Consider the following 207,766-nt stretch of genomic DNA (forward strand, 5'->3'; position numbering starts at 1 on the left):
GGAAAACACACAGGCCACACGCAGTCACAAATCTGCTGCAGCTGACTGCATACAGCCCAACTGTACAACCCCAAGGCTTCGTACTTGCTGTTTCCCAGCAGTCAGGGGGAATGACCGTTTTCCACCACGATTCCTCTGAGACCGTCAGTGCAGAGCTGCTGCTAGTGCTTCTGTCCGTGCAGTCCCGAGAGGTGGAAGAGATGCTGTTCTGCAACGGGCACACCACATCTGTGGCATGAGCGTGTAGAGCCTCAGCAAGAAGCTAAGCATGGCTATTTCTGTTTAGGGGACCCTTCCAGCCTCTCTCAGAAACAGGAGTAGGTACCAGTGCCAAGTGGTCAGCATGTTGAAAACAAGGGTTGCAAGCAATGCAGCGGTTTGTGTAAGGTGGACTTCTGGGTGCACCTGGCTTTTCTCTTCATGACGCCCGTGTCTGCATTCTGGTGGCCTTAAGAACATAGGTGGTGTAGAAAAAAAGATTTCTGAAAAAATGCTCTATGGGGGAAATTGATATTATCCCCATTCTGTAGATGGAAAAGAGACACAGATAGATGGAGGCAATTTTCTCCAGTTATTGGCAACATACCCACTAAGGACCACGGCTCATGGGAACTTCTTCAGGGAAGATAATCAGTGGTGAAATGTTAATGTCTGTGACTTGATACTATGGATTTTACTGTTGAAGTAGGAGCCTTGTAACTCATATTCTTGCAGCTTTTTCTGCTGCTTGCACTTTGCACTATTAATAAGAACTACTTGTGGTCATGATTAACACTGACTGCATACATGACAGAGGAATTTCGTTGGGACATAGATACAGAATTCACTAAAAAAGTAGCCTGGCTGGCAATGCTCTCTGCATCTTTGAATTCAGCAAGGAGCTTTTATCTTTTTATTTTTCAGCTCCACAGGCTGGACCTTTCATGAACACCCAGCAAAATACATTTATCAATTGTCATCACTTTTCCAATTCAGGTTTATCTATGGAAAGAAAAGAATCTTGCTTAAAGCCTCAGATTCTCCTTTGTATTTCTCAGATCCTAATGTGGCTATAAGATCTGTCAAAGATGGATACGGAGTCCTTTTTTCCCTCCTTCATGTGCTATGTTCCTGAAACAGATAATTTTTTTGAAAATCTTGTTAACAAAGCTAATGTCTATGCTCTTGGGAAGATATAGTCATTAAACTGGGGTCATTACAACATCAATAAACTGGGAATAATTAAATTACTTTTGATCAAGACTACCTATTCTCAATCGGTTGCCTGTTGAATCAGATAAGCAGTCGTATAACCTAAGCAACAGATTCAGGGATCCCAGCATCTGCCACATCAGCTGGATGAGGCAGATACACTCCGGTGATCTGAAAGCAACATGCATCTCTTTCATCAAAAAGAAAAGGGTAAAAATGATTGCAAATTCTTTTCCTTCATATTTTTCAGCACCAAATGTTTCAGAGGAAAAATGTCTTAGAGTAGTGATCTAAACCAATTCTTTGCACGTTGGTATTTCTGGTTTTGCTGGTAAATAATCTTTTTTTTTTTTTTCCCTAAACAATTTAACCACTTGTGTTTTTTTTTTTTTTCCAATTAGATAGAATGTCTTTTATATTGCAGATAAAGAATACACATTATTCCTGGATGAAAGGAACCTGATCTATGGATGAGATATATTTTACTTCTAGGATTACACTTATTTTTAGATATCATACAGTGAATTCCTGAGGACAGATTCTGCTGTTGCTGTCCAGCTGAGTTATACTCTTACAAATAATCCCACTGAACAGAATGGGCCCTCTTGTAGGATAAGACACTCTTGTACAGAAGAGAAATGATTGACTCCGGTCCTTGGATGCTGCCTGCAAAAGCTGTGCTGTTTTTAATCCCCTTCTCAAACAAAAGGAGAAAAAAAGGAGGAATCGTTTGGAAATAAACCAGATTTTCAGCATCTCTGAAAAGCTCTGGATAAAGGCCCTCATGGATCTATGTCCAAATTTTGGACATACAAACAAATGTATCTTTGCAGTAGCTTATTTGATCAAAAACACAAACCTAGCTAGATTAATCACCACTGCAGGTGATAATTGTTATTATTACCTAACCTGTGACACAGCAGAGTATGCAAGAAGCTGATAATTGGCAAATTGCTTCAGTTCCTTCCTATGCCACTGACTGAGGGGGCAATTTTGAGGAAGTCACTTGCTCTTTCTGCACCTCAATTTGCCACCCATCAAGAGGGATCAATGCCATTTAGCAGCCAGTATAAAATGCTAACATGAAAGTGATTAATGATGTAGGAGTGCTGTTTGCTATCCCATCCATTTCTACAGCTCTGCCATCTATTTCCACAGTGCCACGTGCATGAGTACTTTGCAGGTACTCACCCAGGTGCACAACAGGGGTATGTTTCTTGCAGCAAATCCTACCGTACTCTTCGTATTACACAGATAGCAACAGCATTCTTCTTACTTCTACATACTTGCCAATGACTGTACCTTCTTGGTCTTCAACCCTGAACCCCGAATAAAGTCCCTCATTTTCCTCTCTACATTCCTTTTTTCAGAGTATCTTTGTGGTAAACTATTCTGTGCTGGACATCAGCCTCTGAGAAGGAGTGATTTGGGGTTAGACAAATGTCTCAACATTCTCCCAAACTCCTAAAGGATTACATTCTTCATTCATAAATGGCATTATCCAAAGGACTATGGCAGAACTGGACTCATGGGCTTGATCGATTTATCATGGCGGGTGTTGGCAACTGATAGGCTTAATTTTGACCTCCTTGATTTCAATAAAAAATGCTTTCACGATCTCATTAAATTACTTTGTAGCACAACAGCTGGGTGCTTTAGAACACGTGTCTCTCAGTCACTTGTAATTACAATTTCCCTTAAAAGAAAACCCCCAAACTCAATGGCTTCTTGAACACCAAGGTATCATTTGTCCTATTTAAAAGTGACAGAATTAAATAAAACATCTTTAAGTGGGCTAAATCCTGATGTTATTCTTAAAAAAAAAAAATGTTTTCCCTGATTTGATAATAACTGAGTAGGGACAGTAAAGATGAACGAGCAGGAGTTTCAGAACTCGATATATTTAGAATGAACTTTTCCTACAGGGCCAGTCTGTCCATTTTGAGCCTTAAGCTATGTATTACAGCACCTTTAAGAACACTATCGTTTGTATTTAATATTAATCTGAGATTATAAAATGAAACATCCATCTCTCCCACAGCCTGCTCAAAATCCTTAGTTTTATTGGAAATATTTCACATAATATGCTCTAGAACTACACCATATTGGAAAATAGAGCTGTAAACCATATTGCTAGACAAGCTGATGAGCCTGTGTGACAGGGCTGGGAATAGAAACAGCATTAGTATACCATGGGAATAGATGTAAAGGCTATGTCAGCTCTGTAAGTAGGGAATGATTGTCCTTCCTACAGCATGACATACACACTGCATTTAATATACATTTTTACTCTTCAGCCTCGTGAGCTGTTTCGTGCATTTAGGACACATAAAGAATTAATCAAGCTTATGTTCAAGGCATGACCGACAGAACATTTCTATGTTCTTGTGCAGTGAAAAGAACACCTCTAAAGTACAATAATTTTCAGAACCACTTTTTATAGAATCTGTGTCCTTTTGTGAAACAAACAGAAACAGACAAGTACTTGTGTATTTGGATAATCAGAATATACTAAGTATATCCCTAATTTTCAAAATCATAGGATTGCTTTAGAAAGTACGACACAAGAAAATGAGTATAGAGGATTGATTGGTTGCCTGGTGGTTTTTGAAATTTTGACTTTGTCTTTGTCCCACCTCCTTAGAATCAAGAAAACTGCCTTATTAAAAAAAATAAAAAATCATGTGAAATCTCTGTCAAATACTATAAGCTGGCAACTTCACAAAGGCTTTCCATTTAAATATGTATATTTTCCTTAACCAGGGAAAATGGAAAGATAGGATACTTGAATTTCTTTCAAACATCAATTGACCAGACTCAGTTTACTACATTCATCAAATGCAATCTTAGTTTTCAGTTGTAAAGTGAATCCTGTTGGTATCCAGCAGTAGTTTCACATGAATATGCTCTGAATTAATATATATATATACTTGCATATATCCATATGTACAGAGTTTCAGTATTTGTCATCAAATACAGTAATGCATTGGGCCAAATTCTGCCTCGAATTACACTCCACTGACTTGAGCACAATTGCCTAGGAATATACCTAGGCCAGGCAAAACTACACCCATCACAGCTGCATAGCTTACTTCCTTCTGGTCCCTTCCATTGATTTTCCTCCCATTTTGCCCCATTCTTAAAGTCTTTGTCAGTTTAAGTTAGGCAAATCAGCTGGAACAGCTTGTATTTACTGATGCTTATACTCTATATAAACTAGACAATGCAGTCACGTAAGGTGGAAGAAGGAGTTTTGTTAATATCTCATTTATTTAAGTGCTAATTAACAAGTAAGTTCTAAAGATACAGGCACCTGTATCTTTAGACACTCATGTGCTTCCAAAAAAATTTGAACCTTTGATGGAGAACACAATCCTCTATTCTGTTCTAAGCAACTATTATTCACTTAAGGACCACATCATTTTAATTCTCTTTCCACTGTGTGTCTGCTGTGTACAAGTTGATACTTATGACTCTACAAATTCAAGGCACTTATACCTTGAAATTCATTGGAATAACTATTATTTGTGTGACTTTCTAACTGCATAAATAAAATGCCAACTAACTGAATACACCAGGCGTACAAAGAAACAGAATTCAGAAAGCCATCTGCAATTAAGAGATGGAAAACAGAGCTCCACTATCTTCCTAGGGGAACCCAATAGGTAAAACTGCAATTTCAAATAAATCACCCAAAGCAAAGAGCAGAAGTACATAAATATACACAAAAGCCAGTGCATTAATTCTCAGTATAAATCTAATTTAATTCAGTCAGAACAACGAACCACAGTAGATTAGCCTGTGTCCCATAAAAACTACATATTTTCCTTTGTACCTAGCAAACCTAGTCTATTTGCAGATCTTTTACTTATACAATTGCAAATTTCTTAAATCTGATTTTGACTGTTTCATATCTCATGAATGAATCTTTGGCTTTTGTTTTCCACTTACCAGAAACCTACATTCCTCTGCCACCTAGTGTTTAAAGTATGTTGTATATCTACCTCTGGCTCTTTCTGGCATAGTGTGTCCTCACTAAATAGAAAATTTCCTATTTACATAGGAAACTGAAGAGAAACTTGGTTTACCAACCAGTACAGATAATGTAATTCAACCCAGCCAGAGATCACCGTTACCTCTATAGATCTTAGTATCATGCAAAATTGTTTAGCAATTTGCATCCTTGTATTTTTGGACATCACATGATCTTCCTCATTCTTTCTATAATTTAAAATAAAATATTTTTCACATAAAATGTTTATAGAAAAAACCACCATAATTACCTATAAAATGTATTTAATCATATTAAATTTTCAGGCAAAAAAGGAATGTCTTTTTTCAGTGATATTCCTAAATCAGACAATTTTTAATGAGTTTAAAATGATTCCAGAATAACCATTTGCAACATCCAGCTTGCTTTTCCTAAGTTCTAGTTTACATTGTTTTGAAATTATCTGCATATATATTAGCACGATTGCAATTTATATTTTTCAAAATACCTCATAGCAACTTTCATCTGCAAATGTAAGCACTATAAATTTTAGATCACAAGTTTAACATGAATCATACCCAGAGAAAATAACATCAAAATTAGCATATCTTAATTTTGATAAAAATATTATGGCAAAAGATTATATTGCATATAAGCAGAGTTTATTTCAAGCAACATATTATGCCACGTTTTACAGGAATTTTACATTTTTTAGAAGAGAAATAGAGGTTTGTACGTCAGTGTTTGTAAAGCTATGCTATGAAAGTGGCCTTTCCTTTACTACTCCTGTTTTGAAGAAAAAAATATTGAAACTAAACTAGACTCTTCTGACTCTCACTGAAGATAATTTCTTTCTGGGAAAATTAATGGGTACTACATCAACTATATATATATGAATCTCCAATATTTATCTATTTTTTCTTTTAGAGACCATGAATACCAGACATTTTAATGACTTTTTTCCCACATTACTCAGAAACCACTGTGAAATATTATCAAGCAACTCAACACTGTGTGGATTGCACGAATGCAATACTACCATGAGCAGTGTGGCTGTGAAATGAATCATTACCCAACTGTGACCCTGCAAGTACCTTAATACGTCTAAATGTTGGCACAGCCTAACTTCACTCATGTTTCGTAAGAACATCTTCACTGCTTCACAGATACTGAGTCAATAAACGTATGCTCTATACTGCCAATTGTAATTATTACTCCATTAGCGGAAACCACGTCCTCTCTTGTGTTTGGAGATAAATAAATATGTATGTAAATAACATCCCTGTGTGTCTGAGAATTTAACCCATGACTCAACATCACAAGATATTTTTGCTTATTTCTCCACAGTCATTGTCAAAACCATATATATATAAAAAGGGACTAAGACAGCACTGTATAATTGGTCCTATGATATGCAGACAAACAAATAAAACAAAAAACATTCTCCCTAAAATACATACACACCTTTCCCTTGGAACAGCAGTGTATCAGCTTGGCTAATCTCACCTCCAATATGTCAGTCTTATCCTTTCCAGCTCTGGAAAAAGCAAGCCTTCCACTCTGCATCCTGCTTGCCACTTTTTATTGACTTCAGTTCTAACTAAGAAGTGAGAAACAGATAGGACTGGGACAAATCCTGTTTGGACAAATAGAAAAGGACTTATGTTGTTTGCTTGGATACTATCAGCTGAATTGCCTCAATTTATACTTTTCAACATTCATTATTTCGATAGACTATGGAGGACATGTAACATCGCTGCTAACATCTGTTCCTACTTTCCAGACAAAACATGGAATACAAAGTGAGAAAAGAAGTGAAGCCTGTCAGCACACCCTAGCCCAGGCATAATTTTAAATAGGCTCAGCCATGCTCAAGAGAAGGCTATTCAGGAAAGCATGGTCCTGCATCTCCTTCTGCATTCCTACTCCCCACATTAACAGTTTTCAGACCCTGACACAAGCTAAGCCACAGGGAGCCAATAAAAAAACAAACCGTAGAAAACCATTGAATATTTTTTTATCAGCATAGATTCCCAAAACAGGAGAGTACAGGGTCAAATAGGTGACTAATTAAAACTAATCTTAACCTCTAATGCTAACGGTTTACAGCTAGGTGGCTAAAACTGAAGTGGAAACACACAGCTAGCTGCTGTGGCTGCAGCACTGGAGTAAGTACCCATGGACAGCAGAGGGCAGAGCTATCCCCACTCAGCAGAGGACACAAAGACAGGAAGTCACGCTGTTCTTTGCGGTTTTCCAAGCACACACGTTACTGGGAACGGCTGCAAATAATCAGCTTTGACCCTCATAAAACATAAAACAGATTTCCGGTCACTAGGTCTCAGTTTGCTACTTCACTAAAGGAATCACTGATTTGGTGGGGGAGGTGGGAACAGGGTGACTGTCTTTCTTTAAAATAGATTATTTGGCATCCTGACAACAGAGAGAATAACCGTCAGTGTGGTACCGAAAGAGCAAAGACCACTTGTAAACAGTGGTTTAGTTTTTTGAGTAAAACAGACCACTGTTTTACTCAAATAACAATGAGTATCTCAAACAGCAGCATTCTGGAGAGATCCCAGCAGACTCTATTACGAGACATGGAAGTTACCAGATAACTGCACTTTTCCTCGGATATATCCTTTGTACGTAATCAGCCTTGGTTTAAGTGGTGGTGGTGGTGGTGGTGTTTTTTTTTAAGATCAGCAGCCAAAACCAGAAAGCAGATTTCTCTAGGAAACTTTATATACTTTATTTTACATCCACAAATGCGAATGTTTTTCCCTTGTTAGGAAAAAAGAAGTTATTTACAAAACCAGCATATATTAACATACAAAGTATTCACTGTACTGTATGCAGATATCCAAATCCAAGACAGGTCCTGACTCCTCTTTCACTGTTGACTGCTATGGTGTATCACTGAGAAGCATTTCCCACTGCATGCTATAGAACAGCACCGTGTGACATAAAACATGATTTGAGCAGACTTCCCAAAAGTTCATGCATTTTTTCATATCAGCATTGATTAAACAAAACAAGGAAAACATTCTTGAAAAATATGAGCTTTCTCACTGTTAATTTTGAGTAAACCACGACGGACGCTTCCTGGCTCTTTCAATGATCCGCTTGCCTTCATCTTTTTCTGTGGGCTTTTCCCCCTCATACAAGACTACAGTCTCTACAGTAGGAGCATTAAATGGTCCTCCTTCCTTTTTACCCATTTCCTTCCGTATCTGCCGAGTTTCTTCTTTGACCTGTGTGTAACAATAGCTACACAGGACATGCTTCTCTTTCAAGTTTCCACACTCAGGGCAAACATCTATGTTTCTCTAGGAAAAAAAAAAAAGAAAAAGAGTGAAAAATAGGAAATTTTACAATCTGAACAACAAAAAAGAAACAGGGAGCAATCACAAGGGATTAATAAATATGAAATGAAATACCAGGAAAAGTCAATTGCCTTTTCAGAACTTATTGTTTTATCCAAAGTCCTTTTTTCAGCAATGTATTGCTATATCAGATGCTTACTACAAAATAGCCCATGAAGTCAATATGTAAATCATTATGCCTATTGACATTTGGAAGAATAAAGGCCTATCAAGCCATTTAGATGCACAGAAAATATAGATATTTCCACCTATAGTAGCCATCTAGCTAGAATCCACATTTTGTTGATTTGCACCTAAAGTGTCACCTGTTATTTAACCACAGGCTACTGTCACACAGGATGACTGTACATCAGAGTACTTTTAAAGCGATGATGTCTTTTAAACTTATTTATAAACAACTTCAGAAAACTTTCTTCAGTCAGTACTGGCCATTATGATTCTCTCAAGTGAGATTATATATGATATATATGAGAATGAGGAGACGTGCAAAGGATTCTGTAAGCGAGATTAAAAATCACTGTCATAAATCGTACTCAAACATGTTTGTTCACCGTTAATGAAATTACTTGCACCGAATATGGTGGAAAGCACACGTAAAGTTGCTGATTACCTTTATTTTTATGAGATTTGTAGGATTTCTCCGCCTGCAGCGGTTCACTTCAATGGTACGCCTTTTCTTGGGCGCTGCCATCCACAAGATGCTACCCAAGAGGCCTGGCACCTCACTGCCTTCTCTGGGGTCTTCTGCTGGCTCTGGGAGACATGTGGGACCTTGGACAGCTAGCGCTGGCCCTGAAGGACAAAAAATCAGAGAATCGTTAAGGATGGAAAAGACCGCCAAGATCACCTGGATCAACCATCCCCCTGCCACCAATGTCACCCACTAAACCATGGCCCTAAGCACCACGTCAAACCTTTCCTTGAACACCCCCAGGGACAGTGACCCCACCACCTCCCTGGGCAACCCGTCCCAATGCCTGACTGCTCTTTCTGAGAAGAAATGTCTCCGAATTTCCAACCTGAGCCTCCCTTGGTGCAACTTGAGGCCATTCCCTCTAGTCCTATCTCTAGTTATCTGTGAGAAGAGGTTGACCCCCAGCTCCCCACACCTTCCTTTCAGGTAGCTGTAGAGAGCAATGAGGTCTCCCCTGAGCCTCCTCTTCCCCAGACTGAACGACCCCAGTTCCCTCAGCCGCTCCTCACAGGACTTGTGTTCCTGGCCCTTCACCAGCTTCCTAGCCCTGCTCTGGACACGCCTCAGGGCCTCGATGTCCTTCTTATAGTGAGGGGCCAAAAAACTTGAGGTCCTATCACTAGTTATCTGCGAGAAGAAGCCGGCCCCAGCTCCCACAGCTCCCCCTCAGGTGTACGCAAGCCCCCGGTGCACCCAGCTGAGGTAACGGGGCAGGACCCCTCGCAGCGCCCTCCCGCCTCCCCCAGCCGCCGCCGTGTAGGGGCGGTGCGCGCACCCCACTGCGGCGCGCGTGCCCCCGGCGCCATGCCGCGCAGCAGCCGGCCCCAGCAGTGCCTCAGGAGGCCGCGGAGCCCCAGCAGCGGAGCGCCGCGCAGCGCCGCCATGCCTGCAGCAGGCGGAGAGGGAGGAGGAGGACTCTCGCGCCGCTGAGCCTCCTGGGAAAGCGAGTGCGGCGAGCGCGTCTCGGCGTCACAACGGCGGGGGCCAGGACTTCAAGACCCAGCATTCCCCGCGGCTACCAGCACGCTGACGGGGTAAGCTGGAAGACTTCAACCCCCAGCATGCCTCGCGGCGAGCCTCATCTCTAATCGCCCCCCCCGTTCCCCGCTCCTCCGCCAATCAGCGCTGCCGCCGGCGGGGCGGGCGGGCGGACCGCGCTTGCGCAGAAGAAGCGGGCGGAGGGGGAGCTGAGGGGCTGGCCCCAAAATGGCGGAGCGCGGCTACAGCTTCTCCCTCACCACCTTCAGGTGCCCGCCGGGGCCGCCCGGGACGGGACGGGACGGGGCAGGCGGGGGCGGGCGGGGAGCGGGAGCACGGGGGGGCGGCCGTGAGGGGCAGGAGGCCGCAGCGGGCGTGGGAGGGCCGCGGCCGGGCTTTGCAGAGTCATGGCGGGGGGCCCGGGGATCTGGGTCGTGTGGGGGCGGGCGGGCGGGGTCACCGGGCTGCTGCCCTCTAAATGTTACCCTAACACACGCACTTGGGGTGGACTCAAGGGAAAGACAGCTATTGTCCACGTCCATGAGGCTGTTAAGTTACCGAGAGTTACATTATAAACGTGCAAAAAGAGAAACTGAAAGTAGGCCTGCGGGTTTTGGTGAAGTGCCTCCTTAATCTCGGGGGGCAGCACCCTGTGATTGCAAAGCAGCTTACTGAGGTGTCGTTGTGGTCGAGCCAGCGGTGCAGTTCGCAGTCTGAAAGGGGTAAAAGAATCTTCTTCATGGATGCATTCAGCCCAGCGTACCGAAGTGTGTTGAATCCCTTATTAGCTCTTGGAACTGACTTCCTAATGGAGATACAAACTTCTACTTTGCAGAGGTGCTAATGCTGTGAAACTATTTGGTTTTGTATCCATGTGGAAGAGATACCAACTGCATACGCTGTCCCTCATTTGCATGTTTCATGTGCTGAGAATAATTTATTTCAGCTTGTGCTAGGTTTTAAACTATTTTGCTAATGTTGTGGATGTTTTGATTCTGGTATGGGAAACTATTCTTCTAGTCCATTGGTATTTTGTGAGGGAGGAGCTAGAATTATTGCTGTCACCTGTATTTACATAGTGTATAAATAACTACGCTGGTTATTGCATGCTTTGTTTTTTCTATCTTCTCTAAGCACAGAAATGCATCTTGTATTTTGCGTGTGCTTTTACTAAAACAGAAGTGTCAGAATTGTTTGTCTAATGAGCGACTGGCGCTGTGCTGTCCACTTCCATGGAGATAGAGCTTGCACCCTGTTTTGGATGAGTTACTTTAACAGTCTGACACTTGCCGCTCTGTTTGGATGGTTCTGCATTTGTTAGCAGAACAGTGTGGATCATTAAAGCAAGATGCAGGAATACATGGAGGTGGAAGAGGAACTGTTTCCATCTTGTGTTGTTGACCTGTGGCACGCTCATCAGTGAAAATGAATAGCCGTGGTTTGCTTGTACCTTTCAGCAGTGAATGTCACTGTCTTGAAAGCTCTTGCAAACCACATGTATAAGGCCATTTCAGTGGAAATTCGTTACATGCTGTGAAGATTCCCCCAGCAAGTGAGAAACTTGGTTAAAATGGTACAGAGTTGGAGAACTGCATTGCAATCAGTACTTCCTACCCAAGATGCATTAGTTTTTATTGGGGTTATAAGCAGGTGCTGTGTGAGTGTCACAGTAGTGTTATGTGGCAACCTTTTAGAAGAACCTGCCTGGTTCTTTTAAATGAATTTTATTTATTTATTTTTTAATTATGATTAGAGTATGGAGATGCTAGGTGTGAAGAGGTTAAAAAAGAAAGTTGACATCAGATCACCGCAGGAAATATTTGAGCCTATCAGAATTATGTTATTTATTGCATTTTGCTTTTTAGTCCTTCTGGGAAACTTGTTCAGATTGAATATGCTTTGGCTGCAGTAGCTGCAGGAGCTCCATCGGTTGGGATTAAAGGTACGTTGAGAACATAACTACGTTAGTGGGCAGTTCTACCATAAAGAAGGGGAACGTAGAGCTTAATTCTAGAAGATTGCTAGGGTGATATTGGGGAGACACAACTGGTAGAAATAAACATCTTTGATTTGGAGTGTTCCCTGAGTAAATAACTCCAGCTGTGTATATACATAGATATTACACGTAAAGTTACTTCAACTGCTCAATTATTACTATGTGCTTTAGAAGCTTTAAAATGGGATGGTGGGAGCTGTGCTGATTATCCAAAATGGGAAACAATATGTTGGGTGGGTTCCTTAAATAATCTCTGTTTAACACGATTGTAAACTTGAAGATTTTTTTAAAGGGAGATGCAAAATTATTTGTTCCAACAAACCTGTTCTGTTCTTCAACTGCTTTTTATAATTTTATTTTAATATGGAAAAAATCTTGTTCCTTCCTAGCTGCAAATGGAGTGGTGTTGGCAACTGAGAAGAAGCAGAAATCCATCCTTTATGATGAAAGGAGTGTTCACAAAGTAGAACCAATTACCAAACATATAGGTTTAGTGTATAGCGGTATGGGTCCAGATTACAGGTATATAAAAAAATTTGCTTGGTCATCATTTAGATATATTTTTCTAAGCATATGGCATAATATTATGTTGTGTTACACTGTATATGAAATTTACTTTCTGTTTAAGGTTAACTTAATATATGAATTTCCTTGGCAAATACACTTACATCTAAAACATGAATGTGGAATCAACAGCAATGTAATTCAACCTTAGTTTCAATTTAAGCACTTCAGAGATTACCCAGTTGATAAAGATAACCCAATATGATCTATGTTTTCGTACATTGGTTTTATGTCAGATGTGTAATTCCTTAGCATAATATTTATTATCATTTTTCAGTTCTAATTGTAACAAAGAGTTGGATTTTTTGATATAATAATTTTGTCTTTGTTTTTAGAGTACTTGTGCACAGAGCCCGGAAGCTGGCCCAGCAATATTACTTGGTTTATCACGAGCCCATTCCAACAGCTCAGCTAGTACAAAGAATTGCTTCTGTGATGCAGGAATATACGCAGTCTGGGTATGCGGTTTTCTGAAGTTTGAATCAGGTTAGAAAGATTGGGTTGTTTAAATGTAAGGTGTGACAACTACCTGGTGATTAATTTTTTACGTGATAAAAACGCGGGTAGTGTTTTGCTGGAGAAGACTCACAGAAAGTGGGCAAGTGAGAGGAGCGCTAACAGACTGGGTGGGATAGTCATCGTATCTTGAACACAGACATATTGACTAGTCAGTCATGATCACAGCAGCTCTGGGTTGTTGGGAGGCCTGTGGGGGAAGGTTAACACATCCAGTTGGTGTTCACTGAGTAAATTTATAAATTTTATATGCCAACTGTGAGGCATTTATTGTTTTTTTTGTTTTTTTTTTTTGCCTGTAGAGGTGTTCGCCCGTTTGGTGTATCACTGCTAATATGTGGCTGGAATGAGGGGCGGCCCTATTTATTTCAGTCAGATCCATCTGTAAGTATCTTACATTTGTAAATTCTACTGTTTTTTTATGACATCTAAAACTTTGTATGTGCTTACAAAATACTTTCTGTGATGAGAAGAATGTGGAACTAGAAAAAAAGATCCCTTATCCCAACATCAGAAGTCAGAATGATTCTACTTCACTAGGTGTTGAGATCAAGCCTGGAATTGTGGCTGCAGTGCCAAAGAAAGTGTAGGAATGTAGGAAGTGGGTAGCATGTGCTCGTTCTGTGTCTCCATGTTCTGAACTGCATGAGGAATAGCAGCAGTTTTTGAAAGAGATCCCCATCCCTTTTCATCCTTTCCTACCTAAATAAGTTTATTTACTGCATTAGAACATTTTAAATAAAATTTACCCTTTGATGCCTCTGAGTTATAGCACTTCACATCAAAATAAAAAATTGGTTGCTCTACTGATGCTTGATAAGTTTCAGAAATTTGAGCTGTTACGTGATGTTAAATGTAAAAAGCAAAATGCAGGTTCCGTGTATAATCATCTTGATGGAGGCATAGAACTCTTGATGGTCTTAGTGCCATAGGGGAGAATAGGCGTGATGGCTAGATAACGTACTAGTAGGTAAGATAAGCTGGGTGTAAGCAAGTTGTTCATACAGTCTTTAAAAAAAAAAGGGGGGGGGGGGAAGGGGTGCGCCTAAGGAAAGAACTGACTGTTCATACTCAAGTGTGAGCATATATTTCTGTTCAAGAAATCCCAAATCAAACTATATCAAACTATGCTAACACCTTACTAAGTCCATCTTTCAAAGTGGCAGGAAGATGAAAATAGGTGGGACTCTATACAAATGTTTTATACGTTTTCATAGCATGTTTCCATATCAAATTTGTCTGAATGTGACCTAAAATAATGTCATATATTGTCATAACATCCAATATTTTCATAATTGCTTCTGTTTTTTTTACCACGTAGTCAAATGTGTTCTCTGTAACTCAGTCAAAAACAATTCAATGGATTGTTGCTTTTACAGGGAGCTTATTTTGCTTGGAAAGCAACAGCGATGGGAAAAAATTATGTCAATGGGAAAACGTTCCTTGAGAAAAGGTAATATATTTGATACGTGTCTAAAAGGATACTATTTGTTTTGTTCACATTTCAGGTAAAACAGATGAACCAAAAAATAATAATATTTTTAAATTATCAGAACAAAGTTTTAAAATATTTAAGATATGATGCTTCTAATTTCCTTATATAAGTATGCACATGAAATTTTCTTTATGTAGACTTCTGTGTGTATGATAAAATACTCCACTGCAGAAAACAAAATATTAGCATATCTGCAGAACAAGTAGTGAAATAGATTAATCTTCAAAATCAGTATTTGTAATTTTTAAAATAACAGTATTTACAAATACTTTTTGTATGAAAAATTTAGCAGTCTTTGGGTTCTTAGAGGCTCTGGGCGTACTGTCCCATGTTGAAATACATGATGATCTTTTTACAGATACAACGAAGATTTGGAGCTTGAAGATGCCATTCATACAGCTATCTTAACACTAAAGGTTAGCAAAATAGTTAAGAAACGTGTTTCTTACTGTTATGACATCGTTGCCGTGATTCACTGAACTGTATTTCCTTTAACAGGAGAGCTTTGAAGGGCAAATGACAGAAGACAACATTGAAGTTGGCATTTGTAATGAAGCTGGTTTTAGGAGGCTAACTCCAACTGAGGTTAAGGACTACTTGGCTGCAATAGCCTAGTAGAAACCAAGCAAGACTGTGTGAATTCACACAAAAGTCTTTTTAATTTTGGCTCCTTAAATGTTTTTCTTTGCAGTTTTTGCATACTTATTTCTACGTGGTTTGTCTGGACAGATTTTTTTAAATATCATGGGTGCAAATGCAACGATCTTAATATTGTAATACACGGAATCTTATTACAGGTAATTCTTTCCCTTGATATATGGAATATTTGTACACAAAATACTGTACAAAATGTAAATGAACACTTAAAAAGACTAAAGAATAAAATTTGAAGGCCACTGTTCTGGGGGAAGGTGTCTGTGTGTCTTTTAAATCATAGTTTGTTTGTTGACATAAAGCTGAGGTTTTGGTATCTTTATCATTGAGGAAACAGAGTTTTCCACATACTAGCCATCATGAACTGATTTTAGACCTTCTTTTAAAGAACTTTTAAATTCTGAGTGGACAAAAGATTTTTTTTCACTGTGGAATTGTGTTTTGAATTTTAAGTAACTTCCAAAAATGGGTTGTTCCGACGTAAAACATCGTGTACCTTTACAAAGATGCAGAACAGTCTTCCATGTGGGTTATAAAATGTGATCTACTTTAACATCTCTGCTCTTGAGCCTCTAGAATTGTCTTGGTCTTTATGTCTCAAGTATTTATTTTTTTTACTGGGATAATTTCCATGACCATAGACATTGAAATTTTTCAATCCTGTAATGCTGTTAGAAATAATGGAAGCAAATGCTACTGACTGAATACTAAATGCAGTTATCAGCATCAGTACAAAACAAATAGGATGTACAAAGCAAAATGAGAATATGTAATAATTTATCCCTTGAATTGTGCTGAAGTGTATTTCAGCTTGCAAGATAACTAAAGGTGCAGCAATGAAAAGAGCACTTAATTTATGCATGGCTACTTTTAAAAGTACAGAACTAGATGCTTGAACGTTATTTGTGGGTGTACGAACAGATACATTTTTTTACATGCTTAATGTCTGTAAGGTTATGTAGAAAGGAAAAACCATAAGAGGATAAATATAAATACTTTTTTAAAGCAGAAATCTGGTCTGCAGCCATTCAACAGTTACTGGTAATGAAGTGGAAGCTGGGATAGCTGGATCAGTCTGCTCCTATGAAAGGCTAATCACATATGGGAGTAGCCTGACAGGTTAAATGTTAGCTAGCCATTAACCAATGAAGAAAATAAAAAGTATGAGTTAGTCTGCGGAACGTGATGTATAAGCTAATTGATCTGTTCCATGTTGATGTTATGTTATCATTAGGCAAATAAGAATTTCTGAAGCATGCCCTCAATTAAGTTTTATTTCATAATGTTAAAAATAAAAACTATGTACAAATGGTTTCTTTTTTTTTTTTAACTCTGAAAACCAATCCATTCTCTGGTTATTCTTCTCAGAGACAGTGAGCAGCTAGTCAGAACTGGAACTGGAGATTTTATATTGCTAGATTCTTAATTTAGGTTTCCATAATAATTCAGAAAAGCAGAATGCTATTTGAATATTTATATTCCTTCAGTCAATTTAGTGCTATATGAATATTTAATGGAGTTTTGTATTTGAAAAAATGGCATTAGGTACCTCATCAAATGGTTAGCGTGCACTGAACTAGTTTAGATGCTTCCTCTAAAGCAGTTTGAAGTAAAAATCAATCATGCTATCTCACTCCCAAGATAGTGATAATGAATGGGGCAAACAAAAAAATGTTTTAATTTTTTTTGGGGGGGGGGAGGGGGGGGAATCATATAATTGAACAACTCTCTATAGAATCTCATTTCTATAGGTGGTGAAGGGATGTGAAAAGCAGGTTTCTTCTGTCTTTTCCCATGGTTTAATGATTAAAATGTAGTAACTGATGGAGAGGTGGCTCTTGGTGGAGCCTGGAGGAGCACAATACCCAGCGTTACCTTAGCTCAGAAGTGGGGGTTTCTAAGAAACAACTACAGCAGACTGCTGGCTTTTAGTTGAAAGAATGATTTAGTTAGGATAAGCCTCTTAGATCTTAAATGCTAATAATTTTATCGCTGTCTGTGCAGTTTTACCACCAAACTTGTGCTCTGAGTAAGGAAAATGCTGTCTTTTGGACGTTTGATAATTGGTATAGAAGTGATGGGTGATTTTTGCCCACTTTCCGCTGTCCCATTAGAACAGGCAAACGGGAATGTTGCTGGTTTTAATTCCCATCTTTTATGGGCCAATACTTTAAATGGGTGGCAGCGTTAAGTTAGTATGCTTGTCAGATACTCTGAATTTTCCTCATGTACCTGATTGCCTCAGTGCTTTTAGGAATCTAAACAGTTTGAATTGGTAAAATAACGTGATTTATTATAAAACAGTTGCACCTTTTCCTCTTGAAAACAAATAGAAGTATGCCTTGAAAAAGATGAGAACACTGTCACTAGGCTATCATAGCACTGTTCGTTAGTACGTAATCTCCTTTTGTAGCTAAAAAAAAAAGGCTTCAAAACAATGAGCAGTCACAACTTTTAGGGTGCTTTTCTTGAGTTTACTCTGAGGTATGATTTCAAGTCTCATTTCTGTGGTAATATTTCATTGCTTGTTGCTTCATGTGAAATGGAAAGCATAGGTTTAACAGTTTATTGGCAGTGGTAATCGTTTTGACGAGCCACAAAGTTTGTGGTAGAGAATGATGTTTTTTTACACAGTTCAGAAATAAGTCCTGAAGTTCTCTGATACACATAATAAGCCACATAATAAGGTGTAATTGTAAAGAATAGGTTTAACATTTTGACTTCGTGTGTTATTTGCAGTGCTAGCTATTTATTTTGTGTGTGTGTTAGGCACATAGATGTTAATATTCTGGGGAGGGTGGTGTGATTTAGAGTGTTTGTTTTGTTGTTTTTTTTTTGACTGGTTAATCCTAAATTGAAGAAAATCATTGTCATACTCAGATGACTGCATTTGTAGAATAGTGACTAAATTTTATCTGTTATTTAAAGGGAACCTTTAAAATGCAGGAAACTGTTGTCCGTAGGTTTGTGCCCTACAAAACTACTTTACATCTTCTTCCACTCTTCTTCCCTGTAATTTTAGAAATAATAAATTTAATTTGGGGATGTACTTCTCAAATAATAAAATTTAGTTGTGAGAGATAGGTGCAACAGAGTAGCAAACTATATAGTGGTTATGGCTATTTTCAAAAAGTGCTTTTCTCTGATATTAACTTTGTTTATTTTTTGTAAAACTTACTGTGTAAAGAGAGGTCAAGGGGGAGTAGTGTGGATAAAATTCATTAATAAGATGACAATGTTATTTTAAGATCTAGTCATATTTCATGGTCAGTTTATTTATTTATCTTGTTCTTAATGCAGTCATCTGAAGAGACACCAGCCAGTTGAACTAACGTTCTTTGATTTGGATTTGCCTTGGAAGGTGATCTGCTCTGAGGGAATTAAGATAGCATGACACTGCTGTGAACACAGTTTCCTGGGGCTTTATTTTGCTAGTATAATCGGGATTTAAGACCAAAATGTCCTAAATGCTATCACCATTTCAATGAGACTGTTACTTTGAGTAGATAGAAGTTACACGTGCAGCAAGCCCTTTAAACTGTGCTTTTGGCTTGCTGTTGAGTGGCAGAGTGGTGAAATCACCTGTTAGAAATGGCTGCTCCCTGTAGGCTATCTGCAATGAATTATATCAACAGCAGCAGGTGGGGCGAAGGCAGTACCACTGGTGCCGTAGCACAGAGAAGGGCCGGAGGCCGTGTCAAGGTTGCTCAGTGGGTGAAGAACCACGCAGGTGGGCGGTGACTCAGGGCTAGGAAGGAGTGCTGCTCGGCACCAAATGCCTGAGCATGGAAGGAGGGTTGCTCACGCTGGATGCTATTATTGGAGCTTCATGGACTGAAAGGTGGTTGCTTTGTCCCTACTGAAATTAATAGTCGCTCCATCGGTTCTGAAAATTAAAGACCAAAGCTGACTTGCTGCGAGGCGAGCTTGCTGCCTGCGGCAAGCACCAGAGCAAGCAGCTGCAGGGGCTGAGCTCCAGAAGCAAGGACTCACCACCTCGTGCTCACGGAGCACCTTAAATAAAACCTTTAGGGGGAAAAAACAAAACCCAACCGCGGCCGAGGATTTTCCCCTCCGCCTGCGGGCGGGCTGGGGCCGGGGGCACGGCGAGGCGGGTGCCGCGGCTGTCCCCGCCCGGCCGCCCCGGGGGAGGCGCGCTGGGGCCGGGCCGAGCCGAGCCGTGCCGTGCCACGCTGTGCCGTGCCGGGCCGCCTCCTGCCACCGCCCGGGGGAAGGCTGCGGCCGCCGGGCCGTGAGTACGGGCTGCGGGCGGCCGGGAGGGCGCGGGGAAGCGCGGGGCGGCGAGCAGGGAGCGCCCCGGTGCTGCCGGGGGGGACGTGGGGCCCGAGGGCAGCCGGGCCCGCCCTGCCGGGGTCGGTGCGGCCGCTGCGGGCGGGGCACGGGGGCGCCTCCGTGCCGGCCTCCGGTGCTGCACGGCTCGGCCCCGCCGTGAGGGGCCGGGTGCTAGCGCTGCCCGCACTCAAGATGGCGGCGCGACCGCCCCGGCGCCGCTCTCACGTGATGGCGGCGGGGGTGGCAGGGGGGCGCCCTCAAATGGCGGCCGGCTGAGGGGACGGCTGTACCCCAGGGGCGGCAGCCATGGCTCTTTTCGTCGAAATTTTTGTCGTTTAAAAACTTGGCAGCTTCGTTTTGAGCACTTAGAAATTTGTAGAAGTTGCAACTGCTGTGGTGAGCATTTGCAGCTTCTACAAACTTAGTAGCTGCTGTGGTGAGAGGTCCTGAGGTAGCATCTATGGGGTTTGACTTGTTCCTAAGAACAAACTAGTGGCAATGGCATCCCACTGAAGGCAAACCTACAATGAACTGCTATTACTGGAATAAATACAAAACATAAAATACCCAGCGATGTGACCTATTGCTGCCAGTGCAGGACAGGATGAGCAGGGAGCACTCAGCGCCCCTGCCTGCCCTCAGAGGCAGTCTGTGGAAGCCGGGCATGGGGAAGGCGCTTCATGCAGGTCAGACCTTCACCCCGACAGTGTGCCTGTTTGAATCTCAGAGCTTGTCCTGTTTATTAAGAATCGTGTGAGGATTTCAGATGCAACAGCTGGCAAACTCTGCAAAACCACGTGTGGTGGTGTGCCAGCTGGCCGTGCAAGAGCAGGGGAGGACTGGAGGTGGTTAGTAGTGAAAGTACCTTCACAATGGTGCCGAAGCATTACTGACAAAATTGTGGGTTTCTTGCTCTTGCTTGGTAGCCCTGAAGGTTCAATTTTGGGGCACTGGGAAGAAAAAGCGTTGCAGTGACACATGAGAGGTGCCTCAGGAAAGTGCCAAAGGAAAAACTCTGCCTTGTAGTGCCCACAAGTTCTGCCTGCACAGAACGGCTGCAGAGGGCAAGAGGTGATCAAAGCAAAAGCTTCAGAAGGCATGAGCTATGTTTAATTTCTACATAAGTGACTCAGAGCCAAAGGTGAGCCAGAGTGCTGTCCTGGTAGTAATAAGAAAAAGATTCACTTTAGGCAGTGAAGGGATTAAAAACTGAACCTGCCTGGTTGGGATTTTGGGGGGGGAAGGACAGAGTTAACTGGTGTTTTCTGACCCTGAAGAGAGTCATTAGGTCACGCTGGAAGACCTTAACAATTTGGTTGACAAGAAAGGGAAGAGTTTGGTGATATTAATTATTGAATGAGACAGTAGGAGTTCATAGTAACTGTATTTTAATTGTGCGTAATACAAATGTGATTTACACTTCATAATAAAGCCAGGTTCCAAAGCAGTAATGGCAGAGCCTTTTATAGGACCCAGGCTGCATCCTTTTGCTCGTCTTCATCTGAAGTCTTTGTCTTGTCTTTTAATACCAGTTTACTTCAAAGTGCAGTTTAGGTAAAAATTACTGGCAAATGTGTTAATACTTGTAGTTGGGAGTGAAAAAAGATTAATTTCACTCTTCATAGTGGCAATTACTGCGTGTCTTTTGGATTTTTTGCTGTGGCATTTAATCCTACATTTTTCAAATAATTAAGCAATTCCTACAGTTATCCTTAGGAAGACGTACTGAGTAGTGTTGATGGGACAGGAATGAATTTATCTGATACTACACAATAAATCTCTGTTAGAGCTAGAGAACAGAAATTTCCAGATCCTCCTGGCTCTAGAATTATAAATTATAGTTTGTCATGATGCTGTGTAACATTGAAGTTTTGCCAGGGGGTTGTTAGTGGCTCATTCAGGGGATTGCATAGTGTAAGCTGGAAGTTGGAAAGGATAGAGGTGTGCTACTCAGAATTGTAAAATACAATGGGCATCTTATATACTATGTAAAAATACTAGCTGTGAAGCGGTCTTAGTAAGTCTGTAAGCATGGTAGGTGGCTCTTATAATGGTAACTGTTGTGTGACGAAGAGAAGAGATTTGCTTATGGCATTAACAGGATTTCTAATTTTGCTCTGAATGGCAACTTCTGCAAATGAACTTTGAGAGCTGAGATCTCTTTGAGTGGCTGTGTGACGGGCTCAGATGTGAGGCGAAAGAAACATGATCTTGCAAGGTGTCTGTGGAGACCTGAGTGCTGCTGTTCTTCCTTGCTGAGAACTCAGATCTTTTAATTTGGATCCCCAGAGGTGAAGGCGAGGAACCGAATACTTTGGTGGGACGTGGGTGGAGGTTCCTGATGCTTGTGCTTCAGGGTATATGTAGCTGTTGCATTAAACCTACTGCTAAGTTCCAATGTTTACTGTTGCAAAGACCTCTTGATTATTCTTAACCATGCCATAACAGTCCTCTCTTTTGCTTTTATCTGATAGGAATAATGTTTCCAACATGTCTGTGCAGACTCTGCTATGTGAAAGAATTGCTGTTGCCAAAGAATTGATCAAGAGAGCAGAAGCCCTCTCCAAGTCCCAGAAAAGGAGAATAGAAGGTGGGGCAAAACTATGTGGCAAACTGAAGGCTGAGTTAAACTTCTTACACAAGGTGGAGGCAGGGAAGGTGGCCATTAAAGAATCCCATCTGCAGAGTACAAACCTTACCCATCTCCAAGCCATTATCCAGTCAGCAGAGAACCTGGAGGATGTTGTCAGTGTCCTCCATGTCTTTGCTTACGAGGATAGGTTTGGAGACAAACAGACACTGGTGGTAGATGTTGTTGCAAATGGAGGTCACACATGGGTGAAGGCCATCGGTCGGAAGGCCGAAGCCCTGCATAACATCTGGCTGGGGAGGGGCCAGTATGGTGACAAAAGTGTCATCGAGCAAGCAGAGGACTTCCTGCAGGCAAGCCGTCAGCAGCCAGTGGAGTACAGCAATCCCCACATAATATTTGCCTTCTACAACAGCGTGTCCAGTCCTATGGCAGAGAGACTCAAGGAGATGGGAATATCTGTGCGAGGAGACATTGTTGCTGTGAACTCGCTGGCAGAGCCATCTACAGAAAACCAGCACCTAAGTGCCAGTGAGTCAGATGAAGAAGACCTTGAACTCCTGCAGGTGACCAGAGTAGACCGGGAGAATTTAGTGGCCAGCATTGCTTTTCCTACTCAGATCAGAGTAAATGTGTGCAATAGAGTTAACTTGGACATCACTACCTTGATAACCTACGTCTCTGCTCTGAGTTATGGTGGCTGCTACTTCATCTTCAAAGAGAAAGTGCTAACAGAGCAAGCAGCTCAAGAAAGGAGGGAGAGAGTCCTGCCTCAGCTGGAGGAGTTCATGCAGGGGAAAGAGCTCTTTGCATGTGAATCTGCTGTCAGAGATTTTCAGTCCATCTTGGAAACGCTGGGAGGACCTGGGGAGAAAGAGCGAGCTGCATTGCTTGTTAAAAGAATTAATGTGGTGCCAGATCAGCCATCTGACCGTGCCTTAGGACTAGTGGCTAGTTCAAAAATCAACAGCCGTTCTCTAACCATTTTTGGGACAGGAGATACTTTAAAAGCCATCACCATGACTGCAAATAGTGGTTTTGTGAGGGCAGCAGCTAACCAAGGTGTCAAGTTCAGTGTTTTTGTGCATCAGCCTAGAGCATTGACAGAAAGTAAAGAAGCTTTTGCCACACCTTTACCAAAGAGCTGCCCACCTGATAATTGACTGAAAGTCATTAAAGGAGTTGGTCACTGAATGTTGCAGATGCTGCAGTGGAGGCATTTGGAGAAACAGAAGAGTCTACCCGTATATCAGTGAAAACAATAACTGTAGCAGTGGAAGGGTTCCCCAAGGGACTTGCAATATCTTTACTCAATTCTTGTTTGTTTGTTATTTTCTTCAGCTGGCTGTTAATTTATTTGCTAAGGTAATGAGATTTCAGTGAAAATCATCGATTGTCTTACAGTATATTAATTGTATCCATCCCTATTAAAAAAAAAAAACAGTTAAAGCACAGTTGCCGTTGTTGTTTTTGTCCTCTTCAGAGAGAATAAAGTCAGCACCTTACGAGGACTTCTGACTTTGTCTGTGGAACATTTATCTTTTATTTCACTGGTCCTATTCAACTGAATTCTTTGTTGACTCAGAGGTATCTCATGTAGAGATTGAGCCCTATAGAAGAGAGAAGCTTTTTAACTGCTGTTATAATTACTGGTTTTACTCGAAGTGTAGAATACGTAACAATGTCTTTTTTTTTTCTAGGAGAGAGTTGTTTTTCTAATGTTGTCTTTCTAATATTTTTCAGTGTGCTGTAATGGCAGCGTTATTTTTGTTAATAATTTGCCTCAGGTTCCCAGTGGAAAATACTGAGATGTCAGAGTGAACCTCTTGGCCCTGAGCTATACATTTTATCAGGTCAGTGAAAGAGACCTACTGAATGTTTTATAGACTGTTGTCCAACAAGATAGCTTTATTGTGCAGCACACAGTTCAGATGAAGAACATTCTCTCTCCCATTCAGTCTAAACTTCTTTCTGCAACAAGAAATGGCTGCAGGGCAGCCCATAGCTATACTCGCTGCCTATCCTTTGCCATCTCCAGTATTCTGGTGTGCTCCAGCACTGGTGTATACCAGTGGCGTACCAGCAAAACATATGTCTGCTTCTTCCAGTCAAGCTAGTTTGATTGTTAAGGACCAAAAGTATGCTTTTTTTTTTGTGGATTTGACTCTTGCTGTGGTCTGTTTTTACGATGAATGTAGGAGTTGTCACCTGTATCTGCATACTGTGCATCTTTACCTGGAACTTTTCATAATGCAGAGGGCAGTCTGTCCTTTTACAGGTGTTCAACTTCACCTGCCCCTCATTTCAGCCAGTCACTGAGGTAATTCAGGGTTTTAGTTAAGATGGGTGAAAATGGATTTTATTTTTTGCTCTTTCAGTCTTCTACCTGCCAGTGTCACAGGTATTTCTTGGTGAGTTCTAACAAAGTAACTAGCTTTTTCCTCTGCTCCAATGCTGTATGACAAAACCTCGTGACAGGATAGGTGACCAAATGTATCTTTTAATTTTCCTTAAAGTTCTTCTGAAGGGAATGGAGGACCAAAGGAGTGAAACAATATAAATAGTACAATATTTTGCCTGTGCGAGGGAAATGCAAGTCTACCTCTATAGCTAACAGCACAAGTTTCGTTGCGCAGGAAGTTAGGGAGATAGTACTTTGTCATGGTACGATGCATTTATTACAGTGATATAAATGACTGGCAAGAAAGATGTGTTTTCCTGCCATATGTACCCTTTTCTGGACACCATTCTACCGAAGGAGGTGTGAGAATAGAAGTGGGAGAGGCCATCTGGAGCATATCAAAGAAGCTCGTGTCTCAAAAGTGTACTGTTTGGTATTAGAAATCCGGAAAGAAGGTACAAGAAAATTGATGAGTAATTTATGAACAATAAATTTCTTTTTGTTTGCAGCTCAGAGCTTTTAGAGCTAAGGTCCCAACAGACAGTTTACTATTTATCATGGATTAACGTGTTTTACAGTCTTACAGGATATGCTTAAAGCTAACTACATGGCATCGGTGCACTCCTGCATGATAATTCATTATGTTTATAAAGAACTAATCCTTTGTGTTGTTTAAATCATTCCTAAATTGCTTGCAGCCTTCCTACCCGTGGTGATGAAGGTTTTAAACAAGTAAATGTGAGAAAGCTGCTTTATTCCACTCCCTGTCGTAGCTCTAAGAACTGGGTTTCCAGGTTTTTTTTTTCCATATCCAGTTCGACACTCACAAGTAGCCTCTCGGGCATCCTCTAAAGAGTTTTTCCAAACCACAAATTTATGTACTGATGGAGAAGGAAGGCAGAGACCTGTATTTGTACCAGGCAGGAGACCCGGAGGAGGTATTGCAAAGCAAGTAGCCTCTGTACTGCCTAGATGAGAAGTGAGTAGCACTGCTTGCTGTAGTTCTTCGCTCGTGGCTGACTCGTTTTGTACCAGCATTAAGTGCAACTCTTTAAAAGTTGCTGTATGTGGAGCCATCGTGTGGTGATTTTCTTCATTACCGGTCATTTTTCCCTGCTTAATCAATACCCTATTTATTTTAGAATCGGTTTTCTTTCTCTTACCAATTTCTGCCTGCCATCTGATCAGTTTTAAGAATCTAGAAATTACATGTGTAATGCTAAGTGACCTGAGGTATTTTTAATTGTTATTTTGTGTCTCTGTGCTGCATGATGCCAAGTTCAGAATGTGGGCTTTATATTTTTTATATTTCTGCCTTCAAAAGTGTTCTGGCCTGTTGGTCAAGCAGAATTGCAATGCTTCCAGGCTGTAAGAGTTGTTTTACAAGGTGAACCCTGAAGTTGAATGCTGTTTTGGGACCAAAATGTGTTTTGGCTGTAATATTTGGTGTATTTTTTATTGCTTTCTAAGGTACTGGCGATTGGCATATGTTAAAAGTTAACTGTGTTCCAGTTTGTTGCATTTAAAGAGCTTCTGTTTAATTTTACAAACAGGGCATTAGAGGCTGGACTCTCCTTAGAGATTAGACTCTCCTTACAACTTTACAAATAAGTGATTAGAAGACACCAAATTATGTTTGAAAATGAGCTGAAAAAAACAGGAAATTCAGGACTGCTTATTGTTTCTTCCAATATCACACCACTGCGTTGTCTACACACCAGGCACTTGAGGGTATGCAGGCTTCTCAGTTGTTGCGGTGCTTTTTTTTTTGTTTGTTTTTCCATGAAATTTTTCAGCACTAAGCTCCTTAGCAAAGAAAGATTCCTAAACAGTTTTGGAGAAACTTATTCTTCTGGCACTTTTTTTTTCCTTCTTTTTTTTTTTTCCCCCATTGCAATTTTCATTATCTGTATGGTTCTGAAGTCTCTGAGGAGAGCCAGCATCTCTGTTCTGTGCAGCACTCAGCCTCCTCTCTTGGCTCAACAGTAAGAATACCAAACAAGAAATTCTGCAATTGATATCAGGCAGTAGAATATGCATGGATATTATACGAGAAATGAATTGGTAAGATAATAATATGTTCATGTTTCCAATTTATGTTGTAATCCACAGTTTTATCAGAAGTAAACTTTTGGACACATCTGTGTGTGTTCAAAATTTGCAGATAAATGACTTGTTTGTCATTGTACCTGCAAGCCATGAAATCCCTCAAAGATAGTTTTGCATGTTGTGTAAAAGTAGTATTCTAAGGTACGATAATGGGCTAAAGAAAGTCTTGTTTTTAAACTGTCTCCTTCCACAGATGATGCCTTCAGCAGACTGTTTTAAGTCTGCTGAAACCTTCTGGAGCCTGTCTGAAAAAAACTTTCACAATCCTGTTCCTAATTCCTGTAGGTTTGGTCACAACAGTAATAAAGCAAGAAAAAACAAGCAACAGTTGATTGAAATAAGTTTGAGAGGAGACCTAGGAAATTGCCCTACAATCAGTCTCTTTCTCACTTTCTTTTTCTCTCTATTACTTTCTTAACAAGGAAAGAACATACAATAATAACAAAGCATGCATTTGCACTGACATTTTTATTGCATATTATCATGCAAGCAAAACAGCACAGGTCAACTATGATCTAATTAAACTGTTAAAGTAAGCACGAATTTGATGGTATTCTTGGACTGAAGGCTATGGATGCTATTTACCAATAGCTGTGGTTTTACAAACTGCAGTGAGTTCTGCCCTGTCGTCCAGCTTGCTGCAGGCACTGTGTGTTCTTCAGCGGTGATGTCAACTCTGCACGTAAGTGTGGCTGTTGCTTTTCCATCAGGATTTAATGTTGCAGATTATTCTAGAGTAAAAACAAGAATGGCCAATATAAAACTACTTCACTGTGTGACAGAACAGCTTGGAACTGTGACTTTGGGGCTTTGCCAATTGTATATTTTGAACACCTTGGAAATTAAGATTGTTCCTACATAAACTACTGTGCTTACTAAAGAACAAACAAAACCTTCCTCAAGAGTTCATTGTCCAGAAGATTCTTCTGTCTATTTAAAAAACCATTATGTCTTACATAAGACAGTTCTATTAAAAAAAAAAAAAAAAGATTAACATCTGGTAATGAAGCTGTGTCCCTTTATTTGTTAATGAGGCTGAGCGCATGATAAAGCAACTCCCTGTGGTAGTGAGAAAATATGGAGATACAGGGCACGGCAGTTTACATTGCAGTGTACGTACCGAAATCTAGGATCTAGAGGAGCAAGTAATAAGTAGTATTTGTTAGTACTATCGAGCACGAGTGCTTGATAGTGGTTTTCATGTGAGGTTCCTCATAATCATTTAATGAAGTATGTGAGGTCTCAACACTGTACTGTTGGTAATGGTAGTGATGGTGATGGTTTACAGAGAGCTCAGGAAGTTCTAACCTAGTGCTTCCTTGTTATGTTTGTGGTAGTAGAGCTGACTAATTTCAGGGGTTGCTCCATTTTCTGAAACCACACTGGAAGTGAATTCTATACCTTCAAATTTTCTTAACATAGGTGTCATCCAAAATGCTGTTGAAGTAAGTGGGAGAAACATAGCAAAAGCATTTCAAAGGGAATGTTTTCAAGGAAAAAGACATTCAAAAGATGAAGCAGCTGATGTGAACAACAGTAAAGGAATATGGAAGGTTAAGTCAATGTCAGGTCATCTCGGTAGCCAAAGTAAAAACGTAGAAATTAGGAAGAGTGGGGGGAAAGTAGTTCTTTGGAGTGTCTGCTTCCACGTTCAGTGCCCTGCTGTGAGCTCTGGAGGAAGCTGTCGGTAGCTCTGAGGGACGAATTGCAGAGCCTTCAGATATAACACTCTTGGAGATAAGATCTTTGGGTTATGTATTGCACACCCTCCGTGTAGGCAAGAGCTCTGTATGGATGATATGACAGAACCTGTGCTGGTTTGCAGTCACCAAGTTTCTGACTCTTCAGGTTTTTCTTCTGTAGGGGATAGTTTGTCCCACCGTTATGGAGCTGAGGTTCACCAGAGTGAGATCTCACTCAGGCAGACCACAGGCCTTTGTAATAATGAAACTCAAACATATACTTTTTCCATGTTAAAAATGCATTTTTTAAGCCAGTACTGACTTAATCCACAAGAGCAACCTCTTTCATGAAGAGGGCAAGTGAGACCTTACTTAACATACACCTGCTAAATGCAGTCATACCTAATAACAAAAATTGTCTTAAGGATTCTAACCTTCCTCTCCCATTACTAGCAATTTATTCATGTTTTGGAAGAAGAAAAGCAAGAGTTGCTAGATCTCTGGCATGCTAGAGCCCCTTTCAGAAATAGACTACAAGGAAAAGCACTTTTTTTTTTTTTTTTTGTACTCCTGTTAGTGCAGGAAAGGTAGGAGTGCTGGAGTAACAAAAATAAATGAGATAACAATAACATGAGAACAATCAAAGATGAAATGGGTCTTACTGGATATTTCAGTGGTTGACTCCTGGGTTGGTTCTTTGCTTGGCTCCACGTTTGGATTAGGGGTAGATTCAGTACTGGGCTCTCCGCTCATCTCCCAAGTGTCCTGTTCACCTTCTTGCACTCCGGTGTTCCCGGTTTGCTCCATGCCTTCCTCCTTGTATGGATCTCTGCTGTATTCCAGGGGGAGCTCAGTGCTTGGTTGCACACTGGGATCTCTGCTCTGCTCCACAGTCGTTTCCCCAAGCACAGGGGTAACAGGGGTACCTACAAATAAAAGGAATTTACATGGGTGAGGAGACCTGTGAAAAGCCAAATTACTTGTAGGGTTATTGAAATGTACATAGTTGCTCTTCTGGATCAGAGATGCCAAGCAGGAGTTGGGGGATGGAAATAAACCTGGGAATAAATCCACTCCGGAATTTGAATCTCATTTCAAATTTACAAAGATTGATCTGCCAATGTTTGACTCACCTTGTGCCATTAGCAGGTCAACCAGAATCAGAGCCAGCAGTGCTGAAAGGATTGTCATCTTCAGTGTGGTTTCCTAAAGGATGCGTTGAGCGCAAACGTTTGGAGCAAAGCTCGAAGTACCTGGCCGACAGAAAGCCCTGGGTATTTAAAGGCAAGCCCACACCTCTGTGCAGTTCGGTGTCTTCCTGAAAATAGCAAGTTTCAAAAAAAAAAAAATCCAGATTGCATTCTTAAAATGAATTTAGGACCTGTCAGGGAGTGTAATCAGTCAATTCCTGCCCCTTGCTGCAGGGAAAGATAACCTTTATTGCCAGCAGTGCCGGACACTGCGGGCTGAGAGGTGGGGTGGGGGTGGCCGAGGCCCCAGACTGCAGTCACACCAAGAGCGGTGTCACTGCATGCTGCTGGCCAGGCTGGTTTCTCCAGGCAGTTGGTCTGGCTGGTTTTCAATGAAGACCTTCAAAAATCCTTTGATATGACGCTTGACAAATTGAATGTGCCTCAAGGGAACAGGTGAAAGGTGGAGCGTGACTAAAAAACGTGCAGCTGGCTTCTGTGACTAAGGAAGTAACAGCAGCATTTTTGGATTAAGGCTGGATGAGTGTTTCACTGGAAAACCTTCCTTTTTCATTGTTCAAAACTTGTGTGTTTGTGCATGTGTGTATCCAGCCTACGATATCTCAGGGAGTATCTCGGCTCAGAAGGAATGCGTTTGAAAGATTTGGGCAGAATGAGACAAATCCCCAGGGAGGAGCCAGCTCTTTTGTGTGGTTTAATCAGTGGAGCATGGTCATTGCTCTAGTGATACTGAAAGTCCATTTCTGATGCTGAGAAGTCGCTCTGTTTGTGTGTGTATACAGATCCTCATGGCCTTCCCCATCCTTCCTCACCACTAACCAGGGGAAGTGGGTCATGGCAAGGTGCTTCGAGGTTGTGGGGGATGTAACAAGGTCAGTAATGCTTTGGTGTCTGCTAGGGCAGCAGCAGACCTCAGGCCCGTGTGGTCACCCCTCTGTGACAGATGAATTGTGGGCCTGGTTCTGTATTTTACATTCATACGAGTGAGTGGTATAATTATAACTAGCAATTCTGCAGTAATTAGCAGAATTAGGTTAGTGTCAAATCAATGTAAAGGAATTCAGAATCTGGCTCTTCAAGATTTTCTTTTTTTTCTACTTCCATGATTTCACTTGTTTAATATTGCATCAACTTAGTTTTTCAGCACTGTGTTTCTTTCAAGTTGCTTCCACCTCTAGGGTTTGCCTGAGGCATTATTCTTCTAATCAGGCTTCTTATGGTGCAACAGAAAGATATTTTTTTTCTTTTTCTTGACGTGAAAAAGAAAAGCTAATGCCCATGAACACCTACAGATACATGGCTGCCGCAAGTTTCTCTTGTGTTGCTAGTTTTAATTAAAGGTTGATGTGTAACATTTTTTATTAAATGTGAATGGAAGAATTTGTCAAAGACTCATCCGTAAGAGGTAATAGAATGATGCACAGGTCAGAAATCTACAGATAATTGTCTGTAATTAGCAGGATTACTCAGTATAGACTATGAACCTTTCCCCCACCCACCCCACCAAATGCTTTTCTAACAGAGTTGTCTTCAAGGTGGACGTGCTATTTGTGGAGGAAAAGCAAATGTGACACAGATTCTGTTATTCCTACTGAATTATCACTGTGCAAGGAAAGAGAAATTTTCATTTATTGCCACAGCAGACTTCAAAATAGTTTTTAAACTATTTTTCTTATGGTGAGTGAAATCAAATGCTTAAGGAAAAAGGAAGGCTACTTTCCCAAGGCTCATTTAGCAAAGGTTCCCATCTTGCTCTTCTCCGATCTTTACTGCTTAATTATTACAGCTTCTAACAAATTGAAAGAGGTGATTTTAAGCATTTTTAGACAGGGTTGCAGTTATTTGTTTGTCTGTAGACAGACTTCAGTTCACTGGTTGCTTGCTACTGCCAGTCATATTGTTACAACTCATTAAGCAGGAATTACAAAAAGTAGTAATCAAAGGGTAAATTTTGAGTAGACTTTCTTGCTGTTTTTTCTGAGGACTAATATGGGGCTTGTCACCATTCAACACCTGCAATTGTGTGGAAGTAAATGCAGTTAATGTTAATGAAAGAATCTACAAATGAGATGAGATTTCTTAAGAATAAATAATGTTGAGGACACAACTTAGAGGCATATTACATTTAGCTGCTTTTTTTTCCAAATGCCCTTATCCATCTAGGCAAAGTTACATGTATAGGGTAAAGGAATGAAACCCATGCTTAGAGTGAAGGCTGCATCCTGGAAAAGTCTTTCTCCAACTTTTTCCTTCCCCAAATATCAGAGTGCAGCCCTTAGTCCAATTATTAATATGTGTTATAGAGTATGATCAAGTTAGGGTAAAGCAGTAAACTCTAAATGTTAGTTTATTGCTGGAAAAAATCCTTCCCTATGAAGGGAGAAACCTTCCACAAGCCCTATCTGTTTACTTTATCAAAAAGAAAGATACAGGAGTGATTTATGGTTTGGAGTTCCATGCGGAAGAAGTGCTAAGTCCTAAAGCAGTCACTAATGCCATGAATAAAAGCATAACCAGAGACTGGGGCTTGATGCCAAACCAAAGCTTAATGATTTAGGCAACGGTTGCTGGACTTAATAAGGAGAAAATGAGTGATACTTAAAAGCCTGATGAATTAAAAAAAGAAACACACAGGTTTGATTATCCAGTGGTGCCTTGCAGTCTCTCGAGCCTCAGCTGTCCAGGTTATGCATTGCTATTGGCCTCCTAGAAAGAAGCAAATGTGATTTAATACTTTGAAGATGGATCACAACCTTCCTCTGCGGGATGATGGGAGATGTTTGGTCTCAGTGTTAAGATGCTGAAGGTTACAGCATACCAGGCCCATTTGCACAAACAGTTCAGACACTATGTTCAGCTCACTTGTGTGGACCAGATGGAAGAGATCTTCAGTTGAAAAAATATTATCATAGGATAGTTAAGATTGCAAGGGGCCTCAGGAGGTCTCTAGTCCAATCTCCTGCTCAAAGCAGGGTCACCTAACTCACACCAATTTACTCAGGGCTTTATTCAGTCTTGTCTTGAAAGCCTCTGAGGATAGAGCCTGCACAGCCTTTCTGGGCATCCTGCTCCAATGCGAGACTGTCCTCATGGTGAAAAAGGTGGTGAAAAGTTCCCTATATTCGGTCTGAGTCTCTTACGTTTTAGCTTGGGCCTGTTGTCTCTTTTCTTCCCACCGGTTACCACTGTCAAGCCTGGCTATGTTGTCTTGGTTGGAGGCTGATGACTTATGTGTGTTTATGTACATATAACATGAAGACTTACTTTTCCATGGACAGCAGTTTATGGCCACCTTAGCAAACAGGACGCTAGGCGGGGTGGATCACCACACATTCACTGGTATCCGTTGCTGAACTAGCATAGAAGGGGAAAATGGTCCTAATTTGGGTGTCTGAAACTGCTGCAGAGCATTTAAAACCGAATGTACGTGGTATTTTCATTACTATGTGAATAATAGGCAAACTCTGATTATTATTATTTTTAAGGTGTTGCAAAATATCTTTTAGGCATAAAACCTACTTTTTAGGTTTTTGGGATCTTACTAAAGGAGACCATCTGGGAAGCTGATTAATTTACAGGAGTAGACTCAGTGCTAAAGACCTGTGAGGTTGCACAACACAAGATAGAAACTTCTCTTTTAAAAACAAGCTGTTTTGTTAGCTGCAAGGACCAGATTTTCTGGAAAGGTGAAGGATGCTAAGAGTATTTCATTCTTTTCTGGTGAGCTGAGGGTTGTAAGTGCCCTAGGGCATCTTGTGTCAGATATAGCTATTTATGATCTGGGAAAAGGATATGTGGTAGTGGCCCTTGAGGTACTTTATTTGCATTTTGCAAATAGGTTTTCTTTTTCATGGAGTTTAACTTGGGAGAAAAGGAAAAACACAGATTCTATTTCTTCATTTTATTTCTCCAAGAAGAAAAATGAATTTTGTAAACTAATTAGTTTTTATTTTGCTTTGGCTTGTCGATAACGCAGATCTTGGCCTTTTCTGGAGAATCTAGGAAAAAAATAGTTTGTTTTTTTTTTTGTTTTTTTTTTTTTTGCATTTAGGTAAGGATAGGCTGATCAACATATCTGAAGCTCTAAATATAACTGTTTGGAATAATGTTGTGTGTGCTGTGCTTCATGACAGAGTTTCAGCACTACTTGGGTCTCAACCACTTTTCTCCAGAAGTCCAGTATAATTTATAAAGGTGAATAAGTTTATCGCACTTCACAGATGGGGATGCTGAGGCATAGACAAGACTGAATGAAAGATATCTTGCTGCTTCTCATGTCTCTAAATAAATGACTCTATAGAAAGTATTTATCTTCTTTTCCCAAGAGATATTTAGAAAAAAAAAAAGCCACGAAGAGAAGGTGAAGGAGGTCATAAGTGAGAAAGATGAGATGTTATGGAAAGTTAAGATAGCTGTGGTAGGTCGGAAGGAATTGGTGGTATGGGTGTGTTCTCTTTGTAGGCCACATGTACGTTTCGATGTAGAATCACTCAGGAATGGCAAAGTTGAAACAGGTTCTGCTGTCCTCACTTGAGCCCTAAGCAAATTCGAGGCCCTCTTTTATGACAGGGAGGGTAAAGAAAATCTATTACTGTATAATTTATTCACAGACAGACCTTTCTTCCAGCCCTAATTTGGGAAGGCCCAAGCCTCATGTTTGTTTCTGGTTATTATAGGCGTTATTTGGGTTGTCTCATTCTCTCCAATATCTTTAAGTGCTTTGGGAACCTGTTTACATTTTCAGCCCTGGTGAGACCTGATGACAGGGATTGGCATGAGCTAATCATGGAAAAATGAATGAAATGATTGAGACATTAACCCACAATGCATCCAGTAGCAAGGCGGTGAGTTGAGCTTTGCAGAAGAGCTGTCAGAAGTCACCCATCTTATGTGTCTTCACTTCTAAAGACACTTCAGGGCTGACTTTGACGTCAGTACCCAGTGGAATTAGCAGCCATATCCTTGAGTGTACTTAAATTGCCCTTGGCATAGGGCCCAAGGGTTGTTGTTTACGGAAAGCAAAAATAGGAGCTTTAGCTTTGTTTGCAGATTGTGCTTCTTGAAGACTGCTGACTCTTGCTCCGTAGGAGTTAGATATACATGTTTTGAGACAAGTTTTCTTTTCTTTTTTTTTCCCTCCAATGTAGATACAGTCATCTCCCACTCAAAGCAAGCATTGTGTTATGAGAGGAAATGAGCAATACCGGATCCATAAAGCCAGAAGTCCACTGTGGAAGAATATCCAGCTGCTCAAATAAGGCAGCTTTAAGCCACTTCAGTGTGTAGAAGAGACTAATCTGATTCCGATGTATTTCAATGATCATCTCCTAAGAGTGGTTTTTGCAACTTCCAAAGAGAATTGTGTGCTACCTATTTAACAACCAGGTACTGTAACACCTTGTCATTAGGTAACATAACCTCATGTAATGTAGTGTTACAAGGTGAATGTAATAAAAATACTATAGTTAAATAAGAGGCGGCTTCAATAAACCCGTGAGAATAGAGAAAAGGGTTTATACCTTGCATTTTCTGCTTAGTCTCTCACAGAATCACAGAAAGGCTGAGGTTGGAAGGCACCTCTGGAGGTCATCAGTTCCAACCCCACCTACTCAAGCAGGGCCACCTACAGCAGATTGCCCAGGGCCACTGGGCACTCCAGGTGTAACCTCATCAGCCCTGAACAGAGGGGAAGGGTCTCCCGTAACCCAATGTCAGCCCTCCTCCTGATGCACCCAAGATACCATTAGCCTTCTTTGCAGCAAGGGCACGCTGCTGGCTCACACAGTCAGTCAAAAGCCACTACATCCTGTCTTTAATGCATTGTCCAATAGGGAAAATGTCTGGAAAGCTAGAAACCGAATATCATCCTAAAAGAAAGCCTGAGCAGGTGTTCTAGGATTTACCCATAAATGCAATAAATTTAATATATAATTTATATAATACAAATATACATTTAATATATATAATTAATATATAATTTAAGTATAATAATGTTACCTATAAAATAAATACAAAATAAGGAAAACAAACCTTATTAAAAAAAAAAAAAGATGTAGCAAAGTGTTAGAAACTTCATGGAAAGATAGCCTCAGGGATAAAGATATTCAGAAGAACTGCAGTTATTAGAAGGGAGCATAATAAAAGCACAGCAAACAGCTACCCTAATAAGGAGCAATGAGATACTTAAAAGACCTTAAAAAGGGGGGGGTGGGGGTGGGGAGGAGAAATCATAGAAAATATGGAAGCAAAACTGCATGGTTCAAAAATATGAAAAAAATAACAAGTAGAGATAAATAAGAATGTGGTAAAGTGGAAGCAGTATGAAGCTGTGTAGCCTTTGATTGCTCTGTAGAAGGTTTCCACCTTTTTCTTAATTACTACGCTTTGGATTTCCTATTTATTATAACTAGCTGAAAGAGTGAAGAAAAACAGAAGACCAAGCACCTGATTCACCACTTGTTCTACTTTTTATTGGGGGTACTCCAGTTCTGACTACTTAAGCAAATTAATTTATATATATATTTATCGTATTTAGGATATAAATTTGAATTCTTAGAGCTGAACTGATAAAAAAAAGTCTTTACAGGTACTCCTCTTTCATTATGAGAAGTGTTGTTTGATACAGCTTAAATGAGATTAAATTGAGAGTTCCTTGGAATAAACCTGTGTAAAAATAATAAAACATCATTCAGTCAGCTTACCTAAGAAAACAGAAAAGTTGCTCAAACAGCTTGATGTCACCCAAAAATACAATTCTCTTTTCTTTGTCTGCATCAGGACAAATTGGCAGTAATTAGTCCAAATGGCAGTCATAGTGGCAGTTTTATGCCAGACACAAGAATGCTGTCTCAGAAGAGCCCCTGTGTGGGGTTTGGCAGTAGTGGGTTTGGCAGCACCAGACAGTTGTGGATTGCAGGTTTACAGCTCAGAGGTGCACTTGGAGCTTCCCCCCTAAGCCTCATACTTTTAGTGGAAACTGTCATGCCAAACCAGCAAGAGCTGGCAGGAAGGTATAAGCCAGCAAAGCAGACATGCAGTTTGCAGTGGTATCCTGCTGGGGAAAGACAGGCAAATAGGATTACCATCGATTTGGCAGTGTGTTTAGTAGCAGGGTATTTTTCCTGCATTTATCGATGTGATAATTTCCATGCTTATCTCTGTGTTCTTGTTCCAACACCATCACGTCCTTTCTGCTTTTCCCTTGTGTGTGTATTTCCCCCATCACTGTTTAATAAATGTGCATTTGTCACTTTAGTGACAAAGGACAGCTTTAGTCTCCTTTTCACTGAGACTTGTCTAAAAGAAGTCAGGAGGGAGGGTGCTCACCTGAACTTTGCCAGGATGGAGTGGATAGAAATATTTTATCTATAAAACTTCAGGCTGTCAGCTTTCTGCCAGGGGGCAAAGATGCTTACTCAGAGATAAAGTGCCCCTACTCAACCTTTGAGATCTTCTGCTTACCAAGCAGCATATTTGACCCCGTAATGTCATGGCTTCCCATGGCCTCTGGGAGCCTTTCTGAAATTGAGTGCATGGTGTAGGGATGTATATACAGAGAAGCAGGTGCCATGGTAGCACAGGTACCAGAGCTTGCCTACTCTGTAAAAGATATTTCAGTATAGTATCTTAATTTCAGCAGGTTCTGAGGAAATGGGAAAACACGCTGCAGAGGCACCCCAGATCTTCAGCAGAGTCATGGAGAACATCTCTCTCACTCCAGCAAACGTGGAAGATGCAAAATGGTTTTCTAATTATCTTCTCCTGCTTTTTCAAAATGCTTCAAGTTTCTCTAACTATTCATCATTTTTAAATTTTGTTTGAGAAAATAAGTGGCAGCAATATAAATACAGCACAGCAACATTGCCCATGAGTATATCACTTTTGTTTACAAGAAGGAGAACAAACAGAAATGTTGCTCAAAATCCTCTGTATGATTTTAAAATGGCTTGTGAGTAGCATAAAGTCACAGATTTCATATACATGTTCATATATTCATAAATCTTGTACAAGAGAAGTTGTGCTTTATTAGGTATTGCTTTCCCTTTTCTTTTAGGATTCAATATTACTGTAGCTCATAGAAGCCATATTATCAACTTCAATAAGAGGAGCTGTGAGAAATGCTGGAGCTCATATTTCCTGCACTTCTTAATCTTATAAGAGCAAAGAGGTCATCTTCCTCCCTTTCTGGAATGTTCCTGTTGAGGTACATATCACATGGGGTATGGGTTCTTTCAGCATTTTTGGTTCCCTGCGGATATTGTTTTGGCACGTGCCTGTGTTCCAGCTTCGTTGTTGGTATCGCGGTTGGTAAGTTTTCCAAGACAACAGCCAATGAGCACAGCAGCTGTCAGATCAAGCAAGGGGATGGAGGATGTTTCAATAAAGAAGTCAATGATGTCTATTTTGGGAAGTTTACCAAAGTGGCCATGCTAAGGCAGCAACAGTGCTGAGGTCTACCTATTTCACCCTGTTTTTGGTCTAGGTTATTGTAACGCTTTCACTGGGATTGCTGTTGCTTGTTCCTGTCTTAAGAGTAGGTATTGGTGTTATGTCAGTCTTGATTCTGTAAATGCCTTTTGTCACTGTTTGCCCACAGTCACTAAAGAGGTGGATTGTAGATGTCATAAATTTCACTCCCTTTTATCCGGCTTCCTTTTGGGATTAAGAGATGTTTTCATTTTTTGTGTGGAGCCAGTTGAGTTTTCAGGCGGAACACTTTCCCACTGGAAAATATTAAGTTGCCAGCTCTGAAACATTCAACATTGTTGTGTTACTCTGGCAAAACATTTGACAGAAACCAGGGAGGGAGGCTGTGCGTCCCACATGGTTTCCTACCAGCCTGCAGGCCTTGGGCTCCCTGGAAAGGCCTCTCTGCCTAAACAAACAGATAACCCACTGCTGACTTACTGCCTCCCTGGACCAGCTCCCTGAGTTCCTGATTGTCCTGGCAAATCGTGGGGCTAAAGAAACAGCCATGTGCGCGGGGACTAGGAGAGGCTGGTTTGTTCAACCTAGCAGATAAAGACCAGGAGACGACCTGTTTGCCACTCCTGAACACATCAGGGTGGGTATAATTGCCACACTTGGAGAAGAGCCATTTTAGGCGTTGACACAAGGACAAAAAGCTTTGAGTACATTTAGACACGGAAAAGAGAAAAGGAGGAGAATTAGCAAGAGCTTTCAAGGGGGAGTAGCGATCCAAGAGAACAAATGGTTTTTAAGATGGAATGTGATAGGTGTATGAAAGGGATTATGTGGTCTGATTGGGATAACCGGGGGCTGGATGCAATCATCCAGAAAAATCTCTTCTAGGTATATCTCTTGGGATTATTTTTTATTTCACTCTGGAGACACAGCGGGCTGGGGAAAAATGAATATTTCAGAACTACTACTTCTTGCAATTTTTACTATTTATGTCCTGTGTTCAAATGATTTTGTCCTCATTCTGCCCACAGAGGAAGAGAAATGGAGTTTTCATGGAGGCAGGATAACATTTTACAGCCTGATTTAAACTCCAGTGACACCAGGAAAGGGGTTGTCTCTCTCAGGCTCTTCTTGTTCTCCATTGGTTGTGTCTAGTTTTTGTACTTAACAATGCGAGGCCAGGAATAGAAATAATGTGCAGCATAACCTCTCTCTAGGTGGTTAATACTCCTAGGTAATCCTCCAGATGCCATCTTTCTTTAGGCTCTACTGAAGCTTCTCTTATATGTATGTTTTAGGCTGTGGTTATGCAGGTACTTTTAAAATCCAGCATAAATCCACAATGCTGCAAATAGGTCTCAGCACAACCCTTGCCTGACTGCTTGTTCCCACCCTGTAACTTTTGCCTTTGTGACATTCGTGTGGCTATGCAGTCAGACCAGCCAGGGAACGATCTTGCTGAAAAGCAACTCAGACCATAAAAGTTGTTTTCTGCTGGATGTTTCCCATCCTGGCTTGTTGTGCAGCTGGGTGAATGCCCAAAGGGAAAGGATAGGAATGACTGTAGGAAGGCAGAGGTGTGGAGAAGGCTGGGCTATGCTGTTAGCAGCAATCTGTGTTTGTCTCATGACTTTAAAAGTGACTGAGCTGCGATGAAGATAGAGGCAGGCAAAGCAGAAGGGATGACAGAAATGGAGGAAGGGTTCACCTTTCCCTTGTCAGCAAGGGAGCTATTTGTAACTCAAGGTGCTGACTCTCACCGGGAGATGGGAAACTCCAGCCCCACGCAGTGCGCCTGCTACTTTACAGCTGTTGTGATCTGTGGCTAACCAGAGAGGCATTGTTAGCCCCGCAATCGGGATTTCTGTTGAGAAAAAGCATTAAAGGCCATTAAGCATTACAGAAGAAATATTCTTTGACTTAAAAGTAGGTGTCAGATGATTGGATTGGAAAGCTGTGGTTATCTGCTCCTTTTCTTGGGTCTAGAAATTGAGTCCCTGTAATGAGGCATTTGCCTAATGTAGGTATAAGTGCTTTATAAGAAAATCCATATGGATACTGCTGTGTGTGTGGTGCTGAAAGAGTTAAGAGGAAACTGACTCCATCTCTGCTCAGTCTAGCAGCACCTAGTTCAAAAGATAAAAGCACCCCTCAACGTGAACAGGCTGTGAAATGTATTTGAAAATAAATTCTTTAATGCCAATTGTCATTACGAATTTATTTTCAAATACGTTTTGCAGTTTGCTCATGCTGAGAGGTCCTTTTATCTTTGGAACTTCCAGACGGTGGGGCTGAACAAAATAGGTAGCTTTTCTCTTAAATAAAGTGGGAAATATTGGAGCAAGATTATATCTGTCACAGATTATAATATTTATATGTATTTCTCATCAAACTCAAATTCCCCAGGGACTTTCAGATTCACATGAGGTCTCTGAGTCCTAGGTTTTGTGTCTGGGCATGCAATTGCTTTAGTGGAATACTGTGTTGTTTGCATTTGCCATACTGACACTGTTCCACTTGGTAACATACATAAAAGATGGTCTAAAGCTTTTTATAAGGATGATTCTTTAGGTAACGCGTTGAGTCAATGTGTCATGACTCAGCCCTGACATTTAGGTTCAGACTAGGCATTCCTGGTTACATCTGTTAGGACTCCTTAGCAAGCTCTCGATTAGGAATTAAGCACCATAGCTAGCTATAGCTTACTCTCAGATGTGGAATGTAGTTTTGTAGATTTTCCCTATCTCTACATTTTTTGGACAGTATCAATAGCTTAACATACTTAAAATCCTATGAATCCTGCCCATGTTGAAAAGTTCTGATTCCCTTTTCTCTTCCCCAGAATTACCAGAGGATACATAAAATTCCAGACATTTTCAGCAATTTTGTAGAACAAGAGCTGAAGCAAAAGCTGCTTGCAGCATTGGCTTCTAGAGTGCCCCAACCTAGCTGCTTCACCTGGTTCATGGATGTTGGTGAGAGTACTGGAATTCTCCATGAAGTCAGGTTTGTCATAAAAATTGGTTTAACTCTTAGATTTTATTTTTTTCTTGCAGCTCCCTAGAAAGACTTCCTTGTCTATACATGAACCTGTGCTTTTGGGGCCAAAAGCATGGATACCATTCTAGTTTTACTGAATCTGTTCTTAGCATGGCTAGAGGGGAATTTGTCACATAATTTTCCAAAATTATGGTCAAAGAAAATTCTTGAAACTTGAGACATTCATTGGGAAATATCCCTGAATAAGAAAAAAACAAAGGTCATAAGGACTTCAGGATCTGACTCCTTGACAGGTCACAGTTTTGTGTTAATGGCACCAATATTTGAACAGAAATAGACATTTATGTTGGGTGAACAGGACAGATTAGGCACTATTATTTCTTATCTAACAACAAGTGCTTTATAAATGTCACTTTTTCTACAATATTGTGTGGTGGGAATTATGACACTGGTATTTTTCATATTATGTTGTTTTTTGGTTTTTTTAAACATGGATTTTTTCTGTGAAAATATACCCACAATAAGGTTGTTTCAGCATTTCAGAGTGAAGTCCGCCATATACCCTTAACAGTCCAGTGAAGAATTTTCTTCTGATTTCTGATATTGTGCTGAACTCTAGAGATGCCAACCTTGGAAACCATTTTGGAGTTGGAATTGAAGGTTTAGATATAGTCCTTTTTGGGTGGTTTTAATTAAAACTGGCAATTCTATTAGAGCTCTAAAAGTCTGATTTAAATCTCCATCAAGTTTACTTTGAAATAATCCCACATTATTGGTTTCATGAAGTGTGTCCTGAACACAGACACTGTCATGAAACTCAGGGATTGGTCTGATAGTATATTTGTAAGCAGATGCAAGTGCTCCCAAAAGGAACAATCCTGCTTCCCGTTTCCCACCATCACAGGCATTTTCTACAACTTAGAGCAAAGCCATCTGATCCTCTATTGAGAGAGTTCAGGGAACTGAATAGATAAGACTGCCGGTGCCAGCAAAGTGGAAGGAGCACATAGGTCAGACATGGAGACAGTAACTGCCAGACAGGGCAGCTGCCAGCCATGAAGTTGCTGTAGCTGCACTGTCAAATTGCATGCTCCATCAAGCAAATATAACCAAGGGGTAGGCTTCAGGATACGATGGTTTTCTTGCTCTTGTTGATTTGCTTTCAACACCATAGATTTGTTGTTCGTATAAAATAGCCCATTAAAAACCACTGCTCTAGATCCTTGTGGATCAGAGGACTTGCATCTAGAAAACACAGTTTTCAGTGTCATTCTGGAGGCAAATTCTGTAATTAATATACATATGAAGGAAAAATGTCCTGGTGATATGCTGGGGGACACTTGTAGTTATTATCTGATGTCATAAGCTAAGGATTTATCCAAAGTAGTGGAAACTTTCACCCCTTTCCCTTTCAGGTTGATGTGAAACTGTTTTGTCTCTTTTTTTTTTGATTCTACAGTTCACTCACTGTTTGGATCTCCTGAAGGTGCCCAAATCCCACTCTTTACTCTTGCTGTTACACTCTTTTTGAAAGACCATCTCATGGATATTTTGGAAAAACTAAGTAACGTGAACTAGTTGAATTTTATTATCAAGTCAGAGATGCACTGATATGTCTTTTGTATCCACCAGCAGATCTCCAGCTTTCTGTTGTCCCAGTGCCCTGCTCTACCCAGCTAAAGTCAACGAGGAATGAGGAGTCCCTAACCAATGAAAAGGACATTATAGCAACAGACCAGTGGTGACCAAGAGATGTGGTGGTAATGATTTTGGAAGTACAACAGCAGAAATTAAGAAAGTGAGTGTGATGAGGACAATAGGGGAGTAAGTGAGAGCCCATCCAGGGCAGATGTGGGAATGGACATCACCATTAGCCATAGGGAAATAGGAGGATATGAAGAGATTATGAAGGAATAAAAACCTATCCCCTGACGTGTTCTCAAAGCTAGTGGGAACCATGCAAGGAATAAGGCACAGCTTAACAGCTCTTCTTACAGCTAACAGGGACTCTGAAAGGGAAAGCAATCCTAATTTATTTTTTTAATTTTTATTTTTTTGCCAGCAAAAAACACATGCTGTATTCTTGAATTGGGTATTTCTGGATGTGACAGAATTGAATGCTTTTGTATCTCTCGGGAACAATGATAATAAAATCCTGAGTGAAAACAATTTAATGAATATGGTATGGGATTTTCCTATGTCAGTGCCCTGCCATTTGTGGGGAAGGGCCCTGAAGGAATGTAGCACATTAGCTTCCCAGAGAGGTGGGATGGCTATTACTTCTGAAAGCCTTGTTTCTTATCACAAACTTGCTTTAGTCAAAGGTAGGAGTTACCAGCAGAGAGGACGAACAGTAAGTATTGCTGTGATTCCTATCATAGGATGTGAATTTCAAGCATTAACAGCAAATGGGTGGACCTAGGACACAGATAACAGCAGATGTCCTGAGGGAGAGCCACTGCAAATATTCCTTTCAAATTTTCTCTGTGGGACAGTTGACTCATGCCCATTTAGTTTGTTCTACTGTTTTGAATAGGAATTTTCTTTTAAAACACTGTGTCGTGGAGCTTGTCAAATGGTTAAAGTTGTCATTGCTTTGGAGGGAGCCAACTGCATCTGGGTCTGCATCCCAGGTAGGCATGCACAAATGCATGAGGATTTTAGCCCAAAGCCCTGGTGAAAGGTGGGAGAGTTGTGCAATTCTGTTCCAAGAAAACATGAACACAGAGGCTTATTAAAGATAAATCAGCGTGGGGGAAAAAATTAGGAAGGAACTAAAAACTTTTTTGGTTGCTCAAAAACACTGTCTATTGTAATGCCATCAAGTTAATGAGTCTGAAAAGGAACTATTTTTTTTTTTTCTAGTATATTACAAGCTTTGCAGTAAGAGAAACAGCAGGGCTTTTTATTTGTTTGATTAATCCCTCAGAATAATAATCAAGCTCAGTGGTGAGGTTAACAAGCTGAAGGGCAAGGATGCCACCCAGAGGGATCTTGGCAGGCTGGAGAGGTGGGCCCATGTGAACCCCATGAGGTGCAGCAAGGCCAAGTGCAAGGTCCTGCACCTGGGCTGGGGCAATCCCAAGCATGAATACAGGCTGGGCCGAGAATGGATTGAGAGCAGCTCTGAGGAGAAGGACTTAGGGATACTTGAGTTAATGAGAAACTCAACTTGAGCTGGCAATATGTGCTTGCAGCCCAGAAAACCAACTGTACGCTGGGCCGCATCGAAAGAAGTGTGGGCCAGCAGATCAAGGGAGGTGATTCCTCCTCTCTAGTCCAGCCTTGTGAGACCCCATCTGGAGCACTGTGTTCAGCTCTGGGGCCCCCAGCACAAGAAGAGCATGGACCTGGTGTAGCGAGTCCAGAGGAGGGCCATGAGGATGGTCAGAGGGCTGGAGCACCTCTCCTATGAAGACAGGCTGAGGGAGTTGGGGTTGTTCAGCCTGGAGAAGAGAAGGCCCCAGGGAGGCGTTAGAGCAGCCTGCCAGTTCCTAAAGGGGGCTACAGGAAGGCTGGAGAGGGACTATTTGTCAGGGACTATAGCGACAGAACAAGGGGGAATGGCTTTAAACTAAAAGAGGGTAGGTTTAGATTAGATATAAGGAAGAAATTTTTCACTCAGAGGTTGGTGAGGCACTGGCACGGGTTGCCTAGAGGAGCTGTGGATGCCGCATGTCGCATCCCTGGAAGCGTTCAGGGCCAGGTTTGCTTTGGGCACCCTGGTCTGGTGGAAGGTGTCCTCCCCTGTGGCAGGAGGGGGTGGAACTGGATGGGTCACTTTCAACCAAAACCATTCTGTGAATCAAGAACCATGTTCTTATAAACACTGGTCAAATTTACTGTGATCTTTTTACTGGCAAATCTAACTACTTCTACCAGATTATAAGCAATTGACAAAAACAAACAAACAATAATAATGATAATTAAAAACAACATAACAAAACTTTAAGCTTACAGGGCAATTCCTTCCAGAGCTATAGCCATGCAGTCCACCAGAAAGGGGGAGAAATGAGCCAGCAGAATTTTTATTTACAGTGAAAACATTAGTTAGGAGTTAGGAACATGGCTTATAGTTCCCTGTCTGTATTTTTTGTAGTGCTGGAAATTGTGGGGATGTCTTACCCCAAACATTGGTTTCTGCATAAGCCTGCAGGAGCTGTGTTCCAGTGGACGCCTTTTTATGCCCTTTTCTGTGACTGTGGCCACAACTGAAGGGCTGTGGCTGTCTGCAGAGAGCACTGATCTTGTTCCCAGGAAGTCTGCCCTCTCTTCCCAGCTTTCTGTCTGTTCCGCTGCTTGGCATTAAGCAGCTCACTTTCCTTCTGTTTTTCCTCATACCCTTTATGCATCTGTTTCTTCATATGCCAATTCTGTTGGGACCAGCCCTGTTTCTTTCGATGTGACTGCAGAGAGCCAAGGGCAAAGAGGCATCTGGCGTCAGCTGGGGCTTTTTGGGTCACTGATTCCCAAACTGAGGTATGAGGGCCTGCAAGTGAGTCTGGGAGCTCACTGTAGATGGTCTGCAGATCTCCTTGGCCCCATGTCAAAATCCTCAAAAGTTGACAGGGCTGATTGCTATTTGCTAAATGGCAGGAAAAAAGCCAGAGAATAGCTGGTCTAGGTGAATGCTGTCTTGTGGGCAGTAACAACATTAGAAGGCAAAGGCTTGGACTATTACATCTGAAAGAACTGTATGATTTTCTGATCAGGCATGTACAGCTTTTGTCAGATCCTTTATTATAGTGTCTGTAGTTGCTAAATTTAAACTGTTTACTTTAAATTGGATTATTTTTCCATTTAAATAAAAGGCACAATTGCTTTCATTCTCCAAAGCCAAACCCTCAAAAATCTGACTCCTTTTCAGGCCACAAAGCAGTATGGATTATTATTACTATTATTTTATTTTCAGCAAAACTCAGTTTTGCTTGCATTCCTGTCCTGTTGTGAACTAATGAATTCCTCTCTGGCCATGATAGCAATCTGTAGCCATAGTCTTACAGATGTATTTGCACTGGGGTATTAAACTCTGTCTGTATTAAGGGAAAATCTTTGTTGAAACAGGTTTCTGCCTGAAAAGGTTATTCTCCTTAAGAAATGTAAATTATTCAAAGATGCAGTTTCAGTTTCTAGCAGTCCCACCTGCCCTTCAGGAAGTGTCTGTTTTCAGAAGGAATTCCTAGGGGGGAGGAAATTCCCCACAGATTAGGGAGGATTTTTTTGTATAAGACTATTTTGATTTGTATAAGGGACTAACAGGATATTTTTCATGTCACTGGAGAACTTCCAGCTGAATAGATATTTTTCTTTTGGGGCTGCTCAACTTGAAGGCATTCTTGTCCCAAAGTAGAGTTCCCAGGAATTGTCACCACTAAGGCTATTTCTTAATGGTGTAACTTTCCCAAACTTGCATTTAGAAAACAAGAAAAATGAAGAATCATAAGCTAGAGTAAACCCTCACTTACTCCTGTGCTTGGGACATCCATTAATGTAAATATGCAAATTAAAAAGTAAGGACACAGTTCAGCTCCCATTAGCTGTAGCAGGTCTGTGGGGCAGATGCTGTTGGTCATGCTGCCCAAAGCCCAGGTCCCCACAGTGTATGTGGTAGTAGGACTGCTGGACTGTGAGAGCACGTAGAGGCTTTCTCTCTGCTCAGTTTTTCTATCTGAAAACATCTTCCAACTGCATTGGAAAAAATCAAAACAAAACAGTCTAGACTTTGGGAAATATGCTTCAATCAAAATCCAGAAGAGGGAGCCCTCCATCAAAATAAGGCTCTGATCTAGATCATGACCAAGATTCACAGAAGTTTCCACTTTCTCTTCCACCTGCTTATAAATCACTCAATGGAATTTCTAGCCTGTCTGCCTATTATTTAAAGACTAACAGCTCACAGTTCCTAGCTTTAAACAATATCATTCAATAGCTGACATGCATGTGTGAGATTTTTTAAAGCTCTGGCTGGACATATCAGATCTGGAACTTGGTCCCTATAAAAGAAGGGCTTGCATTATCCTGCAAGGGAAAACATCTTTTTGTCCCATGCTCTGTTTATTGTAAACCAAGCCCTGACTTTGACGCAGTGCAAAGCTTTCCTTTGCTTTAAGGAAGCCTGCAGTCATCAGCCTTGTTCCTGCTTGGCTGAAGCCAGGGAAGTTTGATGGAAGGAGCGGGCCCTTTAGGATAACACACTGCTTATTGCAGGAATCTCCTTCAGATCCACAGCACAGGTATTAGCTCTGAGCAAGACCAATCCATAAAGCCGTGCAGCCAAATGACCTTTTTGGATAATGTGTGCTATTTGTAATGTGTTCTGTGCTTATTTAACCTACCCATGCAGCCCCAAAAGTCCAGAAGTACTTATTACCTTAGTTGCATCAATTTCAAGCTGCTGAAATTTTGGCACTGAGCTGATACTCATTTGGATAACTGTAGGGTTTACTGCTTGTACTGTCACCCTGGGTGTACTGGAAAAGTTAGAGAAGGTTTGGGTCCATCCATCTGGTAACCAATAAAGAGTCCTCTGTCACTGGTATTTCTAGTTTTGTTTTTATAGGGTTTTTTGTTTGTTTGTTTGTTTGTTTTCCCCACTTGATGAGGGTCTCATATTTTGGGGTATGAGGTTCATATGCCTCCTGCCCTTTCACTTAGCTAAAGTATCTTCTAATAATAAAAAAAAAATCCTCAGTCAAAAACTAAGGGAAACAGGCCCTCACTTTCTCATCTCAAATATGTTTTCAGTCCCTTCTGTCCTTTTCCCCTGCCTCCCATAGTCCAGGGTAAAATCTAGATGTCAAAATCCCTTTGGGGCTTATTTTGTAAACATCTAGATATAGCTGAGAGTAGCTCCAGGGTTTGTATAATTTTCTCATGTTGCTGCAGTGCTCCTCCAGACTTGATTCCAGTGTGACTCTATTTTTGCTAAGGAGTAAATCCCTTTAGCTTTCTCTTGAATGCTACTGAGAGAAGATGTGATGGTGACATTGCCTGAAATGCAGGATAGGAAGAAACAGCACCAGGAGGTGATTAGGCAGGAACAAGAGGAACCATGACTGTGGATTCTGTGGCTAAACTCTATTTTACAGAGGCCCTGGACAACTTTGCTCTTACTCCTTTTTCTCTTTATTTTTATTTTTTATTTTTATTTTTTATTTTCCCCAGCATTAGTTTGAGCAAGGCATGCAGCTTTTTATATACCTTCCCAGAGTTGTTACCCTAGCTATCTGGACTATGTCCTCATTTTAATTTGTCCCTTGATGTACATTTGAATTAATACCACTCAGCACTGGATAGCTATTCTAGTCATAGCTGTAAAGTGAAATTTATTGATATAGTATACGTTATATGGAAAAATCTAATTAAAATTAAGGAATCATCTGGGTTCTTGGAAATTAAGCTTTCAGTGTATTTGTTACCCTGTATAATATCTGTTTGGTGAATGCTAGCTGCCAGTGTTTTATGCTTACACAGTACTTGTTCATACTGTATTGAAGAAGACGCTAAGGTAAGCATATTTAAAGCACAGTATGTGTGCTTCCTTGAGCTAGAAATATGCATGTGTTTTATTTCAGAGCTGTGTGCTGTGATCATCCATTTTGGAAAAGTCTTTTGAGTATATTTTGAGGATGGCAGGCACTGTGGCTAATTGGGTAAGTTATGGCCATCCTGAGGTCTGTATGTTATCCGTGGGAAGGCAGTAGTGGAAAAGTTACTTTTCTTGTCCCCCTGCCAAAACACAAGGTTAGACAGGCAAATTGCCTTCCCCTTGGGTGTAAGTGCTGGAAGGTGAGATCAGGCTGTCAGATTATTTCTGTTGGAAGGTGAAACTATATTGGTAAATTAGATACATTCCTGCTGCTGGAAGGAGGGCTTGAATGGGAACACCAGCACCCCGAACCTGTGTTTCTGTTGGGTATGCTTGCTGCCAGACAGCAGGTAGATGGACAGTGGACAATGTAATGGGTTACAAGTAGAGCTCTGCCTTCCAGGGTAGAGCAGCATAATAAGAAAAGCCACGAATCCAGTACTTCCACGCTGACATTTGTTTTTTTAATAAAGCACAGTGTAATTAAAAAGACTCTAAATCAAATCAGTTCTATAACAGAGCTCACAGGATGACTGCAGTTAATGCCCTTAAAATAACCCAGTAATAAATGAAAAAGTCTCCTACTGCCCAAAGACAACCAGCTAACTTCCTTTTATGAAACTGTAGGTCTTTTTATTAGGCTACAAAACTGTTTCAAACAAATGAAAACCAAATGTGTAAAAAAATGAGAGTTTTTTAGTTCTTTAAACTCTCATACCAAAATAGCATAAGCCATAGGGTTCTTGAAGCGAAGATCTGCCTCAGTCTCTCCCACAGGCTGGCTTGTGCTTTTGAGAGGGAATACAGGGCGCGTCTGTTGAGCAAAGCACTGCACTGCTCTGTTAGATAGAGGATCTATACAGTAACTGTACTGGAGAGATTAAGAAGCCATTCAGTAGAGAACTATTCAGAGTACTGAACCCCGAGATATGCAAAGCATTATACAACTCAGATTGGCACATGTTGTGTTCTTCAGCCCAAAATAGTTACTATTGTGGAGACAACCTATTTTAATATTCACATGCAAAAACTTTCAACATGTACTGAACCTATGCCCTGTCTTGTAATAGTATTCATTCTAGTGCTAAACAGACATGAAGCCAAAAACAGCCCTGCTATAAATGAGTGCATCTCCTATTGAGATCAATAAGAATTGCACTTCCACCAAGGCTGAATTTTTGCCTATAAATTACAAACAGTTCCACCGTGGATGGAAAAAGTATTAACCTTCTGTGAACATAAACTCGGTGTGTCATCTGTAGGGTTTTACTTTTCAATGATTACTTCCTAACTGGAGAACAATTACATTTCAAGTGGGAAATGTTTTAGTAACAGATCTCTACGTACCACCTGAACATGCTTATGTCTTGGCCTGAGTGAAAACAATTCATGTGTAATGGTTGTAGTCTAGGCACTTAGGTCTTGAATTTTGATAAGCTCCTTGGAAAGACTTCAGGCCAGGCTGTTTTGGTCAAGAGAGAGCAGTAAGTGAGACTTCAATAAGACATGTTATTATGTGGAAAAAACTTTAATAGGCAAAATACATGCCTTGCTCTATTGTGTGTATCAGAGTCTTGTCTGGTGAGTTGCTGAAGCTTTCCATTGAACACTACCTCATCTGGCTCATGTTTCAGTCAAAGGTTAAATTCCTGCTCATGTATTTACCTCAACTTGCAGATCATACATGATGCTGAGACCCATTAAGATACATAAGTTGTCTTATCTCCCTGTGAAGTGAAGAAGATTCAGGCTCCTGATGCTTCTTCTGGGCCTCACTGAATTTTGGAACTGGCACAAGTTAAGTTAGCAACTTTTAAATTTCCCTCTACATCACTGCTGCCTGTGAAATTTTTGCCATATGCTTCATGGGAAGAGAGCTCTTGGAGGATGAATAGCCATGGAAATTTCAGAGGAAACAATCTAATTTGTTAAAGATATCAGGCAACAGTCACACAGAGAGTGAATGGTCCAGAGAAACTTTTCTTTTGCTCCTCATGCTACAAATGTAAGCAAGCATTGTGAAGTCTATGGCAAAAGCAAGCTGACACACAGAAGATAAGGTACTATCTTGAAAATGAGAGTAATTAGGGAACACAATACTGCATTTGAAAAAGAAAAAAGATCTTGAAGTTAAATCATGTAGAACAATGCATAGCTTTCAGAGGTTACACACAGATCCTTAATTTGAAATGTTTTCTGAATATTAAGGGCTTAATTGTGCTCAAGTAACCACCCTCAATACAGTTGCTTCTTAGAATCATAGAAGAAGTATAGATTATATATTTCACCTTGTTTTCTATGAAATGATGTATGACATTTGGTCAAATGCATTGTGCTCTCAGGATAAATTATAAAGTACTTAAATGTATTTCATTACACATTATACTTCATCTTCAGGCAAAAATGTGTTTTGTCAAAATATTGATTTGTATTATCAGGGCACGTTGTATAAAATCCAAGACTGAATTTCATTTCAGGAAACTGTGCAATTTGTCTAACCATTCCAAGGAAAAAGGACATCAAATACATATGAGGAACTGTGCTGGTGAAATGAATTTTAATCATGTTTATCATCCTTCCAGATACACTGTACAATGGGATTTGATAAATTTCACTCCCTAGACCTCAGTCTGATCGCTGATGAGATAGGAATGTTAAAACGTCCCAGTGGCATCGAGCTGGATTCCTGTTCTTAATAGGGTGCTGATAATATAGGCACTGGTAATTTATCTGTTACTTAAGAAAAATTAAATCAGATTCCATGAAAGAAGGCCAACCAAATAAATGAATATAGGTGAGAATGCAAACATATGGAGAATATAAGAAGTGTCTAGAGTTTAAGGACTAATGTAAGTATTTGAAGGATTGTTCTTTTCTTTCCATCGTGTTAAAATTGAGAGTCATGAAACATGGAGCTTTTTATTTTTTATTTTTTTTTCCCCTGCAGATATTCTATGTGACCTTGGGAAAGTTGAATGGGGATTATTCTGCCCTGGAAGTCAATGGGCTGCATTCTTCAAATAGAGGCAGACTGAAACTGCATCCTTCCTGTACATCCCCTCTCTTCACTTGTAAAAAGAGGCATTCCTGCCTCCTTGGGGTGCAGCAAAGCTAAATCACCTGGTATTTGCAAATATTCCAGTATCAAAAAATAGCTTCTGCTTGCATCTGCTGAGACTTTCAAGAGCAAGTGCTTTGCTCTGGCCGTGGGTTACCCACCAGAGGGCAACATCACTCTCACACATAAAAATGATGCATACACTACTTGATCCAATACTTGCTGAAAGCAAGAAGAATCTTTGCTTTGGCCTTTATAGCTCTGTAAAGATGCAGATTTTTTACTATATTTCAATATTAGCCTTGAAATGAAATGGCAGAGTGTTAGCACTCCCAGGGTACTGTTGGCAGCTAGCCTAAGAAAAAAGCTTCAAGACCTTCTAGTACTGGCCAGAAACCCAATAGCAGTTTTTATTTTGTTTGCAGCTGATACAGTGCTAATATCCTTAACAGCTGTGATTATCTGTAGTGCTTTGACTGTTGCATGGCTTTGGTTAACTTTCATCACTTTAATCTATTTATTTGATATGCAACCCAAGGGTGTTTGAGGTGCATGCTACAGGATGTGGAAAAGATGTGCAGTGGATCTTGACCTCAAGGAAGTCAAGATCAGGACCCTGCCTGAGCTTTCCTCTAAAGGCTCTGGCTGTCAGGGTCCTGTGGGTACTAGGATGCCTTACTGGCCCTGATCAGCTTCTCCTAGATGCTCCGTCCATGGGCCCAGGGGCCCCGTTTCATCTCTAAGCTATGCTGTGGGCATATGTATCTATGACCTTGCTTCCAGACAGGCTCACTTTGGAGTCCTGTCTCCAGTTCTGCCTCTGGCCCTGGTCTGCTAGAGGGCCCTTGGACCCAGCTGACTATTTTGCCTTTTCTGTGGCTGTAGATGGGACCTATTGTCATCACCATCCAGCTCTGTGCTGTATTCAGACCCTGTGGGACTGCACCCTGCAGGTGGAGGCATGGCCTGTGCTGGGTCACCCAGTGCTTCTGGCTCATCCCTATGTGGCACAGCTCTGCTTGTTCCGCTCCCTAATGCTACCCCTGCAGCAACAGAATTTATGTCCTGTGAGAAATCCCCAATGAGAAATCCAGTCAAATTTTCAGAGCATTAAGAGTGAAGCAGGGGGGATGTAATAAATCTTTGCAGGATCACAGGTCTCTGTTATGTAAAGGTGCGTAAACCTGAAAATAGAAATATTTGTACACAGCTTAACCGATTGACAGTGCAGGTCTTGGACCCATACGAAGCCTGCTTTTACATATCCAGATCTACTGAAGAAAATGTTAATCCTCAGCCTATCAGAGAACAACTTAAAAAATTAAAAAGAACTATAGAGGTAAAAAGAATAAGAGTTCAAAAAAATATCCAAACAATCCCACTACCTTTACCGTGCATGGAATTTGGGGAATTGGGTGTTTTTTTTAACTAATTTCATCAATTATTGTAGTTTAATTCCTGATGTTTGGATGCCTGTGATTAGCCAGACACTGGAGCTGACAGAGTGGTATTTTTCATTAATTGTGAAGCAAAAGGGGAAAACTTCAGTCAGTTTTCTGTTCAGCTTTCCCCTCCAAGCACTGAAACAACAAACACATAGAAACAACAGTATGTAAATTTGAGACTCTCTTGGTGGAGTAACAGCACTCCATAGAATACTTATCTGTATTATAGAATCATGAAGGTTGGAAAAGACCTCCAAGATCATCTAGTCCAACTGTTCCCCTACCACAGCTATCACCCACTAAACCATGTCCCTAAGCACCATGTTGAACCTTTCCTTGAACACCCCCAGGGACAGTGACCCCACCACCTCCCTGGGCAACTCGTCCCAATGCCTAACTGCTCTTTCTGAGAAGAAATGTCTCCGAATTTCCAACCTGAGCCTCCCTTGGTGCAACTTGAGGCCATTCCCTCTAGTCCTATCTCTAGTTATCTGTGAGAAGAGGCTGACCCCCAGCTCCCCACACCTTCCTTTCAGGTAGCTGTAGAGAGCAATGAGGTCTCCCCTGAGCCTCCTCTTCCCCAGACTGAACGACCCCAGTTCCCTCAGCCGCTCCTCACAGGACTTGTGTTCCTGGCCCTTCACCAGCTTCCTAGCCCTGCTCTGGACACGCCTCAGGGCCTCGATGTCCTTCTTGTAGTGAGGGGCCCAAAGCTGAGCACAGTACTCCAGGTGTGGCCTCACCAGAGCAGAGTACAGGGGGACGATCATCTCCCTGGTCCTGCTGGCTACACTATTCCTGATACAAGCCAGGATGCTGTTGGCCTTCTTGGCCACCTGGGCACATGGCCGGCTCATGTTCAGGCGAGCATCAATCAGCACCCTCAGATCCTTTTCCTCTGCACAGCTTTCCAGCCACTCTGCCCTAAGCCTGTACTGCCGCATGGGGTTGTTGTGACCAAAGCACAGTGTTGTGGTTTAACCCGGCCAGCAGCTAAACACCACACAGCCATTTGCTCACCCTCCCCCCTCCCTCTCTGGGATGGGGGAGAGAAACGGAAAAGTGAAGCCGGTGAGTTGAGATAAAGACAGTTTATTAAAACAGGAATATAATAATAACAATAATAATAATAATAGTGATAATGATAATAGTATTAATAATAATAATGTGTAAGAAACAAGTGATGCACAATGCAATTGCTCACCACCCGCTGACCGATGCCCAGCCTATCCCCGAGCAGCCGGCCCCCCACCCCGGCCAGCCACCCCTATATATTGTTTAGCATGATGCCAGATGGTATGGAATACCCCTTTGGCCAGTTTGGGTCAGCTGTCCTGGGTCTGTCCCCTCCCAGCTCCTGCTGCACCCCCAGCCTGCTCGCTGGCAGGACAGAGCGAGAAGCCGAAAAGTCCCTGGCCTGGTGTAAACACTGCTCTGCAACAATTAAAACATCAGCATGTTATCAGTGCTCTTCTCATCCTAATCCAAAACATAGCACCCTACCAGCTACTAGGAGGAAAAATTAACTCTGTCCTAACTGGAACCAGGACACACAGGACCTGGCATTTAGCCATGTTGAACCTCATCCCATTGGCCTCTGCCCATTGATCCAACCTGTCCAGGTCTCTCTGCAGGGCCTTCCTACCCTCCGGTAGATCCCCCCCAACTTGGTGTCTTCTGCAAACTTACTGAGGGTGGACTCAATTCCCTCATCCAAGTTATCAATAAAGATATGAAAGAGGATGGGCCCTGACACCAACCCTTGGGAAACACCACTGGTGACTGGTTGCCAGCTGGATTTCACTCTGTTCACCACCACTCTCTGGGCCTGGCTGTCCAGCCAGTTTTTAACCCAGCAAAGAGTGTGCCTGTCCAAGCCATGGGCTACCAGCTTCTCCAGGAGAATGCTGTGGGAGACCGTGTCAAAGGCCTTGCTGAAGTCTAGGTAGACTACATCAACAGCCTTTCCCTCATCCACCAGGAGGGTCACCCGGTCATAGAAGGAGATGAGGTTGGTCAGGCAGGACTTGCCTTTCATGAACCCATGCAGGCTGGGCCTGATCCCCCAGTTGTTCTGCATATGATGTGTGAGAGCAACAATTGCATTGGATTGTGTATTGTCTCCCTTTTCTCTAATTTTTGTTTAAGAAATATTACCCTTAGATTAACTTGGAATTTCTTTTGTATGTTGTTAATACAAGATGTGACCACATACATAAAAAAATTCTGGACTGAGTAGATGGTAACTTCTTTGTAAGCCTGTGGGTCCTCTATCCCATTGGTGACAGGGAAGGGCTTTGTGGAATTTGGGTGTATTTCTGGATGATCCCTGCACAGGGATTAAAAAAAAAAAAAAAAAAGCTTTGTTTTTTGAGTTGCAGTGGGAGAAGTGTCACTTTTTTGTTGGTTGTAGGGAGAGACTTGTCCAGCCCCAAATGGGAACAGCAGCATTTAGCAGGAACTTCACTGTAAAATGCCTGAGGCTTGTCTGCTTGGCATAAATAACACTTCTTCCAGATTAAGTAGATGTAAGGAGGCAACGGATTTTGTGTGGAACATACACCAATCTGAGGAGAAAACAGGGAAACTCAGACATGGGACTGATAGGTATAACTACATGTAAACTCCCCACTAGCACAGTTCTTGGGAGCACAGAGGGATCTATCAGCCTGGGTCTGGGAGCAGGACTTGCCCTGTGAGGGAGGGACACTGTGGGTGTGCTTGCACTATATAATATACTGCAATACCAGGAGGGTATTGGGTGGCCTACCATTATAGCCAAATTCAGATGAGTATAACAACCTGTTGGGATCTTGGGGTAACATAGCCAAGACTTCTGGAATTAGCTGTGAGTGCAGACTAGTTTGTCTGAGGGACTGCACTGTTTCCCTTTGATGTGACTGTATAAATAACAAGCAAGGCTACTAAAAAGAGATATTCTTTCTCTTCCTTCCAGTAGATATATCTCTAAGGCTGTGCTAATACTTCACTTATTTACTTATATTTGTCTGCATAACTTTGAAACAGTCTTTTAGCAAGGAACGTGTTATTTATTGCTATACTTAGGGTTGTACCTATGGAAACATGCAGGTTCTTCTAGTCGACTGTCTCTGATCTCATAGAGTCCATCAAGCACAGACTGAAAGCTCCCAATTTAAAACAAAAGTGCCTTCAAAGCAAGGTCTCTAACCCTCACAGATGGATTAATTCAAGGAAATGTTTTTTTTTTTAATGTAATATTTTACAGGAAGGTAGGTATATTTTTCCAGTAGATTTCCAGTAGATTAATTGTCAAAGATGTTTTTAGTGAAAATGAGTTGTTGCCATTACTAATGAATAAGGCAGCTGAAATTCCGCTACCTCCACTGCCTAAATTAAAGTTCAGTTTCTAAAAGGTTTATGGCAGTAATAGAGTGCAAAGTATTTCTGAAAATTGTAGAAGGGATAGAAGAGAGTAAATTTTCTGGCATGCCCGTCTGTGGAGAAGTTCTAAATGTATCAGTGGTAAACAAAAACAAACAACCAAAAAATGGTAATAAGGACAACTGTTTTCTGCTTGTGAAGTTGTTGCTATCAGAAAAATACCACATGAATGTCCCACGCCACTAAGGATCTCTGTCAGTATTTTGTATAGTTGATGTCTGTAAAATGTAAGAGGCTTTCTGGCTGCGAAACCCAGAACAAAAACCAGAACAGAACCCAATCATAAGATTGCAGGTAGCCCACAATCCTTAGTTCTCTGGAGTGAAAACCTGTCAGTAAAATGATTTTTCTGAACTTAATGCTGTCAATTAAAGTAAGTGCTATCAACTGTATCATACCTACTTGGTATTTCTGTTGTATGTAGGAGTCCATCATACAGGACTGTTGTGCTCAACTACCTACAGTGGTCAAGTCTGTCTGGCCTAACACATGGATTTCCTTTAATCAATTCTATCTGAATGAGAGCAGTAGCTCCTTCCTCAGTATGTTTTTATAAACCACATTTTTTCACTTTCCTATTAGGAGATTGTTTCCAGCAAGTGTTGATAGTATCAGTAAGGTTGTAGTTACGCTCATAAATGAGCAAGTCTTTCTTGTCTGCTTTTTTTTTTTTTTCTTTCTTTCTTTCCTGCTTTACTGTAGAGGTTGGCATCATGCAGATATAGGCAGTGAAAATATTTTATACTCTTTTTGCATTTTTGATGTCTTAACTAATAGGTCTCAAAAACATGATTTTTGCACCCGTTCTTTTCTGTTACTTTTGCCTTTTGATTAGTTGAATGGGCTAATATTTCCAGAGGAAGGATGATATCCTTCCTTTTTCATAAAATCCTCAACCTTATGGGTCCTTTCTAGTTTGTAGGTGATTCTTCAGGTATTTCTGCCTTGTGCCTTCTTCTGCTAACAGTACAGAAATGGTTTCCAAGAAGTTTAGATGAATGTTCTTCCCCTTCAGTGTCTGTCCAAGTTTCCTAGTATTTTCTATAGTCTGAAGCATATAGAAATTTCATCTAGAGGCAAGTGACAGAATGCTAATTCATATTGTCAGAAACATTGTTCCAGCACTCAGATTCTCATACACCATTTTGGATTGCTGTAACATAGAGCCCGAGGCAGAAAAAAAAAAGACAGGTCCTCAAATAAGGCACTGGGGGAGAAAGAAAGAAGTGGGGAAGGGGGGGGGGGGGGGGGGGGGGGGAAGTGGAAGGGAAGAAGGAAAGAGATGAAGAAAGAAACTTTCTTTTGGAGTGGCAACTCCTGAGGCAGCTTGAATAATATTTGAGATAGAAATAGATTTTTATCAGTGTGGTAAAATAACTCAGTGTTAAAATGAATCTGTGAAGAATCAAATGATTTATTATAACACTTATTAGGCTTTTCATGAATTTTGAATAAGTATACATGTATTTTTTCAAATAATCTAAAAAAAAACAAGGTGTGGATGGAAAATGTCCACAAAGTTGTTTCATATTTCCAGAAGGGTATCAATGATATTAATTATGAGGTTTAGTGTTGTTTTGCAACTAACATACTTCTGTAGTTCCTGTAGTCAGGTATGTAAATCATTTATAACATGTGGATGCAATTTACAGTTTATTGCTATGTTTGATTGTCAGTCTTTAATTCTACCTTACATTAAAGCCATTTCAAACAATCAGCAACCCCAACATTTTCCCTGATATGAGGAACAATTTTTCTGGGCATTAGGTGTTTCTGAATCAGCATTTCTCAAATACATATTATTCTTACATTTTGTTGGGCCAAAGCCTTGGATCTTAAGAACCCCAGATTTTGGGTGTATTTGCAGCTGAAATTCTGTTGTGCACATAAGGCTTGTTTGTACTTTTTCAGGCTATTTCCTATTTGCTGCACAAAAATTCTATCCCGTAGACCCTGCTACAGAAGCTATATCAGTGGAGGTACCTGATTCAATTAACTTACTCAGAGGATTTAACTTTCAGCAAAGTATAGTTCTTTTAATTATATTTCTTTTTTATTTATTTCTCTCTGGGGTTCCTATCATACTGCCTGCTTAAATATGTCCTGTCATTTCATAGTTGATGGGAAGGTAAAACCTAATGTAGAGTTAAACTGGCCAAGCTCTTCTGTGAAGTTTTTTTCCTTGCCAGAGCACGCTGTTTCCAGACACTTCACACTTCATAGCCATTGAAAAATGCAGCTTTTTGACAGCCGAATGGGTAGAAAGTCCATAAATGTGAATGTGTCTGCATGCTGTTGGGATCCTTGCATTTTACAGTATTCGCATGCAGTGTGTTGCATATAAACAGGACTGCAGAGCAGGGCAGCAGGGTGTGCAGAGCAGAGCAGGCACAGTACCCCCACAGGCACATTGTACTGCCTTGCTGCGAGGGAAGCAGGACATCAGGGCCCTTCTTGTGCTCTGTGGCTCCTTTCTCCACCAGCAAGCACCCTGTGTGCCCATGTAGTGAGGCCACGTGGTGCTGAGCCCACTGTACTGCTGAACTGTGCAGCGCCCCGTGGGCTTTGCCTTTGACTCCTGTGCTTGCCTGTCTGCCTTTACACCTGCTCAGCACACCATGTAGTCTGCACAGAGTAAACTAAAGCAGCACAAATTCCATTGTCCTTTATTGTGAGTTTAGCCTTGAGTGCATAAAGAAGGGTTTAGCCTTGAGTGCATACAGAAGAATATGACTTCCAGCAAGGTGAGATGAGAAAGAAGTCTGCAACCTGACAGGACATTACAGCTGGGCTGAACTCATCGCCTTGTGGTGAAGTGGAGAGGTGAGGATGTATTTCTTGTTTGTAATACACAGATACGAGCGTATTGCCCCCTTCCCAAACTGGGTGTGTATTTTGATCTCCAGGACTTTTTTTTTTCTTTTTTTTTTCTTTTTTTTTTTTTTTCTGATGGATTTCTTTCACTGCAGCAGAGATTGGTTCAGAGTTAGGCAAAGTTGAGGGGAAAATAAACAATGTAGCATGCATGGTTTGAGGCATTGCTGGAGCTTTAAAACATCTGCATGCGTAACTTCCACTGCAGTCAAACCTATCTGAATGACTGGAGCCCTTCTTTGGAAAAAAAAATCTCTCTTAAAAATGCTGGCAGAGAGGTAGGCATTGCCCATATTTGCTGCTGAAGCACCTCTGCATTTTGCATTAGGAGGACATTTACAAGGACCAAGAGGCAAGATGTACAGGAGAAAATTGACACCCAAGCAAAGAATAACTACTGTGTTTTGAAGCTTGTAGAGGAACAAGTGTTAGATAAATGCATATGACAAACAGACCCTGTTTGATCTCTCTAAGAAGATTTGACAAGTCAGACACACAGGAGCCATAAATTACCTGTAATGGCAAAAATTACATCAGTTATAACCTTTTAAGCAGTTGTGCCTCATACAGCATCAATTCAGCGATATCAGTCTAAGGAGAACCAATCTCTCTATACGTATTTCCCTTGTAATATACAGCTACAAGAGTAAGCTGTGTCTGATTTTCATGAGACGTGATAATAATCTAACCATTCTAGGCTCCATACCACAAACCTGTACTGATAACTAGCTCAGACTCTAACTGATAAAAATATTAGGCCAGGAAAACCATTTTTTACTTTGAAAAATGAATGGGGGTAGGATTGAGATGTCATATTTTAGGGGATTGCATAAGGGAGATTCCCGTAATCAGTCATCAGACTGTTTCAAAAGCAGAGGCTGTGGGGCTAGAGGGACTGGGCATTGCAGAGCAGCCTGCAGAGCTCTGCCATTTTTGCACCTGGGAAATCACCTGTGCCTTTTCTCTAGCGGACTTCCCTCTTGCAGTCGCCTTTGCTTTGGCACCTTGCTTGCGACCAGTGCTGTGCTGACCTATGGCACCTGACCTATGGCTGGTGCAGGGCAGAGCTGCGTATGGCACCCATGCGGGCAGGGCCTGATAGCACAGGTCCTATAGCAAAAACCTCTGCTAGGGGCTTGTTTCTCTGCCTCTCCTAATGGAAGAGCTCAATTTCCCCCAGAGCAGCACATAGGAAAGACTATTTCCACCTGCTCCACAGCCTTGCTTTTGCTCATGTGGCTGCTCTTGGGGGCTGGAGGAGATGCTTCCCACCCTGCCCTCCCTTTCCTGTGCCTGTCTCATTTACAGGGTGCCTTGGCTTGGGATGGAAGTGATTTGGCAACCCATGAGGTGAAGACGAGCCTGCCACCCCTGCAGAGAGGGCTGCTGGTGCCACAGTGGCTTGGAGCATCTCCTTTTAGTTCGATGGTTGTTTTTATTTGCTTTTGATGACTGTTTGTTGCTTTTGTCCTGAATGCTGAAATTCTTGCAAGGCCATTTTCCCAGAAACTTCCCCAATGAGTTGAATCATAGTGGGGAAAGCTGCAGTGTTTATTTTTTTCCTCAAAATTAATTTGTTTACATGGTAAGGAAAGTTCTGTTCATAATGCCTTTTTGAGTAGGAAAGAAGGGAAATACATGCTGATTCTAAGAAATTTAATTTCTGCCTGCACTGCTTGCTTTCAGCAGGCTAACCACTTCTCCCAGCAGCCAGCCTGGGTGCTGGTGAGCTCCCACACCGCCTCTGACTGGTAGGGCCCAGGCAGCTAGTGCCTCCCTCGTGTGCTGCTAATGGCCCTGTGCTACCAGGACCCCCAAAAAGACACGAGCAGGGGTGTTGCTCCTCAGCAGTCATTGCTTCCACGTGTGTGTAACTGGCTTAAAAATCACCTTCTGTGTCCTAGCAGCCCTGTTCCCTCCTCTATCTCCCTCCCAGCCCTCACCTGTGCTCCTCTATTGGGCACAGGTGTATGCAGCTGCCAGGCCGCTCTGTGAGGTGAGGCCAGGGCTGCCCCATGCTGGCTCCAGCGGCACCACCACAGGGCCCGATTGAGCCCCTTGGCCATGGGTGGGCTCCTTGGGGAGAGCGGAGCTCAGCAAGGGCCAAACGCTGCCTGGCAGTGAGGAAAGGAGTGCGAGAAGCAGCCCTGCGAGCAGCCAGGGGAGGAGGTGCTCCAGGCGCCCAGCAGAGATTGACCTGACAGCCCTTGCAGAGCCCAGTCTGGAGTAGGGGAGAGGTGTGAGGAGGAAGGGGTGGCACAGAGGAGCTGCTGGGGGTGGCCGCAGTCCCTGCTCCCCAGCCCCGTGCTGAGGTAATGTCACAGGCCATACTGTCTTCTACAGGGGTGAGACTGAGTGGGGAGGACCAGGGGTGGGAAGTGTTGGGGTTGCATGGGGTTGGCCAGCTGGGGAGGGGAGACTGCAGCAGTCTTTACTCCTAGGGTGTCCCTTGAGGATCAGGGTTGAGGTGCTTTTTGGGGGAGAAACAGCTGCTTGGGCTTTAATTTAGGTGAATAAAGGGAAACTTTCTCTATTTTTTAGTCTGCAGGGTCCCTGAAGCAGGGACCCCAAAAGGACACACATACGGCAGGTCTGCTTCACCCGAGGGGTGCCCTGCAGTGTCCTGGATGTGTGGCTTTGAAAAACAAACGTGGCTTGCTGCAAATTTACTGGCTCAGCTGTCACAAACTTGGTGGGATGCAATTTTTAGGCCTGTCCTGTGGTCTGGTCTGGTAACTTTTTGGCAAAGGAGAATTTGGGCCTGTGATTCTTAAGAGGGTACAACCCCTTGAGTGTGTAGTGTGTGGCCGATGCTAGAAAGGGAGAGGGGAGGAATAAGGTAGTCAGAAATAAGGAAGTGCAGGTAGTTTCATATACTGAATTAGACTGTTTGCGAACCTGATAAAATTTTACCTGCATTTCAGACTGTGGCTGGCTGGTGATTGAAGAGAAAAACACTTCAGTATTAAAGGTATGGTTGTACATTTAATCTGGTCAGCACTGCACGTAGAAATCTTGGTCACATCTGCTGGTACCTTATCTGGCTACTGATTAGGAGGTCAGGATAAATGATTCACATCATCGTAGCTGAGAAAGGAGGCTCCAGTACACATTAGGAGATATACTGTACATGTTAATTTCTCTCTGTCACTAGTGAAAGATATGAAGAGACCTTGTACTGAACAGAGTGAATTTGATTGTCTCATATGTGTGTGTGTAAACTATTGTAAACGTGGTGCCAGTAGCCTCCAAGAAGATTCCAAGCTTCTCAAACTATAGCTTGAAATGTTAATGCTATCTACAGCTGCCCTAAGATCACTGCTTAAAAGCAAAAATGGCTTCAGATACCCTATGCAGAAAAAATGGTCGGCTCTAAGACTGGCTGGCAATAATTTTTCTGCCCATAGGAGTGGGCTACTGACTGTGTGCTAAACCTTGATATGCTATGTCTTTTTTTATTGGGCGGTGCCGAGAGGGTGGTAGCTGCCTCCATAGCAAAGGAAGGTGCTCTGAGCTGTGGGGCAGGAGGAGAAATGGCTGTACTGTTGCACAGACTCTCTACTAGTCCAAATTCCTCCTCTGTTATAAAGGAAAGCAAGCAGAGCTTAATTGTGGGTCATTTTCTGTGGATACATACTGTTGAACAGTATGCAGGTGATAAGATGCAAATGCCTGGAAAGGTTAAAATATAGCTTCTGACTTGAAGTCCACAGCATAGCGCATTTTTAGCATTCTGTTTGACTGCAGTCATGAAATAGATGTGAAGAAACTTCTTCAATGTGCAACAAAATGCATAAGGATATCTTAGAGTTAGGTTTCTTAAAGAAATATGCCCCATCCAAAGCATGTGTCTGCCTTCCCCTTCAATGAAACTTTTGGGGCCTCTGTGCAGCTTCCTCTAGACCTGGAAGCACAGCAGCAATCTCAAGCTCTGACAAATTTTGTGAGAGCAGTTGCATGTGGAGCGGGGATGTTATGGTTGGTAACGACCTGGCCATGTCCTGCTTGGTTAATTGGGGTGCAAAGGGGTGCAGACTAGCTGGAGTGTATCCTGCCTCTTGCTGGCAGTAGTATCATGAGGGCAGGTGGTGAAGTTTGGGAGAAGGTCCAAGTCTGTAGGAAACAAAGCTTTGTTTGTTCTACTGCTGTTATGAAACAGCTTTTATTTTCCCCAATGACTTAAAAAATGGCTTTTTTTTTTTTTTTTTAAATTTTAGCAGCACCCATTGTATTGCAGTTTGTGGATGGCAAAGGTCAGGGTTCTGTGATGCTCTTGTGTGTTTGTCTGCCCTTAGTTCTTTTCTTTTGAACTCACCACGACTTGCACCAGCAGTCTCTATATTTCCTGATACAAATGGATGCAACAGTTCATCTTTAGAGTAAATATCACTTATTTTATTAGCAATAAAAAAAAGCCTTGAATCTTTCACTAGGAATTTTTTTTTTGAGTTACCAGAAAACTGAACTCTTGCTACCCCAGAAATTTGAGCCTAGGGAGTTCAGTGGTTAGTATATGACTACTCTAGGGGAACAAAAGGTACCTTTCCAATTAAAGTTAATAGAGGGATAACTTCAGACACACAAAAGGAAAAAAAGACACCTATAAGTCATGGTGAGTTCAAAAGGAAAGAATTAAGGTAGACACACAAAGCATCATGGGAAGTGCTATTCAAGCTACCGTGTCAAAAAGGCTGATTAACAGCAGTTCCAAGTCTACCTGATCACCAGGGAGTCTTACTGATAAAAATTATTTCCCCTCCAGAGAGAAGAATCTCCCTGAACTGAACAAATGTGTCACTTTTGAATAAGGATTCATGAAAAGGCAGAGAAGGAGAAGAAAAAAAGAATAAAGGTAGGCATTCACCAAAAGATCTGAAATTTGTAACTTGTGACTGTTTATCAGTCTTTAAGTTCTGAATGAAACTGCAAGTCATACGTCAGTGAATGGGATTCTGATCATTAGCTTTGCATTTCTTTTTTCTTTAAAAGTGGCTGTTTGCAGATAAAATTAGCTAGAGTTGGTTGTAATTGCAATCAGGGAAATCTAATGGCTCTGTTTGATGTGCTGCTTAGACCTTTCAGGCTGTAAGGCTTTTCAGAGGAGTCTTTGAAAGATATTGATTAAATTCTGGAGTTACTGTGTGCAATTCAGTAGTCTGTGCTGTGTGTAGAGGTCGGACTAGATGAGTGTAATGGTGAATTCTAGACATGAAATTATTTCAAGTCACTAATGAATTGTTATTTTTTCCCTAATTTATTTCTATTTGTTATTTTTGATACTTTGAACTGTACAGGAGGAAAAAAAATGAAAGATTTAGCTGTTGGAATGTCTTCTGGTGAGCATGATGTTACACAAATGCCTGGATTTCTTTTGTTTTACCTTAATCTATTATTTCACACTTTATAATTCTTATGTATGTTTACATGATGTTTTGTGGGGGAATTCTCTTTGAACCACCTTGTTATGTTTGAGTAGCTCCTCAGCCTTCTGTATACCTGTGGTTTGTTCTTCCACTTGTGGTGATGTGGAATGGGTTAGAGAAGAGGATTGCCTCGGGTGCTGGTCAATATGATTGGTCAGATGCAGTCCAAGATAAAAATGTAGGCACGTGAGATATGTTGTGTAGGGTGGTGGTTCAAGAATTACAGCGAACGGTGTTTGAGCTACTTTCTTTAAGCTACCATAGCAGACGTGTTTTAGATGTGTCCAAAGCTTTGATGTTAACTGATGAAAGTTAGGAAAAGTTTTGCAACGAATATAGTAAGCTCTGCTGTATTGCAGCAGCCTGTTTGAGATAGACCAGGAATAACAGGAGCAGAGGGTTCTTTGGCTGCAGCTGGACAGTCCCGGCTGTGCTATCTGGGCAGAGGTGGGATGACTTTGTGAATTTCAGCCAGTTGTGAGGAGCTTCATACTGTATGAAAAATAAATTCATGCTGTTCACCTGCAAAATGGAGGCAGAAGAGGTCTTTAAGTAGCATACAGGGATCTGCTAATGAGCAATATTCTCTCTGGTAAGGTGAAATAAAGATTTTGCCTAGATGGCTGTATATTTTAGATGAAATATTGCCCTCTGAGAAATCACTAAGACTTTTTTCCTCTCTTTTGTCTTGCTCAGCATTTTGAAAACCAATGGGTAGTGAGTTTTGCGCTACAGTTGTGTTTCGTGAAATATCACAAGTTCTAAAATTGTTCATGTTATTATATTTTTGTAAATGAGTTATTACTTTTGTTCTCATATTTCTTTTTACTTGAAGTATTATGTGCTGCTATTACTAGTATTCAAATGTTAGAGTGGGCTCTTGTTAGCTCATTTCCTGACTCTGTTGTTCTTAACACCTCAGCTGTAGAATATGAACTCTTTCATTCAGTCTTTCAGCATCTTGTAATTTATCCATAATGACATTGTAAAAATGCAGAGTGGTCTAAGTGTATTACAAATTTCTCCTAAAATGTGTTTATACGTGTAGAAATACGTGCACCTGTATAAAAGATTAAATTCAATAACATTTATATATAATACTTCATTACGCATTGTATTATATGGAAGATTTAATTAAAACCTAAGAAAATTTATATGTAGAGCTAAAAAGTATGAGTGTGTTCAAATAGGTATTGCATGCAATTATCTGAGAAACATATTTGTTTAATCTCTATATGCACTTGATATTGTCCCATCCAAATGAGTTGAGTTTAGTATTTAGTAACAGAAAAGGAAGATTATTGTAATTTTCTTCATTTGACTGTAGAATGCTGCCACCTGGAAAGCAATTTATATGCTTTAAGTTCATAATTACTAGGCAAGTTACTCAAAAGGGATCTATTCTGTTTGTGTTTATTTCCACTCTTGGTATTAATGTTTCTTTGAATGGGAATTGATTATCCTTTGGGAGGAGGAGAGAACTGTCTCTTTGCATCCAGTGTGAGTACATCACTGTAGCAAGCTCTAGCTCAGTAAGAGCTTGGATACGTCACTGAGCTCTCCGGTATTCAGCTGCATGACTGGGGCCCCACAGCAGTCTGGGGACTCCTCTGTTGTTTGTCTCTTATTTAAGAAAGCATTGTAGGCTTCTGGTGCTTGTTGGCTTTCATGCAAAAGTCTCTGTCATTGCTCTAGTAAGCACTTTTAAAATGTGTGTTTTGGGAATTCTGTTTGAAGGAAAATGACGAGCACGTTTTGTAAATCAGAGGTTTTTTGGTGGATGAGCTGACAGGATGCCTCAAATATAATCGATTATTGGATGACTTAACATTAGTAACTTCAGCACGGTGTACTATGTTTGACATCATTCTCAAATGCATTGTAAGGTGGGAATAGTTTCTGCTGAATGAAGAATTTCTTTACTACAATAGGAAGAGGTTAGGAGAAGATAGGTTGGCTTTAAAGAAAAAAATTCTTTTTGGTGGAGTAAAACTTGCTCCACTCGTTATTTGCTTTAAAATGTCATTGGTTTCCTCCCCCTGAAAATTTCTGTTCCCAAGAGTTTTGCAACTGGAGAGTTTTTATTTTTACAAAAACAGATTTCCTTCTTAACACATTTAATTTCCATCTTTTTCTCTTGAACCTTAACGTTTAAAGATACTGTTTCAACTTCTCTATATTGCTCTAAGTGAATCTGCACCTTTCTTGGTGGGGAGATCCCTCCCCTCTTTGGACCTTCCTGGATTCTGTGTTGTCTTCCCTCAACGCAGAAAGGCTTTTGTTAAAAATAATCAATGTCTTTGTCATTTAGATTATTTGTTCTATCAAATTAATTTGTTGTTCTGTTACCTTTTTGCACAAACTTGGCCATACTATCATTCATGCTGCTTCTAAAATGTGGACTATCTGTCTTGAATGTATGGCAGCTCTGTCCTTTGTCCCACTGAAGTCTTTCTTGTTACATTCACCTCCACTGGGCTTCTTTAGGGAAAATTGCTGTTGGTTTCCCACAGAAGGAGCAATGTAATTATGCTGGACGCTCTGTGTCTCCTTCCAACTTGAGTTTACCCATCTGTCTTTTTCACTTTTTGGAGCAGAGACATGGCTTTCTCGTAGATCTGAAAGTTACTTAGAGCAGGTTGTACCCACTGCTCAGAATAATTATCGATTTGTTAATTATGTTCTGGGGAGTTCACCCTGGGGAAGTGCTTCTTCCTAAGTCTCAAATCAAGCATGTGCTGATGACACAAAGCTGGGACTTGTCAGTATGAAAGGGGATTGGGATCATGCACAGAATGAGGGCTACAAATGGGATCAAACTGATGAGCACAGAAGATAATGTGCATTTGGGGGCTATTACTGACACCTGCTGCTTGAAGCTGGGAGGTCCGGAAATGACCAAGAAACACTCATGAGCTGACTAAACTGTGAAGATGTGCAAGAGGTAAATGCAGTCCTAGAATGTCTCTGGAACAATACTTCCAGATAGGGAAATACTACTGGCATCATACAGTGTTCACTAATGAGACCTTGTTTAAGACCGTATGTATGGTTTTCACTAGTAGTTTTCAAGACAGATGACCTGAAACTGAAGCTTGCCTAGCCAAGGGTATTGGGATAATCAGGGGAATGGATGGGTTGTTTTTACAAGCAAAGGCTAGAAAAAGTAGGCTTGCTTGACTTAGCAAGGGAAAACCTGAGAGCATGTGTGTATATAGATACATATTTTTCCCTAAATACATCATGGCAGAAAGTAACTTTTTGTACTGAAGGCCTGTGTTGGCAGAGGAACAGAGGGGCATAAACTGGCAAGGATTACATTTAGGTTAGGGTTAAGAAATGAGCTTTGGCCATGAAAGCAGTCAAACTCTGAACACACTGCATGGGAGCAGTGGGGGGTGCAAGATGTAACAGAAGTGAAGATGAAACTCAGTAAGTTTATAAAAGATTATCTGTAGCAAAGCTGCTCCTGGGAGCCGGGGATCAGACTCTGAGCCAGGTGATCATCCTAGATTTATGGCCGTTACGCCCTGCAGATGGCATTTTTTTATTTGCACACGTTTTAAAAATACTGTAACAAGTACGTCTCAAATAGGATTCAAACACAGACATTCTTAGTTTTAGTGTCATTTAAAATAGACTTATGGGGATGTTTTTTGTTAGCAGGAGAGTAGGCTTATATCCAATCAAAACTGGGATACCAGTTGTGGTTTACTTCATCGTTTTGCAAAAAATGCAATCTTCTGGAGAAATGGTTTTGTGTTTTTTTTCTCAAAAAATATTTAGTAGAGAGTCTATTTGCACTTGAATCATAATCTCAAATATACGAGCTATTTGCAGATAGCAGGATGTGTTTGTAACTCTGGTTACCTCCCAACAGCAAACAAATTTTCCATCCTTATCTTGATGTGGGGTTTGAGGCAGCTGCTTTTTAAATCACATTAGCTCAGCTAACTGAACTTGACTGAAGCTCTGCTTTTCTAAAATTGAGCCATAGGTGTTAAAATGTTTCTATTCAAACCATCTCTGTGTGCTAATTCACTCAGTTGAACTGGTTTGGTTAAATAAAGCAGTTTTTATTACTGACATACATTTCCAGCCCTTTGAATATCATCCGCAATCTGACAGGAGCTAAATAAAAACTACTGAAAAAAATCTGTTGAACAAACTTTTTTCAAAAAAAATTCCTCATGATTTATATATTTGTCTAAAACAAACTGCTGGGTTTATCTATATAAGGCTTTAATTCCTCTTAAATAAAGGATGAATAGTGTTGACTTCACCGTTGGACCAATCTCTTGCAAGTGAAAGGAGATTGGGATGCAAGATGCTTTCCAGCTACTTCTATCAGAGGACCTAATGAAAGGAGAAAACCATAATAAGAGTCATAAAAATATTCTCCTCCCATGCGCTCTAAAAGGACGAGTTTGGCATTTGATGGGATGCCAATGTGTTGCAAGTGTTGACTGCTGTTCTTTAAAGCCTTATAAAGAAACAAAACTAACAAAAGACACTACAGACAATATTGCAGCAACGAGTGTTTCTTGGATGTCAAACACCCTCCAGCCCGCAGCGCTTTGATCTCAGGAACAAACCATAAAGAACAAATAGAGTAATTTTTCTTACGTGCTAACATTTAACAGTGAGGTTGACGAACTTCTGGAAAACCAGCATAATGGGCATGCCTTTTCCATTTGTTAAATTGTTTTGACAAGGGCATATTTCATTTAAAGAGGCTGTTTTCTATTCCTTCCCTTTTTGGTCTCTGAAAAAATAAGATGAACCAATATAGAACTTCACAGCACAGATCAGCTCACCTTCCACATGAGCCAAGTGGAAAAAAAACATTGCTTAAATGCTCTTTTTTGAGGGGGTGGGGAGAGGGCTTGGAACAGAGAAGTGAGAGAGGAGTGCATAGACAGTGTAGCGAGGTATTTGTGAGCTTTGGCTCAGCCAGCCTTTTCATTGAAAGCCTCCGTTTCCATTAAACAAGCCAAAGAAAATGTATAAAATACATTAATACATGCTGTATGTGTTAGGGATGGGAGCAGTGGCTTAGAGACTATCAAAACCCCTCTAATGCACTCCTGGAACTAGACACAAGTGATCAGGGGGCTCCACTGTGCCTGGTTAGTATTTACCATCCACAAAAGAGGTGCTGCTTTTACACTATCATGTCTGCCCTTTCACGTTTCATTAGGAATTGAAACCCCCAAAGAGGAGAGGGTTTCCTCCTGCATTGCCAGTCCATCTCCCATTGGAGCGTGCTGTTACGCTCCCCCAGTCCCTGCTCTTTTCCCTGTTTGTGGACTTAGGGCTTTGGTCTGTTTGATAGGCATATAGGCTTTTGGTTAGTTAAAACTCAGGCTCAATTCACAGATTCTTCTGAGATTCATTTTGCTAGCATCTCTCTGTCTTCCTAGACACTAAATATGTTTTTTTCAGGGGTAGCTTAACGTGCTAGAGTAACAGACTCCAGGAGTCTTGACTTCTTGGAGCTACAAGTTCCAATTTTGACGGGATTTAGCTGAAGCCTTTCACTATGGAGAGATGCTGATCTGTACAACTCATAGTGGAAAACCTTCTCCTGTCCAGGGCTTGTCTGCTACGTCTGAGTGGATGCTGGCAGTCTCTGGGCATAGGGGTCTGGGTTTGCCCCACTGATTTCATTCTTTCCCACTGTCTGTAGCGTAATGTTTGTGCTTCAGCAGCTGTGTGAGAGAACCTTTCTCTAACTTCAGATAGACCTTACCTTTTGCCTGAAAGATCCCATCCTCTCCACGTTATGCAGGCAAATTAATCAACCAATTTCTGCTCTCAGTGGGTTTCTTTTTCAGAGGAGATGGTGACCAGAGCCATCGCTGAGACATGACTGTATCCTGAGCCTTTTTTTGGGCAGAAACCACCCCCTTGCTGGCAGAAGTACTGGAGGATCCTTGCATTTGCTTTGAAGTCCTTGTTCAGCTATGCCCTGCAATACATTAAAAATGAAGTTCAAGTTGCCTAATAGATGCTTCCTGGATTTTGTCATGGCCATTTGCAGGAGGAGGAGTATTTATACTACCCAACTTCAGGCACCTGACATAGGCTAAGGACTGCTTCTGGATCTGTTTGTGCTGCTGGACAGGGTTACTGGCTGCAGCTTGTATCATGCATATGAGTGAGGTCACAGAATTGCAGGGGTTGGAAAGGACCTCCAGAGATCATCGAGTCCAACCCCCCTGCCAAAGCAGGTTCCTTAGAGCAGGTTGCCCAGGTAGGTGTCCAGGCGGGCCTTGAATATCCCCAGAGAAGGAGACTCCACAACCTCCCTGGGCAGCCTGTTCCAGTGCTCCATCACCCTCACCGTGAAGAAGTTCTTTCTCATGTTGGTGCGGAACTTCCTGTGATCCGTTTTGTGGCCATTGCCCCTTGTCCTGTCCCCACAAACCACTGAAAAGAGGTTGGCCAAATCCCTCTGTCTCCCACACCTCAGGTATTTATACACATTGATGAGATCCCCTCTCAGTCTTCTTTTCTCCAGGCTGAACAGACCCAGGTCTCCCGGACTTTCTTCATAGGGAAGATGCTCCAGGCCCCGTGTCATCTTTGTGGCCCTCTGCTGGACTCTTTCCAGGAGATCCCTGTCTTTTTTGTACCGGGGAGCCCAGAACTGGACACAGTACTCCAGGTGAGGCCTGACCAGGGCAGAGTAGAGGGGGAGGATCACCTCCCTTGACCTGCTGGCCACGCTCCTTTTAATGCACACCAGGATCCCATTGGCCTTCTTGGCCACCAGGGCACACTGCTATTTCATGGTCAACCTGTCGTCCACCAGGACCCCCAGGTCCTTCTCCTCAGAGCTCCTCTCCAGCAGGTCGTCCCCCAGCCTCTACTGATACATGTGGTTGTTCCTTCCCTGGTGCAGGACTCTACACTTTGTCTTATTAAACCTCATTTGGTTTCTTCCTGCCTAGCTCTCCAGCCTGTCTAGGTCTTGCTGCATGGCAGCACAGCCTTCTGGCGTGTCAGCCATTCCTCCCAGCTTTGTGTCATCGGCATACTTGTTGAGGGCGGACACTGTTCCCTCATCAAGGTCGTCGATGAAGATGTTGAACAAGACAGGACCCAGCACCGACCCCTGGGGAACACCGCTAAGTCACAGGTCTCCAGCTGGACTCTGCGCCACCGATCACCACCCTCTGAGCTCAGCCAGTCAGCCAGTTCTCAACCCACCTTACTGTCCACTTGTCTATCCCACACTTTCTCAGCTTTGCTAGCAGGATGTCATGTGAGACAGAATCAAAAGCCTTGCTAAAGTCAAGTTAGATGACATCCACTGCTCTCCCCCCATCTACCTAGCTGGTGATATTACATCTCATTCAGATCTGTGAGCAGAACCACGACCTGTTTCATGCAAAACAAGCCATTCTGCAAAGATCTTGTACTTACAAGGTGTAAGGTAGCAAGGCTAATTCTTCCCAGTTTGGCATAACTTTTCGCTTTTATTGTAAAACTGAATTACAAGTGGTTGGACACTTGCAGTTGCACGTCTGCAGTTGCACATTTCGATGCAAGTGTTTTACCATTCCTGACTTGTTCTGCCTAGGGGAAGTGGTGGCTGATGTGGGGAAAAAAGAAGGTTCTGCTGGAGGCAAACCTGCTCAAAAGACTTTTTTCTGACTGCTCAAACTGCTTTCTGTCTCATGGCAGATGATCTCAATGGAGCGCAACATCTGCACATAAACCTCCTACCTTCCATTTCTTATGCAAACAGAATACTGAAATGACTGGTTAGGAAACAAATACTAAAAATACCCGTAGTTAATTTCCTTTTAAGCTTTGACTTGACATAGCTTTTGGGCAAGTAAAGAGAAATTATGCGCAACATGATGAATTTCTTGATTCTTTTTTTTTTATATAAGATTGACTGAAATAGTTTCTGGAAATCACTTAAGGCTTCCATAGTTACTACATCAATTGAAATCCTGCCACTTTAGTCCAAGGGACCTAAACTGTATCTGAAAGTCAATTTTGCTTAAAAATTTGTCCTGTGGCTTCTTTCCAGAAGGGAGTGTTTTATGGCTTCTTTAAGATTTTCCAGCGTGGCTCTTTAGCGGACATGAAAGCAAGCTGAAGCCTGTGAAACTTTACCTCAGTCATGTTACTGTGCAGTAGGTGTAGGCTTAACTATACCTTTAGGCGCAGAGCTGGTGTGCGCAGGTAATGAACAAGAGGCACAGATGGCATGTAAAAGTTTTTGAGGGAACATCCACAGTTTGACGTGATGTCTGATCCTGCTCTGGGTGCACTGGAGCACTGCCTCTGCCTGGGCAGCCATGCCTTTACCTTCGCCTCTCGTGACCTCAGCACCCTCAGCAAGTTTGTGGATGACACCAAGCTGCGTGGTGTGGTTATGGCACTGGTGAGGAGGGATGCCCTCCAGAGGGACCTTGAGAGGTGGGTCTGTGTGAACAACGCGCGGTTCAGCAAAGTCGAGTCCAAGGCCCTGGAGCTGGGTCAGGGCAATTCCAAACATAAATACAGGTCGGGTGATAGAGAGCAGCCCTGTGGAGAAGGACTTGGTGGTACTGGTGGATCAAAAGCTCAATGTGTACTTGCAGCCCAGAAGGCCAGCTGTAACCTGGGCTGCACCAAAAGCAGCATGGCCAGCAGGGTGAGGGAGGGGATTGTCCCCCTCTTCTCTGCTCTTGTGAGACCCCATCTGGAGTGCTGCATTCAGCTCTGGGACCCCCATGGAAGAAGGACATGGACCTGTAAGAGAGGGTCCAGAGGAGAGCTATGAAAATGATCAGATTTCTAGAGCACCTCTCCTATGAAGAAAGGGTAAGAGTTCTTTAGCTTAGAGATGAGAAGGCTCCAGGAAGACCTTACAGAGACCTTCCAGTACCTAAAGGGGGCCTACAGGAAAGTTGGGGAGGGACTCTCTGTCAAGGACTGTACTGATAGGACAAGGAGCAATGGTTTTAAACTAAAAAAAAGGGGAAATTCAGATTAGTTATCAAGAAGAAAATCTCTACTTGGAGGATGGTGAGGCCCTGGCACAGGCTGCCCGGAGAAGCTGTGGATGCCTCAACCCTGGAAGTGTTCAAGGCCAGGCTGGATGGGGCTTTGGGCAACCTGGTCTCATGGGAAGTTGGAACTGGATGGTCTTTAAGGTCCCTTCCAACCCAAACCATTCTGTGACTCTCTGATTCTGTGATGAACAACCCCAAAACCAAGACGAGTCTCCAGCAGGTACAGATCTTTACAGCTAGAGTGATTTGCTGCCACATTAATAACCTGTTTCAGTTAAGGGCACTAATTTGATTACTACTGATGGAATTAACAACTTCCATAAACTTTGTAGCAAGAAGTATTTAAGATTTAAATGTGTCAAAACTCTATCCCATGGGGTGTGCTGTTACATGTTTCAGCGAACAAGCTGTGGGCACCGTTCAGTTCCCTCAGCTCGTGGTTATTTAGACAAGACGTGATGTGCAGCGCTCGGGCAGCACGAGGAGTCTGGCGCTGCCCGTGAGCTGCCGCAGCTGTGGGAGAGAGGTGGGCAGCCTGGAAAGCACCTTGCCCTGTGCAAAGCCTCCTGTGGGGTGACTTATCTATCCCCTGACTGAAACATTCCTTTGGAGAAAATCTCTTGGAGTAAGTAAACACTTGGAGAGGGATTTCCCATTTTTGTAGGCAAACTTACCCCCACAGCAGGGGCTGTGTCTCTGCGTGGCTTGTTGCCTAGCTGCTATCCATGTCCCCCGGAGCCCAAACACTGCTGTGCCCAGCCTGAAATGTAAATCCCAGGGAGTGGTGCCACTGCCCTGCCCCTGGGCTGTGGTGGACTCCATCCAAGCCCAGCAGGAGGGCTGGCCGTCAGGATACATGGCAGCATCGCCCAGCCTGTGGCGCGTAGGGGCAGCCTCGCTGCCTTTTGCTGGGGGCTCTGGAGCAGGGGTCTTTGTGCGAACCCAGTGGCTCTTCCACCGAGTCTGGGCCAAGCACCCTCTTGGTGCCCATTTTGTGTGCAGCTCCCTGGGTGACGACTAGGCCTTTTCCCCCTCATGGTCACAAGTCTCTTTCCTACATGTTTTCTCTGAGGGGCGGGTCAGCAGCATGCAGAGTGAGCAGAGCCCCGTGCAGAGGGCTCGGTTACAGATTTGCTGACTACTTCCCTGACAAAAGGCTTCCAGCCCCCTGCATGGAGGAGCTGTGGGTAACAGCTATGGGCTTTGCAGAAGGCTTTAATTAGGAACGTTGCTGCTTGAGTGTCTGCCTTCTTCAAAACACAAGAATTTCTTCATAATAAAGTTTTAACTTTTGATGGTGTATGTTTGTAATTCTTGTTTTGGGGACAATCTTTTTACTGTGGTAGTGTTAGTAGTTTTCTTCTACAATTTTCTAATTGTTAAACTCTTCTGAACGTTAATGTAGGTCTTTTTTTTGTTTGGTCTCTCTGTATCTGTTTTAACAGTGTGTGTATTACTGAAGACTACTTCTTCCTTCCAGTGAGCAAGGTTAACTGTGCGTTAATGTAACAGTCATAAATAGGACAGCACAACATTGAGCTGTGTTCCTCCCTGGTAGATTTTCTCAAAACTTTTTGCATATGTACTCTCCAGGAGCATGAGTCTTTTCTACAGAACGTGGGTCAGCAAAACTTAAACTGATCAGAACTTCGCAGATTTGGCATCCTGCTATTGTTGTCCATTATGGAAAGTCTCCATTTTTCCAGAGGTCCTTGATGGCTGAGATTGGGATCTTACCTGATTGTGGTTGGCCTGAAGCAACTGAGACATAACGTTCATTTCTCTGCTTTTCTTCAATGTCTTTACCACCGTCCTCAGAGAGACTGTAGTACCCTTAGGCTTCAGAATCACCAGAATGCAGATTGCTCTGACGTACAGGAATGGACTTGTTTTCTTTTCCAGACATGACATTTTCCTGTTTCAATTTGCTCAGATGTTCTTGTGAGTGCACAAAAATGTATTATTTTGTGTTCACAACTGAGATTCTAATTTCCGAAAGAGCTCGCTGATTTGGTAACCTCATTTGGGATTGGCAATGTTCAACTAGATTAGAGTTGTGCAAAGCCTTGGGCTCTTGCAGCATTTTTAGAGGATTCTGGACGTGTAGTTTGCTAGACCAGGGTGAAATACCTTTTTCGTGGGGAACTGTGGCTTGTCATTTTGAACTTGTCGGTTGGTAGTCATATTGCTCTCTCCAGGGTGTTAAGATCATGAGGGTTCTTCCTTAACTGCCTGTCCTGCTAGCATGAGAAAAGGGTAGGTCATGCTATTGACGCCTGTGCTGCTTTCTGTCTTCAGAATGAAGGTGCTAGGTGCATACTGTGCCACATGCAAGCTCTGTTGCAAAGGAGTAAACTAAAATAAAGAGGGGCTACATAACTTCTTTCAACAGGATTGAAGAGACCTGTAATAAGCTGCAGAGTAAGTCTTACTTTGTGACTGAAATTGTGCCTTTTTCCCTAGAATTACTTTCCATACTAGCTGATGAAATTGAAAGGAAGAAGAGGAAGAAAACTACATGTCATTTTGAGCAAAGCCATAGCAAAAAATCTGATTGTCCACTTGCAGGTAGACCTGTAGGTATTATTTGGCAGGGCAAGTGAGTTGTGGTTTCTTCTAGATAAACTTAATTTATGGGTATCCTCAGCTGCAACCAGCATCACAGGCACAACACCTCCATGGCTTCCCAAGGGGAAAGACTGTTCCCTTGGAGGAGAGGCATGGGTCAAGCCTGCAGTCTGCCTTCCTACACCTCCTGTAAAATATGGATTATTCTAGCGTTCTGCATTTTGTCTGTCTTATCTCTGACCGCAAATACCTCAGGACAGGAATCTGTCTGTGAATGAGGCTGCTGCAGGGTCTCTAGTTGTTTCTGTATTACAGAGAGTAACACCGCAGGTCCCACAGAGTGACAGTAATTACCTTAAAAAGTGACACTTAAAAAACCAAACCAAAACAAAAACACAAGAATAGCCAAGTTGCTGTGAACTCTTGATTTGCTTGGCGGAATTTCGGCGTGCTCCAAGGAAGAACAGCATTTCAAGCTCCAAAAATGAGGCACCTCCTCTGCCTCAGGTATAGCACCGTGAAGAACAGCTTTCTCATGAAAAGGTCTGATACTTTCCCTTGCCCCACATCATTTTACATCAGCCTCGCTTTGTATCCTTCCCCTTGATTTTGGAAAGGCAAGCGTGCCAAATCCTGTTGCAGGTGATGGTTTCTGCTCACCGTGAGGACCGTGATCATCCGCAGCCCTCAGAGGTGCTGTCACACTTGCTGCTGCAGCTCTGCATGCCGGGGTCAGGAGGGAGCCGTCTGGGAGAAGGACAGCACGGTGCCCTGATAGAGTGCCACAGTCAGCCTGAACATAGCTTACCGTGTCAGGAAGGGAGAGCAAGAAAAAAGCGAGAGGCATTCTAATAAAAGCACCGGCACGGTGAAGATTCATTTTTCTTAGAAAGAATCTTTAAAAGTTCTCTTTTTTTTTTCTTTTCTTTTCTTCCCTTTTTCCTTTCCCCTGTCTGCATTATCAGCTCCCTACCCGCTGTGCCTGTCTCTCTTTCTGTCTGATACTTTCAATATGCATTGCAACTTCTGTCTCCTCCTTTGTTTGCATTAGCAGGACGGGTCTTTCCAGACGAAGGAGAGGAGACCTTTCGCTGGCCTACATATCAAATAATTTCTCACCCTGCGAGTGGTGGAGGAAGCAATCCAAGTCCCTTAGCTCTGAATCCCTTTCCTTTCTCTGGGCTTGTACTTGGCAGCAGGGGTAGGGTGCTGCTGGCTGTGCTGCCGTGCGTTGTTTGATAGATGCAGACAAATCCAGGAAGCGATGCGAATCCTGTATGACTTCTGTTATCCCCAAAGGGACTTCCTGCAACGGAAACAATTAGGGTGGCTTTTGTTGCCTTTGGGTTAAGGGGAGGGCTGCTGTCAGGTTATTATTTCCATTGGCGTCTAAGAAACCGGTCCCTTAAGATGTCACATTCTGAGTGGCTTGTGACACAACCCTAAGTGAGCAGACTTCTCCAGGGAATGAAGAGCCATTCACCACCACGGGGCTAAAGGCTAGCCAAGAGCAGTTGCACCAAGCTCGCTGTGGCAGTAGAGGAGCCTGTACAGCTGCAAAGCCGCCTGAAGTGCCGTGTCATTTTACTGCCCTTCTGCAGGGGAAACTTCCCGACTTGCTTCAAAGCTGCTGTTCTCTCTGCCACTGTAGCGGTCTTAAAAATGAAAATCATTTTGGGGACAGGTTCGGGAGCATCAGGGGATGGGATTGGAGAGACCACCTGAGGGACTCGCTCTCTGATGCTCTGCACTGATCTCTGCCAGCAAATGGCTGCTGCTCTTACCAGGCAGTGAGTGTGCACTCAGAGGTGGAAGTGCTGTCATGGAAACTTTAAAGCGCCGCTTATGGAGGTGTGCAAACTGCAGAATCAAAAGTATTAATTGCAGCTTGGATATTTATTTATTTAGCCTGAGAATCAAATTAGGCAATCGTGACAGTAAAGCAGTAGTATAAAATTGAGTGGCCTGTTGTGACTGTGTTCTGGGGAAAACCCGTGTGTTTCAGTATTAAAGGAGGGAAGGTGAAAGTGATCCTTCCCACCTGCCTGTGCTGCGAGACAGAAACTTGGCTCAGCCTTCTGCTTGAAGCAGTGGTGGGAAATGTGCTTGAAGATCTAATTTTGACTCTGGCCAAAGAGGGAGGAGGACACAAGGAGCTGCAGCGGTATCAAGATTCCAGGCTGGTATTCAAAACCAAATCAAATGCATACAGGAGCAGCATAAAAAAAAACAAATCAGATCTAGCTATCAAGTGTGCCAATGTCATAAGACCTTAATAACCAGGAGTTTAATTCCCTTAATGTTATGGTGGATTGTTTCCAAAAGGCTGGCCTGTGTTTGAATTCTGAATGTCCTCAAAGCTCAGGGACAATCACAACCAGGATTTGAACCTCCGTAAAGAGGTCCCCCAGGCCTTGGGAGTGGATTCTTTCCGCTCCTTGTAGCTGTTTCATTGCAGTGGTTGGGTAGAGGTTGAGGGAGGATAGACTCAAGCTTTTCATTGAGTTACACCCAAACCCTCTGAATTAGAGTGCAGACTGTCACGGGATGCTTCCAGTTTCTCACTGAAATAGCGTTAACCGCTGTCATATCACCAAAGGCCATAGAACAAATGCATCCACAGAATTTAACACTATTTGTTGACATCGTTGCACAGAAAACAGATGCAGAAGACTCGTGCAAACCCAAGGAAAGTGTTGCTTTGGCAGGGAGAGTGTAGTCTGAGGCCAAAAGTGAATTCTTGCAAGGGAGAACTGAGCACTGTAGCCGTGTAATAGGTGGAAGAGAAGAGTATAAATCACAGGATAAAATAACTGCAGTAAAGAATGCTCCTTGTCCTACAAATGTTGTGCAGTTGTGCTCCCTCCTAGGATTTATAAACTATTTCAGTTTTTTTTTTGTTTGTTTTTTGTTTTTTTGTAGACCCTTTCAACAGTCCTCAGTTCTTTGAATCAGCTGCTCAGGGGAGAATTGAAAATGGCAGTGCACTGATGCTGTAAGGAAACCAGAAGACTCGGGGATGAATTAATCTCTGATTTAGCCCCATGCAATATAACCTGAAGTTAGTGGGGTTGCATTGATGTTACTCAGAGCAGTTTAAGATGTGGAGCTCAGACCCTCAATGGTGCAAGCTGCACCCCAGGCAGAAGCACAAAAAGTGGTGTGGTTAGCGCAGGCCTTGGTGTTTTGTGGGTGTGTGATGCTGGTTACAACAGGCAGGAATGTGCCATGAGAAGAGTCCACGTTGCTGCTTTCCTCTGAGGAGATCCGATTTGCTCCACGTGTGTGGCTGGAGCCCTCAGGGCCGCTAAGGGGGCTTCCTGGTTGAGAGCAGCCCCAGTTTGGCCACGGGAGTGCTGGCAGGGATGCAAGCACGCACCCAACTGAGGCTTTGCTCCAACTGGCACAACAGAAGGGGCAAAAGCCTCAGAGGCTGCAACCAGGCTGCACTTGTGAAAGGCGTCATGAGCACAGCTTGCACTATTTTATCATTTAGGTGGGCATACTAATTAACTTCTGTCAGGAGTTTGCTCCTTGTAACACACCTGGGTTACCAGATTTCCCCCAGGTGCTCCTCCAGGCTGTGCAGTCCTGAAATGCTCATGACATTGATCCACAGATGAGCGATATTGCTTTTTTTAAAAATTTATTTTATTTTATTTTAGCAAATTCTGCCATTGAATCTGCATGCTGCTCTGTTACCCTGATTTTGTGGTGTTGAAGCACAAACACTGGTGGTGGCTGGGCTCCTGGTACAAGTGGGGAGAGCCAGGCTACGCCGCAATTGCGGCTGAAGGAGGAAAGTCAGCTCGTGTGATGGCATGAAATACGTGGAAGGACTTGGCAGGCAAGCTAGGACTCTCATTTGTCATTGTACCGTAAGATCCCAACAGAGCAGAAAGTACAGGTGCATTTGTCTTCAGGTATTTGAAGGCACTCTTATTCTCCATCATCCCTGAAGTTGAGACGGGTTTGTGCTTGGGCCCGTTTTCTATGGTAATGGAAAACGGTGTTTGTCTTAATGACTTAGACAAGGAAAAATTAATCTAACTGTTTCTCAAATAACCAAAATATGTTGAAGGTAGGTTCAAGTCAATTCCATCTCTATTCAAATATATTAGGCTGCTATTAGCACACATTGCTGTGGAATGAGTGATACAAATATCTGGAAAACTGTGTTCCTAGAACTTACAAACTATTAAACAGTAAAATTTTAGCAAGCAATGATATGACAGAGGAAAATGTCTGAGTGGTCCAAACCAATCTTTTTATCCCAATAGCTTGTCAAGTAGACATTATTTTAGTGTTTTACTCACCATTTAGGCTTCCTGCTCTTGAAGTATGTAGTTCACCATCTGGGTGCTCTTGGTGGGGTGGGCAGTACTGCTCTGAGATTTTGGCTGCTCTCAAGGAAGCCTAGCTGAACTGAGCAAGGTTAAACCTACCCAAATCTGTGGGTGGCAGCGCTGGAGCCTCGGATGTTTGAAATGTCCATGTGCTTTAACCAGCATTCTTGGATTAATTAATCCAAGGCACTGGATCAGCACTTTTTTTTTTTTTTCTGTCTTTCCTTCTTCAATTCTAAAACTTTCTGAAAAAGTTGAACCAGTGGAAAGTGCTGACCACTGAGAGGAAAACTTAACAGGTAAATTCCTGAGAAGGATGAGATGCATTATAGCACTATTTATATTAAAGGGGAAAAAAAGGAAAATAAATGAAAAAAACCACAAACCCCTCCAAACAAAACCAATTACTTTCAGAATTAAAATGCAATGCAGTGCTCTTCTCTTAGACTTGCCCTCAGTGATTTGCTCACAAAGACTCATGCAATAGTCAGTGCTTCAACTTAAACTATTTTCCTTGGTATGGGAAAGATGAAAGTGTGTTTCTGGTTTGTAAATAGTAGTGGAAAAGTTACAGAATTTTTGTTGATGAATTTATATTTTAATTAGAAAGGTTCTTATGGAGTTAAAAGAAAAATAGTTTTGGAGAAAAGTTTAATTATTTTTAAGGTTTTATGTCTTTTTTATGGAAAAAAGAATCTGATTATGAAAATGTGTTCTGGTAGTTTTTTTTTTTTAATATGATGTTTTGGCTTTAAAAGGGGATTTAATTTTATTTTTTAAAAAATTGAAACTGGTAATTTAAAATCAGGGTATTTTTCTTTTCTGTGAGGGAGGTTCTTCAAATCTCGATTGCTTTATTTATTTATTATAAAACATTTTCACTTTAAAAAGATGGCATTTCTCCCTCTGCTTCTCTTGAAACTTTTCAGATATTACAGTGATTGGGATCATAAAAACGTTTAGCGAAGAAACAAAACCTGTTATCTTGGCTATTGCTCTGTTATCGGGGTCAGTTCCAAAACCTGTGCTAACCTTACTAGTTCCTGTCTGCGATGGAGGGAACAACCTCATATGTTAAGGAGAGTGCTTAAAACTAGAGAGGATGTAGTGCTTGTGCTATAGAGGGTGGTTTCCTTAAACGTTTGTAAAGGAAAATTGTGTTTGGTAGCCTTGCTTTCTGTCCTCCAGAGAGTTCTTAAACATTTTAGTGTATTGTCATGGGAACAACAACAACAACTTTCTAGGTAGATATCCTTCAGATTTACATGTGTTGTTCTCTGTGAGCACTGTGGAATCTTAATTTATGTCCGTCTGCCCAGCTGGGTGCCTGACTGTGAGCCATAGCTCACGGAAAGGGTTGAGGAAAGCAAGAAGTACAAACCATAAATAATGCCTGTATCCAAACTTCAGCACAGGGTGCAGGTCCGTGCTCTCCAGCCATGCCTGGCTGTTTTAGAGTTTGTCAATATATGAAATGAGAAATTATCCTCTAAAATAAGAACATAAATTATTTTTGACATGTGAATATCTAATGGGGGGTTCTTTAGAGATACATAGGAAGTGATTGGCTTGCCAACCAACCACTTGTAGAAAACAAGTAACTCGTGGTTAAGAAGGTACTCTGAAAACTGAGAATCTATTGGAAATTTAGTTTTTGTACGCCATTTCTCCATTTTTCTCCATTTATAAAATTAGGACAATAACACATCCCTGTTTATGATGAGAAAAGCAAGACCATGGACATCAATGACCGACAAAGTCACAAATGCTACAATGACCACGATATTACAGAAGTAATTGGGAAGTGCTGCACGTAGCTGTTAGTGACCTAAAAGATGGAATGAAACCAGGGGAAAACGTGGTTCATTTAAAATACAGAGTGGGCGGGTTTGTCTCCCTAAGCATGGGGAAGCACCTTCCTGTGTTGCTGGTTTCATTAAGAGTAACATCAACTTTCCACCCTGAGTTTTGGTGAAGAATTAGCTTTCCTTTTGGTAAAGGCTGACCAGAAGCGCTTGTGTTGCCCAGCGAGCAAGGGTGAGAGCTTGTGAAGGGTCTACATGGCCCGTTTTTGGGAGGGGAATGTACAGGAGTCTATAGATTAAGCAGATCTTTGAGGAGCTCAGGTTGGAGTTTAAATTTATCTTCTGTCACAGAAGCTGAGTCTTTCAAGTTTTTTTTTTCCTCCGCAGAGACAAACTTGTCCGAAGGGACAATGGTATAACTTTCTCTCTCATATTTTTGGCCTGTTCTAGTCCAGTAGATGTTTTGATCTTGTGTTTTAAATAAGACATAAAATATTGAATTAGCATTTTTGCAATTATTTTCCTAAAAGAAAACCAGTTACTTTTCACGGAAATACTTGCATTTTCTTTGCTATGGCTCAGTTGGCTGTAGTTATTACAGGGAAGTCAAACCAGATGCGGCTGGAGCCCTCATCTGCTTCCACTAAGGCTGACATGGACTTAATGTTGGAGTATAGCTTTGATGACAATTTGAATGGGAACTCGGAGACTGTATTTCAGGGTTTGAAGGCTTCAGCACTGATGGAGCCTTAAACTAGGTGGTTTTGTAATTTGAGATTTGAATTGTTCTCTAGAGCTACATGAGACCAATAAAGTGTTGTAGATAAAATGAATTTAACTGACAGATATGCAACATGTGCAATATATTTTTATTATTTCTTTACGAAGGTAAAGCCAAATGCTGAAATCTTTATTCATTTGTGTCTCCGTCCTTACTCAGACTAAACTCCCATTGGCTCTTGCCTGTCTCTGATTCATTGAAATCAGTGGAAATTTATCTCCATAAAGACCTTAGGATGCGATCCACTTTGCCTCAGTCTCGCAGGCCGGCATCACTCAGATTTCCATCATAATGCTGTCACAGAGACATGACAGCTGCAGGAGCAACACAGCGTTCTTGGAAGTACAGATGCTCTGTGGTGTTAGCCTGCACATCAACATTGTTCCCATTTTAACAGCGTCAGTCACTGATGAGTTCTGCAGCTATTACCATATGAAGATTTTTATAAAATTTACTTTCTGGTTGCATTTTAAGTTGTGTTTTTGCTGCTGACTTGCTGGGTTACGCTGGCCTTATTGCATTATCTAGTTTTGATCCTGTTGCCTTTCTCATCCATGTTTAGTTTTCAGAGACTATTCTGAATTTCACTCTTTCTTTTTTTTTCTCAGTGGTTCCTTGAATTGTAAGGAGATGAAATAACTCACCTATGTGTTCTGCTCAGTGTTTCGGTCAGTTCTGAGTAATTTGCTTCTGTATTTCATAGCAAGAGCTCCAAGTGTCTTGTTATATCAGTCACAAGAGGTGAAAGCGATGCTGGACATGCAGGTACCGTCTATTCTTTGGCAGTCTCTTGCATCTTGGTATTCACTTCTGAGGAAATTGTTCACTGATATTCCTAGCACAATCAAATGCAAACCTAGATATTGGAAGATTCATTGTTTTCAAATACTTAATGAAACTTACATTTTATATTTCCTATAGCTTCCTATGTTGTAATGACCAGCCAATGATTTTGAGCACTCATTGTCTAATTAAGTAAAACTCCTCCCTCCGTTTCCTCCAGTTTGATGCTGCACTTCAACTGCAATACTATCAAATCGTTTTTGCAAATGTATTTTTCATCTCTCGTGGTCACGTAAGATCACTGGATGTTGCAGAATTCCTGCTTGTTTCCACTGGTGTAAAACCAGCGTAAAAAACAGTACACTTCTTTACTTAGAAAAAAAAAAAGATTTGGATCTTCATGTGAAACATTTTTTTTAATAAGACAAAAAATTACGATTTGACCAGTTTCATTACAGATGATCAAACAGAGCTGCAAACACAATTTTCAGATTAACATCCATTACAGCATGAAGTATTCAGTGGCAGAGCTGCCCAGAACCTAATTATTCATCATTAAACTGCAGCCTGAAGACACAAAACCAGACCAGGGGTCTGCTGTACATGCACATAATAAAGCAGAAGGTTGGATCCACGGAGGACTCGGGTCTCTGTTTCTGCTTCCTCCTTGTCATGCTGTACGCCCAGTGATTAAAACGTATCAGGTGTTTGTGGAGAAGGGCCTCCAGCTTCTTCTGATCACTTGCTTCCCACCTTGCTCTCCTTAGCCCCACCGCTCAGGTGCCACGCAGTTTTGGGTAGCAGCTTTGGCAGGGCGGATGGAAAATGCTCCTGAGAGGCGGGAGCCGTGGGGATGAGCTCCCCCCTGGCAGGGTAAGGTTTAACTCCAGTCCCCTCACGTGCTACATGTCTTCCAAATTCACTGCTCTGGGATGCTGTTGCCGCAGTCAGGTGCCAGGAAAATTGCCTGGTAGAAGCTCGAGGGCCTGGAGGGTGGGGGTGCAAAGTGAGCTACGACATACCAAGGTTTTTTTTTTGTGTGTGTTTACATGTTAGGGAATACTCTGAGCGGTGGCAGGGAGCACGTGGGCAGCCCAGGAGCTGACTGAGTGCACTGGTTTACATTTGGGCAGATACCTCCACAACATAAAAAGCTCATAGCTTACTGCCTGCCTTTTGAGAGGGGCTGAGCACCTGCAAGCTCAGCGTGATAAATGAGAGCATGGAAAATTCAGCAACTCTGAAAACCAGACCTTCAACAGTCCCAGCTGGTCTGTACGTACTAGAAAGTAAGTATGTACAAACTGATGCCTCTGCTACTTGACCTGACCCAAGGACAGCTCACCATTTCCCAGTTATGCCCAGCACCCCTACATTTTACAGGAAATGATCCCTCATGATGGGAAACATGAAAATGTGATAGGCTTTTCTTCCTCTCAAGGATGGTATGTGATGAATGTGAAATAAGCATAGAAATTAAAACACTTAACTACTCCATAAGATCACATTCAGTAAGCCTTTAAACTAATCACAGTTCGAAACTGTAATGCCTGGAGCTAAAACAATTGTGTTTAAAGCAACAAGGCAAACCTCCAATACCAACTTTTATCAAGATGTTGAGCCTATATTTGCTTTTCGTTTGCTTTCTCTCCTTCTTAAGCCTTAATTTGCAGTGAATGCTGTGGAATAGGGCCAAATAACATGGAGAAACCTATGCACTGCTACAAAAATGAAATCAGTAGTGGAAAGAAAAATATCCTAAACTGTTCAGTGCCTCTGCTAGATGGTCATGGTCCCTGCTGTTATTGTGGGGGTGGGAGGTTGCAAAATTTCATGTCTGCATTTTTTTTCCATCCTGGCATAAAGACTCAAATTCAACAGTTTCTTTCTTCTGTCATCTTTTCTTTTTGATAGAGCGGGAGAAAATACGAACTCTTTCACCTTTTTATAGCCTCTGCTTTCTTTCTTTTGAGTATTGTATTGCCTTTTTCAGAATTATCTCCTTTTCTTTAAATGTTAGAAGTTTGATTATAACAGCCCAACAAGATTTCTCAGCCAGTGGACCAGGGGCTAGAGACCTACATGCCCTTTTCATTTCAAAAGTGTCAGTATCTTCACAACCCAAAAAGGCTTTCAACTTTTCTTTCCTCCTTTTTTTATTTATTTAATAAAATGTGTTCGGTAAAAGTAAGCTCCAGAAATTTCTCCCACCATCTCTCTTGCCAAATATACGTAGGTAACTTGTATGGCTGTGGATTTTCAACTGCATGCAGCCCTCTTGAAAAGTTTATCATTTGTTGTTTAGAAATGAAATCTGCAATAAAAATGGATTGAAATGCTGCTTTCAGCATGAGATGCTTTCACTAAAATTAGCATATGATGACTGAAGCGCTTATGCTCTGGAAGTCATCAGAGAAACAAACCTAAGTGATGCAGGTACCTGAGCTTGTTTTCTGTCACCTCAATTAGCACATTGATGAAATTCACTTATGGTAGGACCGAATGTTTCTTCTCCCATTCCTTCTCTCGGCTCTTTTCTTTTGGGGAGCCACTTTAAGACAGAAAAACTACTACGTTTCCCCCATTAATCATCTCTTTTATAGAAATCTTTCATACTTGGCTCTCCTCCTCCTCACTGCGTTATCCTGCTGTGCCCTGGCGGATTGTGGCTGGTGCCTCTTCTGGACTTTTGATTTTTGGGAACCCAACTCAAAATGACCTTGGAGGGTCTGGCCTTAAAAGATGGGTTCTCAGCCTTACTTGAAACTCATCGTCTCATATGTGTTGAGTGACTAGCCTGTGGCTCTCGTCATGGCTGGTGGCTAGTGACAGAAGCAGCCTGTGGTTCCCCTTAGGGCTGAAGACAAATTTGGCCCCTCTGGAACCAGTTGCTTGGTACTACGTTCCCACAGCACTTTTAAGCAGTACCTCTGTTTATGTGGAAGGTGTTGTAGTCCCCCACAGGGTAAAAATACCTTTCACTTCTTACTAGGGTTGTGTCCAAGAAAGGAGTGGAGGATTAAGCATACAATTCCTACTAGCAGCAATAAGCTCTGGCAAACCAGGGAGCCAGCAGGCTCCTGTAACCCTCAGGATTAAACCCTAGGGGCTTGCTTACATACTGAATACTGGTTTCTGGCCAGGTTCGCAAAGATTGTTGTCCTGGCACATGTTCATGTGTGTCTCTGATAATGCTCAAGGGTACTAAATGAAGAACTATACGACTCAGTCTCAAAATCATAGATGCTTTCTAGGTAAAAAGCCAAACCTTTGCTTTGTTGTTATCAGCGGTAGATCCTTTTTCCTTCTTTTTAAACATAAACTTGCCAATCAAAAGGTAAAGTCAAGCTAAACAAAAGAGTGTACGTACTTTTTGCTGATGTGAATTGAGCAGGAGATTGATGCAATAGGTGGAAAGATCTTTATTAAGAGAGAAATTTTTGGAAAGTTTTTCTTGTTTTCCAGTACACTTTAAAAGGAAATTGAAATTCTGACTCTCTTTGCAAAAGGTGAGGAGATGCATGGCTTTATTATATTGGACAGGTTACGTTCCAGGTAAACTTGAGCTGTTCCAGTGATGTTACGTGGTTTGCATCCCTCAGAAAACTTGAGTGTAGCACGGTTAGAAACTTCTCACACAGAGATCGTGAAATCATACAGCGTTCGGCAGTAGCTGCCCCTTGTGCCTTGCTAGGTAGTCTGAAAGTTATCTCTGTACATAACTTGTAGTGCTTTCATTGCAGTGATAGGGCTGAAGTGACACAGCAGCTCCAAATCTTCCCGCTGTGTCAATACGGTTATCTCAGGTCAGTGTTACGGTGCTTTATGTATTCCTTCAGCGGCGGAGTTGCAGTGCAGGGGAGGAGACCCCCCTGGGTGTCTGGGAACACCCTTTAAACTGGCGCTGCCGCGTCTAGAAAAGTGGTTGTAGTGGGTGCCTTGTCCATCTGTCTGTCTCCCTCTGGTGTAAGGCCATAGTCAGGCATGATTTGAGGGGAATAGCACAGCTCAAAAGTCTTGTGCTGAGCTCTTCACTGCTGTGCCCCCAGCTGAGGGGCGGTTACCGGCTGCGGGAGCGTTCCTTGTTTGTTTCGGAGCCAACAAAGCAGGTTGGATGGGATCGCCATTACAAGACCGGGGGAAGTCAGCCCATGCTGGGCTCGGGGCTTTTCTGCCTGGCCAGTGTCCAGGCCCAGAAGTGCCTTGTTAAAGCGGAGCCTGAGCGGCTCTGCTTCCAGGCGCTGCTGTGGCTGCACATGCCCCGCGATAGCTCTGCTGTCCGGACGATGCTCATTTCTGTGTTTAATCACCTAGAAAGTTTTCCCTGCTTTGCTCCTTGCTGAGCACGCATGTTTCCATTCCTTTCCCTGATTTTATTTTATTTTTTGGATTGTCTATAAAAGATTGACCTTCCACTCTTTCAAGTATTCTTGCCATTAGATGTAAAGCATATGTATTGGCATCAAAACCACCGTGTATGGAATGAAAATTACTGGCAGTTCTTGAAAGGCATTCTGCGCATGAAAGCCTAATTGTGTGTTGGACAGTGGCGATAGTAAAAAATAATCTCAAATACTCGCGGTGTAAATCGATGACCTTCACTTCTGTGAGTGCTTGCATTGATACTGAGGTTGTCAAGTGCTAAGCCAAGCTGAAACCGTATATTGTGTGAAAACAAAGGTGCACGCCAACACTTGGTGCTAACAAACAGCGTGCCCTCAGCGAGGGAGAATTAGGAGGCTGGAGAGGAGATTAGCAGGTTAAGGTGCAAGAGTAAGGGCTTGTTCGTGGGAGCAAGGATGGATTGCTACAATCCTGAAGCTAATAGTTTGCTAAGATGCAGGTTTTTTTCATCTGAAAAGCTTGAGGAATTCCCTTGATAACCAGAGTATCTGAAAACTTCTCCATCCAGTTTCCACAAGCTGGAAATGCTTTTAAGACACGAGTGTGAGAAACTGGGCCAAATTCAGTATCCAGGTTATTGATGACAGAGTCACCAACCCCCATGGAGTTTCCCTTGGGTTTTCGTAACACTGCAATGAACAGAACTGATCCCTCAGATACTACTACACGTTGAATACAGTCAAGGGGGCTGTGTCATGGAGGTGCCGGGAGCGTGCACGCAGCATGCACCCAAGAGCTGTTGCCCTCATCTTGCCTCCGCAGACAAGCCTGGATGCAGATGCAGCAGAGGAGCAACTGTTTGGATAGGGCTGTGCGTGGGGAGAGGATTAGACTGGCATTGCTTTGCAGACAAGTGCTGCTTTTCCTGCCTTATGTAGTTGGTCCAGTAAATAGAGTGACAAACCCAGTGCAGTGAAAGCCTCGTTCACTTCTGTATGTTTGTGTGCTCCCTGCTACTAATGAGAGCTTGCTTAGTGCTGTTGGTGAGAGGTGCTTACAGATGGCTCTGCCAACTGAAGTCCTGTGTTTCCAAGTCACCCTGTAGTGCTTCAAACAACAACAACAAAAAAAAAACACAGGACGGAAGAAGTACTACTCCAGGAGACCCTCTGTGCCCTTCAGCTCTTCACCCCTCTTCTGAGAGCAGAGGTAAGCCTGGTAATTCGCAGCATCGACGCCGCTGGTTTTGCAGTTCTGGCGTCTGTCCCTCCAGAAGGGGCTGGCGACACCCTTTGGCTTGCACCCCACGACTGCAGACCCAAGGCAGCGTGCTGCTCTTCCCACCAGCATGGCCGGGTCGGCACCAGCGAAGCAGAGGCAGAGAATGGGTGGCCTTGTTGGTGCCTGCGCTCGTCTGAGGTACACACACGGTAGAGTATGCAGCTCATGGGCAACAAAACAGTGGTTCCTACAGTAATAATGAATGGGAGGGAAACTCAGGAGACTGCCAGCTCCAGGTTAGGAGCTCTGGGCTCACTGCTACACATAAAGAAGCATGAGAGCTACCAGCCCTCTGCACCATCAAATCACCTGTGATTTGGCTTCTTTTGCACCACCTTAGCCCCAGACTGCTGCGGATTTAAACCAGTGAGAAATGGCTCAGGGCCGAAGTCAATTTGGTTTTAAAGTTTCTTCTGCCAAAATTTGTCCCTCAAAGCTTGTTCTTGGAGTTGTACAAAGTTTCGTTTTATTACGGTACGTTTCCCCCTCCATCCCCAAATTGGCGACCGCTTATGTGAATTTTGGCAGGGGACGACTGATCCTTCACACTGAGCCTGTAATTTACAGCTACGTTTGGTTTTACATAATGTACAATTTCAACTTTGTCTAACATTTCTTCATGTACTGCGGAAGACTTTCAGGTTTTATTAAACTGGCATATATAAATTGATTTTCCAGCTGGATGCAGCCACTTGGCAAACTCCGCACATTCTAACTACATATGAGCTAAATTACACACTCTAATAGTGTGTTTGAATTACTGTATGTGCAACATAGAGTTGCAGGAGCATGTGGCAGTCTCCCAGTGCTTTGCCTAACTAGAGTGTAGCTCCTAGCTGAAGGAGCTGTAACAGAGACAGATACAAACATTTTAATAAAAGAACAAGCAGGCGGTGCCTTCCACTGAGAGATTCTTGCTCATTTGCAGTTGCTGAGAAGAGGTATTACTGTCTCCCCATGACACGAAGAAGTGTTATTTAAGGCAAGTCAAGGTCTGCAAATTGGCCAGCTGAGTTAGACGCTTTATGGAGACGAGGAAGAGTAGAACGAAACTGGGACACCTTCAGTGTCAATGGGATTTCTTGCACAGACAGATGATCCATAAAGGAAGAAGACTTCTGCAGTCTGTCCCACAACTGTTTCAGGACCAAATTCTGGAAAAGTTGAGCATATATCCACGCATATTGCGTGGATTTCCTCTTTGCTAAAATGGGTCAAGGTGCCAAGCGAGACACCATTCAGCTCCAATGCGCTTGCTTCCCAATTTTGCCACTTGTGCTCATTGGGAGTAGGTGCTAATCCCCGTGTAGCCTCATTCTTTGTATTATTCTTTGTAAAGGACCAGAATAGACCTTAATCTCAACCCACTTACCTAAAAATAAGGACCGGGAAGGGCGCTGTGTTGGATGTTTGCTCATTGAAGACAGGCGGATGCTTTCAGTCCACAGTGACCCTAAGTGTTCGTGGCCTGAGATTTACAGTGGAGTTTTGAGTTTGAAAAGTCGCTTGGTGTTACTTGTGTGCTGCCTGGAATACTTGGCTTGTCACAGGTGATAGCCGCTAGAGCTGGCAGTTTTTTATGTTTGCTTTGCCAGAAAGCTCCAAATACCTCTGTCCTATTCCAGGATGGTGTTTTCAACTTGGTAATGGATATTTCTGCTTCATAATGGCAGTAACCCTGCTTTCAGGGTTCTTTTTTGGAAAGTAACTACTGAGGGGCACGCTGGTTCTTCTAGAGTCAGCTCCTGAAGTTGCCCAGGCTGCTGATGGATAAAGACCTCAGAAAGTGGGACTGTGCTGGAGTCATCTACCCAGGGCTTTGTATTTTTTCGCTTGAAAAAGTTTGACTTTGCATCAGAAATAATGTCACAGCCTCAAAGTCTTTGTGAAGTGGAATTTGGGGTTTTGAGCCTCTTTTGTGTTGAGACAGCGCAGGCATTTAATGTCAGGCCGAGATTTCTCTAATGCACATCCTCCTCTCCTACAAAAGGCAGCGGAAAGGAAAGCAGCATTTTAAGGTTGCCACCAATAATCTTTTAATTCATCAGATACTTGAATTTTATTGGGGAGGAATGGGTTTCCTGATTTCCCGAGGGGTAGAATTAGTGCAAAATTCTGCCACTGGCCCTCAGCGCTCTGATTTTGTAGCTGTTGCTCCTGTTACAGTTGCTCCAGGTGTCAATTGTGCTATTTATTTACCACATGGATAAACACATAGCAAGCATTATATCACTTTATTAGGCCAGTAATATCTAAGAGCTTTGTCATATGACATGGTATAAACAATAAATCATACGATCATTGCAGTTATTCTGTATGTCAAGTCTTATTTCTACGTCCTGGGTAGAATGAAATGCTTGGTACAGCTTTCTTGTTATGTCTTTCCGCCTCCTCTGTTGTTATTAATAGATGGTGTGCCTGGTTGTTCTGCCAGGGAAGGCAATGCGGGGTAAATTGGGGGCTCAGATAAGAGAATCGGAAAGAAACAGCTCAGTTCTTACGTGGTATCGATGACTTTGGTTTTGTTTGGGAGAGCTGTATGAAACCAGTGCACCAAGGATTAGAGAGCCTGAGTTCAGCTAAAGCTGCTTAGTGTAGTGCTTCCTATTGAAACAGGCACTCCAGAGCCCAGAGAGCTGAGGTCATGTGTAGAGGTTAGCAAATGTAAATATGGCCCAAGGTATCACGCTTTTCTGAGGTCCTCATCCAAGATCCGTTGGGGTAAGTGATTACCTGTAGATAAATTCACAAAGCTAAAAGCATGCTGTACAGCCCCAGACTACATATTTCAGGTATATCCTGTAAAAAAATAAAACAAACAATGAACCAAAAAAAAAAAACCAACAACCAACCAAAAAAAACCAACCACCAACAACAAAATAACAATTGTTTTTTTTTTTTTGCCAGCAGCATCTCTCCCTGTTTTGTGTCTGGATAGCTGTTTGGCCAACGGAGAAAGTATGATTGTATAAATCCTTACGTGGTTGGTACTGAAGTTACTCTGAGTAATCGCAAGCTCATCTCTCCAATCAGTACGTGGTTCTGGAGTGAAGGAGTGGGCAGGTAGTAAGGCTGAGCACTCTGCTACAGTGTTAACCAACCTGAGGCTGCTCACAAGACAAGATTCACCTGATTATGTATCAGGACTGTAAGAGGTACAGATTACTACTCAGAAGAGTTTTTCTGTTGCCTTCTCCTACGTCTGTGTGGAGCAGCTGTGGTGAGAAGGAAAGAGAAAGCTTCTCTTCAGAGAACCATTTCCTGCCTGAACCTAAAACTGAGATTGCCTGTCCAGTCTTGCAATCTGAAGGAAAGCAAGAACCACGCTATCTAGCATGTAGATCTCATTCGGGTGCTACAGTATTTGTTCCCTAATTCAAGCCGCTCTTTTCTTTGCAAATCATTCAGAAAGACATCCTGTTTTCTGCGGAGCTCTGCCAGACGGTTGGGGGAATGTGATTCAACCTCTGCTTTGTTTGCAGACTACCTCTTCCATCTGTTAGTTGTTTGGTGTTTGTGATGAGTGGTTTGTGGCCTAAATTGCATGAAGTCTTGTTCTTAGCAGGAATGAATCTATACACAGCTATGCTTTTTTTTGTTTTTCTTCCCCTGTTCAAACAAAGTCTGGCAGATTGTTTTGCTTCCAGTCCTTGATTGGTTGCCTGAAATTTTTGAAGAAGAGAATAATAACCAGGGAGTAGCAGAGAATAATATATGAATACAATTGTTTTCCAAATAAAATCATCATTCAGGTAATTTTTATCATGAAGAGAAGGGAGCATGGTAGCATTGGGTAACTAATGTCCATAAAGCATCAGGATAGCATGGCTTTCCTGCAGTCAGCAGCATATCTAGCCTTCGTTTCCATGAGGCATGGCTTTATCCCACCCTTTCTGTGGGATCTGGCAGCTCTGGACCAGGCAGTCTGAAGGGTAAGAGTTAAGCTGCATCAGGAGGTGAATGCAAAGTGCAAGCTTTTTGCTAAGGCTGGGCGTAAAAAAGAGCAGAAGTTCTGTCCAGTTGTGGTTACAAGCGTATGGGAAGGTCCGCAGGTCTGCTCTGTGAAATACATTCAGGAGCAGCAGCTCGCCTGCTGCAAGAGGAGGAGGAGGACAGTGAGAAGACAAAGCCCCTTTGGTGAAATGCCTTCACCGGCAGATGGCACAGGTTTTGCCATCCGCCATGAGTATGGACACGTTATGTATGGGCTGTGGGCTGGGAACAGGCGTGTGGGATCACTGAAGGCCACATCTGCCCAGCTTTGCTCCTAGTCCAAGCCCTGGTTCCCCTCCTTTGCTCCTCGCCCCGCATCAGGGTGCCTGGTGCCTCCCTCGCGCTGCAGGGGGGTGCTGGCAATGTGGTACAGATCAGAGTGAGCACTGCGAAAGGAAGAATTCGACGTTGACTAATGCCCGATTAAACCATATGTTTGGGATCTCCTGGGTCACGAACCGTGGGAACTTTCCACGAAAATTATGAGCCAGAACTCAAGCAGGTAGCTCCGGGACGGCTGCGCAGGGCGTGCGAGCCACCCTTTGGGACTCGAGAGGGACCTCTGCACGGTAACCTTCCCTCCGGCTTGCAGGTAACGCTGAAATTCATCCCGCTCTGTGCGCGGAGCCGCAGAGGCAGAGCCCCTAGAGGGTGCTGACAGCCTGCCTTGCGCAGCCCGCCTCGCAGGGCAGGGAATTGACTTTATCATCCCTGTCAGATCTGCACCCTGTGTCGCTCGCCATCCTGAAACTGGGCAGCCGGCGCTGCCGGCGGATTGATGGATGTCAGCATCGTGCCCCCTGCCGCGGGCTGCCACCCGGAGAGGTGGCTGCAGCCAGGGCCGGGGCGGAGGGTCGTGTTTTGGGGGAACAATGGCGAGAGCCCTCTTCCTACAGCACCAGGGGTCAGTGGCAAACCTGTGGTGGGCAACGAGTTTGTGCCCAGCCCCAGCTGGCTGGGACCCCTTTGCCAAGCAAGTGGCCAGACCCTCCGAGGACCCTAATTCCCGTGCTGGGCTGTGAGCCACACTTAACAAGGGGAGAGCTGGAGGAGGAGAGGGGAACACGTCGGGCACCCCATAAGGCTGTCACGCCTGCTCAGCGATGCCGGGCAGTGCGGGACGTGCAGAGCGGCAGCCCGTGCCCTCGGAGGGTTTGCTGCTCCAGGGGACTTCCCAGCAGAAGCCTGGTTGCAGGAGTCTTTGAGGGTTTTCTCATCGAGACTTTTTAGGAGGAAAAAAAAATACCGTCGTAGATCAAACACTGTGTCTCACTTCTCCCACACGGTTTATAAAGGGAAGGAGAAGCACAGGAAATGGGCAAACACACATTAATCCCTTCCTGCCAAAATTTCTGTTAGAAAAACGTCTGGGTCTCCTACCTTCACTATTAGGCTCTTCAGCTGCTTCGCGGGATTGATTTGATACATTGATTCTATTATGGCAGAGCTTGCAAAGAGTGAAAGAACATGAAATATAGCTCCCTAAAGAGCAGCTTTCTTGGTCAAGAAAGATTCTTACAGACTAGCAGCAGGCTAGAGCGCTAGCAAGTATGCTAAATAAAAGCAGATACCAATCATAAACAATTACATATGTGCTTAAAAATTCTCCTTCTGACATCTTTACATTTGCTGGTAGAAGTCACCTTATGAATATCAGCAGATGAATTATTCTATATGGGTAAGGAGTTGAAAAAGCAAAGGACATCTCACTTTTTCCTTTAACCTTGGGGAATAGAAAAGATCTGGCTCTTGCATCTCTTTTGAGAATACAGTTCCTGCACAGGAAAAACCTGTATGCATTGGAAGGCTTCTGAATGCATCTAAATAACAGGCATATCAATGAAATGCCAGACTTTGGCTGAACGATAACCCGAGTATAAATCATACAGCGTGCTGCTTACCCTCAGATTTACGCTGAGCTGTGAATCTCGCTCTGCTGGGAAGTTTGCACAGATGAACCAAAGCAGACAGGCTGAGCAGTACATCTGCCTCATCCATTTGTATAAGCAGAGCTAAACGGCCGGTCTGAAATCTACAATGGAAACTAGGCAGCTTTTGATTTTCGGGCTAGGAGAGCCTCCCTGTTTGTTTGTTTGCAATTAGAACTAATATCCTGTAGCCATCCAAATATTCACTTTAAATATATTTTGTTATGAATGTAAGCCCCTTTCTGTGGTGAACACTCTCTTGCAAGTGGTCTGGCTTTTTGAGGAGGTATTAATTTTTCCTACTTAGCTAAATAGTTCTGTGCATAACTTTCAGCCTGTGGTTTGATTGTGAACTTTCTTCTTTGAATATTCATTATGTGTCTTGGACATCTAAACATACAGCCTGGTATTGTTTCTGGCTGCTGATCGTGTGACTCAGATTTTTAAACAGTGGATGGTTAATTGGCAAGTAACAAACTTTCAATACAAATTAATCATCCTGGCATCATGGAAAATGCAGGATTCTCAAGGATTTCCAGAAATACCTACTGGCTATATGAATATTCTGAAATAATGAATAGTATTACTCACAGCCAACTGGAGCTTGGCAGTCATGCCTGCAAAATATTTTTGAATAAGGTTTATGCCTGTTTGTTTTTTGCTGTTCAGCTAGAACAAGTGCTATCACTTCCTAACCCGTGATTAACGCGGTATTGCCAAACCCTGTGATTTTTATCGCAAGTCTCGTGATACTTTGTGTTTTCTCTGTAACTTCCCATTCCCGAAGACATTTAATTAGGTGAGAATCTCAGTTTTCATTTTTACAGAAGTAAGTTTCTGCTCCTCAGACTGTGAAGAAGCTTGAAAATATGACCCAAGGGCATCCTAAAGACAGCCACAAAAAAACCATAAAAAATATAAATGAACATAATTTTTTTTTTTTTTTTGGTCTTGCGGTTTTCAGATAGTTTGTCAAACATCTGATTCACGGTTTTGGAATATGTAGGGATAGGACAACCCTGAACAAATCTTCCCCTTTCCCTCCCTCAGTGTAAACCACTGCCACGTTTTCTTCGAAGGGGAAGGCCGTATCGTTTGTTGTGCTGCTGAAGTGAGGTCACACAGACAGCATTCAGAGCACTCCCCAGCCACCTGTACTGTTAGCTCAACCTAACTGCAATCTGAACACATCTTTTACTTCATGTTATTTCGCTCAGAGGTCAAATTCTTTGGTTCCCAAGCGCAATGAAACCCATTACACGCGGTGCTATTACAAGGCGACCCTCCCTGCGGCCTGAAATAGGAGACATGTTGCTGGCTCAGGATAACCTGCCATGAACAGTAAAAAGTGAAGGCTTGCACGACAAACCCAGTGCGATGTGTGCGAATGTGCACGCGGCCATAAGAACGTTTTTCAGTCACAGAACAGAGGAGATCATCAGGCTTTCGCAGACTGATGCTCCTTGCATGTCTTCCCCCAGACTTCCCTCTCATCCCGCTTTTTTAACTCGGTCCTGCACAAACCAGCCTCGGTTTCCGTGAATGTACCTGCTGTTTATAAGTATTTCCAATAGGAAAAGTATATACACTGCTAGGGTAAATAACGTACAGTTGGTGGGTTGTTCAAGCTGTTTGATTAGGGTTTTTCAGAGCTGGCTGAAGAGCAGGATTTCCAGTTTGTGAGGATTTTTTTTTTTTATTTTCGAGAAATTTGACTTTGGTCCAATTGGCCTGAAAACTTTTTTTTTTTTTTAATTTCCTATGAACTGAAAAAATGTGCTCTGGAGACACTGGCAAGGGGTGTCTGATGTGGCAGTGGAACTGAGGACAAAGCCAGTCTGATTTTCAGCCTCTCCCCCTCAGTGTCGTCCCGTCCTGCCGCCGAGCTGTAACCCCAGCATCCCTGTTACAGCAGCCCAGGCAGTCCTGCCCTTCCTCCTCTTGCCCCTCCATCCTCACCTCTACTGCATGTTTCCTGGAGGACATGAAGGGAGCCATCCCGAAACAGAAAATTGGCTGCGTGGCCTCTCTGGGACTGGTGGCCACATAAGAAAGGGGGCAGTGCCCGAGCAGCAGAGGGAGGCGGCTTGGCTCTGGCCTTGGGAAGATGTTTTAGCAGGGATGAGGCTTCTCCTTCTTCCCCAAGGCACTTTCTGAGAAAAGCAATGATGAAATGAATGCTACGGCTCGTGTTTATTCTTAATCTGAAGGAGACTCCTGTCTGCTGGGTTTTGGAGTAAGCCTTTTGCTGTTAGGGTGCACTTAAAATGGCTAATGAATGAAAGAAAGTGATTTTGTCCTAGAGCACAAGGCTGACAAGGGGTCTGGCTAAAGTAAATGTGAAGGGCACGCATATTTATTGCTCTGACCTGCACCTCTGCTCTGACCTGCGTGACATTTTCTGCCTCCAGCCTCTCCCTTAAACTTGTGAGAAGTTTTCATCCTGATCTGCCTATTGCAGCTGAAGTGGGAAAGGGGAAAAAAAATTGCCAGCAAAGGAAAGGCACCATAAAATAGCCTACAGTGGAAGGAAATTAAAGATAAGGAGAGCTACGAGAGACTCACTGTTGGAACGCGCGTTGCACTGACAGGGCGTTCGCAACGGGGAATGATAAAAAGGAGGAGGACACGTCTCCTGCACACATGGGCAGTCGGCAAGCTTTCTTCTCAGCACAGGAAGGAGTGCTGTGTGCTGCAGAAGCTCTGCCTCCTGCCAGACTGCCCCGGGACCTGGCTGGGGCTCCTTTCGGGCTCTTTCCCCAACAACATGGTGGGGCTGGGTGGTGAGGGAAAATGGAGTTCCCGCTTCCCTTGAGCCTGGTGGCACCCTGTGACAGCCACCTGCACGCTGGCATGCACGTGGCTGCGTCTTCGCTTGATGAGTCAGGAAATCCTCCCGTGTCCTCTGTGCATAAGCTAAAAAAAAAAAAAAAAAAAAAAAGGAAAAAAAAAAGTGCTGATTTAAGGTCTTTTTTGGATTTGACGGGAGTGTTTGGGAGGTTTCTTTCCAGTCAAAACAAAACAAAAACCCCAAACCACACTGCCAGATGCTACGCTGCTAGTATATCATAAAACAAAGAAAGCAGTAATTTTGTCACAGATGCATATGGTACGGGGCTGATGGAGTCAGGCTGAGGAATCAGAGGCTTCAAAGCGTCCGGGAAGCAGGCCGTGCAAAAAGCGTATTTTTAATTCGATTAGAGCCGCGTAAAAACCTGGATTTGTATCAACAGAAAGCTTGCAGCGTTCTCCTCATGATCGGGGACAAAGAGCAGTTTTTAAATAGGAGATGTTGAAAGTTGCTGGCCTGGTCTTCTGTGTCCCATGCATCTACCAGGGTGACTCATGGAAGCTGCGGTTCTCGTGATCTGCTCTCCTCCAGGGCTGGCGCTCCCCATTCAGATGACTCTTTCCATCATGAGCTGCAGGAGTCCAAATAAAAAGAATACTGTGGTGCACTGTGGAAAATGTGCTCAAGCCCAAGAGCCAAAGAGGAAAGGGAAGGGGGGGCTCACAGCACTTGAATTACCGCTCCCAGGAGACAATAGGACTGAGAAGATGACTGGAAAATGTGGCTGAAAAGAGGCACCGTGATTTTTGTTATGACCACTCTTCATGATTTGGGTTAGCACATCCTCGAGCTAAGAATTTTACTTTTTTTGTGATGGGAAATCAAAAACTTCTGATGAAATCAAAACTTTCTCATGGAAAGTACGTTTGGCAGAATTCACATTTTGTTTTAGCAAAAGCAGTAATGTTTCAGTGGGCATTCTGATCTCTTCTGCTTCCCATATTTAGCCCTGTCTCAAGTGCATGGGGTGCAGTTACTACATCTGAAGCTACACTTCTGTAGATGCCTAATTAACCAGTTTGATCAGCTGTCACCGAGCTTCTCTCCGCAGATGTACTTGCAATTCTTTTCGAAAATGTTGCTTTAAAAGTATTAGCTCCCAGGAGGCTGAACGATAATAATAGAACAAGATTTAGAGTGATGACATCTGGTGTCCCTTCTCTTCCCTCTAGCTGGAGTTCTGAGCCCGCATACTTGGCAGCCCCACGCAGCAAACCAGAAGAGGTCCAGTGGAACAGATTTGCTAGAGTTTCAGGCTTTTGTGTGCGAGCTCCCGTGCTGAAATATGTAACTTGAGTGTTTGGTAAGCACAACAAAGCTTGTTCTGGAGCTGCATGGTTTCTGGAGTGAGATGTAGACAGTGTGTAAAAATAGGCCCCTTTATGAGTTCCTGGTCTAGTGGACTTGTTAAAACTATTAATAGGGTGTCCACCATGCTGTACCTCTCTGCTTGGTCTTGCAGCTAGCTCTTGCAGTTTTGTCAAGTCGTGTGGGATCGAGTCATTTTCCATAATCCCCAGCTCAGAAGCTATGTGGGAGTCTCCAATCTCATTTTGAGGAAACAAATACTGACCATCATGGAGATACTCTTGAATACAGCTCAGATGAGCCTGAAGATCCAGAGCATTTGAAGTATTTCCCTTTCTGTTCCCTGCAGGCAGTAGTAGGAAGGGTGAGGAGAGTCTTTCTGTGATGGGTGGCACAAAGTCCACAGACTGCAGCGTCGTGTACCTGGTCCTCGCGGCACCTTCCATGATGAGTGACACCGGTACAAACAGATAGAAGAATGGTGTGCTGTGGAAAATAGAGTTTTGATACAGAATCAGGTGCTCTTGTGGGGAAGAACAAACAACCTATGAAGTACCTTGCTTAGCTGCAGAAAGCAATGTGCAATCCAGCCTTTGCTAAAGGTTGCTACCTCTCCATGTTACCATGTTGGCCTTTTTCTTAGGAAATTTACTGTGTTGGGTGTTACGTGGTATTGTCTCCTACCTGGGCAATAGCATTTTAAATACAAATCACGTTAAAGAGCATAACACCACTGGACAGGTGAGATTGAAAGCAGGCGAAATCTGCTATGTGCTATCCCAAAACATCTCTGATAGAGTCGGCATCATAGGAGGCTATCCTACAACCATAGGAGGCTACCAAACCTACCCTTTGTATGGTTATTCCATCATCCTCCCAGTCTAAGATTAAAATTTTCATATTTAATATGGTCCTAGAGCTTCTTCAAGAACTTTATGAAATGCCAAGGAGAAAGTGCCTGTGGTGTATGTAGCATTGAAAACACAAAATGACCAATTCAGTCATTTGGCTCTTGACCCAAGAGCAGCCTCCACTGAGGGAAGACTCGGATTTCCTTGTGCAGAGAAGGCAGTCAGGGCAAAGCAGATCATTTGCATTGACCGACTAGTATCTGAGTGACTAGGAACACGGGCTGAAATGGCAGGTTGCTCATTTTATAGATATATAGATTACTTAATTAGCATAAATAAGTAGTAGCATTTTAATATTTTCTCTCAGCTGCGCAGAGCAACAATGAAGAACAGAAACATATGGATGACAGGCAAAACATAAAAGAAATTTGAAGTGGCTTATAAGAGACTGAGTTATTTTTGTCCTTTTAAAGGAAAGAAGAATGATTTCTAGAGTTGTAAGGTTGGAGATTTGTTTTCTGTTCTTTATGCTGAAGCCGTGGCTTTTATTTGGGCCACAAAACTCGTAAGGAAACAGTGAAAGGCTACCACAGGAATAAAGGTAATGAAAAGTGAAGAGCAGGCATATTTCCTAGGCTTTGTTTCACATCAATTAGTGATTAAAACTTGGAAAACTTGCTTACCATTTCCACTTCTTCAACTCACAGTGAACTCAAGCTCTCAAAATTCTTTGTAGATAAATTAGGGCACATCTAGATTAACCATGTATCTATGTCTAACAAGGAAAAGTTCAGGAGTTCAATACCAGTGAGAGGAATTGGGAAGCCACACTGGGAAGACACCTAGATTTGCAGCTTGAGACATGGAGTAGGGGAGGGAGAAGTGGTTTGGGTGGAGGTGCATGAGACCACATTTTCTCTGCCTGATTTGGTACTGGAAGGGAAGTATTCCTGACCCTTTTTTTTTTTTTTTTTTTGTCAGAAAACTGGATATCTCAGTTGCAAGATGAAATAGATTCTGAGTGAGTGGGAGCAAACTTTGGGAACCACTAGCATTGGGTAACCCAAGAATATTAAACAACATTCAGATATTTTTCCTGCCTATTTCATCCTGCCATTCCTTAGTTTGTTAAGCCACGTTTTCTCTGAGCTGTTTTACCCAGGGGTATTGTTGCTGCAGAGCCATACGTGGTACCACTGTACCACAGGGGCAGGATGAAGAAGCCACCTAGCCTTTTTGAACCTAGCTCTGTTTTGTCAGTCATTTGTTTCCAAACTGAAAGCTTGATGAGGTGTGAATGTGCCAGGCACTGGGATGGACACAGAGCCCCCATATTTTAGTGGCAAAAAATACGGGGGCTCAGTGCTTGGGTGTCATGTGGGGTGAGTTGCCTACACGCACACGATCCCACGCATTGCCAGGAAGAACGCAGAGCCGTGACTTGCTCAGCAGAAAATGAACTACGTGACCAGCAGCAAAACTCAATGAGTTCCCCCTGCCCTTCCCCTGTTAGGCGAGTTTCCACGTTTTGGGGAGGAAGGGAAAAAGAATAGGTAATTACCTTGAATGGTTCGTTCTGCAGCTGAGAATGGAAATCACGTTTGTGTGAGAGTTTGGCACTGGGAGAACAGAGGATGCAAAGGGGGCTGAAATGCAGCTCTGATGTTTGGCCGGTTTTGATTCAAAACCTGTGAGGACTGGATGCAGTTATTTGTGTCTTTATTTTTGTTGCTTGCAGGGGAAAAACGATTCGGGCCCAGAGCCCACAGGAGTCCCACGGGAACAGGGCTGACTCCTGCTACCTCCCCTCTGTCACCCACAGCTGCTCTTTTACACCTCTCTGCTCACTCTGACCCCTTTTCTGGAGGGAAACTGCTGGAGTCTGTTCAAGGGGCATTAGGCTTTCTTTCCTCATGCTTGGAGAACAGGGGCAAAAAGAACTGGATTACTGATTTTCGTTCTTTCCCCGGTCCCAAAGAGAGAGGCTTCCCTGACGATCTCTGCTCTGGGGGCGAGGGGAGTCGGGCCATGGCTCCTTCTGGTGGTGGTCCTGGCTCCAGCACCTGCTGAGCACCAGCAGAGGAGCGCCACGTGGGGACCAGTCTGCACGTGGCTGCCTAGGGATGCAGGGAACCCAGCCACCAAGTTAACTGCTGTTCGAGCACTTCAATGCACACGTTCAACAGTCCTGAAAAGTACAGATACAGCCTCTGTTCCAAGCTGTCCCTTTTTGTGGCAGGTAATTTAATTTCTTCCTGGAGGGACCAACGTTCAGATGATGAAAAGCCTTTGTCTTTGCATGGGGCTGTGTGAGATGGCAGCAGATGAAATCTCCCAGAATCAAAGAAAACATGACCACCAACTAGGTCCAAGTTACCATCCTTTGGATTTCCGTATAGACTGCAGCTGTCCTGCTGGTGCCCTTTCCAAAATCAAAGCCCACAACTCCGACAGCCAGTTAGCGGGACTACGGCTGCCTCTTGGAGAGGAGTGAAACAAGCTGGCACGAGTTATCTTGCGTTCTCTCAATAGAAAGTTACGTTTTCTTTCTATGACAGCATCCACTTGGGATACTAAAATAACTTGCCAGTGCTTAATTAAGCTTCCACTTCCTTATTGGGAATAGATGATGGTACAGAACGACTGAGATCTGCCCAATGCAAATAAGCAAGTAGTCAGGGGATATGAACCGAGAATTCTCACTCCTGGACCCTCAGGCTAGTATCAGACAATCCCAATTCACCTGGACGAGCAAACAGACACCTGTAGTGGACTGACATTTGTTTGGGGACAGAGGCCGCAGCCTAAGGAAAACCAACTGAAATGCTTTACATCTTGTTTTCTCAATGGTAGCCTTTCTAAAAAAAATATTGAAGATGATCCCCAAAATTGTTTTTGTAATTTTCTCTCCCAGATTTTTTTTTTTTTAAATTAAACAAGTAATTTTAATTTTTTTATTTCCTTTTGATGCATGCATGTAGCACTCCAAGTGTAATCTCCAAGGAGCTGATGTTTTCAGATGTACCTGTCTGTCTTTAGAAAAAGTCTTATGTATAACTCGTCTGTTACATACTTGGCTTTTACAGAAATGTCTCGTCACTGAAGTTGGTGGTGTTCCTTTTGATATGCATCAGGACATGTTCTGCCAAGTTGAAGTGGCCATGAAATACTGATTTTGTGGAGCTAAGCAGGTGATCACACAGTTATATTGAGGCTACATGTGACTTCTTAAATTGTGAGAATCACGAGACTCCTGAGCTGAACCCAGGGGGAACTGAACTATGGAAACTGGGTTCACTTTCGGAGTGGGGAACTGGTTATATTTTTGTGTAGAAAAGATAAATATGGGGATAGGTGAGCTTGCAACAGCAGCATTTAAGTTAAATGAAATCACTCAAACCAGACTGTTTGGTCTTCCCTCTCTGTTTCAATAACAATAATAACAATAATAACAATAACAACAATAACAATAACAATAATAATAATAATAATAATTCAGTGCTATTTTAGCAGAGGCCCTGACTAGAAATGCATTACAGGCTGCTAGTTTATCAAAATATATGTGTGTGTGTGTATATTAAATGTTAGCATTTTAAAACTTGCCTGTCCTCTGTGTGCTATTTTGTTCCAAAACCTGTAGAATAAATACAGAGAGTGAGGTGCCTGTTCAGGCTAGTGATGGAGTAATTCTGTGTTTGATTGAGCCTAATTTCTTACTGAATTAAGAAATTCATCTGTCAAAAGCTAAGAAATCTGTATACTTTTTTGAAGATGAACTGCAAATCAAATAACAATGTAGTCAGGTCACTTTGCTGAACAAGATTTTCATTTCTCCTAAGTGGTTTCGCTGAGCTGGGTGTCACTACAGGTGAGAAATTTTCATCTTGCCAGGGGATCTTTCCAGTGTATTATATCAGACAGGAATTTGTGTGGCAATAACATGAACCGTACAAGTAAGTCCTATATTTCTTTTTGCAGTGCTGTTACTTGGTAGCAAATCAGTATTGAATATACAATAACTGCAGTTAGAGGACTAACTGTCTTCTGATTTGGGTATAGGACTAAAAGCTAGAAGTCAGGGATGATGCCCTGGGCTCAGCGATTTTCTCAGAAAGCTGCCGTTGTTTTTTAAAATTTACAGCCCTGCGTTTATTTGCTTGACCACTTGCGTCTGGACTTCTTGGAGTGTGGGAGAGAATCTGGAACTGTGGGATCTAATTCTGATACCACCACCCTGTTCAGTGGATGCCAAAGGAAGGTGAAGTGTCTTAAACCTTCCTTCTTTCTGTGCATCGAGCACAGGCTGCCATGGAAGGACCTGTCTCAGGTTGGGATTGACAGCCCTGCAGCCTGAGTTCAGCATTTGTGCTGTTCCTTCCTGAAATGGAGGAAAAGTCTTCTTTCTTTTTTCATTTTTTTTTAACTGTTTGTTTGAAATAGAGCAGGAGCTTCAGCTGGTTCCACCTTCTCACTCTTTCATATAAACCAGCAGTGGTTGGGTGTCTGACCCAAAGCTTCCCAGCACGAACATCTCCCACTTTGCAGGTAACAGCTTAACCCCCTAGCTGTGGGCTGCTCAGGGAGGGCAGTCTGGATGTCCTGCCAGGCAGGAGAGGTTTTGGGTCCAGTAGGGGAGAGGGAGAAGGAGAGGGTAAGGAAGAAGAGGGACTGTAGCTTAGTGAGACATACCTGTGGAGCGGTGGGCAGCTGCTCTGAGGCAGGGAAATTGCTGAGGAAGGCATTGGGTTTGGGTCTTGTGCTCAAATGCTGCTTCCCTATTCTGCCTGATAGGCTGGTTTATAAGAGGCAGGTGGTGCCTTTGGCTCTGCTTTTACCTGTTAGGGTTGCTATAGGTTTGCTCTGATTACACCACACCTACAGGATCGAGATTTTCAAGGGAAATCAGCAGAGCAATGCCTAGGAGAAGGGTCCTGGTGGGGCTGGGAGCCCCCTGACTCTGGAGCTAACCCCAGGTGTGTATAGAGGGGGCAGGCACATAAGAAAGCTTAGAAATGGGGCAGAAATGCCATCACGGATGGACTTGGGAAATCTGTGGTCTAGACATGGGCTTGGAGGCTCAGCCTACTGTCTCTGGGTGCACAAACCCAGCATGGGTGCTTCGCCTCATCTGTGGGTCTGGTCTTAACCTGAGTGTGCCTTTGCTTTTGTGCATTTAAGATTTGGAAGCTTCTATACCTAAAACATAAGAATACCAAATATGGTTTAAGCCAGAAATCATGAAGTTACTGTAAAGATACTTACGAATTTGCATAGGCCTTGGTGAAGCTCTTGTAAATAATTGCAAAAGCACTCTAGGGTCTTTCCAATGAAACATGCTATAGTCATAGTGGGCATCTAAAATACTGATTCTAATAAAAAATCCATCCTAAATTTAGATAAGTAACCTATTTTGTTAATGGTAAGAAAATAATTGCATGAACTTAATCAAAATAGCTTGAGGAATGGGAAGATACAACAAGAGTGCTGCCTGCTTTCGGAGTTGTAGTGGTGGCCACAGTGCCTGCAAACTGTATATGCATTTACATGAACTCGTGTGGCCCCTTACAGAAGCCGTCGCTTCCTTTAGGTCGGACCCAGCTGCTCCGTGAGCCCAGCGCTGTGCCAGCAGGCAGGACGGCTGCGCCCTGCTGCCAGCTCTCTGGCGCTGGGGTGCTAGATGGTCCCAGTCCCATCGCTCCTCGCCTCACTGCTGCCGAGGAGTTTTCTTCACTGAGGGCATCAAACAGCAGAAACACGAGGAGATATTTCCTCAGATCAAAAAAATAATAATAATAAACAGGAGGGAGTGGCTTTCCACCCGGTGAGAGCTGTTAGGAGGCACTTCGCAAACGTATGCAAAGACGGGGTCTGTGGTTGGGGAAGCTCAGGAGCAGGCACGGCCAGAAAGCGGAACAGTTTGGAAAATAAAAAATCAGGAAAATGTGGGACTCGCAAACAGCGTTTGCTTTCTTTTAGCTGCTTTTGTGATGTATGCTGAGACTTTCTCTTGAATTTTTACATGTGTTAGCACCTGCAGAGGCTGGCTGGAAGCTTTCCGGGTGCACCAGTGACTGGGGAGGGAAGGGTTACCTCAGGTTGAGAATAAAATACGGTATTTCTTTTTATTGCATCCTGCTGTATCAAAAATATCTTTGAATTCTTCTGGTTTCTTATTGTCTGTTTAGATCATACACAGCACCCATTGTATGTTCTAACCAGTCTTAATTCTTTGCAAATGTTCAGCCCTACAACTGCCTGTGTTTCCAGTCCCACTGTCATAAAAGCAATTGACTTCATAGGGTTATTATGCATTTGCCTAATTATTGATATTTCTCTCCACCGTATGATGCTAATTTAACTTTTACTTTTTCCATCTTGGATTTATTCCTTGTAAACTTTTTTTTTTGTCCTGGCAGCATGTTGGCTTGGGCTCCAAGTATCAAATTTAACTGTGACTGGGTTTCTATTCAAATCCAGAGTTATTTTCCATTCTTTATTTTCCTCAGTATTGACATGGGACCCAGTTCCAATAAACAGTTCGTATAGCATAGTATCTCTGACTGCATATACATTTCTGCAAGCTGGGTTTTGTTTTTTCTCCATCTCTGCCTATATTCCCATATGCAGAAATTGTATTTGTGGGATATTTAGTAATATATCTCTCATAAACCAAATTTTCCTGAGTTTATTGCTCACTGGTTGCACAATTGGTCTTTATTAAAAAAACTCCTATATTTTTTTAAACATTCTGTGCACCTCACCCTCAGTTATTTTTACTACGTGACCTTGCATAATGAAACCCCTCCAGTACCTCAGATAAATAGCAATGTGCAACTGTTCAACTTCCAGAAGGGTGTTGGGAGATTTAATGCACTAGCGTTGGGATATGCAAACAGCCCTGCATAGCTGAAAGATAAGATGGCCCAAATAATTCAAAGATAAGGAAAGACGAAAAGGGAGGTTCTTACCAGCAACATACGGTTGTGAATTAAACAGAGTGGATTTGGGAGTTTGTTTTTAAATCTGCTACCTAGCAAATTCTGCTTGTGGCAAAATTACGGGGCTTTTTGTGTGTTTGCACAAATACATGAATACATGTGAGTATTAGAGTCATCTGAACATTTGCACTTGATATGCGCAGTAGCCATTGCTAAGGTTTGCAGGCTCTGAAATTCATGTTTTCAAGAGCTTGTGAATTCAGTGTCCAGTCTCATAAAGGTAAAATTGAGTGTTGCATGTTTAAATTTTGCATTTTGAAGGGACGTAACTGGTGGTGGAGTCCTGCGGTGGACCTCTGCAAAGGGATTGGATAAAGGGGAGTGAGCATTTGAAGCTGGAGTCAAGAATTTCTTCTGAATGCTCTCACTTTCTCACTTACATCATTTACTTGCTGCTTTTGAAGAAGGGAAAAAAGCCCTGGTAAAAATACAAGTCTGTTCATGAACAATTCATAAATAGAGAAGGGAGGTAATATCTTATTATATAAGTGACACCAAATAATTTGTTCCATTGAGATTTTTTTCCAGCAACATGCTTAACTCAGTCGAATTGCATTTCCTGACATTTAATGGCATGGTGAGTAATTTCTGGTATATACATTTAACCAGGAAAAACAGGAAATTCACCTCTATGGAGAAACCTAACAAAAGACCCGTGTGTTGTGACAAAGTTAAAACTGCAGTAGGAACTTTAACATATTCATTTCCTGGTTTCTTGTTATATTAATTATGCATCCTTTGCCCACCATTAATTGAAGCCCAAGGCTTTCACAACAGGTGTGTGAAGTTAGGCTCATGTCCTTGTCAGACAGGCACTCAATTAAATAGTCTGATTTTTCAGAAATGCTGGATATACTTCAGCTCTCCTTTGCTGAAAAGCTGCACTTTCAGAAATCACAGTATAGGTACTGAGTTTAATTTCCCGAATGGCAGATGGTTTTAAACACTGCAACTGGAGGGGGAAAAAAAAAAAGGTTGGTAGAGGTTATTTTGTGAGAAGAGAATGTGCTGCTTTTCTTGGGTTTATTAATGCATCTGTGGTCAATGTGGTACCAGAGCTTTGTGTGTGGCTACCTTTACGTGCTTCAGAGATGGGGGAACCATGGGGGCAACAAGTTAGACAATGAAAAAGTAACTTCTTCCCTTGCCAGTTTTTGTATTTAACTGCTGTCAGGCAGCGATGCAGCGTATGAGGTGTAGCCCCTCCGAAGTGAGATTTGGTTATTGGTTTTGATTTTTATTGTGTACAACATTGTGAAAATATTTATCGTTCACCCAGTCCCTAGGCTTCGTGGCGATGGGCTACATCTGGGCCATCAGGCAGGTTATGACCAAATCCCCATGAAACATCTCCCAGATCGTTTTCTTAGGGTGTTCTCTGCACGTAGTAGCTTTGTGCATTGTAAAATCAGTGGTCCACAACAGCAGGAATGATTTGTGACTTCTGCTGTACAACCTCAAAGGACTTTCCTTTATGTGAAGGGCTGGCGTTACCCGCTGGTGTTGCTGCATACCTACGGCTTCAAAGGTCAGAATGCTACCAGGCAGACAACGAGGAACCTGTACCCAAGAATGCCTCTGTGAAATAGAGAGAAGAGGTCAAAAAACACATCCTCAGCCATCAATAGCTAAAAAAAGGCGCTCTGATTTGCTGATAGCATTCATGAAGCAGACACTGAACAGCCCTTGGCGCTGGCTGCAGCACAGAGTGCTTGGTAAAATACGATGAATTTAGTGCTCTCAGGAAATGGTACAGATACCAAGAGATTTAAGCAAAACAAAAGCTATGCTAAACAAAATTATTAAACTAAGTGGTAGAAGTTCACTTGGAACTCAGCCGTTCCTGTTTCAGGGTGGAAGTGCAAAGATTTTTAAGCACTGAGAGAGTGAAGTCCTCAAGCGGCCTTTCGATACTACTGATACTGTGGCAAGAAAGCAAGGTTGTATTTCCATCACTCTTGATAAATGTTTGAAAGGAATTGTGTAACAGAGGTGGAGTGATCCTGGATTTACTTGGTTGGTTGTTTCTTAAAAATGTGTTCTCAGCACCCCTCAAAGGATGCTGAAATGAAACTTGGGCACCTCCTTCTTGTTGAGATGTCACAGGGTAGGAATATTTAAAGAGTTGCCTTGGTTGAGCTTACCATGAGCCAAAAGATACTTTTTTCTCCCCAAGGTGTAACTCTTGAAGCCATTTCACGTTCCTCTGAAGAATGGTCAAAGACAGTGGTGGGAAATGGCAGGTCACTCCTGGTGATGCTGGGGAACCTCTCAGGTTCTTGGCTGCACGACTCACCTCAGCACTCAAAGGTGGTCAGGCGTGTGGCCAGGTCACGTGGAGAGGAGTTGCTGAGATAATTTTGGCCTTCCTTCTTAGTATGGGATACTGTCAGTGTCCAGTACCTGTGTCCAGGGGCTTTCACTCCCCAGATGTGTTTCTGCAAGAGGCCAGTGAATTGGTGGTTTTGCCCTATAGGTGGTAGGGGCACCGTGTGAATTATGCTTCTTCTAAAATGAGTCTCCTGTGTCTTTGTGGGCAGATACAGGGTTGCTTGGGATTTCGGAAGACTGGATGTGATCATACCTGTTTGGTAAGTCTAAGAATGGGGTGAAGATTTCCATCAAATTACTACAAAAAATTCACTGTTTTTTCTCTTTTTTTAAAAAAAAAAATTCATCTATGCCTGTGTTGTCAAATGAAAGTTAAATTCTGTATATTTTTTAAAGTCAGAGGACTGATGTGCTAGAATCAGTAGAATGGGGTTCAGTAAAATAAAGGTGTGATTAGTAACTATAGAAAAAGCAAGCATTTGATCTGTAGAAAAGGAGTGGATCATGCAGATGGAATTGAAAGCAGTGAGTATTTTTACACAAACTGAAATGATAGACTTGAGTTATCCACACAGTGCTTGATTAAACTAATTAAAAATCCCAGCAGAATCATGATTCTTTATGTTGGTTTGTATTACTGGGAGTATTGCTTGCAGTACAGTCATCCATTTTCCCTGTCTGCAAGAATTACTAATTTTGGAGCAGCGTGACTCTTTTAAAAGGATATATAGCAGAGAAATAGTTAAGAGTGAAAACTAGAGCGACAGGTTTGAAGGTAAGAACTAGAAAAATGATCAAAACCAGGCAAGGTTCAGTGTGGAGAACAGAAGTCAAAGAGGAGACATGCAAATACCTCCTAAATCAGGAATGAGCATGCTAGGGGGCTAGGATTCAGTTGTTCATCTCAGCTAATTAATGGCAAAAGACATTATTCAACTCTTGGTCAGGGATGCTGTGGCTGTAACAAGCCACATTCATGATGCTTTCCATGGTGTTGGCAGAGTTGTCCCCGTTACACTTCTCAGCGAGTTTGGGGCAGGGAAGGAGCAGGCAGGGAAGGGGAGGGAGGCGCAATAGGAGTCAGAGCTGGGGATTTCCAGTAGCAGCGGACAGGGAGATTAGGACATGCCAAATCAGGTTTAAAATACACTTCCCAAATTCAGTTCCAGGTGACTCCTCTGTTAAGATGTGCCTTCTCCTCTAATACATGTAAAATGTCACCTCCTAAAACATGGTGATGAACAGACATTGTTGTCCATAGACCAAGTCTGTGCTGCAAGCAGTCTGAGGCAGGGTTATCATTATATCTTTTGCATTCAGCCTTGTGGACCAAAGCTAAACCTTCTGACTGCAGCACTTCAGCTGGGTTGAGATGCTCTTTCTTTCCTCCTGTTCCTTTGTTCTCCTTCTCTTCTTTGTTTCAATAAAAGCTACTGCAGCATACGCGCATATCAAAAACCTGAAAGTTGTCTGGCACTTCAGATCAAGGAAGGGATTCAAATTCACTGCCTCAGGATATATGTCAAGTCACTGCGCTTATCTTGCTCTTATATTACTGACTTTCTAGTTTTCACTGGGGATAGCTTTCTGGTCTTAGCTTATTGGCGTTCAAGCCACGAGCAGGAGAAGCCAGTGGAGGATAGCACCTCCATGTGCAAATTGGACAGGGTCCCCTCCTTCCCCTGAGCTGCAAGGAGAGGGAGAAAGGAGATGGGGAGCCCTGGGAGGTAAGAGTGAAACTGGCCTAGTGTCTGTCTGGAAGCAGTAGGCTATTATTATTATTACTGTTATTATTATTATTATTATTATTATTATTTGTTCTACATGCTGTTATAAATGAGGGATACTGTAGATTCCTTTAAATGATGGCTGAAACCAACAGCGAGAAGAGTACAGGTCAGAGTGTGAGAGAGTGTGCTGATGCCAATGCTTCCCAAGAGTTGATTTTTCTGCACAAATGTAAGGGCATTATATGATTTCCACCATTTACTCCTGCAGTCTGCAGAATTATATTTTTAGTCTCTTTCTCAGGAATTACTCTGAAAAGTTTTTAGAGCCCCTTTGGAAAATCCAGCAAAACAGAATAATGTAGGAAACATCTAAATCCAGCCCACCTTTGGGAAGAGAAATTAACGTTCTAAAAATCCTGCTACCAACCCATCAAAACATCTTGGCTAACAAAATATTTAATCAGACATACTGCTTGCGGAGGGGATATGTGTGTCTGTGTTTACGTTGTGATTCAGGTCTGGTTGGAAGCAGAGGGCAGGCAGCTGTTTTCGACCTGGTGTGTATTTTTATATGTATATATGTAGGCTGCGGGAGATTCCACCTGTATCTGCCTGTAAGCCTGCAACATTAGCTTTTCTAAGTAGGTTTATTGTTAAGGTATGCGTATATAATTATGTGTATAAATTAATAGGAAGTATTAAAAGAAAAAGAAAACCCCATAAAAATGGTACTGAATTGAGGTTTTGTGAGATGTCATAGTATTTTTCTGTCTGTAAAAGACCAAATTCTGGATTTTGAGGGTAAAATGACACAGCACTATGCCCCAGCCTCCAAAAGTCATTCTGAAAGCAGCCGGTATCACCCCATATGGAGTTGCCAGGGCTAGGTACAGCAGTGCTGGCTTTGGGGTGGAGGCCAGCCTGGCTGCACACTGCTATGCCCATCCGTGACTTAGGGACCCCGTTAGTGTCTCTGCGTGGCCACTCATCCGAGGTGGCTTGAAGGTCTGAGCACAGCACTTCTTTGCAGAGCATCTTCTCTGTAGGTGTGCGCTCCAGCTCTGGAGGAGGCAGCACTGCAGCAGTACCGGCATCAGCTTGGGCTTCAGTGTCCGTGTGAGGTCAGTCCTGGAAGCAAGGAGATGGCTTCTTTACCCCTGAGGCGTGCGGTGCACACTCACTGCAACACCAGCATTTTTTGCATGCCGAGTGAAGATTCAGTAGATGACTTAGTAATTTGGGCTGTGAAATGAACTTTGAGGAAGCACAGCATATCCTGGAAAATAAGCAAAGGGTTAAAAGTCTGGAGTTAGAAGTCAGGAGACTTCTGACCCTGCCACGATCTCTCTGTGAGACCCTGCACAACTCCTGTTACCTTTCTGCCTCTGTTTCTACATTTATAAATTGCTTCCTGCCCTGTGTCATATGAATCAGTTCATGCTTGGGCAGTTTTGAACGTTAAACACTCTTAAAAATGCTAAGTAGTATTATATAATAATGCCTTTTTTCCTGGTGTGGTGAAGCCAGCATCTGCTCTCTGACTAGACATCAGGAAGGAGGGCTCACTCAAATGGACCAAAGTACTTGAGGGCTTGATTGAGAAAAAGATGTGGGGGAAGAAGGAAGGAGAGGCAAGCGGTGGAGAAATACCCATTAATTGACATGTCTTAACATGGTGGAAAGCCAAATCTGACCTTAAGTGAGATAACGAGACTCAGATACAGCAGGCAAACCTAAAAGCAGTTTGTTTCAGAAGTTATGTGAAGCTTTGGTAACAGAAGCGGCAGGAGGAAGTAGATCCCAGCACCATGAGGTTCGTCAACCACTGACCTAACCAGCTGCTCTGACAAAAACGGACAGGACCTACTATGTGGAAGGCGTTCTGTGAAGTAAACGTGCACCTCCCCTAAGGAGTCAGGCATGGTTCCTAGACTTGCCAGGTCCCACCGCAGAAGAACAGCTAAATGCACCAGCAGTCCCCTGGATGTGCAGGCTGGCCCTAAGAGCTGCGTCAGGCTCTAACCTGCTAAGGGTTTGTGCCATGTGCCTTCCCCAGGAGATTCTATCGTGTCAGAGAAAAGGTAAGGTTCTCTTGGGCACGTTTTAGAAGAAAATGCTATCTGTGTTGTTGTAGGAGTAACAAAGATCACTTAAATATAATAAACAAGAAAGGATCTTGAGGCATATTTTCATCCTTTCAGTTTAAAACGGTGGGAACATCTGTTCAGAAATATGTGACCTGGACTGGCAGTGTAAGCTGAGTACATCTAGGACTGTAAACACACACACGTCTTCTGTACATGAAAATGCAACAGTTTAAGATCCTGACTCAAGGTGGAACGGGTTACAACAAGATAGCAACCTAGAGCCAGTAACTGAGAGAGTGGTGAATCACTGCGAAGGTCAAGGGTGAAAGGGTGAACCTGATGCAGTTAAAAAAGGGCAGTGAAGGAAGGTATTTGAAGAGACTGCTTATATTTAGGGTAACAGGCAAAGAAGAAAATGTTTAAATGTTTCCAACTCTTTTTTGCATGGGTGTCAGCCAGGCAAGAGAAGTTGAAGTTGTGGCTGTCAGGAGAGAAACTGCTGAAGGTCTAGACAGATAAAAGGAGAGGAATAAATCTGATTTTACTATTACAGGAAGAATAACAAGAAGATTCGAGGTGCAGGAAACACGCTGATACATTACTGGCCCAGTTTAACTGGAAAACTGCAGGTGAGAAAGGGAGGAGCCGGGAACCTTTTTGGTATTTAAGTGGGGCTTTGCTTTTGGTCTTGCTAAACTTTGGGCTGACAATGAGATGACAAAGATGGGAAAGCACAATAGCTCTGGAGATGAGGAAACGTGCTTGAACGTTTTATGGTTGTTGAAATAGATGAAACTTGAGATTACCTGAAGTAGCCACTGGGTTACTGTGTCTTGCTTCAGGAAATTACCGACAGGAGGAAATAGCCAGGTCTAAGTAAATAGAGCAAATGAGAGCATGAGGGAAAGTATGGGACTTCAGGCCTAAATGTAATGTGTGAGAAGCTATTTTGAAGGAAGAAAGTTTAATTTGACCCTAACCCAAACCATCTGTGCCTGTCTTTACTTTCACTACTGTTATCTCTGATCAGAGCGTACTATCACAACATTAAATTTTGGGATCCGAATCAAAAGTTCAATTAACGCTGACTTCACATTCTGTGTAATCACTGAAATTCCAGGTTTTTATCTTCACCTGTGTATACATTCTCCCTTCCCCCTCTGCAGACCCAAGCCGTGTGTGCATACCTGGCGGATTTCCATCCACAGGATTCAAATAAATTTTGGCTTGTATTGCTTTCCTTGCTGTTACTAGACACTGGTTAGGCAGAGTTTCTAAAAGGTCAGCCCTTGATGCTCTCCAGCTTCGAGAAAGAGAAGGAAATAACGCATCTTCAGCCCGGACTCAGCTGTGACAGGGGTGGCCTGAGCTGGGCAGAGTGACCCTGCTTGCATGCTGTAGTAACAAATCTGTTGCTGGAGCAATGAGCAAGAAGCTGTCTTTCCTTGTGCAGGAGACATTTTCCAGTCACAAACTTGTCACAGGCTAGCGTGGGTACCCTTTGTAGATATCACCAGCTGGTTAAAAGCTTGGAGATCTGGTGGGACATCTGGTGCTCCCCTAGACCTGATGGGACTGCAAAGAGGTACTAGTTCTAGCTCTGATTCTGTACGGCATATCTGGATAGCACAAAGAGCTTCTCTGGGCATTTTTCTGTGCTCTTTGGACTAGGAGACCAGAGTCTCAAAGCCTCTGAACACCCCTGCCACCACCTTCAGGGGTCTTCTGATATTGTGGGCATACAGAACTCCTTGCCTAATGGTGCCGTGGTAAATGAGAAAGACATTCAGTGCAAGACTGCTGACAGAGTCAGATAGGCTCTCAACCACAACCATTATGCTCATCTTGTATTGAAGTGCTACAGGCCTTGGGAAGTTCCTGGTTCAGAAAAGCTCCTGGTGCCATCTTCCTCCTGGGTAAGTCTGAAGTTTGTGAAGCCAGATGGAGCCACCTTGCTCTTCTATCTCCTGCTTGTTACATTGCCTTGGAAATACTGTAAGCAACAACCCATGCTGAAGTAACCTATGCCAAGCACTGCTTTCACAAGTGTTGACCTCCTCTGTAGTCATACTGGCATATCCTCCATCAAAAACCATTTTTCAGAGGATTGGGAAGCATAATCATTCAAAGTTGATAGCTAGAGTGCTGTCTCAATGGGTTCTCAGTTGCAGTCCTTCACCAGAGTGTCAAGCGGCTTTTCTGGGCAGATTTGTTCTCTGGCAGATAATTTAATAGGTTCATGTTTCTGCACTGTTTGGACATGTGTTCAGTAGAACATGAGGCAGATTTGCCAGTTTAACACAGCCACAGCTTGCCGTGTCACACCACCTTTTGAGAGCACGTCAGCAGGGTCATGCAGATAGAGCAGTGAAGGGGACCTCAGGTTGCTTTATATTCCCAGCTCTTGCGACTGACCCTGTTGCATGACTCTATAAAATCACTTTAGTTTCCGCTGCCGCTCTGTCCATTTGTCTTCCTCACCCATGGTGCCTGTCAGGCTTTATGCATTTGTAAAGCATCCTGCATTGCGACTGGTCTTAGTACCTTGGCCAGGACCTCTAAGTCCCTGTGACAAATAATAGTCCTCTCTGTCACCAGTCTTCGTAATTGGTAACAGGCTGAGCACATGTGAGAGAAAAAGGCTGCGCAACTTGATGCATGGCCTCTTCCTTCCCTTGCACCCCAAAACCTTCATGGTCCTGCATGTGGGGTTGTGTGTCTGGCTAATACTAAAGGTCCTGCAAGTGGGGTTGCTAATACTAAATGACGACTGTAGGATGTTAGTAAATATACTGTTTGCTTAAAGGCAGCTTAGAGGAAGGAGATAGAGAAGCCTGTAAAGCAATTTTGAAGTGGAAGAAAGCAAATGTAGGTGCAGCCCGGAAGCCATCCTCTCTTGCCTATGCCATCTTCCTCTGTCAAACATCTGCTCCGAAGGCATCAGGCCCCCTCTACTTTTCATGGGCTTTTTCTGCCCCCATGCCCTTGTGACAGCCAATTTAAAGCCTGTCCCCTGAAATTTGGCAGAAGGAGCAGAGCTGTAACTCTAAAGTGGCTAGCTCTTGCTTACTGCATCTTTGCTGCTGAAGGGCAGGGAATGTTCTTAAATTGTGGTGTGTTTTCCTATCTTATTTTGAAAGAGGTAAAACACTCTCTTACTGTGATTTGCTTTGATGAAGAGTTTTGTTTCATCCTACTCACTTCTGTGAGCTTGCTTTCTTCAGCCAAAATGCAACACACTTGGTTTTGATAAGGTTGAGCAACATGTTTGCAAAAAGCTTCTGCAGATAGAGAGGTCTCCCTGCAGCACCTTCTGGATTAAGGTATCATCATCTGCTTGTTTGTCTTCCTTTACTTTATAAGAGTGAAGGATTTTAATGTTTATGAAAGATGTTTGTTTATTTAACTTCCAAGAAATGAGCAGAGAGATGAACCAAGCACGGTCCTCGAAGAGGCCCTTGAGCAAGAATGAAAGCCCAGCCTCACAGAAGGGGCAGCAGTTTGAGATTAAAAGCTCCCACTGGGCATCACTTGTACTGTTCTCCAGCTGAACTGAGAACAGTAGCTTCAGAGTGCAAACTTCTAACACAGAGAGCGTAGTATAGCTTGCCCATTTGTTCATGCCTAATCTTTTTCCTAGTTCCCTGCTCCTGGTTTCTGATCACTTCCTGTGGGTTGGGTTTATCTGGGTACCTTTTTGTGCATCTTTCAGCCTTTCAGAACAGGGTGCAGCACCGGGAAGGTTTAGGTGCTGAAACAGCCCAGCCACTACAGTAGTTGAATGCTCTGAGATCGCGAAAGATTTTTAGAACTGTTTGCTTCATTCAAAGTCCAAGGAAATCAATTGGAAGATTTAACTGATGTTTGTTCAGGCACTCTGACAACAACCGTTTTTCCCCCCATCGTTTCCCCTTCTGTCAGTTCTGTCTGGAACATGGGGCTCTGTCCCCACGTAACACCAACTGCAATAAATAAGTGGAGAAACTATTCACACTTCACACGTGAGAATGTGCCCTCATTTTACAGCCCATCTATCAAACATACACATACTCCAGCTCGAGTATGAATGCAGACCAGGAGGATTTATGATCCCAACTCACTGAACACAGTTTTAATAAGTGCTACTACAAATATTGCAATAATATAATACATCTTAATGTGTTGGAATGCAGTCCTTGGGGGTCTGTGGGCACTTAAAAAACCCAGCCCAAATAACTAAAGCCAATGCTTTAATAAAGCAGCTAGAAAGCCTTGGACTGAGAGCATCTAACAGCACTTGAACTCAGAATTCAGACAGAAATGGTTTGTTGATTTAGGGTTCTAGAGAAGCTGTTCACAGGTGGACAAATGTGTATGGAGGCAGAAGCTGTTCCAGCCACGCACAAGGTAAAGGGATACAGAAGTTTTGGCAGAAATGATGTGGTTCCCCTTTATCATTTGCCATTTTCAAGTGTAAAGTTCTGTTGAATGAAGCAGTTACAAGTAGATGGAGAGCACATCTATAAGAGATGCAGTTATGTTTTATTGATTTTTGTCTTAGTGAATAGATGAAACAGAGAACATGAACAAAGTGTTTAGCAAAGACGATTCTTAAGTGTTGTGCAGGAAGAGCTCCTAGAGCCTCGTAAGCTGCTGCAGTCCCCACAGCTGAGCACCACTCGCTAACCAGTGTCCTGAAGGGAGGCTTGGAAAGCTGCTGGCCGTGTCAGGTCTTCATCTGGTGGTAGCATTGCCTTATTTACGTGGCACTGAGAAGAAGCTTGGCTTATTAGTCTACGAGGCTGTGGTGCTTCTAAACCCAAGGTATTATAGCTGAGAAGTGCATCCATGCATCACACAGATGAACAGTTCGGATAGAAAGCACCCTCTTGGGAATCGCTGCTCTGTCGTATGGCAAAGGCATGCCTGCTCTGTGGCACCAGCTAAATACAAGACTCAGAGGCTCAAGACTCTGGGTCTCCAGTTCATCTTCATCAGTAAAAGGAAGATGAAAACAGGTTTCTAGGGTCCTCAGGGCTGAGTGGGGACACCTCTGAGCAAGTCAGGAAGTAGACGTTTTGACTTGTGGTATTAAAGCATTTGTGCTTGTCTCAAATTGGTACTGAAAGATCTTAGAAGCAGTAGAACAAAAACTATGAAATACCAGACTGAAAACGTTTTAGAGAGGTTGCTGAGACGTTTTATTTTGGTAACCAAAACATTGCACTAGATACTGATTAATATTTCCAAAAATATAAGTAATAAGGAAATGGAACTGAAACAGTTAATGAAAGAACTGAAATCGTATATTGCATTTGGATTTAAATTGGTATTTCAAATTTTGAATTGCTTCAAATTTCCTCTGTCCCCACCCCCACCAAAACTTACATTTCTGTTAGTGAGAAAGAAGTTTCCAGTGGAAAACTGATGAACTGCGGTTGCATCCCTTAAATTTAGGCTCTTGAGTGATGGGATTGTAAACTGTCCCATCATGGCTTTCCCTCCGAGCTCCCCCACACCTTAGGAAAGATGTTCTGTCAAAAAGGAGGAGGTGGTAAAATGTCATTCCTGTTGGGAAGACTGTTAAAACTCTAAGACACTTTTACAGGACTTTGAAGAGATTCAGTTAATATTATTTTGTCCCATACTTGAAAGCATGAATACACAGAAGTTGGTCAAACAGACGGTAACCTCTGTTCATGTGTCAGGGAACACCAGAGGGCTATAAAGTTGCACAGTGTGGAAAATTCAATTCTAGCAGAAATTACATGGGTATAGTCGGCAACACCAGTGAGATTGGACACTCACCAAAATATTAGAAAAACAAGTGACCGCAAACCACAGAGAATTCTCAGACCCACAGCACACCAAAAACGCTGTGAAGCAGAATTTATTAAAGCCATACGCTTTTGGATATGAATAAAGTGCACAACTATTTTGAAGGCCTTTTAGTACATTTAGCTTTTTATAGGAAATCAGGCCAAACAAGCCTACATTGGGCTTGCCTGAACACATCCTGACGACGTAGGTTTACATCTCCCTGCAGTGTCACTGGGTGTTTTAGCAAAGACACCAACTGAATGGAGCAGAGAAGCTCCACAGAAGTCAGTAAGGTCTGGAGAAGTGGGAGAGGTGCTAAGGTAAGAAAGGATGCTCTGGTGTTACACATACTCACGTTTACTTGTTGCAAGCTAGGCTCTGTGACTAGTCATGTGTTTTTCCTGGTGTTGAGGGGCATTCGTGTGCACCAACTGCTCAGCAGCAGGAAAGGTCTCCTGCACTGCTGCCCTCGCTGCCAAGCATCAGCGTCCTGTCCAGAGTGAATTGTTTGAGAGGAGCAACTCTCTGCTCTGGCCTCTGCTCCTCACTGCTCTCTCCTGATGAGACCCAGGCTCATTTCATTTTCCTTTCACTCGTCGTACGCCCACTTGCCTCAGCACTCTGCCAGCGGTACGTGATGTGCTGCACCGTGGCTGCTGGTTGCAGCGGGGCTCCGAGCCGTGCTGTTGTCCTGGCTTTGTGTGTAGGATCTCAGCCTCTCGCTCGCTCTCCCCCCAGCGTGTTTTCAGATGCTGTGGTCTGAAGTAGCAGCCGTGGCTTCCAGATTTGGAGCGAGGAGATTGGAATCATGTGTGTGTGCCTGGCTGGGAGAAAAGGCTGTGCTTTGTATGCCACTGAGCACAGCCCTCCCTGGCTCCTGGCGAACAGGCAGCAAGAAGCGCAGACTCCCTTCCATTGGAAAAGTGCCTCACTGCAAATGAGCAATGGCTAAAGATGTCCGCACTTAACGAAGTACCTCAACGTGCATATTCCAACCAGGGCTATTTGGAGTATCGGAGTAATGCCAGATATGGTCCAGCTCATCCCCAAAGCGATGTGCCTGTTCCTAAGAGAAAGGATCAGGGTTGCGGTATTGCAAAGCTTCCCTGTCCTTCCGTATGAACGTGCTGCACCGGGTGTCAGGGGAAAGGGAGGACATTTTAAAAAGGCATTGTTGGAGGCACTTTTTAAAGAGGCCTCAAACCTGTCTATGCAGTCAGGGTGGGATGATGGAGAGCTGTGTGGGTAGTGCAGTGCTGCATAGCCTTGCCTTTATTAACTTGTTAACCACTGTAAAATCCAGCTCAGCATGGTGGGTGTGACAAAAGGCACAGGAATCACACATTCTGTGGCTTGTGTTGTGGGTCATCTCAGCTCAATGATCATAACGTGCTTTCCTGGTCTATAATTTCTAATTCTGCAACTGCTACATCTTGTGGCCACAGAGTTTTGCTAAGGCTTCTCGATAATAAGTTATGGGCTGTCCCAGGGCCTTGCTCATAATGTTGCTACCTCATAGCCTGATAGCCATTGCCATGGTTGTGTCGGTGTTTCAGTCAAGAATCCACTTGTTTAGAGTTTTATAAAACTGGAAGAAAAATTCACTGAGGTTAAAGGTGGCAAACGAAACTTGGGGAATTTAATTTTTATGTCTTCTTATGCTTGAGGTATGCTTAATGCTTATTAGAATCATCTGCAGCCTATTTAAGCGAGGGTTTCTCTGCTTATCCCAGTTTTTTATTCTGGGTGGTGTCTGCAGAAGGAGGATGATTAAGTAGTAGAAACTGGGAAAGCAGTATCTTGGTTTGGGTGTGCTGAAAAAGATTTTCCAAGTACAGGCACTGGGCCAAGTGATATTGCATGAGTTTTGATTTCAGTGCTCTGTGTCTGCCTAGGATAAGTGAAAGGCATGTCTTAAGCACTTCTAAATAAATAAATGTCATTTAGGTATGCTGTTGCCACCCTCAAAAAACTTTCCAGTGCTTCACTTTGCAATTAGATGTTATCTAAACTTCCCTGCACTTAATATAGAGAATACTTAAGCAACCTGTGAATAATGAAGTATCGTTATTTGCCTCAGGCAATTGAAAAAAAAAAGTTAGAGGTGGCTGTTGTAGTACAACGGCTGCTATATCTTAATGAAATAAATTGTCATTATTACAAGCCTTTGCTGAGGTCAGGGAGCAGATACTTCCACTCCTGAGCATACAAGATCAGGAGTTTCAAAAATGAATCATAAGATTGATTTTAAAATAGTGGCATTTAAAAAAGAATGTATTTTCTTTGTGTTGGATACTGTGTTTGGAGCCCTTAGATACCACGTTTTCAGGACTTTTCTGCATTTACCAGGACTAGAAACTTCTTTTGAAATTAAAACTGAGATCCTCATGTAACAAAATAACCTCGGGAGTCACGGCTTTCTGGAGAACCTCATGCATCTCAGTAGTCTCTCAGTGATCTGCAGCAGCGGTCAGAAGCACTCAGGACCTCAAAATCCTTTCAGTCCGTGAAAAGCCTGTCAGTGGCTCCATGCAGTAAGTAAATCCATCAGCCTCGTCTGTGGAGAGATGGCATGACACGAGGGTGCCTACAAGTGATCAAACAGCTTTGTCCTCTCTGCTGCTGCCCTGTGGGTGAGGGATGGTTCAGCGAGGTGTGGAGGTGTGTTAGCAGCAACACGAGGTACCCAGCACAGGCACAGCAGATATATGGCATCAGGCATACTCTGTGTTTTCTGTGAAGGGATGAAGAAGAGACTGGGCTTGGAGGGAGGCAGCAAGCACTCCCCCTGTCAGTGCAGATGGAGCTTTTGGAGCTCAACAAATAGTTGCTTAGCTCCAGTAGTTTAGTCTGGACTGTGTTCTTCACTGCATGTTCTGGTTAGTTAAACCACATTGGAAACAAGTTTTTTCCCTCAGCATGGCAATGGAGAGTGGAAACCACTGATTTATTATCCCATCTCCTCATCCCTACAAGATGGCTTGATTATAAGAAGCCATAACAATTAGTCTTCCTAAATCCCCATAGCCCGTACAAGTATCAGTGTTCCTACAGGCTACCATCTAACTTGACAACATGTTTGCTCAAGTGAAATAGACCTAATTTCATATTTGTGAAATGGAAGAGGTTACATATTGTAAAAAGAAATGAACGTGGCAATGACAAACAGGTTCATGAGTACATTTATTTCCTGAACTGGTAGGTGTCTGCCAACGGCTGTTGTACTTAATCATTCCTCTTTTGATTCTGACCTCATCTGATGGTGGGAGTTGTTCCATCAGTATCTCATATACCTGCTTCTCTGAGTGTCTGGGCATGCTTCTTGTCGTCGTGAGTGTCACCAGATGATACCTGACTGATCTTTTTGAGAGTGTGGCTGCATGGCAGATGCCCAACCGAAGTTACCTTGAAAGCTGTTGATAAAAAGGGAATGCGTGCTGCTCCTACTGATTTGGTAAGGAGGTTGTCCTCCATAGGGAGGACAGAGTGAACATTTGGGCTGGTGCCCAAAAAAATAAAAAGACAGGCAAGGCTTTCCTTGGAAAGCAGGGTATGGCTTATTAGAAGCGTAGGCTTTCCTTCAGTTCCTCTAGTTTGGCTAACCTTTTAGGGCTCCCTATCAAAAAGCCAAAGATATGTTGAGGCAAGTTTCATGGGGAATATATCAACAAAATGTTGAGCTTTCAGAACACTGAAAAATAAATTGAGGGCTTGTAAATTACACAGAATGAATTATAGTATACTGGAAATGTCAGGAAACCACATTGCTTTCATTATGTTTTTGTTACAGGATCCTCAAGTTTTCCCAATCAACAGCTAACCTTCAGAACCATTTTATTACCTACATATAAATTCTGGATTGCTTCTATGCAATTCCAATCTGGAAACTACTTACGATATCTAGGCGAAAAACTGTTGAAAAATTTGAAGTTTTATGAAGAGTGAATACTCAGTACTTCTCTCTCCACCCTGGCCCATGTACTTTTGTATTTGGGATTTCTGTCTCAACATGGTTGAGGTGGAACTGCTGTCAGTTTGTACTATGGTAGAGCCATGATAGCCTGGTTACAAGAACAAGTTAGGGCACCATCAGATTTTTGGAACCTACAGCCCAAGCCCAGCCTATGGGGCTCCCTCAAGGGTAAGGTCAGAAAGACTTGAGAAAAAGGTTTGTTTTGAGCTCAATCTTCTGACACCTACGCAGCCTGAGATACTCAAAACCACACAGTTTAGGGGTATCTCATACTCTGCTTGTGCTCAAACACTTGACAACGTGAAAGTTGCCAGGAGAGAGCTCCAGCACTGATGTTTATGGTCCCAAGTCCAAGCATTTGGGTAGGGCTATGGAGAACTCTCCTGGGGAAGTTGCATCAAGGTGATGGATTGAGACGTAGAGATTAGGCAAAACAGGATGCTTGAAATCTAGCCTAGTAAAGGCCAGACAGGATTTGAACTTTAAACAAATGGTTCTCGTTTTCTCTCAGTAACTTAAATTTACACATAATCTGGACAGAGTCAGAAATATCTTCCTGAAATATTCTTCCTTTTGGCAGGGTGCTGTCTTCTGAACCTTGTTTTCTTCTTTACATCTTCAGAAACATGATCTGGGAGGGAAGACTTGTAACCGAAGTTCTCCACTGCTGGTATTAATAACAAAAAGCCCGACGCGTAGCCTCTCCAACTTCCATCCGCCTCTGACAGGATCAGGCCCTAACACGGCTTAGAGACAGATGTTCTAGGAAGTCTCAAGTTGCTTAATATTATTTGTTCACACATCCCAGCTGATGCTAAATCTTGTTAGAGAGGTGTTAAATGTCTGAAGACGACAGAGGCACTATCCATTCCCAGAATGAGTCACCAGGATGGGAGAGCTGAGTCCAACTATTACCACCCGCCAGGGCTTCTGAGACTTCCCCCCATGACTCCCCCTTTCTTCATTTTAATGGAGATATTAATTCCATTCCCATGAATTGGAACTTGGATACAATCCTTGATTTTATTATGACATATTAATAGCAAAATTGGAAAGGCACGGGATTAAAAACAAAATCTGGTGCATAGTCATAAATGTATAGAACAAAACTCTTAATTTTTCTGAAAGGGAGAGAGAGAGTTTATTTGCTAATTTAAAAAAAAAAAAAGTCTCTGAAAAGGATATGACAACTCCTTGCACACAAAGAAGCGGTTCTGCGTGGAGAGCTTAAGACACTTTCCGAACTGCATGTACCTTCCCTGAGGAAAGGGTACCGAATTTGTTTATTCTCCTCACTTTGCAGATGGGGAGGCAGAAGCACAGAGGTGAAGAAACTTGTCCATTGTCAGCTGCGGCCAGGCATAAGGCCAAGCAGTCCTGATTTCGAGGCTCTGCTTTAACCCAGCAAATAGACTCTGGTTCTTCCTCCCTCCCTCTCTCCCTCGGCAGTGTCCGTAGCGGTTCTGCCACCTCACCTCCATGCAACCTCCTTCTTGGGTCTACAGATGTGGCCAAAAGTCCCTGTGGTGCTGTGCATGAGGAGCAGTACACTGTATGGCTTCCTGGTGCAGAAACTAACAGGGAAATGCCGTTCTCCCCTGCCTCAGCCGTGCACACACATGGTGCACAGCCCCACTGAAACCCATTTAATGTGTTTACTATGCATCATCCATGACTTATAGGTTGGATGCAGGAAAAGAAAAACAAAACATCACTGTAAAACAAACTATGATTTCAGAGAGTTGCTGAAAACGAAAAGCAGGAACAGGCACCAGGGATCTTTCAACAAATGTAATTTAAAGAGCTCACTTTCAGCTTTCTGGGCACTTTGACAAGCATTTAGTGGGATTCAAGCAACTACTGAGTAGTAACGGGCAGCTGTCTGTGCAGCAGGGCCGTGTTGGGGCGGGAGGGAGCAGGGCTGAGCCATGGGGCCTGTGGGGACCCCGGGCCGCAGCGCATATGTCTGGCCGCCTGCTGTGGCTTTCATGAGCTGGGGAAGTGAATGCCCCCCTCAGTGACGGGTCTGATAGCAAAGCTGCCCTCGGTGAGCCAACAGCACGCAGCTTCTAAGGCCAGGGAGGACACTGAGGGGTGGGCTGATGGTCCAGGCAGCTAAGTGCTGGAGAAAGTGGAGTCAGGGAGGCAGAGGCTGGCTGACAGGACTTGGCAAGGGCTGAGGTTTGCCCAGAGCTGTGAGATTGTCGGCTGCTCCTTCCTTCCAGGAAGGCTGCTCTTTTCTCCCTGAAAACTGTCAGTGAAGGTGAAAACTGTCCGACCCACATCCTTACGTGCCATTTCTGCAGAGCCAGTGGTTATGCTGGGCCAGCCTTCCTTCTCTGTTTGAGCCCTCCCAGCATCAACAGGGGAGATCTTTCCTTTTGTAGGCTCTGCGTGGCCTGTGTTCCCACTTACCTCAATAAATAGCCCTTCAAATCCAGCATTGAATACAAATACAGTTAGCTCTGATGGGCCAAAGCAGGGTCATCTATAGAAGGTTAACCAGAATTATGTCTGGCTTTTAGTATCTTGGAGGATGGAGACTCCACAGCTTCTCTGTGCAGCCTGTTCCAGTGCTCAGTCGCCCTCCCTTTTTCAGGTGCTGCCAGGTACATCTGTTTTTTCCACAGTGTGAGCTGTGTGAATGTTGTAGGTTTTCTTGGGACTGAGTACTTTGGTGGCACAGGGACCGTCCCTCTTTATGTCTTGATAGCTGATATCCCCCTCACCCTCATCTCTGCTCCGCCAAATCCGTGTTGTGCATTTTTGGCCCACCTGGGGTAGAATGGACAGCACTAAATATTGTTACAGTATAATTATACACTTATACAAGATATGTGATTGTGATATGCACATGGGATATATATGATTTTTTATGTATTTTTTTCTTCCTATAGAGATTTGACATGGCACATTCAGACAGCAGTGGCTTTTGACTGGCTATACTTAGTTCTCCCACCTGCTTTTAATGTTTGTGTCATAAACAAGCCTGAAGTTTTTGCCAAAGATTATTTACGTCTCCTAATGGTTCCGAATTTTCTTAGGTGAAAACTGTTCTCCTTCATTATCTGAGTAGTAGGAGAACCAGATGGTTTTGGGTGATAATCAAGATCCTGAGCAAGTAAACTTTGTCAACAAAGAGATCAAATGGTTTATGCCACTGGCTGAACGAGGCCATTTCCTAGTAAACTGACGCTCGCCTTCCTCTTTCTGTTGTGCTTAGAAGTGGGCTTGGTGGTGTAAATCTCACTGCAGAGCCCAGCCACCCCATGCTTGGCTCCACCTTGCCCCTCCGGCCGCTGGTACGGAGCAGCTTCCCATGCCTGCCTCTCCAAGGCAGGAAGCACCCCCCCACACCGATCCACTCCCTGAGTTATTTCCCGAGATAGGGATCCTTCCCACCATTTGGGAGGAGCTACGGCTTTTAGGAATGGGCCGGGAGTGCCAAAAACCGCCCACTCAGCCAGCCGGCAGGAGAGCTCGGCCGCATCGCCTCCAAGCGCCGTTGGGGTGGGCAGGCGGGAGGGTTTAGCCTTTTGTGCCAGCACTGCGATCGGATGAGGAGACACGGCCTCCTGAGGTATCGGCCAGCTGAGGTCAGTGCCTTGCAAATAAAGCGGAAAAAAAAAAAAGATTTCTGTGAGCCAAACCCAAGCTTGGCTCAGTCTGAATTTGACTCCATCTCTGCGTGGGACACAGCCTCGCCAGGCCAAGTGGTGTAACAGTGGGATGGTGCTAAGAGGTAGTCCTTGCCTTGCTGTGTTGCCTTTGCATTTCTCTGGTTGTACCCTGGCATCACCCCCTGGGTCCAAGGGAATCCTCATTCAGAAGCTGCAACACGGACAGGTAGAGTGGGCGTAGGTTAAATGATGTTTGGCAGCTTTTTTCCTGACGTGGCTTGTAAAGCAGCTTGCCACTACTGCTGCTTTTGTACTGCTTTCTACCAGGCAAAGGCCTGTCCACTTTGCATTTGAAAATAAATGCCCATGGGTGATGGAAACGAAGATGTTGGGCACCAAGCACGCTGGGCAGGAGAGCTCTTCTGGGCTCCTATCTCTGGTACCGACGCAGGCAAGTGGAGCCAGTTTTACCCAAAGGCAGATCACCTGTATCCGTGTCCAAGAAAGAACTTAGTTTTTAGCCCTTGCTTTTGACGCTTCTGATTCAAAGGAGCTATATACTTCTGAGAACGTGCTGAGCAGATGAGGAGTGTTTTAATGACCCAGAGAATGAGATAAAATTGGCACAAATACCTTGTTCAAAACTTGGTGTGAACTTGGGCCTGGCCAGAAGTACCCGGACTGTAGTCTTGAGGCTGCTGTGCAGCTGAAGTGTTGTTTTTTTTCCGACAAGGAGGATCAAAATCAGAACATTTTGGGGGACATTACCAGGAGAAGCATGGGCAACATGCACAGGATCATTTAGTTAGTACCAAAGCTGTGCAGAAGAGACTTGGAGTGATTCAGAAGACAAACTGAGCTCCTAGCCCATGAAAATAGGTACGGGCATGGCTCTCCTAGATACATAAATTAACTCAGTGAGAGAATACATGCCATGGGGATTGGATGCATGTATGTGCATACATCAAGATATTTAAAGAGACACAACAGATTTTCACTGTATGCAGCATACTGCATGTTGATTATCATTAAAGTGTCATCTCCTGAAAATAATGCTTGCGTGGGACGTTCTGAAAATACATTAAAGTTTATAGCCATATATTAGATTGAATATGTTAAATATTTTTCCTTTGTAGGACATGAGGTAATCAGTGTCAGATTTGTAAGTTTTCCATTGTTTGATTCATTTAAATAATCATCAGCATATATTGATTTTATGTATGTAAGGTTTGCAGTAACATTTCTTACATTGGCTAAGAAATAAGCTCTGCAAATATTCATTGAATTCAAAATCCAAGATACACCAGGGTAGTTTATAAAAAAAAAAGAATAAATGAAATAATTCAATTTAATTTTAGGTATCAAAAACATCAAACTCCTCCCCCACCATCTGTAAGCCAAAATCTCTTTGCATATGGAATTTTAATGGTGGATAAGTACAGGTACTGAATAACTCTGAAAAAAGTGTAACATGAAAAAAAAAGGAAAAAAAGTTTGAAATGTTTGCTGTGAGTTATTGCTTTGTTACTTCACCTGCTTTGTCATGTTTGGTAATGTTACCTCTAGTGCTCACTCCAGCTTTAGCACGAGTGCTTAGATCAAGTAATGAAGTGGAGGATGCAGGTTGTTTGAAAAAGTGTCTTTCTTTTACCGTGAAAGAGGAAATCAGCTCTGAGGTGATTTCTGTACATTGCAAAGTTGGCTTTGGTTTCCTCTTTAAGAAGGAAGGAGACCCATTAGTGATAGCCCAAAGAAAAATCATGGATGTTCAGAGGCCTGGAAAGCATGATCTCCTGAGGAAAGATGGAAAGGTTTGGGTTTGTTTAGTCTAAAGAGAAGTCTGGGAGAGGAAGAGGATAACAGCCTTGAAGTATATTAAGAGTTGCTCCAGAAGAGGACGGAGTTAAAGAACTGTCTATGTCCTCTGTGGGCAGTGCAAGAAGTGGTGGCTTCCACTGAGACAAGTGCAGATTTTTGGTTATGGCCTGGGAGGAGGCAGCAGCACTGGCGACGCTGAAGAGCTGGGGTGGAGGTGGTGGGATTACGTTTTAGGAACAGGCTGGAGAAATGTTAGGGGTTATGTGGGTACTCCTGTTCCTGCTTCAGTCACAATCCCTCTGGTTCAACTATATGACCTCTTAACATCCTGTTCTTAAAAAAAAACATTCCTTTTTTAAAATCCTGATTTTTTAAAATTCTGGTAGGGAATTAAGAGGGGAATGTACCCATAGAAATCCTTACCTGTGAGTTGCACAGCATTACGATCTCATGCATCTGCTCCCTATTTTAAGGTTTTTGGCCCTGAACATACCCTGGACACAAAGATAAAAACTGTAAATGTGATCTATAAGGCTGTACTAGTCACTGACATTCAGGCACTGTTAAATACGGATTAAAGCAGGTGAAGATGGGAACAGTAAGCAGAATGGAGGTGGAAGGGGCAGAAGCCTGTCTGGGAAGAAAGGTTAGGAGGAGTGAAACGGTGCTGATGTCTTCTCTGGGGGAGTAAGAAAGATCGATTTTCTGCAGAATGCAGAGTAACAGGGAGAGCAGAAGGAGTGCAGCCAGGAAGGGCAGGGAGGAAGGTGTGACATTAGGGTGAGTGAGAGAGAACAGAGACACAGGCCTGGCTGTCAGTAGCAGTGGAGGAAAGGGGTCCACTTTTGTTACATTAACTGGAAAAGACCGGAGCAGAGCGAGAGACAGAATGTAAGGAAGAAAGGAGGAATCCAAGGAAGCACAAAGACTGGAGGAGAGATTAACATAAACTGCCATGGAGAGGGGGTAACTAGAGAGAACAAAGGAGATATTTTGTGTTCACCGTGTTTATGGAAGTGTTGGGACTTCCAAGAGCATACGTCAGTAGCCAGAGAGCTATATGAGTATTAACAGAGTGGGAGAGTTGACAAGATGAGATGCCCGTGCACACAGGCATGTGATTGTTTGTTTTAACTAAAATGTAGAGAAATACTTTTCATGAGCTAATTCTAACCCAAGTCTGCTTTTGCATTAACGCTGTGTCTTGTAGCACACGGTCAGATATTGGCTGTGCCAGACCAAGCAAAGGGACTGTGCTGTCTGTTAATTAATTATTTTCCCCCTGCGTTCATTGATGGATTTCAGAAGATTTATAACGTACCTTTTACCCGTGGCCCGAAGTTCAGCTTGCTAAGGAAACATGAGCCCGCAGAGTAATGGAATCCGCAGCCTAACCCCAACAAAGCGTTTGTTTATAAATAGGAAGAGAATAGCCTAATAACAAGAGGCAGATGTTGAACATCTTGATTCATTTCGAATGTACTCGGTCTAACTCAATGAGCCCAAAGGCAGGCAGCAGTGGACAAGCACAGCTTTATTTTTATCCTAGTGGGTCACATTAAAATATATGTTGTGTTTTCTGCAGCTTGCGAGCTGACTTCGGAACAGTTTGAACAAATTTTGGAGAGAAACTTCCAGGATCGATTGTTAAACCTATTTAATCATATCCTGATTTTCATGATTATTGTTTGTTTAATATTTTAAACTTTCTGCGTATTAAAATCCTCTGGAGTGCCTTGGGGTTTGTTAGTTTGTTGATTATATTACACATAGTTTCTCCACCACCATCCCTATTAAAGGCAGTGTTACAACATCATAAATAGTTGAATTTTTATATTGTCAGTGGTTTTGGTGACGGCAATTTAAAAATATTCCTAAGTGTTCTTTTTCTGCTTGGCCATGTGTACTCTTTCAGTGCTGTTCGTACACAAATAAACAATTGGGATAATGCTGTAAAGTTATTTTTGAACTGCTGCCTGAGCTTGAAAAAGCTCAATGCACAAAGCTCACCGAGGTGGATGGAAACTTTCCAAGATATTTCAGTGAGCTTTGGATCAGGCTGCTGAGCACAGTGCCATTTTCAAAGCCCTTTATATATATTTTTTAACATATTGTAATGGGCAATGTTTACTGAACTTATCTAAGGTTTCCAGTGATTAATATACATTAGCTTCAACGTGTTTTGACTGGCTGATGATTAGGTATCACAGGGCAGTTTCTTAGTTTTTGTTTTTTTTTTTTTTATTCTGCACTTCACAGCCATTACACAACACTGCTCCAGCTGTCCCAGCGTCCAGATGTTGGCTGTAAAGCTCTCTGAATTTAATATCGCATGCAATCCCCCCTTTTTTATTATTATTTTTCCCCAAACTGGTTGAAGCTGCAACGTCTGTGTTAGTTCTGTTTTCTTACAAGGACTGTTTTGAGGCACCTATTACTCCAATGTGGTTTGGAAGGAGCTCAGATTTCATCAAAACCTGTACACAATCACTTCGTTTGTTTGAAGCTATCTTTCAAATTCAAGGTGAAGGAGCCTTCTCATCCTGCATGATGCGTTCTGTTCCTGCTTTGGCTCGAGAGCCTTACTTTGCTGTTTTAAGTCCGGCATGGTTCCTAGTTAATTTTCTCATTGCTAGACGAACACCCCCTGCAAATCTTCTGCCTGGGACCCCACTCAGGAAAGATACTGTTTTTGTTTTAACAAATTCTGTCAGGTTAGGGCAAATGATTTCTTCCACTTTTTTTTTTTTTTTTTTTTTTCCCCAGCTTATGCACATCCTTTCTGTGCTTTTCTCTATACTTGATTTCACATGCCTGTAATGGCTGTTAGTTGAACATCTCAGAGCCCATTCCAGGTATTAATCTTCACAACTGCTAAATTAGGCAGGTCTCCTTACCCACTTTTGGCCCTCATTTGAAAATTAAGGAAGGGATTGATGTGAGCCCATGAAAGCCTGTGGCAAAAAAGCCACTTCTTTTCAGCTAGTGTTTCGTAACCATACTTGCAAGCTGTTTGCTAAAAAGTGTATCTGTTTGGGAGAAAAGCAGTTAATTGTCCCCAGATATTTGACAAGGCTTTTTGGTGTTGGCAAGGGGCATGTACTTGCAGTCACTGTATACCACTTATTGCTTTGCAAGTCTCTTGAGAGCTCAAAGAGGGTTGAAAAATGTTGCTAATTCCTCTAATCTTTCAGCACAGAGTCAAGATGGGGCATGAAGTATGTCATTCATGGGATACTTGAGCAATATGATTGGCTAATGGGGAGTCCTAGCAGCAGGTACAACATTTTAAATACGTGCTGCCAGAACACAGGCTTTTAAAAAGCATTTCTCTTCACCCTCACCTCAATGTTTGCAACACTGTAGATAGCTTTTCTAATTGTAATAAGTCACAACAGGGCATGCCTTGTTGGGCCATAATCATACTTCTCAGGCTGCTGATAGCACTCCTCCTTCGGGTTCATGGCTGGCGTACACCCGAGGAGTGCAATTATGGTACAACAATGATTGCCCTGTTGTGCCTTATTATTCAAGCGAGGCACTGAGGCAAGTGTTTGTGTGTGTGCACATGCAGAGACGGAGTACATCTGAGCAGGTCCTTACCAGATAATTAGCAAACTTGCATTAACCCTATCCCAATGTTTCTTTAATTCAAAGGTTTCTATTATAGCTGCCATTTTATCCTACTTGCCAGCTATATCCCAGAAAGCCCAAGGGCTCCCTATTCCTCTACCTTTTCCCATTTTTTAAATTTTTGTTTTGTTTTAGCATGAATTTGATCTTGAGAGCATCCTGCCAGCCTTGGGGTAGGAAGACGCCCGTTCGTAAAGGGCATGTAAATCACATCCTGTGCTGGTGGGACGTCCCCTTGCATCAGGTGGAGTCAAGAAGGCTTGAGCTTCCCTTCTGTGTCCTGGTGGCCAATAAGGCCATATATGCCCAGATCCCCAGCAAACATACATTGATAGTGCCAATAACCACAGCAGGTCTCGAGAAGCGTCCCCTGCTCTGCTGAGACCCAGACCAGGAGAGCCAAGACCTCATTTCAGGGAAATCCTACTTTTTGATGGGTGGACCTGAACGAAGAGCATGAAAATGAAATGCAGCAATTCTACCAAACCCTTGAGCCATCCAGTCTCCTTTAAAACTTTTTTGCTTTTTTCTTTAGATTTAGGAATATTTGGATACACAGAATATGTAATGTATTCGTGACATACAGAAGTGTGATGTACAACAAGTGACGCCCTTCTCCTGAAGTAATGTCTGCAGCAGTGGGCAGAAGGACACGCCAGGATCAGCACACACTCATTTGTCACTGCAATTTGGGATTGAGGAAGCTGCTTAATCAAAAGACAGGAAAGACGCATTTCTCTCATTTTTCTAGGATTATGCTCTCAGTTTTGTAAGTCATAAGAACGGAATGAGTTCTATGATCCACATGTTTTTTTGGAAGACCTCTTCCAACACCGAGGAGTTTTAATTGCAGATGTTGTTAAGATGTCATTTTTAACGGCCTTATAAAAAAGCTCTGCCATTTCCACATTCTTGAGCTTTGAGGAGCGTGCATTCTTCAGCTGCTCAGCAACAACAGCCTGTCTCCCTCGCTCCCGAAGATGCTGAGGATGGGAACACTCTATCTTTGCAGATGAGCTAGTGTTTGCCGCTGCGGCATGGCATGTACCCAATTTGCGGGGCTGTATATTTTCCTTTGGGTGCAGCTTTGCGAGAGTTGGTCACAAGTGAGATTCTGTGAAAGCTAACACGGTGTTCCCTGAGATTACAGATCGCGAGGCTGGGGTCAGTGTTAGGACCACAAACGTAAGGTGTTTGAGCTAAAAATATTTTATGGCATCTGCCAAAATGGTGAGATTTTCCATATTTGCTGCTGTGTTCGGCTCTTGTAATGGTTACAGAGGATCTTGGCTCCCTCTTTGTCCTCCCTTGATAGCAAAAGTTAATCACTTGCACATGGACTCCCTTGAAAAAAATATGTAATGTTTACTTGTTTTCCTCTTTCGTGTTAAATTTAATTTCCTCTGCTCCTACCATTTCTCTGTGCTGCAGACCTATTGTTCACTGGGCTATAACACACAGCTGTTTTTTTATTTCTCCCCAAAACAAGTGATGCCATTCATTTCTTTTGGAAAGGCCACTCTTTTCATCCGAAGGCAGAATCTCTGCCCCGATCCCCACAGCTCTCCTGGATTCCCTCAGTTTCAGTCAAGAGGAGTAAACTTCGAAGAGAGCGAAAATAATAGCGTGAAGCTGCATGGGCCTTACACCTGTAAGCCATTACTGCAGAGGTACAGAAGGAGCGGGGTCTGGGATGCCAGATTCACTTAGCACCACTTTTATATTCACGGGAAACAGGCTAGTGACCTGGTTTGGCTCTTGGGATTTACATCCAGCTGCAGAAAACTACCAGAAGGGACCCTCGTGATGGGGAGACCCAGAGCATTTTGGCCTGACTGTTGCCGATCTTGGCTGCATGGTGCCAGTCCAAGGAAGAGAGAGAAGGCATCCCTGTGCCCCCATCAGTCCCAAAGAAGCCCTCCTGTGACTGGGGCACCCTCAGGAGCTCAGTTTCAGCCTGCCTCCTTTCACTCCGAGTGTTGCCAGCAGGATAGGATTCCCCGTGACTTCCCTCTAATTCCCTAATGTGCTGTTTCGAGATGTTTTGTCTCTTCCTGACTCTGTTTGGTGGTGAGGCATCTCTCCAGTTCTTCAAGGACAAGCACCTCTTGTCTACATGGTTTTCATTCCCACTTACTGGATTTCGGGGCTCAGTCTGGCATTCACTCTTCAGGATGGTCTCTTAAAAGAAATCTCTCTCTATCACATATACATCCTCATCAAATTAGTTTCCCCTCCCCTCTGGATCTGCATGCCAACCCTGCTGCTTTGATGTTACAGCACTGAGGAATTTATAAGACATGGTATTTTTTCTCAGCAAGAAAACACGAGCAAACCATCTATTATGATAATTACTGAAACTGATTTACATCTTGTGAAAAGATTAGGCAGCTGCTGCTGCTGCATTGGAAATGTCCCATAATAATATCAAACTTCAGGCCTAAGGAGAAGTACAAAAAGACAGCTTGCAAACCTCTGGATGTATATCTTTGGATAAGTCTCCATGGATTTGCTGATAATGCTGTCCCTGGAAGGATTCTCGCTTCTGGTTGTCTCACCAGGCAGAGGGAATTTCCCCTCTTTGCCGTTGTGCTTCCAGTGAGCTTTGGAATTTGGTAGGACTTTAGAGAACGACAACCAGTGAAAAATTAGATTCAGACACAAGTAACATTTCAGCTGGTTTTACAGCATTATCCAACAAGTCACACTGAGAGCTCTTCCACAAACAAATCTGGTAAGTGTGGTTTCAGAGGAAAGTCTGTGTAATGGGGTCTTTCAGCATTTCCTCTTCTCTCTTCCCCAGCTTTTGGAACCTCATCTTGCAGACACATTTATGCAAATAAATAGCTTTGCATGCATAATCTTCTACCACGGTGTAAATCCTTGAAGCATCTTGAACCTCTGCCAATGGGAATTAACGTGAGTTTTGTCTTTGGCTCCAGTTGGTGTGCAAGGACAGCTCAGGTTCATAGTTTGCTTTCTCCTCCTCTGTTTGGATACCTCTCGAGTAAGGTATATGTAGAGGTGGGTGAAGTATGCAAAACATTTGGCACCCATTGGTGTTACAATACTGAGGTTCATTCCAGTGTCGGGAGTCTAGCAGGGTTCAAAGGATAGCATCTAAATATATCTGGACTATGAAAGTATCACCAACCCGCACTATTATGTATGTAGCAAACTTACTAGTTTGCTCCCACCATCCCTACTGGTTAAAACCAAGAGTTTTTGTATGGCACAGTACTTTGTCATGGGCATGCACTGCTGTCTGGGGCCAGGGGAAGTTTGGTGCAGAGCTTCAGCACGGTCAAATGTTAGTGTAAGCCCTGCTGGGCTTTGTGCTCAGTCGTGTAGGCTATCAGGTGCTGTCAGGCCAGGAGGACTGAAGAAGATGGGCAGCAGCCTAACCCCACAGTAGGTTTTTCAAGTTCCTGTGTGTGTTTAGAGGTGATTTTAGGGTATTTAGGTTCCCTCCGTGGAGGGGAAAATGAGCAACATGTGTTTAGTAATTTTGAACACCTCTAAACTGAAGGCAATGGGAACACAGAATGGATCTTCCATGAGCAAAAAGAGGTAAATTAATCAAATAATTCACTGTATGTATCACTTACTGTGTCATGATGCTTAGCGGGGATGTCATAACTCAAAGTAGTTTGTCCTCTGTTCTTAAAATGGATCAAGAGAGGGCTATGGACATGGATACCTGCCGTAAAGTTTTTATTTCAACACACTTAAAATGCTTATGCCAGTACACAAGTATTACTTGGTGAAAAAAAATAAATTTAAAATAAAAGACTGGCCGTAGGTAGCACTTGGCTGAAGGCAGTGGTTAGTGCCCACATACCTCAGAGACTGCTTTCTAGAAGATGTCCTAGCCCTTTATATCCCTAGATACTTTGTCCTACTTCTTGCAGCAAAGTTTATTATTGTATCTGTCCAAAATGAAGGTTATGCTTTGTGTTTAGCTATCACATCTAGACATCCCTGTAAGGGCTGACCAGTACAAAGGGAAGGGTTATTTCACACGGTGCTGCCCATGTGCTACCGGGGCACCAGTAGCACCTCTTCCACACCCTCAATTTCCCGGAGCAATTTCTAATCTCACAGAGGCTCCTGGAGCTGCGGCAGAGCTGCAGAGCACAGTCTAATGTAGATTACCAGCATTACTTGACTTGTTTGCTTAGGAGCTCACTGGCACCAGGTTTTCCCTGATGGCTGCTAGGATCTGTGTGGAAAAGCCCTACAGGATGTAGTAGGAATCTTTGCAGAAACATTAAGAGGCCCTATTTAAACTGGTCTGAAACCGGTAGAGTTTAATAGAGAGTAATATCCTTTCTATTGTTGTTTTTAACTGTCCTATATAATTCTATATTAAATTCTTGAGAAAGGCTGTAATTCTCTATTAAATTCTTTCAGGCTTTTCCACAAGGGTTCAGTAACATTTTTCATCTTTCCCAGAAGTCAATCACTTCAAGCCACTAGCCATGTGCACACATCATGCGTACATGCACGTATGGATGTGTGTTGCTCCTCTGGAGTCCCTCACGCGGGGTCAGTTTCGGTTCCCCAACGAGAGGGAGCCCCAGCAGCTCCCTGTGAGCATCCAGTCCCATGGGGAGCATCGAATGCTCATATTCTGGGATAAAAGCAGCCTTTCCGGGCAGGCTGTGCTGGGATGGAGCCTCTGTGTCTGTCTCCAGCTGTGGTGTGAAGGTGGCAGGTCGCTGCCCGGCACCGTGAGCGCGCCCCGCGGGGACACGTGCGTTCTCACCAGGAGGAGTCCTCTGGGGGGGAAGCAGAAGCACGCTCGCAGGAGGCGAGCAGCCGAAAGCAGCAGTCGAACAGCAGCTCCAGCTGAGCTGCCTGGCTCACACGAATTAATCTCCCCCTTTTAAAACATTCACACGCTGATCTGATTTTGACTGCTCCCTTCACCCAGGCGGCTTTACAGCTTGGTGTGGTTTAAGGGGAAATTCCGACGGCACTTTCGCTGCAGATTCCGTTTATCCCAGCACTGGCACTGAGACCACCTGATGTGCACGGTATGTTTGTTTATTTTGCTGATACCCTGAGAAGGTCGTTGGCAGTCTGTTTCCTGCTCTTTGGATACATATGCCGCTGCAATCGCTCTGCTCAATGTACAGCATGCAGGAAATGTAAAGTTCAGTAAACAAAACAAACACAATTTGTGAATCGGAGAATATTTTCTTCTTCCTCCCGGACTGCAGCATTACTCCCATGTGGTGGGTGTATAAGGGCTGCCAAGCCTGCCTGTGAGAAGCTGAGCCTGCCTGGACTCTGTGCTTGCAGCAGTCCCCCCTCCTGTCCAGGGGACACACAGCTTCAGGGGCTGATGGCACTGGCATCCCAGCCTCAGTCCACAGCCTTGGAATTGCTCCTTCTCCTTCTGGAGTGAGAGCATGTCTGCAGTTTGGCTTTGGGGCCTCTGCCCTTTTTGGTTTTGTGCTACTGCGTATGGAGCTGAAGAAGGGAAATGCTCCTTTGGTGTGCAACGGTTGACCATGAGGTGTTTGTCCCCAGAGCCTGCAGCTTGGCAGCTCATCCCCTCCCTGGTAAGATGGCACAGCCATGTCTGTCCATTTATTTGGGGAATGGGAGCACTGTGCCGTGGTGCAGCAGTCCCAGGCTCTGGGGTAACCAGGGAACCTTGGGCCCAAGCCTACAAGCTGCCCGTGCAGCACCCAGGTGTGGTCAGGAGGTGCGAGAGGTACACTATGTGCTTTATGCTTCACTCACCCATCACCGGAGCCCAGGTGGTGATGCTGAAGCGTGCAAGAGAAAGCTCATCATCTCTTTTTGCATGCCAGGAGGCTGGAATCAGTAAGCCAGGCCCTGGTCTATGAACTCTTTTAATGTCTGGATGTCCAAATCAAAATGTGTGAGTAACAGTGGATAAATAAAAATGTATGGGTATTTGTATATCTATAAATAAATAGGGCATTATATATGGGCTCGTGTATTGAGCTGTTGATGCGTAGCCATCTGCTGGGTTCGTGCCTGCCAGAGTTGTAAAGTACATGAGATATGGAGCAGCTGGGAATACACACAGTGAGATTCACTTATCAAGCCCCCTGACAGCTATGCGGGAGAAATTCCCATACCTGTGGAGTGTGAATGTCTTGAAATTTGGGGGAGCAAGGAACAGAGCACCAAAGTTAACCCATCGGGAAGCGCTGCTCCAGCAGTGGTGAAAGTCTGTGGTGACTCCGGTAAAATTAATGGAGCTGCGGTAATGCAAAACTGTTGTGAGATCGGCATCAGGCACTTTGCTTTTCTAGGAGATATTAATCAAAGTTTTGACCTTTTCCCTGGGAAGTTTTATTTCTTTTTAACTCTGTCCATAGGGTTACCAGATGTGCGGTGTTACTGGGACTCTCTTAGCTGTGCGAGGCATTCTTGGGGTCCCAGCTGATTTCTGCAACTGGGGTCCTTCCTGATCTCAATAAAACACTGGGATTTCCCAGGGGCTTTCCTGACCATCATCTCCATCCTAGCAGCACGTGTCTGTGGCCAAGCATGTCTTCTGCTCCTCTAGGACCCTCGAACCCCGGCTGCCTGTCAGCTGAGAGCCTGGGACAGTCATATTGCTGCCTCTACGGTGGAAAGGTGTGCACTATAACAGCAGTAACCCAGCAGCAGCAACAGTTTCAAGCCTGACATGCGGGTGAAAATGTCTTCATGCTTGCTTGTAGGCTCTCACAGCAGGGGCGTGAAAGGGGCAGTCTGAGTACACCGACTGGCAAAGGGGTAAAGAAGAGAAAAGAACCCAAAAATCCAGCAGAAACAAAGCTGGTTGGGTAAGAAATTGGGTAGGACTGGGAAGCTGAGGGTAAAGGGAAATACAAATTGTATTGGGGGTGTGTGTGTCTTTTTCTCTGCAGAGGCATGGTAAGATTGGAAACAAATGATCATTTATATAATGGGTCTGAAATGGCAACACAGGCTTAAAAGTTAAGTCCAGGATCTTCTGACAAATCAAGGGAGCTGATCTTTGGGCTTGATAGGAGACTCGGACCGGGAATGTTTGGCGTGATTTAGCATTTCCTAATAAAAGCTCACAGTGCCTGACATAGCATCCTACTCTCGTTGAAACAGCAGTAGAATTTTTAATGAGCAAGTGTTCAAGAAAGTGCTTTAATGTCCTCTTCAAAAAGCAGCCGCTCATATTGCAGCACTCCTTAACACCCTGCACAGGACTGTTTTGCCTTGAGCAATGTGTGTTGCTTGGCCGTCCCAGAGCAATGAGCAATGAGCTGTGGCTCGGTCACAGGCCTGGGCCTCATCTCCTTCCCCCTGGGGTCTAGCAGAAAGTAAGGACCTCCTAGTCCTTTACATTAAATAAAATACAAAAATTAGGCCTGGAAGACAACTTCAGCAGCCACCTTTGCCAGCTCCTGGAACCTTCTTTCTTCCAGCTGTGTTTAGTTGTTTATTTTCCCGACATGCAAGTGTTGGCTGTTCGGGCAGAGCACTCTGAGCCGTGCCTATGCCATGTGCCACCGCAGCCCATGGGTGCTCAGGTGTCTGAAGCAGATGCGTACCAGAGCTGCTGGCCCCAGACTTTGTCCCCTCATGTTGCCAGCCTGATTCTCTTGAGTCGTGGCTTGACAGCCTGACATGCTGGGACATAAGCCTGCTTTTGTGAATCATGTGCTGTAGGCTGAGGCTCAGCCCGTGTCCCCTGGCCTTGGTTTTGTTTGCTCTCTTTTTGCTGGATGTCTTCTCTCTGCAGTTGCCTTTTGTCTTGCCATCCTGGATTTGTAGCTACAGGTATTCCAGTGCAACTTGGACATTGCCTTTTGCCCTTATTTTATGTAGCTACTTGACAGCAGGGTAAAATCCATTTGTACTCTGATCCCTGGTCTTTCATGTTTTTGTGACAAGTGGGCTGCTGGCTCTCACTCTGATCCCTTTCCCTGCACTGCTCCTTCTCTGGGCTGTACACAGGAAGCAATCACGCTTCCCTGGCCCTTCAGTCAGTGCTGAGTAGCTATCTAGTCCTTGGGAAAATGCCTCACGTTGGCATGTGATGGTCCATGCTGCCTGATAAACAACATACTTCTGTCTTCTGTGTCTTTAACATCAATCTCTGGGCTGTCTCTACTGCTGATGTTACTTTCGCAGGCATCCACAAGAAGATGCATTGCACTCGAATTCCCTTTTGGCACTGAATTACATGGTTGCTGCTGCAGGGCACGGTGGTGGGTGGCTGAGTTGAGGGTGTTGGGTTATGACCCCCATTGGGTTATGACTACTGCACTAGTTCCCTAAGCTTGTTGCTTGCCCTTGTGCTCTACAGAGGGTCTTCTTCATGGGGGTGGGAGCAGAAATCTGCTGCAAACATATAGCCCGAGTTACTGACAGTGAAAATCTGCCTTTCAGCACTTCTCCAGGTTTGCATTTATGGTTTTTCGTTGCCTTTTTTTTTGTTTTGTTTTGAAGCTGTAGAGATTGAAAATTACAAATTATGCCTTTGTACTCCAAATTCTGTTTTCATGAACAACATGCAGCAGACTTTTTTGGATCACCTCACATGGGACTCCAGGTGTGAAACACGTACCAGTCTCATGAGATAATTCCCAATCTTCTGGGATGACTGCCAGTCCCCCTGAGGCAATGTTACTTTTCCCAATCCAGCTGGAAGCGTGGGGTTACATCTGTGAGTTGCTTCATGTGATCTGATCAGCCCTGGGATTTGCCTCTGTTGTGTCCTCTGGGCTCTCGTAGCAAAGAAGCAAAGATGTCCTGATGGGCAGCAGCTTTGACCCCCAATGGAGAAACGCCTCGAGGTTGTTCTCAGAAAGGTTTCTGGGAGATCGGAGTTAGGAGGGTGTTTCTGGGGGGTGTTGATGGATTCTTAGTCACAGGCGTTGTGGACACATGCATGGCTCCTAGGTCTTGGTCCGAAACCCCACGCAGCAGTTCCCCATGCTGCTGACATCAGGACAGTCCCTGCTTACCATTTCTATTAAGTTTCCCCAATGATGCAGTTCTGCATCTACTCTGACTGTACCCCTGCCTGGAGGCTCTCGGCCCTTGGTGTGTTGTGCCGCCTCTGGAAAGATGGCTGCCTGTTCCTGTATCCCAGGGGTATCTTTCACAACCCCTGCTCTGGTGTTTTCCTTAATGCTTTCCGGTTTCTTGGGATGTTTTGGTATCATAATCTTGAATTGCTTCTCTGTTGTCAGCTCCTTCTGTAATAGCGATGTCATTAGTTACAGCCTCGGTGGCTGGGAGTCTCTCTAATGAATGGTTCAGTTTACCCAGCAGGCTGGGCTGGTGCCAGAGGTATTTGTGACCAGCCAAAGGTACTTGTGTGCTTGCCAAAAGGTACAGCGGAGGTTGTCAGGAGAGCCTCGCTAACTAACACCTTACATCTCGGTTCACTCTTTGGCACTGCTAGCGAGGAATGCTTTTGCCCCAAAGACCCTGTGGAGTACATTTATAATGACACAGGTTTTCAAACTGTGTAATGGTGCATGTCTGACATACCTGAAGTCTTCCTTGTCACTGCTGGGCTGGAAGGCACGGTGGGGATAAAGACATAGCTTTGCTAGCTCTTTCTTCAGAGACTCTGTCATGGATAATGGAGCTCCACATTTCAGCAGGTTCAGGTTGCCAACAGGGATCTGTTTTTAACCTTAGTTTATTCAAGGTGTCTGTCCTTGACATGCATCTGTATATTCAGTGCCTCCCTTTCATGCTGAGAATATCTGGCATCAAACTACACTCCTGTCCAAGGTTTGTCCTGTTCCGCATACATCTCTTTCTGTAAACCCCATGTGATAACATCTCCCGCTTGGTGGGTTTCTCACCACAGCAAGAATTCTCCCAATGACCCTTCAGTGTTTTCTCTGTGCACGACTAAGGTGTAGTTATATGCCCTCAGTCAGCTATATTGTCACTTTTCAGCATTTTTAGGATTGCATTGCAGCTGATTCCACTTTCCAGCTGGAATCAGATGGGTTGAACAGCACGCTTGCAAATATGGAAAGTTAAACGCTTAGCGACCTCCTTCTACAATGTGTGCATACTGATGATCTGTAACATCTGCTAAGATCTTGCTACTATCATCAGCAAAGCTCCTAACAATATACCTACCCAGAAAACGAGAGGATGACTACTTAAAGGTTGCAGAAGAAATAATACCAGTGAAGACATGGACACACAAAATTCAGCATAAGTGAACACAAGATGTGCAGTGGCTTGTACAGCCCCTTGGAGGTCAGTGCTAAGTATGTTTGCATAGCTAGCAAAACTAGAGCTGGTATGAAATCATGAATTGCCATACACAACCTACAAAGGCATCTCTATTATTATTATTATTATTATTATTATTATTATTATTGTTTTTGTTTTTGTTATTATTATATATACATATAGTAATTCGCTCTTTTTTTTTCTCTTTTTTTTCCCTCCCTATGGTAGCAGGTTACCCTTAAATCCTTCTATGGATTGGTTATTTCCTATTTCTTCCATCTGCCCTTGCTAGCTGGAAGTATTTCTTTGGAGCAGACGCTTTTTCCTCAATAGCCTCCTTGGGGTACTTGAATCTCACGTTTCACAGAAAACCGCAGGTTTCTTGAGGGGATCCAGGTTCATGTGTGGATACCATTATTCTTAGTCTGTAATAAAAGTATATTTTCCTCTTGATGGAGAGGGAAAAGATTGGTTGGAGGGGGATGAGAGAGGACCACTGTCTTTACATGGCCTCATTTCTCCTGGGGTGAGAGCCTGCTAATGCCCTTCCCAGCTGCCACAGGGCTCTCACGATGGTTCATGACAGCAGTGTCTCACTTGTGTCTTGTTCCTTTTCAGTAAGGGGACAGTCAGATGCTTTCCTTTCTCTTTCTTACCTCCCATGATCCACCCTGTGTACAGTTCCTGGTTCAATTCAATTCTTGGTTACTCTTCTTCACAGCTTGAACACTGATATCTGTCTTGAAATTCAGTTCTGTCTCTCCATGCTACCTGATTGCCTCCTATTCATGTTCTGTATCATTTAGCTTGAAAACAAATATTTTTATTTGCTATTGGACTTGCTGAAATAACCACTGCCACAATATTTAATGTACTTTATTTATGGTAGAAATCTAGAGAGAATTAAAAACATATCGAAGAAAAGCAATTGGAATTTACAAAACTCTGTGACTTTGATAATGCTTTTCTCTGAAAAATATTATCTGCAATATGTAAAATGAAATAAGCTTTTATTAAAACAATTGATCACAGAAATGCTAGGCCTGTGGCTAGCATTTTAGTTGAATGGACAGTCTGATTTTCTGGCACTTCCTCTGGCTCCTTCTCTTCCTCACTCCAGATGCTCTCCTCCAGCCTTTGGGAGGGTTGTGACCATCTTGCTGAAACACCAGCTCCCTGCGCCCTCTCTGCATCATTGATGGGAAGGAGAGGAGAGGAGAGGAGAGGAGAGGAGAGGAGAGGAGAGGAGAGGAGAGGAGAGGAGAGGAGAGGAGAGGAGAGGAGAGGAGAGGAGAGGAGAGGAGAGGAGAGGAGAGGAGAGGAGAGGAGAGGAGAGGAGAGGAGAGGAGAGGAGAGGAGAGGAGAGGAGAGGAGAGGAGAGGAGAGGAGAGGAGAGGAGAGGAGAGGAGAGGAGAGGAGAGGAGAGAAAAACCTTATAATCCTATGACATAGTCAGCTTTGATATGTGTTCTTGATGCTGAGAGACATGTAAAACCCACAAATCTTTTCTGTTTCAGCTGTTTGTCACAATAACTCCTGCATAGGCTTTCTGTAGAAATGATCAGTGAAACCCTAAGTCCCCTGAAGTCAACCGGAAAGCTCTTGTTTTCCTGGCTGGCAGAGGGCAACGACACTAGCACAGCTGTGGCAGTGACCCATTTCATTTTTTTTTCCTTGTGTATGTTACAGCACTGAATGTAGATTAATTTTTATTCCGTGTTCAGTCCCTTCCAATATATTATTGTTAAATATACAGTATCCGATTATCCTGAGTGCACGATAACTGCAAGTAGAATGGCATTAACTGCTCTAAACGAAAGTAATTTGATAGCTAATTACACAGGAGGGAAATGAACAAACCCCGAGTTAGCTAGAAATAGCTAAAAAGCAGGTATTTTGGATGGATTTAGATACAGAATTTTGCTTGACGCCACAATGCATCATCCTGCGTTTATAGCCTGTGTTATAAGAGTATAGCTGGCTGGGGGAAAATTAGCCTCCAAATTCATAATTTCCACTTTAATTACACTTTAGATTAATATTGTTCCTTGGAGTTTGGGGGTTTAGGGCAATTTTCTGGGACAATCTGAAGGAAACAAACTTCATCTGTAGAAAGACCATCCTTTATTCAGACACTTGGATAAAGACCCACCTAGAGAATCATTTTATTGTTTTAACCTTTATTCTGACTGCGTTTCTTGCTTTTGGAATACAAAAAGCAAGATACATATTTTGGGATACATAGCTTACACTAAAATTGTAGTAAGTGACTGGCCCATGTGGAGTCAAATTTAGTGAGCAGACATGAGTGCAGATTTGGGACTTAGCCGTCCTTTGGCCTGGACCAATAAAAGCATTTTCCACAGTGAGTGAATTGTTGTTAATGTGGAAGTTTTTCAGTGATCAAAACACTTAAGACGCGGCCACTTCTTCACAATGTCTCGATACGGATCCAAATTCACATTTGCGAGGGCGCCAGGTGAGCAAAAGCTGCTCATCCCCAGGGTTTGCAGGCCGCTCCCCAGGGCCAGGCGGTGACATGGTGGCTGTGCAGGGCAGGCCGAGGGCCGCCCCGGCCTCTCCCCTCAGAGCTCCTGGAGCCATGCCACCACCACACGCACCACATCGGCCTGCGCTGCCCCTGTTTTTTGGGGGGCGGGGAGCTTTCTCAAGTGTTGGGGCGAACGGGCCCGTTGCACTTTTTGTTGGGTCCCTGATGGTTTTTACGCCGTCATCTCAGACCCATCAGATCTGATGGAAAAACCTCTGACTGACATGTTGTCAGAGCAGGCGTTGGACCGGATCTGCTCTCGTGCTGATTATCATATTGGTGTGAAACTTGACTTCCTCGGAGTTACTCTGGAGTAGCAGCAGCATAATTGAAAGTGGAATCAGGCATCAGAGACGCCTTTATTCCTCCAGCTGAGGAGAAGTGAGTTATCAGTGTGAACATTTGAATGTGAATAAAGCTGAAGAAATGGAATTCTGTAGCCAAAGGCAGCAGCAAAACGCCTCTGCCAAAGTTTAACACAGGCTGGCGATTCTCTTTTATTCCTAAATTCAATACCGAGGAGGAGTACACCCTGTCACTTAGTGTATAAAATCACAATTAACGTGGGATAATGGTCTTTTAACAGGGAACCCTGTAGAACTGATTTATATCTCATAAAATATTACATTAAATGCTTCTCTTTCTTCTGACACTTCTGTTGTATTTTCCCCTCCTGCCTATGTTTTAAATGCAATTCTGTTGCTTGTTTCATGCTTGTGCAGACATGCAGGACAATGGAGGCAATGTAGGAAAAGGAGAATTTGGGCAAAACAGCCATTTTGCAGGGAGTGTGATCCTGTTGATGGAGCTCATCATTTTCTATTTGCTACCAACTTTTAAAGAAAAGTAATACAGTGAGGGATGGAGGACAAAAGATAAAGAAACAACCTGTGATCTCCCAGTCTTTTGCTTTCTCTTTCCTTTTTTCTTTGACAGATACAGGATTAAAACCCTAGTGTCACAAATTCTTGTGATAGCTATTAGAAACCCAGTCTGTGGTTGTTAGACCTGTGAAATCCCACCAAACATGAGGCAGACAAACAATGGGCAGCAATAATTCAGCAGGACCAACTGGATTGAAAGGGATGGCAAAAGTAGCAGCTCATTATTTACCTAACTCAGCATCGTCTACATAGGTCCACAAAGGGATTCTGACAATTGGTGCAATGCAAATATGTATCTAAGTGGAGTGAAATTGCTCCAGTTGTAAGGAGAATTTTGTCTAATAGTGTATTCACTGGTAATTTAAGGTAGCAACCTGGAATTCTTACCTGTGTCTTTGGTAAGGATTAAGTGGCTGAGGCTCTTGCATTCAGGAGTGCAGTAAAATCAGTCTATGGAGGACAACCCGCTTCTGTCAAATATTATCAAGCAATCAGATATAGCTGGTTTCAGTCTTGAGTTGTTCTTGCACATCATTCCATTTCAAGAAGTCTGGAAAAAATAGGCAGAATTTCTCACTGAAATAAACTGACATAACTCTACTGACTTAAGATGAAGCTACCCCAATTTGAGCCATGTAAGGATTTAGCTTGTGGTGAAATTCTCTACTGGATTTTTTTTTTTCTCCAAATACTCCACAAGATGTTCTGGTTTTACAACAGTTACTCAATGCCATATGACATTGGACAGGTTGGAAATTAGGAGAAATTTCTTCTCAGAAAGAGGGTTTAGGCATTGGAATATGCTGCCCAGGGAGGTGGTGGAGTCACCATTCCTGGGGGTGTTTAGGGAAAGTTTGGACGTGGTGCTTAGGGACATGGTTTAGTGGGTGATATTGGTGGTAAGGAGGATGGTTGGACCAGATGATCTTGGAGGTCTTTTCCAACTTTAATGATTCTGTGATTCTGTGACATAAAGGAGATATAAAAAGTAGAGGACTGCATCAGTTGATGTTGGCTTGCACCCTTCCCAATACAGTAAAGCAGGAGGGTCAGGCAAATTCAACTGTTGAAATATCAATGCTTTGTCATATGGGTTATACCAAAACATATCTTCTGTCTGCGTCATTTGGGGGATGCTCCAAAACCTGGTTAATGCTGCTGGCTCTGCCTTTATCAGATATGAAATAATACTTATTTGTTGATAAAATCCTTATTGGATAATAGGTGTAGACACAATGAATTGGTATTTAAAACTATTGCTCCGCTGTAAAGAAGGTTATCTGCATTTAGGAGCAGGAGCTGCTTGTCAAAGAACAGGAGCTCTGATGACTCTGTTATTAAATGAAAATCATGTCCCATTTTAACTTTCCTGTTCAACTTTAAAGGACTGAACAAATCAAACTGAATTTTGATCTAAATAAATGAGAATCCCAGCTGAGAGAGTTAAACAAATTCCTCCCAGGCCTTTCTAGACAGGATCAAGGCCATCTAACATTCTCCTGGTTCTTCAGACAAGAATATTCGCAGCTCTTAGAGATCTTCTTGCTGTGTATGTGCATATGGACATATGTGTTTTGACATTATGAATAGAAAGGGGAAATAGAGCAATATAAGTTGATGTGAAACTCAGGGTTGCAAGGAGGAAGGGACAACGCTGCTTCAGGATATTTTTTTTTCTCCTCCAGCAGCCAGTATATCGTAGTTGAAATCAAAACCCTACAGCAAACTCCCTGAAGGAAGCAGCATAATAAATAGGTCTTTAAGGTCCTTTCTGAATGACATGGAATGAATGCCCCTCTCTTTCCCCCTTTCCCCACCCAAGGTAGAATTGGAAAATGATTCTCCACGTAGAGAGAGACGTGATCTGCGCTAATGGCAGCAAATGAGAATGCCAGCTGCTGTCTCACCCTATCTCGCACCCCTGCCCTGCTCCCACCTCCCCACAGTCACTCTGACAGCAGTTTCATGCTTTATTTCAGGCTTACTGTTTGAATAATGATAATATGTCTTGCACTCCTGTAGCGTCTTTCATCTGAGGACTACAAAGCGTTTTCACAAACGTTAGCTCTATAGGGGTTCATTCTGCAGTGTGCTAAAGATGATCACAGAATGGACATAAAGTCATATAATCACACAGTTGATTATTTACCCCCTTGCAAATCTGTGTTATCTACATCCATATCCATCCCAGAACAAAAACTTTGTGACTATCTTTATAAGGTACAGTGCATATATGCATGTATAATGCATAGAACAGAATTCAAAGGAAAACTTAATGTGGTGATCCCAAGAGGAGGAGACCGATCATATTTATTAACTCCCTACTATACTATGAAAAATGGAAAATACTATGGTAATTGTGCTTCATTATCTAAGACAAGTTCGCATGAGTTCCACCAGGAAATTTTATCCTCTCTACAATTGGAATTAAAATTTCTGTGGCCTTGATGCAAAGTACCAGGACAATTCAACCCTGAATTGTGTGACACAGGAGAGGTTGAACATGCACCCTTGAAGCGAGGTCCTCTGTATTCTTGGAAAGTTTGAGATTCCTCATCCGAGCTATGCAGCTTGCAGTTCCCATCTAATCTAAACTGCATGTGAAGGGTTTTGTTGTGTTTTCCTGTTATTTTCATGCAGGGTAAGGCCAAATTCTGCCCTTTTTGCTGTTGATAAGCAAATTTTACTACTTGCAGTTCCCATAAACAAATATGAGTCTGCTTGTTATCTTTACCTCCCAAAGCCTCAAGTTTTTGCTGGAAAATTCCAGAACTGGGCTTTTACTAATCAATTGCAGTACTTCTTTTACATCAGCATAACAGGATCTCTCATGGTATGTCAGAATTTTAATTTCTCCTGCCTCCATCTCAGTACAAAAGGAGCTGAATAGAAATGAGAAATAGGCTAGCCAGACATTTTAGAACTCAAATTTAAAAAGGACTTGAGGTAGAAACAAAAATATGTAACCCAGCATATATATATATATATATTTTTTTTTACAGTTTAGCTATTGACTCACTTGACCATGTCACTTAGGTCAGGTTTTTCAAAAGAATTGATGAATTTTGGCTCTTTCCATGTTTAGTGCCCTAATGAAAACTCACTGAACCCAATTTTCATCACCATTTTTCAAGGTTATTTTGTGCTCAACAGCCATAACTGGGCACTGTGTTTTGACAAGAACCTGTGCTCACTTAGCAACCTATCTAAAGCCCAGGTAACGCACATAATCCTTAGGGTATCCCATGTATTTCGATTCCTTAAGGGAAAGATGAGTTCCACAATGAGTTCTGTCATTTTATGTGTTTGGAGACCATGGAGTTTTCTGGAGAAAGCAGATGAGGAGAAGTGTATTACAACAAGCCAGCCCTTTTGAAATATTTGAGAGGTCTTAGAAGAGAGAGTCAATGGCCCTGCAGACTGCCATTCAGCCTGGCATTGCAGATTGATCAGAGGAGTGAGTCCTGGATCCGCAGGAGATCTCGGAGATCTCAGCACAACTCAGAGGAGGTGCTTTCTCAGCTGCAAAACTGAGGGACCTGCAGGGGTGCTTGAAGCTTGACCACAGTGTGCCCAAGAGGTGATAATTTTCCAGACAGAAGAAGATGCATGTAGATTATTTGTTACTTTCAAATCAATTTCTTTAAAAGTTTTTCTTTCAATATCCTTTTACTTTTAGGGTGATGACTATGTCACGTTATGCCTGTGATCATAGTAGGCCAGTAGCCACGGGGACCTGGATTTGGTCTGCCCTTACAGAGGGCACCACAGCTAGATCCCAGTCTAGGAGAGAAAAATTTCTACCCCAGGGGTCTGGAAGAGGATGAGGTAAACTTGCAAAAGGGAAAAGGAAAAGAGCTTCAACTAGCCTGTAGCCATGCAAATCCATAACCAATGATATATAGGACATTGTTGTGATGAAATGTAAATCTTTTTTAGCTGGATGGTCAAAACAGGATTGGTACCTGGCGTTGACACTGTGAGACAAGGGCATATTAGTAACATGCTGTCTGCATTTGTCAAAACCCTTTTTAATTCGTGGGTCTGTCTGTTGATTGAATTCTGCATGCTTGCTGTTCCCCAAAAAACAGCTCCCAAAATAAGGCAAAAAAAACCTCAGGAGTTAGCACTACACCTCTGTTGATCCAGACAGGAAAACCATTTCAGGCTTTTCTCCACTGGACTTTAGTTAGCCTAACCTACCTTCCCAGTGCTATGTTATTTGTGACTGCTGCCAGGAAAATGGGTCATACTGAAACACAGGCAATTCCTAGAGCATGGCTTAAACTTAGACCAAACTGGGATTTCTTTCTTCAGAAAAGTCTAGTAGTCCTTTTCAAAAAAGTGGACAAATTTTCATAGAAAATTCTGACTTGGAAACGTGTCTTGTGGCCCTGTGACTCTTAAAAACACCTGCCCGGGATGTGCTCCAACTGTTCCTCTCCAAATGCTTGCCTCCAGCCATTTCTCATTTGTGGACCTACAGAAGGTTTCCCAGGTAGGTGTGAGCCCCTGTATAGTGCCACTGAGCCTGGTAACTGGCTTTCCAAAAACCATATTAATTTCACGCGGATGTTCTGGTTTTTTTTGCACTCTTTGTACACCTCTGCAGGTTCATTCTCCCCTGCGCAGGAATCATCCTCTCCCTCCCCTCTGTGTTTGGACGGTGCACAAGTCAGGGTGCTTTGCTCTCTGCCCTTGGGTGCTCTCGCAGCATCGCTGTTTTCCTAGGAGGACGATGGTGGGTTCCTCTCCTCTGTGCCAGGCTCAGGGCTTCGGGGGCTTCCCTCTGGCTGTCTGAGCCCTGCTGATTTCAGTGGGAGGTGGGAATGCCCTGCACCTTTTCTGAAAAGACAGGAACATCCCCCTGGCAAAGGATATCAAGAAACATGTGCTTTTTACCATTGCAAAATGGTCCAAAATTAGCCTTTAAAAGCCCTAAATTACCACAGTAAGCCAAGGAATTTGCATTTGTAAAGTACATGCCCGAGGTGCAGAACACATTAACAAAATACACAAATAAACAAAGCTGTTCAAAACCAAATGCAATTATACATTCAGGGCAAGGTGCCATGGAAATCCACGTCAGTTGTGCACGTATGTTTGAAGGAAACGTTTGGCCCCGAGTCCAAACTGTTTTGTTTCCCCCTCAGGGAAAATATACTAGAAAATATTGCTGCTATTTTGTTGTTTACAAAGTAGCAGTCGCTAAGGAAATGAATGGTTTGAAATGCTTTTTGCACTGGACATGCCTAGTGTGCAGAGTGCACATCTGAGAACTGCTTTTTTTCCTGAGAGATGCGTGCTTGAGTGCACACCTCTGTCTGTGGCCATGCTAAGAGCTGTTGCTTGTGCAAGGAGGATGCCAGCAGGCACTGTGAGGCTATTTAGGTACTGAATCTCCCATTTCCACACACACCCTTCCAGCCCACTCAGGCATTTAAAGGAATACAACATATCTGTGCAACCATTATATGCAGGTATCTATCACCCAGCCTCTTTATCGTGGCACTTCTAAAATCCCAAGAAGCTAGTGATGGTGCAAGAACGTTGTAACAATATGGAAATTCATTTCAGTTATCTTCCTGGAGGCTGTCCTGTGGATGTGTGTGACCTTGGAGCAGAATCATTTTTCGGATATATGTCCCCATATACCATGGTTGGCTTTGATTTGGGCACAGCGCAGCCACTCATGACATTTTCCATCGCTCTTGTGCTTTTCCAGCAGGAGTGTGGGGCCTTCCTGAAGGTAGTGGAAAAATGAAACTTTCACAGTCCCTGCGTGACGTAGAGGAGAATTAACTTCAAGCTGTAGAAGGGTAGAGACAGAGAATCGTCTCCAGATTTCTTCGGAGCTGTGACACGAAGCCTAAATCAGATCTCTGAATCTCTCTCATGTTTCTTAACCACACAGCAGCTTTCCAGCTGCTGTTCAATTGCACTTCTCACTGGGGAAGGAGCAGGCAGGTTTCTGGCCTGAAAACCTGTTAGAAGTGCGCTGCAACTACTGAATTGAGGATATATGCCCAAGAGTTACAACGAACCTGGGCCCAAGACTGCAGTGTTGCACGATATTTGCTTTTATTTGTATAACTGCTTCCTGAGACCAAAACATTCAATTTTTAAATCATGAGAAAGGGTTTCTTTGGTTAATAGTTTAAGAAGTAAAGAAATGGAAAAAGAATGGCTGCTCAGATTTTTTAAAGAGCCACTGAGGTTTCAGAGCTCTTGCGGTTCGTGGGGTTAATTTTCAAACCGAGGCCTTTGAAAAAAACAGCTTCCTAATAAAATTTTGAAATTTGGAAGCTGCCATTCTCTGGAGTTTTTAGGGAACTTAGTTTATTAAGTCATTTCGCCACTAACATTTCTCCGCAGTGACCATACTGCCCTATGAGAAGGACCTTGCGGTGACCGTGGAGTGTACTGGTTCACCCGCAGCTGAGGGCCAGAGGGTCAGAGAAAGTGCTTTAGTTGCTTCGTTTATCCCTTCTGTTTTGTGAGGAGCAAGTTGCTTTAAGCCAGCTCCGCTCAGCCCAAGGCCCTGTTTAGACATGAGAGTCATATCTCACTGATCCAGCGACTCCCAGCTTGCAGCAGCTTTGCCTTACACCGGTGTCTCGTGCTTGCGGAATGAATCGCTGAGGCTCATGCCATTTTGACAGAAAGCTTAAAGCAGCTCAGCAAGTCAGAGTGAGCCTTACTGTGCTAGGGCACACGGGGTCTGATCTGCTAAACTTCGGGCCACGCAGCTCAGCATAATTGTGCTCTTTCTCTTTGCAATTCCTCGAATGGTTTGCTTATATATATGTTTTTCTCCCTATCTGACTAATAAGATTTTTCAAGGCTCAAAAGCCACGCAGCCTTGAAAGAAATCCTTTCTTAGTTGCTTAACAAAGATATGGCTGGATTTTCCACAGTGAATGTGGGTAGCTGTCACATTAACCTCTGAAACTGTTGTCGGGGTTGTGGGCTTATTCTAGAGGAGGGCAGAGAAAAATAATGCTTTGCCCTTTTCAGAACAATGCTCGTTTGAAGACGGAGTGAAGTGTTAAAATTACAGCCAGCAATATTTGTAAGGCTTAGGGGCTTTTTCACCTCAGAGGGCCTCTCAGCTGATATCATCTTTGTTTCACCTGGAGGAAAAAGAAAGGCGGGAGGTGCAATGCTGCAATTCGCAGGTCTGCGCTCAGCGCTGCGGTACGAACCTCACCTCCCCAGGCTGGGACCCAGCCCGGGTCACTGCCTCCCAGCCGTGCTCAGGGCTGCGCTTCCCCCCCTGCACAGCCCCCAGCATGGTTACGGGTCATTTCCTCCCGTCTGGGGTCAGGTACACCAACAGAAATAATCCGCGAGATTGTACCACAAGGCCTTGGTCCTCCCCGGAGACCTGCTGGGATCCCGCAGAGGCAGTGCTGCCGATGAAAGGCAGCAGCAGCAGTCCCCCCACTCGCTGCGTTTCGTCAGCCCTCTAACCCTTGGTGAAGAAGGTGTACGAAATACGAAAAGTAAAGTGGTAAGCTTTAGGGCTGTGTTGTTCCTGCAGGAGTCCCGTAGTGTGTTGCTGGTGCCATCCCAGAAGGAAGCTGTTTCTAATGGGCAAGGGTTTATTCTTATGTGGAAAAGAAAAATGCTTCTCTTTGGTGGTGTGAGCACTGAGTGCCACTGCTGGAGTAAGGACTTGTAATAGGGGTTAATATTTAAAAGACAGATTTTTTGTTAAATATCAGTGCAAAACCATTCCTTTTTTTTTTTTCCTTCCCTTTCTTCTTCATTGGAAACTGCTACAAGAAACTAAATATGTATAAATCCTTAAACGTGGACGAAATGGAAGTGAAAACAGTCACAGAAGCTAGCCTGAAGCCTGTTTGCCCTGGCGCCAGGAACATGTCTCCTGAAGCTTCAGTTGTAGCTCTTGTTGTAGCACAGTTTGCGGATCCGCAGAATAATAAACTCAGAGATAACAAGCCACCCTTATCCCAGCTTTGAACAGGAGCAGTAGATGCTGACAGTGCTCACCAGCGCCTGATGCTGATCCGGACTTCTTAAATTTCGAGCTTTACCCACATTCAGCCTACCAAGGGGGGATCATCACAAAGCCACACTGCTGAGATCTACCTTGCAAACGGTGCTTAAGACTAAGAATCAGACATACACACAGCCTACTAAGTTAAGTTAATGCTAGTGGTCTGGAAAGGCAAAAGGATCTAAGAAATACAGTGTTAAAGCTAAACTCTCCATCTTTAACCCTGTCCTTCAGACCCTATGTTTTCTGCTCTTGGTAGGGGACATTTGTAGTGATTTTGAGGATCCCTGGTAATTTGGGAGCTGTTTGTTAACTCTTTTTACCCGGTCTGAGCTTGCTGATAAAGCATATGCGATAATCTCTACAATTAATGAGTTAATGGTGAATATTCAGGGCAAGAATCTCAATGCATTCGAGATTTCTATTAATTTTGTTTTCCTGCTCTTTGAAGGGTGAGGGAGTAGAGAGACTGCTTTGGCTACTCCCTAATATTTAATCTTAAAGATTTTGGGGAGTTAAAAATACTGGCACAAAATGTATTTAATCAGAATACAAACAATACTGTATTTTTTTTCCTCTCTACCAAGAATGCATTTTAGCAGTTTCTTACAAGCAAAATGACAGTGCAGGCACAATGTAATAATTTATCACGTAGAAGACTTTGGAAACAGTTTCTGTTCAAAGATATTGTACTGTTTTAAACCCTGGGTATCTGCTTTGTATATTGAAGCCAGGAAGTGCAACTTTCTTTCTCTCCACCTCCTGGTATGCTGAGGGCAGACGTTCAGCGGTGGTCACAAGGGATGGATTGATCCAAAGAGGCCTGTGACATTTCACACCGACTGGAAATATGCTACAGTCTCTCTCTGCATGCTTTGCATCATCATTACTCAGTGGATCATGACTCTGCAGGCTATACAGCTCAGCACTGCGAAAGTCCTAAAATTTCCAGTCTATTCCAGTCAATGCAGAGTGTTCCCGGTGTGCCTTCACCTCCCTCTTACAATCCCAGACATCTCAGTTATTGGCATCTTTGCCCTGGTGGCCATTCCACAGCCTAACATATCCCACTGCCAGGAAACTCCTCTGTAATTTTTCTCTCTCTTTTTTTTTTTTTTTCCAACATTTCCCTGTCTTTTGAGGTACAGCCCTGTGCTCCCTGCTGGCCCCTCTCAGCTTGGCCTTCAGCTCCTGCAGATAGCTGTGCTCTCCCTTTGTGCAGCCTCCGCACCCAGCGCTCAGGATGTCAGGATGTGCTCTGAGGAACAGCTCTCTCTTCCCTCCGGAGTTTTGCTGCCCTCCTCAGAATTCTTTCCAGCTACTTTGGTCTTTCAGGTAACGACATGCCCAGAAATTAAGCCTGCATTCCAGCGTCTGAAATGAAGCTTCTGGTGACTCAACCCAAAACGGCTTTGGTCTGTTTCACTACTGTATTACTCTTTACTGCGTGTCCAATTTGCTGCACGCTATTACTATTAAATCTCTGTTGACATTACTGCTTTCCAGGTTTCTCCCTCCCATTGTGTGACTATTTCCCATCTGGGCTTTTCTCATGTGGGAAATATTCACACAAATTCAAGACTTCAGCAGAGCTTCCCAGCTGCATTAGGCATTTCACCAATAAATCACTGTTTCCTGTGGAAGAAGAGAAAACTGACTGAAACGGCCTTTCAAATCCCACATGCAGCGATAGCTCACCCTTCTCTATTCCCTTACTCCCAAATCCTGTGTAATGTCACCAGCAAAAATTTAAATAGAAAATTGAATCAAGCAGGATTTCAGGGAGGATTCGAAGTTTCAGCGCTAACAGTTGGCGAGGATCCACACACTACCTCTGAAAGACATTAAAAAGCTAGCTACAAAAACAACGCTGAGTTTATTTTTGCTGTGTTAACTCAAGGTTACGATCTGCTGTACAGCCACCAGGATCATTTCCCTGTCCCTTACGCTTTGGCGAAGGTGGTGCTATAATTTAATGTTGTTTAGATGTGTTGGAGCTGATTTAGACACCTGGCCACTCTGCAGCGTAGCTACAGGTGATAAGAGGTGCTCAGGAGTGACAGCCCCTTCCCGGTGGGGTGCAAGACCTGGAACCCTTCTGAAAACCGAGCAGTTCCCACAGGACATTGCCTGTCTGACTTCAGCCCTGATTATGAAGGGAGAGTATGTCATCTGGAGTCCATCTGTGTCACCAGCAAGGATGTGAAGATGGCCAAGCTAGTTCAGACCCATCTAGCCCAGTGCTCTGTCCCCAGCAGTGACCCCAAGAAGGTAAGGGTGAGAGCAGGGCAAGCACATTTGATAGTTCTTTTCTTTCAGCCTCTGTCTATTTTCAGCTCAGGGGATTTCCTGGCCCTGAAGAGGCTTCTCTGTTTTTGTAACCCAGGGGATTTCTATTTCAAGCACTTGTCCACTTTCCCCTCAAGCCTACTTAAACTTTTTGCATTCATGCAGCTCTTCAGTAAAAGCTCTACAGAGTCTCTAATTGCTGTGTAAAAAAAGTGCTTCTCCATGTGGCAAACCTGGCTTCTGCTAACTTCACCTGGCTCTTGCCTTGGAAGAGGGAGTGAGCCATCACTCACCATCCAGCCACCACTCCCTCCCACTCTGGATTTTTCAGACCTTCTTCATATCCCCACCAAATGCAGGCAGAAGAGTTCTTTGACTACTCAGTGATTCCCCATATGAAAGCCATTTCATACATTTGATTGTTCTGGTTTCCTTCCTTTGAATCCCTCTTCCAGTTCAAGTTGGGCGCAGTATTGAAAGTAGGGAGGAGTAAAGGAACCACACACCGGCACAGTGAGGTTTCCTAGTTTGCTTTTTATTTTCCAGACATTTTCACTGACTTGAATTCCCTTTGGATTGGCTATGCAGATCATTTTAGCTCCATGTGCTGACAACAATGTGCAACAGCCTGTGTTGCAGGAGAAAAGAAAGCTGTGCTGGCTGGTTGCTGCTGGAATAAAGTGTATTAGCAATAGATCAGATCTGAGATGTGAGATTGCAAATACAATTCAAACCAGTTCCTGGATTTCTTAGCTAGAGGAATAGCTGTAAACTAAGCAATTCCGAGGGCTTAAGCACTGGCTCAAGTTCAGTCACTGGCACTGTTCTTTGTGTGCTGCTGGGCATGATTTTGGCCTGCACCAACCTGCCCTCTCCCAGGCAGCTCCTGAGCGTGCATCAAGAGTTAGCACAGGCCAGGGATGGTTCCCAAAGCAGTCTGGCTGCAACTCCAGTGCAGCTAGAGCCTTCCTCTGTGATATTTAGGGGATAAAAGAGATCAATATAATGAACACAGGCAAACTGTGCCAGCTGGACTCAGAGCCAGGGAATGGGCCCTGGCCATACCTAGAAGCTTCCTGCTGGGGACACAGCCAGGCATCCCCACAGCAGCGAGGGCAAAATCTAGGATGGGTGTGGAGATGGCTAGACCTGGCTGTGGGGTGCCAAGGGGTCTGTACCAGCATCGGTCATGCCTTGTGTGTTTTGGGGAAACACTGAACATCTGTCACTAGAGCTTTCCACCTCCCACTTTCCTCAAGCATTCAAAATTGGAGATGATTAATTTATTCTTGATGAGAAGATGTATACTTTTATTTTACTTCAGTACACGAAAGAGTCCATGCTGGGGGGAGATGTTGATTTAACTCATTTGGTTGCTAACCCAGTTTAAGGAAATCCATATCAAACCTGCGTGGAAAGCAGTCATGAGTGCTGATTGCTTATGACTATGAAGAAACCCTATCCCTGTACTTTATGCAGGTAAACACAGCTTGGATGTAGAGAGGTACAAACCTTCACCGTTTGCCTCAGAGGTGTGTTACTCCAAAGCATTTCAACTTCTTTAGCTGTTGTTCCCACTGCCATGCTCCCTTTGCTGATCTATCCTAATGTATTTCCTCTCTCTCAATTGCAGAAGCACTAGCAGTATAAAAACAAATTTCCATTTAAATTTTTTTACCATCTGGGGTAACAAATAATACATAAGGTAACTGTAGTGGAAAGCGATGAGGGACAGGAAGTTTCTCATTTATTGCAGTTAATTTACACTGCGCACCAAGAGCATTTACATACAGTTAATGCACTGTTGGCACTGTTCCCCTGTTGTTTGTGTGGATCTTTCATACAGCAATGGGGAGAAGGGAGTATTTGAACAGATAAAAGAAATTAGGCACAGGGAGCAGAGGTTCAGGTGTATGTAAAAAAAAAACTTCAAGTGCTGGCAGAGACTGAAATAAAGTCTTCTGGAGGAGGGTTGCTTTGGATGTTTTGTGAAGAGTTGTTTTTATAAAAACTGTTGAAATAATGACCAGATTATTTATGGTTACCAGTTCAGTGAGGGGAGGCCAACATTCCCAGAAAATGATTTGTTTGCTTTAGTCATCAGTCATTTATTTTATAACTGTAATGTACAAAGAAGCTAAAAGTATGTTAAATACCTAAAATCAAGAACTCAGGAGCTGGGAAATGCCAAAATTGTGGTTACTGATTGAAAACATGGATAAAATGGGATGATTTGGAAGTGGTGGAGGCAGCACATGCTGGGGGAGCAGTAAGAAGTGGGTGTTTCATCCTCAGGTAAAGTGGTGCTTGCCTTTCTACAGCTTTAAAATGTTAGTATATAATCCACAAACACTTTTGTTAGCCTGAGTCTGAAAAAGAAGTCCTTTCATATGAATACTTGAACAATGAAATCTGGAGACTACTGAAGGACAGGAAACGCCTCTCTCGTGTCAATTTTACCTGGAACAGGTGCTGCACGGTTCCCCTTTACCTTTAGACCTTTGCCACAGACCCAGATGCCCTCAGATCATCATGGCCTCTCGGGCCTCCTTTTCCAAGGGGCTGGAGTTCTTCTCCTCATCCGTTTCACTCATCCCCAGTAAACTGCTGGCTGCGTCTGTATTCCCCAGACATAGCCCTGGCTACACAGCGGAGCATTTCTTGGAGATGCTATTACAAGTTGCAAAGCACGTTGCCTGACTAGTCTGGTCAGGCTGTGATTTTCCTGATCCTTCCTGTCCTGGGGCTTTTTTTTTTTTTCCTGTGCTCTACCTGATGCTCTGAGCAACACCTATTTCCTGATGATGTCTATCAAGCTCTTATGGATAGCTGAAATCAACCGGTCCTGGTTCTCCTTTTCTGAAAGTCACCAGTATTTGTACAGTGTCCTCAACATCCTTGTCCATACATGTTTAATATCTGTCTGAGGGCTTTCAGGACCAGAAAAAAAATGAAGTCATACAAATTAGGGAAAGAAATTGATTTACATGAGGAAAAATACTTGGTTTAATTCAGTGATATGTGAAACCTTGTATTCCCAAAGTAAGGACTGGTTTATGCAAAGGCATTTGCCTGCAGGAAGCTGAATTTGTAGACTACAAAGGCGGGGAACACCTTGTGCTGAGACGATGTGGCAGGACTGGGAATGATGTACGCACCAAGGAGGCCATGACACTAGTCTTTCTTGTCTGTAGGGGAAAAAGAAGGAAAAAAAATAGCTTCTTTTTTTTTTTTTTTTCTATCTGAGAAGAAAAAAAGAGATTGTGTGGTGCATGAAGAAACGTAATGTCTTGGAAGGACACTTACTGACCTTGTGAGGATGAAAGCAGACTCATCTCTTGCTGAAGCTTCGTCTCATTGTGGCTTTCAGGTCTTGTGTTGCTGTGAAGGTCAGTACACTAAGATGTAGGAGCTATCTGGAGGAGAAGTACCCATATACCCTTCGCTGGAGAGGCAGGTCCAGTGCATGGACAGCCGGAGAGTGGCAGCGTGAAGCAGACAGGTTACGATGCATACCCCTATGAGAAGTTGTGCAGGGCACAAAGCCCAGCTCCACTTACAGTCACGGCGGCTCCTAAATCGTGCGGATGTGTCTGGTACTTTCTGTCTCCATCTCGTGGATGACTTCTAGTGATCAGGTACCCTGACACGCTGCACTCAGCAACGTGCCTGAGCAGGTGAATGGTAGTTTTGGGGCCAATTTATTTGATCATCATAGGAGTGAAGTTCTTTGTTCTTTCCTTTCCATTCTTTCTGTTTGATCGTCTGTTCGCTCTAAGGAAGCCAAATGGGCTCTGAAACATAAAGTTGCCTTCATTTGCAAGGAGGATTTTAGCTGTAAGGTGTAGCATATCCAGCCTTATGCATTTACAAATGATAATTCAAACCCTCAACATTCATGTGATTAACTTATTTTAAAATCACATTTTTTTAAAATAATACCTTTTGAACAACTTTTTTTTTCTCTTTTTTTTTTTCCAGGCCTTAGGTTCACGTTTTCAGACTTGTCTCTGCAGGCACAGAAGCTACCTTCTCTTTTAATGAAAGCTGAGATTTTCACATAATCACACGACTCCAGAACCTGGAGCTCAGAACAAAACAAACATTAATTAGAATTATGAGAACTGGCAGTGCTGAGAAGGCAAGGTCTTCAAAATGCCTTCTTGTCTCTACTAGTAAAACCTTTCACTTGCTGGATTCAGCTAAAACTAGTCATTCTTCACCTAGATGATCGTTTAAATTACACCGAGACGGATGGATAGAGTACCTGATGGTGGGATATGGACATGGGGATGCAGAAATTAACTGGTGGTGGGTTGTGGACATGGGCACTGTTACTGTGCTGGTGGCTGTTCTGCTTCCCTGTGACCCTACACAGCCTCAAGAGCACAAACGAATCTCTATGCCTGGGGATGGGCAGAAGAGAAAGTAAGCTTCGATTTAGACTATAGCAATTCTGGTCTGTAACGTAATTTATCCTGATACTTTCTAAAATAGTCTGGTCCATAGTTTCATCCACTTTAAAGAGAATATTCAGACTGAGCCACCAGATACCTTGGAGAGTTTTAGAAAGAAAAGGCTACATATACTTCTTCACTGTTTGTTGGTTTTTCTGACTTTTGTGTTGCTGACATACTTATAAACTGCAGTCCAGATCTGGACAACTCCTGGGCTAAATACTGTGCCGGCATATTACAAATACATACCCTGAGTAAATGTCCGTGGAAAGAAGGTGATTACCCACTAGAATAAAGGCTGATCACTCATTGTCCTTGGTCTTCTAGAAACCCTTACCTGTACTCTAACAGAAGTCACACAGTTGGTTATCCAATTATGCTTCTATGACCTTCTCTAGTTGTCTGCACTATTTGAAGAAAACAGAAAGAAAAAATATCTTATTTAAAAATCTAGGCTTATTCAAATATGGTTTTGATTCAGCCCAGACTACTTATAGCATTTGCAAAGTTAATTCTAGGATTTCACCCATGTTCAGAGGTACAGCAGATCAGTGGAAACTGATCTGTGGAGTGTTCAGAGACGTGATTATTGATAAAAACCTGTATCCTGCACTACAACTGTTTTTCACAAGTGACACAATTAGAGGTTTTTGTCTTAGAAAGTAAAGAGTGTGATAAATTTGTTAGATTCTCAGTTGAGCCTCTGCAAATATCTCTAGGGGGATATTCCACAGCACAGGAACAGTCCTTCATTGTGTGTTTATGCAGGGTTTATGTCTGATAAATTAATTGAGTCACAGGTGGTAAATGTGATTATCAGTCACTGTCCTATTTATCTCCTATAGTGGTACTAATGTGTTTGCCAGGGTAGCTTTTCTCTCAGTTTCAGAGGCAGCAAGTAAAGGGCTGTGAGCATTTAAAAATATGCATATGTGTGTATATATGAATGCACACATATGTGTGTGCGTGTGTATACATACATACATATAAAATACATATACCTAAAGCTTTTCAAGGTTTCTCTTATAAAGCTTGAATAATCGGTGATCCTGGCTGGCGTTTCTGGAGTCTTCCCAAGCCTGAAATACGTGTGGAAAGTCCCAGGATTGCCAATCTAAACATGTAAGTTAACCTCCTCTTCCTGCATGCACCCATAGGTGCAGTCCCCCCCCCAGCCCGTGCACCCCTCGCTTTGTTTTCCAGCCCTGGCCCCGCTGAGCGGGTGCCATCCTCGCTCCCGCGTCGGGCCCCGGGCGCACATTCCTCCGGAGGCACAGAGTTCCAAACCTTTTTTAGAAAGACCCAGCTTGTAACTCTTCCAGCTGTAAATACACGATAGATGGATACCAGGCACCTGTTGCCTAATTCCTTGCCAAGTTTTTCGATTTTAAATTGCATTAGATACTTGTTCGGGGGAATCTTTGTAACTTATTAGCTGTCGAATGTGTGGGAAAGCGCCGGCCATGTATGGGAATGGCAGAAAGCTGCTTTCTGAGGTATCAGAGAAAAGCAATAGCCACACGCTTTCAGTATAAGTATGAAGCACCATCTGGTCTTAATTACTGTTGAGGAACGTACATATATCATGCATGGAAATTATATCCATCAGAGGAAATTCCTCCCAGTCATATACCAGTGTAATTCAGCTGGATCCAAGGGGGTTGCTCCAGAGTCACCTGTAACTACGAGCTGAGCCTGGTCCGTCAACTGACTGCTATGGCCCTGTGTAAGGAAGAACATACAATAAAAGTATGTAGTGTAAAGTTAAACTGGCTATTGCTGAGCTTACACCTTAGCAGGAAAATAGTAATTAAACAGGGACAGGAACATCAGGGAAATACTTCAATAATAGGTAATTGTCTGAAATGATTACTTTAAATCTTAGGCGAAGTTATAAGTATTTGTTATTTACATTTTAGTTGTGTCTGTAGGTCTCAGCTGAGAAAGATAACTATGAGATCCCTGTGTTTCTGCAATGCCCATTACAGGATCCCCATAGCAATGACCGACGTTTAGAAACCTTCGTGGATGGCCAGTATGCAAAGGAAAAAATTTAAGATGGCAGTCAGAGGAGCTACAGCTTGCCTTGCATAAAGCTTTTCAAAGAGATCCTGTAGATTTTTTTGGAATCAGACTTCATGCTTCGTAAATGATAATCCTTTTAAAAACACTTGTATTTTGCTCTCTCTTACATAATTGTTCTGTTTCATTTGTATACACTGACAAAAGCAAGGATACCTGTTTGTGTCCTGTAGTGAAGATGACAACTAATTTGTATGCTATACACTTTACATATAATAGTGCAAATATGTGCATATTTTTTTAATTAATTGATCTGACAAACTCCGTCTGCAGTGTGAACCTTTGCAATTATCCTCGTGGACACAGGGATTTTTCTACCGCTGTATTACTGCAATTGGTACAGCTACCAAAAGCTTGTAAGGCTGACTCTTCTGCCACTGTAGCTTGCTGCAATACACAAGAAACCACACACAATTTTTCACTTGTTTCTTCCTTGTGTTTTTGTCTGTGGCTGAACATGCTTAATTGCTGTTAAAATCCCTCTGTCATGCTCCAAGAGTGTTTTCTAACTGCTTGCCTAAATCAAATCAGTTATTTTCGGTTTCCTAAAAACAATCTCTTTAATCACTTGATGCCCCGCATACTTCTAATCTATGCAAAGTTGGCATATAGGCCACCTGCAGGCAATGCCAGCTTTGATTAGCCACCACGGAATCCCAAACAGATTTCCCTGATCCATGGCTATGTTTATGTTTCACAGTAACAAACCACACTTTGCACGTTATTTATAAATCCTTTTTCTAAATGGACAATATTTCTAACATCTTCCTATACTGCCTTAGCTGCAACCTATTTGCTGACCCAGTAATTTGACAGATGAACACTGCATCATCTTCACCAGTCAAAATAAAGCATGTAGAGCTGGTGCTTGAGGGTAAGTTCCCCTTGCCTCTCCTTCTCAGAGACGTGACACAACTTTTGCAGTGTTTTTCATATTGGAGAAAGTAATCTTTTATTTTAAATCTGTAGCATGGAGTTGAGCAGGAGGAATTCTAGAGGCTAGTTTTGTTTTAATGTTGTAGCTAGTGTGACATGCAAGTATTTCTTCTAGTCTTAAAAGGCTGCTCCATTTGTAAAAGAAAATGTCATCTTCTAGTTCCATACCATCAGCACACAACTAATAAAGTGCCATAGGATAAGGGATACTCCTGCTGCAGGTAGAAGTCAGCACTCAGTAGGAATGCCAAAGCCTCACCCTGTAGGTGAATATTTAATTTCTCAGTCGTCTTCATAGCGGTCTCAGTGCATCCTCCCTTCGTCTGTTATTAACTAGCATCCAAGCACATTTTTGGTCTTTCCCTTCCAATAAGCAATACTGAAAGCATGTTGCTTATTTACCTTGTCTTTGCCTAAGGAGATTTGAGAAACTGGCATGATCTCTACCGTGCTTTCTACCAAATATGATAGTTCTTGAACCTCACCAGGACTCCATCCCCCATACTTCATCATGATGCTGGAAGTTGCTTTTGTCCTCCTAAATATATCTATGCATCTTAAAGAAGCCAAGGGTATAAGTTATATCCAAACAAGTCTTCCAGTGAACAAAGTCTTGTACGTGGCTTTGTTTCAACAAAGCACTCCATGCAAACAGTAGAGGAAGGGTTCCCATGAATTTTTGAAGGCAGTCTGTGGGGTGGCTTTGAGCCTTTTTACCCATATTTTTGCTACCTGTTCCTGAGCCGACTTTCCCATCCTCTCTAATGCTTTGTTTAGAAGAAGTCTGACAGAATGGGATGTCCCAGTAAGCATAATTCCTTTTGAATGTTGCATGGATTACTGTCCTCCCACAGGGGTGACTAACAGCGTTCTGCATCTCACTGTGAATCAACCACCTTCTGCAGTGATGTCTGAGACCTACATCTTGCTGTAAAGAAGGGACCGTAAAAGGGAAAATCCTATACATTGTGGTTTTTGGACCTCTGTATCAAACAAGCTGAGATTATGACAGAAGACTGTCTTGTCCCTGGGATCATTTCTACCTATGATCAGGTAAATAAAAAAAAAAAAAAAGACCAGGTCCCTTCAAAAAAATCCAAAAATCTCATTTAAAGGTTTTTCTGCAAATAGTTTGAGATGAATAACACTTCAAAACTTACGAGGAGCTAAAACTGGCCATCTTCTGAAGTTTACATGCTACATTTTACCTGAGAGGTGGAGGGCAATCCGTAGTTCATCCCAGGCATCTAGCCTCTCTCCTCTGGCCACAGAGATAGGGAAGATTGACTGAGGATGATGCTAGGGAGAAAATTTCTGTGAAAATTTCCCTTCTCAGGCACCATGGTTGGGCAACCGCTGCAATGGAAACTCTTTCCACAGACTGGAATATTTGTCCTTCAAATGGTTGGCTTTGCCAATTTTACAATCCAAGTTAATCATAAACTGTAATTTTAGAAAAATAATTTATACCAAATCCCCCAAATCCTATTGACTTTTGTCCCTAAGCTACATCTTATTCCAAAAATCAGACAGTTGGAAAAATACAGTAAGTCAAAAAAAAAAAAGGATAAGATAATGAGACGAAAATGTATACACTTGTTATATTTAGGGTACAAAACATTGCATGGTAACTGATTTCTATGACTGCAAAAGAAATCTATAACCGTGTTAACTGCGCTTAGCATATGTTTAATTTCTTAATTCTGTTTTCACTTATGGCATGCTTTGATGCCTAACCTGTGATTTTCCCTTAAATATGGTATGTATTGTGGAAAAATTAGGACGTTTACTCTGGAAACTGTGTTTTATTTCAGCAATGAAGAGCCCCTTTTCTCCTCTCCCATACAACTCCTGGTATATCAATCTGGAGTCTTTGCCTCTCCTAGCAGAAATTAAAGGGGGAATTTTTATTAAAGGGGAATTTATTTATTTATATGAATATGGTATTTCTAATGATATGGCATCTACTGGGCCTTTTAATCTTCCTGAGAAAATGCAAAACTGACTGTGCTAACAAAGAATGCAAGTTATCTTTGGTAATGAGTTGAAATATCTACTGCTCAAATTCCAGGTTTCCTTTGATTTATCAATGTCACATTTCACATTAAGGCACCCCACTGTCCATTTTCTTCATTTCCTTTCTAATTGCAGCTACTCGCTCAGCTCGGTAATGTGTACTTGCACCTTTTTTGAAGTCTTGTTTTCAGTTTATTCAGCAAAATGCAACAGTAACACGATGTCTAGCCTTTCTGATAGCATAGTAGTACAAAAAGCTTTCTTCTTCATCTTGCAGTTGTGGATCGGTGCTGAAAAGATGGTTTATTGCCACACACAGTAAAAAGGGCTGAACTATATTTCTGTTGTTGTTCCTACATGAATATCTTCCCAACTAGTAACTGTAGCAATAAAAGTGACATGGGAACAGCCAAGCAATGCTTTCATTCAGGGAGGTTTATATAGGCTAAAAATTGGACTGGGACATGAACATTATGCAGTGATAAAATCACTTGGGCTACAAAGCAATTTTCTTACATTTTAAGAAGTTGTATTATTTAATGCTTACAATTAATCTGAGGTCTAGTAATCAAGCCCAATGTTTCATCTGTGTAAGGAGAGTACAAGCTGCCTACCTATGCCCATTGGAACCGTCCTTACACGAAGTATGGAAACATACATCTTGACAAACAAAGCACACGTGTTTCTTTGATGCCTAATCATGTTCCTCAGAAATAAAGTGATGGCTCTATATAAGATTCTTAAATGATTTGTACGGAAACAAGCTGTTCCGTAAGCAATGTAAGTAATGAAAGCTGGTTTCCTTAAGATTTGTGCTCTTTGTCCTCAAATCCTCAAATTCAGTTCCCTCTGAGTTTACAGTAACAATGACTCATCTATTGCGGATACTATTAGAAGCAGGTCAGGGCTTACAGAAACCCATGTTCCTACAGTATGGCATGGCAACATTTGTTACATCTGTGCAGGAAATTTGTACTTAATTATCCTACATGCAGAACCAGGTAGTATTATTTAAAACCAGAAGAATACAACTCCCCTTTTTCATTACCTGTAGTAGGTAACTGCCAAGCTGGCAAAGTTGATCACATTCACTCCATGGTCTGCAGAATGCAAAACCTTTGCAGATTGCCAAGAGGGCAACCATGAGAAGACATGATAGGAAGTGGGAGGCCAGATATCCATTGTCTGTGAAATTTCTGCATTTGTTTGTTTGGCAATACCAGATTCTTAGCAAAATGCCAGAAAGAAGGTAAATGTGACTGTTTCTGTATCCAGAGAACTTGCATTTGGTGCTGTCAAGTGTGCAAAGCAGTTACTTCAACCTCAGGCAAAGGGCACACCTTGCATCATGCTGGGGGGGAACAATCCTTGGGCTCCAGCACTTAGCTGGAAGATCTGCAGCTCTTACAGCTCTTATGCAGGTGGATAGTGGATATATAGAGGGAGAAAACTGGCAAAGATGAGCCTGCTTAGGAGTGCTACGTCTTCTGTCCATTTTGTGCTAGAGCAATTCGATGTCATGGAATTTCCATATCATGTAATTATTGCTGATTTACACCAAGGGGCTAGATCACAGCTGGGCTCCATGTTGTAACTGGCAATATGCCTTAGATGCAGATGCGTCTAGTCATAGATGTATATAAAGATTCACTGTCTTTAAAAGATCAAGTTAGAAGACCTCTAATAAAATGAGTCTCACTGAAATTCCTAGCAAAAGCCATGGAAAGAGTGGAAACAAAAAAAAGAAAGGGGAGCTAAGGAGAGGAACACTGGGTTTTGTACTGCTTAGTTTTCAGGAGCTCATCCTCTTCAGGGCTGTTGTTCTTTCGTGAACGGGAAGAATTAGGTTGTGATCCCAAGCAGCCCCTGCTGTGAGCAAGCAGTGTGTTTGGAGCCTTCTCCAAGGAAAAAGAGAGAGCTTACTCAGAGATGCTCGAGAGAGCTTATTCAGAGATGCGGGGTGCCATATGAACCAGGCTCCAGAGTCTGAAATCTTTCTCTTCTCGGAGACACCGAACCACTTTCTTTTGAAACTGAAGGAGAGATGCTCCCCACAATCATCCCAGGGCCCTGTCTGTCAGCGTCCCTTGCAGGCACAGCACTCACCTACCAGCAGAACATGGTAGGTGATCACCTCCACTGCTGCCCAGGTGAACCCTGCAAGGCAGGCAGAAGGAAATTGTGGGGCCCATCCAGGCACAGACGTGAGTTGTGCACCCACCTGCTCTTCTCTGGCTTGACAGCTACTATGGAGGCTGTGCAAAAGTGCAGTTTTAAGGAGCAAGCCTGGGTTTAAAACTCAGGACTGAGGGATCCATAGACTGAGATGGCAGCTGAGCACACCTGCAGACGCTGCCTATATTAGGTCTAATCCTAATCCTTAACTTTTGTCTTGGCACAACGCTTTCTCCTCTGGCTATGGGAAGAGAGAACAACTTGCTTATCAAAACCATGGTCAGACTTGATACTGGCTTGATAACGGTAAGCTTGTGGGCCAGGCTTACCTGGCTGCTGCAGCTGAAGTAGCACAGGACCAGGAGAGGCTGGAAATGTGTCTGCTGGGAAGCAGGAGGAGCAAACGAGGTGCTCTTTAGCCATGTTAGAGACAAGTCTCCCCTGTCGTTTCTTCTCTTTCTTTCTCCATTTATTCTTCCTTGTCTGGTGTTGCTGTTCCTCTGGGGAAAATGAGGAAACACTAACGGATGTCTGAGATCTCGTCTCACATCATGTCTCCTCATGTTGCCCTCTCAGTAACACTAATAATGAGTCTGGCCTCAACACCCCATTTATTTCCAGCTCTCACTCCTGTCTCCATTAGTTTTCCCTTGATGACTTTGTGTGTGTTTCCAGAGCACCTAGCAAATGGTCCACAGATCCTGATTACGGCTCTTTGCACTAACTCATTAATAACAGCAGTACTCAGAAGAAATGAGTGTATTAATCAAATATTTTAAAAGCTGCTGATCCACATCTCTGGGTTTCCTGGTGTGTTTTGTCCTTCATGTGTCTGTTTTTTAGATTGCTTTCTTTTATGGTAGAAACTACCTTTCCTTAGCGTGTTACCCACTGCCAAGAATGGCACTGACACTAAACGAGTAAGTAATAATCTGTAGTCTTGATTAATACCCTATGGTAATAAAAATAAATAATACACTTAGCAGTTTACAAATTCTGGCTGCCAGATGGTTTCTTCCGCCATTGCTGATCTCTTTGTGATCTTTGACATTATATATGTCCCACAAAGTTTGTGTGTGCGTTGTTACATCTTTGCTTTTTAGCTGCTGTTAGCATAAGAATGAAATAACCTAAAGGTTCTGAGTGTTTGTCTAATAAAACTGGGTAAGATGGATCATGAGAATGACCTGAATGCATGGGGGATTTATCATATGACTCTGAGAAAACATGTTGGACTATTTGTGACTAATATATAAATATTTGAATTGCGGATTCTGTCATCATTTAAAATCTTCAGATGAATAAAAATCACAAGACATTTTAGGCTTCACTAAAACAAAAATACTTCTTCCATTGGCAACCTTTATCTACTATAAGTTTTCAAGCATTTGTAAAGTCCAAAGGTCCTGAAGTTTTTGAGCTAGGTTACGGTTTACTAAAATAATAAGGGACACTATGGGAAGGTTGATTTTTTAATTTGCCACAATCTGCATTTTTTTAGTTTGCTTGTTTTTAAATCCTGGACTGGAAATGATACAAATTTACAAATTCTCCCTGTGAAATACAAAAATGTATGTTCTTTTTCAAAAATATCAATGAAAATGCGTTTTTTTGACAAGTGTTTTGATTAACTAACTGTAGTATCGTACAAATCAACAAGACAGGCTTCACAGGATTAGCTCATTCATTTCTGGTTAGAAATTATTTTAAAAACATAGACATAAGAAAAGCAGCATATTCAAGGAGAACGCCTAGAATAACTAGAGAAGGAGATGAAGAAAGAGGAAGGAAACTAAAATCCATAACTGAAGGAAAAACTTATTTAACACCTAAACATATGTGTGCATATAAAAACTTACCATACAAAATGCTTAGTTTTAGGAACTAAATAAAAATTGTTGACGTTTTTCACCTGAAGGAATGTGCAAAAGATGCGAGACCTTGTAACCCAGCTGGCTCCTCTCTGTCTGGGAGGCGAGCTGGTTGGGATTTCGGTAAATAATGGAGTTGGTGCACGGAGCTGAGATTAGCTGTGGTGTTGCCCCATCAGTGAGGTCTTCAAAAGATAACTGGTCTGGTTGAAGCCCAAGGGTCTGCTGGTCAGATCCATCTGTCTTCCATTTTTTTGTGATGGTTTTCTCCAGTAAGAATCTTTTTGTTTTTCTTTCTGCTTCCTACAATGTTTCCTGGAATGAGACATCTCTTAGGATGCAGTGCTCAGAAGTGAATATGCTGATTGTGCACAGATAAACATATGGTGAAATGCAAAGCTGACTGCATGCTGCTAACTGAAACTTATTCTGCTTGGCCAATGCTTGACTTGTGTCAAAGGGCTTGTAGGCCTCTAAGGAAGCTAAAAAAGGAATTGGATTGTGAGAATACAAAATACAGGAAAGATACTCTTTCATGCCAGTATTTATTCAGTGTTAGGAAGACATTCATCCTAGAGAAAGAGACCACTCTGTCCTTGTCTACTGGGGCTCTTTCGTGTTCATCTGAAGGTCTTAGTACAACAACCTGTGGAGATTGGACACTGGTGTTCTCTGGTATAATCCGGTAATCTCCAAATTCATATGATACACCAAACCTAACACATCTGTACAATATGGATTCATAGCAACATGTTAAAGTACAAAATAAAGTTCCTTGGAAGAAGATTTTTGTATAGTAGCAACTGTTGATTTTTGAGCCAGCAACAAGAGGCTGAGTAGCATAAACCTGCCTTTGAAAACATCTTTCATCACAATAAAAATGAGTTTTGATTCAACCTTTTTTTATCCCTTTATTGTGTGCCATTGAGGTATCACTAAGGGAAGAAGTTTGATTGTATAAACATGCCTGGATATTTCAGAATCAAATGTAAGAGTTAAATTCCTTTTGAGTAGAAACTTTTTATGGGTCTTAAACAGTCAACAGGTAGAGCATCCCATGAGTTAGGTGCCCAACACAGTATCTGAGATGTAGTGTTCAATTCATTGATTATCCTTGGGTTGTCATTAGTTCTTAGACATGCATTGAAAAATGAATTAAAATTTGTTCGGACAAATTTTTGGTAGTTGCTAGATATTTTGCAATAACATCTTTATTTACAGAAGTGTTATGTATTTCTATGCTTGATGCAGTTACTTTCTTTTAGAAAAAAATAACTTTAATGTCAACAAATCAGTAATGATATGCACACAATACGAAAAGGTGGTTCAAAAAGAAAACCAAACCAATAACAGTGAATACTTTTGCTTTAGGAATAGAAGGAAAAATAACATGGAAAATATTACTAGTTCATTATGTAGTTTGTGATCCTGCGACAGCAGGACAAATTTTGGGGAAGGAAATATTAATAGCATATGGAGAAAGACGCACTCTTGTATGGGGAGGGAGTACAGAACCTGATCGTTGTGTGGGGTGCTCCCATTTACCCAAGGAGAAAGAGCACACCTAAGGACCTTCATCCCTCCATAGCCCTGTCACAGATCTGTGCCTGGGGCTGCCTGGAAGCCATTATCTGAAGAACAGTGCCCCAGGAGGGCCCACTCATCTCAGGTTTGCCATCTACTGAGAGCTCGGCTTCTGTGCCACCACTAAGCCAGAGGGTTGGTTTCACTGGGAAAAAAAGACAGTATGGTCTCTGGGAGTAGCATACAAAGCAGCAGAGAGGTGCATGCTTGCTCTTTTTCTGCAACAAAATGCAGAAGACAGTGACATGAACAGGAAATCCAGGAGCCCTGCTGTCAGCTGACAGGCAGACCTAGGATGAGTTCAGTGGATGCTTGGCTCAGTCACTTACACCAGTTAAGAACGTAACCCAAGAGGCATAAAATGAATGAATCAGTCCTCGGTGTATTATTATCCTCTGGAAGTTTTTCTGCATTTCAGAATTGGATACGGCAGTTAAACACAGAGGCTTTGGTTCTTTTCTACCCTGACGAGCCGAAATAAGATGGAAAATCATGACAGAGCAGGGCAGTCTCAGCCACAGTGTTTTTGATGTTGTTGTTTTGGTTATGGTGTTTTTTTGAAAAGCAGAGGAGACTGACTCAATACATGTAATACTGAGAAGATGACAGACTCTGCTTCTACTTTGGCACCTGGGAACTCCTGCTTGAGCCTTTTGTTGTTGTTCTGGTCTGGTAGCAGTCTACACACACTCTGTATGGGTAAAAATGACAAGATGATGTATAGGCACTAGAAGATCAAATTTTAAAGTTCTTTACAATTTTGGGGGTGTTAGTGGCCCCAGCAAAATTTCCTACAGTTAATTCAGAAAATAATTCTACAAAAGGTTATTGTATCTTAAGAATATGTTTTGTAGTACAGAACAAAACAAATCAAAACCACATAGTACAGACAGAAGGTCACAAAACATTGTGAAAATAATACTCTAAATGAATTTCAGGTATCATGCTTCATGCATTCGTTTGTGGCAGTGAATTGCATGTGTTATTTCAGTGGTGTCCTTCATTTGAGGTTCTGTGTGCCTGTGGCTGTACCTGTGAATAATGAAATTGCTGCTGTTGCAGAGATCCTTCATCCTCTGAGGTGAGCATTTCCGTTCCCCATCACAGGGCAGGTATGATCTTGAAAAGGCCAAGAACGATAATGAATTCTAAGCTCTCCTTTAGAAGAAGGTTCATCGAGCCTTAGTTCAAAACAATCTGGGCAGGACTTGGAAGAGCCAATGAAAAATGTGCAAAAATGGGCTTGGCTCAGATATTGCAGTACTATGTGCCTTGCAAATGTATCCCGTTCTTTGCATACATCTGCAAGGAGGAGCATGAGGCTGTTCTTCAGATACTTAATGACACATTTACTGGTGACTCAGATGTCCCATCCTGAAGTGCCCATCGTTGATACTGCCATGGAGGAGACCCAGGACAAGGTGAAAATCTGGTGTCACTTCATATGTATCAGGTGAAATTTAATTGGTTTTTTGTTGCGAAACTCCAATTTGTAAATCAGCTTTGACCCCATCTTAAGTCCTCCAACTTCATCTCCGTTGTTTTATCTTAATTTTTATTTCTTCAGCACCTCATTTAGGTCATGAAAGATTTGTATGGTGACTAATTTGGAGAAGGTGCAGGAAAGTGTTGGTTGGAGTGAGAGCAGCAAACGCCGCTCTCCAGGTCCCAGCCTGACCGGGATGTGACCCCTTTGTGCTTTGCTGTGTTTTTGTTTTTGATTTCAGAAAGTTTTGATGGTAGTGCTGTTCAGGAAACAGAGCAGAAAAGCATTGTTTTCCCAGATTATCTCCTCAGATGCACTCCTAAAGTATATTGCTTGGTCCGACTGCAGATCAACCACAAATGATAAAGCAAATAATACTGTGGGAGCCTGAAAGTGCAAATGCCATTCGGAGTAGTCATGGATACTTTGATGTGGGCACTCGCTTTGTATTTCCTGCGTTTTTAACTCTAAACATAGTTTGGGCTCTAACTGTTTTCACCCAGTCTCTCCTGGCAGATCTCTATGCCATTAAATTACAGCGTATAAATTCTGTGCACCTGATGATTTGGTTGGTACCATACCATAACTTAGGCCACTAGTACCTACAACAAAGGCATGGATTTGGGAGGATTCACATGTCAAATGCATATGTGGATCACAAGAGAGTTTGAACCTCCGGGATTAATTTGTTTGGTTATAAGGAGAGGTACTACCCAATAATACACACCTTCAAACTCAAAGAAGTTAAGTACTTGATGTGTGATTTTGAGTCTGGCACATCTGCAACTTGAGCCAATGTGAGAGACTTGTTATGGTAGAGAAGCTATAGATAAAGGAGTGGGAAATGCCTTGTTTTAGGGATATTGTTATGCCTTTGTAGTGGAGGAATTGGAAACATTTGCCTTTTCTCATACTGTACCATGTTCTTCATCTCTGCTGAGCTAGTTAAAAATCAGATTGTAAACCTATTTGTGCAACAAAAAAGGATGATATCTAAAAGGTTATTAATAGCATATGTGCACCAATTCTTGACATGTTCTTGCCAGCACTACAGTATTCACTAATATCTCCCATAACTTAGGCATTATTCTTTCCTTTTCTCTCTGAGGGAACAGTTTCTTTTCTTATTTCATGCACCATGAATATTTATCATCCACATACTTATTTCTTCCTTTTGGCAACCCTCTTTCCATGTTGCACCAGCCAGATGGATTGGGAAGGTCTTTAAAAATACTGTGAAGGACATACAAGAATTGAAAAATCTATAGCACAGAGACCATGCCAAAGACTTCCAGAGCCTTCCTTTTTGATTTGGTTAATTCCGTCTTACCACCTATATGAAAGCAAGAATAATGCTTGTGTGGAAAATGGATGAATACTGTTCCAGTTCTGTGTGCAGTCCTGCCAGGTATTTTCACCTGAGTGGTCAGCAGTGCAAGGCTTGATATAGGCACTTAAATTGTCTCCACCTTTCTCCCCTAAATCTCCCTTCTGCCTGCTGTCCTGAACAGACTAATTCTTTCCTGTAACAATGCCAGCGTGCCCAACTGTGCACTCAGCAGCTACATGTTTGGATACACTTCTCTCCAGGTATGGAAGTAACAAAATAGAGGTTATTTGGGGCAAATTCATGAAAGCTTAAAACTGAGAGGGAGTGGAGGGGCTGTCAGAAGAATGTGAGAATGACCCAGCAGAGTCATTAGGGCGCAAGCTCAACAGTGTGGCAAACTTCAATGATCACTCTGAACACCCTAGGAAATACCTAGAGCAATATGTGGAAGACCTAGAGATGGTCTTTTAAAAATCATGCACAGTGTTCTTGAATAAAGCATAGCTGATGGTTTGGTGGGAACCGTAGTTTGAAGCAGGGTGTGAAGCAGGGTGTGAAGCAACACAATCCTTCACAAACAGCAAGGCAACACGGAGGTAGGAGAGCCACAGTCCCCAGGCAGGGAAAAAATCAGGAATAGACTCAATGTGTAGAAAACAATGTAGAACATGAAGAAAAACTTTCTGTGAAAGAAGAGAGGAAAATAAGGGCACAGTGGATGCCCCAACGTAAGGAATTTGGTATAAGTTGCTGTAAAATAGAATGCACTTCCTTTGCTTTCTTTGCATCATTATTATTATTATTATTATTATTATTATTATTATTATTATTATTAAGTGCCTTCACTGGCCAATTTCAGTGGGTGACTCTTTCCTTTTATTGTAATAACCAGAGAACAGCAGTTAAACACACTGTTCATTGGTTTCCATCAAACCCTCTCACAGTCATGTTGCCTCAGGTATGAAGAATTGTCACCCATCGAATCCCTCTTTGTCTGGAAGCCACTCCGTATTTCTGACCATCCTCAGAGTTCTTTGTTTGCTGGCTCCTTTTCTGAGGTTGTGGTGGGACATGGAGAGGAAAGGACAGACAGACCAAAACTGCATTCTGTATTATGAATATTCAGTGCTATATTGATTCCCTTTATTCCTTTCCTATACTTCCCAGTTATTGAGAGGTCAATTAGACCCTCACCTCTTCCAGTAATGGTGAAGAAAAGATTTTGTCTGAGTCAAAAAGAAACATGCCAAAACCCAAACTCCCAAAATACAACCTATGAAAATCTATTGCTTTGATTCTGGAAAAAATATTATGTGTTCAAAACCATGCATCTACTTCCTACAAAGCTGTTACCTCACATCCATTTTCTTGAAAAGAAAACAAAATAAAAAAAAGCAGCAGGATCTTGAGTTAATTAAATGGCATTATGTCAGCAGTGCACAGGAAAGAGGCTTAACAACAAGGACAGGAGAATCTTACACAGAACTTACCACATTAGTTGTCTGCTTTGTCCACGGGAGACTTGGACAGAAATTAAAGCACCTGTATGGCAGCTAATAATAAAGGATAGATTTCATAGCAGTGGAAATGGGCCCAAACTATTTATTTCCTAATGTTTCAGGGACAGTTTGGATGTAGGTTTTTGGCTCAGGTGTGGTTTGGAACAGTTTCCGGCTTTGGCTTTTTTCTTGTGTTTCAAGGCATTTGGGTTCTATTTTGCTATAGATTTGGTAGAAATGCATGTAGTACAAGGACAAGCAAAATGTGTTTGTGTGTATATATGTATTGTCTATAATGAAAAATGGATGGTGACCTTACATTCACAGCAAATATCTCAAAGTATATACCCCATATTTTTTCCTGAGCTACAAAAATGTAATAGTTTCCTCTCCCTCTAAGGAAGGACATGCAAGAAAGCAATCCCGGTAAATATATAGTACTTCATAAAACTTTCCTAACTTTTTTTTTCTTTTCCTTTATAAAAACATGAATCTTTTACAAAATCCATAACAATGAAAAGAAAGTACTTTGGTTCATATTATTTATATGGAAAAAGTGTTTGGCTGTAATTATTCTGCATTAGGCAAGTATCTTTTCCTGTGACATCTTTGAAAAATTCTGTTCTTCTTGCTACTTACCCCAAAACTGCTGCAAGTCTGTTTCCCAGGAGACATAACACAGTCCAGATTCATTGGTTATCTTCTGGGATGCGGTGTCCAGAACATAACCTCTGATGGAGCCTTCCCAGATACGCGGTCTGGAATCTCAGGATCTCTTCTGAAGAGACTGAAGTCTTTACCTGTTAGTTAAGAAGTAGCAGAGAGAATCAAATATGCATTCCCCTCATTAAGGTGTGAGATGGGATGAGTGGGATGAAGAAAGAGCCATATCATCTGTATTTCTTCTCCTGGGTTGGAAGCTGTTCAAAAATCAGCGTTTTGAAGGTGTCAGGATCATCACTGAAAGTGAGTATATTCTTACTCTCCCAAACACTATCAATAGAATAAAAATGTGATACTCTGTTCCCAGGAGTAAAAACGAGATGTGGAATACATGCTGGACAGTCAGAGGCATGTGCATTTATCTGTGTATGTGCGAGTGAGGGAGAGAGAAGATAGGAAGAGGGAAACTTAGTCTTCTTCCCTTCAGAAAGATGACCATGATTAGAGATGCCCATGTGGACAGAGGGGAAACGGTGCCCATGTGATCCCTCATTCCTTCATTATCCTCCCTCCCAACAATCAAATATCCACCTTTCTTCAACAGCCCCATCCCTTCTAAACCCCATTCTCAACTTCCAAATTCTCTTACATCCAAGCCCTGATCCATCTTCAAATCTCCTCCTAGATCTCCCATTCCTCCACATATGGAAACCCTCTCTGAATCTGCAGATTTGCACCTAGACACCTCCTAGGCAGATGCTGTAGTCCTTTTGTTGCATCCTGTGCTTGCTTTTTCTCTTCTTCTTGTGGTGATTTCTATAAAATGAATACCAGTTGAACAGATTAAAAAAAAAAAAAAGGATACCAGTTGAACAGATTAAAAAAAAAAAAAGGAGACAACAGGGACATGCAGAATAAAATATATGTGCTGTATGTAGTTCAGTGTTGTGAAAAATGGCTTCCTCCTCATGGGGCTCAAATTTGCATTCAACATCTTCTAGGCTACTTAGCTCTTTAGTGGACAGCGCATCATTGCTGCACCAAAAAGGCTATCTCAGCATAAAAATAGGGCTATCTTAGAGGGATGCTTGTCCAATATTTCTCTGTCCTTTCTGGCAGTCTACAGCCTGGCACTTTTTGAGCTAGAGGTTAGGGCTATATCTTCCTGTTTAATAGCCCCTTGTGGACTTCTGTTACTTTGTTTAATTGCATTTTAAAACCCTTTGATATTTTAACCCATACAGCATGCTGTGGGAGGGAGATCCACAGTTTATTCTAAGCTCAAAAGCCTTCAGCAAGGTGTGCAGATGTGGTCTCCATCATTACACTACAACTGGGATGGTGATGAATGAACAAAGTTGAAGCCGAGTGCAGTTCTGGCAATTTGTGGGCCAAGCTGTGGACTATGAAATCAGATTCAGAGGATATAGGGCTGATAAGTGATGGAATATCTGTCAAAGGAGAGACACAGGTTACAATCTTTTATTAAAAAAATTATCCTGTAGCTTACCAGTACTTACTGTGCTGTCTCCCAGCTACACTCAGCGGACTCCAAAAGCTAGTTGTTGAAGGAAATAAAATATTTCTCTTCCCAAAAAGTAAGGCTGGGAAAAGTAAATGTCAGCCCATGGCTCAAAACACTCCTCTCTTGTGGGGTAATGCAGTCCTGCAGCCACATAATTTCCTTCTTAAAAAAATGGTATAAAAGGGACTTTTGTCAGTTGCTAGGAGAATGTATCTGTCCCATCAAACACTGGTGAAGCTAATAAAAAAGGTGGGGTGGGGGTGTGCTGGAATTCCTCAAAAATCCCTACAAATATTTGTTATATTGCATTTCAGATGAATTCCTTCTAAAGTTCCCTGCTTGACCGCCCAGAGCATTTCTGTCCTCTAGCCCCTCAAATAATGGTTCAGATATGAAACTCAGACCTTGAGAGTCCTTTTTTTCTTTCTTTTTCTTTTTTTTTTCTTTTTTTTTTCTGAAGGAAAATGTGAAGACAAACAACTGCCTAGGATAAGCTTCTTCTTATCTTCATCTTGTAAAACTCCTCCAGGAAAGCTAATTAGAATATGTAAGACAGGGGAAAGAAGCACCAGAAAAGGAAAGGAAAAAGAGGCCTTGAAACCCACAGGCAGTCAGAGAGGAAAGTCCTGGCCTTTACAGTTCCTGTCGACAGCTGGAGAAGTCTGGAAAAGGTTTCAGAGTGAAATCTGTGTCTCAGTGATTCATTGCTCCGAGGGGAGGTTTAGCAGCACGGGCAGCTGGGCGGCCCCAGCCTCTCCGTGCCCAGGACAGAGCCGGTGGCCTGGTGGCGGCAGGACAGTGCTCCAGGATCGTGGTATGTCCCAGGGGACAGACCTGGGCCTTAGGCACCCAGACTTCTCCACAAAAAAGATCTCCCTCACCAGGCCACAGCCACGTGCTGCACCTACCCCTGACATGGCTCCTGGAGCTGGCGTCCATGCAGCAGCAGCTGGGAATCGGGGCATGCAGTGACAGCGGAGGGCTGCTAATAGAACCAAAGGGGTTTTTATTATTTTTATTGCTGTCAGCGATACGGTAGTAATAGCAATAAGTGTATGTGGGCCTTCCCCCAGGACGTTTCTGAGTGCTGTGGATGGCTTTCGGTTGAGTTTCCTGACTGGCAATCTGGTGAGGTGGAATGGCGCTGTGACATTATTTCCAACTGCACCTTTGAAAGCTCAGGTAGATGTAATATTTTTGTACTGGGAGATAAGGGTTGGTGATTTTTGAAAACTTTCTTGCTGCAAGGGAGATCCTGGAAGAAGTCACCCCAATTCTCCTTCGGGTGCCTGAGAGCCCCCCGGCACTGTGGATCTCATAAGGGAGGGCACAGAGGTAGGCCTCAATGGACATATCCCCAGGGAGCATCAATCAGGATCCTTCCCTCATCTCATGAGGTCTGCCCCCCAAATTTGAAGCACGTTTCTTTTAAAATAAGACATGGAAAGAATATTTTCCCTTTGATTTACCTGCCAGGATCTTGCTCCCAGATTTTGCCTTTCTCCTGTGAGAGCTGCTGACGTGCAGGAGAGCTGAAGTAGGAGGTGTGAACTTGGGCAAGCCACTAATATTGTGGTGCTTCTGTTTTCCCTCTTGTAAAAAAGGCCATAGCGATCCTTACCTGACTTACAGTGCATTGAGGGGCTTGTTATTTGCTGATGACTTTGAAATCCTTGGCAACCTGGTGCTATCCCATATCACTTCTGTGCATTGTAAGGAAAGTGAAGTGGTGATCTTGGTTACCATCTGCTGAATCAATAACAAGCCTTCCTTTCACATTTTTCCCCTTATTTATTTATTTATTTATTTATTTATTTATTTTTCCTTCAAGCCAGCTGACGTTCCTGCAGTGCTCTCTGTATCCCTCTTTTACTTTTCAGCTTTAAAATTTTCCATTTTAGGTCATCTTTTGTAATCTCTCCTTTAGCCCATACTCAGTCCAAATGTGCTGAGCCCCCTCCAGTTCCATCAGCTCCATGCCTTGCCCATTAATTACCACTGTAGAGCTTGTCAGATGGCTTTGAGAAACTCCCAGCCCCAGCGATGCTGCGCCGTAGCCCCTTGCCTAGCCCAGCGGTAACATCCGTGAAGAATTCCCCTTTGCTAGTGAGCCATGGTGACCTCTTCTTCCTGAAGCCATGCTGGCTATTTTCAGTTAATCTGTGCTTTTCCAAATGTTCTCCCTTTTGACTCTTAAAAGAGTTTCAAAGGCTTTTGCTCACAACTCATGTCAAACTGACTAGTGTGTAGTTTCCTACTATGTCTCTATAGGTTCACTTTTAAAGTTATGGCATTATGCATTAGTCATACTCCTTTTCCTCAGAGATCTCTCCTGAACTCAGTAAACTTACGAAAACATCCACCAAAGTCTCTCCGGTTCCTACTGCTACTCTGTTCAGTGTCCTCTGATGTCCTTGGCACCAGAGAGCCGAAACCTGGTCCTGTGGAAGACCCTGGGCACATGCCTCATCCTCACTGCGCCCCTGGAGCTCAGAGAGTAAGTCCAGAGGTGCCAGAGAAGCTATTTTGGCTTTGCACAACTGTTCATGACCTCAAAGTCTGGCCCAATAATACTTGAAATAAAGTTTTTAATATTACTTGCAACAGCAGCCTCAGGAGAGGTGCTGTAATTTACTATAGGCCTTGTACATCTTCAACTATATCTCAAAGCGAAAGTTAAAGATCAGTTCCTTAGTAGGACTCCTATGTTGCATTTTCTGGCCAAGTAATTCATTTACCATCTTCTTTTGCAATATTCATATTCCTGACGGTGTGAATTCTGTCCTTTGGTGATATCAAAAAAAAAAAAAAAGAAAAAAAAAGAAAAAAGAAAAAAACATTGTCCCCTGATATCAGTGTCAGGCAGAGGTTGCTTAATTTCTCTACCTTTGCACTTTTCTGTAGCTTGTTGCCAGAATCATCATGAATTTCCTTAGTTTATTACATGTGGTTTTGAAATAATTGCCTTTCCTGTGCTATGTTTAGCTTTACACTACTAACTTGTTCTCCCACCCTTCATTCAAATGTACTTTCTGCATAGGATTTTACAACATACCAACATCTTCACCTATCCTGGTATTTACATTTCTGTTCTTATAAACAGGCATTTATATTCTATTAAATATATTTGTTCAAAATACGTTAATATCTAAATTTAATTAATGAATGAGCATATGAAACAACAAAGATAGAAATGTGCTTGTAAAATTTATAGTCATGCACGAGGTTTGGAAGAATGCATTTTATTTTTAGGATCAACAGGAGAAAAGAAGAGAAGCAGAATGTGCAACTGTAGAGACCAATGATGCAAAATGACATTTAAGGTGTGGGTTTTTTTTACTAACAGATTAGTGAGGAAGCATACAGGTTATTTAAGGAACAAGATTTTCCATTCATACTGAAAAAACCTCTTTTTATTGCGTAACGTAGATTAAAAAAATCTTCATATAACTGCTTATAGTACTTCAGAATTTGACAAAAGGCCAGTATTTTCCTGACTAGGTATTAGCATAGTCTTAGGTCTTCTGGATCTGCCTTCATGGGATTGTCTGGGAATGAGGGGATGCTTATGAACTTTACCTGTAATCCGTCCCAAAATATTTTTTAGCAGAAAATTTTCTGAAATTATTCCTTCTCTCTCACTCTGTTTATTTTTCAGTATTCCAGTAATGATAGCATGGTCTTTGAGGACTTCCTCTATTTTTGGATGCATTTCTGTACAGCTAGGTGGTTGGCAAAGGCAGGATGTTTGTCTTTTTTTGCTTCTGTTTTTGGTAAAAGTCAGTGTGAGTTCAAGGGCAGACTGAACATATTCTTGGAAGAGAAACCCAGTGAGGATTATTAATACACAGGCGCCTCATCTTAATCAAGAACTTCTGAGCTCCAAACAGTTGGAGAGTAGGAGATTACTAATGGGAAGTTTCATATATGCTTGTCTCATTCTTTCTCTTCCCTAAGCATCCATTTAACTACCACAGTTGGAGAGAATGTCGCGTGTTCAATGGGCCTTTGCTGTGACGTGTTATGTCCCGCTGTCTTTCCTCCAATGCAAAGATGTTTTAATGACACAAAATGGATTTGGTTTTACCTGGTAATTGCTTCCCAGCTAGGGGAGCTATTCAGGTACCTGGCAGTGTATTAGATGTCACCAAATTGTTCAGGACATTTGGATAGGACTGGCAAACGTAATGTAAGTCTTCTTCTAAAAGACAGAGCCAGTCACAGAGGATCTCAGTAGACCTGTGCCCTTCTAGAGAGGCAGTAAGAGGCCAGGAGGGACACCCTAGGGTGCCTAAGATGATGTGATGCTGTTGTTTAGGCACTCAAATCTCACCTAAGGCTGGCTGTTCAGGCACAGAGTGTAGTCAAGAAAACTGTGCTCCCTAAAAGGTGGTAAATACCCAGTGTGTTTTAGACAAGCATCTTAAGATGGGGTGACTCACAAAGTTCCTATGTCAGTCTTTCACATTTCTTGTTAGGGGAAACAGAGGGCTCCCAGATAACTAGCTAGGTTTCCAAAGTTATGGGACATCAGTATGACACACCATTGCTTTTGTCTTTTTTCCATGTCAAATCTGTTAAGAAAAAAGAAGCAAGGATCTGATCTCGAGCCAGGCTCATACATTGTCTTCCTGCTGTGGTTGTCCCAGCTGAGCTGCTCGTGTGATACCCTTTCACTCTTCTGTTAAAATGTGCAGGTGTGAAATCCCACCAGGTAGCACCTGTCATTGGAAAATGCTTGCTTCGGCAGCATATGTAGCCAGTATACTCGCTGAGTCTTTCCCAAAAACATTGAATTTGAACTCTGCTCCAGGGTCCTGCATGCAGTGATATGTACTCGTATTTATTAAGCTGACTTCTGTGTTAAGTCAGCGTCTCCTTCAAAATTCCCTGTATATATATATATATATTCAGGAGAGATTTTTCCTCCCTCTTTTCAGAAGCTGAATGGAGACAAATAATAGAACAGAGACCTTAAAGCACTTTTAATGCACTGCATGCTACCCACAGCCACCTCTTCAATTAAAGTTAGATCTGCTTCTGGATTGTATCCTTATGTGGAGTTCCAGTTTCCAAATCCTCCTTTCAGAGACTCCCTGAACCTGGGATGGTCGCATTTTCTGCTGCTAACCGTTCCAAATTCGCCATCTGGCACTTCTCAACGCTGGAGAGTGAAGATAGTTGTCAGTAGCAATGCAAATCATTGTTGTTTTGTTAAACTAACCTATAGTACATCCCCTCTTTTTCTCTTGCTTCCAGAGGGTATAAATAATAATGTTTAAAAATGAATAAACACACATGCAAAGACATATAATATCTCAGCCACATTCCAAAGTTCTTGCTCAGGTTTTTCATTCACTTCCTGTGCCAATAAAACTCCAACTGAAGCGAGTATGATTTTGGTAGACTAAAAGTTGAGTAAAATTTGCACAAGAAATCTGGCAGAAATTTGCAACAGCAGCGCTGGCGATTCAGTTCAGAATGCTTATTAAAAGTTTATGGATAAGGAAATCTGAAATGACATTTGTGGCTTGGAAAAAATGTCTATTTTGAGGACTTGGCTTCCCCCCACCCCACCCCGCTACATTCGCTCTCGCTCGCTGTATAATTATTAATGCTTAAGAATGAAATTCTGAAAATCTTCTCCTATCTGCCACCTTTTACAACAGGAATAAGAAATCTACCTCTGGAAGAATAGTAAATTACCTGGTGTAAGACACACAAGGAGCCTTGTAGCATCTTTGCTTTTAGTCATTCTGATTGGTGAGTGGGCTGTTGTATTAATTGTTTGGTTTAATTAAACAGCAGTCACTTTGAACACTGTTCGTACACTCCCCTCCTCAGTAATGTTGTTCAGGAAAATCTGTTGAGGACAGGCTCGGTCACCAAGCGCCCAGTCAAGGCTGTATTTAGTACCTGCGGGATCCTGCTGCCTGTGACACTGTGAATTAGCTTGATGAGAAGCTGTGGAGCAGTGGAGCTGCCACCCTGTGTCCCCTGAGACTGTCACTGTGCAAAGTTTTGATCTCCTCCTACCTAACAGGCAAATGAGATAATTTCTTCAGATACGAGCTTTTGTTAATTATTACCAGAGATATTTTTTAATAAAATGAAATAACAAAACATAATCTTGAAGAAGGGAGCACCGTAACTGCCACAGAAGCAGTTAAGGATCTGTCTGGAGATCTTTGAAATTTCCTTTTAGTGGGATTTCCACGCTGATACAATCTAACACTTTTTGGGGACTGTGTACTTCTGTTCTGCCAAGATATCCAAATTATCAATCTCTGATGATAATATTCATGATACTCAAGCAGACCAGAAAGAGCACTAAAATATAATTTAATTTAACCATTTCCACTTTATTAGTTCTAAAGTTGCTGATAAATTATCCAGGTGCAGTATATCCTCTTGCTATCTTGTTTTGTTTAGAAACACTCCATCCTGTCGTCACATGCTGCTGTGTGCATGTTTTCCTCTTTCTACCTTTTCAGGTAGAAAAAAGGCTGGGTCTCATCCTGACCTAAGGTACACCATTATAAATACAGAACCCTGCCATTTGTTTTCCATTACATGGCTCTAGTTTGCACCAATACAAATCACAGCAGCATCTGAACGTTTGCATGGAGCATGTTTTTCCTGGTGGACAGTGTGTTGGCTGGTCTAATCCAGCAGAGTTCCCACAAAGGCGCTGCCCATTGCTTCATCTGCCCTAGTGCTGGTTCTGTGGAGGACCCAGGTGAGTTTTCTGCTACAGTCCTGGTGTACCCTGTGCACAACTGATCACTGCAGCTCAGCCATGCTAGATTCCCAAATTCCTGCACCCCAACTTGTCCTCTGATGACATTCCTGCTAATGAAGGGTAGATATGGCAGACTGCCCTCCTCCTGCATCTCTGCCCCATCCTCTCCCCACCTCCCAAAAGGGAAACCTTGAGGTGGAATACAACAAAAAGCACTGGAGACACAGGGAGACAGAGAGTGCCTGCGGTTCAACAGCACCAAACTAATCTGTCAACAAAATCTCATTACAGTAATACACAGTAAGTCTTTCATTGTCCTACTGAGGCAAGCCCATCCTTGCCCTGCATTGTTTTTCTACCAGAACCATTTTCCCTGATCCCACCACCTCTTTCCTAGTGCTGGATGGTCACAGCCTCTCCTTGTCCACTTGGGGAGGGGCAGACCCCATGCTTGGCTCTGATGGGTTTATGGCTCTAGCCAGAACAGTGGAGTGAAGCAAAGGTTAATTACTGTGGTGGTTTTTGGAGCTGGGTCTGGTGCACATGTTACTCTCAGCTTTTGTTTGCCTAGCTCTCAGTGCTGAGTAATACCTGAAGTTTCGTGTCACTGCAGCTACAAGACTTAGTACCTGCCCTTGCAGCTTCAGACCACAAGGTACAGACTGACTGACGACTGGTGAAGGAAAGGATTCAGTTGCTTTTCAGTGACATAACATCTTTGGCACCAAATACATTCTCTATTTCACATTGTCACACATCTCACAAAAATGAGGGTTAGGCTCTGTGATAGCAAATGTCTGCAGCAGAAGATCTTGAAGCTCACCGGAGAACTTTCCCTGCCTGTGAGGAGCCCTGATCATTGCTTTGTAGAGCAATAACTAGGCAAACACTGCAAGGGAAACATCCTGGGGGCCTGCACAATCTTCTGAGGGAGAGCTACCGGAATTACTGAGACCAAAAGTACAAGTGATGAGCTGAAGGATTTCTCCCCTTGTTTGCAACTCACACTGACTCTCTGATATCTAATAGGGCGTGTGTTTGTTTTGTTTTGTTTTGTTTTGTTTTCATTGAGAAAAGCCTGTTCTCATTTAAAGTTAAAAAATGTGATACTTTGAAGTCTAGTAAACAATAAAAAGGAGTGAGCCGAACAATTAAAATAAGTTAATTTGGCACATCATGCTTGTCATCCAAATGATGTTTGAGGAGGAAGGCAAGAAATGAATGAAAATAGAAGCTGAGTTTTGTTGTCAGGCTGAACAGCTACCTCCTAACCACTTTTGTATAGACTTTAATCCTAAAAAGAATATACATTCTGATCAAGTCATTGAGTATAAGAATGTTTTAAACTTCTATTTCTTGCGTTCTGCTTCCACGAAATACGTGAATTCACTATTCAGTTGAAGGTTTACAAATTGGATATATGAAAGAGGTAACGGTTTTTGAATCTTGCATTACCTAATGGTTAAAGCCAGTCCAGAGTATTGCTAAACGTGTCTGAAGCCACAAATAAAGTTGTTTTTATGTCTGTCCCTTTGGAGAGGTAGACTGACTTGGTTTTAAGACTGAACTATATAGAAAAACCTGTTTTCACAACTGAGATTTGGATAGACATTTTCCCTTTTTGTTTTGCTGCTGTTGTCTTAAGTTATGTATAGATTTTTATTGTCAAAAAAAAAAAAACTCCTCTGGATCTTGCAATACAAACAAAAGAGCCAAAAGGATGTTGAGAATGACATATTGTGATTTATTCTTGCCTGTCATTCATAATTTTAGTATTCTTACTGGCTCATCTGTGAAGATAATATGTTAATGTATTTTAAGATGATTGCCACATAAGCTGAAGGTGCATACACTTACTTATTTGACTTTTAATGCAAGGGTATGAAAGCTAAGATGCTGCTGAGATAAGATGTCAAAGCTGTACCTGGAGAAAAACTTGTGTAGACCGAACTTGGCCCAGTTTCCTGTTTTATTGAAACCAGATGCCTTCGCAGCATTTAGCTCTCAAATCTGCAGTGCTTCACCCAAGACATGACCTTGGGAGCTGCTGTCACCCAGGGCACAATATGGGAGGGCGCCCCAGTGGCTGCAACCACAGCAGTGCAGAAATGATGGGCTTGGTGCAGAGGTCTCGCTCCTGGTGTAATATATAAGGATATTTAACTCTGTGGGCTGGGTCAACCACGGGGGGGAACTGAGCAGGGCCAGGCTCGAGGGGAGTTTTCTCCGGAGCATGCTGAGGCTGTAGTCACTCTGGAAAATGGAGGATGTGCCCAGGCACACATTTGGAGGCAGATTAACACCAAACCCTTTTCAGGCCATGTGAGATGCCTTGCAGGACCCAGTGCTGGAGCTACACAGGGCCGGGGAGGCGTCTCCATGGGGCAGAGCTTCTCTCCCGGCACTGCCAAGGGTATCCCAGGGCAGGGGAAGGCAGCGGCCCAATTTGGCTTCTCCCAGCTGCCATATGGTGCCTCGATGACTGTGTCCAGCTGCCACAAATTAAGGCTGTCCTTAGGCCTCAGACTGCTCAAGGCTATGCTGGAGCTCGGCAGGACATCAAAGGAGCAGGTCTGACCGACGTCCCAGGGGTGCTCTGCATGGCCACTCTGACAGGGCCTCTGTAGTTAGCTCGGGATGTGCATGTTTGGATGCAACAGAGGTCTCCGATGCCCAGCTGAACTTTTGAGGCTCAAAAAATTGTTGGTTGGCTTTCTTATTCCCTCATCTGTTCCAGTTTTCTGTCCTCACCTGTCTCTGGAAATAGATGCTTTCCCTTACCCCAGAAAGCTGCTTTTTAGGTATCTTGGTTTGCCAATGGAAACTTCTACAAGACAGTCTTCTCTGATGGGATTTTCTTTTTGGGGTTTGGCCTTCTGTGTTGTCAGTTCCTCCCTTCCCCCCTTGTGAGTAGTGGGAGGACTCACAGGCAGCTTCCACCTGAGCAAGGCCTCCTGTGTAATGGCGGCATTTTGCAGATAGAGGAGTGAGCGAGTTAGCTGGTTTGTGAGTTACACTGGTTGTCGTGTCTAGAAGCACAGATTAAATGAATCCTGTGCCTACAGTGATACAAATATACTGAGGCAGAGGTAAAATTCCTTGTCAGAGCCATGGAGAAAAAGTAGCATTTGAGGGAAAGAAGACTTGTATAAAGTGTGATCATGTATGGCCTGAAAGCAATCTCTGCAGTGTGAAATCAGAGCACAGGACTACAACATAGCTTCCTTTCAGAGGACAAAGTTCTAGTTCCTAGAAGGGATTATTGATGAAACTTTCTAGATCCCTGCCCTATTGTGCCTTAAAAGCCACTTACCCTCTGTGTAACAATATAGAAGTCTAACATATACCCTAAATGTTGTCTTTAAACCTGAGACAGTTGTCCCACTGTGTAGTATAGATCAAGTAGTCAGGGTTTTGTACACTGTATTTCAACAGAAGGAAGCATTTAAGGGGGAAACAATAACATGAAACATAGCTTGAGACACCAGGGCCAGCGGGATGGAAGTTTAGATGTGTTTATTTACATTTAAGATGCTGTGTGCAAGATGGGAGATAGTAAATAGTTCACAAAACTTTGTGAAAAACTGAATATTTCAGACACAAAGTCATACATATTATATTTTTCAACCTTCAGACTCTTTGTGAAAGCATTCTTTGTACATCTTGTACCTCTAAAACACTTAAAGTCTTCCCCAACCAAAACATCTTTTAGCCTTTCCTTATCAGATGCTATAATACTAAGGTGAATTTCACCCTTGTTGGTCAAGACTTCCGTTTCCAAAAGTGCTTCTTTATCTTCTTATTTGTTCTGCTTCCTCTGGCTGAGTTACTCTGAGGGAGGAAAAAAAAAATCCTTTTTATGGGTTACATTACTTATGCAGCAGGCATGAAACTGCAAACACCTGGTAGAGTTTCCCTTGTGTGAGCTGCAGCCTACCTCAGAGTGCTCTGCAAACATCTGAAACTCATTCTGTGCATCTCAAAGGCCCTCTCCATCACTGATTGAATATTTTTATGAGATTCATTATGGAACAGCTGTGATTGATACTGGTGATCACACAATGGAGGCTATTAATGTTTGAGATGTGGTCACTGTCATCTAGAAGACTAATTATTAAATTAAGGTAAATACAACATGTACCCCTATTCTACACGTATTATGCCTGCTCTTGGCAAGTAACATCTGGATGAGGTGATGCTTGCTGTAGGCATGGGGGTGGCTGGAGTATTGGCTCACAAGGATGTTAATTTTGGCTGTTGAACTGAGAAGTAAAATATCTGAAAGAATCGCTAAATTAGTATCAGATTTAAAACAGCTAACCAAGAACTGAATGGACAACAGAATAATATATGACTGGGCTGCTGCCTTTCTTTACGTATCTTGATGAATTTCTGTTCGGTACCAGGGAAACCCCAAAATTTCCCCGTGTCAAGTAGTCTGCAGTAACTGTGGCATTATCTCATACTTGGAAATTCTGTACCACTATCACTATGGAAAATAATGAGGTTTTTAGATGTACCATGAATGTCTTTTTCATGGTTGGAAACCCTGCACAAATTCAGACCTGGCATAAGTACCTACAGAGCTGTGTATGTGTGTGTGTTTTTATTTGCACACGCATATGTAGCATTGTGTCTACATACATAGTGTGTGTGTGTGCATGTATGTATGTACATACTCCACAACCCATTTTGATTGAATGAGATTGTCACACGAGCAACATTAAGGAAGCTTATCTTCATTTGGGGAGAATCTGCAACTGAGCTACTTCATAACTTAAAAATTATCTCTGGGACCTGGAGCCCAGCCACAAGCAGCTGAATGCTGCTAGACATAACAACTGATTCACATGAGGGGCACTCTTTGGCAGTTGCACCCTTTGAAGGAGCCTATGCCCTCGATCAAAAACGCATGTGAGAAACAGAAAACGAGTAACTTAAATCTTTTCTTGCTGGCTTGCACCCTCAGTAGTTCTTGGTATTTAGTCTCAGTTCTTCATAAATACTATGGTTTGCGTAAGGTTTATATACTAACCAAGAAAAACTCAGCAGAGTCACATGCTGTTTAAACTACTTCATTGATCACAAACTGGCTGTAGAGTAGGGATCTGAAAATCACCACCATAGTGAGCTTTATTGCTATGGCCCATATCGTGCTTCACAGTATTTCCCATTTAAAAGAAACTTGTCCAGGTTGTTTCATCTCAATGGAATTATGTTGTTTTATACCTGGTGGATCATATGTCCCTACATAGAACAGAGGACAGAAATGCCTTTTTAATTTTGGCTGCTTTGATCCTTTGTTGATAGTTTTCCTCCAATCTTTTTTCAGTTTAATGAAGTGGATACAGTTAAAAGACTACAATGCAAACCCAGAAGTTATTATAAGGGAAAACAACTACCCTCTATTCACTTTTTTATAGACAGACTCTGCTTGTCTTCTTGTTTCCTGTATTTTTTTTTGTTCTTAAAAGTCAAGGGCAAGAAGATCTGTAATCATAAAAACACACAGGGATTCTTTACTTTGTATCTTGCTAAGAAATAATAAATCAAATAGATTATTTCTAGGTTTACTGTTTCTACAAGTGGCCAAATTCTCCTTTCAGTTATACCTGGGTGACTGTATTGAATTTGGTGCTGCTCACTGGTAGAGATGAGAATTTAGCTCATATTTTATAAATGAATGAAGTATTTTACCAGGTTCTCCTTTTCTTCCTGTGTGAGTCAGTTACACAATATATTCAGAGACTCGCTCCAGCTGGGACTTTACACGGTAATCCACAGTACTCATATGCCAATCTCAAGTTTATACTAGAAAGAATCTTTAAACAGTTATAAGTTCAACAAAACAGAAATTCAGGGTTCAGTGTCAGAGAATTAATCTTTCTCCAGATGTAACAAAATCTGCTCATCGTAGATGATCTCAGTTTATGCAGCTGAAAACCGCATTTCTTTAAAGTGAAACTATGCTTAAATTTTATATTTGGCTAAATTAAGGATCCAGTCCTTGATATCTCTTTCCTGACATAGCCACACTACCAGAGGTGACTACAACTCAACATATGGAGTTTCTCTAATGTAGACAAAGCCCAATTATGGCAAGGTTGAGTGGTTATTTGACATTTATATAAGGTACGCATACCCTTAGGTATGGAAAATTATCATTATTTTCAGATGGGAAATACCTGGCAGACTACTGAAGGAAGTCTGTGAGACCCTTTCTTGCACAGCGCAACATTCAGCTTTGTGTTTTACATTTCTTGCAAGCTTGAGTGTTAGAAGACAAACTGTGAGAGAAAAAACACGGCATGCTACTTCTGTGTGGTTTTTAAACAAATGCTGCGCTTGATCCTGTGCATTCTGCAGTGCTTAAAATTTGCAAATTTCTTTTATATGGGCAATTTAATCCATCAGCATTTGAAAATTTGATGGTAAGGGCCTAGTCACGTTGGCAAGCATACTCTGCATGCGGAGTTGTTCATATTGTGTTCTTAATATCCTAAGTATTTCTTCTGGGCTTCATTATCTCCAAGGCTTTTCTAACATCCTAGAATAATGTAGTCCTAAACGGAGGTTGGGTATGTTATTTTCATTAGCAGTTTTCTGCTGGGACCTTGGAGGAGATGATGAACAGCTGCTGAAGGAAGGCCAGTGGTGCATTGTCTCCTACCACTTGTGTATAAGCAGCTGTGGCCAGCTAGCCAAGCACAGTTTCCAGCTTAGTCATCCACCCTAGTGGAAGTACTCGTGTTAGCACCTTCTAATGTTTTGAGGTACAACTTGAAGAACCTTGGTTTTTTGCTCAACTTTAAAAAAAATATGTTGTTCTTGTAACCTGAAGTCCTAATGAAAGCAACGGGACTTGGCTGGCCAAAAACAGAGGTCCACCTCTGAAAGCCTCTGTTTTTGCAGGGTAATATCTTATTAATATCACCATGATTCTTGTTTGCAGATGGCTTTGGAAAAGTTGTGAGTGAATTAGAAATGCAAACTGTGTGGAAAGAAAGGACGAGAGAGACGTGGCCTGAAGGCTGTCCCGAGGACTCATCCTGACAGGTAGGAAGCAGGGCTGCAGTCCCATGCTGCCTTTCCAGCATGGCTTTATCTGAAGTCGCCTCCACTTCACCAGATAAAGAAAGTGATATTGCCCCTGCATTTTCCAACCATACTTCCCAGGAAGTCCGGGCTGTGCTTCCAGAACCTCCAGATTTGAGTGTTCATGTTTTCTAACATAATTACATTTCAGAGTTGATTGCTTAAAGTACCTGCGATGAGGTCACATCCATAGCAAATGGACAGGGAGAACTTACTTGCTTTTTATCATAGCAACCAGATGCTTGAAAAGAGTTCTCTTTCAGTCATCCTTTCAAAAATCCTACATGATCTCATACATTTGTGTCCCTTCAACTTAGCTGCGTGCTTTTTAACATGTTTCATTTATTTTTATCTTATAGTATATGATTCAAAGGGAAAAGCAGCACAGAGCAGCTGCAGATAACCTAGTGAGGCCTGATGGTATGTATGCACTGTAGTATACCTCAAAGGGTCATGTTGAGTTTGAAATGAGATTCACCCTCCTTGCAGCAGAGATGAAATTCAGTTACCACAAAACCTTCTCTTCGTTCCAGTGGGTCTAAGATAAGGATGCTCAGAGTTAAGCATGCAAATCAGCTTTATCCGAAGCCTGAACTTAAGAGAAGATGACTCAGGGAGAAGTGAAGGCGAGTGCATACCAGCACGTATGAAAATTTTGATAGCATCAGTCCTGATTTTTGCTCTAGCTTTCTGTGCTTTCTCTAGTTCTAAAGGGGAGAGCTATGCTGCTTCCAAAAGTGTATTTATTTTGTCCTACAGCATAAGAGTGTGTTGGATGCTTTAGGTGAACATTCCCAACACAGCAGTACATCCCCATACTGCTGCTGAAATAACAAAACCTAAAAATATGACCAATACCAATGACCTCTCTCCACCCCATATTTAAAGGGAAGAATATTGGTGATATTTTGTTACTGGTTTTGATCAGTTGGCTTTTTTTTTTTAAATCTGAAGGAGCTGAGGATACCTAAATACATTTCTTTTTCTGCATTTACTTGTACGTGGGTGTTCAGCCAGAGACTGTCATAGATAAAATTCCTCTCATGCTCTCCCTATTTAGTCTTCATTGTAAAAGACATGACGTACTATAGAAGAAGACAGAAATCACATGTAAGTGTGTATATGCACAAATACATTGTATTATGTGCAGTGCAGTAAGTTTAACACTGGAATTTAAGGGGTCAATTTACCTGTCTGTTATTCTAGTCTTCTGCTAATGTCACTCCTCTGTGACATCTTGCGATTCAGAGAAGCATCCATTATTTATTTTTATTCCCCCAAGTGGCACGAGGCCCCTGGTATCCAATATGTATCATCAGGCCCTGCAGTGAGTATGGAATTGTTAATTTTGGTGTAGTCTCACTTGTGAGCTGTTAAGAGAGCAAGAACTGGCTGAACATTTCACAAAGGCTGGGACTGATCTTCAAAACATGGGATGCAGTGGTACTGCTGTCTCTATTTTACGGATGAAAAAAGGAGGACAAGATTAAATACAACAACAACAACAAAAACAACAATTAAAGGCATGTCCTAATTTGGGACACTGAGCTTCAAGAGCACTTGAAGGGCATCCTTATCTGGACTTGCCAGCCAGCTCAGAGAGTGATGGGCTCTCCCAAGGAGGGATTCATCAGGTCTGTGTAAGGTGTTGATCGTAGGAAGAGATGAAGGGATGCATTTCAAGTATAAATTTCTCTCCGTAGACTGTGAAGGGAGCAAGGACCAGTAGCTCACAGCTGAGGTCCCAGGTCAGCTGAGGTGAACTCCTGGGAGTCTAATGTTTGCAATGCTGAAATGAAGACTCCAGTTCTTTCTGGATAGTTTTTTGGATATCATACTAGATTCAGGTAGCGGTGTTTCATTATATACAAAGTTTGTTATAATAAATACATACAAGTTTATCACATTATTTATTAGATAGATACACACACAGAAATTTTGCAGCCATCCATACAATGTTGTATACAGACAGTGAAACATAAAGGCATTTCTGAAAAAATGAAGGACAACTAATGCAGAGCAGAACTATGCTGCTCTTAAATTGAACTTTAGATGTTCTTCAAAAGGATTTTATAAGAAGCAGGTAGAGTTTCATGTTAACCATTTGGGAAAACACTGCTAAGATCTTTATTACTGGCTAGTTGCAGGAACTTACTGGATATAAACCTAAGAATGTCTGTACAGCAATAGGATGGCTACAATTCTCTATTGGTATGTATAAATATTTTTAGTGCCTGTGCATTTATTACTAGTGGTGTCGCTTTTTAAATGTCAGACATGAAATTTAATTCTGCTTCCTCTTCTTTGATTTACTTTACAAGTGGTCTACTCAAGTAATGGCCTACATAGGTTGTGGACAGCTAGTCGAGCAACTCACCAGAAGATTATCTGATTTCTTGACTGGCACATAGTGCTGGCAATTCTCTCCATGTCCAGAGGTCTTTTTCCAGTAATTGTTAATCAGTTATGTACTGTTATGTCATTTACTTTCTGCAGTAGACTGGATTGCAGTCCTTGTTCCTGTGCGATTGAAGTCCCCTCACCTTTTGGACAACAGAACAATAGAATTGCAGCTATTGCTGCTTTACCCATGGCATTGTTGCTTGGTTTGTTTGTTGTGGTGTTTTTTTTGTTTGTTTGTTTGTTTGTCTTTGTTTTCCAACAAACATGCACTCCTGCTGAGTGGGCAGTTCCTAGTTTTTGTCATACAACCTGCTGGTTGAGTGAATTCACTTAGCTAATCAATAAGTCTGTTCTGAATGCAATTTATCCATTCATAAGGAAGAAGGGAAGTAACTGGACAGTGGAGGGGTGATGCTTCCTGTTATACCTCAGATGAGGTGGCACGTCTGACAGAACTTGGAAAGCAAGTAACTTTGTGAAGAAGTGAAGAAGTGTTTCCTTTCCCCTCCTGCTCCTCTCTGCTTTCCTGGTAATCTGAAAGTGGAAATGATGGTACTGGCGTGTCTCAAAAACAATCTTAGTGACTCTAACTTAACAACAGAGAAGTGTAACTTAAAGAGAAATAAACACTTAGCTGTATCCTCAGCAACTATCTTCCACCATGCCAATCCAAGTACTACCTTCAAGTCTGTTATGCTTCAGCTTCTTCTTTTTATTCCCAAATTATCTCTTTCAGACTTAGACTTAAGATTTATTCCAGCTCTGCCCTTTGTTCAGCCTTTTAACGAAAATTAAGTAGATTCCATATGACTTTGAGGAAAATATTTCATACTGTCTTTTCAGAAGCATAGCCAGTATTGCGTTTCCCATCTGATTTGTTTGCTTCAGAATCATTTGAGAGAATATGTCGAAGCCTCTTTAGTCAACGTTGATCTGTTAAAATGCAAAAACACTTTTTTTTTTTTTTCGTAGAGCTAGTATAAGCATTAATTCAGTGTTCTGTGGGACAGCTGTGAAGATGCAGGCAGTGCCTCTGAGGTTGCCTACGGAATAATTTAAATCTTGGGGAAGTTCACTCAGACCTAAGAATTAGCTGTTCATTTATGACCAGGTGAATTATAGATGGATGCTTCCAATACTCTTGGTTTGACTTCAAATATCTTTTATCAGGAATCTAGAAACTCTTGCCATTACTATGCCATTACTAGGAATGACCAATCTTTTTTTTTCTTTTCCTCCCAAAAATGCTTATTGCTTTGCTTTCATACAGTCCTGAGGCTGTAAGTTCCACCATCAGATGAGCTTTGTATGGAAAATGTCTTTCTATGGTTTTTTTTTTTTCTGACACTTTTCCAAATCATTACATGTTGCCTGTTTCCAGACTACCTAGTCTCATGTGTTTTATTTAATCTATTTTTAAATCATAGCACTACTTGCTAATCTGTTATAGAGTTAAAGGAACAATCAATTAAAAATACCTTTTTCAAGCATTTAGCTGAAAGTATTATAACAATCCATAGGTTTACAGCACACTGAAGAAAACACTGAGTGCTTTGAACACCAAAGCAAGTTTTCTGTGCTAATGGTTTTCCTACCTGAAGTGTGTAACATCTCTACTTTGCTGTAACTGGTGATAAAGAGAATTAATACTTAACAAAGGGCATTGTTAATTTGCATTGTCCAAACAGAGATGACAAAGCTCACATTCTTAAGTTATTTATCAATACATAAGGATTTTTAAATTATTAATTAATTTAATAATAGCTGTCTGCTGCATTGATTAAGCAAGGCAAAAGCAAAGTCCTTCCCTTGGATCCAAACGAGCAGAATTACTGAAGGTAGCTGATGTTGCTCTCTTCTATAGTGCTCATCAGTTGCATTGAGTGGGACAAGCTCTATGAGCAAATCGGTAACAGTGAGAGCTCTTAAAACTGGTTTAACATCAGTTATAGCTAACAGTGGGAAAACTACTCATTCAAAGAGGGGAAGAAGTCAGAACTTTGACCTAGGACAGGAGAACACAATTCTGCTCTCAGGTCTTCAAAACTTTCTACAAAGCTTACAAACATTGTATGTATGGCCAGTGGGTTCTTTCAAAATCCATTGACTTTAAACAAAAAATAAAAATAACTAGTCTTTTTGGTGATTGCACTGGGCTATTGAGCTGGCTTTGTATCATCAGAGCACTACGACAAGTTAAAACGTCATCCATGGGAAACAGAAAGTGCTCATTTAGAAATCATTTTCCTTTACAGAAATCTTAGGCTGTAACCTTAAATGCATTTTTTATTAACATAGATGATAAAATAATACAATAAGATACCTTTTCTTCTCCAGAATTCTCAGAGTAATAAAAAGAACAGTGGGCAAAAGTGCTTTAAATATATTAACATTTTTTTAACTCTGCAAGCCTTTGTTCTCAAGAAAGAAAACTGCTGTTTCACTTCCCTGAAGCCATTGGTAATATGATGCAAAAACATCAGAGAAAATCTAATCCGAGATAGGTGCAGTCCCCAAGGGAACATGCTCTTCTTTGTTTTATATTTCCATTGGAAATCTGGGAGATTTTGCATGCAAACATCTTATTTCATGGGGCTGCTTCTCAAATTGAGAGATTAAATCTAGCACAGTATAAAGGGCTTTTCAATAAAGTGGGTTGCACAGTCTTCTGTTTACAGAAAATTGATGCATCATCTGATATGTCTGAAATTGCTAACTTCTGTTTCAGTAAAGCTGAAGGAATTTCAACCAGCCCATTATCTAGTCAAGAAAAATATTCCCTTAGCATCTTGTCTTAAGGTAGCTGGCTGGCAAGCAGCGTTTGGACTACTATAGATCACGATTCATTACAGCTGCAAAATGGACTGATTTTCTTGGGGAAGTCATATTTGCAGAACTATCCATCATCCACAAAGTGTTCACAAATGCCTCAAAAGGTGCAAAACAGCTATTAAATCCTAACCTCATTTTGGTTTTTCTTCCCCTCTCATTTTCATACACCATCAGAATTTAAATATTTAAGGTAAATGATCATTGTTTTTGGGTGAACGTTGACAGAGCTCACTGCAGTAACAACACTTGGTATGAGCCACAGTCGATTTTCCTGTCCTTGGAGCTTTATGGTCCCCCCGTGCCCCTGACGTTTCCCGTTATTAACATACCTTGCAGACATGCAGAGCTCGTGTCCCCGTGTTGAGCCCAGCACCTGGAGCAGGAGGCTGTCCGTAGCTGTGCTTGGCCAACGAGGCACGGTGTGACCCACCAGGGAGACCCATGCTGTGTAACGCGTCCCCAGGTGGGTATGCCTCACCAGCTCTGCACACTGTGGACAACCCTTTGTTGTTCCACCGGCTGCTTTCAGACAAGTGACGTTATTTAAAACACAAGCCACAAAAACGTTTCAGAGTAAAGAACGGAAAGCTAGATGAAAGCTAGAGAAATCATAGTTGAAAAGTACGGCAGGTGGCAGTGAGGGTCATGGCCCAGCACCTTTTACAGCTCTGGGACAGCAAACATTGGCATACTGCATTTCATAAGAAAGACGTGAAAGCTTTAATTAACAATGGTGACCTTTTCTGTGGTTCTTTCCATGAGTAGATCTCCAAGGGCTTCACTAATGAATTAACAAGAGTGCACATCTCTTGAGTTCCCATCCACCCCTCCCACCGCTTCTTCCTTCCTCTCCATTCCTCCCTGCCATGGTCTTGTGGAGAAGAGCAGGTCTCATGTGCTTGCAGGGCAGGACTGTTGATTTTCTCCCGTGCCTGGACGGGGCTTCACCATTTCCTGTAGTAAGTGGGACAGGGGATATTTTTCTGAATTTAGCTTTAAAAAAATGTAAGCTGATACCTGTTCGCAGAAGTTGTAGTGAGAAGCGTACCCGAAGCAGAATCTGCTTCTAAGTATCTTATGCTAACATTTTCATCTCAAGGTTACTTATATAAAAAAGTACATTCCTTGGCAGAGGAGGCAATTAATACATGTATTTAGAATTTAGACTTTTTTTCAGACTGATATTTGTATTAATTGTCAAAAAAGGGAATTGCAAATTTCTGTGATTTTGAGCAATTGTTATTCTGTGTGTTACAGCAGCACCCCTAGGTCCCAAGCTGGCACTAAGGCCTTAATGTACAAGGCACATCACAAATATACAACAGGAGATAAGCCCTTCCCTGATGAGTTTCTGAGCTAAGCAGATATATCGAGGTAAAGGGAGCACATGATTATACCTCGTGTGCAAGAGAGGGCCAGGTCAGCTAGCTGACAGTCCACATCTGACTCACACCGCTTCCTTGCTCGGGAGGATGTTTGCTTTCAACTAACAAGCCGTTACTTCTGCTAGCTGTACCGTACGAAAACTATTGAATCTGGCAGAAATAAGTTAGTTGCATAAAAACAATTAGAGCTAATGACAGAGACGAGAGCAGGCTGGGAGTGGGTGCCCCGTGTCCCGTCCCTTCTGCACAAGTCATGACTGCTGGGGGGGGGGGGGGTGTTAGGGAAAACATCTGAAGATGCATATAACGTGAGGGGTTTTAGGTGTCCATTCAGGTAAATGCCAAAATACCAGGGAAAACAGCTTCAGACCCTGATCCCATCTGAACAGGGAATGGAGAAAAACCTGCACTCAGGAAGTCCTCTCTGCCAACTGCTCCTCTGAGGCCAACAGCGGTGAAGGGCTTCAGGCTGTCTTCTCCTTGCCAGCATCAGTGGCAGCCCCATTCCCATCCCACTGGAAGCTATTGATGCTTCATTCTCTGAAGGAGAAGGTCAAAGATGTGTCTTTTTCAGTGCAACACCGCTGGTACTTTTGAAAAGTTTCACCTGTGAAAGGATTTCTGTGTAGATAAATGGATACTGGAAGCATTTTGGCAGCTTGTCTACTTGTGTTCAGTGGGGGACGAGGGTTTAGGAATTGATTACTGCCTAAGATCGTTGTCAGCTCCACAGGGAGCGTCATCCAGGCCTTGAAACCAGTGTCATGGACTACCCAGCAAGGCCAAACTTCAATTTTATTCAATTGGAAGTCTTTGCTGAGGCAGACCTGAAGTAGAGGCTTAAGTAGTTGTTGGACATCATGTCAAACTGAGGCAAGGTGAGGAGAGAAAACCTCAGATGTGTCCATCACTGGCAGGTCCCTGTTTCAGTGACTGTTAAATCAGGGCATTGATTTCTTCTTCCTCTTTTTTTTTTTTTTCGTGAAAGTGTCAGAGATATAAGGAAGGGCTGTGATCACCTCCACCTCTCGCGCTGTGGGGTTTGATCCTGGAAGGAGATGGAAGGGATCCATGACGGGCTGCCCTGGAGCCAGTCCCTGCCACGAGGAGTCTCCCTCATTGACGGGGAGGTAGCGCTGGAGGCTGGAAATACAGGATAAGATAGGAATGGAAGCCCGCAGCTGGGGAGCAGAGGGTAGAGATTACTTTTTTATTATTTTATTTTAAACACATGTATTAATCATGGCTCAAAGCAGGGATGGCAATGGGAAACTGCAGCTGGAAAGGGTAAGGCAGGAGGAGGAGATGATTTTTATTTCAGACATAAATTATGTATTAATTGTGGCATGAAGGAGGGGTCAGTGTGGGAAACTGTAGCATGAGGAGGACGAAAAGGAAAGATGATTTCAATTGCAAGTATATTTATTAAAGCATAACTCAAAACAGGGACTGGGTGGGAATCTGCAGCTGGAAATCATAGGGCAAAGGGAAATATTGCTTGGGGGGGGCATTATTTTAAACACATGAATTAAGTCCTTAGCTCAAAGCAGGCACGAGGGTGGGAATCTGCAGCGTGAGGACGGCGACTTGAGGGAAGAGGGTCTTCGTGCTTCTTCAGGCGTGTTCAGGGTTGGTGAGTGATGCTGAACTGATCTTCCCAGAGCCGAAACCCCGTCTGCTCCCTGCAGTGGGCAGTTGAGGATTCCCCAGCCTTCTCCCGGCAGCCTGCTCTGCCTGACAGAGGCGGACGTGCCTATGTGACCGCCGCCGCTGAGCTTATGACCAGTGAGCAAGGCAGCTGGCTCCAGAGGCTGTTGCTGCTCAACGCAGCGAGTTTTGCTCAGTTTTGTGTCAGTGCAGTCTTCCTGTGGGGTGGCAGCAGCGTGGGCTGCCGTGGCCCATCTGCCTTTCCCTCGTCCTGTGGGCAGCTGTGACCCCACACTGCCCTGGTGGGTCCCCATCACTCGTGCTGGTGATGCCTGATCTCCAGGCCGTGGGTTTGCACTGCAGGCACTGCTGAGGTGCAGGCGGGCTGACGGGGCCAGCTGGGAGCAGGGCTGTGTGCTGAGTGTGCCGGCTCTTGTCTGGGCAGCAGGAACAGTCATTCCCCAGGAATTAGCCTAAAGGAGCTGGCTGGCATGTTTTGGAAAGCTGTTCTTCTGGAGAAGGAGGATCCTTGTTTCAAATGGTGCATGACAGTGGTTAGAAGGAGAATGCTGATCCCATGGAAACGTCACCAAAGTGCTAGTGCCAATTCATATTCACATATCCTAGAGAAATCAGGCCTTTCCTGAGCTCTGAAATCATGTGTCTGACCAGTATGGTTTGTGTTACAGTCCTGAGCAGGAACACTGCAGCTTCCACAGGTTGATGTATACGAGAGCCACTAAACACGGTGGTTTTCCTCAGTGTCATTGCAAAACCACCTGTACCAAGTAACTTTTCCCTAACAAACTGTGAAGACTGTTTCATTATTTTATTGGATGGTTAGCTTTAGCGATTGTTTCTTTGCTCCAAAGAGTAACAAATACAGAAACATTTGATTCTAGGCTCTGCTTCAGAAGCCTTTCATGAGGCACACCAGCACCTGTACCCCTCCTGGCTCTATAAATCATGCCACTGTTGCTGTGCTGCTGATTCCTTTTGAAATTCCCACAAATGCAAACCCTCTTTATGCCTTCTGGGACAGTGTGCACATATTTGTGCACATATGTATATTATATAAATAAGCTTTCAATCGATAGAAGTGCACTGCTTCCCAGAGCCTAGTGCATTCAGAAAAAGTCACTACAGAAGGGGATTCAAAGTGCCTGAACCATCTGATACAAAACTTTCTGGTAGGCTCCAGAGCCTTTTGGTGACTATGTCTGGCACATGCTTGTGATGATGCTAAACAGTCAAGGAGATGGGAATTCTTGCCATTTTGCTGGACGATAGTCAATGCTGTGCTCATCTATTGTACCTAATTTTACACATAATTAGCTAGCACTAACTTATGAGCTGAAAATGAGAAATCTTTCAGAAGGTTTAGTGTTAGCCTGGTTTTGGTGTTGTCTACTTGTTATTCTTGAGGTACAGAAGTTTTGAGTTAAGTGTTAAGTTTGCCTTGGTTCATGCTGGTTGAGAACACTCTGAAGAGAGACATTAAAAGATCAATTTTCTTCTTAGTGAAATAGCATATCTTTGCTGCTTTTTTGAGGGATAAATGGAGTTGATATCCGTCTCTCTCTGTCTTCTAGATCTGTCTGATCGCATCCTGGTTCTTGGGCTCATTCTTTGCCTGTGTAAGTCCTTGAGCTCGAAGGAGGATGAACTATCCACCATTTTTGGGCAAGGTGCTGTGCCAAATTCACAGCCCAGCCCTTGGCCCCATGTCAGTCACCTTCAAAAGCTCATCTTTCCCTTTTCCACCTCACTGAGCATGGGGGACCCAGACAACTTCGTAAACTCGGGATGTGGCAAAAGCCTTGCTGTATCTCAGAGTACTGGAATCTCTGTTTGAAGCTTCAAAATCTTCCCAAAACTGCCATGAACACAAAACAGTTCAAGCCCAAATTTTTGAAGCTATTTATGTATTGAGAGTCAGTAGGAATTGCCAGAAGTGCTAAACTGTCTCTTATCCTGATCTTTTCTTGTTGTTAAAAAAAAAAAAAAAAAGAGAGAGAGAGAGAGGGAAAAGAGAGAGAGTACGGTTCCTTGTTATTTTAGGTTTCAACTACAAACTATTGTCTCTTTGTAAATTGAGACAAACAGGAAAAAAATTGCTATCTCAGTTTAGTTGGGAATATATCAGCTGTGAAAACTCAAGAAAATCAGACAAGTAGTGCTTGAATTTCAGGCCTTAATAATAGATAGCTATTGCAGATTCTGTAATATTACTTTTTTTACTAGTTCTATCATCAGACAAATTTTCTACTTTTTGTGTTACTGAGTTTTTGTTGCATGGACCAATAGCAATCAGATGATGGGCCACAAAATAATTTTAAGTTCCCAGCTCCTTCAAATTGGTGTGCCTGGTCTCAGATATTCACACATGGAAGTCAGCAGACAGGGTAAGAAATGAATGAAAAAACATTCACAACATAACCTAATTGTGTGGTTGCAAATATGAACTGTCACAGCTGATGGTAGAATTTTTGGAAAGGTCGAGGAGTCCATGGATTGTTACAAAAAGCTCACAAGATTTTTTGATGATAAATGGTAGAGAAGCACTTCCCTATGCTTCAAGCGCTTCTGATTGAGATTTATGCATGGCTTACTCTCTGAGTATTGTTTGGAGATGTTTTGAGGGTGGTTCCTTGTTCATTCATGTGTTCTGTGTAGCTGAGTAAGGATGCTTCTGGTTCGTAAGTTTTATTACCCATGATACTTAAGAGAGAACTTTAAAGGGGATGTATTTTCACTTGTGAGTGTATGGTATCTGGTGTTTAGAAGACAGTTCAAACAGCTGGATTTGGCTCAATTCAGCAAATGCCCATATGGGACAGATAAGTAAGTCAGCTGATGCTGAAATAGATACCAACCACTTTGGTGTTGGAAATAATGTTCTTACACTCCAAAAATAATCAGAGAATTTTTAAAAAATAATCTTACGTCAAACTAAGATGAAAAATCTCAAATATTGTATTTGATCACTCAGAATGTTTAAATCAACAATTGTTGTTGTTGTTGTTACAGATTAAAATACATTTTGTAGTCATTTTACACTGAAACATGCAGTTTTCCTTTAAAACTGTCAAAATGCATCTTTATAACATTAAAACTTTTTTACAAATTTTGTCACATTGAGAAATTTTCAAATCCAATCTGTTTTTCTATAAAACATTGACATTTATGTTAATAAATGTGCATTTGCTAATAAAAAAGTCCAAAATTCCGAGTAGCCAGTGCTTTCTTAAATTCATATTTTGAAAATGTTCAGGATGCTAAAGTAAAGAGACAGCTCATCTGGATTTAAGTTTTATTTCTTGGCGCTTCAATAGCTTTTCTCTGTAAAAGCAAGCATTTACAGTGAATACTACATCTTTCCCTTGAATTACGTTTACCTTCAGTTCTTTTGCCATTTCCAGGTTAGAACTCCAAGCTAAAACATTTTTTCTCTTTTGTAAGACAGCAGGCGTTGCACAAATATACAACGTGACCTGTGTTATCCCCTCAAGAAACAATGAACCTTTAGCTCCTGGAAGCTAAGTCAGGACACAACATGCAATTTACACCTTCTTAAATCTTCCCTTGGTTCTCTTTATCATCCTTTCTCAGTTCAGTCATGTTATGTGTCAAATCTCCCTGTTCCCCAGGATCTCAGGCTTTGAAGCCTTACTGTCCTCCAGTCCTGCTTCTGCAGTACTCATCCTCAAACCTTTGCTGATCACGCTCTCTATTTAATACTTCCCTGGGGCTTCAGACTGCCTATTGATAGTTTCTCTTTCAAATCCTCTTCTCTGCTTCTGCTGCATTTCTCTCAAGCTTGAATTCATTTGTGCCTAATATTTTAGGTGTGTAAGGAACCAGAGCCTAATCTTTTTAGACTAAGGTAGTTATGTAAAACAATGCTGAAACCGTAAGGAAAGCAAATCACAGTAAAAATTGCATTCAGCCACCTTCCCCCAAACTGAAGTATTCTAGCTTTGCAGCATTGTCTAGCTAAGGAGTATACATGAGAACTAGGCTTCCAAATAGTAGTAAGACTCAGACCAACAAACAACATGAGAAATACATGACATGGGAAGTAATGGCGAAGATGAAGCATACAGTTCTGAAGTGTTAGCAGTGCAAACATTTCTTTCATGGTGACACTAACAGGCAAAGAACCCTGGAGAGAGTGCATTGTGAGCATAAGGCAAAGCTCGTGTAGGACTAATGCACTAAAATCTTAGCTTCCTATCCCCAGAATTGCACAAGGCAAGCACTGTGCTTATCGCCTCTGTATCTCACAGAAGTTTGCCAGATTGCCAGCACAAACAGCAACACAGGAAAAGCTAGGTGTACACAAGAAACTCTTGGTGTACGTCCAAACAAAAGATGGAATCCAGGGCAAGGAAGCATGAATGTTAATAATCGTGCCAGAGATCTTTTCTTCAAGGCTAATAGTTCAGTAACCTCCTTTGATGTATGACTTGAATATATCACAGCATCTGTATGCCTCCAGCACCTCCCCTAATGCATGACTGCAGCCAGAATTAATTAGTAAGCAGGAGTGGGAAGGAGCAAATGACCCTGTATGATGCAGATCAGTTTGTTCTTACTGGTAATGCACCACTACCAATAATCAAAGAAGAATTTTAATAAAGCACACATAGCGGCTAGTTCCTGTGGTAGACTTCACGCCCTATAGCCTTTAATTATTCATCTCTATGAACAACAAAACCCAGAGATGCCTAAGGTACTGGACGAATCCCTTGACCTGCTCAGACAAGAGATGAATGTCCACTGGATTCATTCTTCTATTTACCAGTCATTTTCATTACTCCAAATCTAATTAATTTTGTTTGCACTGAGGGATAGTGCTATCCCGCAAGTGATCACATCAGCAATGCAGGGAATTCAACTGGGTTTAATCTAAATGGTTTCAAGGGAGAAGTTTGATTTTTCTTGCACTGCTAGAATTAGCGAAAGCTGAAATGTAAGAAACTTTGTGCACCCTCGGCTGCAAGCTCTGCAACCATGAGCTGAGATCTGAAATCAAGTTCTTGGTGCATGGTGCGTTTTCTGCCTGTAACCAAGTTTGGTTCACAGTCTGAGACACAAAAAAAAAATCCTCTTCACTGTTTTACAATTTTCGTACTCTGACGATCACAGAAATATATCCAACATAGAGAGAAGACAGTTGGAAGGGAAGGGCAATCTTTCTGTCTTGCCCTTAGGATCCTTTGCAATATCCCAGTGATGTTCTGTGGGGACATCAGGTGTCCACCTCCCTCACTTCACCATAGTTCCTTTTCCTTTATTTTTTTTTTTTCCATGCTACCCCATTGCTTTAACTCTACGATGCATGTAGCTAGCATACCACATGTTTATTTGTCAAGGTATATCGATACCTACTGTTTCCCTATAATTGTCTAGGAGGGATTCCCCAGTCTAACATTATATATATAAAATAAATACGATAATTTACAAATACAAATAATTACAAATAAGGAATAAATAAAAAAATCCCTAGTCCATCTACAGTCTTTGGATATATTATAAATGATAACAATAATAACAAAAGCAATTACTCCTAACAATTATATAAAGTCACTTTTGTGCTCAGAAAATATTCCGCATTTAATGTTCTGCCTATTTAATTTTTGTGTGATTAGCAAGATTGCTGTGGACCACATTTATATAAGTGGAATCACCACCACGTAGAGGTGAACACAGGAACAATTAAGTTCTCTTCAAGTCTGTTTTTTGAGTCCAAAGCAGACTAAGGAAAAAACATTTGAGGTCAAAACTATCACTGAAGTAATAAAACTAATCCCCCAAGCTAAACTCAGTGACTCAAGTCAGTGGGGTTATACGGGGGTGAGTTTGGCCCATTATTTTTTAATTGTTTCCAAATGTGCCTCTGCCCGGTGAACTGTGCTGATAAAAACAAGGGATTCTCATGAACTTGTCAGACAGCATCAACATCGAAGGCAGTGCTAAACTGTGTCTACTGGTGAAACCTCAGCTCTGTGTCTCCAGAAGTAGCAACACATACAGGTAGAAAGCTAACCCAGAACCCAGAATGTCTGAACACAAGACGCTGGCCAGAGAGTGGTGTTGCAATCACATGGCAGATCCCAGGATTGCTATGGAGTGGCCACAGTGCACAGCCAGGTTAGCTCTCTCACCTTTCTTGCCGGTCTTGTTTGGCCCAACAGCCTTCAGAGCTGGGATTGCACCAGAAAAGATGCAGTAGTCCTCATCAGTCCCAACCTGAGTTTGACAACCTCAGACAGCCCTTATATGAATTTCTATGGGGCAGAGAGAAAATGTCTGGCTGCATGCATGCCACATGTTAGGCAAATGGAACAGAAACAGAAATGGTTGTTTTGTTCCAACTAAATGTAATTCCTGGTCCCACAGGTCTCTGAAATGCTCTTCTGATGCTGCAGGCTCTTGCATGTTTTGAAACCCTGTATGCCTAAGCAAGAATGGACATTTTTCTCCCAGTATGCAGACTTTCATACTGGTAAAGAGGAGATAGGCAGATATAGTATCAAGTTAGACTGTTAAGAACACTGCCATTAGGTGTTTTTCAGGCAGATGTGGTCCCTAATCTTCCCAGAGAATTAGGGGAAGGTTATCGGCTTATTTCTTGAATCTTTTTAATTGCCTGTCTTGAAGATGGGCCCAATGCTTGCCTTTTTCCAGTGTTTAGGAACCTTCCTTCATCACCGTGGCCTTTCAAAGATGACAGACAGCAGCCCTCACGGTGACTTCTACCAGCTCCCTCAGCACCCTTGAATACATCCCCCTTTCATCTGTTGGACTTGTGCATGCCCTGGCTGTATCTTCTGCTCCTGCAGGGAATCCTTCATCCCACAGGCTTTGCTGTGCTGGAAAATGGGAGGCTTGCAGGCACACCTTGCACCTGGGAACTGAGGGAAAGCATTCCTCAGTTCATAGGTCTGGTTCCTTCCTATTGGTGACTCTCACCACCAGCTAAGTTCTGCTGGCATTTTGCCTCCCATCTGACCTGGACAAATAGGTTTCCTTTCTAAGGGTGGGAGAGCATTTCATCTCCTGAGTTACAGCACATAACTCTTTGTTTCCCTGCAACTTCTTCAAAATTGCTGTAATGTCACAGCACCTGCATCTTATTTCCTCCCACTTTGGGATACTCCAGGGTACTTTTCAGCAGCAGCACCCCTAGCCACACACATAGCCACATCGCCAGCTCATGATTAAATTCTGTTGTCT

The 207,766-nt window shown here is 42.6% G+C and overlaps 3 protein-coding genes and 3 long non-coding RNA genes across 13 annotated transcripts; 3 read left to right on the plus strand and 3 right to left on the minus strand.

Annotated features, from left to right (window-relative positions):
* Positions 1-7,909: 7,909 nt before the first annotated feature.
* Positions 7,910-10,196, minus strand: MRPL32 (mitochondrial ribosomal protein L32). Its single transcript, XM_048046380.2, has 3 exons — positions 10,038-10,196; positions 9,179-9,360; positions 7,910-8,511 (listed from the first exon to the last, which is right to left on the minus strand). The coding sequence occupies exons 1-3, from the start codon at positions 10,144-10,146 to the stop codon at positions 8,257-8,259; spliced, it is 546 nt and encodes a 181-aa protein (XP_047902337.1). The 5' UTR covers positions 10,147-10,196; the 3' UTR covers positions 7,910-8,256.
* A 159-nt stretch (positions 10,197-10,355) lies between these two features.
* PSMA2 (proteasome 20S subunit alpha 2) lies at positions 10,356-15,717 on the plus strand. Its single transcript, XM_048046379.2, has 8 exons — positions 10,356-10,509; positions 12,106-12,182; positions 12,626-12,758; positions 13,136-13,258; positions 13,619-13,700; positions 14,696-14,769; positions 15,170-15,227; positions 15,310-15,717. The coding sequence occupies exons 1-8, from the start codon at positions 10,469-10,471 to the stop codon at positions 15,424-15,426; spliced, it is 705 nt and encodes a 234-aa protein (XP_047902336.1). The 5' UTR covers positions 10,356-10,468; the 3' UTR covers positions 15,427-15,717.
* A 3,468-nt stretch (positions 15,718-19,185) lies between these two features.
* C2H7orf25 (chromosome 2 C7orf25 homolog) lies at positions 19,186-23,859 on the plus strand. Of its 4 annotated transcripts, none has more exons than XM_013192078.3 (2): positions 19,186-19,306; positions 22,233-23,859. In XM_013192078.3, exons 1-2 carry the CDS (start codon positions 19,251-19,253, stop codon positions 23,509-23,511), a joined length of 1,335 nt encoding a protein of 444 aa, XP_013047532.2. In that variant the 5' UTR covers positions 19,186-19,250; the 3' UTR covers positions 23,512-23,859. The 4 variants fall into 4 exon arrangements, with proteins under 4 accessions (XP_013047532.2, XP_047902339.1, XP_047902338.1 ...); XM_048046382.2 differs by lacking the exon at positions 19,186-19,306 and adding an exon at positions 19,563-19,717; XM_048046381.2 differs by lacking the exon at positions 19,186-19,306 and adding an exon at positions 19,586-19,721.
* Positions 23,860-60,635: 36,776 nt separating this feature from the next.
* LOC106042890 (uncharacterized) lies at positions 60,636-203,586 on the plus strand. 5 transcript variants are annotated; one of them, XR_010829326.1, is made up of 5 exons: positions 60,636-61,875; positions 62,488-62,534; positions 64,326-64,415; positions 192,115-192,218; positions 202,117-203,586. It is a non-coding gene; the product is annotated as an uncharacterized lncRNA (long non-coding RNA). The 5 variants fall into 5 exon arrangements; XR_010829327.1 differs by lacking the exons at positions 192,115-192,218; positions 202,117-203,586 and adding exons at positions 114,542-114,617; positions 122,137-123,568 and having other exon boundaries at positions 60,637-61,875; XR_001211356.3 differs by lacking the exons at positions 192,115-192,218; positions 202,117-203,586 and adding exons at positions 64,858-64,899; positions 65,683-67,660 and having other exon boundaries at positions 60,641-61,875.
* Positions 159,626-161,775, minus strand: LOC125179819 (uncharacterized). Its single transcript, XR_007157655.2, has 4 exons — positions 161,591-161,775; positions 160,739-160,877; positions 160,107-160,590; positions 159,626-159,984 (listed from the first exon to the last, which is right to left on the minus strand). It is a non-coding gene; the product is annotated as an uncharacterized lncRNA (long non-coding RNA).
* On the minus strand, positions 176,091-178,772 carry LOC125179818 (uncharacterized). The gene is made up of 3 exons (XR_010829329.1): positions 178,406-178,772; positions 177,545-177,711; positions 176,091-177,032 (listed from the first exon to the last, which is right to left on the minus strand). It is a non-coding gene; the product is annotated as an uncharacterized lncRNA (long non-coding RNA).
* Positions 203,587-207,766: the final 4,180 nt, after the last annotated feature.

The sequence above is a fragment of the Anser cygnoides genome, chromosome 2 (assembly GCF_040182565.1).
Source record: "Anser cygnoides isolate HZ-2024a breed goose chromosome 2, Taihu_goose_T2T_genome, whole genome shotgun sequence".
Lineage (NCBI taxonomy): Eukaryota > Metazoa > Chordata > Aves > Anseriformes > Anatidae > Anser > Anser cygnoides.

Excerpts from the sequence above, each read along its gene's own strand:
- MRPL32 (XM_048046380.2), bottom strand. The coding sequence starts at position 10,146 with ATGGCGGCGCTGCGCGGCGCTCCGCTGCTGGGGCTCCGCGGCCTCCTG. Across the intron at positions 9,361-10,037 it reads GGCACGCGCGCCGCAGTGGG|GGCCAGCGCTAGCTGTCCAA; the intron begins GTGCGCGCACCG and ends TTTGTCCTTCAG. Across the intron at positions 8,512-9,178 it reads CAAATCTCATAAAAATAAAG|AGAAACATAGATGTTTGCCC; the intron begins GTAATCAGCAAC and ends TTTTTTTCCTAG.
- PSMA2 (XM_048046379.2), top strand. The coding sequence starts at position 10,469 with ATGGCGGAGCGCGGCTACAGCTTCTCCCTCACCACCTTCAG. Across the intron at positions 12,759-13,135 it reads GGTATGGGTCCAGATTACAG|AGTACTTGTGCACAGAGCCC; the intron begins GTATATAAAAAA and ends CTTTGTTTTTAG. Across the intron at positions 13,259-13,618 it reads CAGGAATATACGCAGTCTGG|AGGTGTTCGCCCGTTTGGTG; the intron begins GTATGCGGTTTT and ends TTTTGCCTGTAG.
- C2H7orf25 (XM_013192078.3), top strand. The coding sequence starts at position 19,251 with ATGGAAGGAGGGTTGCTCACGCTGGATGCTATTATTGGAGCTTCATGG. Across the intron at positions 19,307-22,232 it reads GGAGCTTCATGGACTGAAAG|GAATAATGTTTCCAACATGT; the intron begins GTGGTTGCTTTG and ends TTTATCTGATAG.